This window comes from Bacillus rossius, chromosome 7 (genome assembly GCF_032445375.1).
Source record: "Bacillus rossius redtenbacheri isolate Brsri chromosome 7, Brsri_v3, whole genome shotgun sequence".
Classification (NCBI taxonomy): Eukaryota; Metazoa; Arthropoda; class Insecta; order Phasmatodea; family Bacillidae; genus Bacillus; species Bacillus rossius.
The window spans coordinates 33,786,327-34,053,446 of record NC_086335.1 but is presented as its reverse complement, the minus strand read 5'-3'; the positions used below and the strand labels follow the sequence as shown (position 1 = coordinate 34,053,446).

Genomic DNA, 267,120 nt, shown 5'->3' with positions numbered 1-267,120 from the left:
TGAATTCACCGTGTACGTGACTCGGTTTGTCTTGCCGACTAAGTTAAGGGCGTTGATAATACCTAAGTTCCGCGGCACTAGTCTGACTTGGGTGGGCCATGGCTAGGGGCGCGTTCCGTTAGCGGGGTCGGATCCTGGCGGTTGCAGGTCGGGCTTTAGGGTGGCCTTCAGTCGGACGACGTCAAATGTACTATATTTTATCGTGTAAAGATATTACATTTGTTTCAGTGATTGGCTATTTCAAACAGATTCTTAAATATTAACGAAAGTTATATTTGTAATCTTGCATGAAAGATAGGGGAATTTTTGCTGTGAAGAAATTTTATACATATTTGCTAATTGTGTTTTTTGATAAGTATGCCGTCACCCAACCTCGGTGAAAGGCCCGGGGGTACCTGACGGGCGCTACGGGCGTCGCGATGCTGTTGTTGACCGGAGGGGCGCCAGGCTAGCGGGCTGCTAGGCCGTTGATGTCGGGTCGTGGGTACTCTGCCCCCGCATGCCCCGCCAGTACACGGCTTGAAATCTAACCTAAATGGTTTTCCCTTGGCTGTAAAGGCCACTCGGCCATGTGGAGGACGGAAGACTACGGAAATGATTATAACACAAGTTGGTGGGAATTACGTTTAATTTAAGAGCTTCACCGAGGGTCCACGTGGGTACATGGTAGGCTCTACACATTCGCTCCGCGGTTTAGTCCCGCTACAAAAACTCTCACCAACAATTGGCAATGTCTAGCAGTTACACAGTTACACTTACAAAACGATCAAAAAACAAAAAAAAACACAACACTACGTGACACTGAAATTATTACCGCAGCAGTCTCGCGGGACGTGGGTCGATGCGCGCTGTAGACGGCCAGCGCCGAAAGTTTACGAGTGCAGAGGGGCTCGATGAGCGGCTCCTAAGTTCGGAGAAACACTTACGTGAGTGCAGCCGGCAGGCATATGCATGGCGTCCTTAATTAAAATACTCTCGCTGGAGTCGGCCAGTACCGTAAGTTCCGTGATCCGATACGCAGCGCGGTATCACAATGAAGACGGTCGGGATAGGCCCGGTACTGCAAAATACGCGCCGAGTCGACGTGGGCAGCGGTGAATTAATAAAAGGATTTATTTATGAAGGTATAGTGCAGAATAAAAATAATCAGTGAAACTAACTTGAATGCTGCCCATGGACACACGTCTGTTCCCGGCGCGGAGTGCTTGGAGACTGCCGAAAGATGGCCGCTTCACAAGGGAGGCAACTTTCACCTCCTTTGTGAGTCGGCGCCAAAAACTTATAATAACCTAATTTGTTATATTATGAGTAAAAAACATGTTCCAGGTGCTTGATTAAAACTTTGCACCTGGTAGATATTTTCCTAAGTCTTAACAGTTGTTATAAATCATTTAATAATTTAAAAAGAAGCACCAAGTTGGCGACTGTAATTTAACTATAAATGGTCTCAACGTGCACTGTTTGGGTTTGAATTCCCTTAGTTTGGCCAGACTACAATCACAGGCCAATTAATCAAGACCAGTAGCCGCTGTGGCTAGTAACGGGGTTTGTTTTCTGTTCCGTGCGTGCGCAGCACGCACGGAGTCTCTTCGACTCACTTGCTCACTGCTTGTGATTAATTAACTTTGTCTTAATGCCTCGTTTGGGAATTGTTTTCCGTAGTCGAGCGCCCGGGGTTTCGTGTCCTGATGTTTAATTCAGTTAATTGAGGTCACGCCCGAGGTGCTCGCTTGACTCATTCCAGCTGGGCTAAGGGTGCGCTCCGAAAACGGGATACGGTACGGGCGGTGCGGAGCACGGGCTTAAAGGCCATGGTCGTTATGACGTCAAGTACTATTACATCGTTTCCTTTTAAATTTAATCAAGTTTTTACACATAAAATGGCTAAATTGTGTAATGTTTTTAATGGCCCCATACCCGAAGTCCAAACAAGGCAAGAGATTATGACTGGTGGTGATGGATTTGTTTTCCCGATTGGTAGAGGCATATCCGATTACCATTGCATAAGTACAGCACATTGTAAACAGTGACATGTCCCGGCACCGGGGCTGGTGCTGGAGAGGCCAGGGGTGGGAGTGCACACTCCCTGGGCTGGATTACCTCAGTTGCTGTTGCCAAACAGCTCCTGGAGTCGGGCAGCGAGTCCGGCGGAGAGGGGCTGGGTCCTTGGGCCGGTGGTCCGCGAGGTCGGGCCTGGGTGGACGCCGAGCTGGAGAGGGTGGGATGTCAAAAAGGACCAGGGAGTGGTTGCAGGTGTTGTTGGGGGTTGGGGGATGAGGAAACAGGGGCTCGGTAGGCGGGAGGTTTGTGGGAGAGTAGGGGACGGGGGCGAAGTCGAAGGAGTGGAGGGGGCTGTATTCTGGGCTGGATGCCACAGCGTCCACAGGTCCAGAGAAGTATCCCTGTTGATGGGCTCCCTGATGCTCTTTGCCGCTCACCTTTTTACCCTTAGGGTGTTTCTTACCAGCCCTTTTGCTGGGCATGAGGATGGGGGTGGGGATAAAGGGTGGGGTTAGTGGAAGCCTTAGGGCGAGCACCCAAGGGCCGCTCCAAGGGGGAGGGGGACAGTGGGACTACTAGAGCGAGCACCCGAGGGCCGCTCCAGAGGGAAGGAGTTCTAGAGCGAGCACCCACAGGCCGCTCCAGAGGGAGGAGGGAGGAGAGTCTAGAGCGAGCACCCAAGGGCCGCTCCAGAGGGAGGAGGGAGGAGAGTCTAGAGCGAGCACCCAAGGGCCGCTCCAGAGGGAGGAGGGAGGAGAGTCTAGAGCGAGCACCCACAGGCTGCTCCAGAGGGAGGAGGGAGGAGAGTCTAGAGCGAGCACCCAAGGGCCGCTCCAGAGGGAGGAGTGAAGAGGAGTGAGATCAAGGAGAATAATAACTTTTCCTCTATTTCCAATATTCCAAGATTTATTTGCCATTCACTTGGAGAGGAGATCTAGCTAAGTAAAATATGTACCTAGCTTAATAGATCTCCTTCATACACTGGTCACTGATACGAATGACATATTTTCCCCAATACAGAATACAGGTCATCCTGTGCCCTCCCCAGTAATCCACACACCAGGATACTATTTACTTCTAACATACATAGCACTGACATACATTTTATATTATACAGTCATTAATAAATCCATATGCACAGTTATAAGCGTCCATAAAATGCTTGCTGCCATCTATGATATGTTTGCGGAACCACTCGTAGCCTATATCCCACGGCTGGTGTAGAGAAGCCTGTTGGGATATGGCTTTCTTTGCGGGGCAGCCATGTTGGTTGCAGAAAGAGGAGGCCGAGGGCAATCGCAGGACATGACAATTCGCCCCCTCCCTCTGTGGGCTCGGCCTGGATCGTTGCACCTGCCAGAGGTCAGTACCCTGGGCTTCAGTCCCAGGGCTGACCTCACTACACTGGCCACTGCACTATGCGGAGGGTAGTCGGTAGCGGGCCGGTCTGACCAGCCGGTCCCGTGGTCTGAGGGTTCTGGAGGCACAATCTTGTCCTGGTGAGGAGGGACTAGCAGGTTCCTGGGGTTGCGGGGTTTCGGGGGAGGTGTCGTTTCGTGGTGAGTTGGTAGGCACATCCTTTTGGGGTACACCGGACGATGAGTCTTGATCACCCTGCAGGGATTTATGGAGTTCTTGCTGATGGACCTTGATGACTTTCCCCGGCTTTTGCTGCAGATAGAAAACCTGGCCTTGTTTTCCCACTACTGGGTATGGGCCTTGCCAGCGTGGAGCAAGGCTGGCACAGAAGTTGTCATCCTTGGAGGACAAGTGGTGGGTCTTCCAATACGCGAGATCCCCTACTTGGAGAGCTGAGGCCGGCTTGTCTCCGGAAGTTGGGGCTTGGGTCCGAATGTGATATTGTGATTGGAACTCTCTGGCCGCTTGTTGTCTCACTTCAGCGAGTCCTAGAGAGCAGGATGCTCAGTTTGTTACTGACGTCAGCGGTGTAAGGATCGCCTAGTTTGTTTCTTCTGGTGCATGAGTCGTGTCAATTAGCTGTTCTTGAGATTTCGATGGCATCTTTACCGACTTTAACGTCGAACTCGATGGAGGATGTACCATCGACTACGGGAACCATGACGTCAGCGCCGACGATGTTGGAGCAGATCCCGTTGGCAACGCCTCTGACAACACTGGAGGAGACTTCGATATGTGCTGTTCCACCATCAGCTGAAGTTTCATCATCAGCTATGGATTCTTCAACTAATGAAGAGTGTACATTGTGTCAGTGCAAATACTGTGACGCATCATTTACTATCACCTCAAATGCTCGCAGACATGAAAGAAGCAGTTGTTCTAATAATGTTAAAAGAATACAATTTCAGTGCAATAAGTGCATAAAACTAATTTCACGTCTTGATAGCTTACATCTTCATTATAAAAAATGCTCCATAAAGTAAAGTGCGAGTATAATGAACCTGGTTATTGTTTTGACTCATGTGTTGTACCAGCTGATGAGACTATATAAGTGAGGCCCTGGTGATATGGACTTCAGTCCGTCTCTGGCTGCTGTGATGAACGGATCGGATAGTTAGACTTGTATAACATAATAGACCTGTATCTAGCTATTCTTGAGAACTCGATGGCATCATTACCGCTATCTACACCAACCTGGATCGAAGGTCTACCATCATCAGTGCAGAGCACGATGACAACGACGTCTACAGCTACGCCTGCTCTCTCAGCACAGCAGGAGATTTCGACACGTGCAACAACTTCCGCAGAGCAGACCTCAACGGCTTCAGAAGTTAACATGTCAGCAGTGTTACAATGGTTGTCAACAGTTCCAGTGGCATTGATGAAGGAAGGAGCAGCCAGCGGTGTTCCATCACCCGACTGCACGTACTGTGAGAAGATCAAAAACTTGAAATTATGGGATTATGTAATACACAATTGTAGTAATAACTCTGAACGCATTAAATATCAGTGCAACAGGTGTTTAAGCAAGTTTGTACAATATGGAAGATTAAAACGGCACCTCAGGAATTGTGATAGACTGGCTGTACATTCATCGGAATCAAGCTGTATATTTTGTAACAAAACAGTGGCAAATATTCGAAGTGCACAACGACACGAAATATATCACTGTCCTTTTAATGAAGTCGATAATTCAACTTTGTGTGCAAATTGTGGTGTACCAATATGTCGAGCTGATAAACTGAATAGACATTTAAAGTCATGTAAAAGACATAGTCCGTATAGTAAGAAGACTGTTTGAATCGAGAGATCCACGAAACTTTGGTAATTTGTCTGTGTGTTTTTTGTACTTGTGGTAGTGTATAATTTATGTAATAAAAGATTTTTTTTAAAAGAACTAGCGGTGTTTTTTATTTTCTCAAACATGACACTTTAGTGGTACTTTACTAAAATATTAAAGTTGTTTTGTATCGGCCAGGGATCGAACCAAGGACCTAAGTCGATCTAATCAATCAGTATATAGATTACAAAATTATTTAATGAATTTTGAACTTTTTCCCGGATCTCTAGCATTAAAATTACGCATTTCCAATATGGTGGTCTTGATGTCTGATAGGATGATGGTCGTAGAGGATTTAGAGTCTCTTTACGAATGTTGAACATGGTTTATTGAAATTATTATTTTTTACATAAAATTAAACATTATTACATCGATCGGGTATCGAACCGAGGACAGGAGCGGATCGAATCAATATGTAAATTAATGAGTGATTTATTTAATGAATTTTGAACTTTTTCCTGAATTCCTAGCTAAATAATTACGTATTTACAAGATGGCGGCCAAATTTCAAGATGGTTGGTGTCACAGTAATAAATGATTACTGCACTCTAGCGGATAAGAACTCAACTAACATGGTGTCAGCGTACTCTCGCTGACGATACAATGATGATGGCTTCCAGCATCGAAGACAAGATGGCGGACATGGCGTCATACTAGATGACGTTATATATACTTTGAAAAAAAAAGTGGTGGGAGTCAGTCTGCCTGCAGCCACCACGAGGGAAGGATCGGTCGCCATTTTTTTTTTGCCCTCACCAGGTTCGAACCGAGGACTCCGAGCTCCGTGTCGTAAAAGTTTGTTTTTTTTATAAATTTTAAAATTTTTTTCATTAAACTCGGATGTCATCTTCAAATATGGCCACTTGGAATAATGTAATCGGATGGATGGTTTGTTTGTCGCAAATATAAATGAAAAGCCATTCCCTTGCATTACTCTATCATCAAACCTAAACATATAAAGGCATACATATATATAATAAACGTAGTTTAGAATATGGCTTCATGTTCCAAACTTATCTCGACTTGTCTCGACTGGTTACACATTGCATAACACTTGTAGGTTTTTAAATTCAAATTGGCATCATCCGGCGACAATGCCTTGAATTAAATATGGCTGACAGTGGCGCCATCTGGTAGCGACTTTATGAATTAAAGATGGCGGCAACGGAGAACTTGGTGAATACAGGCTACCGACTTGTCTCGTCTTGTCCCCCCCCCCCCCCCCCGACTTGTCACGACTGTCTAGACTTGTCTCGACTCGTTCCCGACTTGTCTCGACTGACTACATAACACTTGGCGCCATCCGGCAGTAACTTTAAGAATTAAAGATGGCGACGGTGGTGCGCTTCGGTGGTAACTTTAAGAATTAAAGATGGCGGCGGAGGCACACTCTGGTAGCAACACTAGGAAATAAATATGGCGATAGTGGCGTCATCTGGTATCGATTATATGAACTAAAATATGGCGACGGTGGCGCCATCTACCAGTTAACTTGAGAACCAAGATGGCGGCGCCTCTGACAACAATTTTTTGAATTTGGCGCGTGATACTAGCGACATCTACCAGTCAACTTGAGAACCAAGATGGCGGCGCCTCTGGCAACTAATTTTTGAATTTGGCGCGCGATACTAGCGACATCTACCAGCCAACTTGAGAACCAAGATGGCGGCGCCTCTGGCAACTAATTTTTGAATTTAGCGCCATCTGGTAGTCTGTGCTGGAATTAAAGATGGCGGCTGTATAATAATTTTAATTTCAAATGTGGCATCTTAGGTATGCATTAAGGAAGGCAAAAGATTGTGGCTGATGTTTACATCAAATTTCGAAAAGTTGAAGTTCGAAAAAAAATTCGAATCCAAGATGGCGGCCGTGACGAAAAGTGCAACGGTGACATCACGATTCGAAGTTGGTGGAAATTTCTAGAAATACAAAATGGCGGAGGGATTAGCATGGATTAACATATGGATTAGCATAGATTGGCATACAGATTAGCATAGATTGGTATACGAATTAGCATAGATTGGCATACGGATTGGCATAGATTGACATGGATTAGTATATATTGGCATGGATTAGCATAGATTGGCATGGGTTAGGTTAGGTTAGGTTAGGTTAGCATAGATTAGCATATGGATTAGGTTAGGTTAGGTTAGGTTAGGTTAGGTTAGGTTAGCATATGGATTATCATACGGATTAGATGACGTCATCAGGTTGGCAACATCGAGGGTCGCAAGGCTAAAGGTCAAGGTAGAATTTCAATGTCAGGGTCAAATTTCAAGGTCAATGTCATAGTTCAAGGTCAAGGTCAAAGTTAAAGGTCAATGTCAAGGTTCAAGGTCAATGTTCAAGGTCATAGTTAAATGTCAAGGGTCGAATTTCAATGTCAGGGTCAAAGTTCAAGGTCAAAGGTCAAGGTAAAAGGTCAAGGACTCGGTTCAAGGTCAAGGTCAAGGTCAAAGTTCAGGGTTCAAGGTCAATGTCCAAGGTCATAGTTAAAGGTCAAGGGTCGAATTTCAATGTCAGGGTCAAAGTTCAAGGTCAAAGGTCAAGGACTCGAATCAAGGTCAAGGTCAAAGTTCAGGGTTCAAGGTCAAATTTCAAGGTCAAGGTCGGATCCTGGATCCTGCGCCTGTCCTTGAATCGGCTATATCCTACTACTCTTTCCACAAAAGACATTTGCATTATATTTTTTTTTCCTGCACAAAACATCGTTTTGTTCATAATAATTCATTCGTATAGTGATTTTTCGTGCGAGTAGAGGGAGCACAGACGACTATCTTCAAGTCACCAACTACTTATACACATTTACAGTATCCTAGTTTTACTTTATTTATAACAGGCACTTACAAATTGGCAAAAATTGTTATTACAAGATCATGTTCTTTTTTTTACAAGTAGAAAATAAAAGACATAGGTAGGTCTGTATCCCACACAAAATATGTAATGACATTGCTGTCAACTAGTTCGTTCAATATCAGTATGTACTTATCTTGTTTTAATGTTTGATAATAATCGTGACTTGCACACATGAGTTAGTGGTCACATTGGAGGTTGCACAACATGACACTTTACAGATAAGAATGATTATTATTATTATTATTATTATTTTATTTTTTTTGCTCTTTGAAGAGTTTACATAAAAGCTGAGTACAATTTTCCCATGATTCGATTTCAGATAAAGATAGCTTAAATGGTATTACCTGATTAGTGGCAGTTTCCTTTTGGAATCAGTATGTCACTCAATTAAATAAGAAATTTTAGCATTGCAAGACCAATCAGGCAGTAGGTATTATGTAATTTGTGAAAATGAGTCTGTGAGTCAATGAGTAAGTGGAATATGGGGCTGTATATATTTCATCCCAAAAAAAAACTAATTTAATAAATTGGTAAGATTTACTTTTTTTTAAGAATTGTTTAGTAAATTAAATAGTTTTATTCAATCAAATTATATACCTACATGGTGAATCTTGAACACTATATTATTGCTATAAATGTACAGTTCTATGTGAAATAATATTTACTCAAATACTTCCAAGTACACTGTGTTTGATAATAATTTATTTAAATTTTCAAATAATGTAAACGGATACAAAATATGGTGTGTTTATTACTTTTGGACGATGCTGGTTTGGTTTGTAATTTCCACCCCTACGTGTAAACAACTGTATATTGTAATAGCCCTCATGTAAAATAGCAAAATTGGTATTTCTTTCGTTGAAAATTATTCTAACTTAAGAAAATACTATTACAAACTATTTTTTTTCTATCATGCACTGTCAGAGTATAACATATTAGCAATGTGAAACTTGGCGAGTTTTCTGACGTGACAACGTCTAATAAATCGATGAACGCCGGCTGCACGCACGAAAAAGTGTCCCGTAACGCACATTGTACCGTTACGCTGTGTCCCGTTACGTTCATTGTACGCTTGCGCCGCATATATCTCTCTTCCACTCGATTGGAACAACCATCGATTTGACTTTTTCGAGGCACATTAAACTTGAAACACTCCCATTCGTTTCCTACTTTTCCTATCATCGTCCTATCCTTAACAGAATAACACAGATTGGAAGAAGTTAAATAGCAAACATGTATAAAAGTTATAGTTAAAATAATCTCTTCGTTAAAGTAATAAACATATTTGAATTAATGAGTGCAAATAAAAGTAAATTTATCAATTAAATTGTAGATTTCATTTCACTCCTTCTTTGTATCCATACAAAATAGTGATAATTCAATAAAAATGATTTAATTTTATTCATAAAAGTATGCAATCATTTCATCAATATTTTGTTATGACGTTGTCACGTTAAACTATCGTCCGTAAACCGACTTTACAGACAACCAATTTTTTTTCCCAAGCAATGATCAAATAATATCAGATAAGCTGTTATTGTTAACATTTCTCAAGATAAATCTTCGAAAATACGCAGATAATAATTGTAAGAACTTGTAAGAAAAAATTATCTGATAAAACCACTCCAGAATTCCCACGTCGATAAAAATGTGTTTTCGAAATTGACTGTTGACCCTTCTAAATTTGAAGTCTAGCGTATAAACAAGTGAGTCTTCTCTGTTTTGTGATCATACAGTTTGCTAGTTTGGTCGCTGAGTAACTGTGTGAGAATTAACATCAGTCGGTTGATGCAAGTTAAGTTAATTAGAAAATAACAGGTAGATTTGGCTTAAGAACTGAAAACTACTACAAAACAGGAGCAAGAAAAATCTCAGGTGATAAATAGTATCTATTTTAACTATCAACGCTTGGAATTGCGATCATATTTAGCGTATAGGAATTTTTCAAGTTCTGATTCCACATTAATTTTATTTATACTGGTAAAGTCACTGTCGTGGATTCAATCAATGTATTAACAACTCTATTTCCCCTTATACAATCATGGCATTGTCAATCAAATTGAGTTCAAGCCTCCAGGGAGTTTAGATTAAGTAAATCTGCTAAAACTAATTTTGGGTATGATATTAATTCTTTAAGTGAAGCCACTCTAATTTAATTATTGTTTAATATTATTCTAGGAAAAATTCATACTTTTCCCGTTAATTTCCTCCAAGCCTTTATGTTGGAATTGGGAGGGAGAAAGTGTTTTGAATTGAGCAGTTATACAACAATACATTCACAAATACCATGAAATTTTAACCGACTCAGTGCTCATTAATCATGAGTGATGTGGGAGTTTAGGGGTGATCATTGATTTTTGCTTTCTCAACTGTCGCAGAGGAAGGGGAAACAGGAAAGACATGCTGCTGAAGGCTCAGTCTTACAAACCGCACTGGGTACTTCATTTGTATGGCATTAATTTGTTTTGAGGGCTACTTCCAAAAATTATTCTCAAAAGCTTTATGTTTCATCACGAACTTCAAGTCTTAACAAGATTGTATTTATAGTGGTAAAAAATCACACAATTATTCATTACAATTATTTCTTACATAAAATTTTACAGTTCATAACTAACAGTAATATATAAAAGAGGCCCTAAGCCCTAGTTCCGGTCAAAAGATTGAGGATCGGAGTCCACCATCTTAGATTGTAAAACATAATGCTTATCCATTATAACAAATTTGCGTCCAAAGTGCGTACTTTTCGTTGGACGTGCATATAAATGTGCCTCCTTTTCGTTTAATGTGTGTCCTTTTTGTACAATATGTATCCAAATGTGTGGTTTAAATAACAAAACTGTGTCCAAATGAGTGTCCTTTTCGTTCAATGTATGTCATAGAAGACGAATGTGTGTCAATTAAGTTGAATATGCATCCAATTATGTGTCCTAGATTATGGATGTGTATCTAAATGTGTGCCTTTTATTGTTGAATGTGTGACAATGTTTGTCCTAAATGACGAAAGCTTGTCAAAATGTGTGTCCTAGATTAATCATATGTGTCCTTTTTATTGAATATGTGTCTAAAATTTGTCCTAGATAACGAATGAGTGTTCTATTGTGTGTACTAGTAGATGAAATGTGTGTCCAAATGGTGTCTTTTTTGTTTAATGTATGGCCAAGGTGTGTAGTAGATGACGAAAATGCGTCCAAGTGTGTCATGGATGAAGATTGTGTTCTTTTTTGTTGAATGTGTGTCAAAATTGTTTGGATGACTAATTTGTGTCCTTGTTGTGGAATGGCTGTCCGTTTTTGTGTCCTAGATGACAAAAGTATGTTAAAGTGTATCCTTTTTGTTGAATGTGTGTCCAAATGGATCAAAGATGGGTGCCCTAGTTGAATTAGTGAAGTAAAGTCTTTTCCAGGACTGAAGATTTAAAAGAACCCAAAAAGTGCCTTCTCTTACACTGAATAATGTTATATTCTTCAATCTAGATTTAAACAATATAAGCTGCTGCAATAAAAACAGTATAATACATTCCCCCACTATGATGGAATATTTAATGAGTGTAGGTATGTTAGGCATCAGGAAGCACTGAAGTCTCTTCAGAATGCAGTTTCAGAAACTGTTAAAAGTCATTCAGTAATCACACCCGTGGGTGTGTAACGGAGAGTCGACCGGTCGGCGGCTCACGCGCGCACGATGAAGCGTTTCCCTCGAGGGTGATGGTTGTCCCGCAGGACCCGCAGCCAAGAAGAACATGGTCGCTCTGCGTCTGGCGTGCCTCCTCGTGGCGCTGTGCTCGGCCAGCGGGGTGTTCGTCGACATCGCGGGCTTCGGCAGCTACGAGCTGATCGAGAATGCTGTGACGTGGTTCGAGGCCCGGGCCGCCTGCAACAATGAGTCCGCGCATCTGGCCGTCATCGAGTCCTCGGCCGAGTTCGACGCCATCATCGCCAGATTCAAGCCGAACATATCCGCCAATGGGGAGCAGATATTCACCGGCTTCCACTCGCTATACATCAAAGATGAATGGGTGACACTGTTTGGTAAGGAAATTTACTAATATATCTAACACTATGACCAAATGTTTTGATGGGAAATCCCCTTAGCTCTCGGCATACATACAGCATTTAGTAGGAATAATTTCATGAATGAAACGGAAATGTGTAATCATGGTGCTGCCATCTTTAGTGGATGGCACGAAGCAAAGCACAAATCCAAAGGGAAACTTTATCGTATTGCTGTTTAATAAATACTAACAAAATGGGAAGTATTTTAATAAAATTCCTTGTCGAAAATTAGGTCCAAAGCCAGGGTTTAGTATTTTTTTCAAGTATTGTTCGCTTTTATCGGAACCATTTTATTAAATAATTAAAATTTTCTGTCTGCTAATCAAATTTTTCAATAGTCGACGTAGCTGCTCCGGCAAAGAATTCTAGTGGTGTGTGCGGAAACTACTGTGATTCGCATCCAGAAATGTAGTCGAAAACACAATTTTCATATATTTATCACGCTCGGCATCAATTTAATGAATTCTGTATTAAATTTTGTGCCCGAGTTTCGTATTGTATGGGTATTTGCAACATGAGCAACACATGAATTTACTCGTTACCGAGGTTAAAGGTTACACATATCTGGCGAGTACGGAAAGTCTCAATCATATTTTTTATACGGTATGTAAGCCCGAATGGTTATTTGCTATAAAAATTATAACAAACACATTGAGGTTGAACTGAACTAAATTAGAAAACTACATTGCTATTGATGGATTTTGTTATATTTTATTTAACAGATTTACTTCGAATGTCAATGGAGTGATGTGGCCCAGAGTATATAGGCTTTTATCTGCATGGCTCAAAGGATGCATACATGCCAATTTCTCATGTTGTCATTTCTGCTGCATAAAAACCATGTTGAATACAAATTGCCTTAACCTTTAAATCTGGTTATTTCATCTAATCATTGAACTTTTATCTACTACCTAATGGCGTTTGACATAAATATTTGGATACAATAAATAATTTAAAAAAAAACAATTAAACATATATATATATAATAAATTTAACACTTCCAGTGTTCTAGCATATCTTTTCGATGATTGTAGTCTAAAAATTCATTTCATTAGCATCCACAGTTTATATGCTTCATCCTGCATCAAAATTTACAATAAAAATATATATTAGTGTTCTGTGCCATTAAAATGATTGATAATAAAATTACTTATATAATTTTAAACTGAAAAATCTAATTTGAGCAGCATCAGATATTTTCATTATTTAAAATCAAATGACAATTATTGTGATTAAAGACGAAAAGTAAAAAAAAAAAAAAAAACTGTTTATGATGATATTTTAATTTGCTACATAGAGTGGATTTATTATTTATTTTGACATAAACTAAGAGTTTGGTTAAAGCAGTTACAAAATATCTCTTAAGACTAAAGGTGAACGGTATAAAACAGAATAAAGCTGGAATTAAATTAAGGAGGTTCATTTAAGCCACTTCTTATTGAGGACTTTCTGGCCTAGCCAACAACGGGTGGGTCACTGTTTATGATGCTTATGCAAATTCCTTTGTGGACCAGGGAGAGGATGCTTATTATATCATTAAAATCTTCTCTTTTCACAAACCACCAGAAACAATAATGGAGCTTTGAGTTTCAACATTAATTTCTAACTTACACCAACTTAACTGCAGCTTGAAAAATGTTGCAAAAAATATTATCATTTACAGAGTTTTCGCAAAATTTGGGGCAAAAATTTTATGGGTGGTAGAGAGCCACACTAAGTTTCTTTTTTTTTTTTTTTTTTGTTAACAAACATATGTCAGGAAACGAAACACTGCAAAGTTACAGGCGCGACCAGTAGCATGCAAATTTGAATTTGACGGGCTTCAGAACATTACTCCATGGCTGAGATGACATGCGATTGCAGTGCAGTGACGTTTAAATAATCCATGGGAAGCAGCCGAACTTCGGAAATGCTGCGGAAGCCGGCGTCGCCACTCCACGCGCGATCTCTGGAAACCCGAAGAATTCCCAGGCCGCTGAAAGGGTCGTTGACAATGGCCGGATGTGGCCAGTGCTTTTAGAGGGGGGGGGGGATTGCGGAAGAGGTGGAGGGGGTAGTGACGGCCCTTGTAATCCGAGAAGCCTAAGATGTCCATCAAGTTCTGTCCCTGCCCGAACACGCCCGAATATTCACCTTCGGCCAACCTCGTGATTTGTTTTATTTTTGCGGAGGAAAAATGAATTAAAATATTAAAAGTGGTCGGTTAGGTTAGCTACATTAAAACACTTTAAAACACTATGGACGGTTAGTTAGGTTAGTATAGCTACATTAAAATAAACAGAGAAATATAAATATATATAAATACACCCGAGGTTGGCCGAAGGTGAATATTCGGGCGTGTTCGTGCAGGGACAGAACTTGATGTACATCTTAGGCTTACCTTGTAATCCGGCCAGGCACACGTGGCATGCCTTACGTCAGTGGACAGTGCATGACGTCAGTCGTCGTGCAGGGCAGCCAGCCAGCTCCCAACCTGGCGCGCGTTGCGGTCCTGTCTGTGTTCGTAACAATAGTATTGAAATAATATGACCGTGAAAAAAAAATTTAAATATTTATTTAGCTTTCTCATGAACTAAGCAATGTTACAGAATATGGGATGTTTTAATTGGAGATTTTTTTTTTTACTTTTATCAGTATATTTATTGTTTTATGTACACATATTAAGCATTTTATCACAAATTTTTGTAGCAGTTTATCAAGATTATTGTGCTTGATATGTACTTATTATTACATATGTTTTAATCGTTAATGATGGTAAAGTCTAAATTCACTATTTTAAACGAAATTTGCATATTTAATAGACCATAAAATATTGGCTCTAGTGGTAGGTTATTCCACAGAAACATGCATGCCTGCTGGCATGGAGACAAGCTCAGCAGTTTTGTTGAATGCTTTTAGTGTAGCCTGAACGAAACCTTCAATCGTGTGATACAGGATCTTTAATGCATTTCAGTGACTCATTCGTTAAGAGATGTAAAATTATTTAGTGTGATGTACTCCTCTGACAGAAGCATATTATGAATTTCACTTCATGAATGACAGAGGGGGCGAGAGTGAGAATAGGATCACTTTACTTGCTGTTGCTTTCAAATTATTTCCTTTTGTTGGTGGAGAGATATATTCTATAGATTTTTTATTTTTATTATTACTATTATTATTATTATTATTTTTATTTTTTTTAGTATTTGGAGGTGGGGTGGGGTTTATATATCCCCATCCGCTCTTGCATACGCCAAAGTCCTCTGAATAAATTTTAAAAGGATGCACTTTATTTATAGGTTTTCGTCAGTGTGAATTGTCAAGTTGCTGAAAAGTAATTTAATAAACATGTTATTGCCAATAGACATGACATAAATACGAATATCTGTTTATTTCAGACAAGCCTATTATAACATCTGGATTTTCCGACTGGGCCTATGGGAACCCAGTTGATGGAGAACGGTGTGGAGGAGTGTGCACCAACCCTGAGGGACTATGCTCACAAAACTGCACCTCTAAGCTCTACCACCTGTGTAAAAAGAAGATTTCTTCCTAGAGTACTGTCCGTATATTTGATCTGTATTCCACTGAAATGGTTTAAACATAATAAGGCAACAAAAATGCATTGTTCTATTAAAAACTGTATTCAAAAACATTTTAAAACAAAGTTTAAATGATTGTAATGTATACCAAAATGTTTGTATGAATGCATATAATGTAGATAAAACTATCATTGTGGAACTCGGTAATGCTAACATTTATCGTGAATACCATGTTTACCCCCCCCCCTCCCCTTTTAATCCAAGAGGAGAAACAAGGGATTGAGTTAGAGCGAACACAAAAAAACTATGTTATGAGAGACGCACATTTTATTAACAATTAATAAATATTGAACAATTGCAAACATGTAAAACTCGAGCACTCAAATTGTCTTGTACACATGGTCATTCTTTCTTGAAATATTCAGCCCCTACTACAGCTGTCATGTCAACAAACGAATTTTAAAGATTAAGGGGCCCGCCTCATCAGGGGTGTATGTGTGTTAGTGAGGCGGGATGATAAGTGCGACGCTCGATGGTATTTCTAGCGCGGTATCGCCTCTAAGCGCAAGGCTCTGAATTGACGCGCAGTCTTCTCGTCGTCACAGGATAACTGTGAAATTTTAGCGGTGACCGCAACATTATATGGCCGATAAATGAAGATAAAGGTGTAATGCAAGTCCCTTAAGTGCTTTTAATAATCTGTACTTGTTTTTTTACGCCTAAAAATTTCTCTGAAAACGTGCGTTTTAGCCATTTTAACTCTTCTAGAAATACAGTTTAAAAACATGATCCAAAATTAAAAGTACTTTTCGGGCCTCAGCGAACTCTTAAATGCTTTTCGTAAACATACCCCACTCGGATATCTTGAGTAGTTTTGAAATCGCGTTGTTTTTCCTGAAGCTCTGCACACCGTATGTGTGCCTGGGTAGGCAGAGCCCTTGACAAGTTGTAAACTAACCCTAACATAACACAAATAAGGCGATTGAAAAATGTTATTTTCTAGTGCGAATTAAGAAAGGAATATTTAATGTAAAAAACAATTCATATCTCTTGAATTCACAATGCATGAGCCTCAATAAATACTGGACTCGCTTGAAAATTAAGAAGAGCTTAGGTGAGAGAGTAATACAATAAGATTATTTATCAGCAAGAAACTAATATTAACATAACTTGCTCGTAAATAAAAAAATGAAACCAAAGAATTATTTAAAATTTTAAAATTTACTCGAATATTTATACGGCATATAATATGGAGCACCTTATTTTACTGCGCATCCGCTAGTGTTTTGTGTTGTAATTCTTGTTTTTGCCTGTCTGCTACAAGAATGTTGTCTATTACTACTTGTTCTGCATGTGTCACCTCCATATATTGATTCTGCTCCAGTTGTCCCATGCATGCCCTGGATAATGTGTCTGCTATGTATTACAACTTCCCAGGGAGATAACAAACATTTATATCATATCCGAGCATTTTTAACCTCAGTCATTGAAGCCTGGCCGACAGTTTGTTCAGATCCTGCTTGCAGATTGATACAAGCGGCTTATGATATGTGAACACTATAACCTTATGATGGCCATATACAAAGTTGTGAAACATAGACATTGCAAACTGCACAGCCAACAGCTCCTTTTCAACTTGTGCATAGCGCTCTTCGTGTTCATTAAGACTGCGTGAAGATAAGGCCACAGGGTGGTCTTTCTGCATTAGGCAGGCCCCCAGCCCATATTTGCTAGCATCCGCAAACACCTGTATAGCCTCTTTCGGATCATAAAATGCAAGCACCGGTTTCCTACACAACAGCACTTTTAGTTTCTCAAAGCTCTCCTTGTGCTCCAACTCCCACCTCCACTCTGCCTCTTGCCTCGTTAACATCCTTAAGGGGGCCGACACATGAGACAAGTTGGGGATAAATTTCCCTACATAGGTACCTCACCATCCCCAGAAACCTTAATACATCACCCCTACACTGAGGTGCCTTCATCTTCAATACTGCCTGCACATACCCCTCATCTGGTCTAACACCTTCTGCACAAAATGTTTGCCCCATAAAATTCACACTACTCATTTTTATATGCACTTTCATTCTGTTAAACTTAACATTGTATCGCCTAGCGCATTCTAGCACTGTAACCAGTCTGCTGTCATGTTCCTGTTCAGTTTTTCCCGCTACTATGATATCGTCAAAATATATTTGGACCCCCGGTAAGTCGCCAAACAATTCTACATTTTTCCTTTGAAATACTTCCGGGGCCGACTTGATTCCCAATGGCATACGCAAAAATTGGTATCTGCCAAATAGTGTCAAAAACACACATAAATCGGCACTACTCGGATCTAGCGGTACCTGATAATAACCATCCTTCATGTCCAACTGTAAAAAAAACTGTTGCCTGCCATTTGAGCTGCAATGTCATACCCTGTTGGTATGACAAAATGTTCCCGTTGCATTGCTGCATTGAGGTGCACTGGATCCAAACATAATCGCAATTCTTTATTGGGTTTCTCTACAATTACCAATGCATTAACCCATTGAGTTGGTTTGTCCAATTTTTTAACTACACCTAACACTTCTAACTCCTCTAACTTGCTTTTCAGCCTCTCAACTAGTCAATACGGTACTCTCCTAGTAGCCTCGTGTGGACGTGCACCATCAGCTAGTACAATTTTATATGTGGACAGAAAACATCCTAGACCTTGACGTCGACCCAAGTGTCGACCCAGCTCTCACAGACCGTTATGCCACGCCAACGACTTCTCCTGTCCTGTGTCGTGGGTGCGCCGAATTGTTTCTTTAGCGGCTAGGGCAGGGGGGGGGGGGCAAGAGAGATTCGCGCGCGCCAGGGGAATCAACGGTAAATACGTAAAGACTGGACGCTGTGTTACAGCAAGACAAATCATTGTAAATATTCATTAACATTATTTTATTGTAAATATTTAATTCTCTCATTTGAAGTGCTTATGTTATGTTCTTATCATGTTCACTGGGCGACTACGCCACACCCATCTGCGACACATCAGGGGCGGCGTGGGACGCGGGGGAGGGGAAGGGATGAGCCGTCGCGCGCCGCGCCGCAGCGTGGAGGGAAAGTTAGTTGAGACCAGGCCGGCACGAGGAGTGGTCGCGTCACTGAGGAGTCGTGCCTCGAGACAGTCAGTGAGGAGTCGTGCCTCGAGACGGTGAGTGAGGAGTCGTGCCTCCAGATGGTCAGTGAGGAGTCGTGCCTCGAGACAGTCGCTGGGCATTAGGAGTTGTTGCAAGGCAGGCGCGAGGAGCGGTCACGTCACGAGAGGAGTCGTGCCTCGAGACGGTCGCTGAGCTGTAAGCCAACCAGGAGTAAGTGCATCGCGACACAGGCATAGGGGCAGCTAGGAGTCAGCTTCCTAATTATAGCTTGTTATTTTATGTGGCGAGGAGTAGTGGCCTCTACGGAGCATATATTTTCTGGCGGGGTTTAGGTCTACAGGCAGTAGCCCGTGGCATAGTGTGTTAGTTTCGCGCCACCTTTCTGGGTGCCTCTGAACTAGAGGTGGGTTGTTACAGCAATTTTCGGTATCTGTTCCAACCTGATACTAATACAGTAATGTACCTAGTTACAAGTATCTGATACTTTTGAATCAGAGCAGTAGCGGTCCCAGGAAGCGACAAGGTATCAGCATTCTCGTTACAGGGTACACATCCTCCGTGCCGTCATCACCAGCGTAAAAAGGTATCGGTGTCTCTGATACATTATTTATCACGCCCGGTAATTCTCTACCTCTGTTACTCTCATGCCCGCCTGATACAGCCAGTATCAATTAGTTCAACATTCACTGCAGTTCGTCCTGGCCGTGTATTACCATGTACATTGTTGCGGGCTGTCATGCTTTGTAGTTAGTATCTTTATAGTGAAATAAGGAATGGATAAGTGCAGGAAAAAGACTTCATTTGTGTGGAATTTTTTTACGGAAAATAATGAGTTTGCTAATTGTAATTTGTGTAAACAAAAACTGAGTTATAAATCATCATCGACTAATCTGAAGAAACATTTGAAACGTAAACATTGATATAGTATGCTCACTAATGTACGTATCTGTTTTTTTTTATTTTTAATTTTTGATAAAATCGTAATCTTTTAATGTATGAAAACACTAGTTACTAATTGCTTTCGAAAAAAAAAGTCCATATGTTGATTACATCTGTTATTAGTGTCAACTGAGAATTTATTTGCATTTTCATAGCTGTTAGGTGCACAAATATAAATATTATATCTTGTATTAATGTACTTTTTAATATTAAAATTTCATTAGTTTTATTATTGAACGAGACTGTGCACGCACTGCGCACTGAGCGTTTTTTGATGTGGGACAATAACCAAACGACTCGTAACAATTTCGCTTTGCGCCTCTCCTTCAACGCCTTCCCCTGCGCTTCCTCCCCTACATTATTTCCCTTCTTTATCCCTTATTCGTCGTTCCTGCTCCCTCCCCTTTCACAAGCTCCGCCCAAGTGACCGTCATCTGCGATCGGGTTCTGCGCACATTGGCCGTGGTGTTGTTCCAGGCGAATTCTGAACTGATACTAAAGTACTTGATACTTTTCAAGTGTACTCGTTTGCCGTTCCTGATATAGGCACGTATCAGTGACAAAGTATCAGGTTGATACTTTTCGACCCACCTCTACTCTGAACTACCGGACTTAGTACGGTGCAGGTTAGCCAGAGCATAACATGGAGTATCCAGTCAGGGAATAAACCCTCGTGTCGCCGCGCGCCAACCAGACTGTCGCAGGCGGGGATGGGACAGCCCCATGTACAGGGCCTTGTATCAATAAATCGGGTGTTCGTCGCGGACTGGTGGATATTAATTCTACATCTTAGCTTGTCCCTCCCTGGCCACACTGGCCGAAGCCCACTCTACCTAGTACATCTGAGCAGCCGGGCGTTGAGCGACGAGGAAGGGCGGGCGGAGCGACGACAACCTGAGAAGACATCTTCATATTCAAGAAGTAACTTAGGCATGATTGGCATATGTACTTGTGCTATCATTATTAATTAAATGGACACTTTTAAGTAAATTCAATTTAATACAGATAAATAAATGTTTACAAAAATACTGTCTTTAAAATATCATTATATATAAATATATGATCATCATTATTAATATATGTAACAATAGAAATAAGTTATTCATTGTCCTGAAAATCACAAAAAACTGAATACCATAAACAGACTCATTGCCCTCTCTAATGTTCATTGAGAAGAGGAGAATCGATAGTAGACAATGAAATGATTGAATTTTTGTGAATTTTACTGTTTCGCCCATACGCGAAGAACGGCCACTTGTTTCTTTGTTTCCGCCAAGTAAAACGCGTAAATGCGTCCCTAGAGTTGTAAGTGCAAAAAGAGGTTGCGAGTAAAACAAATGTGATTATTTAATTTTTTTTATAATTTTAAACTAGCATAATACAAAATTTGAGGTTTCCGTTGAGTATTTGAATATTTTTACTAACTTGATCCAAAGACTGCATGCAAAATAAGGTAAGTAAAGTCTAAATAAAAATAAGTAAATTTTGGTGGTTGATCAACTATTTGCCTAAAATGCGGCGTTTCAACCTTGAAACTTGAATTTAAATTTCCACTTGCCCTCGTTCTCACTTCATTCACTCCCTCCTTTAATCCTTCCCTATAGGTACTTTGCATCTTACTGGCCTCGTTCCTCTATACCCACCTCTATTGACCCTAGATCCCAGCTTTACCCAGCCTCCCCCTCCCTTAGTCAACCTTAACAGTGTTGCCAACCATTACATTCTCCTCCTTTCATGTAACGTTCTCCACCCCAGCTCTCTAATGAGATCAGATGGTCTTTGCATCTCACCCTCTTGGCCTTCCCTTCTACACATACCCATGACCCACCTTTCTGCTCTGTACTGCATTTTTACCGGCTCCCTTAACAGGTTCCAAACCACCGCACGTATTACATCATTGGCCTGACTAACGAGGAGTACAGCCTTTACCCTCCGTCCTGTTCCCTGAAGAGTCCTGCTAAGCAGCCCCAGCACCATCCACCTTGTTCTTACCACCCACTGCACCTTTTTGCCCATCCCAGGTTGCTCTGCAGGGTTATCCCCTGGTACTTATAATCCTCTGCCTCCTAAATCACCTGCCCCTTGCAATAAAATACCTTCGTTACCTTCCTCTACCTTTTGAAACTGACCATCTTTGTCTTACATTTAGCGACATCCCGTTCCCCACTGCCCAGTGTTCTAATCACCCTGCTGGTGACCCCCTTCCCCCACTGCTTTGTACATCACACAGTTGTTTGCAAACATTTGCAGTTTTCATTCCATCTCATATATCATTCATCATAATGGGGATAGGAAGGAGGGGGTCCATAACACTTGCGACATTGCAAATCGCTGCACTCCTCAACTTTTCAGAGTATTCTTATGACATTCATTATGTTTTACTGTAATTTAATATATCAGCTGATTATATAGGTCAAGGTCATGGTGAAATAGTATTGTATTTGTATTTATTGACATGAATTTATATTTAATAATTTTTATCTATAAAAGCCTTTTAACTAGGTACCTATGTTTTTACTGTTTTTTTTTTTTTTTTTCACTGTTTCCTGGATATTTGTTGAAATGGCATTTTCATTTCATTTTATTGTTTTATGCCTGTACAAATACATTTTGTTTTAGAACATTATTTATTTAATTTTTTTTTTTTTTTTTTTTTGCAAAAGATCGGATGAGAGACAGGTGTGCGACACTGGGCAACCAATTTTATAGATTTTTTTTTGGTTACTAAGACAATCCTGTGCTTTCTGTATATGAATTCTTATGATGGGAACAGGTGTGCAATCCCACGGGAGGCAGAAATATTATCTGGTTTTCATGCCAGCCAGTCAGAGCAAACTTTGTGATTTTTATGTTTGTTTTTTTTTTTTTTATTTACAAAAATGCCTCAATGTCAAGGTAAATTATTTTGTATGGTATTGTGTTCTTGGATGTAAGTGCTGTGTTGTATTTGGTCTGTGAGGTCACACAGCTGCCACCTCCCTGCGTGATATTCGCAATTGTGTAGCCTCGTCAGTCGTTCAAGTGCTGTGTCGAAAGGACATGTGAGACGGTGGCTCACAAGTAAATATTATGAGCAAATAGTGTTGCAATAATTTTAATTCAACCTTATTTTCTTCCTTTTTAATACATTTGAACTAGAATTCTTCACTGGGACGTAGCTCCATGTTTAGGTACCTACCTAAATGACCAAGGTTCACCAGGGACATACTTTCTGTGAGGTGCAAATGGCTAAAGTGAGCTAGTTTTTTATTTTGTTCACATCATGTAATGGACAAGTATTTAAACAGGAGACGAATAAATTACCACAATTCTTTTCAAAATCTTTTATGTGGAAATAACCATAAACGGTTTCAAGTAAATCAGCATTCATAGTCAGAACATAGTCTGCAGCATCAGACAAAATAATTTTGCAGTGTTTTCTGTGTGTGCGAAGAACAATTGTTGTCTTGAGTCAACCATTATTCATAACCATTAATTCAAATCATTCATAACCATTTTAGTCATGATTATGACTTTTCACACAATCTCCTGCGTTACCCTGGAAGTAACGTCCACCTTTTCAGATCTTTTCTTACCCACCCTCACTCTCTGTCGCCTGTCTAAAGAGGTCTTCTACCTAATTTACCACCCTCTTGTTCTTTACCAACAGCTCCACCTTCTCCATTAACCTCCTGCGCGGCACATTATAAAAGGTCTTCTCAAAATCTAGAAACATCGCATCTATCTGTTCTCCCCCCCCCCCCCCTTCCCTAATCCAACACTTCTACCAGGTCTTCCAGTAGCCCCTCCATTTGTGTTTCACACCCTCCTGAAACCATGCTGTCCACCATCCATCCTTTCTAAATCGTCCATTTCTCCTTTACGTACCTGCCTACAAGCCTCTCCATTATTTTTCCTACACTAGACGTCAAGATGTCTGGCTGTAGTTTGCCGTTTTCGCCTTGCCCCTTCCTCATGCTGAAAACCTATACCACCACCGCTTCCTTCCACTGCTTCGGCGAACTTTCCCTCTCCCAACGATTGCTCAAACTTCACCTTTAAGTACCTGCATACACAGGGGCGAAGCCGGGGGGGGGGGGGGGTTAGGGGTTCAACCCCCCCCCCCCCCCCCAGCACCAAATCTTTAATTAATTTCTTATTTATCACTCAAATAAATTTCATATTAAAATTAATAAAATTTTTACCATTACAATATTTAAATTTAAGTACTGAAAACTGCTAAAATAGCACTATTTTACACCTTAAAATCCAAATTTTTGGGGAGGACCCCCGGACCCCCCACTTTAATATGGGGGGGCTATGCTTCTTAACACCCCCCATACGCAAATCCTGACTAGGCCACTGTGCATACATCCTTGCTTCCCAACTCTAGATGGCTGGGTAAAATTCTAGTGTAGAGGCTTCTGCCAAAACAAACAAAGACGTTCCAATTTTTTTCTTTTGTTCAATTTACATTGGTAGTGGATTTTTTTTATCATGGTACATTAATTTTATTCCATTTCAATGATTTTCAAAACATTTACATATAGGTGAAGTGATGTATTCATGCTATGTTAACTATGTGTGTGTATCTGTTTCGGTACTACTTGTGTCAAGCGAGGATTGTTATTAATAATGAAAATAGTTTCGTATTTAAACTAACTGGTGTTTTCGTGCCAGCCAGAAACATGTCAGTGCACGAAGATGCTGCAGATGAGAGTGACTCGCTCGTACAGCACGTGGTGATCGCTCAAAGTAAGACCGGCACAGTTCTCAGCTCTGGTAGCAGTGAGAGAACAACGAAAGAGCAGTCACTCAGCCACGGGGGTAAGTGAGTGAACGGTGGATGTCGTGTCGAGCGTGGCGCGCACCGTGCAACTCGCGTGTCGCGTTGTTGGCAACTTGCAGAGTTCGGCCGAAAAGACCCAGGACCGAGTCTCCACCCAGGGCGGTTGTGCCGCCTGTGTGCCAGGAGAATGGACAGCATGGTGTACATATTCGGCAAGATCGGGCAGGCACACGGCATTGTCGAGAAGATCAACACCTCGCTGCCGGTCACGGTGGGTATACACTACTTGAGCAACTGATGCAACGCCTTCCACCGGAAGCCTTGCGCGCACTTCTTGCAGTGCTCAGTAAACAAAGTAGTTTTTTTTTGCTACTTGTAACTCCTCGATACATGCAACGACCTTCTTACTCTCATTAACAAATGTCAGTATCTGATCTGCCATTGCTTTCTCTCTGGGAGGACGTTACTCCTCTTCGAGCTTGTAGGTCATTTGCGTCAACCCAACCTTCACCAAGGCTCGGTTAGCGGCACACCACACCGACAGGAAATAACTTGTTGACTGCTAAATCAATGAAAATCAAACTGCCGTGGAAGCAAAAGTATTCTCACGGTTTATTGTTACTGTTGGTTTTTATTTCATTACATAGTGTTTCCTGTTTCCTGTTTTTAGCTGGTTACATTTCATATTTCCCATTTTTATATTTGGTTTTCTCATTAAAACTGTATTAACATTAAATATTCAAGCATGGCGATGGTCCCTAACATGTCAAATTAAAGATGTGTCAAATGCATTCTTGTAAAACTCAAAATTTGTAAAATAGCATACTTATTAGTTGCTGCAGGAAGAGCTGTGATATTACTGATAAATTTAAATTAAAATGCCATAAAATAAGGGAAAAGGTGTGGTGGTTTTTTAACATATAAAAAAAAATATGGTACAAATTAGTCTGCTAGAGTTTAAAATTATTTAGAAAATGGGCTCTCACTCATAAAGGTTGGCTGGCTATCCCTGGTAGAACAAGCAGATGTCTCTTGCAAGAGAACTGGTAACAGTGATAACTGCAGTTGTCATATTGAGTACCAGGTGTTGTTAGTGATGCGAGTTCGAATATACTGTCATGGCATATGTCCATTAAAATCTTTTAAATGAATTGCTGTTACAAAATTTAAATTTTGTCATTATATTTGCTTATTTATTTATTAATAATTAGAAATTTTTTTTATATAATTTATTTCTGTGGTTTTTGAACTAGAATTATATTTTTTTAAGATAAGCGTACCCAATTTCATGAAAAGTATCAAGGTACTAAATGTGTCGTGGAAATTAAAATCAAGTACTACTGTGTTGAACTTTATGTTTTTTTTTTTTTAATTTCAGACATTTATGAAGAAATATTTTAAAATGTTAACCATCAAAACTTGTTTGAATGCATTACGCAGGTGTGGAATCCCTGAAAATGATTTTCTAGTGTGTCCAAACATCAAAGCACTGTCGTAGCAATTTGTAACTAGCATAAAGAAAAAGCTTGAATTAGGATAGAATCTCGTCAATTTTGCCTTACTACTGCCAACCCACCAGGAGACATCATTGCTTCCAGCACATCTAATACATAGTCATGTGTTAGATATAGTGAGAAATCACCTCTTTCTTGCATGGCAACACTTTAAATGTAATCCTGGTGATGGTAAAATTGCATTGTGCAGTGTGACTAGAATATGCAAAAAGAGCCCAAATAATTTCGATTTTAAAAGCTTCAACTGAAAATTTTTCAAACTCTTCAAGCTAATGTATTTGGGGAAACTTATTGTGGTATATTGTGCGCTGCCAGGTTGGCAACGCACGTCCGGATAGACAGTTCCGGGATGGAGGCTTGTGACACACGGCCAAACAAAGACTGGTGTGTAGTTTGTACATTGTAAACCCAAAGTTACTATACTTATCAAACTGTATTTCCTGGAAAAGTGTTTGAGTATTTTTCTTTGTCTTATGATAAAATGAAGTAGGTGCCTGACAACATTATAGTCTTGGACATTATTTCAAGAAAAATATATAAAAAATTTACTGTGGGCACCAGGCTTCACAATTTTGTATGATAAAAACAATTATACTGCTGGAGAAATAAGATATGCAATTAATGGTTTAAATTATGTTAAATTTGAGTTATCAGGTAGTCATTCAAGTCATATAGAGACTTCAATTAGGCAAATTTCTTGTAAGGCATATCAACATATCTATAAAAAGTGTTACGACAACCCAGTAATGTATTTCTATTGCTTAATTCAGATGGGCCAAATATAAACAAGAAAGTTAAATGGCTCATGAATGAAAGCATAAAATCTATGCACATCTAAGATAAACACTATTCACAATGCTTTTCAAAAAGGCCTGGACGAATTTGGAATCAAAATCTGTGATTTAGTCATTGATGAAGATCATTTTTTCAAAGACTGACATTCCAGATGGAAGTTACTTTTCCAAATCCAGTCAAAACTGACTTTGCCTAGATTTAGGTTAAAAGCTTGTCAGAAAATAACTACCTAATAAGTTGTTAATAATCCTGCTGACAATGAATAATTCATACATTCGACAACTCATACCTGTAGGGTATCCAAAACCATTCCCCCCCCCCCCCCTTATGAATTACCAGAAATACAGAAGGAATTTTTTTTTTAAGTGAAACTTCTTTGTTGTGGGAGCTACAATTTTTGAGTGTTAACGAAAATTCTGATCACATGAGGGGAATAGTTAGGTACATGGTGGGGGAACCGGTAGAGGAGGAGAATGCATCAGCGGCGACGCCACTCCAACCCATGCAATAGCGGTCAAATGGGAAGACTGCTAGATGCAACGGCCGGAAGGGTAGACGGCAGGGGAGAGGTATAAAATACGCAGCAGTGATGCTACGGAATTCTTGTATCGCTGCTTGTGTTTTTTTTTCTTCATTTGAGATCATATCCGCATCCTATCTATTCTCAATATTATCTCTTGTTCAATAATAAAATGCTTCTAATTTATCTCTATCTGTATCTAATAAGGAAGAAGTTTCACTTCTGTCGCACGTGGAATCCACGATAAAACTATTTTAATTTACTAGTCTTAACTGTTTTAAAGGCCATGGCCTGTTATGAGCCCTGCATGTGCAATTGCCAGGCAAGTGAGCGTGCGAAACGAGTGAACGTCTCATGATCTCGTGTGTTGTGCTTGCGCCAGGTGCGCTGTGACGACGCGCTGCCGAAGCAGCTGTGTGAGGACTGTGTGCAGAAGCTGGACATCTGCCACGAGTTCGCCGAGGCGTGCGTCCGGGCAGAGCAAAAACTGAAGGCTCTCAGCAAGGCGCAACTGTTCATGTGCGTATTGTTTGCTGTCTAGGCACCCTCCGAGGTTTTCGAGGAGCTGAAACACGAGCAAGATGACCCAATAGTAAATCATTTTACTCACGCTCAGGACTCGGTAGTTTCTTTTAAGTTTCACAGGGTCAATACACCTCCTTAATATACTCGAGTTAACCTCAAATGTGGGTTTATTACAGTATAATAAAATAAAATCTTCCAAATATCTATTGGACCTTTTGTTATTAAAATTCGCCACAATGTGAAGTAGAGAAATCAGCTGAAACACTTGTCAAAAAAGACTTCCATCCTGCCCTAAATTTCCAAATCATCATTTATGATATTTCTACAAATAATATTACAAACTCCATCTTAGGTACTATAAAATTGGTGATTTATCTTGGTCTATATAATTCTATAAAATATCATAACTGGTCCAATTTTTAAAATACTTCTGATGTAAATACTCTAGTTGAACCGTTAACTACTTATGTGTGTGACAAGATTAATTCTTTCATTCTGATAACTACTAAAAAGGCCTCTAAACAACCCCATTGGTTTTCAAGAGGATTAATTTTTTTTAATATATATATATATATATATATATTTTGCAGAAAACTAGTAAAAAAATCTAATTAAGAGAGAGGAAATATATTGGACTCAAAGGATAAATGATAGTCAAGAATAATAATAAAAACAAATTGATAATAAGTTAAATTTTGAAAAATGGTCATTGTGAACCTAAATCTCTTAATGTGAAGAGTCATTGAGTGAATTATTGTGCAAAATGCATGTGGTATGGATTAAAAATTTTAACTTGCTTTATAATGCATTGTTTTATGAGGCTTGCCTCAAACTTAATACTTAGTGCTATGTGATGAGTGTATTGTAATTACATTTGTGGCATCAGTACGATTATATTATTGCTTAAAATACAAGTGGGAAAACAAAGCAGTATTTTCATGCATTCAGAGACGTATACCTGCAAGAGTTTCTGTATATTATCAAGTCTGATAAAAGTAATATGTATGTTTTCTGTACGGTTTGTCATTGTCAAAACCTTCATTTTACATTTATTGAATTTAAGAAAGCAAATGTTACTAGCGGGAAATGCATAATTCGTGCAACGTTATACATATGATGATAATACATTGTCCAAATCGGGGAAAAGTTGGGACTTAAAAAACATTATACCTAGGCAGGGACACTAAAACCAGTAGCATTAAGTCTTGACAGTCCAGGTATATAGCATTCTTGTACTATTAAGAATGGTGAAAATTTGTTTGAAGTACTTAATACCAGATTTTACTGTTCTTTAGTCCTGTGTTTGATTATGTTCTGTTGTATTTATTATTCTGATATCCTACCAAGGCACAACATTTGCAGCACATACACATTTACTGTCTTCCCAATCTTTAATTTGCTATCATAGAGCTAAAATACATAGTCTTTGACTGATACTCCAGTCATCTTAGTAAGTTCACCTCGGAATTTGAGATACTCAGCTATAAACTTGTATAAACTTGTATTTTGACATCCTAAAAGTTGTCTCAAAACCTACATATGGTAGGGTGTACGCAACTATTAAAATCTAAGGTTAAAGGTCATAAAAATGGATTGTTTGCACATTTTTTTGCAAATATCTCATTTCCTATGGGTTTTTCAGTATTTGTATTTATTATCAATATTGTAGAGGATTAAATTTCCTACGACTTTTGTTTCAAAAACTTTTTTATAAGTTGAATCGTTTTTGAGATAGAGGGCGGAGAGCACGCGGTTAGAGCATTATTTGTCAACCAGTAGTCCCGGTCAAAAACACGCCATATAAAGTATATGAATTATTGATAAATACATAATTATTAATAATTTGCATTTCTTATTAATTATTTCACTATATTTAATAATTATTTTACTTGCGCATCTATTTCTAATTAGGTATAAATTTATTTAATAACACTTACCTGCCCGTGTAGTTATAGAATTGTTAAGGAAAATACTTAAATTATATTTTAATTCTAATGTAATTTATATTAATAACTTCTTAAATAAATGAAAAAAATAAAGAAAGTAATTCTTAATTAATGTTTTTAATAAAAAAATATCATTCCATACATTTATGATTATGGAAATTAAAAAAAATTGAATAATAATTACAAGAACTACAACTTATAATTTTAATTATCTTCTTCATCGTCATCTTCCGACCGCTGCAGTATTTCAAAGTCCTCTTCTTTATCGTCTTCAATGACATTGATCCTAATTTCCAGGTATAATTCCCCAAGTATAATTTTTAACATTATGAAAGAATGTAAGAGTTTTAAGAGTTTATGGATTTTAAAGAAGATGTACTTAATTATTTTCTATTTGAAATATAATTAGTGGAAATGAGAATATAATTAAAATATAATTAAAGTTTGTTCCATAATTATTTTTTAATTTTAGGAATCGGTTATAAATGTTATTATATTTAATTAATGATAAATATAATTAAATATAATGTAATAGTTAATCATAAATTAAAATGATTAATAATTATGTATTTATCAATAATTAATAAACTTTATATGGCATGTTTTTGACCGGGACTACCGTTTGACAAATGATGCTCTAACTGATCGCTCTCCGCCCTCTATTACGAAAACGATTCAACGTATAAAAAAATGTTTGAAACAAGTGTTGTAGGGAATTTAATCCTCTACAATATTGATAATAAATATAAATAGCGAAAAACCCATAGGAAACGAGATATTTGCAAAAAAAGTGCAAAAAAATTGATTTTTGTGACCTTTGACCTTAGATTTTATAATCGTGTACACCCTACCATATGTACCATATGTAGGTTTTGAGACAACTTTTAGGATGTCAAAATAGAAGTTTATATGAGTTTATAGCTGGGTATTTCAAATTCCGAGATACTTACCTAATTTTGACTAAGATGACTGGACTATGATAGAAATGGTTTACACTGACTTCCGGATTAATGTAGTGCAAGTGTAAGGCGGATGATTCGAAACTTCTGGCAGAAGTTAGATTCACTATAAGGCGGGAAATAGAAGTTTACATATGACCTGCAAGATTTCACAAGCCTCATTTGGAAACAGAGTAGGGTGCAAGAAACAATTACTCCACACTCTTGCCTGGTTGCAACATAACGCACTAGCAGACAAATGTATTAATCTGCTAAACTTCACCTTGATAACCATGTCTCCTATCAATTTTCTATGTCTGATGGATAATTATTTCCTCTAAAATTTATGTTTCATCAATTTGGCTTACACATTGTAACTCCAAAAGCCATTCTCAGTCCACAGTTAGTATTATAAGATGTTGTCGTTAACTTTGTGTGTTGGTAACTGTGTTTTCAGATCAGACGTAGTTGGGGAACGCAAGTATCTGACGGAAAATGTCACCAATGTCCCTGAGACGGGGAAGTTTGGCTGCCCGTTGTGCTGCTGTGGCCTCATGCTGGTGGAGGACTCAGATGCGCTGCAGTATTCTTCTTGCAGTTCTGCCAGCCACGAGCCTGTTCTAGTGACCAGCCACGAGCCTGTTCGAGTGACCAGTCCTCTGAGGCTCACCGTGGCGGACGTCTCCACCGGAGGTACTTACAGAGGGACGAGAGAAGTGCAAAAAGTCTACAATGAAGAAAAACCTTCGTCAGCAGCATGTCGAATATGTGGGGACATTTTTGACAGCTCGGAAGAATGCTTGGCTCACGCGAAGGTTCACTCCTTGGATGATTTTTTCCCGTGCAGTGTGTGCGACTTGTGTTTTTCCACCGAGTCGAGCTTCTCGCGCCACTGTGTCGAGCACCGTAGAAAGTGCTCATCTCCAGATGAGCTGCGCTGCCCGAGATGCGGCAGCGTGTTCGGCAACGCCAGGGCGATGGCCCGCCACATCTGCCGGCTGCTGTTCCGCTGCCCCGACTGCGGCAAGGCATTCCGCTCGGAGGCGCGCCTGGCGTTCCACCGGCGGCTGCACGGGGGGGCGAGCGCCACCACCTGCCGCCAGTGCGGCAAGGTGTTCGCTCGCGAGAACAACCTCTTCGAGCACGTGCGGCTGGTTCACCTGGGGGAGAAGGCGCACCGCTGCCCGCGTTGTGGGAAGACGTTCCAGCTGCGCGCGAGGCTGGTGGCACATCTGCGCGTGCACGCGGGGGAGCGGCCGTTCAGGTGCCGCGTGTGCGGGGGCAGGTTCCACGACAGTGCCACGCTGAAGGGCCACCTTGTCACGCACCTGGACGCCAAGCCCTTCCAGTGCGACAAGTGTGGTCGCTGCTTCTCGAGGAAAACTCTCTTCAAGCGCCATGTGCTCTCACACAACAACGATGCCAACCCTCCGTTGAGCAGGATGCACAAGTATGTTCCAAAACAGTTCTTTTATATCTATTTTTTGTTGTATTATTTAATTTTTTAAGTAAGCATACAAATTTTTGCTTTTATGTGTATGAGTGTGTGTATGTATGACAGCAGCCTTGCAGCCCACAATGAACACCACCCCTCCCAGGCACAAAAGCAAAACGCAGAGAGTGAAGGGAGATTATTTGCACCGGCCACCCTTCCACTCTCACCCTCTGCTCTAATCCTTTTTTTTTCCCTCCCCCGACCAGAATGGTATAAATGAAGAGATGAAGAGAGTGCTGCCTGACTCTGGGTAGCTGGAAAAACAGCATCCCATTGTTCCAAAATTTTCCGCCTCCCGGGCGGGAGGGGGAGGTGATAGTGCTCTGCGACTTGTCCCCAACAATGCTCCTGCTGCCACCACCACCTAAACCCGTCTCTTGTCAAGGCCGAAAGGAAAGAGCAAGTCCAAGGCCACACAGCCTGCCCTTATTGTCGGTGCCTTGGCGGGAGCTTCTCACATCTGTGGTGCAACCGCGACCCGGACATGGCAGGGTTCTCGCAGACAGGAAATATCTAGTAAACAGGGATAACTCAGGAAATTTAAAACATATCTTCATAAACCTGGAAAAAACAGGGAAATGTTGGTTAGAAAACTATATCATTAATTTCAAAACTACCATATTCCTGCAATGTCATAAACCTATTTTATATTTTAATCATAAAAATTATGTGTATTTAAAAACTCATCTGGTTTCCAAAGTGAACAATCAGTGTATCAACTGTGTATTAATTTAATGATTTGGAGCTCAATCAAATGTTAAATGTCACTCACCTGGTCATGTAGTGTAATGTGTTGTTCCAAAGTTTGATCAAATATTGTGATTTTATATTACAGATGGACAGTGCTAACTGTGTATTGTGCGAGAAAAGGTTTTATGGCCAATTTGTCATATTATGTGTGATTGTAAAGTGTTTCAATAAGTACTCTATTTACATGAATATAATGCTATGATTTTTACAAAAACTGTGAAAACTTAAAGTGGGGGTAAAATTATAATCATGCCATTGGGATCAGCTTGTTTGAAAAACTGCAGGTTCTGCTTCTTAAAAGTGTCGCTTATAGGACTTAAAGACCACTGTTAATTACTGCCCCTTAAACCTCCACTTAGTTGGAAAACTACACGCTCTGCCTGTAAACTGCATCACGTATGCCACTTTAGTCCGGGGTTTCCTGAACCTCTGCACAGGTGTGACAGATGAGAGATGCAATTGGAGTTTGTCACTGGGTTCTTTCTGCTTCTCTTCAGTGTGGCCTCCCCCCTCCTCCTCTTTCACCTCCCAGGGGACCACCTCCCAGACCACATTCTTTGCTTTCCGAACTAGTGTCATAAAACACAATTTTTTTTCTAACTACGGCTTTGTGTTTCAAAAGAGACCATGCAAATCACTCTACTGATGAAAGTAGCCCCATAAAGGGTCTAGTAAATATGGAATCAATTTTATAATTTTCAAGTGCTATGTACTTAAATTGTGATTTCCAATACAAAAAATATTTTTCATAAACTCGTAATCGAAAAATTAGGGTCGCATTATATTCAGAGTAGTATTATTTTTGGATGAGTACAGTATTCGTAGTTTTATATTGTCTATGTTATCTTGCATGATTAATTGATGAGACAGAGGAAAAAAATATTGGTTTGGGCAGGGAAAACTGAAGGAAATGGTGTAGAGTAAAAGAGTGGGAACCCTGCATGACATGCGACACCAGCTGTCGGTGACACTTCCAGCCGTCTACTGCCAGTGGCGAGCAGCACCAGAGGTCCTCCATTCACGGCCAGCCTAGGGCAAGCCATTTCAGCAAGGGGTGACAACTGATTTTTGTTTTAAAACATCTTGTACAAAACTATACTTTGAATGTTTGGGTCAACCCTTTTGCAAGACTTCTAATACATATGCAGGCACTGAGTTACAAGTTATTACCAAATCGATGTGTAGCCCATTGTAATCAAGAAAGAGGCTTCATTACCATCAGCTGAGTATAGAAATGTGACATACGAGACACCCAAACTAACTTTACAAAATGATGTAAAGATTAGAATTTTTGGTTGCTTGGCATCCACTTGAAAGACTAGGCTTGTCAAGACTTCAGTTCTTATTGTGGGCTCTAAAATAGTCAGATATCATAGGGGCTCATAAATTATAGATCTGGCTAAGCGTTGTACTTATGCTTAATGGGAGTAGTGCAGAGCTTAATGTATTTTATAAAAGATGATATTTCATGATTTAATTTGACACAGGTACATACTTTAATTTCTGTGTTGCAGATGCAAGCTGTGCCCTGATCTAACGCTAGCGTCATACTCGAAACTTGTGAAACACAGGAAGGAAGCTCATCTTGCCGATACGTTCCTGGATCAGAATGAACGGCTGGGCACCAAACCTTTCACGTGTGAATACTGCGAGAAGTCGTTCGTGTATCGAGTGACGCTGATGTCGCACGTGCGCACGCACACCGGGGAGTTGCCGTTCGAGTGCGAGCTCTGCGAGAAGCGGTTCCCCCGGAAGCGCTCGCTCGACCTGCACAGGCGCGTTCACTCGGGCGACAGGCCGCACGGCTGCGCGACGTGTGGCAAGCGCTTCGCTCAGAGAGCACACCTGCGCGCCCACGAGCGCCTGCACACGGGGGAGAAGCCGTACGCTTGCGACGAGTGCGGCCGGAGGTTCCGTCTGAAGGAGGTCAGGAACGCGCACCACCGCAAGCACACCGGCGAGCGGCCCTTCAAGTGCGCCGTCTGCGAGAAGGCGTTCCGCACGTCCCACTCGTACAGCCAGCACATGTGGATCCACCAGGGCAAGAGGCCGTACGCGTGCCAGCACTGCGGGAAGGCCTTCCGGCGTTCCAACGGCCTCAAGGTACACATACGCATCCACACTGGCGAGAAACCCCACATGTGCGATGTCTGTGGAAAGTGTTTTGCCCAGAAGCAGGACATGAAAAAGCATAGGAATCTTCACGCAAATGGGAGACTGTAGGGAATATTCAAGAACTGGCTGTGAAATCATTAGGTCCTGTGATATGTTACCTGTAGCACGTGCTTGGATTGTTACTCTAAACTTGCTACATAATTATTTCCAGTTAAATTGAATGCACACATTCAACTTTGAATTCAAGAATTTTCGAGACTGATTTAGGTCTACGATTAACTTTTGTTTGTTAATGCAAAATTGTTTTAGTTTAAGGAAAAAAGTTTTTTAAGATTTTTCTTCTATAAAAGTGTAGAACTTCCTGAAAGTACTTATTCGAACTATTGAATCAAAAGAATATTTTAAAAACTTAAGTCAGCTCTGCTGTCTTGTGTATTATCTAGCTGCAATTAATTTAATCTTAGTCATACCTTAAATCATGACCAGACTAACTTCTGTTTATGTATTGCTATTGTAAAAATTATTACAAAAATTTGTCTGTCTGCAGATTTGCTTATATTAAAGAATTTCTTTGAATTGAATATATGTTCATTGTGTATCGGGTTGGATTCCTACAGAAATTATTTGATTAATTTCAGTACTTTAGCTCCTTGCTACTCTAATAAGTTGCGATGGACAGTAGAATCTCTAATCTGTGATAATGCAAGGAAACTGGCCATAAGGTAATGTAGAACACCAGAGCATGTTGTCAAAAATATGTTTTCACTATCATTTCCTTAAATAAAAAGTTTTTTTTTTACCTAATGTGTAAGCAATAAATTTTTTTTTGGAATTGTGTGGTGTTGGTGTGCATTTTGAAGGCATTAAATGTATGGAAAAAGAAGTTCTGTGAATTTATTATTAATCATTTTGTTTTCATTTAGATGATATCAGAATTTTCCAGTAATTATCTAACAGATGATTCTAGGCAAGAAAACCACCCTGTGTTGTATGGGAATCCCAGTATCATAGCTGTGTACTTTGTTAGTAAATGCACACTTTTTTTTTTACAAACAGAATCAGTAAAATGACCACACATTTGAGTAACTTTGTTAGCTTCAAGTTACAGTACTTTGATAGAGATTGAATAAGTTAATGCTGTAGGAAAGTAACATAATTTACATATATGATAACCATAAGATTAAAAATATAATTGTATAAATAAACGGTTGTATTAGTGTTCAGAAGGTTAGTCAGAGTGACATAATATATTCTTTGAATGGTTCTTTCAGTGGATAGAATCAAGATTTGATGAAGTTAAAAAAAAAAAGATGTCATTAAAAGTAGAGGATTACATCTTTGTCATCATTAAAAATTAAAATACATGTAACTATAAGTAAATATCAAATGCAATTACATATGTAGATCAACTGCTTTAACAATTTGTGATGACACTTAAAATGTGCACGTAAAAAAATTGCTCGATATATTCAAGAGAATAAGTTAAAGTAACTAAAAAATATTGCCACTGTCTTATTATTTGATACTATTAACATGAACCAAAGAATCAATACGGAATGTTAAAAGGCCAAAATCATTATAATTACGTTTATCTTGTGTTGTTTCTATGTAGGCCTCTTGCCATTATGGTATCAGCTATAAACTACTATTAACTATTATATACTAGTTATTTTCAAAAAACCACATACAAATGGAGTGATTTTTTTATTTAGTAAACAATATTTTAGTTTTTAAATCATAACCTAAAACAATTATTTACAAAATAAATTATGTATTTAAATGTACAAATTGAGGTATGTAATAGAGGTAAATTTTGTTGCATTTCGTGTATTGTGTTGCAGTTTGGTATTATGCTGTGTATTAACTTGTTGTAAGTTTTTGGACATAAACCATTGCTAAGAACTTTTTCTGTTGAAGAAAAACTAAAAAATAAAGAAATAAATAAATAAAACCCAAAAAAGACAAAAAAACACTAAATTAAGAAAAAAATTGCTGTTGTCAACAAGGATATGAACACCACAAAATATTCTGTAACAGGAATATGGTCAACAAAACAAAGAAAAACAAAAAAAAATGTACTAAGAGAACGAAAAAAAACCCACAAATGATGACGACACAGAAATATTGAACCCAAAAAAATTCAGCACAACGGTTGAAACGAAACAAAAACACGACAAAACGAAAATGCGAAACAAACACAATAGTTTTCCAAAACAGAATAGAACGATAAAAAAAAACCACAAATGATGACAGCACAAAAATATTGAACCCAAAATAATTCAGCACAACAGTATGAAACGAGACAAAAACACGACAAAACGAAAAGACAAACGAACACAATAGTTTTACCAAAACAGAAACAAGCGACGTTTCAGGAACTGCTATCTGCTCCCGTCCTCGGGCAGAGACGCACATGGTACAGAAACACAGGTAGATAATATGCTGTGTATTGACTCTTATTTCAGTGTTTGGTGGTGTATTGAATTAAATTCTGCTGTTATTTTGGTTTTATTGCTATTTACCACTAGGAATGGGGAAGATATATTCAAGGTATTTTTTGACATACGCCATTGCTGGATACACTGTCTGTCATAAGAAACCACCTCAATAACGGACCAAAAAAGATGAATATGCAAACAAACCAAGATCAGCCAGTGTCATAAGTTTAAAAAACAGACAGCACAGACAGTTAAGTGTCTTAGGAAGCCTTCTGTGTTCATTTGTGGTGTCCAGAATATACGTTTTGTTACATTGCTGGGTTCACCTGTGCATCTCTGTGCAGTCCACATAGATGTTTAGTACCATCGTTGGGTTAGTCTGTTTGTCTGTGTTTTGTCCATGGTAGTTTTTTTGTCTTTATTTACTGTTTTTGTTGCAACTGTCCAGTCGTTGTCAACTCAGTGTGTCTGTTTGTGATGTAATGTTTTTTGGACTAATTCCTTTCACAGAATTTCCTGTGCTAAGTTTTTTTTAATTTTAACATTGGCTGATCTTGGCTTGTTTTCTGTGTGTTTGCATATTCAGCTTATTTTGTCAGTTATTGAGATTTCTTATAACGTCATAACATACAGTGTGGCCAGCAATGAATAGCATGTATCTAAAAAAAATATCTTAAATAAGGTGACATCATGACTTTTTATATTTAAGTGATTGAATTTGGCACAATGGCACAGTTTTGCAGAGCAGGTGTTCCGTTTACAAATTTAAGTGGGTGTTGTTATCTCTGATAAAAGTTGCTGACCTAATTAGACACACCAGCATGATCATTATCAGTGCAAAACAATAACTGATAAAACTACTTTTGCAATACAAGTGTACATTAAATTGTTTTGGAGGACAAATGCTGTTAACCAAATTAAAACGTAATTAATTTACAACTAAATCACATGTACACAAAAGTCAAACCTGAAGGGACCTTAATTTTGTCACTTTGCAACAATGAGGGTTTGTATTAATCAAAATAGGTATTACAAAATTTAAACATAGTTTTAAAGATAATTTTTTTTCTTTAGTACAAGCATAACACACTTTATAAAAAAAAAAAAAAAAAGCTCCATGTAACCTTGCACACAATTTTAAACAGCGTCAAATGTAAAATAAAATTTTTGAGGACTACACCTGGGACTCAAAAACATATTTAGAGGATTTAAGACAGAATAAAGCAAAGCTTTAAAAACTACTTACAAAAAGACATAGGTACCATTATTTTGAAAGAATCTGAATTTCTGTTTTTTTCCCACCTACATTGAACGAAATAATGTCAACAGTATTATTTTAGTTGATACTTCACATTGTTTCGTAACATCATTCTTGGGTATTTTAATCCAACATCCTTTACTACATGAAACTGTTTACCCTTGGAACAAAAACAACTTTGTATTACATAATAATAACCATACTTTTGTATTAAACAAATTATGTACTTAGTATTATAACTTCTATGTAATTTCTAATAATGAGTGTTTTGTAATAACAAGGTTTTTATTACTGAGGTTTCACTGTATTGTAATTTATTTGTATATTATTCAAAGCCATATATTATTAAAAAAAAGTTATGGTATTGAAGGAAACATAAAATTAAGTTCAAAACCATTATGATTGAATTAATTTTCATTAACCCAAATTGATACAATGTGCAATTATGTTAACCAATTGTGTGGTTTTGTTTACTTTATGGCGAAAAATATATATTTTTAGTTCGCACTACAAGTCCTCTAGAAACAGTACAAAATTTTCATTTAAAATTTATTTAATATAAATTTGTTAATACAAGCCTTGTTATTAATGAAAGATAAGGATATGTTGACTCTTGTTTGCATCACAGAAACTGGTCATGTGCGTGTGTTTCTACAGTCATTTTAGAAATACTTTTTTTCTTTAATGAAATAATACACAATGTCAAACAATGAAAATAATGCTAGCAATCATGTGTAAAAATATTTTGAATTTGGCTGGAAACAACTGGAAGTTGACGAAGGTTGTGTTAAAAGGCAGACTGTAATGCGCCACTACTGGCTAACATCACCTTCAGTTTCATGACTACGTGACTGCTTCCTACCTATAATGATGCAAGATACTTTGGGTGGTTTGGCCTCAATATCTTAGCTCGGTCTATAACATTTCAGGCATGTGGAAAAAAATTCCTGGATTTATATCTGGACATAAGTTGTTCTTTGATCTTCAGACTGCTCATGTCAGTCCAAATCATTGCAAGCAACCTACTACGTAGTTTGCAGCCTTGATCGACCGCTGTTCCCATCACCCTGGTCTTGTCTGGGGAATAACATCAGCCTCCAACAGCACCATTGTTGGAGAGACACAGTTTTGAGCATGGGGGGGGGGGAGGGGAGGCAGTTGATGATTAACTTTGTTTATAGTCTGAAGCATCCAAGGCTGTACCACAGCAAACAAGTGACAAACAGCTTGTTTGAAGAGGGCACTTGACCTCATAAGAGACCTAACCAGGTTACAGTTATCGAGGCGAGAGGCACGCCAGGGGTATATATAGCAGAGCAGAGCACAGTGGCAGCACGATCACAGCGACATGGAGGATCTAACCCTACTGCTATTCCTGCTCCTAGCGGCCGGCGCAAGCGGCCACGGCATGGTGATGGAGCCTGTCAACCGGGCGTCCATGTGGCGACTGGGCTTCCACACGCCAAAGGACTATGACGACGACGGGCACTTCTGCGGTGGCATCAGCGTGAGTGGTGGGGTGCTCTTGCTCCATGCGAACCGGCATTCACAGGCAAACAACCGGTCACTCAACATGGCACAGGCAAAACTAATACAATTTTCTTTTTGGGTTGTCTGCATTTTTTAACATTAAAGTTATTCTACGCAGAGGAGAGATTAGTTTTTGTATATTTAAGAAGAGAACAGTAAAACTTAAACTCTGTAATAAATTCCTTTGTTATTGCTGACCATGTAAAAATAAGTTCTGCTAACGAAGAACAATTTAATCTCGGTTGGAAATTTTGCTGTGTTTTATTAATTAAAATTCATAGTAACTAATTTAATTAAGTTAATTTCCAAAGGAGCCACATAATGGATGTATAAATTTTAATTCATTAAACCTAACGCACCAGAGAAGTGAAATTTTGGGAGATTCTAAAAGGATGTTGGTAGTTTTTGTCTCTTTAATATCTTCAGCATGATAAGCTTCGGTTGTATGAATCGTAATCGATGAAACTGAGAAAAATTAGTAGGTAATTGATGTGCTAATCAAGAGTAAATTGAAAATTTACTTGCTAGTTTTAGTGTGGGCTTAAACTTCTGTTGCCTTGCATTCTTGAACCATAAAAATACCTCAGTTATACATTTTCAACCCAATTTATCTCTTCGATAGTTCCTTCACAAGTTTTGCAAGTGAGCCACGTGATGAATGCAGCCGGTGTGACGAGAGGGTTTCCTCAGGGAGTCATGCTGAGGCACTCTTCGAGGGACAGACCTCCGGCTAAGCCCCTCTCGTGCGCGTGCAGGACCACAGCAGTCTCTGTCTCTGCGCAGGTCCAGTGGGAGCAGAACGGCGGCAAGTGTGGGGAGTGCGGGGATGACTACGCCCTCCCTCGCCCGCGTCCCAGCGAGAACACCGGCAAATACGGGCGGGGGATCAGCGTAAAGACGTGAGTCATTCAACACTTTCTTAATAGGTAGGGGATGAGCTACAGTTTATCTAGCACACACACATGAATAACATACATTTACACAAAAGTCTTTAAAATTGAAGGAAATGAAGTTTGGTAAATTGTGTGTGTTTGCATTCTTGCAATCTTATGGCGCTAAATTATATCTTTCAGAATTTCCATAAATAGTTTAAGTACAACTTGATCTAACTACAGATGAAATATTTGGCTGAGGGATAAGGATATAGAAAAACATAAAACAACTCGACACATTACAAATATTTTGCAATAAAATTAAAATCTCAATAATCAGGTAAGACAGACAGAGAGTAAGTACGTGTATATTAAAAATTTAAAAAAATGTGAATGGATGTTTCAGTACTCGCCAGAGATGGGTAACATCTAACCTTGGTAATGAGAAAATTCATGTGTTCTCATGCCGCAGATACACTTATAATACAAAACTCGAACACCAAATTTAATGTAGAGTTTTTAAAAATAATGCTGAGTGTGGACGCAAATCAATAAATCATATTTAGTTTTCTCACTCGCCACTAGAATTCACTGCTCGAGCATCTACATTGACTATTGAATCATTTGATTAGCAGATCAAAATTTTAAATTACCTATATAATGAAACGGCTCCGATAAGCGAAAAAGACTTGAAAAAATACTAAACCCCAAATTTGTACTTGATTTTCGAAAAGGCGTGTCATTAAAATACTGCCCTTGTTAAATTCATTGAACAGTTAATACTCGTAAAGTTTCCATTTGTATTTGTGAACTTTGGTTCCCATCATCCACTATAGATGGATGTGTTACACGTTTCCATTCCTTGATTTCCATCGTACTCACGAAATTACTCTCACCAAATACTGTATACAGAGAGCTATTATGTTACACATTAATATACTTTCTCACCTAACGCAAGGTTCCCACACTTGATCTAAATAATTTCCCTGTCCGAACACACACTTTTTTTTTTCTGTCTCATAAATCAATTTTGCATGCTAACATAAAAATATTAAATAACAAAAACTTATTTCAACCATACATAAAATATCAAATTTACCATAAAATCTTTTCCGGCACAATATACATTTCGCAATGTTACCATTTCAATCAATGCTGCACAACCAACGTTGTTTGAATGTATAAAAACTTGGAAAAATACATTATTGACTGAGACCATGTGAACCATTATCTACATTTGAATTTGTTCGTTCAAGGATTATCTTAATTAATTGACGACTAAAACAGATGGTTTTCTACTACACATGAATGTGAGATTAACATAGTATGGCTTCAAGACATCAAAGGAACATGCTAGTATTAAAAATTACTTATCCAGTTTCATAACTAAAGTACTTTTAATTTCCCTGTGTTTTCCAGGTTTTGGAGTCAACTTTTCAAATTCTTGAGTTTTTAGATTTTCTCTATCTGTGGGAACCCTGGTAAAGTCAAAGACATTTGCTTGTACTATCTAGTATGTACTATTATAGCTAAGTGACGCACAACACCCTGTCTGCAGCTACAAGAGCGGGCAGGCGTTCACGGCAGCCGTGGATCTCACCGCGAACCACAAGGGCTACTTCCAGTTCGACCTGTGCCCCCTGCGCTCTGCCGACGAGCTGGAGACGGACGAGTGCTTCTCGCGGTACCCCCTGTCCCAGGCCGAGGGCAGCACCCAGTACCGCGTGCCCTCCACCAAGCCCGGCTACTACAATGTCAGCCTGGTGCTGCCGGCCGGACTGCGCTGCGAGCGTTGCGTCTTCCGCTGGACCTACGTCGCAGGTAACACCCGCCACCTGGGTTGTGCTAATAGCTTCCCAAGTGAGTCTTTCAAGTGTCTATTGGGTAGAGCAACATTTCAGTACCAGTACCAGTACGTCCAGCTACCCCACAGATACTCCCTTGACAACGCATGAATGTAGTAAACCAAGCATTCGAAGTTGTAACGGTTCAATATTGACAATTACTAGCCTGCAGTCGCTGGCAATATATAATTTTTCATACATTGTGAGTGAACAGATATGAAATATGTATTAGTTTGAGTGCCGAGAGAGATATCCGAACCACATGAGTCAAGTTGTAGCTTAAAATTCAAAAATTTAAAATACTGAAGCCTAGATCTCTAAACTGCCTGATTTTGCACAGAATCACCATAGAAAGCCTATTGTGTTTGAATGTTGTCCGTAACTGTTTGCATATTCTTGTTAAGTCCAGTGTTTCACAGTTATTGCTGCATTTGCAAAGTGTTAAGTTTTGAGGACTCTCACGACTAACTTTCAACCAAGCTACTATTAATTGTCAAGTCATGATTTGTGCCAAAAATTTTACTACTCGGACATAAGTACCTTGTGCAAACAGTCTGTTAAATTTTGTACAGAAAAGAGTGGTAGAAACTCCACAAAGCTGCCATCCACAGAAACGCATTGAACCATTTATCACACAAAAAATCTCAGTAGCAAGGGCCCACAATTCCTTCCTCATCCAGAGATGTTTCAGTTTTTAACACTGTGGTTATTTTTATGCTGATACTTTGTACTCTTTGTTCCTTCCAGGCAACAACTGGGGAATATGCAGTGATGGGAGTGGGGCGGATGGCTGTGGACCACAAGAGAACTTCAGAACATGTTCAGACATCACCATCGCGTGACAACTCACACATCACCCCAAACATTATTTAAACTTCAGCTCTATATAGCATCTTCCTAAATTATTTATTTATGTTTTCAATTATGTAATTTTTCAAATTTTTTCAATAAAAATGTTTTGAGAAATGTGTGTTGGTTTGTCTCTCACTGTCAGGTTAGTAAAGATAAAATTCCTGCGACGTCATCAGCACTTGCAGCACTGCCTGGCTGCCGATTCCAGAACCAACGTGGACGTGGACACACCCTCCAATCATAAAACATCAATCGCCCGAGTTGGCAAGCGATCGTGAGGAGGGTGGGGGAGAAAAAATCAATAATCTGAGAAGATGGTGGAGGAGGGGGTGTCTTCCCAGGCATACCCACAATTGTAAAAAAATCAATAATTGACAGAGGGCTAAGCTGGATCAGTATTTGTGATTAATGAGATTCTTAATTAACATTAAGTGAAAGGGGTGAAGGGGATGTGGTTGGTTGGTAATTGGACACATGATGAAAACACTTAAACACACATGTGGCTGACACATGCACAATTAATTGTACTTAAATGGGTTTTTAACTGACAAGTGGCAGGTCACTAATTAAGATTAATGGATTTTTAATTGGCTCATTCTGCTGGGCAGAACACCCATGGTTTTGTTGTATTATTTTGTAACATCAAAAAATTTCATAACATCAGAACGAGGTAAAAAAAAAAAAAATTGATTGCAACATAACAACTGTGGAAGTTTTATAGTCCTGCTACCACTACGTTCCATCCAATTATTCTGTACGGTGCCATACTCCTATCCCTGAGTTGTGCTGTTTTTGTGACAGACAGAAATAATATGTAAAATATTCTCACACTGATTAGGTTTTCAATATAGGTATGCAGTGTAAGTATAAAGTACATGTCAAAACTATTGTACAAATGCAGTACACCTTGAAGAAGAAATAATCGGCCATTAACACAAGTCTGTAAATGCTTATGTTTATTGCTAGATTTGTTATCAGGTACAATGTGATACACTGTGTCCCTGTTATGTGGAATGCCATTATCAGCAAGATACATGACTAACCTCTGTTTCCCAATATACTTCATGATGAACACACGACAGTTTACCCTAGTTGCTTGGTGCTCTACACAGCAATGCAGTGTATCTGGAATGTTGACTGGTACAGTAAACACATTCTGAGCTACAGCATATGCTGACATGAACTGCCAGTACATACATACATATTGTTTTGTATGGTACATGTACACAATCGCTGATATGACATTCTACGTATCTCACTGTTCACAGGATTAGCTCTACCGATAAAGGTACACATTTCCTGTTCTACGTTATTCAATACTCTCAATTCATCTAGTAGTCCTACATATTTCCCACAGGTTGATGATATTTTACATGCATCCTGTATAGTATTACGTATATTTCTCAAATAATTTGTTATACAGATAAGCTTTGTAATTAATATGTTAAGAACTTTAAGGTTTCTGCAAGTGTCAATTTTTTTTTTTTTTTAAGACAGGTTTGTAATGACTCCTTTTTTTTTGCAACAGGTAGCTTACAAAAGTAACTACATACTATGTTTTATTTGAAGGGAAGCAAATAACAACAAACTCCTACCAAAACTTAAATATATTGCATAAATGTAACGTAACATAGGTAACACAGGTAACAAACAGTTGTTTTCTTTGTCTTCTAGGAAACACACATTCACAGGTCCGGTATGAGATTCAGTCTTATTTTCTTGGCACTTCTGTGGCTTGAACGAATGCAGAACAACTTCCCGTAAATGGTGAACTCATACTTATCCAATGACACAGAAAATATGCATGATTCTTTTGGGATTTCTGCAAAAGAAAAATGTTTGTAAATATCACACACAAATAAAATTCTTTAGGTAACATCTATATTTTTAAACAATGTTTTTGAGACACAAAAAATTAAGGCATCATGTCACTGTAAAATATATTGGTAAGCGTTGAGGAGTTTAGTATTTGGTACTCCAGTATAAATCATAAATCTATTTTTGTAATTAATACTCTAGTAGAATAATTCTTAAGTATGTCAGAGATATTTCATTAAATAGAATCTGCTCATAGTAAAGTCATTAAAAATCCAGAAATAAAATAAATTGTGTTATATTATAACCACACAAAAGTTATTTGTGCAGCAACCTGTGTTATTTGTGAGGAGGTAACTAACAAGTTTATCACAGTTTTAAAAAAAAAAAAAAAAAAAACTGGTTTTCCAAGTAAAAACTCCACTTAAAAAATGTAAATGTTTCAGATACTAGAAAAATTTACAGAATGGTTTTTGGGACTTTTCTAGAAACCCAAAAAAACTAGACTAGAGGTTTGGGTATACATAGCAGGTATCCCCCATATACCCGAAATGGTTACCAAATAATTATTATAGCTGATGTGTGCTGATGAAAAATATATATTCAATGGATGAGTCCAAAGGCAAGCCTTTATGCACCAAGTAACAACCCTGAAAATTAAAATGCAGTGGAATGATTACCACAAACACATTTCTATATGAACTCTCCTCGTACAAACTGGCATTCTGTAGGTTAAGTGCACATATTCTGTAACAAAAATTCTTTATTCGTGGTCAAAAGGCAAAAGTCAACTTGGTTGCCACTTGCCATAAGACTTTGTGTCCTTTTGACCATGCATTAAATAATTATTAACACCACTACCTGTATCATGACTGACTTGACACTGGGAGGCAGTAATGTACTTCTTGTGCCAAAATGTTCCCCAAAGAATGAGGCAGATGGTGTACAGGATATAATATATGTACAGGATGCAATATATTTACAACCCAAATGGTTCGAAAATGACAACTACATAGTTAGCATAATACACACAGATATCATGTCTTTGTGCAAATAAAACTTGCCAAAAGAGTAATAGTCCTGAGGGATGCTGGCTCTGTGGCAAGTATTACCCCTAAACACCCTAATTGTGAATGGTAGCCAGATATGTTTAAAGCATGACTATTAATTCGCAAAATATTAAACTTAGGGTAGTAAAAAGTAAATAGGCATGATCAGTAACCTACATGTAGGCCTAACTCCTACCATAGAAATTGAATAAAATGAAGTTCCAATAAAAAAACTTTGATTTTCAAATAACTAAAGAATAACAGATAATTCTTTCTCATTATAATATTGTAACTCAAATTAACCTTTACATAAGTTTATAATAAGAAGAAATAGTTTATATACAACAAATTAACAAAGGTACAAAAGTTGTTGAAACAGATGAAGACTCTGGAAGGTAATGAAGTAAAGATGTACAGGCAAGTCTTGATTAACTGAGTTAATATGGACTACGGCAAAATCGGATGAGATAGAATAAGAAAACCATTTTTATTTTCAGGTGGCCTGGTGGTACTTCATTTTTTGGAATGATGGTATTTCAACTTTTCTTTGGTCTAGATTCTTTCATATCACTCCATGATTTGCCCAACCAGTAAATGATATCTTTGAGGTAAAACTTTGAAAATATTTAGATCATTTTCTAGGTTTAGTGATACACAAATAGAATACACATAAGTTTAAAAAAAAAATTTCATTTCTTGAATTTCATCAAAGAAACGTTACAAGCAGGAAATGCATGATTCGTGAAATGTTGGAATATTATAACAGAGTTTTACTGTCCTTAGGGTTCTAAAGGCTTCTACAAAATCTCTGAAAGTTTAGGAGCCAGAAAAAAATATATATATAAATAAAATTTGGGAGCAGTTCTACTTAAAAATTTTATTTGAACTAAAAGTACCTAAATAGCATTTTGGTGAACTTATTACAATTTAAATACTATCCTGGATTCTTGAACTCAGTCGTTTCTGTAAAACAAGATTTTGCAACAACAACACTGGCTAATGTTTTCAAAATCTTGCAGAAGCTAGTGACCAGCAAGGAAAAGTTGGGCGCCATGGCGACCTGGTGCCCGGGAGTGATTCATTCTGGCCTCGAGACAAGTGGCACACCTGCACTGCATACTCACTTCTGACTACGTTCTTCTGGTCGATGACGGTGAAGGTGTTGAGGGTGTCGCACAGGATGATGCCCTTCTTGCCGGTGAGGCTGCAGCACTTGGAGCGCTTCACCTTCACGAACGCCCCCACGTACTCCGCCTTGACCAGGAGCAGCAGCACGTTGCTCCTCTGCCTGTCGTCGCCGCTGCCTGTGAAACTGCCCCGGCGCTGGTGAGTGCCGTGCACTCTCACCCAGTGTCGCCCGATTTCCCCTCGCATCACAATCCCGTACTTCAGAATCAACTTCCATGCACACATACAGACGAGAATGTAAATACATTTACCCACCTAGTACACTGCGTGCCAGATATTTGTGAGCCCGAGAGCTACAAGAAAATCCTATGTTACCATGGTCAACATTTCGTGTTACGTATTCTTTACAAAGCATGACCATACTTAGTTTGATTAGTTAATTTTCTCCTGTTGATTCAACCATGGAGTTAGAAATATGAATTGTCAGGTAAGGGCATGCTGTGATGTAGTTCAAACCAAACTCTTTTACTTCACCGTCACCATACTGTAATGTCCAAAACATTGCGGAATTTGTGCTTGACTACGTCTGATGATAAGTACAAATCAGTAAGTACGAATAAGAATCTCCCTATTTACACAGTCATTTTCCATGAATAGTCTCTTCAGCAGATGTTTTGGGCATCTATAGCAAAATGTGCAGTCCATGAGCTTAAAAAAAACCCAGCTACACCTGGTTACCATATAAACATTTAGACATAGCCACACACTGGATTCAATCATGTATAGTACAGAAATCAACAGTTGCATTCCACTCTGTGGTGGCACTTAGGCTTGTAGATACATCATGGCACATAGTATACATAGCTGTTGTACATATATTACTTACATAGCTACTTATAGTATTAATTGTCATTCATGTACCAAATATATCCTTTAAACTGGCCATAGTCTAGATAGTAAGTAACCATCTCACTGTGTTTTCCCGGAATGGGTTCGGCAATTCACATAATATAAATAACTAATGAATTGGCAATGGTTTTTGTGTAGAGGGAGCAAAAAAATTATGTAATTATTCTCTGGAATTCACACAATGGTAACGACTACAATAGGTAGTCTTTCTTCGAAATCTACCTAAAAGAAACATACCAAGCTTATGATGTTTTCTGTTTTCCAACAATTAAGCTAAAACAAATCAAAGAATTAAACTCATAACACTAGAAGTCACACTATATGAATAAAAGAGGACTGAGTTTTACACAACGAACAATTTAACAGTTTGTGTCTTAGACGTACATAATTTTAACCTACATGGAAACTAACTATCACCAACTGCTTATTTAAGCTCCTGCAGACACAATTGTCCCTCCCACTCAACCAGGCACTCTGCCCCTCTCTTCTTCTTCCAACCAGATGCCGCCACCACATTAGGACAGAGCACTTACGAAGGATACATAGCAACTCTGAGGAAAACCAGATTTACACAACAAAGGGGAATCCTTGAACTATGACATTTCTACAACATATCACTTATTTCGTCAACTTGTCACTTATGCTAAGTTGTTTTTGATAGGGAGCAACAGAAAAACCCATGGTACATCCAAATTCGCAGTATTTCGAACCGTGTTCCTACTGTATTATTTTTGGGTGGCTCGCATTCCATACATTTGTGACCTAAATAAGTAGAAAGGCTTTGATCTACATTACAAATCATATGCACAATAAAGACACAAATCGTGAAACTAAGAATAATACCTTAAATTTTTAAGGTTGTCCAAATTGAGATAGTTTCGCATGTATTTCTTCCAAAGTTGGTGCAGGGAGTGGAAATCCCGGAACTTTAGGTTCTTGTAATCTAATTTGTTAAGTCCGAGTTCCTTCCTTTCCTTCCGAGACAAGTAAGTCTTTCGCTGGCGAGTTTTACCCTGAATCTTCTTTTTATGCTTCTTCAACAGTATACTCTGCAAAAAAAAAAAAAAGTACACAACTTTCTAAAAAACAAAACAGATATTCCTTGCTACATGCTTATAGTACTTAAGTAGGGACAAGAATATATGGTGAATTGCGATAAAAAATAACACCGAAAAGCATGTCAAATCAACATAGAACGCCAACACGCAAGTTAATGTACCATAAAGCAAAGGAATAGAACTGAAATCACAAAATAATCAGCATTTTTTATCAAAAATTTAACTCAAATCACAACAACTCTTTTAATATATTAAACTTGAGGAATATAACATATTTAGCATGAAAGTTATACCAAATTTATGCATGAACAAACATGAATTTTTTAAACATTTTTAAACTTGAGGAATATAAAATACTAGCTGCCCGACCCGGCTTCGCACTGCTATACTAATAAAAAAATTAAGCCACATCTCCCATTTACAGTAATGGTAAATAAAAAAAAATTCTGTGAAAATTTATAACAATGCTGTATAATGTACCGGAGAGAAAATGAATAGCACCGATGGTTTCCCGACTCGTGCACGCAACGTACAACTGATGTACCCGTACTTCGCTACGGCAGTCTACAGGTAGATCACTCTTGCGCCACTCATTATACATGCCCCTCCTTGTGGGTACGCCACTGCCGCGCGATGCCCGTTGCCATGGAGATGCAGAAGGCATGAACAATGCAAAATCCTGTTCTCATGCAGACAAAGTACCCACTGTTGTCTGGTTTTAACCACCCATGGGATCTAATTTTCGGAAAATATCATCCTGCGTAACATAAGGAACATTACTGTGAAGTTTCAAGTCTATAAAATATATATACTTGAAAAAAAGGGGCAATAAAAAAACAAATTAAACACAGAGAGAGGAAAAAACAATAGTTTAGGTTTGCAATTTAAAGTGATAAAAAGTATTTAAATACTAATTGAACTCTTATGAGGGTACTGATTGCTTCGTTGTTAATATTACACGGTTTTTTTTTTTACTTGTATGGGAAAATTAAGAATGATAAGGCATCTAGTGCGTGGCAACAATGTTAATAGGCAATAGGAAATAAACTTCTAGCGCCTGCGGCATTGTCAACACACACTTTGTACGTGTACTGCATGTTGTATCTAACCCCCTCCAACGCATTTGATTCTAAATTGGACTTTTAGTAAGGATCCCTAATGTTATTGATAATATAATATAGCCTATAGCCTTCCTCGATAAATGTAGTATCCAACACTGAAAGAATTTTTCAAATCGTACCAGTGGTTCCTGAGATTAGCGCGTTCAAACAAACAAACAAACTCTTCAGCTTTATAATATTAGTATAGATTTAGCATGAAAGTTGTACCAAATTGATGCACGAACAAACATATTGAATTATTTAACTTTTTTTTAATCTTTTAACAGTTATTAGTAACTCATTTTTACATTACAGCATTGGTAGATTTTTCAAACACACAATTACTAGCAGATTTATTTTTATTGTTCCGAGTAGAAATATTTATTACAAATTATTATATTGTAAAAAAGAATCATGTATTAATAAATTGTTTTGGTGAATTAAGTATGTATTATGAAACACCTGAGAGTCATATTTGTTTAATAATCTTATTTTCTTATTCTTATACATAAAAACGAATGTTTGTGTGTTCGTCTTCTATATACTCACGTATCATTCATTGAAACTTTTTACTCTTGACCTAAAAAACAAGGGGAAGGTGACAGTCTAAGTGAGATTTCGATAAAAAAAAAAACTTAAAGCATCATTTAATTATTTGTGGTGAAATCTCACCATTCCATCATTGTAGAACAGATTAACCATGAAAGAATGCTGGTATGTAGTTTACTCGGCAAGAGACAGAGCGTGCGTGTTGAATGCAATCAGTGAGCTAGCAATATTGGATATTGGACTATGCGAGCGCACTCTATATAGTTAACAACTTAACCAAATATGAATGTGCTGCAGATAATGACTATAAGATTTAAAATGGCTTTGAAAGAAACTTTACACATCACCACCTTTGTATTTCTGTTAAGTAACTGGTAATAACCTAACAATTAATGGTTTTCAACTTTTAATAACATCATCTTATAGGTATAGGAAAAAAGTTAATGGGCAACATCTTAAACTGGAAAAAATAATAACAATAATAATAACATATATCTTACTATTGGTGGGAACAAAACATTTGACTGTATTGGACGGGAAAACGTAATTACTGTACTGTCTCGGTGTGATTCTGATAAAACCAATTTTTAAAGCAGAATTAATTAATTCTTGATAAAATTTCGTAATTGTATTGATAACCCATCGTTCTTCCGATCTCTATGAAATTTTGCACGCTTGACCTTTGAAACTATGGAATGATTGTCTGGTTTGAAGTCCTGATACAGTAGCTGTATAAAGGCTAATAAGCTATAAATTTGTTTAATAGATTAAAAATTGCTCGCTAGGAAGAATCGTAAATATGCCATCATGTAGTGAATATTGCTAAAGAAACATAATACCAACACATCTGCAATAAATTAGGGTTGAAATTCATTATAACCAAAAATCAATAGAGTAAAAATGATAATGCAAATATTTTGTACATCTTTGTGATGATACATTCATAAAGGTTTTGAGTTGCAGTTTTGCACATGAAAATTTGAGTAATTCCAGGGTGTTGGGATCAAACCAATAAATCTTGCCAAAAAAAAAGTGTAAATGTTAGCATTCAATGCAACTGTGGACTCTTAGTGTGATATACGAACAAACAAACTGAGCAATAAACAAAAAATGGAAAATTGTCTAAAATTTTTTATAACTTCATACATCAGCCCCCAGATTAAAATAAACTGCTTGTGTATCATCAAATGCATCAATGTTGATGCAATAATATCTGCTTACTTAAATACTACTAGTATATGACTGAAAATTATAAATAATTCACTTCAAGTAATATCTTTATCAAATACAAGTAGGTAGTATTAACCGTTTTTACCCAAAACTGCAGAAACTAAGAGTGGAGGTCGCATTAATTGCAAACGTGTATCATGGGAACAGCTTAGTTGAGATGCACTGCATCGTAACTGTGTCATTTAAGCCACTTTAGACAGCTGCCTCCTGAACCTCTGCTTAGTTGAAAAAACACACAATCTGTGTCACTTATGCCTTTTTAGTCGGTTCTCGTACAAACACTTTGGAATACTATGGTGGGGAGGGGGAGAGGGTTCAAATGAGTTTGTCACTGGCTTCCCTCTGCTTCTCTTGACCCCTCCACCTCATCTTCACCCACCCAAGCAACCACTGTATAATGCAGCATTCTTTGCTTTCTGAGGGATGGTCTTTAACTACAGCCATAAAAATCAACTTTTCTTTCTGTGTCTTCCTGTTTCATAAATTATTAATTACTCTTCTGATGTAAGTGGCTTTTGTAAAGCTTTTGTAAATAAGTATACAGGCTGGCCACTCTTTTGGCAAAACCAAAGTACTTTAATTTGTAGAAAAATCACCACTTCAAATGATTGTCTATTATTTCAATCTGATATTAGTGCAATTAATTTTAGGTGCAAGTCAAATCTACTTCGTCTTAACAGTGACAAAACTAAAATAATATTCTTTACCAGGAAATATTTTCAATTCAAATATGATTATAAAGTAGAAAATAACTTAATTCCAAAAACTATTACATTATAAGATCTTGGAGTTATAATAGATTCATAATTATATTATCATCAACATGTAGATTATCTAACTTCTAGTTCCAGCAGAACATTTTCCCTTATTAAATACATTACTAATTATGCTACAAATTCTAATCAGGTCAAAATTTGAATATTGTTCAGTAATATGGAACAATATTAATTCTTTGGACAATGATAAAATTGAACATATTCAACATAAATGTATCAATGTTACATATTGTTCAAAAAATTTTCCTTCCACTAAATTAATTTCTCTCTTTGACCTGCAAGCCTATCTTTATTTTCTCCTTATAACAAACTTTTATTCTATAAAATTCATGGTAATTATGTCTTGCATAACACTGGTATTAGAGTTGCCTTTTTTGAGTCCAAAAACACCTCCTTTATGTACACTTCACAGGAAAATTTTCATTATTTTTAGACTAAACAATAACTATAATATATTAGATCAACTTGGAAATTAAATTAATTAATTAGTACACATAGATATTACCATAATTAGTGTATTCTCAGTTGAAATCATTTACTCTTCATGTGTTATAAAATCTATAAATCTATTTTATTCCCCATCAAATTTTGTAGTTCTTGATTTTATGAATATTTATAAGTTTGATTTAATGAATGTTTATTTGTTACTGTGTCCATTGTGTAATGTATTTTAATTTAACATTGTTTTGTTCCTTATATGTTTCGTGCACACCCTTGCAATCTCTTCAAGGAGAGTTGGTGTGCATGTGACAATTGTAAATAAATAAATAAATTCCAGGTTTTTTTTAAAGGTTTATCTAAGAATTGTCATAAAATATTTTGTAAATAAAATTAGCTAACCATTTTTGTTACATCAGAGTTGCTGCTATGGTTTTTTTCTATCACCGGCTAATCATTCAGTTCCAGCATGGTGCATAAAGTTATCAAGCTCTCCTGAAAAATTTGCTCTTAGTCACAAAGGCAGTTTTGTTACTTAAGCGACGATATAATATATTATACATTACATTAAATAAAATACAAAATATTTCTGTAAGACTACATTACTTTTGTAATATGCATTTTTTCCTCAATAAAAATTAGAAGCTATTGTATGTTGTTTAAACTATGCGAGTAGTAATCAACAGTAGATTTTAAGAAAACACATCATTAGTAAAATTATACATTAAAGTGTAAGGGCACAAATAAAATCACTTCAACAGGTATAAAAAATGTTTACATATTTCAATAATAATTTTTAACATAGACAATTAGAATTGTAATCAGCATTTTTGTAAGGCGATATTAATAAATCATGTTTAAGCTTTCAAATCTTCATAGAGAGACTTTAAATAATAGTCATCTGCACATCATGTCTTTATCACTTGCTAGACAAATAGATAATTCCCAAATGCTTGCAAATATTCCCAGAGTTACTCACGGATTTCCCAGCAACAAAAATTTTCACAGCTAATTCAAGGTTTCCTGATTTTTCCAGTCAGGTAAAACCTGAATAGTATAAAATTACTCATTTAAATAAGTTTTAGTTTATTGTATGCATCTGAATTGTGATTTCCTAGCCATAAAGTATTTTTCATAAACTAAAAATAAAAATAAAAAAGGTTTGGGGTCACATTAGACTCGGTCACATTATTTCAGATAGATAGGCCCTAAATACATTAATACATAAAAACTGTTTCACAAAGTAATTTAAAACAGGTCTAGGTACACCAGAATAAGTCTACATGTAAAAAAACCTACGTAAAAAACCTATGCTGATTCATAATAATACAGTTTGATGACACATCATTCATATACATACCCTCTTCAGTTCATTTTCTGATTCAAAAAGAGCCTTTTCTGATAAAGATGTCTTCAGAAACATGTCGAAACTTGCATCTGGATTGCTTGGCAGTGTATTGAAGGCTTTCCCTGCGACTGCGCGCGGCAACTTTGAGTACAGCTTGCCTGCCAGCAGACAGAACAGTTTAATAAGCCTTTACTCCTATTTACCAATGTTCACAGGACATCCTACTACTGTCTAAAGCAGGAATTAAAATAGCTTATCATCTCCGTCTGTCAATAATGTGACCTACAGCCAATAAGATGGCCTACATAATTCCATCGGTCCATCAAACAGTTGGCAAACTCATACTTTTGACAGATGGACAAAATTATAATATATCAATCAAAATATCTAATGTCTGCAAGGTTTTTGCCTGTCAAAACAATTACTGTGCAGGTAGCATTCAACGTATTCTTACTGTTGATCAAACACATTAGCCTCTTGATGCAGGAATAATAATTTAATTTTTAAATAATCTAAATTAAATATTTTATTCTTCTTTATGAATCAAATGATTACTGGTAGTTAAAGTAGATGCTATGAGTAGGCATCGCAAACCTATTTTCTCTGATCTTGATGGCAGAATCATGTGCATCATCCAATGAAAACGATTAAGGAGTTGGGGTGAGAAGCATTACAGAAGAGAAGGGTGGAAAGGTTTATCAGACTATCAGGTGATAAAGGGAGAGGGAACTGGGGTGCACATAGGTAGTTATAGAGGACTGATCACAGGTGAAAGCTCCAGAGGGAACGGAGGCAAACGGAAAGAGGGAGGTACTCTTCGCTTGGGAGGCCTAGGAGGAATTGGAGTGATCTGGAAAAAGTAATTTTGGGGTTGATAGATAAAGGTGATGACTAAAAGGAGAGGGGAGGATGGGAATGAGAGGAAAAGGCGGCCTTCTTTCCACCGGGTAAAAGCCCAATTTGGGTGTAACATATAAAATAAAAATTCATTTTGGTAAATATTTACTTGGGCGGTATTTCCGAAAAAAAATGTTAAAAATCCGAAAATACCTTTATTTTATGCTCTTCAACTTCCTCTTTTCATTAAAAGTGGCGGAGGTAAGAAATTCCAAATACTTTAGGAGATATCAAATTTTTAAATTTCTTCATATGTAGTTGAGCGGTATTTGCGAAAAAAAATGTTAAAAATCCGAAAATACCTTTATTATATGCTCTTCAAATTCCTCTTTTCATTAAAAGCGGCGGAGATAATAAATTCCAAATACTTTAGGAGATATCGAATTTTTTAATTTTGCAATACAAGACCTGTGGAACCATTCGAGCGGCGCCATTTTTGTTATTTTGCCGTGTGTTCGTGAACGTGAATACGTGAATTGTGAATGCGTAATTAATAAAATGGTTGATTAGGTCAGGTCAGTTGCATTATTAATACTTTCAAACTAAGCCGACATTAAAAATTATTTTGTGAATTAATTTTAATGGCTGTTTAGTTTTAAAATATTTATAATGTAACTGACCTGACCAAACAAACCCGGACAGAGGGTGAACAGTAAACTAAAATGGTCGATTAGGTCAGGTCAGTTACATTATAAATACTTTCAAACTAAGGTGATATTAAAAATAATGTGAATTAATTTTAATTATTCTTTAGTTTTAAATTATTTATAATGTAACTGACCTTACCTAACAAACCCGTAACAAAGGATGTACAGTAACAACTCACGTAAATTTTTTTGTTACTTATTACTTGCGCAACAATATCAAAATAACAAATAAGACTTTAAAATTAGAAACGTTAAAAACTCACCTAAGTTGGAGGCGGTAATTAAACACAGTTTTAAACAATAATTGAACTAAATAATCACGTACTATTAGTTCATTTGAATCCTGGCCTATCACGAACAATCACGTGACATCATATCCAATAAAAAAATAGATACTCGTACGTAAACAAGAAACAATTGTGCACGCACGCCACAGGAATGCGCTGGTTTTGTGCTGAAATTTAAAAATTCGATATCTCCTAAAGTATTTGGAATTTCTAATCTCCGCCGCTTTTAATGAAAAGGGGAATTTGAAGAGCATATAATAAAGGTATTTTCGGATTTTTAACATTATTTTTCGCAAATACCGCTTAACTACATATGAAGAAATTTAAAAATTCGATATCTCCTAAAGTATTTGGAATTTCTAATCTCCGCCGATTTTAATGAAAAGAGGAAGTTGAAGAGCATAAAATAAAGGTATTTTCGGATTTTTAACATTTTTTTTCGGAAATACCGCCCAAGTAAATATTTACCTTAATTTCTTATGGTATATTTGGAATATCATGCTATATCGCAATTTTAAATGCCAAAATATAGCCTATATATTTCGTTCTTTAATTTCTTTCGAAATGATCGGTAAATACAATTGGTTATTTAAATTACTACAATAATAGGTATTATTAGTAATAAAGCCAATACTTACCATTTCCGTCATCCATGTTACCACACTACAACGTTCTAACCACGGACAGAAACATACCATCAGATACTATTGTTTAAATAAATTACTTTGACGGCTGGGTTCACAATTTCAAAATTATAAAACATACGCGAATGCAACGACCGTATAGCACCAGAGTCTGTATAGCACATGCCAACGAGCATACAATCATTCTGGCACATGCTCACAAACAACATAACAAAAACATACTTCGTCAATAACATAGATAAATGTTAAAAATACGACACCCTTTTCTAAAATCCACTACCATCGCATTCAAGGAGTACGGTGAAGGCGATGGAGTAGCTCGATACCGAATGCTGTGACGTAACTGAAGTCAATTTTTAACCACACCATCGCCATATTGAATACGCCCAAAACATTGCGTAAATGGTGCTTGACCATGTCTGATGATAGATAGTAAGTATGAATTAGAATCTCCGTCGTTAAACAAGTGCCATTTAAAAAAAAAAAAATTAAAACTGTTTCCACACTGCAAGCACTAATCTTCAGGCAAAGTTTTTGGTGTTTAACAAATAAGGCGAAACAGTTAGTAGAAGGAAAAAACAGCTTCACGCAGTTCGCATGTAATCATGCAGACATGACCACCCCCTGGAGGAATCCCCTCCCAGCGCTCATACAGGCTAGGAAGTAAGGCATTCGCCAAGCCATGCAATGCCTACATCGAGCCAAAAATATTCCATTGGTGCTATATGTTTTGATATGCAATGACATGATTTTGAATTGGAACACATATTTGTGTATATGCCTACTGTAAAATTTAGTGAAAATGAAATAACTTGATGTGGCCTGGCGATTGGCCAGTGTCAGAAAGGAGCTTGAGGTGGGGGTGAAAACCCCCGGGGTGCGATGGCTTCAGTCGTCCCTGTCGAACAGCGCCTGTAGCCGGGCAGCCAGCCGAACGGAGATGGGCTGGGGCCTCGGGTCTCGAGGCAGGTCGTCCGCTGGGCGTGGTAGTAGTGGCCGGTGCAGGGGAAGGGCAGGAATCTCAACAGAGAGCAGGATACTGATGCGGGTTTCGATGGGGGAGAGGAGCATGGGCGGATGAGTGAAAAGGGGGGGAAGGTGTTTGTGAACTCAGCGGGGAATAGGGAACAGGTGAGAAAATTGGTAGGAGTGGCCGGGGATGTGCACTGGGCTCGGTTCGATGGCACCAGTGAAGTAGCCCTGTTGGTGGGCTGACCACTGCTCCTCCTCGCGGCATGGAGGTTGAAGTTGCTGGAGGTGCCTGAGCCTTGGACGTTTACTAGGCATAGAGAGGAAAAAGAGGGCCTTAGAGCACAATCCTGGGAGGCAGCTCCAAGGAGGATAGGAGATCTAGAGCGTAATCCCGAGGGCCGCTCCAGAGGAAGGGGCCACTCCAGCGAGAGATTCTAGAGCATAATCCCGAAAGCCTCTCCAGAGGAAGGAGTGAGGGAAGGTGTTGGAGTAGGAGACTGTAAGATGTTATGTTGCCAACATGTTAACCAACATCCGGGCGGCCATGTTGTGTGGCAGGAACAATGAAAAACGTGTAAGCTTTTACAGACGTGCAATTAAAGACTCAAGATCATAAAACAGCAGTGAACTTCTTTTTTATAACATGGTATCAGGCGCGGGGTTATTTGTGTTCGTGTTGCGAATGTAGAAAATTCGTTCGGCTCGCCATCCAGACCAAAATGGACAAGTTTGCGAAACCACCTGATCACCTTTGTGTCGAGGGTAACCTAGATAAAAACTGGACATTTTGGAAGCAAAAATTCAACCTATATCTGCAAGTTTTAAAGATAAAGATGATGCCGATATCCCACGAGTTGCACTCTTACTTAATGCTATCTGAGATCAAGGGATTGAGATTTACAACTCATTCAACCTCGTTGAAACCGAACAGGAGAAGTTTGAAACAGTGATTGCACGATTTGATAAGTACTGTTCGCCACGGAAGAATTTGCTGTAACATCGGTTCCAGATCTTGACTTCGAGGAGGCTAGAAGGTATGGCAATAGAATAGTTTGTTACTGATCTTAAAAAATTTTCACGCGTGTGTGAGTTCGGCCAGCAAGAAAGTTTTTTGTGCCGGGACATATTAGTGGTGGGAATTAACGACTCTGTTATGCAAGAGAAGCTGCTGCAAGGTGGAGACGACTTGACTCTTGACAAAGCTGTAGATGTGTGCCGGTCTGTTGAAGCAAGTCGTATTCAGCTCAAAGCCACGCAAGGCACCACAGGGAATCCAAATGCAAGTTCATCTAAGAATGTATTGTCAGTTCAGTCAGCCCAAAGTCTGGGAAAATCAGGTTATGTTAGGCAACAGCGCAGTCGTAATTGTGGTTATTGTGGATACAATCATGGACGTGAGAAGCAGTGCCCGGCTTTTAATAAAACATGTGCTAAATGTCACCAGAAAAATCATTTTGCAGCAGTGTGTAAGAATCCATCGGCACGTCAACAATCTACAGATCATAGTAAACACAATAGGCAGCCTAACCTACGTCAAGCCAATGCTGTCTCTGTGGATGTAGAATCACTGTCACATCAAGATGAAACTGTCTATAATCCTAATAAGTACCTATACATATCTGAAGTTGGTGTACCCACTCCTCGTGATAATCAGTCATGGTGGGAACCAATCACTGTTGTCTTCACAGATGTACAATTCAAGCTTGACACGGCTGCGCAAGTCAACACATTGCCGCTTGTTCTGCTCGATAAACTCGTTGGAGGTGATAATCACATTCAGAAGAACGGCCCAGTTTTGCGAGCATATGGGGAGTTTGAAATACCTCACTTAGGGTCTATCACACTGCCATGTGTTGTGCGTAATAATCTACATACCTACAGTTTGAAGTTGTGGACGTTCCTAAAGCTGTTCCTCTTCTTGGTTTGGAAGCTTGCCAGAAACTGCACCTGGTCCAGCGTGTCAGTGCTATCAATCAACATTTTGGATCATCTAAGGAGGACTTACTACATGAGTTCCAAGATGTATTTACAGGATTAGGAAAGTTTCCTGGTAAGCCACTTACTATTCATGTTGATCCTAATGCATCTCCAGTTGCTAACCCTTGTCGGAGAGTTCCACGTAGTTTATTTGATAGACTGAAGATAGCTTTGACAGAACTTAAAAGGCGGGTGTCATCTCCAAAGTAACCAGTCCGACGGCATGGGTAAACAACCTGGTGATAGTTGAAAAACCAAATGGGGACCTGAGAATATGTATTGATCCCAATAGCCTTAATAAAGCCATTCAGTGGGAAATGCATCCTATTCCTTCTCCAGAAGACCTCGCCTCAAGGCTGGCAGGGTTCAAGTACTATGAAAAATGTGATTTGTCTAATGGTTTTTTACAGGTCACTCTTGATGAGGCAAGCTCAGAGCTGTGTTGTTTTGTAACACCGTTTGGGAGGTTTAAATTTAATCGCCTACCTTTTGGAATTAGTTGTACTCCTGAGATATTTCAGAGGAAAACAACTGAGATATTTGGTGATATTGATGGAGTTGAGATATACTTTGATGACATTATTATGAGAGCAAACACTCAGTCTGATTTAGAGTCAATAGTTCGTAAGGTCTTGTGCAGGGCTAGAGAATGTAATGTCAAGCTTAATAAATCTAAGTTTCAGTATCAAGCATCTCGTGTAAGCTATGTTGGAAATGTAATCTCTGCACAAGGAATTGAGTCAGAAACAAAACATGTTGAAGCTATTGTGTCCATGCCAGTGCCATGTAATAAGACAGAGTTGTTACGTTTTCTTGGCTTAGTAAAGTATGTAGGAAGATTCATTCCTAATCTAGCAAAAGTCTCTGCTCCTTTGAGACTCCTTACTCACAGCGATGAACCTTGGCAGTGGTCAGGTGAACAGGATTCAGCATTTGAATTGCTGAAAAATCTCATTTCTTCTGCACCTGTTTTAGGGGTCTATGACCCAAGCTTGGAACTCATAATCCAAACTGATGCATCCTCTCTGGGAATAGGCTGCTGTGCCTTACAGAATGACAATCCGATTGCATTTGCATCAAGGAGTCTAACTAGCTCTGAACAGAAGTGGGCACCAATTGAAATGGAATTTTTGGCTGTAAAATTTGCTTGTGAAAGGTTTCATGAATTTATGTATGGGAGGCCAGTAACAGTTTACAATTATCATAAACCACTTGCAGGCATCATGAATAAGGACTTAAATGTGTTGACACCTCGCATTCAGAATATTAGGCTTAAATTGCTGCGATATTCAGTAACAGTTGTCCACAAACCAGGGTCTGAAATGTATGTTGCAGTTGCTTTGTCTCGGGCATTTCTGAGAAGTGATGATAACTCCCATGATGACTTGCAGTTTTCAGTTCATTCATTGGTGTCCTATCTACCCATGTCTGAAGAAAAAAAGAGCAGTTCAGAGAAGCTACAGCACAGGATCCCCAACTCTCGGCCCTCATGAAGGTTATTTCTGATGGCTGGCCTGTTTCAAAACAGTTGTTACCTGATTCCTGTAAAATGTTTTGGAGGTTAAAGCATTTGTTGGAAGTAGTAGATGGCTTGATTTTTGTTGGGTTAAAAATATTTGTGCCTGCATCTCTGAGACCAGCCATGCTATCTTTAATCCATGAAACTCACTTTGGGATCAGTAAATGTAAAGCCAGAGCCAGAGAGGCACTTTACTGGCTTATATGTCCCAGGACATTGAAATACTTGTTGGTAGATGTGAAGTTTGTCAAACCTATCAAAGATGCAACACTAAGGAGCTGTTGTTGCCACATCCAATACCTGACCGGCCTTGGGTTCATTTGGGAATGGATATCTTACAGTTCGCAAGGAAGAATTTCTTAGTTGTCATCGATTACTACTCTAAATGGTTAGAAGTGAAACTTCTTACAGATAAATCATCAACTGAAGTAATCAAACAGTTGGAACATGTTTTTGCTAGTTTAGGTATTCCAGATTTAATTGTCTCTGATAATGTGCCTTTCAACAGCTATGAATTTAAGAAGTTTGCTGAATGTTGGAATTTTAAAGTTCAAACCACTAGTCCACACTACCCTCAGTCTAATGGGCTTGCTGAAAAAGCAGTGGATATTACAAAGCGTATGTTACGGAAGGTATCAGGGTGTAAAACCCCCTTATCTCTAGCACTACTTGAATACAGAAATACTCCTATTCCTGGTATTCAACTGTCCCCAGCTCAAATGCTGTTACACCGTCGATTGAAGTCCAAAATTCCCACTCACTCAGATCTGCTTAAACCACAATTTTCATGCTGATGTTCCTGATAGATTACAGGCACGTCAGGAGAGTCAGAAGTTGTACTTTGATAGGGGTGCGAAAGCCCTCCCTGAATTGCATCCAAATCAGTTTGTTAGAGTTCAACAAGGTAATATGTGGAACCCAGCCACTATTGTTAGTAAATATTATACACCTCGCTCTTATTTGCTTAAGACATTAGATAGCACTGTCTACCGGAGAAACAGAAAACACATAAGGACAGTACCTGGCTTTGTAAATAATGTGCCTTCAGGTTGTGATACTGACTTGCCAAGAGACTGTGAAAGTGCTACTTCTATTATTGAACTGGGTTCTGATTCCGTCAGTGGTAGTGAAGAAACAATGCTCGATTCATTGCCAACCCTTAGGCCAGGAAGGGTTATTAGAAGGGGGCAACTGAAAATATCCAATCGGAATGGTTACCATTCCTTAAATTATACATCCTCATGTGCCCATAGCAGTCCGGAATGGTTACCATTCAGGATTTGCTGGCAAATATCGTATAATTGCAAATCCTGAAAAGTATCCACTGTATGAATGGTTACCATTCCGGCTTTTACTGCAAATGTGCTGCTAGAAAAAATCCGGAAGAGTGTCCGCAGTGTGAATGGTTACCATTCCGGATTGGATGATAGTTTTCCGTCTTCGTCTGCAAAATACGGAAAAGTATCCGCTGTCCAGTTTTGTGTGCGCAGATATAAAAGTAGCTCCTAAAATCCTGAATAGTTACCATTCCGGTTTTCCTTGCCAATGCACTTAATTTAAAAATACTGAAAAGTTCCCGCAGTGTGAATGGTTACCATTCCGGGTTTATTTGACAATATACTTACTTTAAAAATCCTGAAAAATGCCCACAGCCTGAATGGTTACCATTCCCATTTTCGCCGCTGTTGCACATCTCATAATAATCCTGAAAACTATCCATTCGGAAAAGTATCCGCTAAGGGCGTGCAGTTGACTCATTTACCCGTTGCTAGATGGCAGCAGTGTTATCTGTACACTAGAGATGTTGTGCATAAAACATTTGTATATGATTTTATGATGAATTATAATATATTTTCTTTTAGAAAGATATACTACCCATATCTGTGTTGCGAATAACTGGATAATGTCAACCGAAAATAAATTTTAGTGTGAACAATAAGTTTTGTAAAATATCTCTGAAAATGTATTTTGATTTACGGGACTGGACTTGTCTTTACCCTAAAAACACACAATTAAAAACATTGTACGTATTTTAAATTTAATTTTTTATATTTCAGAAATAATATGCCTACTGCCAAATTATACTCGAGTGTTCATGAATACAAAAATATCTTGACATCGTACGGCCGAAGGCCACCCCAAAGCCCGACCTACACCCGCCAGTACTCGGCTCCGCTAACGGAAAGCACCCCTAGCCTTGGCCCACCCGAGTCAAGTGAGCAGACCGCAGCCCAAGGTAGAGAATAGCGAACCATTTTAATTACGCATGCAACGCACTCCCCGTGCCTACAAAATTCCCCACACAATAATAAAGTAATCAAAAACAAACAAAAGCCCCTAATTAATAGAGTGCGACGTAGGAGTGCCCGGGTCACTCATGTGTAGCTTTCTACTAAAACAGCTGTGAGTGCAACCCTTGCGGCCTTCAGCCTAAATTCAGTAGTGAAACGTGTGACGTAACGCAAACCGCCCCAAATTAGCATTATCATTCGCCACTGGAGTAGTTATCAAGAAACAGACAGTCTCCAGCTTGACTCTAATATTCAAACTTATTTTAGACAAACTTATTAAATGTCAATTCTAAAACATATATAGATATTAAATTAATCATTAAGTTTTATTATGTGAATTTAGAGCCACTTAAATTTAGTTAATTATATAGATTTTTACGAATAACGGAACTTTAGAAACTCTGGCGCGACAGGGTCAGACGCCAGTACAGCAAGGTAAGTAAAATAGGAGGTAGGCCATTCCGGGCTCGCGCGCTTTTATTTCCCCTCCTCCGCCGCACGCCGTGACGTCACTTGGGGGACACGAGACTCGCCGCTTTAGAGATCAACAATCAGTAATATAGCAGTTGTTAGTTCGTTATGACTTTTGGTCAGTGACGTGGACGTTATTGTGTTGTGAATAGTTTTCCATACTATTTTCTAAAACACTTAACGATATTTTATTTAATATCTTTCATCCTTTTCGTAAGCTTGTGTAGCTATTTATCCGTGAATATTTTGCATCGTTTTCGAACATGTTTGACGTTTCGTAAACGAAATTTGTGTGAGTGTCGGGAAATGTTTCCTGAACTTTTCACAGTATTTCCTAGAAATAATTTTCTTTTTAGTTATCCTGTTCAACAATGAGTAAAAGCAATCACAACTGTGCAATAGCAAGCTGCAGTAACTATGGACGCAAGACTTCAGACATTATTTACCATCGTTTTCCTACAACTTTCGAACTTCAAAAGGTGTTGGTATCACGATGCAAGCGGGAAGATAAATTTAATATCAGCAATGCTCGCGTGTTTTCAGTCCACTTTCTTTCAGAAGACTATGAGCGAGATGTAAGAAACGAGCTTTTGGGCTTACCAGTAAGGAAGAAGTTGCAACCGAATGCAATTCCTTCCCAACAAATATCCAATTGGCATGCACAACAAACAGTGTCAACAAAGGACCCATCGGAAGAGCAGGTTATTTACGTTATTGTTTAGTTAATTCTAACTTTATAATTTGGCGTTATTTGTTATAGTAAACTAGTCTTCAAAACCTTCTACATTCTCTTGACCTTATGTATGATTTTAGCTCAATAATGTATGTAGATTTTTATCAGGTATGCCATTCCCTCAAATGTTAGAAATTTTAACTATGTACTAACTTTTTATTGAGAATTAAATAGAGAAATAATTATTTATTAAAAACATATTTTAATATACCAATTAAAACTGCTATATGGTCTTTTTTCATTATGACAGCTGGCAGGTCAAGTTTATGTAGGGAGGGTCGCAGGCTTTAAAATAAAACATAGTGACTTCAATTTATTAAGTGACACGTCGGTAAACAAGTGGTTGGAGTATTTTACAATATTCGGGTCTCGCCGCTGTAAACATGTTAAAGATTAATTTTTAAAATAATAAGATCAATTTTATGACTAAGATGCAGTTAAATAAGTAGCTGGATACATAGCATTCAAATGCCGATCTATTGACCCATGTTTAGGATTAACAAGTGAAAATTGTGCTATGACCAGTCCACCCCGAGATTGGCTTTCAATAATATCAAGAGAAAGACTCACGATACCTTCACCCGAGTGGTTGGATAAAGTAATGCAGTTCGAAGTCGTGTTTGCTGCTGTTCATGGGTCATACATATCCAAGAGCTCAAACGTAATAGAAAAAATGACATCTTTGCTGCAAGAGAAATTCCCTGAAATAAACAGAAAAATTTTACATTTGTTCGTGAAAACAAGAACATTCATTCGCATTCGACATTTAAACCATAAAAAGAAAATTGAAGCCTTGAAAAAACATGCAGCGAAAAAAAACCGCTTATGGGTATCATCATCATTATCATCGTCATCTGCTAAAGATTAGGAGTGATCAGCAACGCCTGAGGATGACATCGGTTGAAGCTTCGGATACGCTTGTATGCGAAAGGTAATGAAATGTCATGACATCGTCATCTTTCGTCGTATGTAACATGTTTAAAGTGATGCATTTATTTTTTTGTATTAAAACATAAACGAGTGATGCATGTACTAAGCTAATTGTAATGATTTTTAGAGACTTTATAATTGTATAAATAATGTCACGGAAACACGGTTTGAGCCGTCTTTTTTGATTCTTCATAAAATTATATTTATGTAAGTAATGCAAATTTACATCGCGACATAATGTGTATAAAATGCCACTTGTAAAAGTGTAAATTGCATTGTTGTATCACATTTTTGCCATTAACTTTTGGAGTAGTACTAGGCCTACTCACATTTGAAACACTATGCTTATGGTATGCGTAGATTTGACAATAAAAATGCATGAGGAAACATTGCCTAATAATTTATATTAGCATTATATTAGCAGCTAGTATGCATGCAGAAATAAAACAGTTTACGATTATGTTTCTTTTACAGTGATAATACATTGAGATATATTTAAGCTTTAATTTAACTAAGCATTAATTTAACGTTTAAATTAACGAATTTTTCTTTTTACAAGTAAAAAAACTGCAAATTTACATTCAAAAATTGGAGTAAAACATTTATCAACTCAGAAGAATTTCTCGATAAATATTATCTACAAACTAAATGTAAAATACATGTGTTGCGAATCATTGTTTTTGCTACTGTATCTGCTTCTGAAAGTAAAATGTTTATGTAGTTTGGAGCAATAACTGAATCGCACTTCAGCTCCGGCGATTACCGTCGCTGCGCGGCATTATTTCACCCGACCAGCTGTCCCCCCAGTGACGTCGTACACTACCAACCAATGGCGCGCGAGCAACCGGAGCGGCCCCCCCTGCCAGTACAGCGCGACTCGCGGACCGGGATGGACGTACGTCCCACGGGGAGCCAGCATCTCTTTGTTTCACCGAACGTCCATCTGGTAATTATAGTCACAACCAAAACCTTTTTTTAAATACTCCCCGTGTGCGCCCGGTCCTTTACCGGTGTAGGGCCTAACCCAGCCGCATCAATTTAACACGCCCCACACAAAGCATTACGTGGGGCCGTGCAGTATACGGTACGGGCCGTCTCCCGCCACCCCAGAACTTTAGTTAATCGCCCAGTGCACAGGCAGAGGCTACATCCAACTTAAACGTGTTTTTAATTTAGTAGCGAGCCGCGGTCCACACAGGTGGGCCCGCGCGTCGCAAGTTACAGATTACGAGATTAGCCGATGCTAATCGAACGCCCTCCCTCGACTGCGACTGGCGTGAGGACTTAATAAGTAAACACACGTAGAGGTACGCAGGTGGCCCTCTCAGATAACGTGTGCAGTGTAATCGTGTACGTAAAAGCACCACAGAGTGCCGTTTTATCAAGTGTAATTGTAATAATAGTGTAATCAAAACTTCTACGTGTTCCGACGCCCCATTGGCAGTCATGTATCGCCGAGTAAACCTCGCGCCCAATGTAATGAACCAGTGTCAATCGTGAACAATAAAAAGTCCACCCGCACCTCCCGTGGGTGACGTTAGACTCGTAGAACAACCAGAACAGTGTATGTAAATTAACCTAAACAACCCAACCTAATCAGGAAACAAATTCCATCACCGCCGACGGTTCTAGCGGACCACGCTGGGGCAACGAACCCACGACCATCACACGGTTAGACACCGAGCTAGCCTGGCGCCCTCCCGGAACAGAAATCTCTAAGAAAGCCAGCCACCCCGCTAGGACCTGCGCCCGACCTCGAACACGAAACCGTGGCGGACGGCAAGCTACATTAATGGAGTTCTTAAAATCAATTTTGTTTGGACAAAGGCAGAAAGTACATAAGTGATAATAGCTGTATCTGAATAGTGGCCTAATGGATACCTTAGCTAAGGGATCCATAGATAGTGCATCGTAATGGACGCGGCCATCTTTGAGTTGTATCCGAATTCTCACAAGGGATGTCGATGCATCCTCTCATGCGTCCACTGATATTTCCATACATCCCTTAGCTTTGTTATTGTGACCATAACCCTTTGAAAACGAGAGTGTGATACGAGATAGTTAATAAACATGGATTTTGAACTTGAAGATATTCACGTATAATGTAACTATGGTACTTATATATACTTATACTATAAGTATGTAACATAATTCACATAATAAGTAAATTAATTTTATTTGCAGGAACAACAAGTGACCGATTCAAATTTTCTTCTATATATAAATATTTCCTGATTTTTTCTCTCGGAAAAGTCGCTACTTTAGAAAATTTACCTTTTCGGTAAATATTTACTTGGGCGGTATTTTCGAAAAAAAAATGTTAAAAATCCGAAAATACCTTTATTTTATGCTCTTCAACTTCCTCTTTTCATTAAAATCGGCGGAGATTAGAAATTCCAAATACTTTAGGAGATATCGAATTTTTAAATTTCTTCATATGTAGTTGAGCGGTATTTGCGGAAAAAAATGTTAAAAATCCGAAAATACCTTTATTATATGCTCTTCAAATTCCTCTTTTCATTAAAAGCGGCGGAGATTAGAAATTCCAAATACTTTAGGAGATATCGAATTTTTAAATTTCAGCACAAAACCAGCGCATTCCTGTGGCGTGCGTGCAACATTGTTTCTTGTTTACGTACGAGTATCTATTTTTTTTATTGGATAATGATGTCACGTGATTGTTCGTGATAGGCCAGAATTCAAATGATCTAATACGTGATTATTTAGTTCAATTATTGTTTAAAACGGTGTTTAATTACCGCCTCCAACTTAGGTGAGTTTTTAACATTTCTAATTTTAAAGTCTTATTTGTTATTTTGATATTGTTGCGCAAGTAATAAGTAACAAAAAAATTTACGTGAGTTGTTGCTGTACATCCTTTGTTACGGATTTGTTAGGTAAGGTCAGTTACATTATAAATAATTTAAAACTAAAGAATAATTAAAATTAATTCACTTTATTTTTAATATCACCTTAGTTTGAAAGTATTTATAATGTAACTGACCTGACCTAATCGACCATTTTAGTTTACTGTTCATCCTCTGTCCGGGTTTGTTTGGTCAGGTCAGTTACATTATAAATATTTTAAAACTAAACAGCCATTAAAATTAATTCACAAAATAATTTTTAATGTCGGCTTAGTTTGAAAGTATTAATAATGTAACTGACCTGACCTAATCAACCATTTTATTAATTACGCATTCACGATTCACGTATTCACGAACACACGGCAAATAACAAAAATGGCGCCGCTCAAATGGTTCCACAGGTCTTGTATTGCAAAATTAAAAAATTCTATATCTCCTAAAGTATTTGGAATTTCTTATCTCCACCGCTTTTAATGAAAAGAGGAAGTTGAAGAGCATATGATAAAGGTATTTTTGGATTTTTAACATTTTTTTTCGCAAATATCGCTCGACTACATATGATGAAATTTAAAAATTTGATATCTCCTAAAGTATTTGGAATTTCTTACCCCCGCCACTTTTAATGAAAAGAGGAAGTTGAAGAGCATAAAATAAAGGTATTTTCGGATTTTTAACATTTTTTTTCGGAAATACCGCCCAAGTTAATATTTACCACCTTTTCTTTCCCTTGCATAAATGACATAACTGGCCCAAGGCCGCCCAGGCATGTCAGGAGAAGTGTGGTCTGATCAGGGTCGCAAATAAGTGTGCGAGCCTCTAGTTAAAACTAAAAACCGTAAACACCCGTGGGTTCGATTGCCTGACCGTACTCAAGCAAATGCCATCAGCTCACTGTGACATCTACTGGCTGAGTTGCCTGTGCCCCTCGCTTCTTCCATTGGCTTGTATTCCTTCAGAAACGTGCTGTGCCCCGATCGCCAAAGAAGCACGATGACAAACTTGATCGCATCCTGATTTGTAGCAAAATCTGGATCGTGAGCTTACGTGTCTGAGTTTTTTGCTCCTTGGCTTTTGGATTTAGACCACGTCCGAGGAAATTCCCGGGGTGACGGCATGCCAGCCGCAGCCACTGATCCTCGTAGGGGGAAAAGGGGAGGGGGAATGGTCTGGCCAATACTGTGTAAATACTACGCAGAACCCCAGGCCCACAGGCCTGATTCACCTGGACTTACAGATACGGGCTAACTACCCATGAACGTGTCTAAAGGTTTCGTGGGAGCGGCTGAAACAGATCTACACTACACGGCACACCCGAGTTTACCCGACCACTTGAATTTCCGCACACTAACAAGACTCTTATGCTCACTGACACACTACAGCCTCACTGGTGGGGGAGTATCACCCCTTCTCCCCGTCGACCACCAAAATGTAACTTTCTTTTGGCATCTCAAACCACAAGCCAGCGCACAGGCCCGTGTGCAAAACTGATAGGCGATACTGGAAAATAGGAGGTTTATGTTTTCAATTTGTATTTTGTAATAAATTTTTCCCACGACAAAAAGTGGAAAACTGCAGTGGCGGATGTTCAAGAAATTGTATTAAGTCAAAATTCCCCATTGCATGAGTTGTTTAAGGAACGTGTCCCAGGACATGGTCTAATACGTCAACTGTGTGCTATGTAGGAGTGCTGATGAGGGCGCTTTGGCGAGGCCGGGTGGGCAGTACCAGGGTGGCCACCCATTTGACATTTTGAAATTCCTGGTTTTTTCCAGGTTTTCTCAACTCACTGAAATTGCATGGCAACAAACTTGAAAATTATAAATCACAACAAACAATGGCTGTAAAATATTTTTAACGCCGTAAAATTATTGAACTACATAGGAATTATTACAATTAGGTATATACACTTAGAAGATAACAGGAAATGGACAACTTACTTGTTACTTTCTTTTCATTGAAATCTCATCTTCAATTAATGCAGCTGCTTTTGCTGCATCTGCTAGCAGTTTAGCCTTCTTGGCTTCCAATTCCTTAATTTCTAAGGCTTTCCTTTTCTTTTCTTGGATAGCAAATGACTCTTCATGCTTTTGTTTTCGCTTGATTTCTGAGAGTTCCACATATTTCGCATGAGCATTCCGGCACGAATGGATAAGACTTTTATCAATTAGAACTTTTCCTATGCCCCCTAAAATTGATACAGAATCATACACCTGTCTTAATGCTATCAGGCTCTCTTCATGTTGATTTTCAACAAGGCATTCTGCATTTACTGAAAAGCCCCTTTCCACCGATGCATTTCCATGGGACATAATCAGCATCATTTTAACCAACAATGTAAGATTTGGTGAAAGCTTATCAACATCAACCACTTGCATCCAAAATTTATCCAACCTTACTTCATTTCTTCTGTACGATTTTACAGATTCCAGCAGATATGGTAACTTGCATAGCTCCCTAAATTCACTTTTTATTTTGTCTGCTAACAAACCAGCCATCCACCTCTTCTCAACAAGTGCTTCTAAAAGTTTTTGCATCCTGTGTTGAGCTAATGTGGGACTAGCACAAATTACTGCTGGATCCAAGCAGGATACATTCTTTGATAACCTAAGTGAGAGAGGCGACTTAGAAAGAATCTTTTGTACAAATGATTTGTAGAATTTGACACAATCATGTTTGAAATGAAGAATATCTACTTCTTTCACATGTAATGTAGAGTTCTTTAATGCATCTTTTGTGGAAAATCCCAAGTCAACATTCTTTGCAAATATAAGATTGTCACTGAGTGTTAGATCTATCTTCGTGATATCTTTGTTCTCAATTATAACTCCTTTCACAAACCTTTCCATTACAGATTTGACCATCAAATGAAGAGCACTATACAGAAAAGGAGCCATTGGAGCTTCATTCTGAAATTCCTTAAGGAAAGGCTCCACTTCTGCTGCCATGGCACTAAAAAAAGCTAATTTAGGCCCAAGAAGTTTGTCATTTAAAAATTCAGAAACAATTCTGTAGCTTTCACAATCTGGAACTTTCTTTTGTTTGGTAACATTGCTAGTGTACAAAAGTAAGTCAGGTAGCATAGCCTGAGCCCTGGATGCCACTTTAGCATTTTCCACCCATCTAACTGAACAGAACTTGTGGGGGAATCTGGATGAGTTTGTGTAACTTATAAAATCTCCTCTCCTAGAAGGTGAATTTTTGAACAAATTGTACAATGCCCTTAAAAACTGAACCAACTTCCAGCCTGTAGATGTAACACCTGTCTTAAAAGCATTATGCACAGTGTGCAGACCACATGTTCCTAATTGAAGAAAGTAAGGAGCATCAACATTCCCTTCATGTAAAACATATTCAAGGTCTTTAACTACTTTAAGATTAACATTTGGCCCATCCATAGAAATTTGAATGGTTTTCTCAAGAAGCTGAGGAGGGACTAATTCTTGAATAGCTCCCAGAAGGTCACTGGCACAGGCCTTATTAAGGAAAGCAGAAGTGAAGTATCTACTAGTTACCTCATTGTTATCATCGTCCTAAAATTTGACATGAATGTCCATTTGCTGACGTTGGGAGATTTTATTCAAGCTTTCATCAAATGCCAAAACAACATGAGGACAACTATTTAACTTATTTTTTAGTTTTTCAGTGAAATAAGGAGCTATTCCATGTACTACTGTGTAAGCTAACTTTGTTCTCTGTATCTGCAATTTACTAGCTATGGTACTGTCAGCAAACATGATGGGTAGCAAAGATGCCAAACCAGCAGCACTCCTAAATGACAAATGAAACATAACACTTGCTAAACACCATAAAATCTCTGCCTTGGACGTTTCTTCGTTAACAAGAAAAGTTTTTAATGCCGGAACTACACTGCTTGAGCAAGGCAAATCTAAAGATGGTGTAAGGCCGGCCGCACACCGGATACGGCGCGGCACGGCACGGCGCGGCGTTTTGCCGTAAGGCGCCGCATGCGATGTGGTTTGTATTGCTATCAATGGAGGTGCCGCACACTGCATCGTGCACGGCATGGCGCGGCGAGGCGGCGCCGCAAGGCGCCTTGTACTGCCTTGTCAAGTTTCGTCTTTCGGGCAAGAGGCTTGATGCAAAGCGTTCTGCGCATGCGCGAGAATCGTAGTTGAGAGGCAGTGGTAGTGGCGTGTAGCAGTTGTTTGTCTGTCAAACGAAAATGGCAAGCCAGGAGGATGATGTTGATGCAGTTACTAGTGTTGATGTTGACAGGTTGTTGTTTTATGTACAAAACAACCCACCAATTTACAATACATCGTTAAAGGAACACCATAATGTGGACGTCATCTCAAAAATTTGGAACGACATTGGCAAAGAGCTGAGTGTACCAGGTAAATGTTGTTATACGCCTGTCTTTAGTACTATCTGTTGTGCGAGTATTTTAATAATAAGATAGTTCAACAACGAAATAAGCTAAGAATTTTCCCTGTAAGTTTTAAGCTAGGCCTAATATTAGCACTTGTTATTGTTGCATAGGCCAAAAATGGCTACAAGAAACTTCTGTCTGTCTGTCTGTCTGTCTGTCTGTCTGTCTCTTTGTCCTACGATAACGGCTAAACGCGTTGACCGATTTTTATATTTTGTTGCATGTATGTTCCTTATACCTAAGCGGATCGATGTAGATATAAGACTTTTACTTTCTCTCGTCCGTTTTAAGATAGCGGCCAGTTTTATGACGTCACTACAAGAAAACATCACCTTAAAATCACTGAAACAATTAAAAATAACCCACTTCCCGATATCGTAGAAACTTGAAATTTGAAATGTAGGTTCTCCTCTATATTTGGACTGGAAAAAAAAATCACAAAATTGAACATTTTTATAGTGCGGGCTGTTATGTGGGGCTGAAAATACCCTTGCATCCTTAAGATTACATGTTAATTTTGATACTACTGTGAGTTTTAGGTTCCTCAATAAATAAAGCGGCAAAATTTTACCAAACTGAGCGCTCACACTTGTAAACCCTAACACTTATTTACGACATAAAACAATATCTTTTTTAGTGACCCTAGTTTTCAAAAAACCAATATGGCGGCAAAAAAAAACAATATTTGTTGTTTGTTGACCGATTTTGATGAAACTATGTTTCACGCTGTATTTTTGGTCGCTAAAACGAATATGATGTAATTTCTTTTGAAATTTCAAAATTCAATCTGCCAAAATCCAAAATAACGGCCGAAAATCGATTGTGGCTACCGAAATTCAAAATTTAAGTATGTTTATTGACCGATATTGATGAAACTTACTGCATATTGTAAGACATTAAGAATAAAATAACAGCAACATTAATTCATTCAGAAATAGTCATACTTTATTTAACACATCTTCTATACATAATACAGTCAATAACAAATCATGTTGTTTATACAAAAGCCATTTGGTCTTGCCATGGTACTGAACCTTCAGTGTTGAAGTATTCTTTAAAGTTCTCTCTGATGTTGTAAGCAGCTTTAGCTGCTCTTGCCCTCGAAGTCTCTTGTTTATTGTCACACTCAACTTCAATGTTCATCATTTCGTCATACACCTGACTCATAGTACCCTCTTTTACTCTAATTACATTGTGGAGAACGCAACACGCTAACACAATGATTTTTGTCTTATCTGGATGAGTTAACATAGCCAATTCGAAAACACGAAATTTCTTCGCCATCATACCGAAAGCACATTCAACAATTCTACGTGCTCTAGATTGTCTATAGTTGTATATCCTTCGTTCTCGTGTCAAAGAATTCTTGTTGAAGGGGGTCATCATGTGTCTGCTGAGGGCATAGGCTTCAACCGCAACAAAGACATAGGGAAAATCAGTTGTCTTTGTCTTAAATAAAGTTTTGGGCTTTGGTAAGTTCAGTTTTTTATCGTTAAACAAACGACCAAATGTTGAAGAATTAAATACACCTCCATCACTGTGTTTTCCAGCTTCTCCAACATCGACTGCTACAAATTTACCTTCCGCGTCAACAATAGCTTGTAGAATAATAGAGTGGTATGATTTTTAATTAAAGAATAATGAGCCACTATTCCATGGGGCTTCAATGCGTACGTGCTTGCCATCAATAGCACCGCAACAATTTGGAAAATTCCATAGCTCTTCAAACCTCACTGATATTTCCTTCCACTTCTCTGGTGATGGATCAGTCATTAGGAACATTGGAGACATTACGGACCAAATGGCAGTACATGTTTCTGCTACAATCTTTCCTGCAGTAGTAGCGCCAACTCGATGGTTGAAATGCATATACTGGAACCGATCACCGGTTGCAAGAAATCTGTAAAAAAGGACAAGATAATAGAGTTGCTTACAATTTTTCCCACAATTAAATATTACAAATAATATTGTTAAGATGTGGAATTGATTTGTTTCAGTATGGAAAATAAGTTTACCACTTTTATTTTATTTAGTGCTCTTTCGTAACTTCTGGTTTCTTTTTAGGTAACACATGCAAGAAAAAGTGGACCAATCTACGTGGCTCATACGTTAGATACGTAAAGGAGTTGAAAAAGACACCCAGTGGTTCCAAGCAACAAAAGAAAAAGTGGCACTTATTTGATGCTATGAGCTTCCTCCAACCTTGGATTGGTACTACGCGGAAAATGACAGGTAGTTTAGATGACTTTTTGCAAAATAACACCGATGTGACCCAAGACATATTAAACGAATCACAAGAACAGGGAGAGGTTGAAGACGATCCTCAACCACTTATTGAAAAGCAAAACAACTTTAACCCCTCAAAAAAACAAAGAAGAACTACAGCAGATATAGTGGCTGCACCAATGGTGGAATACCTAAAAACTGTCACAGAAAAACGTAAAGCTGGAGAGGAAAATTCTGATAGTGCAATGTTAACATTTTTTAAAAGTTTAGTGTCCGAAGCCGAAACGCTTTCTCCAAAAAGACAACGCCTCTTCAAATCATCGGTCATGGCAAAATTGCATAGCCTGTTGGAGGATCAAGATAGTGAGCAGAGTCGCTACACTCCGTCCCCTGCTTCAGTGGCTTCGTCCTCAAGCTCAACGTTGAACCATCAGTTCTTTCCTCTGATTAACCAGTTGCATGGCGTAAACTATAATGATGGTACAACTCACGGTGAACAATATCATCAATTTCCATGATTGACCACAAATATTTTGTATTATTTCTCAATAAAAATAGCATTTGTAACGTTTGAAACCTGGCATTTTACTACCCGAGGTTGTCACAGGTTATTTTATACATTTTAAGTAATTATTTGTTTTTTAGGGGATACTACATGAACGAATTATAGTTAACAAATTGAATAATGTGCAGTTAATAAAAATAATCTTACCTTAATGTGATCAGTAGTCGTTCTTCTGGAGTTATGCTCAGCCTATAGTTGGTGTTTTGTTTTTGGATGGATGGAGAAATTAATCCAAGAATGAAATCAAACGTTGCCGGTTTCATACGACAATAATTATAAAACTTTTCCGGATCTGCTCTTAGCTCAGCAATAAACAGTTTTATGTTACGTCTTTCATTGATAGGATGCACCCAGATTTGTCTCTTGGGGGAATCATCTATTGACTTTAGGAAGTACCACAACGCTATTACAGTTGCCTCTTCTTCTTCTGCGTTCATTTTCACGTGTCACAGACTGAAACCTGATTTCACGAAATATGTATCAATCTATCAAACACAAAAGTTCACTTATCTGAATTCTTCAATCCACTGAGCGTCTGCTCAAATTGCTTTCCCACGCCGTGCCGCGCCGCGTGCTGCTCTTAACCATCGGGCGCGGCGCGGCAAGGCAAAACGTCTCGCCGCGCCGTGCCGTGCCGCGCCGTATCCGGTGTGCGGCCGGCCTTAGTGTTACAACCGAAGATGTAGGCTTTAAATCTTGTTTTTTCTTAACAAACACATCCATAGGTAAAGATCTTGCCTTATTTGCTGCCGCAAATGTGTGCTTTGCACCTTTAGCATGACTAACAAGGACGGTTCTACCCATACTACTAATATTGATTTTTCCATTACACAATTTGCACAATGCATTTGTACTACACTTGGGGTCCCTTTCCACCCACTCAAATTCATCTTTGTACTTATCACTGTACGTGGTAACGGAACACTTCGGCATATTAATTACACACTGTTGCAGATCACATAACCTTACTGTACAGAAAATAGTTATATTTACATCATAAAACAAATAGTTGTTACATCAAACTCTTTCTGTTGTTCACGTAAATAGGATATATTCATCATAAAACAAATATATGCAAAATCAAACTCAAATGCGGCGATTTATATTAAACGATTACTGTAAACATAAGACGGACTTGAGCCACGCACAAAAATACTTCAATTGATAAATCCTCAAATGCTGCGCGTATGGACTTCTAAACGTAATATTCCAACATCTAACACACTTCACTTGCGTAGAAAATCGTATAACCTTGTCCGAGCACTAAAACTGTACAACAAAGATGGCGAAGCGCGTGTGCGAACGAGGAAGCAAACAAGTCATGTGACTTGACTGCTAGAATGCATGCTGGGAGAAATATCGATCGATCGCTGTGCGCGTGCGTACCTGCGCAAGCAGACTCGTCACATTTTTTTTAACCCTTTATAAGGCAGAGGGAAATATCTTCCCATTCAATAATTAATCGTGTAACAGGCCAAGGAAATATTATTCCCAGTTGTGCATTGTGCTGCTATCTTATGGTGTCCAGACAAACCAGTGTAACATTAGGAAAGTGCGCATATATACCTTCTATTGTTGATGTATACATTGTTCTATGGCGACTACAGTAGTGTTGTGGAAATGGATAGCTGATATTTGAAGGTAAATAATATTGCAGTAGATATCTACATGACTTTTAAAGTTATAATATGATAATTATTTATACTTTACCTGTTTTATGAACCGAGCTACAAGTGAAGAAATTTTAAGATTATGTAAGATACAATATATTTATTTGTTGTATGCATGTGGGAAAATATTTCCCAGCACCCACATGTAGAACCAAATTTTTTTAGAATGTAGTAAACAATGCATTTCTGCAAAATAAATAAAGCTCACCGAACTAATTTCTAAATGTAAACTGTTTAAAATATGCAAATACACAGAATATTAGCTGTTATACCTGTAAAAAAATCGATTGATTTGACAGTTGGAATAAATGCTGACCAATTATGGTTTCAGATCATGGCATCTAAGAAACTAACTTCAGAAGAAGCATTAGCCCTATATTTTTCTTTGCCTGAAAATGCAAGTGAATCTGAAGAAGATGGTGACACTTCAGATGAAGATGAACCTTTTGTTCCAGTAGCAACTAGAAATGAAGCACAACAATCTCCATCTTCTTCGAGTGTCTGTGACCCAGGAACTTCTACGCATACGCCTCAAACAAGAGGTTTTGTCCAGCAACAACAAAAAATAAATGAAAGCCAAGAGAGGGCAATAACAAAGTCAGCAAATAGGCCTACGTGCAGACAAACTCGTGGCCTACAACGAAAATCAGATGAAATGTTAGATGAAAATCTAAGTAGGGTTAGTGCAGGCCAAGTTTCTTCAGATTCAGAATCTAGTGAGTCAGACGAGTGTGTAGTTCAGAGTAATGAAGAAATATGGTCCCAGAATGTACCCCAGTTTTATGAATCTTTGCCAGATTTTAGTGTACCTGTGCAACCTAGAATACAGTCCTTAGACTTGGTTGAGTGTAGCAGCCCAGGAGAATTTTTCTGTGCCATTTTTGACAATGAACTCTTTGAGCACCTAGTGTCTCAAACAAATACATATGCAAAGCAAAAACAGTTGGTCCACTGGACACCATGTTGTGTTGAGGAAATGAAAGCGGTGTTTGGCGTGTTGTTGCTAATGGCTGTTCATGTGTTACCATCATTAGACCATTATTGGTCTTCAGACCCACTCTTCAGAGTTGAATCAATTTGTCAGACGATGACTTGTAAAAGATTTAAAAAAATCTTAGAAGCATTGCACTGTAATGATAACACAAAGGCCAAAAAGCGTGGAGAAGAAGGGTATGATAAACTGTACAAAATACGGCCTGTATTTTCTGTTCTTCGATCTAAATTTGTGGCACTGTATACTCCTTCATCATGTCACTCAATTGATGAGTGCATGATACTCTTCAAAGGGCGGTCTTGTATGAAACAATATATGCCACTAAAACCAATCAAACGTGGGTACAAAGTGTGGGCGAGATGTGATCCACTAACTGGTTTCATGAGCGATTTTGATTTCTACACTGGTAAGGGAACTGAAGTACATGAACAGGCATTAGGTTCAACACTTGGTTCAAGAGTAGTTACTAAGCTCTGTTCCAGTTTGTTTGGCAGCCAACAACCTACTCTGATTGTATTCGATAATTTTTTTACTTCTGTAGAATTACTGGAGATACTGTATCAGAAGAATCTCTCAGCTGTGGGCACTGTTAGGCAAAACAGACGAGACTTACCACCACTACTAAAGAAGAAGAACAAGTTAGCAAAAGGAGAGCATGTTTACTCAGTGAAAGCTTTTGTGTGTGCAATTCAGTGGAAAGACAACAGGCATGTAAACATCCTATCATCTGCACATAATCCTCAAGATATTGTCGAAGTGAAACGTACACAGAATGATGGTACAAGAACTTTAGTCAAATGCCCAAAAGCAGTAAGAGATTACACTATGTATATGAGAGGTGTAGATCGTTTTGACCAGATACGTGCAACATACACTGTGTCACGTCGTTCCAGAAAGTGGTGGCACCGAATTTTTTATTTTCTGGTAGATGCTGCACTTGTGAATTCGTTCATTTTGTACACACTTTCTGGTGACAGAGGTCAAATTTCATGCAAACATCTTGACTATCATATCAGTGTTGCAAAGCATTTGATTGGTAATTTTTCTTCTCGAAAACGGAAAGGTCCTATTTCTGCCAACTATTTGAAAAAACGCTTCCATAAAGATGGCAAACCCCTTGGAGTTCCTTTAGAAACTAGGTTTTCAAATGTTGGTGTACATCTACCTGTTGAATTGGCATCATTCAGAAGATGCAGACTGTGTTCCTCCAGTAAACACGAAAAAAGGACAAGAGTTGGTTGCAGTCAGTGTGATGTACCACTCTGTAGTGTCCCGTGCTTTAAGACATTTCATACAAAGTGAAGAATTTTGCTGGAACATGAAAAAAGCAGTTAAGATTTGTGTCTTTTTGTAGGCCATGGGAATATTATTCCCACTTGTTAAATATTTGAGCAGGCCATGGGAAATAATTTCCCATGCTATTTTGAAAAAACTAACGCAAAACATTGTTATATAAGGGTTTTGTGTATGATACTATTTCCACTGTATTGTAAATAAAGTAATAAAACTGTCTAAATATAACATTTCATAGTACTGCCTTATAAAGGGTTAATAGACATCGAAAACTGTGGTTACTCGCCATTATAATGCGTTATTTTAACTTACATTTAATAAGATAATTATTATTTAAAGAGTTTATACAACAAATGTATTGGAAAGCTAAGGTTATTTACTGCTGATGCGTATACATTTCATGATGAAAAATCCCGCACATACACGTTCCCGACTCTACGAAAATTCCTGGCTTTTTCAAGGTATTCCCGGTGCTCACGAAAATTCACGGTTATTTCACGGATTTCCCGATTTCCCGGTTGAGTGGCCACCCTGAGGACGTCCCAGGAGCCTCCCCCGGAGGCGATGGACGTGTCCGCGGAAGACGTCCAGGTGGAGAGGCCACGAGAGGCCTGGACGCGCGAGCAGGAGATGCAAATCATCATCATACGTCTCCTGGGGAGGCTGTGGCAACTCGAGCAGGACAGGAGGAAGTCCCAGGGGCCTCCCCAGGAGGCGGTGGAGCTGTCAGGCGGAGTCCCGGAGGAGAGCACGCCTGAGGCCTGGAGGCTGGAGGTTCTGGTCTTCTATGCGTCGCTCGTCGTCGTCGCAGTGGCCATGGCGGGGCTGCAGCTGGCCTGCGCTGGCCTCGTCGAGGAACAGCAGCGCCAGTGGGATGCCCCGAAGGACACCCCGTGCCAGGTCTACATTGAACTGCCGGTGGCAATGCAGCTGGCCTGCGTGAGCCTCAGCGAGGAGGTCCAGCGGGGCCAGTGAGCCGCCAATGGAGCTGGCCTGCCACATCCCCGCACTGAGAGAAACATTTGGTTGGTGCAAACAAAATTTGTTTGAAACAACCAAATCATTTGTTTACATATGAGCAATTATATATTTAGTTGTTCTAACCAAATATTTTTTTTTTTCAGTAAATTTGATTGCGCATGTTTTCCATTCAGCCAAATATTTTGTATGGCCAAACAAATGTCTTATTGGTGTAACCATTTTGCTTTAAGGTTACTAATTATTTTGTTGGTTTGACCAAAAATATTGTCAGGTCAACCTAATATACATGATTAGTGCAAACATACTGTTTTAAAATTACCAAATATTTTGTCGGATCAAAGATATACTTTATCAATCCAAACCAATCTTTTTTTACTCTCAACTAAAAATTAGGTAAAAACAAAGAAGTTTTTATCATTTTCTATAAAAATTTTGTTGGTTGAACAAAAATTTCAGTGCAACCAAATGTTTGATTGACACAAAACGAACGGTCTATCGTACCCAAGTATTTATTCAGTTCAACTGCTAGTTAAAATGATTTTTTTTTTTATCCTCAGCCAGTTTTGGTTGTGTATATTTATTATTTTCTTCTACTAAATCCTTCACTAAAATAAGCCAGTTATAATTAAATATATTTTTATTAAAACAAATCTGTTACTCCCAACCTAATATGATTTAACAAAATTCTTATTCTCTTTACCAATACATTGTTTGTTCAATCAAATGCTTGTCATTAACTAACAATACATTTGATTGCTTCGGAATTATTGCCCAATTTTGTTATGTTCAACACAATATAATTTCCAGCCTAGCTTAATCAAAAAACAAAAAGGAATTTTATTAAAAGATAAAATTTATAAATTGTATATATATTTAAATGCAGGAAAAACTATCCTTGCATTTAGACGACCACAGTAGAGCAAAACTGACAAATAAGTAAACACAAATTCTGTCTTATAAAGAGTTAAGCAACTGCAACTTTTAAAGACAAGACTATTTTATTCATTAAATGCTCAACTTAAATACCTACTTATATTAGTATTGAAACACCTATAGATTAACAGAATAAAGAGGCTGAAAATTGACTTAAAATATAAAATTATTGATAAAAATACCAACATAGCAAAAGCAGAGCAATTTTGACTGAACACAATTTATATAGAAATAGACCTAAAAATTTTTCAGATTTGACTTCTGGCTGAAGTTTAAAGCTGTGTGTTCCTTTTCCCACTGGCCGATTTCTTAGCAAACACATTTCAGTTCTAGTTTGTAGCACTACTTGATTCACTTACGTATCACCTATCTAGGCGTCGACTCACAGTAGCAGAGGGGTGTGTTCAACTTATGTTCACTCATTAACAATCTGCAAGAGTTAAAGTTACCATTATAGCTTGCAACCAAATGGATATGCAAAATATCTCACTTCAGAATTCACGAAGTATAAGAATACAGAAATACAAAATAGCCTATTTTAATTAGTACCAATTAAAATATTAATCTAAGGAAAATATTGTTTAGGAAAGCAAGGAAAAAAAAATCTCTAAATGACTTCTCACACTCTACTGTTTATATATATATACATACATATATATATATACATACATACATATATATATATATATATATATAAGGTGTACAATAACTTCAAATATATTTGATTTTGCGATAGTTAAGGTAAACAGTTTTTAAAGGCACATTAAAGAGTTAGTTAAAATTCATAACTCTGTGACTATTGTTAATTACTTTTAAATTATATCAAATGTCCATTACAATATTAATTAGATACAAAAATATGTTAGATTAACTCCTGAAGGAAATATAAAATATACGGATGAACAGCAAGTGTAAAGTCATATAGTATGTACTTAATTTGTTATAACGAGTGTATAAATTTAGTTTTTGCAAATAAAATACAATTATGCTTCAATTTGAGTGAATTTTTTTTTTCTTTTTTAGTCAAGTGGCTGTTGATTAGATTCTTACTGTAATGAGACAGCACAAAATCAAATTTTTCCCAATGATGCTACACATCTGGTAACCATTGCAAAAAGACTATGACTGACATCTTCTTTCTCCTGTGAAAGCAAATAACTTACTAAGCAGGAACATAAGGGTGCATAACAGAAGGTTTTGATAAAATAAACTAAGAAAAACAACAATATACAGAACTGCAACATTTAGTCTGCTGGTAATTGCTTTCAAAAGATAAATGAAAAGTAGTACTTAATTATGTACCTGAAATGTTTCTTAACGGGTCAAATTGAATCTTCAGACAATATAAAAAATTGGTGAAAAATTTATATAGGTAAGTACCTTACTAGGACCAGTTCAAATTTTTAAGAAGCTATAATTTAGCATCTTTAAAGTTCTTAAAATTTTTTCTTCATTATATGAATACATTTTTGAATAATATTGATTAAAAATTTTTTTTCTAAAAATAATTTATACACTCATTGTCTCTCTTAAGCAACCGTACATTAACTAAATGACAGTACCACCAACCACTTCACACAAATTTTCCATGGAGCCAGAAAAAAATTAACCATGCTAGGTACATCTAAACGGAAGTCATGGTTGTGTTAGAAAAGATCAAGAAAATCTTAATTTTTGAAATGACCTCCACCTTCTTCACTGAATCTTTCTGACAGCTGGAAAAAAATTCCTTGATGTAGTGAGTAATGTTTCTGGTATGTTTCTTTAGCAGAATTTCAAGTTCCTCAAAGGAAAGTAAAAAAAATCTTATAATATTAATTTTTATGCAGTTATCACACATAGAAAAATATGAAATATTAAAAAAAAGAAATTTTCAAAATATTTTTTTTCTAAACAAATTATTCTCAGACATAATAAAATTTATTTTACCATAAATAATTTTTTATGGATACACTCCAACAGTTCCAAATGATATTTCACTAAAGTCCTAGCTAACCCAAAACTTTCAGAACATGGGCTCAGTTGAGACATAGAGCTTACTTGCTGCTGATAATCTTCAATTTTATCACAAAGTAGACCCAGGATGATTTTATTGATTATGTCTCTTTCTACTTCAGTAAATTCATATGCAAATATTTTTTGTTGGAATAAATTTTTGTCAAAACCACATGCTGCTCTCAAAAAAATGTATGCTTGCAAGGTAAATGAAGGACCTTCATTTGAAAAACACAAATTTTCAGTAAGCCTGTTTTGTTGTATCAATTCATTTCTTGCCTTACAAAATGTTTTGCTAGTTACTTCACAGATGCTGTTCACAACCTGGTCTACTTCCTCAGCAGTTACGGGGACCACATCGTGAGGGTTGCTGCGGACCACGAACCCATACTCCAAGTAGAGCTTGCAATTGGAATGTGGGCCGTAGCTGATGAAAACCTGGCTGTTGGGCTGCCACTCGCCCGAGCTAAATAGGCAGTACGCCTCGGCCGTTTCCTCCACTGTCGTATTTGTGAGACACGAGTGGTTGAACAAGTCCAGGAATGGAGCGAGTGCCAGCGTGTTTTCGTCCCTGAGCTTGACGGCACTCGTCGTCGGCTTTACGTACACGGCTCGCGTGTTCACGGTGTTCCACGCCCACTGGAACGATGGGAAACTGAACACATCTGCCAGCAATGATTTCCCGCAATGCTCGCACAAGCTGCGCTTTCCGATTGTGGAGACCAACTGCTTGTAAGCCTCCACGACCATCCGCTCCTGCACATGCACCCCATCACGCAGATATGTCGGGAGAGCTGCTTTCTCCCGCCCGGACAGCATCAGTGGAGTCGTGTACTCTCTAGGAAGAGATCTGATGTAAGCATCCCACCGGGACTCGTGCCCCAAATGCCTTTCCCAAGTAATGAATGCAGCGAGAACTTGCTGGTTGCTGAAAGCCTGGCTGTGATCCGCACGGCAGAACCAGTTCCCAATGCACGACTGCAGCACCGTGTGAACGGTTATCAACAAACGCTTCGGCAGCCTGATGAGCAAGCTGTCTTTTTGAAGGTACGTGGTAGAGAACAGGCCCCTACCAGTGTCATTGAAGTATGCCCACCGAATATTGTCTGGCAGGGCACAATCCTTTTCACCCATCCACTGAACTAACTTACTGCACACGCTGTCACCATCTTCGACAACACCCTTCTTCCATTTCCTCTTCCGTTTACGCTGCAATCTTCCCATCCTGCAAATTCCACCTGAACTGTCACATAATAATTTGATAACCTACGCACATTGTTTGGCTTACAAGACAAAATAAAAAGTAAATTTTGGATATAATTTCTTCATTTTATGCACATTTACAATCATTCCAGAATATAATAAATATCTTCAATAGGGTTATCATGCACAAATACTTTAATTAAACAAACACACACACTAAGTATTTCACAACCATAATTATATGGGTACTTGATATGTTTCAATGCTTCCATCTTGCCTTTCAGTTTAAACATACAAGTAGTAGGTGAAGCCAAGATTCAGAAACTTGATTTTAACCTACCAGTTATAATTAATATGAATCGAGAAATGAAACACCTAATCTTATAAAATCTAACAAGCCTAAAATATTTTTTTCTGCTGTTTTTCCGACTAGTAAGGATGTATTCTTTATAGATGGAGCCTTAACAAAAGGATTCTTTAGTTTCAAGAGTTAATTCAGTGAGAAACTAGCAACGATATTCTAATTCTGTCGACACCAGTGTATAGACACAGAAATACTTTTTTGGCAGTCATTTATTTGCTTGCAATTATTTTTTTCTAATTTTATTTTCAGGCAATTACATTTTTCATACATTCAAGAACAGTAATGGATAAACTCAAGTAAAAGGAACAACAGTTGGCTAACAAGTAACAGACTAGCGCTACATTTCTACAAAAAGATATTACAAACTCCTTAAGGATGTATGACATGAGTAACTAATCCTTTAACAAAAGGCTGCATTAGCGGTTTCATAAGGATCCTCAAGACTATTCAGAAAACCAACAAAAATGGCTGATATCCTTCAATATGCACTTTTCAAGGTTCCTTTAAGAAGATAAGTATTTTGAAACAGCATAAAAGTTTTGCTTAAAATAAAATGTAACAAGTTTTTTTTTATCCCACTATTTTTGGTGTCACTTTCATTTCAGAAATGTTTTGGCATAGAAGTCAGGAATCCAGGCTGGTGAGCCAATGATTACAGGTCACAAATTTATAATTCATGGAAATATTTCCTTCTCTGTTCCAGAACTAGGTGTCGACCCTTCATCACCCTGTGACAAGAGGCAATCTAAAACCACTGCAGCGTAACCTTGTCTTGAAAACATCAGGAGCGCTGTAGCATCCATCTCTGTGCTGCTACCTGGGATCATCGCACCGAGAATTGAGCAATAACAGGGTGTCTACACACAGGTCACAAAAATCCCATAATAGTAAGGAAACTAAAGGACTGACAGGAAATTAACTAAAATGTCCCCTAAATAAGCAGCAATGGTGCTGGAAGTCATGAAACTTCAAATCCAGCAGCCTTTTACGAACTTAATTTTGTTTTTTTATGCCTCACTTTAGTTTAGGCCTATAGTCATGTGAAGTATTTTATCCCTGCACATGTTTTAGCTTTTTTAACTTAAAAATCTTTATGTTCCTGCAAATTGTAGAATATTTTGTATTGCATTTGCTCATGTTTATTTTTGGTTTTGTATGTAGATTTAAAAAATCACTTAGTGATATTAAAAAAAATTGTAAAAAATTATTGTTAAAAGGTTCTGAAAAAGTCCTGAAATTGGTTCACCACATATTTGAAGACACCCTAAATAAGGATTAATAATCATGTAATAATTGCCTGTCTATTATATAAGTATATTTTATTTGTGTAATTCAATAAATAAAGAATAATAAAACTTGAGTGCTGTAGTAGTAACCTTGTATTTATTATGTCCTATGCAATATACAAACATCACCTGTGAAATAAAAATACTTCTCAGTTACACATAACCACTGAAGTTTGATAAAGTAACTACACAATGTTCCTTTCGTGTCACAGAATAGAGTTTCCGAACTGACCCAAGTGAAGGATTTTCTGAAAATGATTGAGTTTGACTGGTTTCATTGTTGTCACAGATTTGTTATACATGATGAAAAATTCATTGCACATTCCCAGTTAATTCCTGTGGTCGGGTTAACAAAATGAAGCCATTAATTATTCCAGGTGTAATGTAAAGGTAGGCCCTATATGAGGCTAAAAATGGCAGTATTGAGCAAAAGGTTAACGCAGGATTAAAAATACCCCTTAACAGAACGGAAATGGAATACCGTGACACAAATGGCAAGACAAGAACAAATATTGTTCTCAACAAATCAAAATATAATATGAAAGTGCAAATACTGTACCTTAATGTTGTTTAGGCCTGTTCTACAATGGCAAGGAAACGAAGACAGATCACGTAAACAATGACAGATTTTCCAGAAAATTTTACTATCATGTCTCTAATGCTTTCACAATGCACAGAAATGTAAAAATAGTAACCAATGAGAATGCATTTCAAGGTTACGAAATATTAATTTAAAAATATGTATTATGCTTCAAGAACCTAGCACAGGCAGAATTTACATACATAATAAAAATAAACAATAAAGTAATAGCAAAACACTATATATTCTTGTACTTGAAACAATATTTAATGTATTTATAACATAATCATTGCTACCACCACAGCCAAATACTCAGCTTCTATTGGTTGGAGCAACGTAAATGGAATAGCTCAGCATTGCCGAGCTCATCCGTACAGCTCCGTCTACGTGCTATTCTAGAAACTCTGTTCTGTGAAATCCATCTCCATTTCCATATCATTATTGAATGGGCCTTAAAAATGCCGGACTTATTTTGTCAGATAAATGAGTACCTATACAGAATGGAGTACAAAATTATAATTTAAATTCTTTTAATATTATTAAAACTACTTTTTTTGCTCATTTTAAAACACAATTTCACGTTGGCATGTTGCACATTTGCAAATTGCATGTGGCTATCTGATTGGCTGAATGGAAAGCGGACGGGAGATATGTGGAAAGAAGTTTTAAATTTGTCCATGTTTGTCCCCAGATTCATTACAATCCCGAGCTGCTTCTGGTTCCACGCTCTCGAATGTGCAGCGGTGATTCTAATAGCCTGGTTTCATGTTTCCGGGATGTCTGTCCCGTCATATTCTGGTCACAGGCCATCGTGAACTCGGCTCAAAGCAACAGGACCTCCAAGTTTATAGTGGGTTCCAAACCACTCGATAACTTACTAGGTGCACTTTCATTAAGTCATACCGATGTTAGAGGAGAAAACCAGTAAGACTCATTATTCACATCAGCGTGTTGTGTGAACATGCTATTTCTTTAAGTAACAATATAAATTTGTCAGCTACAACTTAAGTAATAAGTTTAATTTCTAGTATTTTAAAGGCAGATGAAACAGTCTTACTATTTTATTCTGTTTGCAATTCATCTGCCCTATGGCAAGGAGCCTCCAAACCACCACCTCTCTGAAAACTCTTACACCATTTCTCGCAACCTCTTCCTCAATAAGACTCTCACTTCCAGAACTTCCAAAAATTCACCCAGCCAACTCATTTCAATGAGTCCTCCTCCTCCACACCATATGCCAATTTCCCTCATGGTATTTTCTGTTTTCTTCCCTTTTAGAACTTGTTAACAAGTAGAGTACCTAGTGACTTCTGTGAAAAAAGTGTGTACTTATGTACACGTGTTAGACGTTATACTGACTTGGCATAGTAAAAAACTAATAAAATAATAAAAGTACTTAGTGATATGAATACGGTTCGTAATGATGGACTCGTGAAAGCAGTAGCGCCTCTAAGGCCGGGTTTATAGAAAACGCAAGAACGCAGAAACGCAAGAAACGCAACTACGGTAAAAGTCCAACCTTAACTCTTCTACCAGCACGTTTATAAAAAACGCAAGACACGCAATAACGCAAGAACGCAACGCAGAAGTTGTTCAACTTTCTACTTCTTGCGTTTTCTCCTTGCGTTTCGGCCTTCTATACTGGTTGCTTAGTATGTGAAAACTGAAACTGTTATGTAATGCATATAGAAGGCTCTGCGATTGTAATTAATCGTTACGCTTGTGTTTATTTATGTTTTGGGCTGGCATTCTTCAAGTGAATACAGCGCAATGGAGGAAGCTGATGAATTTCTTGTTCAGCTTATCCAAAAATTTTCCCTACCTGTACGATAAGTACAACAAAGATTTTAAAAATAATCATGACTTATTCCTGAAATTTTAATTTTTGACGTTGGCGATGGCCGGCGTCCTTGCGTTTTTTATAAACGACTGTGAATTTCTTGCGGTTGTCGCGTCCTGCGTTCTTGCGTTTCTGCGTTCTTGCGTTTTCTATAAACCCGGCCTAAAGGCGACTGATGGCAGTTAATGTTAAATGTGATATAGACAATTGTATTGCAATTTGTTCTGGTCGTCGCAGCTAAAAAAGGTAAATCTGTATTGTACGGATTAGCGCCAAAAAAAATCGTACAAATATGAAATAACTTTCATTATATGCTCTTTTACGTCCTCTTTTCAAAACCGCCTGCGGAGATTAAAAATTCCAATTACTTTTGGAGATATCGCCGTTCTTATTTTGCAATACAAGCCCTATGTAATCATTCAACAGACGACATTTTATATTTTGCCGTGTGGGCGTGAATGCCTAAATAACAGTAATTTTCAATAAGGTAAGGTTAGTTACATGATAAATACTTCAAAATAAACGGAAATTATAAAATAATATCAATTAATTTTACTTGTATAGTTTTAAGTATTTATAATGTAACTGACCTGACCTAACAAAACGGGACAAAGGTAGCTTAGGTCAGGTCAGCTACAGTATAAATACTTTGAAACTGAACGGACATTAAAAATAATAAAAATTAATTTTAATGGTTGTTTAGTTTTAAAGTATTTATAATGTAGCTGACCTGACCTAACAAACCGGGAAAAAGGATGAACAGTAGGAACTCACGTAATTTTCATTTTACGTGATGTAGTCGTTCAACTACGTCGCAAAAAAAAAAAAAATCATACTTGTAAACAAGCAACAATGGTGAACGCGGGAAGCCTACGATTCACTCATCTTTCTGGACATACCCGAATACTCACGTTGGCAAGCCTTCTTTCAACAGACGAGAAGCAAACGCCCGATCGTGCATCTTCGGTTTTTTTTTTTTGTTTATTGTAAATAAATATGCAACTCATGAAAACTAATGGTCAATTAGATTATGTTAGCTACATTATAAATACTTCAAAACATTGTGGATGGTTGATTTGGTTAGGATAGCTACATTAAAAATACTGTGAAATCATGTAAACGGTTTCCTAGCGCTGGATAGCTACATATTAAAAAGTTATTTGCTAAGCAACCATAAAATGATTTTACAGTTTGTTTAATGTAGCTATACTTACCTAATATAACCAACCATCCACAGTGTTTTAAAGTATTTTTAATTACTTCTTGCTAATTTTAAGAAAAGAAGGCTTGCCAACGTGAGTATTCGTGTATGTCCAGAAGAATGTGTGAATCGTAGGCTTCCCGCTCAACGCCGCATCAGTGCACATCATGAAAATTAAAAAATTCCATGTCTCCTAAAGTATTTGGAATTTCTGATCTCCGCCGGGTTTAGTGAAAAGAGGAAGTTAAAGAGCACAGAATAAAGGTATTTTCGGATTTTTAATTTTTTTTTTTAAAAAATCGCCAAAAAATGAATATTAAAAAATTCGATATCTCCAAAAGTAATTGGAATTTTTTATCTCCGCAGGCGGTTCTGAAAAGAGGACGTAAGATAGCATATAATGAAAGTTATTTCATAATTGTACGATTTTTTTTGGCGCTAATCCGTACAATACAGATTTACCCTAAAAAATGTTTTGATAATATATAATATTAATTTTTGTTATTATTGTAATAATTATCATACATAAAGTTCAAGTTATATAACGAAAAGGGTATAATATTTTGCAAAATTCTATATTAGTTGTTTTTGCGTAACAAAAAAAAACATTACAAATGTGTCATGTTACAGTTCTACTAACTATTTTCGTGTTTTTATAGAGAAAGGAGTGTAAAAAAATATGAGATTTTATTTACCTTCAAAGTTTTTACAGTTAAAGTGTTGTTTTCACGTACGATTACGAATTTTTTTTCTCTTCACGGCACAACTGATATTGGCCTACGTTGTTATTGCAGCCATAAGAAATTTGTTTTATTTAAATTAATTGGATCGCAGATCTTGCCAACGACAAGCGGTACAGTGTGAACGAGGGAAAAATCTCTTCATCATATTGTTTTCCATCAAATATCTGCATTTAAATTTTAGACCCATGCCTTACCAGGGACTCGCACCCAGAGCCTCTCGAAATGTAAGCTAGTGTGCATCCAACTATGCTACAGAGATCGGCCAACCACAAGCAAATCTGGTACTCGGTATTCCATATTAATAGCAATCGAAGATGTCAGTAGCCATGTTCTTGACACTTTCGGAAAAAAAAATCCTCTAGAAGTATATCTTAAATTTGACCACATTTTGCTAAACCATGGACATAAGTACCTTACAGTGCAAAGGGTTCTGGGTTCGAGTCCCGGGTAAGACATTGGCGTAAATATGGACTGCTTGAAAAATAAACTTCAGATAAAAATAATGGTGAAAACGAATACTGAATTTCAGTCTGGCTGCTGGCTAAACCGGAGACCATAAAATAATTTTAAAAAAATAATAGCTAAACCCAATTCTTGACCAATCAGTGTTTTAGACAATTTCTTAAGGAATATATGCATACATCATCTACTTTTTTGTAAGTAGGTCTGTGTATGTACTTTATGTTAGTCGGGTTTTCAATTAAAAATTAATCCTTGGATGGGGGGGGGGGGCGGGGCATGCTAGCGAAGTTTAATTCATTATAGAAGGGAAAAGAAATGAGTAAAACTAAAAACTTCGTATTAAACTTCAACAGTGATTCGCCCATTATCTCGCGCCTGTCCTCATACACTCAGTCGCACTCTCACAGTCCCTTCACTCCTCGTCGCGCCGCTTTCCTTCACTCGAGGAACTCTCTGAACTCTTCGAACTCTTGCGGAGGCCAGCGTTGTCACTTGTATGCCTATGGCATCATTTGACGTCGACCCAAGTGTCTCCTCGGCTCCTTCAGGCCGTTATGCCTCGTCAACGTCCTCTCTTGTTTCCCCAGTGCAACCATTAGTGCAGTGCATCGGCCAGGGACGAACCCGCGTGCGCCCTAGCATGCCAGTGGCTTCTTTTGTGCAATAATAATTCTGTGTTTGTATATTTTTCCCAAATGGTCACGGGCCTCGACGAGTATGTAAATAATGTAATCGTAATTTATTAATTCTGTAAATTTGTTGTTGATTAATGTTTCGTTTAGCTGTGTAAATATTCGGTGTTTTCTCAAGTGTGCTAGTATGTAATTGCAGCCTGGCGCGCCACGGGGCAGGACCTCTCCCGCGCCGGCCGATTTCTCCTCCCCTCCCCGCAGCCCGCGAGCTCCGGCCAGCTGGCGGGCGGGGAGAGTCAGTCGTGTTCAGGGCTCGAACGAGGACAGTCGTGTACGCCGCTCCGCGCTGCTCGCGAAGCGCGTGCCCTGAGCTCGTGGCCAGTCTTTCGTTTCCAGTTCACGGGTTGTCGCGGCAGTTAAGCTGCCTCCGCGAGTCATTCGCCGCCTTACTGAATTTACGAGTCTTCGAGTGACGTTACCAGCCGAGAGTTCCAGAACGCGGACGTGCAATTACGGGTCTCAGAACCTACATCGTCTTACGAAACGTTACGTAACGGGACGCGCGCGTATTGCGCTTCTTCACGGAGTAACCTTAAACTGGGTCAGTATTACGTTGACGTCGTCTGGCCGACGACCACCCCAGAGCCCGACCTGCACCCGCCAGTATACGCTCCCGCTAACGGAACACACCCCTGGCCATGGCCCACCCGAGTCAGGCGACCCGAACAGCAATCAAAGACAAAGCCGCGGAAACCTGAGTAGACAAGAGAAGAACCGTACCCATTCCTCCTAAAACATTAAATTAGGATTTTAGCGACAGTAAAATCTCTTCCAGACACACCCGTTTGGAGTCTAGCGTAATGAGGTCACGCCTGGCGCGAGAGAGGCCGAGCCTCCCTCGGACGCCATGCCAGTTCGGCAGTTCAGCGCAGCTCACGGACCGGGGCGGACCTACGTCCCACGGAGAGGCAACATCCTTTGTCTACATCGAAAGTAACGTCCGGTAAATATAGTCACTAATTAACAGAACCCCTTTTATTACTTAACCTCTCCGTGAGTACCCGGTCCCTTTTTTCGGTCCAGGACCTAACCCGGCCGCATCAATTTAAAGACACCCCGCACCACACTTGGTCAGCGGGGCTGCTCTTCAGTATACGGCACGGGCCGCCTCCCGCAACTTACAGAACTTTATTTAAGGTCACGCGCACGGCGCTGACCACAAACCCGCAAGGGAACTTGGACAAACTTAATTGCGGTGCGTGTTTCACCACAGTGGGCACAACACCCGCGCCGAGACATTTGCATACGGGATTGGCCGTCTCCAATCGTCCACCCCCTTAATTCAGTGTATTTTTGTATCCCGTATTTTGTATTGCTAACTTACGTTACCCGAGTAACGAGTGCCACGTAACTTGTGCGCGCCCCCTTAATTCAGTGTATTTTTGTGTCTCGTACTTTGTATTGCTAACTTACGTTACCCGAGTAACGAGTGCCACGTAATTTGTGCGCGCCCCCTTAATTCAGTGTATTTTTGTGTCCCGTACTTTGTATTGCTAACTTACGTTACCCGAGTAACGAGTGCCACGTAACTTGTGCGCACCCCCTTAATTCAGTGTATTTTGTGTCCCGCCTTTGTGTTACGAAATTACGTTACCCGTGTAACCAGTGAGACGTATGAGACGTAGCAGCGTCCGAGGCCACGTAACGCGGAACACAAACCATACGGCGCCACGGAATAACGAGTAAACCCCCCCCGGGGACCTCTGTAGAGTGTTGTATTGTGTACGACTCGTTCCTATGAATGAAAGGTACGACACCACCACCTTAACTCCACGCCTCTTATTTAAAATCATCTCACGCAACACCGCCGCCGGCCCTAGTGGGCCACGCAGGGGCACATACATCCACGACCCCCAAACTCACGACTAGAACCGAGCTAGTCTGGCGCCCACCCGGACAATACGTAGCAAGAACCGCCTTTTCCCACTAGGAGCCACACCGGGACTCGAGCCCGAGACCCCGGACGACGGCAACGTATAAAAATTCCCAATCCGTGTCAGGACGTCTTAATGGGCAGTACGGTTTTACGGGAGTCCGGGTCGCCGCGGGAAGGGCGCTTGTTCCGCGACGGTTCCGCCAGGCTGCGGCAGGCTCTAAAGCGTCAATAAATGAGGCTCGTAAAATCGTCAACGCCGAGTTGTTCTTGGAACAGTCTACCACTATTCCTCTTCACCTAACTCCTCCCTCCAGGTCCCGCAGTTCCCAGTCCCGGCCACGTTGGGCTGGACCCACACCTCACCGACGAGAGCAGTACGGGCATAACTGGACAGTCACGCAAGCAGGGAACCGGGGGCCTCAAGCCGAGGGACGTCACATTCTTGAAGGAAGGAGAGTGGCTGTGATGTGTCGCATCATCTCGGGCCGATCCAATGCCCGAAACACCCAGAACAGCAACACTTATTCATGCCACTCCTTGTGGTAGCCTCTGTGAGCCCAGAATTTCCAGGCCACTAAATGTGACAATAACCCGAGATGGAATGATGTGCATAACACGGAAGGGGGGGGGGGGTAAGCGTGGACCCTTGTAATCTGACAAGGCTCGCATCACATGCCTTATATCAATTGATGCCAAGTGATGTCAGTGGCCATGCGGGGTTGCCAGCCAGCTCCGAACCTGGCTCGCATCGCAGTCCTCTCTGTATTCATAACAGTATGATAGTAAAATATGAGTTACTTTGGTTTCTCTGAACATACAAAATTTCACCTTTTTTATATATTTATAATGAGCAATTTCACCTGGTAAATATTAATAATACTCTAATAGTGAGATAAAAATGTAATAAAACAATTTATTAATTTTAAAAAATTAAAACATCGTAGGCCTGCTATTTTAATGCACAAATACAAGTTATTAAATAATTTGTTTCTAAAATCCCTTACAACAACAAATATTACATGCCTTGATCTTTTGAGCTAAGATAGATGTGTCACAGCACATGTCACGTATCGCTGCTCAGGTCACATGACTCTGAGCAGATTGTGTGTCATGGGTCGTGGTTACATAAGATTAACGGCGCGGTGGCGCATAATAGAGATGGCGTGACTTGCACGTAGAGGTGGGTTGTTACAGCAATTTTCGGTATCTGTTCCAACCTGAATCTGATACAGTAATGTACCTAGTTACAAGTCTCTGATACTTCTGTATCAGACGGTCCCAGGAAGCAACAAAGCTCCGCGTACGCAGACCGTGCGACCGGAAGGAGAATCTGATACATTATTTATCACGCCCGGTAATTCTCTACCTCTGTTACTCTCATGCCCGCCTGATACAGCCAGTATCAATCAGTTGAACATTCACTGCAGTTCGTCCTAGCCGTGTATCACCATGTACATTGTTGCGGGCTGTCATGCTTTGTAGTTAGTATCTTTATAGTGAAATAAGGAATGGATAAGTGCACGAAAAAGACTTCATTTGTGTGAAATTTTTTTACGGAAAATAATGAGTTTGCTAATTGTATTTTGTGTAAACAAAAACTGAGTTATAAATCATCATCGACTAATCTGAAGAAACATTTGAAACGTAATCATTGATATAGTATTCTCACTAATGTACGTATCTGTTTTTTTTAATTTTTAATTTTTTATAAAATCGTAATCTTTTAATGTATGAAAACACTAGTTACTAATTGTTTTCGGAAAAAAAAGTCCTAATGTTGATTACATCTGTTATTAGTGTCAACTGAGAATTTATTTGCATTTACATAGCTGTTAGGTGCACAAATATAAATATTATATATTGTATTAATGTACTTTTTAATATTAAAATTTCATTAGTTTTATTATTGAACGAGTCTGTGCACGCACTACGCTCTGAGCGTACTTTGATGTGGGACAATAACCAAACGACTCGTAACAATTTCGCTTTGTGCCTCTCCTTCAACGCCTTCCCCTGCGCTTCCTCCCCTACATTATTTCCCTTCTTTATCCCTTATTCGTCGTTCCTGCTCCCTCCCCTTTCACAAGCTCCGCCCAAGTGACCGTCATCTGCGATCGGGTTCTGCGCACATTGGCCGTGGTGTTGTTCCAGGCGAATTCTGAACTGATACTAAAGTCTCTGATACTTTTCAAGTGTACTCGTTTGCCGTTCCTGATACAGGCGAAAATCAGTGACAAAGTATCAGGTTATTACTTTTCGACCCACCTCTACGATATGCTACATGGCTATCACTCTGATAAAGTTGCCGCGACAGTAAAGAATCTCCATCCGTAGTCTACATAGATGATGCTAATTAACTGAATTTTAGTACTAGTCTAGACTAACTAAAGGAAAAAACAAACAAATAATTCAGACCTGATTATTATTTGCTAAGATATTCTAAATTTAATGTGTTATATGTCATTCTATTCATTTGAAAATAATTTTCCATGATAATAAGTTTGTTATAATTATCTATGTTTTTTTTTATATATAATTCGAAACATGCTTCGTAGAAATTAAAAAGAAATATTGACATTATTTGTTTAAAGATAAACAAATATTGTTTATTTTCATAATGCATCTCCTCCAGAGCTAACAGACTAGTATATCAACGTATTTTGAAACCCAACATATATTTGTGCTCAAATGATATACATGAGACGAAAAATGAGTATGAAAAAGTATTTGCTTTGGTTTGCAAATGAACATGTAGAATTTAGATTACCAGTACGTATTTTTTTTGTCTTGTCAATTCTGTAATTGCGTGACTAGCAAAAAATTGCTATTTTAATAGTTAACTTTTGGTACATGAAGGTTATGGTATTTTGTTATATGAGAGAGGCCAATCGGAAAATGAAAATTAATTATGTTTTAAAATATGGAATGCTGGTTTGTAGAACAATATAAAAACATTTAAAAAATCAAATTTTGGCAATTTTTTATTTTCTTGTGTGCTGCTCTTCTAACAACCTGATTTTTTTTTTAAGTGTAAACTTTTGAAGACTTATGGCAGAGTTAATTTTCCCTTGGTTAGTCGAGGGGGAAGGGGGGATGGGTTGTGAAAGGAGATAGGTGAATTCACTTGCTACAAATACTTTTAAGATGTTGACAGGAGTAGACAGTCTTAGGTTAGTCTTGAGGCAGTGGTGTCTTGGTGCAGGGAAGGCATACAACATTTTGATGTAGTTTGTGCTGGAGTTAACTGCAGTAGTGTGGGATTTGAACACGGTGGTGAACATGAGAGAACTGTAGAAGGACCGTAGAAGAGCAGTTAGGTAAGAGAATTGATTAGTAAGATAATTTTCTAGAATGGTGGCATGCCACATAGTCAGGGGAAATTTTTTTTAGGGAGACTGGGAGTTATTATATTTTATTTGTTCTGCCAATCCATCTATAAAAAAGAATAAGTAAACCTGCAATATGTACTAAATTTATTTAACTTAGTTATTAAGCCAATAAAATTAGCTACAAAACATCTGCCAAGTACGGCAGTAAATTTAAATACAGAATTGTTACCATGATAGAAATTTTAAATGCCAAATCTGCTGTAGTATTTTTTTTTTTTTTTTTTTACAGGAAATAGAGTCTCTTTTGTCTCTCTATAACATTCACTACAAGTGGCTTCATCAGGAGGATAATCACGTAAGTATTATTTTAGCAATGTTTCATATCCTAATTTTCTTTAATCAGAATTTTGCATTCAAATCCCAAAGAGTACCTCTAATATCTAGAATTCAAATCTAGATGTCAAGAGGTCAAAAATAAAATTAGGTACAAGAAATTAAAAAAAACATTAAACAAAGTGTTAAAACAATCAACTCCTTAAATTTTTTGTTTCACTAAATAAGTTTCTAGAATCAATACATATTATAACTTAATTTATGTTATTACATATAACATGTTCTATACCTTGGGAATGGTAATAGGTATGAAAATTAAAATAAGACCAAGTAAATTCAAACTTATCAGTGTAAAAATTTGTATTTACTAAATTTCCTACAGTACTTATCTCATTCCTCAAACCTCAAATGTTTTAAATACAAGATATTTGAAGTTTTAAGAATCTGTCCATGTTCATACTTTACATTTGCATGTTCAGGGTATAGGTGACAAATTTTTTTTTTGTGTGTCATAAATGTTACCTGAAGTTCTAAACAAACATTGACAGAGAATTGCAGGTGGTGGCAAATACAATTTTTTTTATAGCTTTCTTAGGGAGTAATAATATATTCCTTTTTAACCACACAGGTGCTAGTGTTAAAATTACTAAATTTTCTTTTCTGAAAAAGAATCTTTTGAATACTGAGGACTTGATATTTGATGATTTTACTGGCCTATTCGAGTATTAATTATAACATAGCTTTTATGGTATTATGTTAATTAGGTCTACCTGATTTCAGTATTGAGCTAAGCTAGGTTGTAACTTGTTCGTAGTTAACTTTATGAAAATTTGGAGAAAAAAAGCATGTGCACTCACTCAATCAACAGCTGCCTCATGTACATCTGCCACTCTGTGTCCTCTTTCACATGGCGTAGTACGTACAACACTTCTTTATAACACCCGCTATTTTACTCCAACACTCATTCTTAAAACCTAAAAAATCGTGAGTCTGACAACTTTTGCTTCAAAGACAACTAATACCATTGTATGTACAAATAAATTACCATTGTTTTGATATGTATTTTGATTAAATAACACATATGGGGTAACTTAATAATACTAACTCACCTGTTTATGCTTAGCAAATTAATAGTGGGGCCGAACAAAACTTAGGTAACTTTTTTTTTCATATGTCCTGTACTTTAGCTTTTCACTAAATTTATTGATTAAAATAATGAGGAGAGTAAAGATTGAGTGAATTTTTTTTTTTTTAATTTTCTTTAATTAAAGGTTTCCTGGCCATGACATAACTAAGGGGGTACCTAGGTGTGATTTATCAGTTTATATGTGGTCTTTTATGAAGAAAATACTCATTTAAATAACAGATGATAGGTCAATTTTAGTCTGGATTTGTACTATTAAAATTTTAGATATAAATCTTAGGCACTTCCATTAAAGTTGATAAGTAAATGGTAATAGGCCTACTGGTGAAATATTTTTTAAATTCAAGTTTAGTACCCTTTCAGCCCTGCCAAGGAGCAGGTTTTGTATGCTGGCAGTACTGATTGACCTCTCATTCAGCTGCACCCCATGTGCATCCTAAAATATAATTGATTCTACCACATTTAAGATAAAGTCACTTGTAAGAGGCATCCCATTTTCCGAGTTATGAAAGTCTCAGTAAAGGTGCCTCGTACAATCGATTAGATTCTGTAAATTTAAGATGCTGTCGATTGTACGAGACATCCTATTTCTTTAGTTATAGTAGCCTCAGTAAAGGTGCATCGTACAATAGAGTAGATTCTGTGAATGTAAGATACTGTCGATTGTAAGCGGCACTCCATTTTTTTGAGTAATGAAAGTCTTAATGAAGGTGTGTCATACAATAGAGTAAATTCTGCGAATGTAAGAAGATACTTTTCAATTGTAAGCTGCACTCCATTTTCTTAGTTACCTATAAAAGTCGCTATAAATTGAGATCTTGTGAATTAAGATGCTGTCAGTTGTAAGAGTCGTCCCAATTATAAATAAAGGTTGCATTTGGCACGCAGAGGACCGAGGCGAGGCGGTGGTTCACAGCGGAGCGTTGTTCCAGCCGTTCTGGGTGCTGGAGCTGCCCTCGGAGAGCGTGGCGAGGCAGGTGGCCGGCCGGTCCGTGAGCCTGCACGGCTGTGTGGAGCTCTGGGCGCACGCCAGCACCGAGGAGGAGCTGCACGGGAAGCTGAGGGCACTGCCGGCCGAGCAGTTCCGCCAGCACTTCTGCCCGGGCAAGTCCTTCAGGATCAAGGTCGACACGTTCTGCAACAAGCTCAGCCAGGCCCAGAAAATCAACAAGATCGAGGTTGGTTTCTCAAGCTTATGTTTTGGGTTCATTTATAATAGTAATATAGATCCTATTTGGATTGATGATGAAGCAGGGGTAAATGTTTTATTTCCTTCTTTTGTCTCTGAAAGTCTTGTTATAAACTGAGAAACAAAACTTTTTTCATTGACGGAATCTAATGTTGTTATAATATTATCAACAAATTACCTCGTAGTATATAGTGGTTAGTTGTTTCTAGGGATACTTATTTTTAGTCTAACCCAAGGGTTTCCTAACTCTTTCAGTTCGCGGTGCACTTACAGGTTTAGTATGTTGTTGTGGCGCCTTACCTAGTCGAAATATGTGTACGATGACAAAAATTATAAAGATTTTTTTTTTTTTTTATGAAATTAGGCACAGAACTGAAAACAACTACAATCTGAGGCTCACATAGGTATATAGATTAGAATTGACACATAAGAATGATCTATATCCTGCATGATATCACCACTATAAAGTGGTGGCATTTTTAATGCTTGTAAAATTTGCGCTAATACAAAGGTTGTAAAAAAAAAAGATAGGGTTATACAACCTACACTTTTGCACAGAAATTGTTACCATCTGTTTTTTGGCCGTGAAAAGTGGAACTGGCGCTTGAAAATGGTTTTATAACCTTAAGGAAGAGACATACATATATATTTTTTCTTTTATTTTCAGAATTTCAGTTATCTGCCCATTGAAGGTCACGTGAACCTCAAGGATCCAGACATATGCCTGAACGTAATAGAGTACTATGGGCAGGACTCAAACAACATACCAGAAAAGCCACTCGACTTGTACTTCGGCCGTTGGGTAAGAAATATACTTTGCATTGTGTCAAGTGGTATGTAATGGGTTGATTCTGGAAGTATTTATTTAATCTTCTCATTTCAATCCAACCTTAGTTCTGGAAATTTTCTAATTGATTCTCTTGCAAATTTTTATTCCTTATTTAAATAAGCTGATAACAATTTTGTTAGTTAGTGTAATAAGTGATGTATGGAACAGTTTTCAGGAGATAAAAAAGGTTGGCAATGTAATTATGATGTGTCTGGCAGATGCTGTTATGTACATATTTTAAACTTAATTTAATACAGTAAGTACCTGTTTAGAAAATGTTTGAGGTATTCTTAGAAATTAAGACTTATTAACAAGGTAATTTTATTCAAAGGGTATAATAGTATACTTTTATAGGTCCAATGCTAATTTTTTAAAATTTACTATGCAGGAAATTTTTTTAAGTGTGATTTTCTTAAGAGGGTTTCAAGGTGTGTTATATTATAATAATTAGGAAATAAATTCTCTGTTTCTTGGTGTCTTGGACTAAAAGGAGAAATTGCAAACAGATTTTGGATTTTTTAATAGAGGCAGAAGAAGGTAGATAAAAAACACAGGCTATTTTTTATGAATGGAAGAGACGTAGTAATGCAAGTGAGACAAGTTAGGTCACTGTGTACTACTCTAGTTTGTTGCATCCGATCGAGTCGTAGCCAGTTCTTTCTCATGCGAAATGAATCCTAGTAGTGCCAATATGTTTTGACTTTCCTCTTCACCTCCTTCCAACCCTGTCGTGAAGATGATTGATGCAAACACCTTGGTATGATAGAAATTTATGAGCATTGGGTCGGTGTCCAAGTGCATATCTGTGAGACGTGAGACCTTATCAAAACATAACCATTTCCTTACTCTTGTACATAACATGAATAGTCATGTGTATAGTCATGTTCTGTTGTTGTCCTGAGCTGCACTAGCACTTTGTTTCAACGAAAAAAGTTTTTTTTTCCTGCCAAATGTGACATCCAGAATTCAAAGCCTGAGATATCAAAAACACAGTTGTGGGCAGTTCAGTGTTATAAGTTACTAGGTGTATATTGACTGAGATTGAAATGTGAAAAGAAAAATTCTGATGCACACATCCTTCGTGATAAACTTTTAGTGTGATTCACATTTTCAACCTATCTGGTTGAGAGTTGGGTGCCGCAAATACTGATGTTGCAGGTTGCAAGTGGCCAGAGAGACCTGCTTGCAAGACTGTCTCTGAAGACGAGGAAGTTCATCGGCAACACGAGCATGGACCCTCAGCTCTCTATTCTAATGGCCAACCAGGCCAGGATTGTGGACGGTGATTTGGTCCTGGACCCGTTTGTGGGAAGTGGTGAGGAAGCAGCTTGGTGACTTTAAAGTTATTTCAGTTCACTACTTTTATAGTCATAGTATGGTTCAAATGCATTGTGTCTATGAAGCTTAGGTACAATTTTTTTTTTATAGGTTCTCTGCTTGTTGCTGCTGCACATTTTGGTGGCTATGTTCTTGGGACTGACATTGACTATCTAATGTTACATGGCAGAACCCGGCCAAGCAGGATACAATCTAAAGTTAGTGGCATTTGCAACCATGGTGGACTTTTAGCATGTTTAAGTAAATTGTGCATGTGGTGTGTGGGTTACGTACTGTTAAGCCATGTAAAAATATGTCATACAATTCTAACCCTCGAGTTTCTTTTTTTTATGTATAAAAAACCAGTTTTATAAGTCTATAAGTTTTATTAAATTAATATTTGAGCCTATAATCTCGGTGATAGCGAGGTAATTATAGATGGACCAGGAATATTGGGGAAGGGATTGCTCATGGCGTATAGTTAAGGACATGCACTTTTCATGAAAACCATAAAAGATAAGAAACTCGAAATCTACACCTAATTTTGTTTTAACGCGATATGAGAGATAGTATTCAGAAAACGTGAAATTTAATATGAATAAACAATGTTATCAATGAATTATAATAAAATAATTACCAATACAGCGCAAGCTTTTATATCAGCACCATGTTTTTGACTCCATAATGATATTGGGAAAAATTAAGATATTCTAAACCAAAAAATGGTATGTTGCCTGCTTTTTTACTCCATTTGGAACTGTTACTGTTTCATGGCAATGTGCGCCATCTTGGAAAGAATTTCACAAGCTGCGAAATTAAAAAGCACTGTACTGTGACATTTATGTTATGACATGTTTTAGTTTATTAAAATTTTAAATTAAATTTTGTATTATTTTGATTTCTTTTCACTTTTCATCGTATTGTTACGATTTACCGCGGGTTCGTAAAGGATAGCCCAATTAAAGATTTTTATCACACATACAGTTTTATTTATTTCCACTACTTATGTCACTTACAATTAATCCTCTAAGATGGCAAATAATTAACTACACTTAAAGAAATGTCTATTTCCCAGTCACTCGTTTTCACACTCCGCACACCTCGCTGGGCCGCACCTCTGGCGCAACTCTTGCCGTAGCACCCCTCGCGGACCTCCGTCGCCGCACTCCACCGCCGCCGTCGCACTTGCCGTTCGCCGAGATCCCACTCGACACCTTGCTCGGAACTTCGCTCGGGACTCCGCCGCACCCGCGGCACTATCGCCCGGAAACTCTGCAGCGGGAGAACTCCCAACTGAACACTCCGAACTGACTCAGACTCACTTGAAGGTCGGCCCAACCTCCTTATATAGCCCTTGGGTTCCCGTCCAGAACAATCGGGCATGTCTCCGAATTATCGCGCGACCTTCGCCGTCGAAATGCGTCGTGAGTCCTGTCGAAGGACGCGGCGGCTGCTCAAAGTACGTCGATAAACGCAACAAGTATCGGGTTCCCACAAAACGCGCCGATAAACATGTCTTGAGTCCTTTTATGCCGCAGTGTCGCCTCTTTTAAGTAACTCGATCTGAGGCAGGTGCGCGCTGCGAAGGTCAGGATGTCGCGAGATAGTATGGCACGAGATACCAGGGAGAGGATGCAGGTGGAAGGGGGCGCAGACAGGCCGAACAAGCGCGGCGATGCCAAGCACTGCAGCCAAGCGCGATCGTAACAGTATAAACAGGTTGATGTTTTCAGTAAACAATTATTTATAGTTTTTTATTTTAAAAAATAATTGTTTGATTTTAACAAAATTATTACTCCACTTTGCAGTACATTCACAGAATTTTTATACCATTTTAACATATTTTTAATGATGAAATTGGTAGATTTTTATCACCACTTACATTTGTCCCTTGTGTACTGAGGCAGTTTCCATATCCTAATTCCTGCTCAAGTACATAGTAATTATATCATACTTGTTTTTAGTTCACACTTTATACATTTTATTAATGTCAAACATGCTTAAATTTGTAACAAATGCATGTATCCTGTGTGTCTCTCTCTCTCTCTCTCTCTCTCTCTCTCTCTCTCTCTATATATATATATATATGTATGTATGTGTGTGTGTGTGTGTGTGTGTGTGTATATATGTGTGTGTAAAAACTAAGTGTAAAAAATTCTGAAACATGTTATCTTTTCACAATGTCTCACTTTGCTTTTAGTATGTTTTTGGCTATATAAACTGTAAATATTACAATGATTCATATACAAATGACTTCTTCCATAGCGGTATGGTACCTATTATAAATAATCAAAGGCTCTGCAGCAAGTATGTTTAAATAAAAAATCAGGAACTATTCCATTATTTGGCTTGGAGTGATTTCATGGTAGCCAAGAAATCACAAGTATTAATGTTCTACTGATAATAACATAAGTTATACATATGAAAGGAGACTTAAATAGTAGGGAAGCACAATTTTAAGTAATTTTTGCATGTTGTAGAAGCATCGAGAGGAAGACGAGAGTGTCCGGGCCAACATGGAGCAGTATGGGATGATTGGTCGATACTTGGATGTTATCGTGGCAGACTCTTCTCTTCCGATCTGGCACGACTCCCTCACGCTAGACGCTATCATTACAGATCGTAAGTAGAGTGTTTATGTGAATGAGTTGTTTATGATAATGAGTCAAGACACTCGCCCTTCAAAGAACTGCCCTAATTCGTTCCAGTAAAACAGCACTAATCAAGAACTTTTTTTTTCCTTAAGAATGTATGTTAATTAAAATAATTGGTATTTCAACCATTGAAGTAACATGTTACTTTTTACACAAGTGCTATTTTGATTTTGTGGACATGGAAATTAAAAATTTATATAGCTGAATAAAGAGCACTATGTTTGACTACTTCAAATAACGCCCTAATTCAGTGGTTCCCAATTTTTTTCGGCCAGGGAACTCTATGAACGACTTTTCTTTTAGCGGAACCCCAACTCCTTCGGAGAAAGTTATTTGACAATAATTGAGCCTGCTTATATGACATTCGTCCTGACTCACGGAACCCCAGGGTTCCGCGGAACACCTTTAGGGTACCGCTGTCCTAATTCATTGGCCTTGTTATTTCAAAAGCACACAAATTGAGCAGCTTACTTCAGGGGCGAGTGTAGTGAATTTAAATTGCCTTTTAAAACTAAGTAACTGAATATGCTATGAAATGTGTTGCCAGGTGTTTTTGTTGCCTCTAGACCAGGGGTCGGCAGACCTCCAAGTGAGATGAGCCAAATATTAAGTCAACAGATTCTCCAATTTTTTTAGAGAGCAGCAACATGTATATTCTATGTATCTACGTGGAATTTTAAGTTTAACTATAGAGTGAAATTGCTCACTGTACATTCTTTTTAAACCCACCCTCTTGATGTTTTTTCACACACACTGCAATTTCCTTACATATATACTTACTTTGCTCTGTTTATTAAAAAAAATTTTTGCAGGTCCTGTTTTGATTACCACAAAAAAAATTATATATATATAAAATTTAAATTTAAATTTGAATATTTCAACAACATTTTACATATAGTAATTTAATTGTAGCTGATTTAACCTGACCATCTTTTCAATTAGGTAGTATTATTTATCTAATTTTCCAGAAGCTACAGTACTACACAATTACTTTTACTTTCAATATGTATTTTTTATATCTGGAAAAAAAAGGTTTTTGTGGGAATCTAATTCTTACTATTCAAATCCAACATTTGTATTCAAGAATAATTTTGATATTTGTATTCATATTCAAACTGAAAAATTTGCACAGGCCTAGTTATTCGCCTTCCCTCCTCCACAATAAAGTGGCCCACTCCTGAGTGTGACTCTTTTTATTTTTCCTTAAGCTCTGATCATTGCCTCTACCACTAGGGGTCTGCAAATATTCTAAAAAAATTCAATATGCTCAAATATTTTGATATTTGATTCAACATTTCAAATCAAATATTTTTAATTATCCGTTACTGATAGATACAGCATGTGGAACTAATTAAAAAATTGAAGAGGAAAAAATGCAACAAGTACGAAGCTACAAAGATTTTAGTGCAAAATTTTAGAATTGTTTTCTGCAACATTATACATACATATTTTTAATTGTAAGAAATAACCTGTGATTATCATTACAACATATAAAAAATACTCCAGTTTTATTTTTTATATCAGTTGGAACAATTCTAAAAATTAATATTTTTACATTTTACTGGTTTAAGAAAATGTGTTGCCTTGTTTTTATTTTCTTGCATGTTACACTACTCTTTTTAATTATTTTTGATTATTTATTATTTATTTAAATTTTCCATATTTTGCATTAATTTTTCTTTGACACCTGTTAAGAAAAGTTGCACCATAAGGTAAAAATTGATTAGAAAAATATTTTAAATTCTTTTGGAAGTATGATTTTAATAAAAAAAACAAAAAAAAACATGATTTTTTGAAGCCTACCTACCACTTTCGTCTTCTTCCAGCTCCGTACGGAATCCGTGAAGCGACGGAGCGCTTAGGGTCGACTAAGAACTACACCATCAGCGAACACCACTTGGAGACGCACATCCCGTCCAAGGTGGAGTACGGTCTGCAGCACATGTACACGGACCTCCTGCAGTTCGCCGTGCGCCACCTGAGAGAAGGCGGTCGGCTGGTGTGCTGGGTGCCTGTTGTCAGGTGCGTGGCGCGCCTGTTCCACCGCCGCAATCAGTCACGTTGCCAAGTTCTGTGGTACCCGTCAGGTTGGATTTACATTTCCTCGCAAGGTGCTCGGATTAACTCGATGCCTTATATATCTAACTAGCTGCGATACCCGGCGTTGCCCAGGCTGAACTGTTCGCGAGTTAAAGCAAAATGGATATCGCGAAAATATTTTCCGTGTTCAAATATCTGTATGTACCAATTTTCATTGAGATTGGTTGAACAGTGTATAAGGCACTGCAGCGCCATCTAGTAGCGAGTTATAGCAAAATGGATATCATAAAATTATTCTCTGTGTTCAAATATCTTTGTATACAAAATTTCATGGTGTTCATGTGAACGGTTTAGAATTTGATGCACTGCAGCACCATCTAGCGGCGAGTTACAAAAAAAATGGATAGCATAAAAACCTTTTATCAATTAAATATATTTTATAAATTTAAAAAATAATATTTTCAACAAATGTGTATTGAAAATTTAAACATATGAGTGTGTATATGCACGCTGGATGTATTGGTTCTACTTTTTTTCTCAGTTCCGTTCCGATTCTTAAAAATCTGTTTTGGTTTCTCCCCTCGGTTTTATGTTAACTTCCACACAATTACCAGTCCTATTAAATAAATACTAGTGTGTTTTTGGTTTTGTTTGTATAGCTTATCAGCAACCCTTTTTACCATAATTCGACCTTAAACAAGTCACATAGCCCCTAGGAAGTACAGTTGCTTCTGGTCTAACTAGATGGCTGGTTGGAGCAGCAATGTACCATCATGTGGTGCAGCAGTACATATCTAGTAATAAATAGTAACAACTTTTTTCACTGGGTCAGTATTTTTTTTATGCACACCAATAAATAATGCTTGAGAAAATTATAAAAAAATAATTATAATTGGTATGTATTTGTACAATACAACATATTGAAATTTCTTTTATATAGTTTTTTTTAAGGCTCTAATTAGTTCCAAGGAGAACCATTGAGGGTATATGGAAGACTTTAAAAGAGACAAGAATGAAGGAATGAATTTTGTCACTTGAACAGGTGGTTAACTGTAGAACCAAGTTTTTTTACATCATTTGTCTTAAAGAAATCAGTCATTATTCTTTATAGCATTAAAGAGACCTAGATAGTCACCACTTTTGTAATTTATGGAGACATTATTCTTTATTGCATTATGACTCAATAATTATTTTGATATCTAAAATAGGGTGAGGTAAATCTTCTTTGATGAGAGAGTCAATTGCTTTAGTTACTACCCATTGGTTCAGATTGGTGAAACAGAGTACTAGGAGAGAATTGGAAGGTAGGGTGTTGTTACATCCAAACCCAGATTAGTGGTAAAGTGCCTTGGATTTAGTATAGACTTGCTTTATGTTTAGCATATATTTTTTGAGCCTCTCTACACCAGGCACATTAAAATCACCACGGATTAGCAGATCATCTTGACAGTTTGTGAATTTTTCTTCTAGATCTACAAGGTGGGATATAGATATTACCAAGTGTTATAAATTTGTTTGAAGAGGTTTTAATTTTCATCCAGACTCTTCAATGCCAGTGTGATCATAAAGTTGGGTAGGCTGAACAGATGCAAATTTATGTTTATTTACAGCAATCAAAACACAGCCACCTTTTTGCATTTTCACAAGTATTGGATTTCTGTAGGTTTTAAAATTAGATATTGGTCTGTAAAATAATGTGAGGTAATACTAGAATTATTGAACCATGTTTAAGTGAGACAGATTATATCATGTTTTACCCATTTACAAGTATGTTTAAAAATTCATTAGGTTTATACAGAATCCCTAAGCATTTTTTTTTACAATATAAAAGTGCACAAAGTGCATGTACAGAAAAAAATTGAGCAAGTTTTTCAGTATTCGCCAGTGATGTGTAACATCTAACCTCGGTAACAAGCAAATTCATGTGTTCTCATGTTGAAAATACACTTATAATATGATACTCGCTTACGAAATTTAATGTAGAATTATTTAAAATAATGTTGAGAGTTATAAATATAAGCAAATTTTGTTTTCGACTACATCAGTGGATGCGAATCACACATAGTCACCACACCCGCTGCTAGAATTCGTTGCTGAAGTAGTTACTTTGACTATTGAATCATTCCATCTGCAGACCAAAATTTTAAACTATATAATGAAATGGCTCCAATTAAAGTGAAAAAGATTTGAAAAATACTAAACCCTGACTTTGGCCCTGATTTTCGAAAAGGAATTTTATTAAAATATTGACCATCTTGTTAAAATTCATTTAGTTAATACTATAAAGTTTACCTTGGATTTGTGAACTTTAGTTTACAATATTCGCCACAGATGGCAGCACTTCGGTTACACATTTCCGTTCTATTCACGAAATTACTCCCATCAAAGAAAGCTAAGAAGGTGCACATCAATAATAAGCGAAAAGTCATATTTAAGATATTTTGAACCCTGGTGGTTACGAATTTAGAAGAGTGCTGAATAGAACAACTTCTATGCACTCATAAAGGCAGCATTGTCAAAGCCGCTGTTAAAAATATTTTGTGACAGCTGCATTTCATTTTACATTTTAAATTGGGTCATGTTTATTATGTATCGACTTGCATTGGCTGCCTAGAGGACATTATGGTAGTACAGTGTGCTGTGACTTTGGCAAGAGCCATCAATTTCCTGACTCATCCTTCACCAAGTTACACGCTAAATATGAAAGTACTGTTTAAGACTTCAAGTATCATTGCCTTCTGAAATTAGAGTTATAGTAACTGTAACAATAACATTAGATTTTTATTCTCTTTACTAATATGATTTTGAAGGAAGAAACTATTTATGTAAAAACAAAACACTTTTTAAGTCATCCGAGAGCTATTAAATAACATATCTTTACACTTCCAACAAATAAATAAGGTCTCCATAGAGCAGTTTACAATTGCTAAATTGCATGAGTAATTTTATAACTTATAAGTACTAAAGATAGACCAGTGTGTATGGTGGCTGGAAGGCTTATCACGAAGCTGCGTGATGCACCCTCCTACTCCAACAGACGGCTCTCAACTGAGTGCTCCCTACTAGCCACACTGTCTATATACAGTCCCGTGGAGTAGTAGGGGACATAACTTTGACACCACCTACCATATTATAACAACAGAATACATACATATTTTTAGTGACATACATATGTAGACATATTGCATGTCTACATGTGTGTACGGCACAATATTAATTAATTATTAAAAAAAATAAGTATGGTATTTTACTGGGATAGGTTTAGTTTGATTTCCCATCAAACTAAACCTATCCCAGTAAAATACCATACTTTTTTTTCCTAATAATTAATTAATATTGTGCCGGAAATTAGGAATTTCGACACGTTTTTTAAATTTTTTATTATAATTTTAAATTATTTTTGGAAATTTTATTTTTTTAATTTATTTGGTTGCTAAAGGGGTGATTTACTCTTTGTTAGGCCGGTGTACCCTAGGTAGTTCAACTTTGTGCCAGTGGACTGAAGCACCTTTCTCAGGGGCCAATCTGATATTTTGCTGTCTAATGTGAACGTTGGCAGGCCGGTTGAAATTTCTCTCGCCTGCAGTCACGTCCTGGGTTTGTAATATTAATTCCCGCATGACCAAAATTGCATACAGCAGCTTGTGGCCTGCAAGCTGCTACTTCTTAGAGGCCTGCTGAGACTAGCTAGTCTCGTCACGAACGGGTCTCCAGTGGACCTCCGTTCCCAGCTTAGTGGCGTTTTCTGTCCACCCTCCCATCTCTCTCCACCCCCCCTTAGTTCTGAAAAATTATGCTAGGAGCAGTGACCTGACGTGAACCTAGCCAAGATGATGGCCTACTTCAAGGACATTCTCCCTGGTCCTACAGAGACCTCCACGACATCTAGCGGAAGAAAAAGCTACTTCGGCCCCGGTGGCCAGCGAGCAGAGCCTACGCCAGTGACACCTAGCGGCGGTTGTGTTCACCGCCTCCGTTAGTTCCCCTTTAGGCCGCCAGAGTGCACCACCAGCTACGCCTTAAGACCCTAGGCTTCCTCCTCGCGACCTGTAGAAGTCGATTGTTTGTTGCTTCCCGTTCCTGCCGGTAGAGACCGCAGCTGTCGCTCTTCGGCGCGAACAACTGAAGTCGTGCTTACAACCACTCTGGCACCTCCGCATGTTTTCGGCCCTGGGCCGAACCTTCCCCCTCCTTTTTCCTAGGGCCGACCGCCCGATTTAATTAGGAGCTTTGTCACTTAGTTCTCTGACGTCGGCTACTTACCACGTATTTTCGGCGTCCTCTGTGCTAAGAGGCTTTTCGCGGCAACGGCGAAATCGTGTGCACAAGAATGTAGTCAGCTGTCTTTAGGGATGTGATCCCAGTGGTACAGTAGCCAGTCAGATGTAGTCTTTAGAAAAAGTCATGTTAAGTTAAATTTTATTATTTTTTTTATTTCCCTAAAAATTTGGTTTCTTTCGCGCATCCGCGATTTCTCGGTGCGCGCCATCCTGATGTCGGCGCGATATACCTCGTGAGCCCTGAAGTCTACACCCTGTTTGGTGAGTAATCCGGCCTTTTTTTTTTCCTCCCCAAATTCCCGTTTGTTGGCCTTTCGCGCGACTGTGTATGACTGTCTGGAAGCAGGTCTAATTCGTTTTGAATTTGACTTGTGTTTCAGACAGGGTCCAAGAGCTGAGGAGACAAATTGCTCCCCGCATGATCTTCGGGACCTCCAGCTGATTTTCCCCTTAAGAAGAGTTTTCCTCCCGGTCCGATGTCATCCTGGGAAGACCCGGGTGATATGAGCAATATATTTTCCACTTGCATAGAATGAACTAAATTCATTAAAAATATACCAGCGAACAGTGCCTTAAGAACTTAATCGACGTGAAGATGTAAAATTCATGAGACTGTTATCTGCAATCATCGAAAGAAGCTAAGAGGGGGGAATCTTTCTATTTTTGTTCTGTGACAATGTTTAATTGATATAATACAAATTGTTTTAAATAATTTCGGGCCTGCCCCTAGTTTTGTTACTTACTAAGATCTTTATTGTCATGTCGAAATAATGCGAAAACAAAACCTCTTCATAATAAACCAGGAAAACCTATAGACCAAGCTACTGATGTAGTGTATTTATTTATCATACTCCTTCTTCTATTTAACGATCCACGAACTCCCAAGTGGCTTGTGTGCAGGGAGTATGAAATTTGTCTTGTTCACCGCCTCGTGCCCCCTCTGGTAAATAATTTTAATTTTCTTAATATTTGTGAACCCAGCAGTTTCCAAGGTTTTATTATCAAGTTAAAATGATATAATTTTAGGGCACGAGGGGCGTTACAATATTTAGGAGATTAATTATAGAGTTCATATCACAAGATTGTTATTAAGAATACTACTTATTTTATCAACGGCTCTTTTTCTTAGGGAAACTTACTGTGAGGAGAAGCTACCTTCGCATCCGTGCCTGAAGCTTGTGTACAACTGCGAACAAGTGCTCACGTCGTACACCAGCCGACGCCTCATCACCCTAGAGAAAACACACGAACCTGACGTGAGTTACATTGTCCATTGCATATTTCTTTGAACACTACTGCACTAGCAGTATTTACATAGCATTTACAAACAAATATTATTATTATTGTTTTTTAAGTCAAATAATTTTTATTTCAGTTCATTTTATTTCAAGGGCATTACAACTCAGATTGGCCTGACTAAAAGACGACCGAAGTTGCAAAGTTCACGAAAACACCTAAAAATAAATATCTAATTCATTTCTGAAAAGGCTCATCGAAAATTCCTTTTAGATGTTTTTAATTTTGATGTTATGTAAGAATTTAGTTGGGCAGTTATTACTGAAAAAAAATATTTCTTAGAACTTTTATTTAGATTTAATTTTTATATTCCTTGCACTAAATCAAAATGTCCACCACTACACGATGCTCACAAACAGTTCACATAGCTTCCATAGAGAATAAAATAAATGTTTGTTAATTTCGATGATGTACTCAAATCTTTCGTAAATACGTTCCAAAGTTGCATGGCGTTGATGGTACAAGCCAAGAACTTAAGTGTCAGCTCCGGAAACTGTGGTCATTAAAATTCTAAATAAATGTCCGAAACGAGGTTGATTACCGGTGCTGCCCGGACCACAGCCGTAAAATTCATCACTTAGTGTATATTATGTTTTGGCATGACCCACTGTCAAACATGACCTATTGAGTCCACATCGAGCAGAGAACGATTGAGATGATGACACAGTCTACCACCTTGCGGGAAGGAGGGAGTTGTGTGATCTCACTGACCAATCACAGCACAGCTTTCTTGCACAAGGACATAATATTACATAAAATACATTGAACTTACATCTAGGTATTTCTGTAGAACACAAATACACATTTATAAAGTTCTTCCTGATTGGCTGGTTAAAATCCATGATAAAAAAAACATTCTCCCATGAGAATGAATATCAGCCAATTTTTCCAGCAAAATAAATACATACAAAATCCACCAGAATGTCTTGGTAGAGCTGTGCTGATAACAAATCAGCAGGAGTCGATTTTGCGAATATTTAGTTTAATCTGCATTTATGATGATTCACGATTTGCTTTTTAATTTTTGGCCGATATTATTGAAAAATTAAAGTGCCTGTCATAACCTAAAAATCCACCCGTACTCTTTTCACTTTTCGTACTACTGCATTCTTTGAACGCGCTTCATTTCTTAGCTACGTGTGCCAGCCATACATATCAAACTTAAACATCCAATGTTTTAATAACGTTCTTTAATCTAATACATTGTAAATAATTATTTCATCAGCACGGTAAAGTTAAATAACAACAAAAACTGGCTTTATTTAGAGCATGGCTATCACTACAAACAACGGATAATACCAACTGCTTGAACTGCAAAGAAATGTTTGTAATATCATGACTGAGACTTTTTTAATTAACTTAAGGAAAGTATTTAAAATTGAATAAAAAAAATAACCAAATAATATTGGATTTTACAAAACGGTAATAACTTTTACTGTTTCCCTTGCAAAGCGACCACATGAAACGCATTTCCGTATAAATGTTTGGTACCGTAAATTTTCGCCACTGCGTGCATTCCCGTTCTTGAATCATAAACGTACAAAATCTCGCAATTTTGCACATTTGAAATTAATTTTTTTTAAATTTTGTTTTTTGTGAATACGTAAATTATTTCAAAGTTACCTATTATTAAATAATCTTATTTTGTATAGTTACGAATTAAATAATTATATTTTCCAGCCTCCATTAGTAAATTCACGTTTCAATAAACAACTAAGGTCGTCAACAAACAAATGAAAACAAGTTAAAAATATGTTCGTTAGCTCCCCTAATGTTTTTAAAGTTCCTGAAGTTAAATTATTATTTACAATACGCCAGCTAGAGAATAATGTACAAATGACTGTGCTTCAGCACACAGTTGGGGCACGAGACTACTCGGGGTCAGGGGTTTTGACACCCAAAGGCCAAGTTAGGGTGTTCTAGAGGTACGATGCACGACAGGTTAACTCCGGCTGTTCTGGCCACAGGAACGCCACTGACCAAAACCCCCACGTGGAGAGAGACTAAAACATTTTTATTACAAACGACCTCACTATAAAAACTGCAACGACTACGTGTAAAGATACCACACGACTGCCTATTCTCAACAATGCTACTTCAGTTCAAATATCCGCATCTGACAACAGGTTAGCAACATGGTAGAGCTAAAGGCCAACACTCTTGCAGTAGAGTCTTCCTATGACAATAGCACAGGTCAAGAGATGAACACTCATAGAACAGCCCTTGTCTGCCCAGTCTCGCAGTCTCATGACTCCAGTGCTGAGCTTCATCCAAGGTCAGCTGCCGACTGACTCGCCGCTACTCCCCTGCCCCCCTCCACCGCGCCGCCACCGATGGCGCGTGAATCTTCCTGAAGCCTACCTCGGGCAGCGCTCTCTCTCTATCTCTCATTTCTATCTCTCATATATATATATCTTTTATTTATATCTCTAATATATATATACATATATATAGACACACACACATACATATATATAGACACTCACACACACACATATATATAGACACACTCACATACACACACACAATGCTATGGTGCTTCATAATACAAATATATTTATAACCATAAAATACCCTTATGAACTTACAAATATCTGTTACACTCTTAAATACTACTATAGTCCATGTCCCTTTATCCTATTACAGACACATATGTTGGGTGGCGATGCTCCATTGAGGTCTCAAATGTCAGGAGGGCAGTGGCATTGCACATCAAATACGAGTTAAAAGCGAGAGAGGATATGTTCAATTTTTAAACTAAAATACATTTGCATTACATGCTTTTCTTAGAATTAGTTATTTTGGGTAATACAGTAAATTTATAAAACTTTTTAAACTAAATGTGTTTTCTCCCAATCGGTTCAGAATCAAATTTGCAACAGTTGTGTATCGGCAAAATTTTGTGAATCGTACAGCTCTAAGTCTCAGTACCGAAAAAAGTCTGAAAAAAAATTGGCGCCGCAGAGTTGCATACCTCTCTCTTGTTCTTTCTTTCACTCAAACAATACCCAATGCTCTAGAAACATAATAAACACTTCCATATAAAAACAAACTTAAAATACAAGCATAGAAATAATATTTGAAGTAAATAAAATACTGAGAAATTCATATATACAAATAATAACCTTGCAACCAATATGAAACCAGTAAAAATAAAATACAAATACCAAACTCTGTCACTATAGAACCTTGAACTATTTAATCAGCTGATTTGTCTGTGAATGAGTTATAAATTCCTCAAAAATTCTTAAAAAATCTGGATTAATAAAATTCTCAAATATATACATAATAAAATCTTTAGTATTCAAAAGATTTGATATTTGAGGAAAAGAGTTTGAAGAAAATATTTTAATAAGGACAATTCATAAATTAAAACTCTAGCACATGTGTAATTGACAAGCTGTATTTATCTCTGCAAAAGTTACAAAATAAATGTTAGTATCTACCACCAGCAATAATAATCTGGAAATATTTTTTTTTAGCAGACAAGAGAACATTTTGGACGCAAAAATAAATTTTAAAGCCTAAACTTTTTTTATTTTAAAATAAAAATATTTTGTTTTGAATTTCTCTTTAAAAGTTGATTTTTTTTTGATCATAAAAAAATTTATTTCGGGCTCTTGATTTCTAGAGCAAGATTCAAGGTACTCTCTTAAATATTTAATTAGAGATTTGGATTTGAGAAAAAGTGGATTTGACCCAAAAATAGTTTTGTTTGCTTGAAAAATTTATATTTTATTTCTGTGTAATAAATAGTATTAACTTTTTTGATTAGGTTTGCATCTCTGCACTACAGTGAGTTTGGTTTGTAATAGTGGCTAAAACTAAAATTGGACAAATCTCACAGTAATAACACCGCCCACCAGTTGGGCTGTTACTATGAAATTGCCATCACAGCAATCAGTAGTAAGCGTCCACAGTTGGACACAACAGCCTGGCCGGTGATGTTCCAGGAGGTACAGCACTGCGTCGCTTCGGAGACGTCGGCGGGCGAGTTCCGGGCCAAGTTCTTCAGGTACGGCGAGGAGGTGAGGAAGCTGAGGAAGCTGAGGAAGGCCCTGGCCGCGAGGCAGGAACGGCCCCCTGCAAGCCCCGTGCCGCCCGGCTCCGACAGCCGCGCGACAGCTGCGGACGACAGCGAGAGATGAGAGTCCGAGGACGCGTAGATACCTACGTGTTTAGGATTGGATTTGTGCCTGACAGAACTGGGACTGGTTTCCCTTTTGAGACATTCCATATCTAAGATGTGCGACCACCAATAATTTTAACATTTGCAGATTCCAGCTCGTTGAACGTAAGTTTGAGGTTATGTTTTTAGTTCAGAATACTGTGGCATCAGTTTGTTTTTATGGTTAACACACGTGTTATTTTATCTTATTGAGTGAGAAAATATATTGTTTCCGGATTGTAAGGATGTCTCTTTTACAGATGCAGCCTTAACCATAGGACCCTTTTATTTCAAGGCTGCACTCAGTGAGAAACTAAGACTTCAAAGGATATCATTATTAGGGACGAGATTCCATGGTGAATTGCGATAAAACCAAAATCAACACTGAAAAGTACTGACATGCAAGTTATATTATGTAATTAAGTAACATTTAACCAAATCTTAATTCAAATAATAAAAAAAAATTGTAATGTTTAAAATTCAAGGATTGTCAACTCCAGACGGAAAGTTGTACTTAAGTGCATGCTAATTTAATTTGTTTTATTGTCCATCTCTTATTCAATCACTTTTAAATGACAAATGCTTGCTAATTTATTTTTATTGTTCTTTAATGTATCTGTTTTAGACCAATTTATTACAAATTATTTAATTGTAAAAATACAGCATATTAATTGTACCACTATTTTAAAGCCAGTTGTTTTCATTTTCAAATTTTTTGCACTATACTTACAGGCAGTTGTCAATGCAATCATTTGAAAAGTCATACATAAACATAAAAAGGTATAGGCAACAGTGTCTAGCTAAGCAACTGTCTATATCACATTTTTACCAATACGTAGTGCCACAAATCCCCAAAGGCCACAAAAAGGCACATAAGAATGAGAGTGACTTTCACTAAAGGCTGCATTGGCGATTCTATAAGAATCCTTGCAAATTCAGGTCAACAAAAATGGCTGACATCCTTAAAAGATACACTTGCAAAGATCCTTCAGGCTAAAGGTACCTTATGTAACTATTTGGAAACTGCATTAGTCCGCACTGTGCATCTTACCCTTAGTTATAGTTATATACTAACTGCTGTCATATTATCTGTTGCTTTGTGTCATGATTTCTAATGTCTTTTGTCTTTCCATTAACTACTTGACGTTATGTACTATGTAGTAAATGGTCCCAAGAACTTACGAATGATCATTTTGATTTGTGCATGATTAGTTTCAAATATACATTTGCTGGAGTCAAGTTTCAGTTTACACTTGAACTTAGATGACGTATATAATGTAGACTGTCTAAATTTGACATTTCACTATACAATTTTGCTATCTCAATGCTTTAAATACATCTCAATAAATGCTTTTAGCAATTAACGTCATGTAATCAAGATTAAAAACTGTTTTCAGTAATTGTAGCTCAGGAAATGTACAATTTTTTTTTTTAAAGAAAAAAAGTGATGGCAAGACAGTATTCTCACATGTTCATAATGCAACAGCTTTGCTTCTGCATCTTATTCCTGACAATAAGTCGCCATGTTATTCACGCTTCTATCTACCTAATATTTTTAATTAACAGAAGGGTTTTTCAAATACTAAATGTGAATTCTACAGCCTTTATTTTAATACAGTAGTACCATTCTAATTTAAACTTCGGTATTTCAAAATTTTTGCTTGCACTTAGAATTTCTTGTTAAATCATTTTAAAATTGTTTATAGCATTAGATTTGTTTGGATGATTTCTGATTTGGAGTAAAATGCCCAGATGTGTATTAAAAAATCCTGAATTTCTACAGAGGAAAGAGACTGTTTGCAGCTGAGGACTTGTTTCGTGACAAAGAAATCAACTCTCCTGTCATAAATGTGTCCAAACACTTCACTCTTTTGTCTTTTACTCTATCAATAGACAGGTATAGTGAGTGACCTTGAACAGAATGCATCCAGTTAGCTACCAATCCAACTATTTTTTAATTTTAATTATTTTGTAATTGTTTACCCTAATTTTATGCTACACAACATTTCCTGGATGCATTCATTAAGGTCTGTCTGCCAAAATTTATGGATGAGATGTGATGTTGACGTTCATAAGAAACAGCGGAGTAAATGAAAGAAAAAATTAACCAAAACTTTCATTACTTTGGTAAAAATACTATGTGATGCAGTTGCCATTTGTTAATTTTTAGCCCAATTTATAGTCCAGTAGGAGTATGATAATTTTTTTTGTTAAATTCAAACACAAATACAAAAAAAAATTGAATACAGCTTTTATATATAAATAGCTAGAGGTTTTTTTTTAGAGTTTAAAATTTGTATTTTGGAACATACTTTTACATGGTTTTGTGCAACAGCAATTGATACTTACCATTATAGTTATAAGATACTAAAACACAACTCTCTATAAAATAAATTCTGCTGTTTACTGTGCACTTTGTTTAGTTATGTGGAACAAATTAATACAAATATTTAAAGTGGATAACACTTTAATATTGCACATGTACTCTTAACCTCATTTCAACAGTTATACAAAGTGATGATGTTTCAGATTTGCTACACTTTGAATACCTATAAACATTCATTTTTTTAAAGGTTAAATATTTTAAATTAAATTTAATACAATTTTTAAATGTATGTGCATCAGAAGTAAAACTTCATACTTCAGTAATCCACCAATAAAACCAAATATTTAATTGAACGATCAAACTAAACAACAAAGTTCACAATAAGTAACATATTAAATACCATCATGTTTACGAAAAATTCAGCTGGAAGATGCTGTGTGTGTGGCAGTGTAACAAAAATTGCATCACTGTAGCATCTCTTCACTAACTCTTGCCCGTGAGGGAGGAGTGGGGTGCTCAAGAAGTACCCTACTCCTAAATATTTAATATTTTTCTATGATCTGATGAATCATGGCCTTAAGAAGTTTGACTTCAAAAATGGTTTGTTTTAATTTTTGAAAGTTCGAATATTCATACTGGCCTACAATTCATGAAACAATTTTTGTTTTGCTGTGTTGCTCGAACCAAAAACTGCCTTCTGATTGGCTGGCCAGAACGAAGATTGGACTTGGATGGAATGAAAATTTTTAGTTTTCAAGTCAGTTCCTGGGCCTGTTGTGTTCCCCGACTTCTTCCGTCACCCCACTGTCAATCGTACAGTTTATTAGTTTTGTGTTTTAAATGCCTGTCATGTCACACGTTACATTCTCAAAAATATTTAAAACGTGTACAAAACGATACCCGTACTTTTCAAGGGTGGTTAATTTAATAAGAATCAAGTATCACCGTTATTAGGGGAAAATGTGGATAGTGACAGGAGATTTTGTTCTTAATTCAAAATTTTTTGTTAGTTCAAAATTATTTTTTAGTCCCTCCAGGTTCTAAACAAATTAAGCAAGTTCTAATGTACATCTCAGCTTCTCTTTTAATGTGTGGTTGGAAAATGTTGTAAATCTTGACTGGTATGAAGGTGGAATTACCGAGATCAGCCAGCTGACACAGCCTGTTGTTGAAATATATGGTTTCAGTTGTGGAAAAAGGAAATGCAGTGTTTCTCCAGAAAGTGTAGAAAAATCAGTTGGTAGTTGCTGGCAGGAATAAAAAACAATAAAGAGAAACTTAGAAGTAACACACAGTATGTAGTAAATAAATAACTAAATAGCTACTCATTCGTCATTCCTATGGCGAAAAAAATACACGCCACTTCGAGGAATCTTTTTCCAAATAGCAGCATCAAATATAAAATAGTTTGACCACAGACATTCATAGCAGTGTAGAAAAACACCCCATTCAAAGAAAGTTGCAAGTAAGCAATATTTCATGCATTCGAGATAACTCTTTAACTGCGTCCTTTAACTTAAGTTTCTAGTGTCTGGCCTCTTTAAAGACCTTCTGTGTAGTGAAACCAGGACTAGTTAGTTCCAGGAAATTAAATGACAGTGGAGATGTGATGGAACAGACAAATTCTCAATTAATATAGAAATTAATTTTTTCTGTAAAATTTATCTCTGTTGATGAAAAATACTGTTAGTATGACGTGCATGTTGTATTTTTTTTTTGTGTTTACTGCATTTACAAGAGCTATGAACTAGTCTCAGCTTACTTAATTGTGTGTATATACGTACATATTATATGTATGTGTATATGTATAATTATGTACATCCAGTACGTGTTTGTTTTACTTCACAAGATATTTTGCTACAGTGAAAGAATGACATCACTAATAGTATACATATTAAATAGTAGTACTAAAAAAAAATTTACTTTTTGAAGGTAAATTGGCTACAAATGAAAAATAAGTTTGTTGATAACATTTTTATGTACGCTCTTTCTTTCAGGCTCAAAAATAACACTATGGGTGGGGAAAAAAAGTTTGATTTTGAAATAGCATTTATATTTTCAGTTGGTAAAGAAAATATAAAGATTTACAATTCGTAAAAGTTTTATAGGTATGCCATTCTTTTATTTTGTTTAAGGTGTTTTAATATACAAATTTACAGGAATGTTTGTTTGATAATTTATATACATAGTATTATTTTCTACTCAGACAATTTTGTTTAACGTTACTGGAACAAAATACTATCCTTGTTGATATAAATTTTATTTTGTGAAAAAATGTTTGGTAAATTAAAATTAATCATGTTTAACTTTGTATGTAAAAAGAATATGGCACAAATGTATACTAAAGTAGTTTGTTCTGATGCACAGTAAACATTTTTCTATTAAGCCTTCCAGTTTTACTTATCTGTATGGTACACTTATACTGTGGTCCCAAGTGCATGTGTCATTAGCACACAGTTAGCTAGGTAACTGATTAATCTATTTTTTAAATTATTTAGTTAATAATACAGTAAATACTTCTTACACCTAAACGGCAACTAGAATATCAGTACATGTCATATTAAATTTATTTATCTCTATACTTATATAAATGTTCATGGTATATCTAGGAGAGCAATAGGTATAATGTAAACATAATATCAAGTGAACTTAAATTCGGGTAGTTATCTCACATGGCAGCAGAGTGAGAAAACCAGAAATAATGTGGAAATTAGGACAGGCAAGAAATTAAGATGTTGCCAAAACATATGAAAACTCTGAGTGGAATGGTTGCCTTCCTTCAACTTAGCTCCTGACAACCATTCCAAATGCAATACCCAGCCAGAATTAACTTTGCAAAAAATAATTTTTCATAAATAAATTAAAGTTGAAAATATGTACTATACAAACTATTTACAATCCTGAGCTGAATCACGTAAACTTCATAAAACACAACCACAGTTGTTTTAAAATAATTTAAATATTTCAGGAAAATAAAGGAATATTACAAATTAAATAAATATCTTGCCATGGCTCAGACTTTGTTTCATACTGGGAATTCACCTCCTATCATAACTATAATTTGTGTACAAGACCGAGTGAAAACAAGAGGTGATAATGTTAGCATTTAGCTATTGGCTTCAAAATCAATTGAACAAAATCCAAACTGCAAAGTAATCCAATAATGAAGGGAAACAAACCTCAAATCAAGCATGACTATGCATGTCTTAAATGCAAATGTCCAGCTTAACTATTCATAGTTAATACTTTTACAAAACCATACAATTATAATAAATGGCCACTTAAAAATTATAAAATTCAATAAATGTCAGTGAGAAGACAATTAAAAGTTTGTATCATATTTCTCTACTCATTTCCTATTGTGGTAGAACATAAGGCCAGGCTGGGAAGACGTGTTGATTGAGTTGAACCAGCACTGCTCTCACAGTATAAATCCAGTTATCAGTAATTCAAAATATTTTCTACAATATTATTTATATATGAAAGAGAAGTTTTTCTTGATTTTATTTTCACACATTAAAAAGGGAGATGAGTGTAATTTTATTTTTCTTTGTGTGAACCAGGATAGGAGGGTTTGTTATAGCAGGGTTATAGCCATACTGAGTTAGAGTAAACACACAGTGAGTGGCATCACAAGTAGGGCCATTTCAATCCGTGTAAATCAACACTGTGGTTTGAGAGGTAACTGGTGGCTTCCGATGCCCAGCCGACCAGGCTTGCGGTGGTGCGGTCTGCTGTGGTTGTGTTCCTGACCAACCACAGCGTCATCAGGCATGACCATTTTCCCAGTGGACCAATGTCACGGAGTACTTCCAGTCCTGCCCAAGGGTTCGGGATGTGGCAGCCGTGGGTGGCAGATCCACAGTAAGTTGTTTCCCGGCAGCCTAATGTTGCTAGGTACTCCAACTGCTAAGAAACCACCCCGCGGCTGTGTCGGCAAGGCATCAGGGTCAAACCCAGGCCACAAGCCATATTACCTGTCCCCTCCCTCGGGTTTGGTGGGGGCGCTGGCAAAGGGCCTTGCTGAGGGAAAGACAGCTAATGGATAGTAAAAGGGGTGATTCCCTACTAAACAGAGAAAGGGTAAAGTGGCGGGTGTTAAAATAAATAAGCAACACACCTGCATTCCTCTGGTTTGCTCTAAGCTTAAACTGGCCCTGACTCCGGCGGCAGCTGGCGAATGGTAATGTCAATGTGGAATGGAGAGGGGAGGCAGGGTGTGTGTGCAGTGTGCGATATGCCACCTGCAAGCTCTTTTCCTCACTGTACCCGCCTATCCCTGTAGCATGGCAGGGTTGCACCTGAACCACATAGAGCCCGCTCAAGGTATCACGGCCTGACAAGTTCTCTGCACTGTCCACAACCTATTCTCCATCCTTTAAGCGTCAGAAACGTTTCAAAACAATTTTACTCTTATCGTGTCCAAAGAAGTTTCACTTCAAAAATCCACTTTAAAGGTGAACCATAAATAAATATTTTATTTTTTGTTTCATTTTCCAACAAAATTCGCCAATTATAGTTTCATTTTTGTTTTATTAAAAAATAACATTCATCCAACCCTACACCATTTTCACAATAACTACCTACAACATTGTTAACTGTTTGCAGCACATCTTTACTTCAACTTGGCGAGACTATTAGTGTATATAATTACAATTATTTGCAGAGATATTCTTAGTTCACTTATAAGAGACTGAATATGAATGTTGAGAATTCTATTTAGAGTAACAAACTGAGGAGCAATAATTATAGTACATAGTTAACTCATTTTAATATTATAATGTTGCAAACAATTGTTACACCAAAATAAATACGTATACTGTAACTTGTAGTCAATTAACATGATGTACAAAACCACTTGAACATCTGGATATGTATATGAAATTGAGACAAAATTTATACATGTGGTATGTTTCTTAAGAAAAACATGGAAATAAAATAGTAAATTCATCCTAATAACGTTGTCTGGAGATTCACAAATTCACCACCTTAAGAGGCTGTAATGTGAACTGCATTTATCAATCCTTCCAAGGCTGCCATTGGAGTGACCTGTACACACTTTTCTTCATATCTGGAATAAAATGTAGAATTTAATTCACAATGTTCACCAACACAATAACAGCACCCAATCGTTCAGCTTATGCTAGGGTTTAAGTACTAATTGACTTAGTGAGGGTTTTTAACTCCATTAAATAAACACTTATTATCATTGATAAAACCATTTACAAGGCCACAACCATAGTTATTGAATAGTAATGACAATGAAAAATGACACAAAACTAAAAGTTGAAAAATAATATAGAAAACTACTCCATTAAGATGGTGGAAGGAAGTATCACGCCCAAAAAGCCCAAATAATGGCTTAGTTACATTACCTGCTATTCAGTTCCTTCAGTGCCCACTTGGCAAGTTTGCTGGCACCCTTCCTCTTCACAGGAGTGGTTTTAGGGTTCAAGGCAATATTCGTGGAACACTGAAACAATTTTGTCAGATGGCAATGGTCCAGTATAAATCCCAGTAAAAAAACCACATGGCAGATTATTCAACGTTGACACAGAACATATAAATTTAAAGAAAGACTTTGAACTCTACCCCCTTCAGAACTTAAAAGACTTCCTAACCTGTAAAATGTTATTAAAAAAAGCTGAAAAAGCTTAAAAAGCTGAATAAATTGGTGCTACTATCAAAGAATATTTCTCAAAAGGGTAAAACTATGTTTAATAATCCAAGTATAATAAGTAAAAAAACATTTTACATGAAATTTCTTAAAAAAAAAATTGAGGTACTAAGTAGTAGTAGTAGTATCAATGATATTTTGTTCTTTATGAACTGCATTAAATGAATAAATATTTTTTGTTCTTTCTGTAAACTGATACACCTAACATACTTACAAAGCACTTACCATGAATAATCCGTACAATGCACGAATGTTGTTAGGATTAATTTTCAGTGCCAAACAGTAGTGTGCTTTTGCTATTTCTATGTTCTCAGTGCCACCCTGCAACAAGACAACACCAGTGAGTCAGGTTTTGTAGCACTCAGTCAGTTAATTCTCTGTAATAACTAACAAGCAAGGCTACTAAGTGCACTTTCATGTTGACATTCATTCAAGCAGTGTCAAAATCATTGTTGCTACAAAAATAGAATCTTAGAATTCCCTGACTTTTCCCTGTTTTCCAGAAATTTAAGAGAAAAATTCCCTGACTTTCTTTTGAAGTACATACCATAAATATTAACGTGCATGATTAAATGTAATATAAAAATTTCAACATGAGGTAAAATAAGGTTTTTTTTGTGTTAATTTGACGGCAGAATTGCGAATGTGTTTTTTTTCCTTCGACATGGCTGGTGAGAGCTCTTCGACCCATATTGCTGAGTTGAATACTTTTGTAGCACAAAGTGCAGTACGCAGAATTTATGTTTTTTAGCAGAGGGTTTGATATGCTGAAACTGTGGCTCCTTGAGCCAATTCTCCTTAAAAGTAGTTTTCTTCGACATCTCTAAGCTAAAAAAAAAGTACATAATATTTTCAGGTTAGGTTAAAACATTATTGTTTATGAATTCTTAAAAAAATATAACTACACAAATACAAAAACTACTATTACAAATTCACACCTAGCAATATAACGGGCCTACTTAGAGAATTACAATAGCAGCATTACAACATGCAATACTCTTACAATGTTAACTAACGATTCTGGGGGAAAACATGTTCAGTTATGCATATTTTTTTATACACAAGTGTCACGCAACAGAACTCACGGATTATAACGGTTGGAAAAAAATTTTAAAAAAAATAGGTAGAAAAAATGTAATGAGAATTGATATTGCCTCTTTATCAAGTGCACTTTATTTTCTTATGATCGCATCAAAAACTAACTTCACCTGAAACAACGCCTTTAAATTCACGTAATAAGCTTTGTACTCACCTTATTCCACGTGAAAATAGCCTTCAAAAGATAAACAACGCCATGTCCGTTCTTCAGTTCACAGCATGGAACGGAACATAATACAAAGTCTCAAGGGCAAATTAAAAAGGGGCAAAACATGAACAAATGAAGGCCTGGGTTCGCTAGTGAACAAACGAGTGCCTGGATTGGCCAGAAGTTATGGTGGGTGGTTGTAACAGCCTATTGCAACGGACAAAAAACGTTGCAGTTGCCGTGTACCTTAAGCAGCAGCCTTTTAGCGGAGTCTTTCGGTAGCGGTACGAGCGCATCAAAACAAAGCTTTGTTTGAATTATACGCAACTTTAAAATTTCCAGAATTCGTAGCATTTTCCCTGACATTTCCTGGGATTCCCTGACCATTTTAATTTCCCTGACATTTCCCGGTTTTCCCAGTTTTCTAGTCCTGTAGCAACCATGAAAATGCAACAAAGTCAGGTGGAATAGAGCGATTCTCAAATTCATATAGGTAAAAATTAAAAAAATATACCGTATATACTCGTGTATAGCGCGCCCTTTTTCCTCCTCAAGTAAAGGAAAAAAATAAGGATGCGCGCTATACACGGGGAAAAAAAATTTTGGGGGGAGGAGGCGGGGAGGAGTGGAAGTCGTTAACTGCCGGGTGACGGGTAACGTTTCTGGCCAGCCCCCACACATACGCACAAGCAACAAGGCCTCTGTTTCACACACACACACACACACACACACACACACACACACACACACACACACACACACACACGCGCGCGCGCGCAAGCTCGCACATCATGGTCTCTTGTTTATTTTTAGACCTCCCCCCTTTACAGAACGCCAGCTCAGAAGCTAGTAAAAAGAGAGAGAGAGAAAGAGAGAATGTTGTCACCAGTTCCCCCCCCCCCCGGCAACTTCTTCGCTTCCTCCATTCCTCACCGGTGAGTCATCAAGTTCTCCGCGCCAGCTTAGCAACGTAGCGCGGCACGCCTCCCTCCCTTCCTTCCTTCCACGTACCAGTTGTGACGATATAGCGCTTCATTATCTTCCGTTTAGACAGCAGAGTTTATGTATTTTCCTGACGCATCACCACACATCAATTTAAATAATCAGGTACCACAAAATGTTAGTAAAATTTATTTATGGGGGAAAAAAAAATTTCAATTTTTTTTTCTTTGGAATTAGTTGCAAAAATCGTGGTGCGCGCTATACACGAGGGCGCGCTATACACGAGTAAATACGGTAATCTTGACATTAGGCTTCTGTGAATCCTAATTTTTTTGAAATCTATTTGAATTTATAATTGAATACCAAATTATTCATGAATTCTGAGTATTTTTCTAATCATATTTTAACTGAGTGAAATATTTTTTTCACAGAAACAGTAGTCCAAAAATATAAATGTAAAAAAAAAAAAACTGGCAATGAATCTTTTAAACCAGTAAAATTTTAAGTTTTAAAATTAGTTTATTGAACCAAGTGATTCTATATGTAAAAAAAAATAGAGTATTATTAATAACTTCAAATTATAATCACATATTGTTTATTGGCTTTATACAAGTTACACATTTTTTCAAAATTGTTTTGAGTATGAGTCCCTCTTTGTGTATCTCGACCTAGTATATTGAATATTGGTAATGAATAACTAAAAAGTAAAAATTATTTGATTAGAAATAATGAATCGAATATAAAATTATTCACGAATATTGAATATTATTTGAATACTCGCAGAAACCACGGTTTCAGATCATCCGAGACACTCGTCTCCTGCACTGTCGTGATCAATCGCAGCTCCACGCCACTGAAACAGCACAAGGATCTCACGACGAACTAACGGCACCTGTGTGTATCTGATGTCGGCATAGCGCTGGTGTATCAGGTGGCTGTGTGGGTTGTGCAGTATTATCTCCTCCATGCAGAAGGCTGCCTTGTTGAAGTCCTGCTCGAACAAGTACAGTTCGCACAGCTCCTGCCACCCCTCCTGGTCGCTCATGTACCTGCAACACGCACCACACGCTTCAGCTGCCAAGAAACGTCAAATGTCGACATTTGCCTTGAACAATGAATGATGACCGAGGATGGGCCAACCAAATCCTCAAATACCATCAAATCCTCAGTATTGGATATTTGAGTAAAAAGATTCTAAGAAAAATATTTGAGGATAATATAGTCATAAAAATTAGCAATTTGTAGTTAAAAAGGATTACATTGTTAATCCCTAAAGTACATATTAAAGAAATTTTCCCATTGGCCTTCAACTACAATGCTCTGAGGTTGTTTGTTTAGCATTCCAGGAAACATTTTTGACACAAAGAGAAATTGTTATACATGACTTGACCAGGTCTAACCCTCGAATCTCTAGCAATTGAATGATTAGAGATTTGAGGATAAAGATTCTTAGAATAATATTGGAGAAATGAAGTAAATTCAATAATACAACACAGAAATTTAATAGGTAAATTTTTTTTTCCCTTCATATCTATCATATTACCATTCCCATGATACTGTACATTTGATATGTAATTATATAAATAAAATTACAATAGGAATTGATTCTGGAAAATTTGTGAAACAAACATTCAAATGATAAAATGTTTCAACAGCAGTTTTTTTTCTTGTACATTATTTTATTTTTGACCCTTGACACCTAGATTTTGATTGAAGGGGTGGATTCAAGGAAGTCTTTGGCATTCAGATTCAAGATTTGAATTTGAGAAAACTGGGGTTCACTGACATTTAACACCATCATACATACTTCTTCAGATATTCTGTAAGTTCTTTAATGGCATCTGAAGTTCTTCCTTTTGCTTTGAGAATAGCTACTTTTCGCTTTCGTGGAGCTGCATTCGTCTCATCTTGCTTGATTATTTTCTCCAGCAAATCCAATGCCTCATCATACCTAAATACAAAAACATTCATATATACATATTTTATTTAGTATATTATATAATTCATTCAGAACATGTTTATAATATTAAAAAAAAAACAAGCACTATCAGATATAAAAAAAACCTTGCAATTTAATGGTATAATTATTCTTAACTTGACATTGCATAATAAAAAGCAATCAAAAGGGTCGTTACCACAACGCCGAACGTACAATAACGCCGAATACCATAACGCCGAATTCCAAATTGACCACAACGCCGACAGCTAGAAAACTGCTCTGTACCACAACGCCGAATGACCACAACGCCGAAAAATTTTGCTCCGGGAGTGCCACATGAGCAAACTGAAAAGAACTAAATAAATTTATGTGTGTTTCTAAAAGTACCTTAACGCCGAAATACCACAACGCCGAATGCCATAACGCCGAATGCCATAACGCCGAATCGGTAATTGACAATAACGCCGAATTCAAAGTTGACGATAACGCCGAAATCCAAATTGACCATAACGCCGAATCCATACTTGACCACAACGCCGAATCCGTATTTGACCACAGCGCCGAATCCCAAGCGTGTTGCCTACCAGCCAGGAACCTAAACGCAGTATTTGGAAACTTATTTTCTTTATAACGAAAGCAGAAAAGTTTAGAATCTTATCTGTAGTTGTAAAGCGGCACAATTAATTAAAATAAATTATAATTGTCAGTTATTATATAAATTGTTAGCGATGATTAGTAGCCCCGGATACTTGGTGAACGCAATAGTGATTTATAAAATCATTCCTCTCGAGCTGTCTCCTCAGTTACTGCTTCGTTATCATTTCATGATAGCATTTAAACCCACTTCTATGTATCATTATTAGCCCGCATGCCTAAGTTTCATTGTGCACTGTGGAGGTACATATATACCTAACTGAAGTAGCTATTCAAACGCTTGGAAAACATTTAAGTCTTGCAAAATGATTATATAACATAATGATGCATTGTATTAAGGTGGTTTGGACGCAATAATAGTAGTTTTATATTTGTACCAAACAATGTCCAACTTTTAAACATTGATTCCGGTTTTCAATGGTTTCCTGAAAGGCTAATGCTGAAATGGTGCGGTTGAGATATTCGGGGGTTTTAGGGTCTTGAAAATTACATTTCATAAATTCCTGACTTATCGCAGGGGTTTGTGAATTTTTTCATGTTAAGAATAAATCTTGTTCTAGCCGCAAATGCGTATTTAACTGCGGTACAAATGTGTTTAACAAAAAAAAAAAAAAAATACGCATAGTACACCTAATAATATTTTCTTGCACCATTCGTATTTATGTTACAGATTTTATGAAAGTATAATTAGTGAACATATTTGGCTGTTTTTTCATTCCCAGGGACTTTATTTGGAGCCTAGCATAGATAGAAATTAGTGTGATTTCCATAAATAATAAATCAAATATTATTTACTTGGCTACTATAAATTGCATGCACCTAATTATAAATTTATCTTATTAAAGCGTAGCGACGAATTTGTAAAATAGCATGTATGTAAACTGATAGAGCTAGAGTTAGGTCCCGTTCGTACGTTTACTGCGTTCAAGAAAGGTAATTGGTTTGTGCAGGAGCCCAAGAACTATACCGCGAGGATAAACGTTGCTTCCGAAGAGCCCGTTAGAATGCGTGGAGTGCGCTGCTGGGAGGTGCTTGGCGCGGCCAGTGTGCTAAGGAAGGCGCGCAGTTGTCACTAACTCGTTTGTTCTTTTCCAAGTGAACGAAGAGCGCCGGAAAGTCCAGAACACAAAACGTGACAACTTCGTAGCCGACAGTGTGAATATTTATGTAAACTAAATATATGTATGTTCAGTTCGAAAGCGTAGGTCAGATATTATATTGGGTTTGCCATAAATATACGTTGCCGTGATGCAGTAGGTACTGTGTGTATAGTGAAAAATCGTTACGTTTTTCTAGTAAGGCCTGTTCTACAATGCAACGGTAACGGAACAGACGGGACCGAAAACGAAAATGGATCGGATCGTTGTTCCATTCCGTCCGTATTTTTCTCTTTCTACAATTACACAGACCCGTAAGAAAAACAGCCAGTAAATAGCAAGCGTGACGTCACATAAAACTAAGAGTATCAAATTAATTACTTTTTAAATCCTTGTATATGTACGGTAGTATATCCGGAAATATAGAAATAGCCATTTGGAAAGGAATTCCGAAATAATGGAAGGCATAACTCTCCTCATCTTACGTTTAAACATTTCATTTTAAAGTTTTTCTCCATCTTGTCATATATATATATAAAAATATATATATATATAGAATATTTTACCATAAAAATCAGCAGTTAGTTAAAATTCGTCACGAAAAACACGCGAAGAATTCAAACACAACACTTGTTTCCATTTTGTTTCTGTCAAATAAAAAATTAAAATTTAACAAAAATAAATAAAAACAAATATCTTTTAGTTGTAAGTATGAAAACACAAATGTAGATTGAGAACAGCAGTGAAAAAATAACGTGCTCCTATTGGTCGAACGGAGCAACATAAACGGAAGACCTCAGCATTGCTGAGCTGGTCCATGCGGGTCCGTCTCCGTCGGCGTGCTATTGTAGAAGCTCTGTTCCGTGGGATTCGTCTCCGTATATGTGTCATTGTAGAATGGGCCTAAGATTTCTTAATAGTTATTTTACAACAATGGGGCGAAGGAAACAATCGTACTGTCCCAAGAAGAAAACGTTTGCTCAGAAGTCGAAACTTGAGAGTGCAGCTATCGTGCATCGTGATCCTGTAAAAGCAATAACGCTAAAATTTATTTTTATTTTATGGCCGTACTTATATAAATAAAATCCTGCCAGTCAGTCAGAAGTGATAAAGGCAAAGAATGTGTTGCAAAAGCATTACAGTCGTACAATTAGTATATCTAACTATTATTTAACATAAGTTAGAAAATATGCAAACTATGCTTACAACTAATGTATATAGAATTAACGTTATTTATAATAAACATCAAACTGTGAATTTTTCACACTTGAACGCCTTTAAGGGGCCCGCCTATTGCAAGGCCTTTAAGTAGTTTCATTTGTATCCAGCTAGTACATTTTCTGAAATAGCACCCTAAACACCCCATTTTTGGCTATTTAGACGCGATCTAAAAGGTGTTTATATTGCGCATGCGCATGTTTTCATGAAAGGAGTGTGTGTTTTTTCCGTAGATAAACAGCATAAAGACACTTTACTAAATCTGTAAAAAATTACTCTGACATGCTACAATGCAGTTTAGGCACATGTAGGCGAGCTCCTTAGGGAAATGCCAGGTAGTTTTACAGTGGTTATAATTTTTTTAAATATAAATATAGTAGGCTTATTGGTATTAAAGAATATCTTAATTATTTCGACACTATTATACAATTATCTATAGCCTATCTACATTATTTTATAGCAATGAATCAAATAGTTTTTAAATTTATGTACCTAAAGTATTGTAAATATTGTTATGAAAATAGTCTAAAATGGTATAATACTTGTTTTGCAGACAAGTGGTGCACTATTTTTAAAAAGCGTACATTTAAAAAAAATACTTTATGTGTAAATTACGAACTACAAACTACTACACTTATTGAGACTTGTGTGAATGAGACACTTAATCGATATATCGCCCTTATCGTCGGTGCCTCCAACTCTGAGTCGCCCTTCACGCACAAGCAATTGAACGAGCATGCAGTGTTTTCATTGTGCAGCGTGTACCTACGGGACTTCAAGCGGTAAACTTAACATTTTTGTTATAACTACGTAATTATGAATCGAATAATATATTAGTAACTCATCCGCACTGCAAGAGTGGGGGTTAGCTACAGCATTAGCCTCCCAGCAAGGCGATCCGGGTCCAATTTACTTCCAGATTTTCAACGAAAGTTGCCAATTTTTTTCGGGATCTCGTGTTTCTCCTGCCCATCATTCCCGGCGCTACTTCATATCTAATTTATTTCCTCAAATCAACTATAACGAGCTGACATTTCAAAGGCCGCCTACTCTTCTTGAAACCCTCGTAAAAACGTCGCATTTTCGAAATAAAAAACATTCATATGACTTTGAATTGTAAAAAAAACAATTATTATTTCAAAAATATATTTCATTTCGATCAATGTTCCATTTGCCCTATAAAAAATAAGAAATTGTTATGTTTTAACTAGGGGAAAAATCAGTACTGATAAACATGTTGGCTGTATAATGTTTAGCTTCACAGTTGCAAAAGAGTGCGCTTATCTTACGAATACAGCATTTCAATGCCTGGCAGGTAGGCAACAAGTTATGGTTTCGGCGTTATGGTCATATTAGAATTTCGGCGTTATGGTCATATTGTGGTTTCGGCGTTATGGTCATATAATGGTTTCGGCCTTATGGTCATATAATGGTTTCGGCGTTATGGTCATATTTAAGATTCGTTGTTGTGGCATTCGGTGTTATGGTATTCTCTTTGGAATTCTCTTTCAGTATATTTAGTGACTTTCTTCTGAGTTTGTTTTTGTGGCAGTACTGCAATGACATTTTTCGGCGTTAATGTATTTCGGCGTTGTGGTCATTCGGCGTTGTGGTACACAGCAGTTTTCGGGTCGTCGGCGTTGTGGTCAATTTGGAATTCGGCGTTATGGTATTCGGCGTTATTGTACGTTCGGCGTTGTGGTATTTCGGCGTTGTGGTGCGTCCCCCAATCAAAATTGTTAAAACTAACTCATCAGTACATACTTACAATATGAATCCTTTATTTAAAATATAGAAAATATATTATACATTTTTTTTAACCCATGAAATCACTAGAGGGAACGAGTATAAAATGATTCAAGGTAAACTCAATAATTTTAAAACTTAATTCTCCAAGTACAGTGAATATGCTCAAAGGCTGGCTAGTATATATTCACCTGAATATGCAATTGGTCCGAACTACGTGGAGGAAATAGAATCTACGTCACAAACAAGGACAAATATTCACATTCTGGAAAGTGACCATACCATGCCGAACGTCAGTGTAGTTTTAACGGGAATACCAAAAATCTGAAAATGTGAAAATTTAATCTGCTAGAAAACAGGAAAAACTGTACCGAAATGTAAACAGACGGTAACGATAATCTCTGGGTGAAATGAAAATGCCGGCAGTGGTGTTGTTGATGACGACGTGTCATTCGTGCAAGTGTTTCCAACTGTCGGTGAACGGGCCAACATACTGTTGGAGCGCCTCGAGCTGCAGGACCCTGAGGCGGTGCACGCGGAGGCTGGTCGGGAACTCCGCCCGCAGAGCCTTGAGGCAGAGCTCCGCGACCTCCTGCCTGTTGCAGTCCAGCGCGGCCACACACACTTGCTCCAACACCAGCAGCTCTGCAACACCCCCCGGTCCGGGCGCTCCGCTGTCACTCGGGTCTAGTGCGGAGCATCCACACGTTGTCAACAGCTGTGCGTCTTTAGCCTGGCTTGTTCCGCCACGGCCGGCGGATTTGCGATTTTGCCGAATTGTCGAATAGTAATATGGTTTTATTTTTATTTATTTATTATCATTTGTGACATGCCCACCAACAGTTATGACACTTTTATGGTGGACACAAATAAAAATAAAAACAAAAGACAAGAATTACAAAAACACAAATGCACAAAAGCATGAGACCACATGCACCGCAAGAAAGTCAGAACCACGCAAAGGTGGGCACCACCTACAAGACGCAATCCGTGCAGATGGACACCACACACAAGCAGCTCCAAACCAACCAGTCAGCATTTCACACTTGCAGGGACCACACAATGGCACAAAACCTTGACACAACAAGTACAACCACAATCATAGGTATTATAAAACAACATAATAACAAGAAAACATAAACTGAAGTAAATATGACAGCAAATGATTATTACAAAAGATGATTAAGCATAGCTATTATAGTATACCAATGATAAGTAAGGAAATAAAAGATAAAAAATAATAAAGTTAACATCACTGTAGGGGAAAAACATTTTTAGCATGTTACTTATCTCTAGCTGGTTTATGAAAGAGTTCTCATATTTAATGAAATGCGTAACAAGTCTATTGATAATGTCATTAGGTTTATTTAGGTTATACAAGAAAGGTAGGTAGTGAGTATTAAATGCAAAAATTTTAATGCTGGAAACTTCAAAAAAAAAAAGAACAATTAAGGTTGTGACTAACAATTACAGACAAATATAGTATCTAAGATATTTCTTCTAGTAGAAAGAGAACCTAAATGGGAATTTATATTGATATTATTGCCATTAGTTATTCATTTTTATTATTAATTCTAAATTTTTAATTTAACTCTATTACTTTTTCACTAACAGGAATAAAAAAAAAGACCAGCATTGCTGTTAAAAAAATCTCTGATATCTTGTGTCATCCATGGTTCATATCTCTTCTTCAAGAAATCTGTATGGAAATGTACATTCATAAAATTTCACTATAAATATTTTGAAAGTTTACTTCTGCAATGTTTGTCTGTAACTGTCAAGCTACAATGCGAAGCAACCAAAATAAACATTAAGTTTTATAAAGAACTAAATAATATTTTTTTTTTTAATTTTAAAAATTGCTTGGAATTTTATTTCTTTTACACCTAATATTTCCATTTTTTTTAAAAAAAAATCTGAATCAAAAAGATGTTTTGCACATTTAGTAAGATAAAACAATCTGACAATATCAACTGCAGCACAACCTCCTTAAGTATGCTGCCTTTAAACACAGATCACCCTGATCACCCGGACCAATTTAGAGGAAAAAAGAAAAAAAAGAAAAAAAAATAAGACTTGCATGATAATCAGAGAGAAAACTTAAATATACACTTAAAGAATTACAGGCAGCATTATTGATTTCATTGGTGCGCACAATTGTAACTGAATTGTACAGTTAGCACGGGACTGTATGACACCATGAGTCATGCTGTACGCCAAGACAGAGATGGAAGGTGACGTAAATTTTAAATTCAAATAACATTTTCCGTATGTACCTACATTATCTTTATGGTTTTTTGTTCCAACTATTCACTTACCCTGGATTTTCGTTACACCATATCGGCTCCGGTCTCAAATGATCCACTTAACTGGGATTCTAGAGATATTAGCATAAAAGGCATAACACAGTTACTTTCTTCACATGTTCTTTCAGGAAAAAAAATTTAAAAAAAAAAAATTGGTTTGATGTAGGTATGTGCAAGAAATTATAGAGATTGTAAGTGTAGGGGCTAATCACTCGTAATTTATTAGAAAGCATTAATGCCACTGTATCAACATATCAGCTGATGAACGGGACCTTCCTTCCTTTCCATAAAACAAAATAAAAAAAACCATTTTCATATTCATGAGTGTATGTATTGTAGAATACTATCCCAAGAAACCTAAAAACTCTACAAGCAAATGAGACTGCTAACTGCAGTGATGTTGCCAACCTCTGTTCAGATTCATACTGCTAACTACACTACTGGTGGCCAAGTGATGGTCACTATATTAATTATTTAACTATGCACATATTTGAAGCATTATATTCAATATATCTCTCGAGATGATTTTTAGACTTGGTAATTGGGTTCTCTTTTTCAACATCTTGACTAGATTAAGCAGAGTACAAAATAGCCTAGATTAGTGTACCTTGTAAATGAGTGATATTTGTAATTGCTGTATGCATTTTACATGAATTTGTTTTTTATTTGTTTTTACCTATGTATTTGAGAAGAATAAAGTAATAGCATCAAAAACTTTATTTACAAATAAATTTTGACTTACCGATTGTTACTGCACCTGTGCACTTCTATCACACATCTGACTATGTTTGTGGACGACTGTGTGATGTATAAAGCAATGGGGGAAGGGAGACACTTACAAGGGGATCTGGTACGTCTAGAACGCTGACAGTGGAAAATGAAATGTAATTAAATGTAAGATGAAGGTGGTCAGTTTCACGAGGAAGAGGAAGGTAAAGAAGGATTGCAAGGGGCAAGCAAGCAAGCAAGTAAAGGTACCTGAGGATAACCCTGCAGAGCAACCTGTGATGGGCAAAACAGGTGCAGCGGGTGATAAGGACCGGGAGGAGGGCGTTTGGCAGGACCCTGCAGGGAATAAGACGGAGGGTAAAGGTCGTACTCCTCGTTAGTCAGGCCGATGATAAAGTATGCAGCAATGGTCTGGTACCCGTACCTAGAGATAGAGATAAGGGAGCTGGAAAAAGTTCAGTGCGGAGCAGCAAAATGGGTCATGGGTATGTGGCAAAGGGAAGGCCAAGAAGGTGAGATAGCATAGACCATTTGAAATCATTAGAGAGTTGGGGTGGAAAAAGTCATAGAAAAGTAGGATTGAAAGTTCAGTAATACTGTTCAGATAGACAAAGAGAGAGGGAGGCTGAGGAAAGCAGCGAACTACGGTTCACAGAGGTAGGTACAGAGAAAGAAGAGATCAGAGGGAGTGGAATGGGCTTGAGGGATGAATATTGCAAAGCAAGTGAGTAATGCAAAGGACTTAAGGAAAATGATGAAGGGGGAAAAGTGAAGTAAGCAGAGGAATCCTTGCCACTAGGTGAAAGCCCGATTGTAAGTGAAATTTAAGTTCAGTTCAATGAATCACATCAATAGTGTGAACAGTAAGAGCATTCTGATCGAATTAATGCTAACAAATACCGTCAGCATCATTCTGCTCTGCTGCAGACTGTAGACGCATGACAAGCAGCTGAAAGCCAATCAGATTCCAAATCAAAATAGGCATTAGATCTAAGGCACTGCAGACAATTGGCTCACTGTAGTAGGGCCTTAAGAATCAAACAAGTATTTACAACTTTTATTTTTAGTGCTGTAGACTTAATACTAACTTTCATCGCCAAGTTTATTCATTTTCTTAGTAAGGGCAGATTCCCATATGTCAACAACTTTCGAACTCTCCCGAACATTTTCTTCACGCCAACACCTCAGTAGATCACGAGCCTCTAAAATAAAGAAAAAATATATATAATTAACAATACTGAAAACTTAAAAAGTAGATTATCATAATTTATCAGTTCATGTTATTGGTAGCCTAAAATTAACCTGTCCAATGCATTGCCGCAATATTTTCACTTCTTTCCATTTCTAAAGGCGAGAAACTATTATTTATTCCGAAAACTTCATTAAATTCAAATGTCTGCTGTTGTAGTCATATAACTATCATGTTAGAAACACAACACATCCTAGCCAATCACATTCGACAATTCCTAACTCCATTCTGGTTACACATCTGTGACGTCAATGAGATAAAAATTCTAGGCGGGAGATTTAAATAATGTAGTAACTAATGCATAGAGTTAGGAATTTAATAGTCTACAATATTTGCTGGACACTTGGAATATTTTATTTCCATCGCACCGCTGTTAAACAAATGAGTGTCATTATTTTGTTTTTTCGAATATGGGCTAGTCTGTTGCATTGGTAATATTATTATTATAGCATTGTACTGACGCCGACCGCCAATGCTCCTCTATGTCACATAGACCAACTATGCCTCATCAACGTCTCGCAAAGGCGTGTGCACCGAACGCGCTCGTGCGCGCAACAAAGTGTAGTTCGTGCGACGAGGCGAACGCCAGGCAACGAATGCTACGTCGGCGGAAGGATCCGGCCGGGTATAGCATATCCGTCCGCCGCACTACAACAAATTATTCTATGCATATTTTTCCACAATTTTTATTAAACATTATTTTCATCAATTAATATTTCAGTCCTTTCAAAATCATGTTTCACTGTGCGCTTTGTCCCGAACCTGGCCGGTTCAGTTTCCCGCGAAATTCACACGTTTCCGCAGGAGGGATGGCGGTTGAGGAGGGTCACGCACAGCGACACCGGCAGTGTCCTTCAGAAGCTCGGAGAGGCCGGCAGCCTGTGCGCAACGCGTAACCATCAACCTTTGCTTTCACCGACATGTAGTTTCAATAGTATAATATCTTCTTAATCTTTTACGTACAGTTCCGCGGTCGGCCTCGATCTACCATGAGGTATTTCACTTAATTAAATCAGTGCTCCAAGATGAGTGTTCTACGTAATACGTAAGTACTGTGGGGAGACTACGAGACTTTACGTCGGCGCTTCACGCCCCAACTTAGCTTACCGGCTACTTAGTTTTGGCCCGCACGGGGCAGTCAGAAGGCAACACGTGCCACCGAACGTACTAACGAATCAGTCCCTAGGACACATCTGCCATCACCCGACCTCTGTGAAAGGCCCGGGGGGTACCTGACGGGCGCTACGGGCGTCGCGATGCTCTTGTTGTCCAGAGGGGCGCCAGGCTAGCGGGTTGCTAGGCCGTTGGTGTTGGGTCGTAGGTACTCTGCCCCCGCGTGCCCCGCCAGGTACACAGCTTGAATCTACCCTGAAAGGCTCTCCCTTGACTGTGAAGGCCGCTCGGCCGTGTGGAGGACGGGAGACTACGGAAAATTAGTGTACACGAGTTGGTGAGAATTACATTTAATTTAGTCCCGCTACAAAACACTCTCACCAACACTTGGCGATGTCTAGCCGTTACACGATTAACACAAAAAAAACATAACACTACACGACACTAATGGTTACCGCGGCAGTCTCGCAGGGCATGGGAATATGCTCGCTGGATACGGACAGCGCCGAAAGTTAACGGTTGCAGAGGAGGGGGGGTCGATGAGCGGGCTCCTAAGTTCAGCGAAACACTTACGTGAGTGATACGACGGTGATCACGATGAAGGTGGTCGGGATAGGCCCGGTTCCGTAAAATACGCGCCGAGTCGAAGTGGGCAGCGATGAATTAATAAAAAGTTTTAAATTTAAAGATTTAGTACAGAATAAAAATAATCAATGAAAGAAACTTGAATGCTGCCCACGGACACACGTCTGTTCCCAGCGCGGAGTGGTTTGAGACTGCCGAACATGGCCGCCTCGCAAGGAAGAGAAACTTTCTCTTCTTTGTGAGTAGGCGTCAAAAAACTTATATTAATTGAATTAACTCTATTACCAGTTAAAACATGTTCCAGGTGCCCAATTAAAATGTAGCACCTGGTAATTGGGTGCTTAATGCTTAACAATGGTTTTAATGTATTTAATTATTTAAATTGTGACATCAAGTTGGCGACTGCAAATTTACTAACATATTGTCCCACTGCGAATTGTTTTAGAGGGATTTCTCCTATTCTGACTTGATCATAGTCACGGGCATTTTAATTAAAGCCAGTGGCCGCGGTGACTGTTAATGAGGTTTGTTTCTGCTCTGTGCGTGGTGTACTCGCCCGGAGTGGCTACGACGCACTTATTACATGTCGGGTAATTAGTAATTTCGTACTAATGGCTTATCCCTTAATTTAATTATGGGTTCGAGCCTCCGGGGTTCCGTACCTTTAAATTTCATTACGTCTATTGGGGTCACGCCCGAGGCGCTCGCCTGACTCAATCCGGCTGGGCAAAGGGCGCGCTCCAAAAACAGGATACGGTACTGGCGGTGCGGAGCACGGGCTTAACGGCCATGGTCAGTACGACGTCAAAAGCCCCCCCCCCCCCCAGTGGAAGCATGTCTCCGCCCCATGTTCCCGCTTCCGCGGTACGACGACCCCCTAGCACAGCCGGCACCCTTCGACACGCGATCCCATGGCGCGTGGGGCCTCAGCGTCGGCGGCGCGTGAGGTTTTGGTGCAGGCGGACGTCGCCTTGGTCGCTGCGTGGGCAGCTGGACCGGGAGGCGGCACCGTGGCGCGTGGAGTGTCGGCACTGGCGGACGCCGCCTCGGTCGCTGCATGGGCAGCTGGGCCGGGAGGCGGCGCCGCGGCACGTGATGTGTGGGGCGGCATGACAAGACTGCCCAGGACGTACTCGGCCAGGTGGAACGGGGGTCGGCGCTCCCGTCAAGGGCGCTCTCGCGGGCTACTCCCCTCGGGGCACTCCCCCGCGACCTTCATTACCCGATGCCGGGCACGGCGGGGTCGGCCCTCTTCTCTGCCGGCGTGGCGTGGTGTATGTCCCCGCAGGCTCCTCTTGCCTCGGGGAGGGCTTGCTCTCGGGGGCTTCCCCCCGTGTCGGGGCTGCTGTGGAGCAGGGGACCTCGCGGGGGTCATGTTCTGTGTCCGTTTCCGGTCCTCCGGGCGGGTGTGCGTCGGGAGGAGTCTCAAGCCCGTCGGCAGCTGTGCTGGCATGTGTGGGGGGCAGGATCTTGTTTACCTCAGCCTTGTGAATGGGGGGGGGGGGACGTCGATGCGCACGTCCTACAGGGCCAGTACTGTGTTCTGGTGGAGGGGCGTCTGTCCTAGAGTGTACACTACACATCTCTCCGCCCGCACCCAGGATGAGGCAGGAAGGTTCCAGCGCTAAGACCGCATCTTGCTGGACTAGCCAGGAGAGTCCCAGCACCACCTTCTCACGCAAATCCTGCACCACCACCACAGATACACAACTGTCCGATCCTCTGGTACTCACCGCGATCTCGGCGTGTCCGAGCATCCGCCCGGTGTGCGTCGTGGTGGCCAGGCGTAGCTCGCCGCCGCCTGGTCGTAACGCGCCTGCGGGCACGAACGAGGGCCGCATGAAGACGTCGCTCGCTCCAGTGTCGACGAGCGCAGCGGCCGGCCGTCCGTTGACCTCCACTTTTTATATCGTTATAATAGTTCTGAGTTTTCATTCAAGTGTTATGTCAGCTATGTATCTGCAGCCTGACGCACCACGAGGCGGGCCTCTCCCACGCCGGCCGATTTCCCCTCTACTCCTCCGCGGCTTTGGCCTGCTAGCAGGCGGAGGAGGGCAGTAGTGTATCAGACGCGAGAGTGAGTAGACGTGCGTTCCGTTCCGCTCCGCTCGAGCGACGCATTTTCTTAGCTCAGAGTTAGCAGTCAGTATACTTTCACGGGACTGCCTCTGCAGCCGAGCTGCTCTTCTTTAGCTTTCATTATACCGCTGGACTTTCCAAGTTTTACGTATATATTTTCGGGACTTTAGCCGCATACGTCATAGGCCGTGTAAGTGCCTCTTCGAACCGCCGAATCTCTCAGTCAGTACGTGTATCTACTGGACCTTTTCCGCTTACGTGACGGGCCACGTACGTGCTGTGTGCCAATACGGAACTTTCGTAACGGTACGATTAGCTACGGGGTTACCTTCTCTGTCGTTTCGGGTCGCATCTTGAGGACGAGACTTATTTCCGGGAGTCCGGGTCGCGGCGGGGAGGACGCTCGTTCCGCGACGTACCAGCCAGGCTGCGGCTGGATTTCTTTACGGAATAAACAGAGGCTCGTGAAGACGGACTTCATCGCATTATCCTTGGAACAACTTACCATTCCTCCTACCTACGTAATGCTCCCTCCCTCCCAGGCTTGAACTAACTTCCTCACCGACGAGAGCTACATGGGCAAAACAGGACATTTTCGCAAACAGGAAATTAGGTACCATAGGCCGAGGGATGTCAGTAATATAGCCATTAAAAAAATTGGTTGTATAAATTCGGTTTATGGACGATAGTTTAACGTGACATCATAACAAAACATTGATTAAATGATTGCATACTTTTATGAATAAAATTGAATCATTTTTATTGAATTATCACTATTTTGTATGGATACAAAGAAGGAGTGAAATGAAATCTACAATTTAATTGATAAATTTACTTTTATTTGCTCTCATTAATTCAAATAATTATATTTATTACTTTAACGAAGACATTATTTTAACTATAACTTTTATACAAGTTTGCTATTTAACTTCAAATCTGTGTTAATCTGTTAAGGATAGGACGATGATAGGAAAAGTAGGAAACGAATGGGAGTGTTTCAAGTTTAATGTGCCTCGAAAAAATCAAATCGATGGTTGTTTAATCGAGTGGAAGAGAGATATTAGCGCCACGGACTCTGCAGCAATGCTAGGAAGAATGGGTTAGCAAAGAGCAATGAAAATGTTACATTGAATTGCATGAAAACAGAATTACGTCACGTACTTGGTCGCAATGCTAGGAGGTTCAGGTTAGCAAAGACAAAGAGCAATATAAATTGAGCATAACGGGACACAGCTAAACGGGACAATGTGCATAACAGGACACTTTTCCGTGCGTGCAGCCGGTGTTCATTGATTTATTAGACGTCTTCACGTTAAAAAATAAATTTTAGACAAACCTTAGGCAAGTCAGAGTTTTAAATTTGAATATTAAAAATATTTTTGGAAATAAATACTGCTGAATTAAAAAAGGAATTTTTATATTTATAGTAATAATACTTCTTATACTGAATTACTGTCAGTAGCCATAGTGCTAGCCAGTATATCGGAAGCTATACCATAGTGGAGTTGTGGAATTGTGTTTGTATGTGTTTATGGATTGGATGATGTGTGAATGGTGGTGGTTATTTAATGAAATAACTTTGTGTGGATTACGAAATGCCTGTAATTGATTGTGAAAATGTCGTGTAAAATACTGTATTTATTTTAGTGTGTTTTTGTGTGCATAATCTTTTATCAGTTTCGGATAAAAACTATTGTTCATTAAAGTACCATAGAATGCACGATTATTAATGACATGTTTCGTATTAGACATTCGAAAGCCATATTTCTGTTCTGCTGGACTAAATTTTATTGAGTTTGAAATTAAATGTACATCAAAACTTTTCATGTTTGATTGGTGTTAGTGTTATTTGAATTATTGGATTTTCAAAATGGAGTTGGGAAACAAACCAATTTGTTGCCCTGTGTGTACACTATACATGCGAGAAGGTGTTACGTTGCAGAGCCATCTCGACACACATCCTAAAGAAAAAGTAATTGAAGCATTAGTTAAATTTTCATGTCTAAAAGAAAGTGATGTTCAAGAAACACCAGATTTTTTGAGAAATGTTCAGTCTGCATTACCATCAGCTTCTAGAGCTGCAACTTCTCAGTGCATTACCAGCAGTGGAGGTAATTGTTTATCACCTGGACGAAGCAGTGTGTCAACTAATATAAATTACCAACAATTTTTAAGCAACGAGGGAACCTGTGGTTCTACTGTTTTACCACAGCAACATATTCCAGTATCCACTCTTCTGAGTGGTTCAGAAGTCAGTTGTGGCTCTTCAGCACCATATAACCCTTTTTTACTTCAACAGCAGCACATTCAGATAATAACTGCCAAAACATCTAGTGGAACACAACCTATTGTGCATCATCGTGTGCCAGCAGCATATTCAAAGCAGTTCCCACATGTAACAACTTCAGTGTCTAGTCCTGTTGCCTTTCAAGCTACTTCATTTACGCATTCTCCCTCTCCTACACCAACACCTTTCACAAGCCAGGCTAGGTTCCCACCATCAGTAAATCCCATTGGTCGGACTTCAAGTCCACCCATCAAAGTATATTCAGATGCTGTAACAAGCTTCGCAGAAGTTTTCCCAGATTCATTCTCTCAGTCGACCTTGTTATCTGCCCATAAAACTCACAAGCAACTTAAAACAATGCAAGATAACTCAAATATCAATTTAAATACTCAAACAGTGAATAAAAATTCTTGTAGAAACACCCTGTCTAAAAATAACAGTATAGAAGTTAATGAAAAAGTACATATGTCTGTTTGCAGTAAGAATTCCAAAGGAATAAACTGTGGCACAGAAATTATTGAAAGATCACAAATTTCAAATGACGTTCGGAATTCTATATCAAGAAATAACAGCACTGATAGTAATGAAAGGATTCAAATTTCAGAACATGTTTTTGGTGAACATTTACTGATGTCTTTGGCTAATGATAAGGTACGTGATGCTTCAGGTAAAGAAATTGCAGTGGAAATTTTGGAGTTCACTGATAAGCCGGAACATGTCCTTACTAGTTGTGATGGGATTCTGGACAAGATTAAATTATGTGGTGTAGGAAACAAATTACCCAGGCTTGGAGTGTCAGATGTGAACATTCAGGACCAGCCTGAAGTACCAGCAACCAAAGAAACAGTTCATCAGGCTAGTACAGAAGCAAATCAAGACATTGTACTTGATTGTTCATATAGAGGTACGCACGAAGATTGTTTAGAAAACAGTGAGCTAGTTCATTCTGACTGTGATACATTAAATGTGTTTCAACCATCAAGTCCAGAAAGCCTGTTGAGAGTTAGGAATGATCTGAGCTGTTCTGTCAAAAGTTTTCCAAGTGCTTCATGTAGCAGTTCATTTCAGTTACAAGGCATTGAAGAGGAACGTCAGCATCAAGAGGAACATTTGGAGGATCCGGAACTCATGATGGTTGCGAGTTCTCCTGGATGTATCATACAGGTTTTCTCAACGCAAGATGAGTACATCACATCGGATAACATCAACGGAGGTAAGGAAAGGTTCTTGCAACTGGGAAAAATGTCGTCGGAAGCAAAAGATGGTTTCGCAAAGTTGACGTCAGATTGCAACGTGGCGAGTGAGAGCACTTCTGGAAACGTAAATGTGATCACGTTTGACTGTGTGGGCGTCCCGGCGGACGTGGGGGGCTCGCCCGGGCGGGCGGGCTACCACACGGACAGCAGCAGCAGCGACTCGCACGTCATCACGGAGCTGACGGCCGTCCCGCCCGAGGACCTGCGAGCGGAGCCGGACGTGACCACGATGGACATCCAGACGGACGAGATGATGCCCCCCAAGGGGGAGCTCTCCGAGCAAGAGAGTGTCGGTGGGAACGACAGCTCTCTCTGGGCCCCAGTAAGTAGCTCATTGCTTCCTGTCTAACAGTGAGGGCTCAGTTTATGAGTGTCAAGATAGTATCAGAGCACACAAGGTAACTGTGTTGGTCTGCTGCTAAGCTAAAGTCCGTTAATAATAAAAGGTCTAGACATTTGAAAGGAAAAATTCAGTACATGGAATGTTGCTTGATAAGGGTAATGTGGGTAAAAGGAATTAAAAACAGGAAATATAATTGTAAAATATCTTAAAATTACTACATAACAAATTACACCAGCAATTTTAATGATTTTTCATCAATTGGTCTATTTAGTAGTTTCATTCATGAAACCCCACAAATTTCTTTGAGTTCAAAGCCATTTACAACTAGCAAGTTTTGCATAATATGTTGAGGAAATAAAATAATGCAATTTTGGGAGGGTTCAATATTACAGTGACAATTTTACCGTATTTTAAATGTGATTGACCTAACCAAACTTTAATGCAAGTTATGATTGCCTAGATCTACAAATACTGGTAATTGTTCTGTATCACGTATCCAAGTTTATCCATTGATCCTGTATGATTGATCCTGTGGTAGGTACATGATGCTTGCTGTCTTAATTTAGTATATTGAAAGATCCGGGACATAACAACAATATTACAATACAAACATTGTTAGGAAGTAAAAAAAGTCATATTTGGATTTTTATTTTATCTGATAATACGATCATAATTTATTGTTACATCACAATTTTTATTGTATTCAGGATCTTTTCGATGTACCAAATTAAAACAGCAAGCATTATGTACCACAGGATCAATGTATTTAGGATCATGCAATTAGCATCAAGGAATAGACTTGGATACACGATACAAAACTTTTATCCAAATACCTAGCCTTTGTGGAAAAATCACATAACTGACTCATAAAAATCTTACAGAAACACTATTTTAGAGTCACTACCAATTCTCTGAATGGCTCATCGCTCATATGTACACTTTTATGAGGTAAAATAGGTAGTGCCATGAAATTGGAGATTATTCAAATAATTGTACAATATGTTAGGCCACAACTTCGTAAAATCAGCATAAAGAGCACCAGTATAAATTCAGCATAGAGAGCACCAGTATAAATTCTGCATTCACTAACAAAAATATGAAATTAATTTTTTATATGACCAGTCTAGGGCTGTTACAGTCCAAAGACTGGCCATATATAAAGAACAAAGTCTGATATTCATAGAGGTAAAAAAAAAGTACTTGGATCTTTTACTGCCATTGTTCTAGAAGGTACCAAACTCGGATGATATAGGTAAAAAGCAAATAATTAAAATATAAATAAATAGGCCTACTTGACAAATTCACACAAAATAATAATAAAAAATTATATATGCAGTAAAATGGATAAAAAATAATAGAAACAATTATAATGGGAATTTAATAATACCTCAAATTGTATAAAACAGTACAAATAATCTTTCAATATTATTTTTTTATGTCCATAGATGTAATACATTAAGTTGGTATTAGAAAGTCCAGCCTTTTACAATTTTTAATAAATCAATTATATAAATAATTTTTATTTTGAGCATCTATACTTAGCACTTTGCTATTTTTCAGTAGGCAGAATGATACTCCAGCATATTTTTTTTGTGAATTTCTAATTTTTCTTTATTATGTTTGTGTTATGGTAAAATTATTGCACATTAAGCACAATAATGGTTATATTGTGGTACATGGTCTTCTTATGAGTATAGTTAAATTAAAAAATGCACTTATGTGAGAAATTTAATTTTGAGGTAGGTAGGGATTTTACTGTTTCTAAAATTTGGCTGGCCCGATCTTACCAAACCTTTTACATAAGTTACGATCATTTAGACCACCTAAAACCTAGCTATATAGGAAACAGTAATTAGAATAGGTAGGTTACAAGTGAAATTCAATTATTAAATTTCCACAAATTTGATTGCTCGAATCTGTTGAAAGGATAAAAACAATATGTAACACAAAAATGAACTAAAATTTTAAAGAATATTACTTAATAAGTAAGAATAATGCATTAAACAACTCAAATCAAACAAGTGATGCCTGTAAAGGGTAACATAGGTATAAAGAATTATTGTAGGTCTACAAATTCGAAAATATAACTAGTCACCAAAAAGTTGGTCTTAAAACACCTTGTTCTTTAATTCATCACAGAACACGTATGATGACCACATTTGAATGGATTGTGAAAATAAAGGATGAATACTTTCCAAAGAGGGAAGAATATGTGGGATATAAAAATTTATAGGTAAATAACTGATTGCAATATTACTACTCGCTGCTAAGAAACAACATAGTGGGGTAAATATGTAGTTGAGCGGTATTTGCGGAAAAAAATATTAAAAATCTGAAAATACTTTTATTATATGCTCTTTAAATTCCTCTTTTCATTAAAGCCGGCGGAGATAAGAAATTCCAAATACTTTAGGAGATATCGCCGTTCTTAATTATGCTATAGAATATCTGTGTAATCATTCGACTGCCGCCATTTTTGTTATTTTGCAGTGTGTTCGTGAATGCCTAATTAATTAAAGTGGTCGATTAGGTGAGGTCAGTTACATTATAAATACTTTGAAACTAAGGTGACATTAAAAGTAATGTGAATTAATTTTAATTATTCTTTAGTTTTAAATTATTTATAATGTAACTGACCTGACCCAACCAACCGGGACAAAGGATGGACAGTAGGAACTCACGTAATTTTTTTAAAATTATTTCTTGCGCAACAATATTCAAACAACAAAGAAAACATTAAAATTTAAAACCTTAAAAACTCACCTAAGTTAGAGGAGGGTACAATTCCTTTGCCATTAGTAGAAAATGATGTAGTCGTTCACCTACATCACGGAAAAAAAAAATTCATACTCGTAAACAAGAAACAATGCTGAATGCCGCATGAATGCACAGGTATTGTGATGAAAATAAAAAATTCGATATCTCCTAAAGTATTTGGAATTTCTTATCTCCGCTGGGTTTTATGAAAAGAGGAAGTTAAAGAGCATAGAATAAAAGTATTTTAGGATTTTTAACATTTTTTTCGCAGTTACCGCTCAACTACATATTTACCCATAGTGGTAATGGTAGATGCCAAAAACAATTTTGTTGGTTATTTTATGAAAAAAGCAGAATTTTCAACATCCATCCATCTATCCATATAGGTCTTTGGACTTTAATATGGCAGAAATGGTACAAAATACAGACAATCCAGCAAATAATTAAAATACTTACCAGAAATAAAACTGCGTGTAATATCTCAAATAAATAACAAAAGTATTAATTTGAGCTTCATAAAAGAAATATTTAATTGGTTAGTATACCTTGTTTCAAAATAGCTATTAAGTTTCACAAGCAGTTTTGCAGAAAATAAAGTATGTTAATCTCAGAGTAAACCCAAATCTCAGCACACTGCTTCTCGTAGCATATGCCAGAAGTCCATGCCTATTTACCTGCAGCATTTCACACTTTTGTTAATTCATTTATTTCACAAAATATTCTAACAAAAGAATATGCTGCAGGTAGGCTGGCTTGCCTTCTGTGGTTAATCCACTCACACCCCGGAAAGCAGAGAGGCATAGTAATATTATAATAATGTGATTAATATAAATTTATTTTCCCTTTAAAACCATTTTTCCAGTTCCTTTCCTTTCTTGATTCATATTACATAGCCTATTTGTTTGAAAAAATTCTATAATACTTAATGATATAAAGCATTTTTTTGTTATTTTTTACTTATAGCCTTCACATCACTTTCCCAAAGTGAGTTTTTATGAACCCATTAAGTATTAAAAATGATACATTTATGGAACTTTTAATAATTGAAACTCGTAACCTATTTAAATTAAGCTGACCCTACCAAATTACCTTTGCATAATAAATTATAGTCCTTCCTATATAAATAAATTTCAAAAATCCAGTCTCACCGAAAAAACTTGCTTTGAACTAACTTTAATAATTTAATTATGCTTATACCCAACTAAACCATTAGGTAACTACATACTTACCTTAGTGAATGGCATGTTTTTGTATGCTTTGTGAAAGAATCACAAGTGACAATAATGCAAGAATAAAGTATACAAAATTCAAGAAACAGGAACACAAAGAAACAAAATGTTCAAAAAACACTCCTTTTTTTTTTTGTAGGTTATCCTATTTTGGCTATCAGCTCACCATAATAGCTATGACTGAAAACTGATTTGAAATGTCAGGGAAGTGAACACGTGAACATAAAACTGCCATGCTTTCCATTAGTGTGTGCTAAGTAAAGATGTATTTTTTTGATGAGGTAACGTTATTTTGCAGTATGTATGACTTTAACTCACAGTTGTTTGTTGACAGGTCACAAGAGTGGGTGATGATGTGTGTGCTTCGTATGACCTTCTGGCGAGGGAGAGCTGGGAGGCATCTGATGGTTCAGACGGTGAAGGAAATGAAATTTTCTCACCCAGCATATCCGAGAAATTGCACATAGAGAGAACTGGCAGCGAAGCGAAGGTCAGCAAGAGCTCGTCTTCCCGGGCAGCTAGGAAACCAAAAGCGCCAGAGGTTGCCAAAACGTATTTGTGCATAACGTGCGACAAGATATTCAACTGCCCCAAGGAGCGACGGGTCCACCAGCGGCTGACTCACCACGGTGAGGGCGGTAGCAGGGTCAGGACCGTTCCAAAAAGAACGTGCAGCAAGAAGTGGGAAGGCGAGACAAAATCCAAGACCGTCAAAAGTGAGAAAAAAGATGTTGAAAACAAAATCCTTTCGGAGGATTCTGACTTTACGAAATTCGAGGAGGTTTTTATTGTTAAGACTGAGGCGAGAGACGAGAGGGACGAAGAGGAAGCTGGTGAAGTCCATAGAGCAAACTCTTGCAAGTCCGAAACTCAACCGGCAATAAAGAGTAGTGAAGGGAAAAGTTGTGTTGATTCAAAGGGCATACTTATAAAAGAATCACATCAATGCTCATTGTGTGAGAAAATGTTTGCCACATTGAAGCTGTTACGAACTCATACCCGGAACTCACATTTCACTGATAAAATGATAAAACTTACTTGTAGGATTTGTAGCAAAAGATTTGTGAACGAAACTTTGATGCAAGCTCATTTTAAAATTCACCCTTTAGAATGTACACAGTGCGGAAAATATTTTTATAGGCGACAAAATTTTAAACTGCACCTTAAGCGCCATCTAAAAATTAGACCATATCGGTGCGATATCTGTGATAAGTCGTTTGTTACCAGGCAGAAGCTAGGAGAACACACAAACATTCATACGGGAAATAGTCCGTTCAAGTGTTCCCTTTGTGATGAAACATTTAGACGATACAGCAATTTGATCGGGCATAGAAACAGGTGTCACCTTAAAATTAAAAGGAAAGTCAAAGATTACGTATGTCATTGTGGTGAAATTTTTCACACCAAGAAAAAATTAGAGTGGCACAAAGAAACTCACGACACGAAACCCAAGTCATGCTTGTGTTGCAGCGAAAAGTACGTGCACGAGACGAGTCTGACCAGGCACATCCGCAAGGCTCACGACGGTTCGTACATGTCGAAGCGCAGCCCCGACGGCAAGCAGGAGCCGTGCAGCGTCTGCAACGGCATGCTGCTCAAGTCGTCCCTCCCCACGCACATGCGCATCCACACGGGCCTGAAGCCCTACGCCTGCCCCGTGTGCAGCAAGCAGTTCACCACCAAGTGGAACCTGAGCCTCCACCGGTGGACGCACGCCTCGCGCAGCTCCAAGCCCTTCAAGTGCTCCCTGTGCAAGAGCGCGTTCTTCCGCCAGAACGACTACAAGTCGCACATGCACGCGCACCGCAACGTGCGGCCGTACACGTGCAACCACTGCGGCTGCCAGTTCATCCGCAAGTACAACTGCCAGCGCCACGTGCGCGAGCACGAGCGCAACAAGGCCTTCTCGTGCACCCTGTGCGGCAAGCTGTTCCACCGCAAGTACTACCTCACGGAACACATGCGCGTGCACAGCGGGACGCGGCCCTTCGCGTGCCACATATGTGGCAAGGCCTCCAGCACCAAGTCCAACCACAACAAGCACGTGAGGATACACCATGCCCGCGAGCCCGTCAACACCGAGGGCTAGGTCGCCGCCCGACCTGTACTCCTTCCTGGCTGTTGTTTCCGAGTCCGCCCACTTGGTCTGGCTGTTGTGCCGAGGGGCCCGGCCGAGGAGGGACTGTCCCGACGAAAGGTAATGGCAAGCCACCGTGGAATTACGCTGCCTCGGCAAGCATAGGGACGTCACGGCTGTCACCACTGTTGCGTTGCCTGTGACCACGGCACCCGGTAACGTGTAAAACTACTCATTATCATTGTTTCTGTAAGTGAGCTGCTTGCATGTCCAGAGATTAAGAGGATGGAATTACGTACCACACAAAAGACAACCTGAGAAAAAGGGAAGTATTTTGATGTTCTTTCATTGTTAAATCTTTTTTGTTTCAGTTTTTAATGTGTTATATCGTATCGCACTATACGACAATTTGGTGTATTGTTCAGTATGCCTCACTGGTTGTGCCAAGAGGTACTGGTTTTGATTCTCAGCTGGGTTTGAAATTTTTTATCACTTTCAGAAATTTACTTCCCGGGTTCAGGACTGGTATATTTCTGTCACCCCCATACCATAGAAAGTAATATATTTATGTCACCTCCATACCACAGAAAGTAATAGAAAGCTGTTGTACCACTTTTTTTTTATTTGCTGTATGCTGTGCAAGTTTTTTTTGTGAAAGATCTTGAGTGTTCTGTTAAATATTTCCATACAACACTGAAGCATGCCATAATTCATTCTTCATGGCATGTACTGTCCATATATATATTTTTTTGTTTTTGTACTGTTGGGTATCATGTAAATATAGCTTATCTCTAATTTGAAACACTGAAGAGAAAATATAATGAAACTGAATGTAAGCAGACTTTTGACTGTATAACATGTGCTTTATATGCGAAAAGCACATGCGTGACTGCTGAGTTCTTGATCAGGTGTTAAGTTTCGGATTTCAATTGGAACTGCACTTGTAGGTAACCCAGATAATTGCAGGGTCACTACACAAATCTGTAATACAATTTCCCTGGCTGTAATTTCAAATTTCCTTTGATTAATATTTAAAAATAATTTATCAGTTAGAAATTTTCTTATAGAAATAAATAAAATCCAGCCTGCACCGTCCCACATAAGCAGCCTATTTTTCTCTCTATGTATTTTCTTTATTTCAAACAAAATGTTGCCTATGCCATTTTATAGCATGTATGACTATGCACTAAAACACAATCTAAAAATCAAAAATTGCTTCCACATTCTGGGTAGTAGCAGACTGGAGCATGTTTTACCCTCAAATTACCATCACTGGGGAATTTTCATGATTTCAAATAAATTTCCTTACTTTCCATAATGTGGATATCCTGCATTGTTAAAATGTTTTGTCATATAATACTTTGTGATGAAGCAATCTATTTAGGTGGTTTTAATATTACTGTTATTTTTGCTTCCCCAATGAGATTTTGATAAGTTCATTCAGGAAAAGTCAGAAAATCTGATGGTAAATTTTTAGTGGGATCTCTGAGTGCTGTTATAGTAGTGGAAGAATAATTTTGTAAGCAAACCTGCAACCAACTTCTCATTGTGTGGCAAATGACTGAAATTATTCCTTTTGAAGAGACACTTTTTGGGTCTTCGTACCATGAAAAATGGCGTCCTCCATTGTTGCATAGCTAGCCAACCTCCACATTGAGATAATTTATTCAAGATCACAAGTGCTACATTTTGTTTCAGAAAGACATATTGTATCAAAAGCTTGATATGATTGTAGTGGATAAACATTTGCATGATTTTTTCACTATTGGAAAATTTGAGAAAAACATGAACTGCAAGATAGCAATCATGATAAATTTACAGGAAAAGCCCTCAAATAATAGTAATGACAATAAAAGGAGATAACCAATATGGTATGTGAGACCAAGCCTTAACATTTTAAATAAAGTTTCCCCTCGTTTAAGGTTGAAGCCTCCCAATAGTTCAAGTCATGGTCAACAAATATAATCTGTGCTCAAAATCTGGTAAGCAATACTTTAGGTTTGATGAACTATTTAAGGGAACAAATGTACCAAAATTTTACTAAAACAGTAAAAAAAAATATGATTCTTAAACTAGAGTTCATGTTAAATTCATCCATGGATAAATTTGTATTTAAAGAAACTGAGGACCAAGAGAGCTTCTTGGATTTGAGCAAATACAGTAATATTTTTTGTTAGGCACCATACAATTTTTACAATTGTTTACAAGTAAAATTGTACCTTTTATAGTACATGCTTGATCACAGATTGTTTTAATCTGTCCTTAATTTTACAAAATAGATTTAATGTAGTTATATAGTAGTAAACAACTACAAATACACTTTTCTTGTTCTACAGCCATTTTCACAAAGTCTTAAGGAAAAATTTTACACTTTTTATTCACTGCATCATAATTCAGCATTATTATTTTATTTACTTATTCCCCTTTATAGCGATTGACAGTTATTAATATTTTTTTTTACCAAGATCCTAAATTTAAGAAATGACAATTGGTACCTTATTTTATAACTGTGTTCAACTTGGAAATAAAAAAAAATATATTCAACTATTTGGCTACCATGACTTTTGACAACACATGTTTTTTGAAATGTTGCTATAGATCAGTTTTAGTAGCCACCAATGATATTGTGTATATTTTATTGACACTGCTTGGCAGATCATGTGTGTCACAAAACTTATATAAATATATTCACAGTGTAATGGTAGTGATGTTAATTTTACAGCAGTACACAAGTCAGCAAATCAAATTTTTTATGAAGTCCCATAATTATACTCTGCTGTGTAGAATTTTACTGTCAAATCTTGTTAAATCATATTCCTGGTGACAGTGGTGAATATGAGAAAATGTTTAATCAGTATTTTTTTTAATATTGGCGAACATATAGCATGTTATGTTTATTAAGTTCTTAAAATGTTCCAGGAGTTTATAGAAGTTTCCAAAACATTTCCAGAAGAAATAGGTACTTCAAAATCTACCTACACATCTAGGCTGTGCCGAAAGGGATTTTTTAACAAAGTAATCAATGAAAATGGCAATGAAAGTGGTTACATCATGACAAAAGTTATTTTTCTTTATATGCATCTTGATTACATGTCAGAGCTTTATTGTAAACATTGGAATTTCAAAGTGAGCTGCTTAAAGCATTTAAATTTTCTGCTAAAATTTTTAAATAATATTTGGAAATGCAATTAATTATAAATTAAGGGAAGTCAAGAGATAGTCATATTAGAATATGGCTAAATTTTTGAAATAATAATCTAACAATGCTGCCCTTTATTCTCGTAAGGCTCTTTCACACACTATGCTGATTATCCCATTTTATTGTCATTAATATTAATTAAGGGGTGTTCCTGTAAATATATCACAATAGTTGTTTTTAAATCAACTATGTTACAACATTTGTTGTTAAATCATAAATTTTGTCACCAGACATTTACTGAATGGTATTCTTGAACGGTTAAATGTGACACTATTGTGTGACTTTTTACTGCTATGATACACTTAGATAATTATTAGGTGTCAAAAGATGTAATGGAACATAAAATAAAATAAAATAAAATAAAATAAAGCTACAGTGATAAATTAACAATAAAAGCCCTTAAATGATATAAATGGCAAGAAAACAAAATAACTAATGTGACCACTAGAATGTGTCTCAAGAAACCAAGCAGTACAGTCTAAGCACTCTTAAATTCTTCATAATTAATGAAACTCAAAATAAAAGTTTCTATGTTTTAGTGTTTATTTCAATACATCAGATTTAATCAACATTAATTATATCTTATAACATAACATTTGCAAGGTTTTTTTGTTGTGCTGAAAACTTTTCCACATGTCACTTTAACAGTATTTTTGGCCTCAAATTTTAACCGGGATTTATTGTATTAAATTATCAGTTCTCAATTACAAATAAATCCAGTACTAAATTGTGTTTGGAAAATGTGCGTGTAGCTTTCTGCTGTGTTTGTGTTGGTTTGCTTATAACCTGGGAACTTTTGCGGTCATCTCAAAAAACATTCAGTTCACTACCTGGCGTGAGATAGCACTGTAAGATGTTTGATATACTTGTTTTTAAGATAATTTACTAAGCGTATTCACAATCCTTTTCCTACGAAAAGAAAAACAATATTCACGTTACATGTGAGTGGCAAGCAACCCAGTCAAGCCTCTTAGCAGACAAAAGTGACTCGATTGTGCACAGAAGTGAAGAGTCAATTCTACGAACTTTCCCAGTTCACAAGTAGAGGAATAATTTATCTTAGAGGACATTAGTAACAATTTTTTGTAAAGCACTCAGCTTTCCTGTCCCTGATAAAATCGTTTTCAGTCTAATTATGCAGAAAACTACACATTTAATCAAACAATTACTTTCACAATTTGGCAATATTTGCAGGATGCTGTATTTTTAGTAAGTGAAATAATAATTAAATTTTGTGCACCTTAGTCAAAAGTAATATTGAATTTCAAGTATGTGATATAATCACATAGCTTGTTATTACAATAAATTTGTTCTGCATGAAGCATTATTATCATCATCATCATCATCATCATCATCATCATCATCATCATCATCATCATCATCATATTATATTCCATACTTTGCTCCTATACAGTAATTTGTTAACATTCTTGTGCCAGATTTCATTTCATGACAGTTTTTGAAGATACATTTATTAATTGGATTATTGTTTGAGGCAACTTTATCTGTCTCGTAACAGGTGTTTTAGTGGAAAATGGGACAAGATAGAAAGTTATTTCCTCAGAATATTTATTGCTTTGACCCAACCCTGAGAATTTTGTTTAAAATTTCGTAGAATTATTTAGAAGGTGTACGTATTCCATGTATGTGATATAAAAACTGCAAATTTTTAAGTTAAACAAGCATGTGTGTAATAGAATATGAATTAACTTATATTTTTTTTTCTTAGTGATTACTGACTAGACAAGATTCAATGGTTTTTACTTTAGCACAATTTAGTTTTTGAAATGTAAGATTTTGGTCTTACTGGTTTATTATTTAACAGTGAACTTAAAATATCACTTAATACTTTTTTCTAACAAACCACATTTTACTTGGAACAGAAAATAGATCAGCAAATATTTTTTTCCAATTGCATATCAGAAAAGAAAGCTTGAGGTAAGAAGTGCATCGTCAATTGGGGAACATAATTTAATTTTACAATGTACTCTGTCTGAATATTTTGTTATTACCTACATACTAAAATAATAAGGGTCATTAAATTTTGATGAATTAATTAAGAAACATTTTAGTGATATAAAAACAGTTTTTTAAAACTGTTTTATTTCAGGAATTGATAAATATTTTGGTGTCAAATGATGTATTAACTGGTATTTATGTGATAATTGACACGTGTGTGTTATTTCCATTTTAATCACAGTTTACCATACATTTTTGTTCCTAGTTATGTGAGAGGTAATTTGATTTTATGGCCTTTATATGATGACATAATGTTTCCATATAAATTAGTATGCGAGTTAATAGCAAAACTTAATTTATGGTACAGGGCCTTCAATGCTCAAGTCCAAATCTCACTTGCCTGGTTTGTTAATTGATAATCAAGTAAGTCATTGAATTTGGTGTGTTAGAAACTATTAAATTATAAAAAGAAATCTTGTAATAGAACTTGTGGGATGGCAGTACTCAATGTTATACACCTAACTCACAAATCAGTGCAAGGAAATGCTTCTTTGCTGCCATGTTAAGGTCACAAGGCATGCATGCTGATGCACAAAGTCATCTAACATTTCAAAAAAAGACATGTTTGTACTAAATGATTAAGGCTTTAGCTGTTCTTATAAGTGTGTAATGTTAAAATTTTTTAAAAATATTTGAATCTAATTTACACACATTGCTTCACAATACATATTGCATTTGTATTGTTACGAGAGCTTACCAGAGTTTTAGGTTATTAGTTAAATAAAGCGATATTGCGTAGAAATAAATTTACTGAACTTAATTTGTTGCAAAGAACTCTACAAGACAATTAAGTAAAAAAAAAATTGCATTATTATTATTAATGGGTTTTATTAATGAAACTCTAAATGTGGGTGATAAACCTGTCATATCATCAGATAACAGAATTTCTGTATGTAATACCAATGTTCAGAGTCAGAAAATGTTCAATGCTGCGGTGGTCAGAAATGCCCAGCTGGTGCCCTGGCCGGGTCAGGGATTCATCAGCCGTGGGAAACATTCTTGCTGGGTTCAGGACTTCGCGTAGCGTCATCCCTCTCCACCATACTGCGGAACACAATAGCAACCACCGCGGAACCACCTTGGTTAGTGCCTCGTCCTCGTAGTCTTGCTGGGGCCAGTCTGCAACTATTTGTGCACCTACCACCTGCCAATGCAGTCCCTCACTTGGATCAGAGATGTATTGCTACAATTTCAGGAAGGAACACACTTCAGTAATACTGCCTTCGAAATTAACTCTACGTTGATGCCCACTGGAGTTGCATGCACACGCACAATCATCAACGTTCCTTTAATTATTTTGCAGCTAATCATGCTCTATTAAATCACTCTTCTTCTTCTTCTTTTTTTAAAGCCAATAAGATATTGAAATACAAAACTTTAGTAATCATTGGCTGTTGAAAAATCGATTATATGCATTGTAGGTGATTAGGCAGTGAACTAATCATGGTAGTTTGATGTTTTACCATTTTACTGAAAGTGCAGTGTCAAATTGATGATCAGTGAAATGTTACTTTTATACTTATTTGAATAAGAATCGACATAACGCTTTTTTATGTTACTAATCGCAGAACATACGCAACATTGCATATAAAATTTGCATTAGACAACATCTGGAAGGTGCAATTTGAACACTTTTTTTTCCCGTACTCCTTTTCTACAAAGCTGGAGGATTTTGCATTTCTCATACTTAGGTTTGTGTTAATATTTTTAATGTGTGAATTGCACAGGAAACATATGTGTACAAAGGACTGTAAAATTATTACTGATATTTACCATTTGCAAAGGCATTTTGTCTATTCTTAATCCTGCGACGTGGTGCACGGAATATAATTACATCTCAATGTACATATTTTTACTTTTTAAGGTTTAGTAATTTTTTTTTACGTGGAATACATCATACATTGTTAATAACTATCAATATCCTTCCGTGCATAGCTGGGATTCTTCAGAAATGACGTGTATGAATTGTGTTATTACATATTAATAGTGGCGTATCCTTTTAAGCACAATTTCAAATTTTTAGACCATCAATCATTGACAGTAATGATTAATATTTATTTATTAATTTAAGTATATAAATATGTAAATATTTAATAAGATTCGGTTTTCTCAAAGTTGTATTTGTGGTTTATCTTTAATTTTATCTGATTGTGGTATTGTAAAAATTTTTTTTTCTTGTGACTTTGTGTTACTACGATTAATTTCGTATTGTTGTCATGTTAATATTTGTGATTTAATTTTATATTGTGATGTTATTTTATGAGGTCTATGTATTATCCTCGTTACATAGTAAATTTATGATACACAAGTTGTTATGGAGTTGATGTCAAGTTTTAAAATTAAAAGTGCAAAATAAAATTTTAATTTGTAAGTTTCCAGTGTCACTCATAAAAATAGATCAAATCCTGTTCTTGAACTAGTCCTTTTTGTTCATGTATATCTAATGAAGTGATTTTTTTTGTATTGTAACAAGAGTGCAAAGCATTGTAATAAAAATTATTATCCAACAAAATTCAAATATGGTTTTAAGCATTAGTTAAATCTTACTGTACTTGTATATAGTTTTTATTTTCATCTAACAACCACAGAAGTGTCTACACTCGATGGTATTGGACACGTCACATATCAACTTGTTGCAACATCAAACATTATATAATAATCTGGATATTATAATTACCATATCCTATCCGATTATAGAAATTGCGCAGGACTGAAGGATGTTTATGAACACAAATAAAATGATTTTTACAAGAACTCCAACAAAGCACCTCTTTCCACAATTAAAATTTACAAAATGAGTGCAAAAGAGCTACATCACCAATGGATCAGTACAACATGCATTGGCACCCACCCAGTGCACGTGTATATAATATTTACTTTAACAAAAATGTGCAATGCAGAACTAACTTAAGCATATTCAGTAGTATCTACCCTCCTTTTTTGTTCTATGTTCCAGAGACTAATATTTTAGAGAGGATTAATTCAAAAAGTACTTTTTAATAGCATGTTTATATTTGCAAAAAAAAAAGAAAGAAAGAAACCAATACTGTGTTCTAAAGTATTGTACTTACAATGGTTTCCTATTTCAGACTGAGTAGTGGTGTGTGCCTATGCTTGTGTTGATCTCAGTTTAGTAAATTGTGAGGGTCATGGCTTTACCGTAAAAAAATAATAATAAAATTCTGAATGTGTTTAACCCTACAGACGTTCCTCTGTTTACGCTGAAAACAGCATTTCAAAATTCCTGCTGGTTTCTGAAATTACGGTTTATAGATTACATTAGGTAGCTTGTGCAGAGTAATGTATGTAGTATTCAAAAATATAACTTGGAGAGATATATACACAAGCTACCTAATGTAATCTATAAACCGTAATTTCAGAAACCAGCAGGAATTTTGAAATGCTGTTTTCAGCGTAAACAGAGGAACGTCTGTAGGGTTAAACACATTCAGAATTTTATTATTATTTTTTGTAAAGCCACGGCCGTTTAATTTACCCTCAATTCATTACAGTGAAGATATAACTATGGACTTGAATTTGTTTTGATGTCTATGGCAAAAGAATAAATGTCCTGTAGGAGATATTCATTTGTACAAGGTTGAGTTTTTTTTTGTCTAACTAGATAATTGCCTGTCTCTTGTCATCATACAAATGCTCTTTTTTGTAAATTCAGTATAGTTACTGTTTTCTTTAGCATTTCCCCAAGCGTTGATATAAGCCATAGCTTTGAATATATATACTGTATAGAAGTCGCCAGCCCAGGTTAAAATTTCTAATACGGTTTTGAGGTAGTTGGTTAATTCACCGCTGCAATCGCCACCATCTCTAGGGCATCGACTTGTGGTGGTCCCTAGCGGACAAGTGTCGAACTCTTCAAACACCCCTTCCCCCTCCCGTTGAACGACGTTGAGCTGCAATGAATGATGGATGAGGGGTGCGGGGTATGACAGCAGGCGACAGCGCTGCGCTCTAACGTGTAAATAACAACTAAGACGATACAGGGCGTTACGGCAGCGCACTGCAGCGGTGAAGTTCCCAAGCTGCTCATCATACGCTTCTGAAAAACGTAGAGTAAATCCTATCCACTCGCGACTTCTATACAGTATATATATTCAAAGGCCATAGTCAAGTATTTGAAGAGTTATGATGCCACTTGACTTACCAAAAGCATTTCATAGAGGGATCAGTGTTTGGACTTCTGTAAATAATTTATTATGTGGAGGGATACTCTAACTTTTTATTTAGTATCTACAAACGTCAATTATTTAAATAAAATTAAAAATTTTCTCACATGTAGGTACTCTTCCTTCTTAATTTTACAACAATTTTGTAGCAAGTAACATTCATGAACATAAGCCTTAAATGTTTCAAAAACATTTTTACATAAGTATGTATAATTATTTTGTTTGAAGTAACAGATAATGCAAATAAATAATTTTTTTTCCCCCAAAATTTTACATTTAAAAAAAATATATATTTGAGTGTCCCAGAAAATATTGCGCTTCACATATCCACGGTTCCTTGCAGCATTGTTAACAATTAACATTTTACTACAGTAGGTATATAAACAAATAACAGAGAAAGGGCGAACATGTGCTGATGTGAACATATGTAGCAATATGAAATACAAAATATAATGGATATTACATAATTATTAAAAATTCTTAAAATAAACATAAGTTAGTATTTGTCTTACAGAATTAGACCAAGATCTCATTAAGTATCTGTTTTAATTATATTTACATAAAATACAATTTACTTAGAGAGTGCATGTGCATTCAATGGCACCTTCTTAAGGGAGGTTTGTCCCAACCATTGTAGATAGATTATTTGCCATAGCTCATATAGTTAAATATTCACGGAAATTATTGGCATGACAAGGAATAAATAACAACTCTCCAAGCTTTCTTGTGTTATTGCCCGGTGTTCATTAACTGGCTGTAGCATGCAACTTCAGGGAGAAAGTAACTGGTTATTTCTGCAAGAAACCACAAATGACTAAGTGTGGGCCAAACATGCAAGATAACACAGGGTGAGAGGCAAGCAGAACTAAAGGGTAAGAAGGGCGAGGGAGTACGTATCAACGAAGTGAGATTGCATTTTTCTTCTAGGTGACCATGTGCTACGTAGATACAAGTACCAGTATTATTAGAATGATGGATTATATTTTAGAACAGTTGATATGTAACCGGGCTGTCCCGAATGGGTACTATTTGTCTATTAGGCTCCCAGCTCACAAGATATTTTGCCCGCACCATAGTTTCCCTGGGCTATGAATGTTGACCTCGACAAATGTTGAAAAAAAGATCCTGTGCGTTATCAAGCTATAAAATTCAATTTATTAATTGGCATTGCAAGCTGCACAGGTAATATCTTGTGGTTGAGGGAGGGGGGAATGGAAAGTGCTGTTTTACCATATTCAAAAGTTATGTTTTTTTTTTTTGTTTACATTAGACAGTATTGAGTTAAATATTACGACCAAAAATTATATGAGAAAATGTTTGGTCGCTAGCATCAGGTTGGCTTAACTTTGGTTAGCAAATGCTCCATCTGGACTCTTCCTATCTTTTTTACTAATATAATAATTTGTAAATTCCAAAAGGGGATGAATCTGCTGCTACAGTACAAAAAGCAAACTTCAATATCCTGTTCAGTACCCTCCAGACATTTCCTGCTGCATATTCACTAAATTATTTAAGCTGTAAAGTGCAATAAAAACTGCCAACATTTTCTAGTTTATAAGTCTTTGAAAGAACTAATCACACAATTAACTGAACAAGGGTTTTATCTTGGACAGGAAAATTACCTTTTTTTTTTAGATACTTGTAAATATTTAGTTACTACTTGTAGAAAAAAAATAATTTTTTTTTAGTTCATTTTGTTAATCCTTGTAGAATCTCATCAGCATTTATAGACTAGTTGTGGCAGTTATAATCTCAAAGCCTCAATAACTGTGAGCTAATTTATCCTTTAATCATCCAATAATTTACTCCTTGAGAACAAATTCACTCAAGTCATCAACACCTGTTAACCATTCTTCACTGCTCCAGTGAGTGAAGTTGAAGAATTGTCTACATTTATCAGGGGTGTATGCACGGGGAGAAGAAAAAGGGTTGGGGGGGGGGGGGATAAATACCCCACCTATTTAATTCCTAAGAAATCCTTAAAAAAAGCTATCATTGCCACCAACAAAAGGAAATAATTTGAATGAAAAACAACAGGCAAATAGGTTTTTATCCCCCCCCCCTTGAAATGAAATTCTGCCCACACTCCTGTTTCTTAATTCTTAGTACCCAATGCTGTGTTTTAATTGATTGTCTCTCATAAGCAGTTGAAGTACAAAACCACTTAAAAATTATTAATAGTTTCAATTAATTTAAATAAAAATAATAAAAGCAAATAAAATCATTATAAAACAAATACTGTACTTCAAGAATAAAAATATTACCTATTTTGAGTTTATTTGCTCTGTAATATTGAAACATATTGAGCTACAGTAGTGACAACATGCTCAAACATTCACAATTTCCATTGAAAATAACTCATTAACCATCCCTTTGTAACCGAGTCTTAAAAATATGGGTTTTACCCAAAGTTCCACAATTAGCATTCAACAACTCTACGAACTAGTCCTATTACCCCTTACGCTATTTAGACCAAGTTTTTATGTGGCATCCCATATCAAATCAACCAATAAAATAATTTTTTTAAATTTTGAAGTTTTCAAAATGTATCATATTTGGTGATTGTGTTCTACTCATCAGCATGACCGAAAATACAAAGTTTAAATTTTTTTTGACATTTTGTTTTTGATCTATAATTTTTTTGAAAAATGAAAAAAAAAAAACTATTCTGTAGGAACGTTTTGAAATATTTAAATGCATGTAACTAAAACTGTTTGTTCTAGAAAGCTCAAATTTGTACCATTCTCTTTAGAATGAGAAGGGCTTTAATTTTATATATAACTTGAGTGTATCACATCACTTTGAATTTTTTCTAAAGGATTAAAAAATTTTTTTTATAAAAAACAAAAATCAGAATTATTTATTTTGATGGAAAAAAAAAATTTATACTAAACCTCTTTAATAAGTTGTGTACAAAGTTTCATGATGGTATTCCAATAGTATCATATTGAAATGATTTTTTTTGTGATAATTCTGCTAATTCATGTCTTGTTACATCATAAGAAAAAACTTATCTAACTTTTTAAATTTAAATTTGTATTAGTAATTGATTCTACATTATACCATAAAAATTTACGTAAGAAAAATTTGGTATAAATAGGTTGATCATAGTTTCTTTGGTAAATATATCAACTGGACCTAACAGGAGTTACTCAAGCAGTGACATGTTTCTTTCCTGTCTCAACTTGCTACCCTTAGCAGCTTCCTCCTATTAGGGCTCTTGTCTTCAATCACTGTGTTGTGAGTTGTCTCTGAGTGAACAAGTGCTCTGTGCAAGTTCATAAGATACAAGTGGATAAACTGTGGGGTAAATATTGTTGCAACCCTTTTAATAAAGACAGGCACTACGTAATTAAAAACGTAAGAAATGTCACACCATGGATACAAAGCTAAATTATATTATAGAAGATGGACTGAAAATTTACACTTCTTGCTGCTCAGAGTTAAGTAAGAAACAAACATACTGAAGTTCTGAAAGTGATACAAATAGTCATGATGAACCATTGGCTGAAAATGTAAAAACAAAACTAGACTGCAGCAAAGATGATCCTGAGTATATGGATATAGAATCAGGCATAAATTTTTTTAAATGCCTCATTGACATCAATAGGAGAATCGATTGTTGTTAAAATAAAATGTAAATCAAATAAGAAATACTCCACAGAAAAACTTGACAAAATTAAATTAAGATTTAAATTTTTTTTTTCCAAGCTGGCAACATAGAAGAGAATAACAAGAATTCACCAAACAACTCGCAGACAGAAATTCTTATCAGCTGAAAGAAAATTTTGCAACAGCAAGCAAGATTGAAAAAACTTCAGATTTTAACAATTTTACCAACCAGTTGGTCTTGTGCAAGAAAACTATGTGGCGAGGAAAACAAAAAAAAAAAAAACTCGAAGAAAAGGGGGAGCTATTAACACCTGATCCAAAACCTGGAAAAATTCTACCTCACTAAACAGGTGTGTTGGTAACAGAATTTTATAATGATGACAAAGCGAGTAGGCAAATGCCTAGAAAAAAAAAAGGTTGATTTTGGTAAATTTGCATGAAATTTACAATATTTTACAATCAAAATTCCCTTATTTAAAAATTAGCTTTTCAAAGTTTGCAGAACTGAGGCCCAATAACTGCATAATTGCTGGTGCTAGTGACACTTATTCTGTTTGTGTTTGCACTGCACACCAGAATATATTAATTCATGTTTTCGGAAGGTAGGTTCCTGGCTCTTAAAGTCCTCTATTGAGTTACAAGGAATGCATGGCTAGTTATGTGCAATTCACCATTGCAGGCATGCTTCCTAAATGAATGTGACTTCTGTCTCGTGATTGATGAATTTAAAGAAGCTTTAACTGGGTTTTACGAGGAAGAAATGATTGGCAACATCACTTACAAACAATGGATTACTGTTGACAGATGCAATTTCAAAACATTTAAGAAAACATTTGATGAGTTTGTTCAAGAATTTGGCAATCAATTGAGTAACCTTAAAAATCATGACTTTGTTGCTAAACAACAATCAAGGTTTTCTCTGAGAATTTTTTTTTTTTTGTTGTGAAACTGTGGTAACATAGGATTTTGCCGAAAATGATTGGTTTGTTCTACAAGATGAGGCTCAAGGGTTTCATTGTTTCATTGGAACAATTCTATGGCTACTGTGCACCCTTATGTAGTATATTTCAAGAAACAGGAAAACAAGAGCTAGTTCACCAGAGTTTTGTTTTTATATAGACTGCCTAACACAATGCTGTCATTGTTCACGCTTTCCAGAAAAAGTTAATCCTATTTCTGAGAAATTATTTGCCAAAATTTGAAAAAGCTATACTATTTTTCAGATGGTTCAGCTACACAGTACAAAAATCGTAAAGAATTTTCTGACCCTTGGCTATCATAAAGATAACTTTGATGGACTTGAGGCTGAGTGGCACTTTTATGCTACATCACATGGGAAGGGAGTTTGTGATAGAGTTGGGGGTAAGGTAAAGAGGCTTGCTGCTAAAGCCAGCCTCCAAAATCCATTAGAAAAACAAATTCCAACACCTTTTCAGCAGAGTGTGAACATTTTTCCATTCATTACATTTTTTTTTATGTAACCAGTGAAGAGTATATAAATGAAGAAAATATTCTAAAACCAAGGTTTGAAAAAGCTGTGGCAGTCCCTCGGACCCAGAAATTCCATGCCTTCATCCCTCAACATCTAAACAGGGTCATAACCAAAATTTACTCATTTTCTGATGATTCAGAAACACATAGATTACAGATCAGCTCTGCTGTTGAAGACATTCCATTTGAAGAAATTGTGGGTTTCGTTGCATGCGCTTACGATAAGGAGTGCTGGTTGACGCATGTTGACTCAAAAGATGATGTTGGAAAAGAAGTTTGAAAAAAAAAAGTTATGTTTCCTTTCTTCACCCAAAAGAACCATTGTCATCATTCACATATCCTAGGAGATCAGATACCTTAGCACTGTAAAACTATATTTTGTGGAAATTACATCCAACCACAGCAACAGGTAGAACCTACCAAGTTCCAGCAGATGAGATGGGATAAAAAGCATAAGTTTTGGTAAAGAAGATAACTCACCTTTACTAATTTGAAGTACTAAAAGGAGGAGGAAACAAAAAAAAAACATTCCTTGAGTGTAAAGAAGTTGATTTTTTTTTGTTTGAATAAAATGGGTTAAATGAAATTTCAATAAAATAAAGTGTTGTTTAAAAGATGAATTTTTATTTAGGCTAACAGGTAACAAATTAACAGAATTTCCATATGCATTAATTTACATACAAAATCATTCCAATATGATACCATTGGAATACCATCACAAAACTTTGTATAACTTACTAAGGGAGGTTTGGCATGAAATATAAAGTGATATGATACACTCAAGTTATATGTCAAATTAAAGCCCTTGTCATTCTAAGTAGAATGGTACAAATGTGAGCTTTCTAGGACAAACAGTTTTAGTTACATGCTTTTAAATATATCAAAATGTTCCTATAAACTAGAGTTTTTTAACTCTTCAAAAATTTATAACTCAAAACCTAAAGGTGATAAAAAATTCTAACTTTTTATTTTTTATCTGAAGAAATCATGTTTTGACCATTGGTTGATTTGGTGTGGAATGGCCCTTGTGTATCTTAGCTTTACAGTTCACTTAACAAGTTTACCCAACACTGTGGACAAACAATTGAAAAATCTCAGTGAGTGTAAATTTATAGCAAGCCATCTATCACAGAAAAACACAAACTAGAAGAAAGAAACTATCAATACAATTCCCTGAGCAATAATTATTAAAACCAAAATGATTAAGGCACAATCTACTTTAAATATAAAGAATTCCATGGGCCAGAAGTATTGTAATCCATTAGTGTGGCAGTGAAGAGAGTAAAGTGTAAGCAGGATGCTGGGGGAAGTAGAGGAAGAGAACCATATTGGTGGGGGTAGCACTATCCCTTTGTGTACTCTACCAGTAGGTACCAAAGATGTTCACCGTTAGTATGTTGCGGAAATTGAGCAGAATGCAAGTGTAGGAAAAGCAACAAAATTATTTGTTGTAAAGAATGGAGTGTAATCCGCAATGACATAAAAAAATTAATAATGAAAGCAAGTAAAGAAAAAGTCAACACAGGGTAATATTCTTACAGGTAGGCTTTTCCATAAAATAATAAAATCCCTAAAATACTTATTTTGGACACTAGAGACATTCCTATATTTACCCTGAAAACATGTTTCTATATATCTACTGGTTTCTGAGAAATTGATGCAGCCGCCCCTATTTTTACTTTCTCGTGTGGATCTGTGTGTATGATTTGTAGAACTTTAGTTAAATTGAGAAAATGGTCAATTACATTAGGTTAGCTAAATTAAAAATACTTCAAAAGAATGTGGACATTTGGTTGGGTTAGTACAACAACATAAAAAATATTGTGAATTCATGTGAATGGTTGATTAGGTCAGGATAGCTACGTATAAAATTGGTTAATTTTTAAGCAAACATTAAAAATATTTTACAGTATTTTTAATGTAGCTATAGGTACTAACCAAACCAACTGTTCGCAATGTTTTGAAGTATTTTTAATGTAGCTAACCTAACGTAATCAACCATCCTCACGATTGAACTCAATTTCTCCAAATCATACAACCATAGACCCACACAGGAAAGCAAAAAGTGGCAGCGGGCACGTCGGTGTACACGCAATATAATGTAAGTTATAAATGGTGATTTCTCAGAAACCAGTAGGAATTCAGAAATTATGTTTTCAGGGTAAACACAGGAATATCTCTAGTGTTTGAATAAAGTACTTTTGGAATTTTAGTGCTAGTGTGTGTTTATTTGAATTAAAGTTGAAACAAAATAAATTGTATGTACCGTGGGATTGGAGGGTTAAATAAAGTTGATCTAGAGGAAGCACAAAGAATCACAATGAAGAATTAGGTATATTAAAAAATGATAAAAACTGAAGTGAGTTGCTACCCGTGACACACCATGTACATTTCTGTTAGCGGAACTCGTTGAAACTTTTTGACAAAAAAAAAGTTTTATTAAGTTTTTTGTGTTGACAAATACACACACCAGCATCATTACAATAGTAAATGTTTTTAGAACAGTTACTATGTAACTGGGCTATGCCAAATTGGGAATATGTTGCTCCATCTACGGTTTGGTTATGCAGGTACGTTCCAAGAAAATCATGATCATAGAACTAAAGAGCCCAGCTTATAAGACTTCTAGTCCACACTATACATACACATAACAACATTTTTTGTTCAGCTGATAATGTATCAGCAGTATTAAAGCCAAGAATTGAAGTGTCTTTACAAAATATTAACTTGTTCAGAAAAGCAGAGTGAACTATGTTCAATTAGAGATAACAATACTATAAACTTTAATTTGGAATGCAAACTTTCACTGCTTCATCAGTCTCAATACCCACTTCTTCAAGAAACTCTGCCTTCGTTTTTGGGTAGTTTTCCAAAATTGTATCTATCATAAGCATACATGTTGATTTTCTTTTCCGCCACTCTCTGACATATTTATCATGTTCCTTAACAATGTCATCTTTTTCTTTTGCCGAAATCTTAACAGGATTTTCAATTATATTCTCCCACTTTGCATTCAACACTTCAATTTTAGAGGCCAATAATTTAATTTCAGTGCGAATTTCTTCAGTGACTGGTTCTGATTTTAGTTCTTTTAAACTCTTTTGACACTTACTCAGATCTTTTTCAACAAGTTGCAGCTCTGCTGAAATTTTCTGCTCCTCTGCATCAAGGTCTTTCAATTTCTGATTTAAATTTTCAAGACTGGAATCACCACTTTGTTTTATGCCGTAAATTTTTTGTTTGCCATACACTTTCACAATAACTTCATCTAAGTCGACCAGTTTATCCAAGGCTTTTTGAATAACAGCCTTTCCAAATTCCTTATGTAGGTTTGTAGCTATGTCAATAGCATTATACGGGCGATTTTGATCACGTAAATACTTACGAACTGTTTCTACTGCTTCCATTTTTATCGTGTTTACAAGAGATACATTTGACGAAATATGTTTAAAAACACCAACTACTGAAGCAGAGTATCTGTAGCAAACGTAGGCCATAAAAACGTGTCAAAACAGGAAAAAATTGGAACTTAGAATGACCCGCCAAAATTAAAAAAAAAGAACAAAGCACACATTTCATTATCACCTTTGTAGTATTGAATAGAAATATGTAAGAGTTTTTTTACAGAGTACTTGAAAAATTTTTAAAACACGATATAGTTTATAATTATTTTACATTCAAGAAATTATATTTTTCATAGTAGTTTACGTCAGGTTTCTTCTGAACTTAATGAAAATAAGAAGTAACAATATGAATATTTTGTTTTTTCGCGTTCATAAACAGATTTCATGAAATTAAAAGAAATATTTTTATTAAGTTAGTTATTTCAAAACCAAAGCTAGCCGCTTATACGTGTCATCGCCATTTTGAGTTGTCGCTGGGTTTGTTTATATACAGTTAACTCAGCGTAATGTGGTCAAGACGAGATATTTTCGAGAATTATGATGTAAGAATTAAGTAATTCGTTGCGAACAATGTTCCGTGCATTTTAAGGAGATATATAGGAGACGATTAATCCCTGGTGAGTATCTTTGAATGTAACTTATACGATTTTTGAAGATTGTTTATTATGGGCCAGATAGTTGAGGCGCCAAAATAGGTCTAATAGATTTTAACAGCGGTTTGCTTATTGTATTTTCTGAAGTTAATATATAGTATTTTGTTTTCATTTAATAAGTGTTTTAAATAGAGAGGGACAATCAGCCACTGCCTATTTTAGCGAATTAATGTGAATGGGTGGGTCACGTTAACTGTTTTGTTTGGCTGGTCAATGACTCGTGATAGGAATAATTTTAAGTAATTCTGATTGAGAGCCACTTTTCTGAAGGATAAAAAAATCAAAATAAATCTTGGCGTATTTTAAAATTATCTTCTGAGAGATCGTTGTGATATTTTAAGCAGTTTACAACATAGTTAATCATTTTAACTAGTTGGTAGGGTAGGTTTACATATTTCAAATCTGTTATATAGTGAGAAAGGTTGTTTGCGTTAGGTTAGCTACATTAAAAAATACTTTTAAATAGTTTGAACGGTTGGTCAGTCTAGGTTAGGTAAATTTAAATACTTTAAAATACCTAGTAAATATGGTTGGTTATGTTCTGTTAGCTACATTAAATATATTGTACCAATAATCATTTCAACAGTTGAGTAGGATTTATCATTTTAAAATGTAGCTTACTTAACATAACCATTTGCCCTTATTTATTTGGTATTTTTAATGTAGCTAACCAGCTAACCAAACCAACACGTAATAATTGTTCTATATCACGTATCCAAGTTTATACCTTGATCCTGATGGCATGATTCTGTACGATTGATCCTGTGGTACATGATGCGATAAAAGTTCTGTATTGTGTAACCAAGTCTATCCCTTGATTCTAATGACATGATCCTGAATACATTGATTCTGTGGTACATGATGCTTGCTGTCTTAATTTAGTACATTGAAAAAGCCTGAAATAACAAAAATTATGATTGTATTATCAGATCAATTGAAAAACAGATTTTTTTACTGTCTAATATTGTATTTCAATATTTTTACGTCCAGGATCTTTTGGCGTACTAAATTAAAACAAAAGGCATCATGGGTAAATATTGAACACAGGGGTGCATCAAAACTAAGGCTGTGGTATCACTTTCAAAGTTTTGTAACACTGAAATTGCAAGTTTAAAATTATTGTATTGTGGTTGTACCTCACTGAACATAATTATAACAATATTGAATAGGAAGCCCAATTGCAAGTGTAATAATCAATGTATCAATAAAAAAAAGTATATGACGTTATAAAATTTATAAACTTTGTATGATAAAACTCAATAATATTACTGTAGTAGAACAGGAATATTCTCATGTAATGATTATTCATTTGATTGACATAAATATTTTGAAATTATGACAATGCATTTACGCAAACACCATATATATATATATGTGTGTGTGTGTGTGTGTGTGTATACACACACACATACACGCACATAGACACAGACACATATGCTTGTGATCAATGATGTATGAAAACAATTTGCACTGTAAATTAAACTATACACACAATTTGAATTGCTGTATTATTTATGTTCAAAACTAGATAATAAAATTTAAGTATAAAAGTTCAAAACATTTAAATATAATAGTTCATTTAAAAATTACTTCAGTAGCAATCAGACTTTTGTATTAATTTAATGTCAATGTCACTCACTGACTGGTTTGTTGTTAGGTCATAAAATAAATTGAAATATTCACAAAAAAATTTATATTGGTGAACCCAAAATTAAGTATTGTCATTAATATCAAACCAGTTCAAATTGGTAAGTAAAATTCTAAATCTAACCAATACAAGCAATAATTATATATACATATGTATAAACAAATACTTTTCTGTACTAACAGAGTTGGTAGTTGTCAAATTGTCTCTGATAGTTTTAAACGTAGTATAGCATAGACTTATTTAACTGCAGCTTGAAGAACTAGTAGATTTTTTTTTATTCATTTTATACTAATGTTTCAAACAATTATATATATATATATATATATATATATATATATATATATATATACACACACACACACACACACACACACACACATATATTACATACATACATACATGCACACACACACCAAATTTATAAGAACTCAAATCAAAATTCAACATGACCTCCTTTACATATTAATACCATAGATCAAATAGTTCTTCTCAGAGCAGTTAAAACCAAATAATGATTTAACGTGATTATATCATGGCAAATGAAATTATATACATAATAAAATTTAAATGAAATAAAATCTGTACCTTTGCAAGGTAATTAAAAATTGAAAATGCTTTTCTTTACATTCTTAACTTCTTCCTAATTACTGTGTCTAACTGCATTATGATAGTTTATCCAAGTAGTTTATCCAAAATGACTGTTTTAATGATTAGGTTAGGTACAGCCATTAGTCACGTTTATCAGTTTGTAACACCCCTCATGCCTCAAAATTGAATTATGTTGAATTAATTAAAAGGAGCCTTGGAAACTTGCTGGATACAAAAAAAATAAGTTAAATAAATAAATGGATTTACTAGAGGCGGCACGAGTTGGGGAACAAACGAAATTTAGGAACTTCCTGTAACAAGCAAGGAGGAAGTTGGTGTGGATCGATAAAATCAATAAATAAAAACTACACGATTAACTTGATCTATAGTTTCCCTGTTTTATTTGCCCTGAAGAATTATCTTATTTCCATTATTTTACACACACAAGGTTTTAACAATTTTCAAAGATTAACAAAAAGAAAAACGAAAATGGGGCCGGCCCGCGAATCTTTAAACACTTTACATTCTTAGTTTGACATATAAACATTTGCATTATAAGTTTCACACCCAAAGTTGTATGGATCCGATGATTACATTGATAATTAGTTCTATTCGCTCTACATTTTCTTGAGAAAAACACTGGTCGCTGGTGGTTTGGTCATCCGCTTAAAATAGTTCGTAGCTAGGTAAGGGGGAAATGTTGAATTTACATTACCACCCGGGGTCGTCAAACGATCACGTCGGGTAGTAGAAGCGTTTCTTCGAATGTGACCCACGGAACAGAAAGGGGGGGGGTGGCCACGAGATGAGAGCAATCAATCTCTCCCCGTCATCGAACCCTGTCTGCAACAGTCCAAATCAAAACTGATTAGAACTTGTATACAGGCAGTCTATGGGGCAGAAAATGCCCAAAAAAAATTTAAGGGAAAAAAGGAGGGTTCGCGAATTATCACTCACCAAAACAGGGGAGTTGCCCAGCACGCTGTCATCGTGGAGTCAGCCAGGGTCTGGAGCTCGCGAATTGCGCGGCAGGACGCGGATGATTTCTTCATGATTAAAATTTAAAAGAGAAAAATTTCTAAGGCAAATAACTAAACTATGCAGACAGACTAATCTACTAGAATTGACTTGAGGGATAGCATCCCTTATATAAAGAGACTACATAGCGGTCGGATGAAGTCTTGTCGATTCACCGATACTCAATGGAGGTCTGTCTGCGGATGCGACGCGAGTTGATCTGTGTCGCGGGAAACGGCGTCTCGTAATTAAAAGTGCCCACCGGCTCTAACAGGTGGAAGGGGGGGTGTCTGGGCCACCGAAAAATACCGAACTTGCCCGAATGCGGGCGGAGAAAAAAAATGTAGCAGGAGTCTTGAAGTTGGCCACACTGGGCGACCGTAGAGAACTCTGTCGGAGGAGGCTGAGTTGAAAAGAATCGACTCGCGCCTGGCGTCCATATAACTCAAGGGAGAGCGGTGCTGCTCTCTGGTGCTCTAGAGGGTAGGCAAGCGGAGAAGTTCGCGACTTGGTCGCTAGGTGGCTCCTGCGATCAGTTCTGGCGCCTTCGTTTTTGCGGGTAGACCTTGAGAACGGTCACCGGTGCCCAGGGGGTTACGACCGGTCATTGGTCTTACTTGGAACTGAGAAGGGGGGGGGGGGGTAACATGCAACGACGCTGAGAACAAGCGTCCCTTCGTGGCTGCAGAGGGGAGCGAACACAATACTAATACGTGATGAAAACAGCCAATCTCAGCTCGTCTCTGCGAACTGGTCGCCTGCAAGCTACAGGCTTGCCTATGCAGTTAGGGTCACGAAGGGAAATAATATTACAGGCTTGAGGCGTGACTGAAGGCGGGGGAAATGGTAAGCGGTCTGCCAGTCAGGGATTAGGCCAGCAAAGTATCCGATACGCCGATGGGAAAGGGGCTTCAGGGCACTGAGACAAAGTTTAACTCAGAGGAGTACACCAGACTAACAAATTAAAATTACACTATAGTAGAGCAAATAAAATTTCCACACAAAAATTTAAAATCATAATAAAAATTTAAAATATATCGTGTCGAATTTACAAATTAACGGCACAAGTTTACAGTTGATGTAAAAATTATTATAGGTAATGTTAACATAGTGATCTAATTTTATGGTGTGCTTTAATAGTTTAGTAGAGACTGTTTCCTATGAGAGATATCCTTGATCCTGTTGACGCCGCTTTACTATTTACTTTTTGCTGCAACTTGATCTTGTGGTTCGCCAGAGGGCCTTAAGAATATGGCGTACTTAAGACTGTTTTCAAAATGACATGGATTTTTAATGTCAGTAGGCTAGGGGTTGTCCATTAATCATGTGATGTTTTTTTTTATCAAATTTTTAACCCCTCCTCCCCCCTAGTGATTTGTGGTGAGGTTTCAGACTACCCCCCCCCCCCCTCCTCCCACCCAATTAATCACGTGTATTTTTTGGTACAAAATATTTTTAAAAATTTCAAAATATTATCTTTAAATATAGGTATAATCTCATTTAATTCTGGAAAATTAAGCACAGTGATAAATATGTCCAGACACACATTAAGGTTGCAGGTTTATTCTCACTGGCATAAAAATAATAAAGGAAAGGCTTATATGTGATATACGCATGTATTCGGCGCCAAAATCACAGTCTTACTGGCGACTGGCAAGCCGAGCCGTGTGGTTTATGTTGCGGCGGGTGGGGATATTGTTGCCTGGCTACGGCGAGTCAAGGTCACGCGTCCCTTTTCGGTTTAGTAGAAATCGCGCGAAAAAATAAATACACGTGATATCTCTCTACCCCCCCCCCCTCCCCCCTTTCGAGCCTCACGTGATTAATGGACGATCCCCTACCTACACATTACGCCCGGGGCCAAGAATGTTTTTCACCCTAATTGGTTTTCCAATTCAAGTGAATATTGTTCAGTACTAAAAACATAGGTAAATATCAGTGTCTTTTTTAAAACAGTCTCGGCTACGCTATATTCTTAAGGATCTCGGGAGACCACAGAATCAAGTTGCAGCTAGTATCAAGTAAAGAGTAGGGTGGCGACTACAGGATGAAATAATAGAAATATGTCGAAGGCGCATACATCTTCGCTGTGAGCAGAAATTAGTGGGTTCGCAATCATGTAGAACTTTTGACAAAACATGAATTCCACGAGGTTGTTACAATTCGTTTAATGAAATAAAAGATTTTGTTTCTTTTTCATTTGAAAGTTTTATTGTCCGAAAGACGAAACAACCGCATCCAATCACTTTCAATGTTTTGCTCACTCATTCAAACACTTATATCCGCCTGTCAAAATTGCTCGCAGCTCGGGCGATGAGAATTAACGAAAACAAACATAGTTTAAGTCTTTCAGTAACATCTTACTGTAAGTACATGAAATCGGTGCGGCCTCAAACCTGGCCGCACCCCACCGAACGCGCCCTCCTCGTGCAGCGATCGACAGACGACTGGCGAGATCATGGCACTGTGTCCTTCACGCAGTCACATGACCTTACCGACCAATCACACACACACTTCATTCACACTACAAATCACAAGCCAATCAGAACACAGAACATATACACTGAAAACCATTTTCATACATAGAAACAGCGGAATTCACTTTCTCCTTCTCTCTCCAACACCGTGGGAGAGTAGTTATCACTCGGTTCCCATGACCAGTGGGGAATCCCAGCTTTTGTCTCTGTTGGCGGGGAATCACCGTTTCGTTCTCACTCGCACTTAAAGGCCTCTTATGCCTCTCTAATACATCCCACACCAGACACAGTCCCTTGTTCTAGAATCATTATGTAACATCTGCATTCTAATAAAAACGTAATATATAATTACAATACAATATTCAAATTTAAATAAATAATAGAAAAAACTCATTACACATAATATTAAGTAAATCTAAATAGCAAAACAAAATTAAAAGGATGACAGAAGAAACATGATTATTAAATAACAGGGTGTCCAGCGACCTGGAAAACCTGGGAAACCTGAAAAAGTCAGGGAATTTTGGGGGTCAGGGAAAAGTCAGGGAAAAGTCAGGGAAAATTGTGAAAGTTCTGGAAATGACCAAAACCACTAACCACTCACTTATCATGAAGGTTTTTCTCAATGTTTTACAGAATTCACTCTTTAGTTTTACTATTTGACAAATCAAATCATATTTAAACTAATGTTTTCCTTTACGTATCTGGACTTGCGACATACAAGCGTGCTGCCTTCATGAAGTCTATAAATACCTACCGTATGTATGACATGCATATTGTATTTTTATAATACCGCACCCAACGTTATGAAGGGGGTAGATAATACCATAGTTTGTAAACTTGTAAGCTACTGTTCATAGTTAGTCTGCCTAATATATTGCTACTGTACCATATTTTGGGTTACAACATACCATACTTTTGGCGGTTCTCGAGTGTATCGAAGGTTACCGAAGCTGGCCGAACCGACCACTGGCACCATTACTGCAGTTTCCTCCGTTTGTTTATACGTTTCGTCAGTTATCTCAGATTGCCAAACATAATTTTCTTTGAAAGATACAAATATTATTTTGGAAATTTTTGTACTCTAATCATAGCCAAAATACTTATGAATTCTAGTGCTGTGATCTTAGGAAGTTATAAAATGTAGCATATTTCTTTACACTGTAGCGATGTGCATACAAACTTACGCTTTGTTTATTGCGAATCTTTCGCGGTCTTTCTGCTAGATTTTACTGGAGCTGCGACTAGGCCACTACAATTTCGGTGAATAATGTCTAAATTCAAGAAAACATTGTTCAATCCTACATGGTTACTTGACCCAGCATTTAGTTGGTGCACGGAAGTGCCGGGCGATAAATTTAATTTTTTTTGTAAATTATGCAAGACTGTTGTTTCCCTCAGTAATATGGACAAACAAGCTCTTTCAAGCCACATGAAAGGCCAAAAACACAAACGTGCAAATAATGCAGTGAATTCTTCCAAGTCAGTTGGTATTTTTTTCAAATCAGTTACTGCTGTGTCTAAAGTTACCACAAGCAAATTCGATGGACAAGCCTCTAATGAACAATTTCATTCGTGAGGTAACGTCAAATCATCTCAAAGCTCATAATAGTGATTTGCCTAGCAGATCCCAGTCTGTGAGTTCTCGAGGTGTTGAACAATATTTCAGGAAAGACAGTGTTACAAAATCAGAAATTTTGTGGTGTTTGAATGCCATTATGCAGCTTTCTTCTCTTAGGTCTGCTGCCAATAGTGTATCTTTATTCAAAATAATGTTTCCAGATAGTGAAATAGCTGCAGGAATGCAATTACAGAAAACCAAATTAGCATACACAATTGTGTCGGGCCTTGCTCCTTACTTTCAAAAGGAAATGTTAAATAATGTTGTTGACTGTCATCATATTTTTGTTGCTTTTGATGAAAGTTTAAACAAAGTTGCTCAAATGCAACAAATGGATATTTATGTCAGATTCTGGGACAAGGAAAAGGAAGCTGTTGCTACACGATATTACAACTCTGCATTTCTGTGTCACTCAACTGCAAATGATTTGTTACTTTCATTTAAGAAATCTCTGAAAGATATTAATCTGAAAATCTGAATTTTTCTGGAAAAATTTTCATTTTTGTCTGGAAAACCTGGAAAAGTCAGGGAATTTTTCTATCCTGGTTTGCTGGACACCCTGAATAATTATAAATTCAGAATAAAATATATTGGCAACCTAAACCATTCTTAGTAACACTTTTGTTAGTAGAAAAGGCTTGTATCCTGCAATGCTACAAGGTACCCAATATAATTAGGAATTTGCAGACCATAACAAAGTTTATTCTGCTTTATATCGTGTGACATTCACAGAAATACCAGCCATGCTTACATATTAGATAATATGATTCAAAACAGATGAATCCACTATGTACGACCATAAATTTCTGCTCCCAGCAAATTGATACTTTCACTTAGCTAATAACATAAAATGATACGCAAACAATGAATTCAATATGATGATTTTTGCCTTCATCCCACTATGTGCATCAAAAATATTCTTAAAATTACAAATAACTCAAATCTGCAATAATACTAAATATTGTACAAATTTTAATTAATTCAAATTGTAGTAGCCTAAAATAAACTGTAAAATATGTATAAAATAATTTCTATAATTAATAAATCACCACTCTTGACACAACTACTATTATAACATAAACACACACCAAGAACATGGCACTCATGAAATATTGTAATACCTTGACTTACACTATTCCATCTTATGCGAATCCTGAGTTATGCTATTTTTAAATCTTCTAGTTGATTTGTTATTTTATTTTAACATCTTGCGACTCTTGATTCTTCACTCACACACTTACGACATGTTCGTACATGTTTCACGCCGTGTCAATACGTAGTTACAAATTATTTTGTTGTGTTATTTATATTGTGTGTTCGTTATATCTATGGAGACTTGATGGACTCTAATATATCTTCCAAATGAAGTAGAACTGATTCTTCTGCATCAGACAAGAAAAGTAAAACATTATCTTTGTAACGTAAAATTAACATTATCAAAAACTTTGATGCAATAAATAAAAATTTGTGAATGGGTAAAGAAGTTTGATCTACTGGAATCATCTGTCAGAACAATTATAAAAGGTAAAGAAAATATTCTGGAAGTTGTGAAAAATGCTCATTCTTTGAATTCAAGCATCATTTCTAAATGTACTATCACTGGGTTGGAAACAATGTTAAAATTACAGTGTGAAAAATTATCCTGTTGATCAGAACGTGTGTTCTCAAGCTAAGCTGAGCAATACATTGAAGAATTTGATTGTTTAGATCAAGTTCTATTAGAAGATCAAATGAGGGTTGGAAACTTGACAGAAGGCCTCATTTCAATTAAAAAAGGGTTACAAATTTGGGAGACTCCAACAGGCAAATTTCTGCTACAAAATACAGGGGAAAAAAATTATTGTTAGCTTGCTATGGTGAAATGTTGCCTGAGAAGAAAAATCTTCGATCCGTTAGGCAATTTGATTAGATTTTACGAGGGCTTCTACATCAAAATAATCTCGGTTTATGTTTCATGATAATATAATTTGTTTTCTCTAAGATTTTATTTCTAAATGATTGTTTCTTTAGTTTAGTTTATACATAATTTTTTTTATTTATATGCCAATTTGTAACCAACATATCAAAATTCGACTTGCACAGTTATTGCTCAGTCCCACTTATCGTGCAAGTTCATGGTATTACTGTATGTACCTATGTGAATACACCATTTAAAATCATAAACCTTTTGCAGGTAATTAAAATCTCACAATCTTGTACTCCTAGCAATACAATCAGTATAATGGTTAGAAGAACTGAGGTATAAAAAATTTGAAATGTTCTTTTGTACGCATAAGCCACTAATCTACATAGTTACCTCCCACTGGATTCTGAGATAATCAGTAGTTGGGAGGGCCATCTCTATTTTTGCTTACCTTAAAAGTTCTTCAACTGTTGGTAGACATATTACAAATAAATAACAGTAATGTATGCAATCTTATTGATACGTTTCATTTAGCACACTGCAAAGTTCATTTAGCCTACATTAAATTTGATAATGTAGCAATGAAATTAATGGTTCTTGAATTTTATTGACATTGTTTTGGCATTCTTTCCTTGCAGATTTCGGGACCAGTTGCTTACAGTTATGTTCTACGCACATTTTGTGTTGGCGAAGAAAGGGCCGCTGGCCAGAATTTGGTTGGCGGCCCATTGGGACAAAAAACTTACCAAAGCTCATGTTTTTGAAACCAACATAGAGAAGTCTGTTGATGGTATCTTACAACCAAAGGTAAATTTTTTCTTTAAAGAGAATTACATTTTAGTTACAAGTGTGATAATTAACATCTGAATTTAACATTTTATGTGTGCAAGTTAAAAATAAACTTTCATAGAAAAAGTTTTTCGCAAAAAAATTGTTATAGTGATTGGTTCATGTGCAATGTTTTTCTCTAAAATTTTACAGGTGAAGATGGCTTTACGAACATCAGGCCACTTGTTGCTGGGAGTTGTGAGGATATATTCGAGAAAAGCCAAGTACTTGTTGGCTGATTGTAATGAAGCATTTGTTAAAATCAAAATGGCATTCCGGCCTGGCATGGTGGATCTTCCAGAGGAAAACCGTGAAGCTGCTGTTAATGCCATCACGTTACCAGAGGTGTTTCATGACTTCGATGCCATTCCCGAACTGAAGTGAGTGATCGACCTGACGTCATTATATGTTCAGTGCCAGTTAATTTGCATGGTATTGGCAACTGTTATGTTGTTTGATGTTACTTCATGAAGTTAATTAATTAGTCAAACCACTGTCTTCACTAAACATGGACCAATAACACTTTTTTTTGTTTGAAAATAGTGTGTGGCTTCATTTGCCCATGCATTTGTGGAATGTTTCAGTGATGTTGACATTGAAGCACAGTTCAGTTTGAACCAATCTCGGGCTGAGGAAATAACTATGCGTGAAGATTATGGAAATATATCGCTGGTGACGAATGATGAAGGATTTGGAGACATGGGATTTGACACTGAACCACCAGAATTAATACGAAATGTTTCCAATTTGGAGCCATCTTTGGATCAGGTAATTATTGAGTAATTTTCAAATGTATTTTAAGTATTTTATTTTTCAAGATTATATTCCTGTTACCGGGCTTCTGCCTTAAATTTTTTTTTGGCTAGTAAATTGCCTCAAATTAATCTCAAGATGGTTACTTGTTTATGTTGCTATTAAGTTAGTGAACAAATTAATCCTACAGGGTCTTGGTTCTAGAGGGCTGACCAGTAAAAACAGGTGAACAGTTTTGGAGTGAGCTAGTGCAGAAGTATGCAAGTGTAAACATGCCGTTGAGTTTCCAGATTGCCCTGTGAACTTTTACCCTTTTGTCATGCTGTGATGAAGTCACCTCATCTTGCCCTACCGGTGGTAAAGATGTTTCACTTGTAAAACTAAGGCATGATTGTGGGTATAAAGGTGGTTGAGTGCACAAGTGAGTGTGGTGCTTCGGCCACAGGCGAGCTTGCTGTTCAGCGACGGGCCGCCCGTAGAGCACATGGCCGCGCTCGAGAAGGAGAAGGAGCCGCAGCCCTCGACATCGGGGGGGCAGTCCTCTCGCTCCGCCATGGAAATAGATGCTCCCATCAGGGACGATGGCTTTGGCGGTAATTTGGGGCAAGACATCATAGGTAAGAAGGGCCGGCTTTAGCACCTCCCGTTAGATCTGGGGTATAGTCAACCTCCGATTAAGGAAGAAGTGTGTGTATTACAACTCATATTTAGCCAATGATTTGCTAGCAGAATCCTGATGGAGCATGTAGCGTAATACTGGTTGTGTTGGTAATAATATGAACCGGGAAATTCAGGAATTCTACATGAGTTTCACAAGCGGGGAAAAAAACTGGAATTGTACAGCCTAGTGTCAGGGAATTATTTTCTTTGCTATAGTGGTTTCTAATGTGTTTTCACATTTAAATATTTCGCAGTAATAAGCAGCCTTCGCTTTATCAGAATTCCGACTATACACTGATAACTTTCGCACTTTCGCCTCTATAGCACATCAATCTGTACTTTGGGTCAGGGATGTGGAGGGAAAGATTAAGATGAGTTTGTTGGCGATACTTTAGTTTCTCTCGCTCACACTTTTTCGTTTAATCAGTCGTCTCGTGTAATTCTGTTATTTACCTTATCAGTGCTTGGTAATTACCTAATCAGTGCTGACTTGATAATTCATGGGGCAAAAAATCTCTCACACTAACTTTGAAATCTTTAAAGAGATTTTTCTTGCTTCCTAGGGCCCATTCAGGTGAGATATTTTAGGATGTTGAAGGGGGCACCTACCTGCTTCTACTTACACAGTTTGAGTCAAATCAGTGAGCCTCAACTCAGATCCTCCCTTTGTTAGATAAGGATTCGGATATCAAATCGGAAAAAAATTGGATTGGCTGTATGTCTTTTAAGTAAACCATACAAACCGTAACAAAAACAAAAATCATAACATTTCGGCCATATATTGACCTGATTAGGATAATTCTGATAAAAGCAACTATGTGATCAAAAATATGAGTGCATTTTGTTGTCGTGTTTTGTGTGTTATTTCTAGGTAATGTGTATCTTTCAGTGTTTATTGTTAATTTGGAAAAAACGTCTAATAAAGTGTGGTGTGAACTGCAGCAGGGGGCCTGTTCGAGGGAGGTTTGTTCGACGATGCACCCATGCCCCCGGAGGTGGCGCCGGTGGAGAACCCGTTGCCAGTGCCCCCGATCGAAGAGCCGGAGAAAGTTGCAGACGAGGCGGTGGCCCAGGAGAGTGACGATGACCTGGGGGACCACTTTGGGGGTCCGCCCTCTGTGGGAGGCCACAGGTGAGGTCCCTTCAGCAGCTAATAAACTGTGCAATGGTATTAAAACAGGCTGTAGTAAACTGCTCTGTTCAAAGTAAAAATACCAATGAGTGTTTGTCAAGTTTCTAAAATTTACAGAAATATGACCCAGTAGGAATCAGGAAACACTGTACTGAAATAAAAACTAACCTTTGAATAATAATAACAATAGTAGTAATAAAATGTAATAATGCTGTAAAACTCTCTTAAGAAAATACCACATAAAAAAATTCCTGCATAGTAAGATTATTAAAAAAAATTAAGCGCTGGATTATAAATATTTACAACTTTACCCTTTAAATAAAATTTCCTTGTTAATAGGTCAAGTTTTTTTAAGTACCTTGAGAATCTTCTTAACAGGATTTTACTGTATACATCCTTTGACTAAATTAAAAGTTCAACTATGTGAAAGCATTATAATTGAGCATCAAGTTTTGTTTATCACCACATACCTGCCAACTTTTACAGTTTGTTAATAAAATTTACAGGAAGGTAAGGTTTCTTACGGTTTTACAGTCAAAATCAATGTTTTACGTTTAGGACAGTTTAGCGCTGGTTCTTTATATATATGTTTTTGTATGATATTGACGTCTGTGTAGAAGAAAGGAGCATTTCTGTAAGCTGCATTCTAACCCTTACACCAAGTATCTTTTTTGCGAGATGATTGGGTTTCGTTTTCCAGCAAAATATCCTATTTTACTTCTTAACATTGATTGTTAGTTTTGTCTAATTGATAATTAATTTTCACTATAACATCAGCTGTCGGCTTGGGGTCATTGCGGTAGTAGTAAATAAGCTAAGAAAAAATGGTTGCCGAGTGGTTGCATAAACAAACTAAAATTTATTTAAGAACATAAGATATTAAGGTACTGGTAAGTGGTAGTGGTGCACCGATGCGGATACCGATGAATCGTAATCGGCGATTATGGGTACTTACCGATTAATCGTAATCGGCGATTATCTTAACGATTACTTTGCCGATTATTTACGTCCCGGCGTATTTAAGTAGGTTTTTACCGTGTAATATTTTGTTACACATTTTAGGATGAAATACGGTAATATTTGTATATATTACAAAATTCATCTAACCCCGTCATATAATTACAGATATTTCGTTAAGTTTAATAAATCTCATTGCCTCGAACAATAAAAAATACATTTTTCCTACACGTTTATTTACGTTTTGTCTTTTGTTTAGTGGCCTTGTACATTACCTATAGCAAGAGACGTAAAATATATGGCACACAATCAAAATATCACAAACAGTTGCAGTGGATTCTATGACAATTGAGCTTTTCGAGTCGTAGTAGCGGTTCAAAATCGTGGTCCCGATACCTTCTAGTTTTTATCACTGCGTTTTACAAACTCGTTATGGGCGTCTTTGGTAACATTATCCGTTTGTTATTTGTATGACGTGATAAGTGAAAAAGTATTTATAATTTTATATATTCAGTCAACATAAATAAAATCACATGTGCTAGTATTGGTTTTTAGTCATTTTTATATAATTATAGTGAGATGGCGAGTAGGGAGAAAAAAAGTGAAGTGTGAAAACATTTTTCTATAAACTCAAGTGAACAAAATAAAGCAGCATGTTTACATTGTTAAACGGTAATTTCTTGATGCAACCTTATGTGATATTCAATAATAATGCTAGTTTTCCGCAACAAAAACTTACCCATTGTAAATTACAATTATTAGACTGTAGTTCAAGTTGTTTACAATAACAAATATAAATAGAAGTTAATTTAATTTACACTTTGCAATGACTTAATAGTGTATTTTATATATTTTTATACTGTTATTACCTATAACTGTATTCGCGACTTTACCTTATCTTGTTATTAAATTCACATGGGAATAAAAATTTTTGTGTGCATTATTACACTTAAAAAAATTTCTTCATTATAATCGGTAACTGAATCGGTATCTGCCGATTATTGCTCTCATAATAGGTAATTGAATCGGTAATCAGTAAAGTCATATCGGTGCACCACTAGTAAAACTTATTGAAACTATTTTGTTATTGTGAAGAGGTTGTATTAAGAATAAACTTTTAATATTTATCTCACTTTTACAGCCCTTTTAAAATGCTGCACTTAGCCTACTTTTTCGTGCTAAAGTTTTAAGTTTGCCTACAATTTTTTTTGTGCTAAATTTTGGTTTGTTGCATTTTACCAACACATGTTAATAAAAAGACATTTAAAAATTACACTAGAGTTCCGTTATAACGAGGTGTCACGGTTCCGGGTTTGATCCTCGCTATAACCGAATTGGACAAATTTTGGCCCCCAAAAAATAAAAATTAACTGAAAATAGCATAAAAATTGTGTTTAAACCTGTATAATTGGAAAATAACAGGTTATATTAACAAAATCTTAATTTCTGTGAGCAGATGTGTGAATTATCTTTAAAACGATACCCCACAAGTACGGATGCGATCACCGATTGCGTCAAAATAACCAGAATACCCTACCACGCCACATAAGTGTAGCATCTCAGCCCGCGGCCAACGCAGCATTGTCCTGCTATCTATCGTCGACGCGGGCTGTCTGCTGGCGGCCATGTTGGTTCGGGGTGTTGTTAACAGGTGGTGCTAGTGTAGCGTGACGATTTAATTCCTTACAAAAATGCAGGAGTGCGGCACCGCACGCGCACGTACGCCTCAAATGAAATAGTCGCTGGAAAACTATGCTTTTTTCATTTAAAGAAACCTGTAAACTTTTTTAGAAAACAAATTTGGGATTAAACTCAAACCATTACCACCCCCTTCCCGGACAGAGACCCCAACAACTGACCGAAACAAAAGTTACAAGAAAACTGCCCTAGCGATTCAGAAATAAATACAGTAGTGCCTACTATTTGTCAGATAGTGAAATAAATAACGTGACATGTTTGTAAACGTGTCACGACTGAAATAATTCCAAACAATTGTATAAATATTTGTGTATTATTAACGCGATCAATTAACAACAAGTATAAAAACGGCTCTGACTTTCTTGGCCTAACATAGTTATAAACAATTATTATTCGTTAATGAAAATGTGCCACCAAATTAATTAAGAGCATTTATTTTTAAAAAAAAAAGTGCATATTGTTATGTTTAATGGCGGGAAAAAATAGATTTTGTCTATTTTCTAAATAATAAGAAATGCATACAAGTATATGTACATTCAAAGGCTTGGTTTATTCGACTCGAGCATACCTTGGCCTTGAAGCCAGCCAGTGATGCTGTGACTGTGAAGTCGCAGGCACAGATAACTAACGGAAGTTTGATAAAAGAAAGAAAGGACGGGATTCTATTTTTAAAGCCACGCACTTAGGTGGCGACTGCAAGGCTGAAGAATGTGACAGGTGTCAACAGCAAGATGTCTAGTGGCGAGCGAGAGGGGTGGAGATAAAGCAGACAAATAACTAAAGCGCGCTACACGCGATCACGCCGTAAATTCCTCAAAAAGACCTCGTTATAGCCGTTTTCTTGCTATTACCGTGCTCGCAATAACGGGATTCTACTGTATGAGCAAGTCTTTCAGTACTTGTCAATGATGAGTAAACATCTAACCTCGGTCATGAGCAAATTCATGTGTTTTCATTTTGCAATATACTTATAGTATGAAACTCAAACTCATATATAATGTACAATTCATTTTACGAAAAAATTGTTAAAAAAAAAAAATATTTTTAAAATCTATCTATAATTCTGTTCAAGTCGGTACTATGGATTTATCAGGGCTATAGCCCGTCCTACTCTTAGATTGCAGTACACGGCTTAAGACGCGCGCTGTTGCCAAATCTCTAACACATTACGAATTTCAGGAGATGTGTGTCTTTGTAATTCGGATCTAACAAGAAGAATTTTGAGAAATCATATCGTAATTTATAATATTTTGTACTATTACACTTATAAATTTGTAATAATGCCACTTTTATGTAAATTTCAAATAAAAACTACCTATTGTAGACAAAAATTTCTTATATTTTTCTTTTATGTTCTAAAAATCCAATATATATCACATTTTCATGGGCCCGATATATGACGTATTTTTGGACAAGTCATGTCCAAAATGATAAATAAAATACGGTAATGGAAATTCTCGGTCGAGTAAGTTATGGAAAAAATCCGAACATTTTTTGCAAAACAGAAAAATCGCAACAACTCCCATAATATGAATAATATCGCATCCGTTTTAACGTATGATAACTCGGAGTACCTAATGCCAAAAAATGTTTTCTAAGTAAATTTTTTACACGACCAGCCATAACTGCATGGCTTCGAAAAAAAATTTCACTCGACAAAAAAAAACATAACTGCCTTAGTAGACACCTTATCAAATCTGTTTAAATTGTTTGTAAATATCATAATTATTTTCCAAAACTTTGTTTAAAACAATGTTTGATAAGATGCTTGGTGTTGAGAAGGATAGAAAAATAATTCAAAATTTTGTACCATGATCGCTATTAAATTCCTTCGTATTTATTTAATACATTTTACATATTATGTTCAAGATTTTAACTTACCAGGCGTACTTAGGGTACCATGTCGCTACAGTTTCATTCTTATGTTGTAAATGGTTCGTTTGGAACAGCCGGTTGCTTTGGAAGCTTCCTTAACTGCATTGCACACACTCATAGTTTTTGAAAAATACTCAAATACATTCAACAAAATCTTGCGCTCCCTCCCGCGTAGCCTACAGATATAATTTCTTTTCGGTGTTCTATCTTCCATATTTTATATATACGTAATAAAAATAAATGTAGAAAATAAAATCACGTATGTTAATATATAATTTGTCAAAATTATAACTGTAACAAGTCACCGGACACAGGGTGGCCAGCCAACCGGGAAATTGGGAAATACGGGAAATAGCCAGGATTTATTAAAAAAACCAGGAATACCTGGAATCAGCCAGGAATTTTTATTAGTAACCGGGAATTTTTTTTATGAAGTAACGATCGCAATAACATACGGCTGTTAAATGAGCACGTTCACCACCCGTCGAAGCACGACAGTATGCTCGTGAGCTATATTTTGTGAAAGTTAATTTGTTTATATTGCATTTAAAAACTTTTGTAGTACGTAAGAAACCGTTAACAATTCAGACTTCCATACTTATTATGTTTCTGTATTCAAAAGCAACAGCATTTTGGCTGAAAATGTTGTTGTAGGGTGGTAGTAATTTCTCGCACGGCATGTTGGTAGCACTAGTTTTGTATGTATATTTGTTTTTATTTGCGCTCGTGTTGTTGCGTCACGGTATCACGGATACTTTTCTCGAGCTTTTTAAAAGTTTAGTTGTGCGGGTTGTTGTTTTGAATTTTTTAATCTAACATGTAATTGGCGCAGACTATCAAAATGTCAACGAGTTCGGTCACCACATACAATGACAAATATACGGAAGAGTTTGAATGGGTGGAGAAAGATCCAAAGTGCGGGACAAACGCTATTTGCAATTTGTGTAATGTTAAAATCAATATCGGTAGCATGGATGGGAAGAACAGCATTAGCCAGCCACGCAAGAGGGGCAAAACACGTGCGTTTGGTGTCAAGTAATTTTTGTGACTTGAGATTATAAATTTTTTTGTTGGTGGTAGGTTTTGTTTTAAGCAAGTTCATTGATTTAATTTTTAAGCCTATAGTTAAGATGTCTATTGTTTAACGCCAATAAAACATCATATTGTGTGTGCTTTGTGTAACAAAAATACAAATTGTATGCAAATATTGATAAAAACCACCCTTGAAAAAACCTGGAAAAAACCAGGAATTTTATTATCCCAGAAGAGTGGCCACCCTGGGACACAACGCGCTGCTTCGTCGCGAGACGCGATACTAACTGGCAGGCTGGTTTACAGAAATGAGTGTCTAAGGTAATACATGGTTGACTAAGGAAGTCATGTATTTGAAATTGCTTGCAGGACAGAACCCCACTTATCTAAACACACGACCCTGTTTCCTCTTACGATGGCTGCTTGTGAGAGAAACCTCTATTGCAGCACACTCTTGTACTGATAAGACACGTCTTTAACAGCTATTTCCATGGAAACTGTAGAAGCAATTGAGATGGAGCTGCTTTTAAAAACTAATTCAATTCATTGTGAACATTTTTCATGCTTTCGTCCCCCATATATCTTTAATAGAAAAAAAAATTTCCGCTGGTCAACTTTTTGATGTGTCAGTTTGTGAGAAAATGCATTTCAATATATTAAAAAAATTATTTAAGTGAAATCTGTATAGTTTTTGTCTTAACATTTGTTCGGTGGCGTCCTAAGGCATTAATTTATTAAAAAAAAAATCTGAATGAAATAAACATGTAGGTCATATATTTTTTTTGTGAAACATCTCGGAATACTTCAAAACAGTTCGTAGTGAATAAGTTATGTTTTTAAATTTTTTTGGACACTTAAAATATAGTTAAGTATTCAAAATAAGTATTGCCTGATGTGTATTTTGATGCTATACAATATGAAAAAAAGCTTGGTCCAAAAATTAAAATTTTAATTTCGTTTGATATTTGGCAACAACGCACGAAGAAACAAGGACAGCGCTAACGGCAATCAGTGTGTGTTAGAGAGAGAGAGGATGCGCCCATTTACTTCCACACTGCAATCTAAGAGTGGGATGCTCTATAGCCGAACAACAGGAGTACCAAAAGTGTCACATACAAAAGAAACTTGTTTAAAATCCTAGTTATTCACGAGTTTTCGTTGTTAACAGCAGCCAGGCAAATTGTATTTTAGTTCAGCAATATTATAAACACAATTTTTGCCAATAATTTCATCTTACATCTTCATCATTATTTTTTTTTTATATATACATATATACATTTTGAGTTGTAATGTCTGTGTTGTCATAGATGTATACAGCAAGTAAGCTGCTTCAGTATGAAATGGTGTTAATTTGATTGTGATATCGATTCATACGCTGTTGAAACTAAGATGTTTACTTCTTTTAATGCCCATCTCAATGGAGTATCTGTGATTTGTAGTTTTGTAGTCTATGGTTGTTGACTTTTTTTTTTTTTTAATTTTTTCCCACTTCTGTGTGCGATGAAAAGAATACAAATAATTTGTTTTCAAGTTTGAAATGAATAATATGCTGTGTTTTAAATTGTTAGTGAGACAGTAGCACAAAAAAAAATAATTTTAATACTTTTTGCATGTTTAAAACATCACTTATTGTTCATTTTTTTTGATTGTGAAGTCCAATAAACATAAAAAAAGTAGTACAGTAGAATCTCATTATAGCGAGCACGGTAATAGCGAGAGCACGGCTATAACGAGGTCTTTTTGAGGAATTGACGGCGTGATCGCGTGAAGCGCGCCTTGGTTATTTGTCTGCTTTATCTTCACCGCTCTCGCTCGGCACTAGACATCTTGCCGTTGACGCCTGTCACATTCTTCAGCCTTGCAGTCGCCACCTAAGTGCGTGGCTTTAAAAATAGAATCCCGTCCTTTCTTTCTTTCATCAAACTTCCGCTTGGCTTCAAGGCCAAGGTATGCTCGACTCGAATAAACCAAGCCTTTATATATACATATACTTATATGCATTTCTTATTATTTAGAAAATAGTCAAAATCTATTTTTTCCCGCCATTAAACATAACAATGCACATTTTTTTAAAAATATAAATGCTTTTAATTAATTTGTTGGGACATTTTCATTAACGAATAATAACATTGTTTATAACTATGTTAAGCCAAAAATGTCAGAGCCGTCTTTATACTTGTTGCTAATTGATCGCGTTAATAATACACAAATATTTATAAACTTGTTTGGAATTATTTCAGTCGTGACACGTTTACAAACACATCACGTTATTTATTTTACTTGCTGGCAAATAGTACGCACTACCGTATTTATTTCCGAATCGCTAGGACAGTTTTCTTGTAACTTTTGTTTCGGTCAGTTGTTGGGGTATCTGTCCAGGAAGGGGGTGGTAATGGTTTGAGTTTAATTCCGAATTTATTTTCTAAAAACGTTTACAGGTTTTTTTAAATGAAAAAAGCATTGTTTTCCAGCGACTATTTCGTTTGAGGCGTACGTGCGTTGCCGCTCTCCTGCTTTTTTGTAAGGAATTAAATTGTCACGCTACACTAGCACCACCTGTTAGCAACATCCCGAACCAACATGGCCGCTAGCAGACAGCCCGCGTCGACGATAGATAGCAGGACAATGCTGCGTCGGCCGCGGGCTGAGATGCTACACTTATGTGGCGTGGTAGGGTATTCTGGTTATTTTGACGCAATTGGTGATCGCATCCGTACTTGTGGGGTATCGTTTTAAAGATAATTCACACATCTGCTCACAGAAATTAAGATTTCGTTAATATAACCTGTTATTTTCCAATTATACAGGTTTAAACACAATTTTTATGCTATTTTCAGTTAATTTTTATTCTTTGGGGGCCAAAATCTGTCCAATTCGGTTATAGCGAGGACACGGTTATAGCGAGGATCAAACCCGGAACAATAACACCTCGCTATAACGGGACTCTAGTGTATTTATATTGCACAAATGACTTAAGCTCACCGGTGAACGTTGGTATTTGACAAACTAATAAGTTATACTATGTTAAGTATTCGTAAGCAAACAAAATATTCATTATTTTGAAGTGTTAATGTTCGAAGTCGAATTGAATATGAATAGTTTATTATTCATATTCATATCCGAAAATTTGAATATTCACACAGGCCTTATTATGACCCTATTCTTGGGAACCTTAAGGGGTTTTACTGTATAAAACCAAACCTACGGACACACTTCTTGGTATTTTTAAATAGATTTAATAGAGGTTTTTTTGTTATATTTGAATGTGAACATTTTGATTCAATTGGAATCGATGGGAATCAACTAATTCACGGAATTATTTTCTACGCAGCACGACAAATAAAGTATATATGTTTTATTCGCTAAATCACCAAATAGAATTTTTCACACTTTATATACAATTACTCTCTCAATCCTAGTTTCTCTTGCAAAATTTTTCCTCTGCAAGTGAGAACCTTACGGTATTAAATAATTTCATCATGCATCTTTTTTTTTTTTAATTGTTAATTTGAATGTTGATTAGTGTGAGATGTGGTGATGTCTCTCCTGTGGATGCAGCTACTTGCACGGCGTGGTGTGTTGCAGCTCTGACGGAGATTCCCAGCCGGCCACCCCCGCCCCTGGCCTGCCCCCAGAGCCCCCTCCGCCGGAGCAGCCGGAGCCGGTGGCCCCGCCCCCCGTCGAGCCGCCCTACCAGGACCCCGTGGACGAGCTGCCGAGCGTGGCCCAGGACCAGACCACGCTGCTGCAGAACGAGGAGGAGAGCTTTGCCCTCGCTCCCGTCGATGCCTCAGCCTTGAGGGGTGAGCACCTCTGCCTCCAGGGGCTGTTTTAGACTTACAAGTTTAAATAATTAAAATAAATAATGAGTTGAATTACAATGTTCTTGAATCAAAATTTAGAATGTGAATCACAAAATCAGACTTGTTTGCCTTGTATTGCTCCACGTTTATTTAGTTAGATTAATTAAATAAAGAATTATATCATAACATTTTTCAAATTTTAATTTTGCTGATACAATTACAATTAACTTCAATCATTAAGATTTTTATCGTCATTATCAGCTTGAAGAAATATACATTAAAAAAATTATTCCATTTATTTGGTTATGATACTTGCAGGTTTATTACTATGAGAGATAGGAATGGAATCTCCATAAATGGAGTAAATTACTTGTGATTTACTTTGCTCATAGGTTTTACTAAGACAAAACGTAAGCGGAAGTTGATAGTGGATGAAGTGAAGAACATATCGGGCGAAGAGATGAAAGCACAGTTGTCGGACACTAGCGACATAGTGACGACTTTAGATCTCGCTCCCCCGACCAAGAGATTGATGCACTGGAAAGAGACCGGGGGAGTTGAGAAGTTGTTTGCCCTGCCTGGTCGCAGCATCCCTGCCAGATGCATTTCGAAGGTAATCAAGGTATACTCTTTACATTTCTTAATTCACTCTAGCTTTAGTCTCATTAAATCTTTTGCATGCTCTTTGTAGTGTATCATAGACAAGTCCATATTCTCAAGATAGAAAATAGTTGTACATTTTCTTATAGGAAATTAACGGTTTTAAAGCCACCAAACTTTTGAGTACAGTAAATTTAATTTAATTAGTAGTTGGTTATATTCCGAAGCTGTAAAAAAGTGATGTCATCGCCCTGGCATGTTTCTTTGCTTGGCTGGTTTATATTTTTAACCATGCCGTTACCATGTGAGAAAGCTGTATGGTCCAACCTTTCTACCCTGACACTTCATGTGGCCCACCCTCTCAGCGGTCACATTTGTCACACTTTAAACGTGAGGGGGATGCCCAGACACTGCTTCTCATCTTGTCTCATCTGGTTTGTTTCACATGCTGCTAATTTCTATCTGCCTATCAGAGTGTGGCGGGCACCCATCTGGACAAAGGAAATGGGAGGGGGAAACTAACTATAATTTGTGCTTGTGCATGGTCTGCGGTATCTTGAGCAGTGTTGAGTTAACTTTCTCTCTTCATCTGTTGTAAATGATGAGAACTATCAACATAGGCAAAGGCATTCTTCATCACAACAGGTTTTCATGACGCCAACAATATCGTTTTCTCACGTTATTTATTTCCCACACTTGTAACTACAACATTTCATGACAAACACTGCCGCCACAGCAATGCATTTCCTTTGTTCTATCTATGAAAAGCACGCCTCTGAGAATTGCTGTATTGAAATGTTACTTAATATATTCCTCCAGCCTCATGTAAGTTTATTTGCATGCTAGTTTTATGAAAGGACAAGGAACTGAGAAGAAAGGATAACTTGCCACCTAGGGGTAGAAAAAATAAATACTTGGGAGGGGGGGAGGGGAGTGGGTAACTGCCGCCTTCCCAGTAGAAATAGAGCATGGCAACACAATTCTGTTTTCTTTACGTTCCAGTTTGCTGAGATTCTATACACAAAGACTTCATTTGTGCTCAGAATTCTACTGAAGACAAATATATGGTGCGACCCTAATTGTCAGTTATCCTGACATTAATAAGGTCCCAATTAACATGCATAACTGAGAGTTTACTGTACTTCAAAAGTTAAGGGATGACCAAAATTTGTTATGATATCGTGTCATAATCAGATATAAAACAATCAGAAAATTTGAAGTCCCTCTTTTATCGCATAATGTTGCACACGCATAATCGTCACTGATATATCAGGGGGTCTAAATTTGGATTTAAAAAAAACTTGTGTAAACGTTGCATGATGTTTTTGGTCCCGCTATTAGTTCCGGGCGCTTTTTGTAGGTATCTTTTCCATATAAAACAATGTATTTTTAATTAAAAATCTAATATTTATTCGGAAATTACCTCTTCAGACCTGCCAACTCTCACGATTTTGGTGTGAGGCTCACGATTTTAAGGTCCATCTCACGCCCTCACACCAAAATAGTGTTTCCTCACGATTTTTCGGTGCCCTAAGATTTTGTTTGTAAAAGTTACAAAACAAGTTTTAGGAATGCTTACAGTAACGAGTTTCCATCAATACTCGAGTCACGTAAAGGAAGCAATTTTGCGTTTTGTAGCGTGTGCCGTGCTGATTTTTCTATCTCGTATAGTGGAAGAGGAGATATTGTGAAACATGTCGCTACAAAAAATCACAACTAACACGTGAAGTTTATTGCTTCCAATAAAAAAATTAATCTTGCTGTGAACAGTGATAATAGTGTTACACGAGCAGAATGTTATTTTACATCTTTTTTTAGTTGCGGCCCTGCATGATCACTACACGACAGCGCTAAATTATGTTCAACTAAATTAAATCTGCAACCTATAATTTGTTGAAATAAATTTTGAGGCAGAGACCATGTAACATATGTACCTACAGGTATGTCACTTAAATTTAAAGATTCTGATTTGTTGTTTTTTATATCTAACCTGTATTTATGGGCCTGAAAGTTTTTATCGAGGACCTCATGATTTTTTAAATTTGAATGTTGGCAGGTCTGCCTCTTATTTAATTAATGGAAATACGAAGTTGTCTGATTTGTAAATTTTCTTCTAAAGACGTTTTTAAACCTTATAACCTTTATCTGTTAATCTGCGTCGCCGCGGTGTACCGCTTTTAAAAAAACATAGCCAGCGCTAGTTGGCATCATTCATGATTGATTATGTTACTTACCGTATAGAGCGTGCACATGTAGTTGTATATCAATATCTCACCAATTGCATGCAACGTGCGCTCTCTGTCGAGTGCCAAGTTAACTACATTTGATGGTACGCACTCTTTCGGGGTAAGTGTGTACTACGACGATAGTTATACGTTAGTTCAGGCTCGCATTCACATTTAGTTTTTCTATTTAAAGTTGAAGAAAGGTTTTTGTTGCATGAGTTATTAATTTAAATTGTTTGGTGTGCTCTTGTATACTCCACTTTTAAATAAACGTACTTTCCACGAATGGGTTTGGTTTTTATGATTAACTTTACCTAAAAAAAAATTTTTTCTCATAAACATGGCACTCTTACGTTTTTAATTTTATTTTAGTATAAAATTTGCGATGATTATGCGATAAAACACGATAATTCATTTCTTTGTCCATCATAATATTTTACAATTAGTTTTTTTTTTTTTTTTTTTTTCCCACTACAATGTGTGTGTTTTTGGATTTGTCTGTGTTACAACATAGTCTACTCATTAATTCAAACCACTTACAATATGTATTTCTTTTTAATATATGGTCTTTAAACTCAGCTTCAACATATTAAGTAGTGATGAGCAAACTTGTTTTATTTAAATAAGTAATTTTTTGTTAAATAAAAAATTAAGAGAAATGTGATGTTACTTTGCTAATTTGTTAAATTAAGTATGTGAATTCATTCTTGCTCTTATTGTAATTCAAAATTCACTTTTTGCCATCACAAAACAAAAAAAAACTTGTGTGATAAAAAAGGAGGGAGAAAACAAATAACAAATTCTTTATGTATCACCTTTAAGATAAGCTTTATCTGCTACATATTTACTTCCAGATATCATGAAGAAATACATATATTTTAAAAATACAGTAAATGAACCTCTTAGTGCTTGACAATGATGCTATGTATCAGTCAGCAAAAAGGATTTTTTTAAATATTCTGACTTTTTACAAATAGCAGATGTGTTGATAATATCTAATGCAAAAATTAACAAAATATAATAATTTTCAATGCTGATGTATTAAAACTTTAATCACAATAACACAAAAAAATATACTGAAAATGAGTGACAAAAATGGACTGTGAAGCCAAGCTTTTAATGAATGTTGGGAGATCATACTTATTAATATTACATTTTTGAACATATTTAAAAAAATTATTTATAATTGGTTGAATCCCAATTTTCTCGAATCCAAATTTCTTATCAGAATCTCAAAGAGTGCCTCGAATCTTAATCTAGGTTTTAAGAGCCAAAAAATGAAATAATGTGCAATAAATAAAAATTTATAAAATATCAAATGCATCTTCATAGCACTTATTTGTTGCTGAGATTGTTAGCTACATTTTAATTTGGAAATTCCTAATGATTTTTAGTATTTTAAATGTTGCTGACCTATACCAACCAACCCAATTTACAATATAACCTTATTATATTTATACCTCAAGGTTTTCCCTCCATTGAATTACTAATTGTTTTTATAAACTAAAAATAGTTTTGGGTTTCAGAGACTATCTTAAAAAAATATACACAAGATCAGCTCTATAACTTTCTAAAATTCAACCATAAAATTAAAATAACTTACTTTTGAATCATTGAAACACATGTAGGTACTAATTGAAACAGTACACCAACCTGTTGGCATAAACAAGGCAGAACTACACAATTTGTACTTTTCTATATATATATATAACAATTATATAGTAAATGAAAATGGGACGAGACTAAATGTACACTAAACACATTGTAACATGTCTTCAGATACCATTAACAATTAATTATTTCTTTGCCTAACCTATCATTTTCTAAAACGTTAGTGTAAACTTGAAGATAGGCTAATACCATATTATTTCTCAATTTTGTTTTCGGACATTTACTGGAAAACCATAATTTTCCCCATTTGAAAAACAAAATTTTTGTGTCACGTTAAGTAATTAAAGAAATATAAGTAAAATTAGGTGTAAACATAAAATGTGTTGCAGCTTTTCCTATTAACAAAGCCATCCTTTCTGTCCCCACCCCCCGGCCCTAAAAAACCAAAGATATGAAGATATAAGATGTACAAACACAGCACAAAAAGCAACTTATTGGTTTTGTGGCATTCATAAATAAAATCAGTGGGCTCTGTAGTAAAAAAAAATATGTTCGATATATATTGAAATACTTTGTTACTGCGAAATTCTGTTACAAGTTACAACTACTTCAGAATAGCGTATCTTTCAGTTCAACTTATGTTTTTAAATTCCCGCTCAAAACACCAATGTAAACAATGTAAAAATATTTCACTTCAACATTAAAAACGTATCCTATCTTTCAATACAACGACCATTCTTTTCCAGTTATCAGGAAAATATTACATACATAATTGTAACTGTGTTTGCGCAGGGGTTCTTTAATATAAATGTACATTATGATTAATTTTTATCACTTTCCATGAACTAAGTTTTTCTGATGAGTACATATGTATTTAATTTACTTAATACATATGCATTAAAAGAATAATATCTTGGAGAACAGTATTAGAATAAGTATGAAGATTAAAAAAAATAAGCCAGGTAAAGTTAAGAGTTTGCCAATGTTGAATTTTTTATTTACTATTTTTATTCCTATTTTTTTTCTTAGAATCTATTTTCTCAAATCCTGAATCTTTAGAATACGGGAGATTTGGTGGGATTCGAGGACTCGACCGGCTCATCCCTAAAATTTAAAAAAAAAAAAAAAAAAAGGATGTGAGGTATTGAAGTTGTAAGACACTGCACTTACATTCCAATAAATCCTGTCTCAAAACCTGGTCCAGATATCCTGAATAAAGTTTCCCTTGGTTTTCCAAAATCACTGCAGGTTTATTTTTGTGTATGTGGATTGTGTGCTGGTGGTTATTAACTATACGGACCAGAAAACCTGAAAACGTAGGGGATTTGATATTCAAAAATGTGTAGCAACTCTTGGAGTCCATGTTGAAGTAAATAATTTAATACAGGATGGCTAACAGTGTTATTCATAAACATTATTTTTTTTTTATTTAGTAGTTCGTGTACTCAAGATAATTTTACATTATATTTTTGATACTTTTGCGTCAAATTTTTCTCTTAAAAGATGTTAAAATCGAATGCTAAATATTTATTTATGTGTGTAAACATATTATTGTACAGAATGCACTGTTTTCCTGTTTGTGTTGCTGTTTCGTTTTCCATTACCACGATAGCTTGCTTTATTATTAAATATAATTTAATATATAACATTTGGATCATGATAAACAGAAAAATCTCAAGATCAGTGTAAACGTTAAATCATTTGAAACACAACAATCAGGACTGTTAAAAATCATGGCAGGAGAGAGGAATTTTACAAGAACACAAAATCATGGATTTCATCAGTTTTAATTATGTACTTCGCAGTACTTTCAAGCTTTTCAAATTCACATTTTCAGAAAATGTATGTATATATTTAGACGTATATTTATTCTTTAGGTTAATCTTCTGCAATAATTTCCATAATTTAATTTAGAACAAAAGAAATATTGGGAATTAAAATTGGAATCGAACCTGGGATCGAGAGAAATTATGGAATTGGAATTAAAGAAATTTGGAATCGACCCATCCCTATTTCATATATTATTACCTAATGCCTGGCATGTGTTGCAATGCCTCATTTAATTTTTTTTTTTTGTAACTCTTTTTGTGTAGGTACACATATACAGAGCATCTCTTTCTGTATCTCTCTAATTCTGTACATCTCTCTAATTCTTGGTCTTTATGTATATCTCTCTATATCTCCATATATATCTATGCTCTATAGTAGATCCTTATCTACCCCTTTATTTCATTCTCTATGTCTCTATCTCTATACCTCTTTATTTTTTGCTATCTCCTATATTTATATCTATTTCAACTCAATTGTATTTAATTCATCTCAATTCTGTCATGCATGCACTCTCAAACACTGAAAACACACGGACTGCAGCGTTATTATTTTTATTTTGTTTCCTATTTTGTTTTCAGAGAAATTTTTTAGGTTTATTTGAGTGAAAAATACAGCCTAACTTTATTACTCATATCCAGAAAGAGATATTTGAGTATGTTCTTATATGTATCAATTGCTGTTCTAGTAATTTGTTTCTTGTGTACCTATTTGCTTCTGTTCTAAGAAAATTTGCATACAATAGGGGAACCAAATCTACCTTTTTTTTTTTTTTTTTTTACAGTTTTTGGACTTGACCCAGAAACGTCATTCCCTCCCACTTTTGACTGCGCACGAGTGGTGGGTGTGCGCATGCTTTCGCAGTGTGTTGCGTGCGTGATTCCGCTTCTATCGACGCCGTGATCTGTTGCCTCCAGAGCTACCAGAGGCACCTGACGAGCCGGCCGGCAGAGAACTACGACTTCGGGTCGGTGGGCGACGAGCAGGAGGAGGAGGAGCTGCCCCTGGAGCAGGTGCGGGAGGGGGAGGGGGAGGCGGCCGACGCGACGGGCCGCCGGGTCACCAGGAAGAGGAAGCTGCCCGAGCCGGAGGAGCCCCAGGTACCTCCGCTCAACCGGGATGCTGCCGTCGGATAGCTCGAGACCATCACTTGCACCACTTTTATCCTCATGAATATTGTCGCAATCGCCCTCGGTCTCCGTCAAGATCTACAATATGTCACTCAAAAATAAAAAAAATAAGATAACATCTTATTATTTCAAAATAAACATTAGGGGGGGGGGGGGGGTAGCAGTAGAGCTGGTACAGGGATGGTCTAACCTCCTTAGGACAGGGGGTGTAGGGTGTTGACTGAAAGAAAAAAAAGTATTATTTATCCCACATCGTTTCAGGTTTTATTTCTGGTAAACTATGACCAACACAAAAGTAAATAATTAACTGATTAAATAAATAAATAAAGTCAATGTCAACATACTCTGGTAACAAACAAAAAAAATAAATAAAATACTCTTTTGAAATAAGTAAAAGAGAACGATTATTACTTTTTTTAAAATAACATGATTCTTAACACACACCTCGACCCATCCTTAAGCTAAAATTAACGAAAGAAATTTTACATTGCTGGATACCACAAACTGCCTGCACTCCTGGAAAGAATCAAAACGTTAAGTCATCCTAAACCAATTTTAAAATACGCCCACAACTGTTACAAGAGGTGAAAGAAAATTACGAGTTCGCCATTACTTACAACACCGTCGAACGGCAGCACGCAGCTACCCGCCAAGCCGAGGCTCCGACAGACCTCCAGCACCTCACCGAGAAGAACCACCCCGGCGCACCCAGGGTGGCCCCATTTATTAAATTCACTTCACAACGTCATCACGTCGAGAACCCTCCACGCGAAAACAAAAATCCCGGCCGCGATTCCACAAACCAACCGCCATTCCGCCAACCGACGCTATCCCCCCCCTCCACCGGTCATGCCAGACTCGCACGTCTGCCACCTGGTGGCGACACAAACACCAACGCAGCGAAACCAACCAGGGCAGCCAACACTCCCGGAGATTCCAGGACAGGATGACGCAACCGCCCGCGCAGCTGGCCAGGCTCTCGGGCGGCGAATCACGTCACCGCCCCAGAAAAACAGAGAGCGTTAGCAATCTACCGCGCCAGGAAAACAAATCAAAGCCCGAGTGTCGCAAACAAGTGTCAGGAACTCACGCGGGCTCACAAAGCACTACAAGCACAAATCCAAGTTCAAAAAAACCTACACGTAAAATTTTACTGCGTGACATCACTCCGGACGACGAGGGCTTGTGCCCCACAAGCCAAGAACCACAACTTTAAATTTACAAACAAAGGATTGAAAGAAAATTTTACAATGTTAACTATTAAGATTACAAAAGAAGCCTGAGAGGCACGAGCCAATTCCTAAAAGTCATAGCAAGACCGGCCAGAGGAGAATCAATAACATAACAAACAGAGCTAAACTTAAAGACGGGTTCGAGGTATCCAAAAATTGATCCGGTTGCTTACATCATAAAATTACAATTTCATATCTCCAATTATGAGTGTACATAGTTGTATTGAGCTAAATAAAGTAATCTTGAGGTACAAGCACATTTAAGCCTAACTTGACTGGCCTACAGCCGAGATAGGCGGAGTATGGTGACAGAACAGCTCGAAGGGGCGGCGGGAACCATGATCCCGGAGGACGATCTGCAGCTCGTCCCCAAGTCCAGGGCTCCACCATTTGGAGTAGCACCCCTCAGCTCCAGCCATCTCTGCTGTATGTTGCCAGCAGTGCCATCCGTCAATACTGTGAAACTTTCATACCCAGCATCAGATTCATCAACAAAATAAACAATAACAACAAAAGAAATAATCTTAGGTGATTCAAAAACACAAACTTACATAGGGGTAGGAACATACTTCAACAATAGAAAATGACAAACTCATAAATTTAACCTTTCATTAATGTCATTTAACAACAGTGTCTAACATAGGCAAATCTCAAACAAGGTAGGTATGGGAATCCTAAAACGCCTAACCATTGATGAACCCAGGTGCCTGTTTACCCCGCAGATTCAATAATTAGGATACAAAACTTACATCCTACGAATAAAGGTTAACCCGAGCAAAACAAGAAATTTGCAACAAAATATCCTTCCCCTTTTAAGAGGACCGAGGGCACAAGAGGATACGCTTCTAGGTAGGAACCAGAAGGTAGTTCAAAAGTTTCAAAAGTTAGTTGAAGTCCAAAATCTTCACAGAGTCGTAATGGCAGCAACCAGCTGCGGGATAGAACGTTCATCAAACTCATTAGTACAGAAATGTAGCACTGGCTTCTGAACGTAGCAATGCCATGATAGCGGCGAACCCCACTGCGACCAAGCAGTCTCGTCTCTTCTCTTCTAGAAACTGAGAGTCCACACATACATGTCGCAATTCAACTGGGGTCATCCGACGAATGCACTTACACAGGAGTCACACACACAGCCCACAACAATTCCTGGATGGGATAACAGTTACTTTTTCCCACCACCAGGTACAGGCTGTATAGTCCCAGATCCTCGGTAATGAGGATGGACACGATGATTGATGCTATAACAGTTCATCTTCTACACTAGCACCACATGTCGAGTTTAAAGTTGGTCCTGGCTCTCCGAGTCCATGGAAATCTGGTTCAAACGCACAGTACATGACACTGGAAGGAGTATGGAAGGGAGGTAAAGGAGATAAGGAACTCTTTCTTGGCTTAACTCCCATTCCAGCATAACCTATCAAAATAGCAGACACCTAGGGTCATCTCTGGTTAACAAACAAAATCTAAATCTTTATAAACAATACACCAATGTGCCCAAATAATTAGTCGTAACTTACTTTGTTTTAAAAAAAAACATAGCTAATTCTTCATTAAACAACAAATACCATTTTGAAATAATTACAAACCGTGAAAACAGTAAACAATTAGGATGAGTCCATCAATCAAAGAAAATTTACCTCATGGTTCGATAAGTGTGATGTTTACAAGAAATTCATCATCAGTGTTACTGGACAATTTGGCCTTTATTACATTTTCATTACGTAATCGTTCTCGTAAGTCCATAGCCTCTCCACTCGTGGAGGCCTCAACAGGCGTGACTGGGGACGATATCTTCAAATTTTTCTGTGCACTTCGTTTAAGTTGAATACACTTCCAGATAAGAAAAGCCAACATACCAATTACAATTCCCAAGACAAAAACCATAACAGTAAGTTCAGCATTTAACATAGTGGTCTCATCCAGTGCAGCTACACGTGGGAACGTTCCAATACCCACAAGGTATGGATTTCTAATAATAATCAAAAATAGGGTACCCCCTATCACAAATAATGCAATACTTTGAACATGTCTGACCATGAAACTCAATACTTCAACCGGTTTATTCAAAGAAATGGGGTCCAATCTAGTGAACCGAGAAACCGTGAAATTCAAATGAGGAATGGCAGAGGGCCAGTCCTCATCTAAACAATCCTCCAATGAGGGGAAAACTGTGTGGCTGGAAGCAGTCCGTGGAAAAATCTTTAATTTCTTTAACCTGGTCCAGGCTGCTGGGATCACATGAAGTAGTTGAAACTTTGACTTAGCTCTATAGTCACAAGGGTACAATTCATTAATTTTCAATTCACTATTCAAATACAATCGACAGTCACATGGAACTTCTATGTCCACAGCACCTGGTCGTTCTTCATCATCTATAATCAAAGTTTGGTTAGGATTCTTGGCACACTGTAACTCCACCTTGCCCCTAAGGTGAGTCAAAAAATAGCGTTCCGGCCCAGCCTGCGTGATCATGAGGTGAGTTCCGGAACGGCATTGAAAAGTACAAAGTTCTGCAAGTCTTTCGATTGTAACCCCCTGAAACAAAGCTTTGGGGCACAATGCACTTCCCATGGTGTCTCCTGAAAATCTAGGCACAAAACACAAATTCTCCTCCAAAGGCCGGCAGTCCAACAAGTTACGTCCTTGGATCGTCACTAGGTGGTTACCATCCACCGCTAAAAAGTTTGGTTCATGTTCTAGGTGACATGTATTATTCTTCCAATGAAAAGGTATACCAACAAACTGAAACAACTTCCAATTAGAGCTATAGCGTACAATAGGGATTTTAACTGACACATACAGACTTTCTTTAAACGCATTACATCTACAAATGGGCAAATGGAAATAGGCCTGAACTTGGGTACTACTAATTGCTAATTTATAACCATCTTTAACAAGGATAGCTTCCAAATCCTGCAATTTTTCCTGTAAAAGTGCCGGCGTAATCAAAACAGAAGGAATCTTATGTGAGCGGCATTGATCCAAAACTTCAATACGAGTTAGAGTGTGAGCTTGCTTAGCTAACTGAGCCGCTAATAATAATTGTAACTGAAAAGAGTGACCTATTTCTTTTACCATCCCGGAAAAACGAAATGTCATTGCTTCTCTAAAAGTTCTCAGGTAATCAGTAAGGTTAGTGAATTTCGTTTGAACTCTTTTCAAAACACTCGTCATGGCTTCATTAACAACACTAATAGAATTACTCAAATTGGCAAGCGCCACATGGTCATCTATGATTTGTGCTTCCATCTGATCAATATGCAGAGCAATCTGTTGCTGATTTAGAAATAAACTTTCTACTTGACTGGTCACCGCCACATCACAACACCATCTTACAAAATCGCCAATAAAAGATAAGCCTCGCTTTTCTCTATTAACCACACTGTCATACTCCAAATTCTCACCAGCTGCATCATTTAGTTTATTCAACAGCATATCAGAATAAAACATAACCTGTTTTAATTCCCGGAAAACTGAACACCAGTCAGAGGATGCATTAGAGGGGCAAGAACTCAAAAGGGTTATCCCTTCATGAATTTCTGTTAATTGTAATGGCCAGGGGACCTTAAAATTTAAAGGTACCGATGAGGTATACAACATCACCTTTGGTAGAGGTTCGAAATGGGCACCAGCAATGACCCCCACTGTCTCAGGTTGGAACGGCGAATGAGGCGCGTCATCCCCTCGAGACAGCACCAGCATACCCATCAGTAGCCACCAGCAAGTTGTCTTCATTATGAGGGCCCGAGTGGCTTTGAGGGTACCTGAAACACTCTTACGAGCGACTTAAAAAAAAAACAAATCTTAAATTGACAAGTCACTATTAAACAAAATAACCCAGGACCGAAATGAAATGTATCACAGGTTACAATACACAACAAACGAACACCAAAAACAAATACTTGATGGCCTTACAAAGAATCTAGACACAATACAAACAGGGCTCACAATTGACATCACCATAAAAAAAATAAATAAATAAATAAAACTCAGACAGCAAAGAATGGTTTCATTCTTTCCACATTAGTTACCTCATAGCTAACTTTACCACGTTGACACTTTTTTAACCGATACAGATTATCAGATATTTTTTTCTCAACAACAAAAGGACCAAACCAGCGATGCAACAACTTCTCCGAAAGCCCCTTTTTCCGGATCGGAGTAAACACTAACACTTCCTGCCCCACCTTATAACTCACCGCTCGTCTTCGTTTGTCGTACCTGCGTTGGTCTATTCTATCTGGCTTGGGATTATTATAGCAAAACACATCATCATGCAAAGAAACATTTTTGGTCCACCTACATAATTTTGTCTTAGGTCCTGAAGGCATTAACCTGGGGTCAGACTGTTGCTTCTTAGTCAAATCAGCATCTTTCACAACAAAAACTGGTAATTTTAATGTTTTCTCTTTGCCCCTTAGGGTTCTACTACCGACTTCCTCTGCTAAATCATTACCTGCAAAACACACTGGAATCCGTTGATGCATCCTAGCCTCGTTGTGTGAATGCTCTTTTATCCTGACACAACCTAACCTCAAAGTAGGTTCTGATTCAATTTTGTTTACTTTAGGAGGATCATCTTGGGTTTCTGACTTCTGAACTTGGTTATCACAAGGGGGTGCGTTAATTTTATCATGTTTTATGTGTCTGTCCTTAGCCTCCCTCACCTCTGCTCCTTGTACTGGAATGCCTGCAGTGGGATGGTTTATTGTAAATAAAGTATTTCTGTTTCCCTTACATGAAATTACTGCCTCAAACTTAGTAAGAAAATCACATCCTAAAATAAGACCACGGATTGGTGTCTCTACCAGTCCTACTGGGTGATGATAAAAAAATTGGCCTAATTTAAAACCCAGCATAACCATGTGATTCAAGTGGTGGGTTTGTGCAGACACCCCTGCTACAACTCTGTGTTCTGCTGGTTTCCAAAAACGTTTAGGAATTAACTTACTATCCACTAAAGATACAGCAGCGCCGCTATCTATAAAAACGGGGATCTCTGTCCCAAAAATCTTAGTTTTTAGACTGAACACCCCATCGCACTTAACAAGGGACATTGTGTTTTTACAGAATGCATTCCTAGTCTGTGCATAACTTTTCCTGCCTTGTTTCCCTGTTTTCTGCATATTTGGCTGTGAGCGACAGTTCCACTGAATGTGTCCCGGCTTGTTGCATTTAAAACAGATGGGTCTCCCATCAAAGGTCCTCTGGGGTCTAGCAAAGATTCTAGAACCGGGATCTTGGGTTGTGTCTCTAGGTGTACTGTTGTGTTTCTGTTTGTTAAGATTATTTCTATTTTCTCCACTAGGTCTGAAATTTTGTAAGTGTATGGGCTGAACTCTTAAAACTTCCATTTCTTCACGCAGTTGCTTTAACTGTTTCCCCAACTCCATTAGTCTATTTTCTATTTTTGAATCCATTGTGTCTGCCTCCCTGATATTTCGAACAGGAACTTGTTCTGGTTTTACAGCCCCACTTCCCTTTAATCTATCATGACTCTTCGCATAGTATAGGCCTGCCTCAATTTTTCTTAAATTTCCTAGCAACTGGTCTACTGTGTTGTTAGGAAACAACATAACTTTCTCCACAATATCCGGTCGTAAGCCTCTTAATAAATATCTCACTTTATTGGCTTCTGGCATTTTGGGGTCAAGCCGATTACAAAGGTGAAGAACGTCGTAAATAAAAGATTCAAATGGTTCCTCCCCACCCTGTACTCTTGATTGAAGTCTTATTTCCAGGTCTTCTACCTGACCTACACGAACAAAAGCAGCCTTTAAAGCAGTGGCTAATTCATCAAAAGTTTTCAAATTTTCCAATGTTGACTCATAACTGTCATACCAGCGGCTAGCTGGTCCCCTGAGAAATGTGGGTAAATACGCAATACATTTTTGGTCATTCCAGCCATTGACCTTGGCTGCTCTCCTAAACTGTTTTATAAACTCATCGACATCTTCTATTTGTCTCCCCCAAAAACAGCTAGGTTCCACAAAAAATTTTCCTGCCTCCATTGTGTCGTGGTGTTCTTCTCTAGGTGCTGAATTTAACAAATGCAATTTTTCTTGTATCTTTACCAGGGGCTCCTCATCTGAACTACTATTTTCACAAATATCAGGTATCCCTGTCTTGTCGTCAGTACATAGGCTAAGAGTGTATTGATAAGACATGCCCAAACATAAAAAAATAAACAGAATACTCAGTGTGTGGACATACTAAAAAAAATAATCATGCTCCTGATAAACATTCAGCCTCCTACCTAACCTGGCTTTTTTTAAAAAAAAATCTTAAATCAACTGCTTATAATTACACACACACAATACCAAAAAAAAACCAATTGAAATACTAAGTGCAATGTTTAAAAAAAAATTACTTAACTTAATGAAAATTAAAAATACTTAACTCTATAACAAGACCATTTCATTTTTACACTTATTCTGAGAACATGTAAGTAGGCATTCTGTCTCCACTCCTATAATTAAAACCTGAAAATGGAAGGTATGCAAATTAAAACTCCTGAATATGTTGTTCCTTGCTGATAAACATAAACACTTATCTCAAACACTGGCTGAAAAAAAAAAGAAAATGATTACCATTACAGAATAGGCCAAATTTAAAAAAAAATAAATTAATAATACTTTCTCATGCTTAAAACATTTATAAATAACCTGGCTGTACCTCGTGACCCCTGAAACAGATATGGTTAAAACCAAACATCACCATTACACCAAACAAATTTAAAAAAATAACACACACCCTACAATTAGACATACCCTAGCCTCACACCATTTTGTCGCAATCGCCCTCGGTCTCCGTCATGATCTATAATATGTCACTCAAAAATAAAAAAAATAAGATAACATCTTATTATTTCAAAATAAACATTAGGGGGGGGGGGGGTAGCAGTAGAGCTGGTACAGGGATGGTCTAACCTCCTTAGGACAGGGGGTGTAGGGTGTTGACTGAAAGAAAAAAAAGTATTATTTATCCCACATCGTTTCAGGTTTTATTTCTGGTAAACTATGACCAACACAAAAGTAAATAATTAACTGATTAAATAAATAAATAAAGTCAATGTCAACATACTCTGGTAACAAACAAAAAAAATAAATAAAATACTCTTTTGAAATAAGTAAAAGAGAACGATTATTACTTTTTTTAAAATAACATGATTCTTAACACACACCTCGACCCATCCTTAAGCTAAAATTAACGAAAGAAATTTTACATTGCTGGATACCACAAACTGCCTGCACTCCTGGAAAGAATCAAAACGTTAAGTCATCCTAAACCAATTTTAAAATACGCCCACAACTGTTACAAGAGGTGAAAGAAAATTACGAGTTCGCCATTACTTACAACACCGTCGAACGGCAGCACGCAGCTACCCGCCAAGCCGAGGCTCCGACAGACCTCCAGCACCTCACCGAGAAGAACCACCCCGGCGCACCCAGGGTGGCCCCATTTATTAAATTCACTTCACAACGTCATCACGTCGAGAACCCTCCACGCGAAAACAAAAATCCCGGCCGCGATTCCACAAACCAACCGCCATTCCACCAACCGACGCTATCCCCCCCCTCCACCGGTCATGCCAGACTCGCACGTCTGCCACCTGGTGGCGACACAAACACCAACGCAGCGAAACCAACCAGGGCAGCCAACACTCCCGGAGATTCCAGGACAGGATGACGCAACCGCCCGCGCAGCTGGCCAGGCTCTCGGGCGGCGAATCACGTCACCGCCCCAGAAAAACAGAGAGCGTTAGCAATCTACCGCGCCAGGAAAACAAATCAAAGCCCGAGTGTCGCAAACAAGTGTCAGGAACTCACGCGGGCTCACAAAGCACTACAAGCACAAATCCAAGTTCAAAAAAACCTACACGTAAAATTTTACTGCGTGACAATATCATCTCTTACTTGTATATATATTTTTTTTTGTTTCTACTGGTTCATGATAATTAATGTCTCTTAACTCGTGGTAGATAAGGTCATGAAAGTTGCTTAAAGTAAAAAATTTACAGATCTATAAGATATAAGAATTCAACCAAAATTCTACACTTATATCAGTTTATTTATTAGTTATTACAAAAAGTGAAGGGAAAAAATTAAAATTTTTTATTAATCGTATAGATATCCTTGTAGTTAAGATTTTATATTTTTATCAAAATTCAAGAGCTTTTATTTGCTATATGTTTAATTATTGAACAATTTACTTCTTTATCCCTTTTAATTAGGCCTCCGCGGTTCCCTGATTTTTCGGTTCCAGTACCTTTAAAATACCTAACCCGGAACACGCCTTTTGATATCTTTGGTTTTGGTTCAGAGAATTTTTTGTATGTTTCTGTCACCTCATGTAGTGATGTGTTTATCATGCGGTAAAGGTAAACAAATACATTCTTTCAGTGTTACCAACGTCTCGAGATGTAAGTCTCATGATGTAATAATGCACAAAAAATGTATGTCATAGAGTAAATTAGGTGTGTTAAAATTGTAAATTTTTGTTTATTCTTCTACATTAATGTTATTGCCTTAAAAATAATCCCCATTATCTATTCATTGTGATGTTGGCTTCCTCACTGGAACATTGCCAACACCAAAAACCTTGCCCTCAACCAGGTATTAAGTGCAAAGAAAACAAGTTGTTAAACCAACACAACTCACCAAAAATGCACCCTAACCTCTGCAGCCAATGTTCTCACGGAAGTCATCAAAAACCAAAGGAAAATGTATTAGCGATTGAGTTGTAAAAAAAAAAAATATTGTTATTAATTTTAGAGATATTTAGTTTCATTTTTCCCGAAATCACTTTAAGTGCAGCTTAGATAACCTAATGCCAAAGTCTCGTATTATTTAGTGTACAGGTTTTACACACATCGTCCACTTCACCATGGCAAACATCATTTTCTATCTTATCTAAAGTCCAGCTGATTGGTACAAAAAATAGTACTTTAGTTAAAATATAATTTACTATAACTATAAACGCCCCTTCATTTAACTTTGAAACCAAACAACTATGGGTGTGTAATACAATTTTGAAGCCATAATTTACCACACAAATACAAAGCATTTATCAACAGTTTAATACTTTAATAATACAAACCCACTGACAAATTAAAAATACCTGCTTTTTCTGTCCAGATTGTAGTATAAGACAGTTTTTTTTTGGTGCAATGTCACTTTTCTCTCCCAAAGCTTATTACTCCTACGTTAAGTGTTATACAGCGCTAGTTGTTGTGTGGCAAGTTAACTCAGATGAAAAACTGTTATCTTAAGAACTTCCTATAAATATCCAAACTAATCAAAATTGAAGACTCAGTGGGCTCACAGAGGTACTCCTCACATTTTACTAGACAGCTCCGCCTTTGAAAAACGTGCAGGGTAATCACAGTGTAAGTTCCGCCGCAATTGCCAAGTCACACTCAAACAACAGCGGCGTCAAATCGGCCATACCTTAACTGCGTCTTAAATACAACCCGAAAAAACAGAACACATTCGTTTATTATAACGCAGCATAAAAAACAACTTCCACTAGCTTACCAAATTTCAGTGTTTAGTAGCAAACACAGTTTGTTGCCTTGTTTTCACGCTAGTTGTGTATAAAATACTGTTACCAAGTATTCCCAGGTTATTACTACCCTAAGGAGCTGGATCAGATCACGTACTACTTGTGCCGCAGCAGGTCCCGTCATTAGTGCCTTGCAGACCACGCTCCTGCCCGCCAACAGTCCGTTTTCCAGTAGCCCTTGGTAACTAGCTGTGTGCTTGCTCAGACACTTATCACTGACTACCACACGATTATCTTCTCTCTATGTTGAACCACGACTTCCTTCGGCTTCTGCCCGTGGCCGACTCCTTCATGTTTCTCTTTCCACTAGTCTCTCCACTGTTCGCACTGCCAGCGCTGCAATCACTGCACTCGGCCACCTTGTGCTGCAGAGTCTACCCTTTTTCCACAAGCAGCACAGACACCAGGAACTATGCCCCTGGCATGGGATAATATTCAAACAAATAAGCTAATTAACAAGTGAAAAACCATGACCAGGCGTGCTATGTGCGATGTGGGTGTCCGGTGAAGCTTGCTGATACAAAAAAAAATCAGGTGTCCCAATAACTAATACCGACATTATGCACCCTGTTGCGGCTCCTTAACGGACGAATGCAGAAGTGTCCGGCATGGCGGTGGTTCGAATGTGCTGGATAAAAGACCTCTCTCACTGTGCGAAATGCTGCAAACAGCGGAGTGTGCTGTGCAGGGCTTGTAGACGGTGTGTGGTCGTGTTGCAGCCCAAGAGGATTCCGGAGCCGCCACAGGAGCCCGTGGACCTGCAGCAGTTCATGCCCCCCTCCAACCTGCCCCTGCAGCCACCCCCCACCCCCCAGCAGTTCGTGGCGCCCGCCACGCCCCAGCCCGCCGGCCTGGACGTCCCGTTGCTGGCGCCGCCCACCCCGGGCCTGGGGCTGCTGGCCCCGGGCACGCCCATGCCACCCACGCCGCTCCCCATGGACGTCGACATCCCCCACCTGCAGCCCGACCAGGTGAGTCCTACTGAGTCGTACTTTCACACTGTCGATCCTTTAAACATACATTTTTTTTTTTACTGCAAAGGAGTCAGAAAAAAAAAATTATGCAAAATACAGTAACAAACAGTCGTGTTTACCGTTTAATACGAACCAAAGATTACCACAAAGATACGACCCCGCCTGAGTGTCCAAAGTGTGTTTTTAACTCTTATGTTTTCAAAATCACTCATTTGTGTGTTCGAAATGTTCAGAAATCACTCGCGTTTGTACAATATTCAATATATTGAACTTCACGTGGGATTGTATTTACGTTCAATTTTTTACTTCCTTTGTATACATGGATCTGTGCCGGACCAATAAAATCAAAATATATATTACGCCTAACCCGTTTAATATTTTTGTACGTTGTAATGAAAGTTTAAGTGCATTATCTCGTGAGAATTTTATTAAACATTAGAATTTGTACGTACACACATAAAAATGGAGGCAAAACGTAAACGCAAGGAAATTGCATTGAAGACGAAAATTAAGGTAGTAAATTCAGTTCGTCAGGGTGAAAAAACGAAAACAGTACTATCTGAAGAGTTTGGTATATCAAAATCAACCTTAAACAATTCTAAAGCAAGCAGATAAAATAGAAGAAGCGGTCAGGAAAGGTAGTAATCAAACTAAGAAAAGGATGCGCGTCAGTAAACATTCCGAATTAGAGGCCAAACTGCTGGAGTGGTTTCATCAGATGCGCGCCGCCAGAGTTCCAATTTCCGGGCCTATTATCCAAGAAAAGGCTGATCAGCTGGCACTGCGACTCAGAATTGATGATTTCCATTGCAGCAACGGATGGCTTCAACGCTTCAAAGATAGGCATAATTTGGCCACAAAAACCGTTTGTGGCGAATCTGCAGCTGTCGATCAAACAGCAACGAGTGACTGGCTTCAGTCAGTACAGACCATCGTAAGTAAATTTGCACCACATGATGTGTTTAATATGGATGAAACAGGGCTTTTTTACAATCTGTTGCCCAATAAAACTCTAACCGTAAAAGGTGAAAACTGCCATGGCGGTAAACACAGTAAAGTTCGTCTTACAGTTTTACTATGTTGTAATCAAGATGGCAGTACTAAACTTTGACCCTTGGTTATTGGCAAGTCTGCCAAGCCAAGATGTTTCAAAGATGTTGCAGCAAAAAACCTGCCAGTAGATTACGAGGCAAACAGTAAGGCTTGGGTCACCACAAAAATTTTCCAGTTGTGGTTGTTAAAATTGGACAGGAAAATGGCGACTCTAAATCGCAAAATTTTGTTATTGTTGGACAACTGTGCTGCACATACTGCTCATGGTATGAAGTTGGAAAACATTACCTTACTCTTCTTGCTACCAAATACAAGTGTGACACAACCACTCGACCAAGGTATAATACAGTGCTTCAAAAGAAACTACAGACAGCGCTTGGTGAAATACCTTATCAGGCAGTGTGAAAAAGGAAAGACTGAGCTTCCTAGATGGTCAGTTTTGGATGCTATCCGCAGTATAGCCATGTCGTGGGACAGCATCAGCCAAAAGACAATTGTGCATTGCTTTGCAAAAATTGGTTTTGGCCAGCAAACTGTTGAAAAACCTGACTGTGATCAACCTTTAGAGGATTGGCAAGAGTTAAAAGAACATGTGCAAGTTGATAATGACTTCAATGAGTTTGTTCAAATTGATGACAGTGTGTACACCAGTGCAAGATTAACTGCAGAAGATCTTGTTGGTTCACGAGGATTACAGGAAACACCAAGGGCTGACGCTGTACAGTCACTTTGTGAGGGTGGTACAAGTCAGGATAATGATGGTGATGACGACAATGGTGAGGTAGTGCATAAACTTCCAAGCAAAAGTGACACAATCAGTGCTTTGCGTACACTGGAAAATGTACTTGCTGCAAGTGATGTGCCAATTGACTTGATTGCAGGATTTGAGAAGATATGTTCTGCTGTAAATGATATTTACAGAGATAAGTGTGTCCAGAAAAAAATTAATAATTTTTTTAAACTTATGTAAATATATCTTGCATACTTTGCATAAGAATTGCTATACACTCAACAGCAATTACCGTATTTACTCGCGTAAAGGCCCCGCCCGCGTATAAGCCCCCCTCCTTGTTTTGTAAACATTTTTGAGAAAAAAATTAAAAACGGTGTTTTTCTGGGTTTATCGGTAGGCAGGGCAGCTTGGCATGCATCAAACAACAAGCCATGTATTGTGAGCGGCGGCAGGTGATTTTGTAAGTGTCCGTTCTCAGTAGGACCGTCGTGAGGCATGCCAGACGTAAGCAGTTAGTCCTATCTCAAACGACATAAAGATAAAGAAAGCTGGACTCGCGCGCGCTGCCGCTGTGTTGATGTGGAGTGTTAAGAAGAGGGGAAGTGAAGGAGGAAGGGAAGTGGGTCAAGGATTCTAACACTCCTTTGTCTGGTTGGCTGGCTAGCTGACAGGAGGGAGGTTAAGCCACGCCTCTGCCTCTCTCCCCTCCTGGCACAGCGCTGCCTCTGCCTCTTTCCCCCCCCTCCCCTGTTCCAGCGCTGCCTCTCTCTCCCCTGCGGAGTCGATGCCTCTCTCTCCCTCCTGCCGCGTCGCTGCCTCCCCCGCCTGGCTCATTCGAACAAAGACGCACGACTTGAAAAGAAAAATCTATTTTTTCCTCCAAATTCACGTATAGGCCCCCTCCCCTTTTTTGGAGTCAAAATTTTGGAGAAAAAGGGGGGCCTTTACGCGAGTAAATACGGTAACTGTACGGTAAATGTTAATCATTTTTGTCAAAACTTTGGAAACATATTAAATAAGAATACATACATATGTATATGTATACTAATTATCAGTCTGTTAAAGTGTATTTTATTAAAACTATTAAAATTGCTTCTAAGTGTATTTTGTTAGTGTGCATGTCAATATCTGGCTTCTATTACAATAATAATATTCCATATTTTTAGTGCTCTGACATGTAGGAATTCAATATTTCTTATCGAGTTCTTATTCTACCTATTGGCTCAAGAACCTCATTAATATGAACCTCGTTATTACAAACTGAAATATTTTACTCCCCTTCAGGTTTTTATTAATGATGTTTCACTATATCTTATAAAGGTGAATGATATAAAAAATATATATTTATAGGATAGAAAATTGTTAAGTGGTGTACATTTCTTTTGATTTTTTTTTTCCTGATAGTTAGGGGTAGTCAAATTTTGTTAATGACGAAATCGCGAAATTTTAAAAAAATCACTTGCACATGATGTGTAATACAAATAACCTTACTTGGTAGTGATAAGACGTTAATATACTGCATTTCGTTTTAACGAAATTTGCTGTGATGCGCGAAATCTGTAGTTTTTCACGAAATATGACGAAATCGCGATATTCGCGCGAAATTAACCTTTTTTATCGCGAAAAATCATGTTGAATCATTCTGGAACTTGCACAAAACATTTATTATTCCAAGAGGTTATATGTGAGACGCCATCTTTGCTTTTGTTTTTCTCTAGCACCCATAGAGTAGAGCGTGGCAATAAACATTATCACTTTAGCTACTAGTGGACAAATCACAGATGGCGTTGGTAGTTACGAGTGTCGAAATGTTCTATGATTTTGTTTTCACGAGTGCGTGTGTCGAGTTTAAGTTCTTTATTTCCGAGTGGATGCAATATGTCTCTCTTCCGCATCTATGATCGTTTTCCGTTGAAAGTTTTTGTGTCATTTTGGTCATATTACCGTGGTCACTGGATAAACGTATAAAATGCCGAAAGTTGTGTTTTCGAAAGAGCTGAAGGATTTTACGTAATCAGTAAAGAAAAAGGCATCATGATGTGCAAGTTCTGTAATGTGCAAGTCGACTGGAAAATAAAATACACGTGTGAAAACACTGTAAATTTCGAGCATCGCACAAGGTGAACAAAGCATCGGGTTCTGGAACTAAGCGTCAAGTTACTCTAGAACCATATATTTCACGAATGAAAATTATTACATCCAGACGTACGCCTACTCAGTCTCCGTCGTCGCACACGTTCCTACGAGACGTAGAAGGCCATAAAACTGCAAAAATGACATTATTTTGCCGACCGCAAATGCGTCTGGTGACGCAATCGTCGATAGGCCTTAACTCAATCTTCGTTCCTTTCTCTGAATCGGCCAAACGCAGTCCAGAAAAATAGCGTCACATCCATATTAGCCAATCAAATCATAACTTTCAAAATGCTATTTGTTGTATTTGGGCGTCCTAGCCGAGGCGACTATTTATTTTCGTAGTTGTCACGGCAATGCACGAAAATAAATGCCGGCCAAGAGTGCCAACATATACATGAACAAATACCGCACACGCAGTTGAGGCGGTGAAAAAGTAAACAAAAAAAAAAACAATACTCTGTACTGTTGAATAAGTACAGTGTTTTGGTGGGGACTAGTTTGCAGGAAATATATAATAGCTGATTTTCAGAGATAGGTAGTCAAAATGGACTTGAGCCACTAACGTTTATGATCAGTTTCCGATTTTTTTGTATGTAATCTTGAGAATTTTAATTACAAATGCAGCGTGCTAAATTTTAGATGTGAATGTACTTCAAAATATTGTTTTTGATAAATTTCGACCAAATAAAACAATTATTCCATCAAACATATACATGTGTATAAAATTATAATGATGAAATAGTTATTTTTTCTAACTAAACTATTTTTTTTTTCACCGAAATTTGGCACCGAAATAACTCTTTTTATTCACCGAAATGGGCCTTTTTTATTTACCATTTTTCATTGGCCCTACTGATAGTGTTCCCATATCTCACTTAAAAAGATTTTTCCCACCCAAAATTTTCTGAATCAGCTCTTGAAACTATACCTATGTTAGTTATCTTTATAAGATAGACTTCTTATGCTATTTGGGACTTTTCTTTAATCCATTTTAAGACCTATAATTCTGGAGTACATTAAAGTAAAATATCAGTCATATGTGAGCGAAATCGACTGATAACATTGAAAATCCTCTACTGTTGTTAAATATAATAATACACACACCAAACCTTCTCCAAGTGAATGAACCTTTGAGGAGAAGCTGCTAGTGCGTGCGCGTGCATGTCCGCAGGTGCAGTCCCTGCTGCAGCAGCACGAGCAGGCACCAGCGTCCGTCCCCCCGCAGACTCCCCTGGAGCAGCAGGTGCCCGAACTGCCGCCGCCCACACCCGCGCCCCCGTCCGTGGCCCCAGCGCAGGGAGAGCTGGAGCCCGCGCCGCCCACGCCCCAGCAGCCGGAGCAGGCCCCGCCCTCCGTCGCGCCGGAGGAGCTGCCGCCCCCGCCGCCCCTCGCCGCCCCCGCCACGCCTGCCGCACCGCCCACCCCCGCCCCTGCCGCCCCCGCCGCGCCGGGCGCCGAGCAGCCCCCCATGGAGAACATGGGCTACGACATGGTAACTCCTCCCCCACCCCTCTAATGTCAAGTGCCATTCATGAAGCTGATCATAAAGTTCTCATATTAACTGGAATCATTGACAAACACATAATTCAGGGTCGTTAAAAGGGGTGACATTTTCCCTCTAGAATTGTCCAACCCACTATTTAGCCACCCCATTTTGAAGTAAAAATATCAATCATTTATAAGACAATTTTAAAATGAAATTTTACAAGCACTGCAGTTTTTTGTTTCATTGGTAATCAAGCCTTTTTTACTGCAGAAAAATAAAATGTTTATCGGAACTTGTACATTGTAATATAAAATAGAAAAATGTGTGATGTCACAGAACAATCCCATGATGGCAAACATGGGATACGATGACCAGCATCCTCCTGCCCAGACACCAGGTGCCATTTCAGAACGAGGCGTCACGACGCCTTGGAATGAAGACTACGAGTTCCCAGCATCCGTTGGACCGGTGAGTGTTGTTCTTTGTTCTGTCTTCAGTTCTTGGTCCTATGGTTAGCTTTGATCTGTCACTCTTTTAATAAATAGCATACATGTTATATGCTTATTCTTCCTGTGAAATATTATTGTATTTATCTTCTATTAAATTAATTTTTAGCCTTGCTCTGTATAAGAGTATACAGCAAAAACCCTTATTTACACTTTTCATGGGGACAAAGTAAAAAAAGTGTAAAAAGCGGGAAAGTGTAAATAAAGGGAAAAGTAAGAAACACGTTAAAGTTAATTAAAATACAGTCGCATCCTGCAGCGTTCAGAACAAATACGGGCTACATTACACACACGCATTGCACCACAGTAAAAAAGTTTAAAAAAAGGGCCGCAAATGGGAAATTTACCGTCAATAGCTCGCAGTGCGCGGAGAAAGGTCATTGTACTCAATCAGCTGTTGTTACGGCGCGGCGTAGCCGCCTGCTGGCTCTCTGTGTTCTCTGAGCTGCGTATGCGCAGTATGACTCACTCAACGCTCCGCCCAGACTCGTGACCTTCCATCAGCAGCCAGCCAATAGATGCGAGCTTAGCGAAAAAAAATATAAGCTCCACCTCCCGTGTACCAGTTTTGTCCAGTTCCAATACCAGTTTATTGGTATACGCACCAGTTTTCTCGCTGCTGTGACATGTTCAAGTTTACGTTCATCTTGATGTCTTGATACCAATAATTAATTATTTACGATCCCCAGAAATAAATGGTTAGTTTAAAAAATATGCGTCAACTGTACAATATTTCCGAAATTATAAAATAGAAAATACGTATACAACAGTTACCAAGACTCCGCTCATTTTATCTTGTGAAGTTTATGTCTCGTACCAGTATTTCGGCTATATTGTGACATAAATATAGTATCACAACTTACAAGCAGCCTCGTAGTAAAGTCGTAATATTCCCGACATTCCCGGTACGTTTATACATTCGTGAATTTACATTTTTCCCTAGTACGTTTAAGATTGTCTCCTGCTATAATTACTCGGACTTTTACACGCCTCCGCCTAAATTATTACCATATTTACTTGTGTATAGCCGCCCTCGTATATAGCGCGCACCACGTTTTTTGCAACAAATTCCAAAGGGGAAAAAAAATTGAAATTTTTTTTCCCATAAATAAATTTTAATAACATTTTGTGGTACCTGATTATTTAAATTGATGTGTGGTGATGCGTCAGGAAAATACTTAAACTCTGCTGTGTAGACGGAAGATAATGAAGCGCTGTATCGTCACAACTGGTACGTGTGAGGGACGGAGGGAGGCGTGCCGCGCTACGTTGCTAAGCTGGCGCGGAGAACTCGATGACTCACCAGTCGCGGCTGCGACGAGGAATGGAGGAAGCGAAGAAAGCAGCCCGGGTTTGGGGGGGGGACTGGTGACAACATTCTCTCTCTCTCTCTTTTTTTACTAGCTTCTGAGCTGGCTTTCTGTAAAGGGGGGAGGTCTATAAATAAACAAGAGACCATGATGTGCGAGCTTGCGCGCGCGCGCACGTGTGCTGTGAGCGTGTGTGTGTGCGAGAGACCAGGTTGTGAGTGAGTGTGTGTGTGTAACAGAGGCCTTGTTGCTTGTGCGTATGTGTGGGGGCTGGCCAGAAACGTCACCCGGCACCCGTCAGTTAACCACTTCCACTCCTCCCCGCTCCCCCCCCCCCCCCCCCCCCCCCAATTTTTTTCTGTCTATAGCGCGCATCCTTATTTTTTTCCTTTACTTGAGGGGAAAAAAGGGCGCGCTATACACGAGTATATACGGCATATGTTTAGAAATAAAAGCAACTTTTCATGTTATAAAATATGTATATTTTGCTATCTAAAATGTTCATTGCCGACTATAAATGTTACGTTTTTCACAATGTTTTTAAGCCTACTATGGTTGTTACGTGACGTAAATAGCGGGATGGATTCGATGTTTGAGGCGTAATTCGCGTGAAAGTATTGTATTGGACTAATTGGGAACTAAACGGGACCTGAAGAATACAGTGTAAATAACTGGAAAACGTAATTAACGGTAACGTAAATAAGGGGTTTCGAATTATTGGCATAAATGTGTGTTAAGTGTTACATTTATGTTCATGGTAAACATTTCCTTTTCCAACTAGTCCCTAAACCATAAAACTACCATGAAAACAACACATGTAATTGCACTAACCACGTTAATCAATTATATTTAAAAAAATACGTACCGTGTTTTCTCGCATAATCGTCACACATTTTATTCTTAAATTAAGTGTGAAAAGTAGGGGTGCGATGATTATGCGAGAAAAACAAATTGGTTAGTGAAAGTTATTTATGAAAACAAAACCCATTCATGGATAGTACACTAGAGTCCCGTTATAGCGAGGTGTCACGTTTCCGGGTTTGATCGTCGCTATAACCGTGTCCTCGCTATAACCGAATTGGACAGATTTTGGCCCCCAAAAAATAAAAATTAAGCGAAAATAACATAAAAATTGTGTTTGTTTAAACCTGTATAATTGGAAAATAACAGGTTATATTAACGAAATCTTTATTTCTGTGAGCAGATGTGGGAATTCTCTTTAAAATGATACCCCACAAGTACAGATGCGATCACTAGGGATGGTGATTTTTCGTTTTTGCGAAATAGATGCGAAAATATGCTAAATTATATTTTTTTCCTCTGTAAAATGCGAAATCTAGACTATTCCGAGATAAATGCGAAATCAAGGTAAAAAACGTTGATTCGTCTTCACTCTACACAATTTATTTACCGATTGTATTTCATTTCAGTTCAGTATCAAAAGAAACCATCATTTTATGTCGTATTCAGCACAAGTATCTTATTGTCACGTCATTCACAACACTATTGTTCGTAAATATTGAATGAAAAATGGCCATCCGTGCCTCGCGAAAGTAAACAAAGCAAAGAACAACTAGCTGGAAGAGTCTCCGTCATCTTGCAAAGTACAAGTTTTTAGGCCGCCATATTGCGACATCTCTGCTTCGCCGCGCTAACAATTCCCATTTTCTGGCTGTATTTCACGTGAAAGCCGCTTTCTTGTGTAGTCTGTGGAAGGTGGTGTGTTTACAAATACGTGCATACTCGTGAATGTGTTGTATACTGTTATTTCTCGTGGTAAAAATGGGACGAAACGTAATTTCCATTCGCGATAGCATAAATGAATACAAAAATGAACAGTTCTACGAAAGTGATACAAAAATTTTAATGTGCAATTTATGAAATCGCCGTCTGGAGTGGAAAAAGATGTAGTACTTGAAAAGCACATTAAATCTGAGGGACGTCAGGCTGCAAAAAAAAGATTCACCGAGAAATCGGATGAAGGAAAAAAGTTGGTAAAACGGCAAGCAACGGTTTCTGGCATGATCGAAAACCAAAAGGCGAAAATTGAAAAAACGAGTTTCAATAACATTATTTGTGCACTCTACATCAACTATGGCCATGAACACGGCTAAAAAATATTTATTGTAATTTTAAGTATTCAATTTATTGCACTCATAAGTGCTAAAAAGTTTTTTGGAAACCTGCCAAGATAGGCTATCTTTGTAGTTGTGTTAAATCTTTATTTCTGTGCTTGTTAATAATTAATATGTGTATTATTTAATATTTTTTTTTTAAATATACTTTTCTTCAGTAATGTAAAATGAGAGAATTGGCTAAATCTTGTTTTAAAAAATGCTACAAAATGCTAAATTACAAATTCAAAATGCTAAATGTTATTATTTTAAAGGCTATAAATCACCATCTCTAGCGATCACCGATTGCGTCAAAATAACCAGAATACCCTACAACGCCACGTAAGTATAGCATCTCAGACCGCAATCGAATACTCGACTTGGCCCGCGGCCAACGCAGCATTGTCCTGCTATCTATTGTCGACGCGGGCTGTCTGCTGGCGGCCATGTTGGTTCGGGATGTTGCTAACAGACGGCGCTAGTGTAGCGCGACGAGTTAATTCCTTACAAATATGCAGGAGTGCGGCAACGCACGTACCCCTCAAACAAAATAGTTGCTGGAAAACTATACTTTTTTTCATTTAAAGAAACCTGTAAACTTTTTAAGAAAAAAATTTGGGATTAAACTCAAACCATCACCACCCCCTTTCCGGACAGATACTCCAACAACTGACAGAAACAAAAGTTACAACAAACTGTCCCAGTGATTTGGAAATAAATACGGTAGTGCCTACTATTTGTCAGATAGTAAAATAAATAACGTGACGTGTTTGTAAACGTGTCACGACTGAAATAATTCCAAACAAGTTTATAAATATTTGTGTATTATTAACGTGATCAACAAGTATAAAGACGGCTCTGACGTTTTTGGCGTAACATAGTTATAAACAATGTTATTATTTGTTTAATGAAAATTTCCCAACAAATTAATTAAGAGCATTTATATTTAAAAAAAAAGTGAGCATTGTTGTTTAATGGCGAGAAAAAATAGATTTTGTCTATTTTATAAATAATAAGAAATGCGTACAAGTATATGTATATTCAAAGGCTTGGTTTATTCGAGTCGAGCATACCTTGGCCTTGAAGCCAAGCGGAAGTTTGATGAAAGAAAGAAAGGACGAGATTCTATTTTTAAAGCCACGCACTTAGGTGACGACTGGAAGGCTGAAGAATGTGACAGGTGTCAACGGCAAGATGTCTAGTGGTGAGCGAGAGGGGTGAAGCTAAAGCGGACAAATAACCAAGGCGCGCTTCACGCGATCATGCCGTAAATTCCTCAAAAAGATCTCGTTATAGCAGTGTTCTCGCTATTACCTTTGAATATATATACTGTATAAAAGTCACGAGTGGATAGGTTTTACTCTACGTTTTTCAAAAGCGTATGATGAGCAGCTTGGGAACTTCACCGCTGCAGTGCGCTGCCGTAACGCCCTGTATCGTCTTAGTTGTTATTTACACGTTAGAGCGCAGCTCTGTCGCCCGCTGTCATTCCCCGCACCCCCCACCTATCATTTACTGCAGCTCAAGTTCGTTCAACGGGAGGGGGAAGGGGTGTTTGACGAGTTCGACAGTTGTCCGCCAGGGACCACCACGAGTCGATGCCCTAGAGATGGTGGCGATTGCGGCGGTGAATTAACCAACTACCTCAAAACCGTATTAGAAATTTTAACCTGGGCTGGCGACTTCTATACAGTATATATATTCAAAGCTATTACCGTGCTCGCTCTAACGGGATTCTCCTGTACGTTTATTTAAATGAGAAGTTTAAAAGAGCGCACCAAACAATTTAAATTAATAAGTCGTGCAACAAAAACCTTTCTTTGACTTTAAATAGAAAAACCAAAACTGTTTCGCGAAAGCAAGCCATTTGAATCTGTGACTTGAACTATCACGTAACAATTGTCATAGTACATACTTGCCACGAAAGAATGCGGGCCATCAAATGTAGTTAACTCGGCACTCAACAGAGAGCGCGCATTGCATGCAATCTGCGAGATATAGATATTCGACTACGTTTGAACGCTCTGTACGGGAAGCAACATAACCAAACATGAATGATGCCAGCTAGCGCTTTCTACATTATTGTAAATGGTACATCGCGACGACACACACAAACAGATAAAGGTAATAACGTTTGAAAACGTCTTTAAAAGAAAATTTACACATCAGACAATTTCGTATTTTCGTTAATTAAATAAGTAAGTGGTAATGTCGGAATAAATATTAGATTTCTTCTTTAAAATACATAGTTTTATACGGGAAACGATACCTACACAAAGTGCTTGGCATCTAATAGCGGGACCAAAAACAACTTGTGACGTTTACGCGAGAAGTTTTTTCATCCCAATTTTGATGGCCTAAAATATAGGTGCGATGATTATGCTATAAATGAGGTTAGTTTACATGGGCAGCCTTTTTGATTTTCATACAAAATTCGTATTTTGAGGTTAACATAGATATTTCACTATTTTTGGATGTGTCTTTCTTGTTATCAAACAATAATTTTAAAATTATGGGTGTAGGAAAGTTTAAAAACTTTTTTCAATAATTATTTGACGATAAATATTGTTACTCACATTTTACTCTAATGTTTTATTAAAAAGGTTTCATTGTAAAAAAATTGTGATGTTTATTTGAGTGTGACCAATCAAACAAATTTACCATCATAAAGCGTTTAAATTGTCCGTGGTCTCATCATTTACGCCATTAAATGTGAGATTTAAAGTCCCGTTCAAAATTTTACCAAAAGTTCCTGTCTCAAATAGTAATGGTGCATGTTAATGTGAAAGACAAATAAACAACTTAGGAAGAAATATGGATGATGTATCATAACTACAGTAAAAACCCAATAGTTATCTTAAGATAATTACCATAAAAAGAACTAAAGATTCTTTCTAGGTACCATTATTACTACAGAAGCATGATAGCTACCACATTTGCAGTATTGTTACCGTAACAACCGAGATGTATATTTACCGTGATGGTAATGTTTTTATTTATGACGTATTAAAATTAAAGAACATTATTTGGAGAAAAAAGATGTTAAATTTTGATATGTACAGTTGCACATGTTGCTATGAAATAATGAGCGTTGAAAGAATGCAGTACTGCTTTGAAAAGTGAAAAGGGTACTCGTGGATTGTTAGGTTATGGCAGACACTTTCGTTTTCCAGTAATATCAGCCGAAAATTAACAAGCGTATCGGATATCAGCAGAAATGCAGATTCAACTAAATATCAGCAAAATCGGCTTCTGCCGATTTGTATCAGTACAGTTCTACATTTGATTAGATGAGTAAACATATTTCAGTCCTCAGGATATTGAAAAAGACTTTAATTTCCTTTTAGGTCTATGTCTGTTTTTTTTTTTTGCAAGTGTAAATTGAATTAAGTGAAATGTGTCTATTTTTATTATTTTCAATTGATTAAACTTTAATGACAAGTTAAAAATATTTCGGACACTAATTTTGAGGTTAAGCAATTTTTTTAAAATCTAAGAGTGAAGTCCACATCTATTGAATGTCCGCATCTACTGAATTTTGTTAGTCCCCTGAAATACGATAGATAGGGGTTCGACTGTAGTTGTGTGGTTAATTGTGTTTTCAAAGTAATTCGTTAAAGCATACGGCACAACAAAAGAAATACCACATGGTTGAGTGACAAGGAAGTTATAGCAAAAATTGTGGCAAGAATATTTGTCGCTGCCAACTATTCCAAGAACCAGCAGTCCTTCCAAATAGTGGCAGGAGAACATGTCACATTTAGAATTGTTAGCACCAGTGGCAAGACATTACTTAAGCATTCCAGCCACATAGGTTGCCAGCGAGAGTCTTTTCTCTTCTGCTGGAAACACCATCTCCAATCGTAGAGCTAATTTAACTCCTGAACATGCAGAACAAATTATTTTTCTGCGTGGTAGATTAAATAACATAATTTAATACTCTATGACAATCTCTCTCAGAATTTTTGTGCTGAAAAGTGGAAATGTTGAAACAATGTGAATGTACTTTTCAAGCAACATGATTTTTGGTGCTAAGTTTGTTTAAGTTTAAGGTAAAAATAATTTCCAAAAAGTGCAACCGTACCACAAAAGCTCGAGCTCAAGCTCGCTCAAAGCTCGATAACTTTTGAGGTGGCTTGCTCCAGCTCGACTCGAAGTAAAATTCTTAGGCTCGCAGACCTCTAGGAACAGCTCTACTTTTTGCCATCAAAGGAAGAGTTCACGACTGCTGTGTGATGTGCTTCCAGCCGGAGGAACAGCAAGTGGACGAGACGTATGAGCAGTTTGAGGAGCGTGTGCTGAACAAGCGCGCAGGCCACATGTACCACATCGTCAAGAGCAAACTGAAGCGCGCAGAGAGCTTGGCTCTTTCCGACATGCTCCACCGGAACAACAAGAAACAGGTCAGTTTTCATCGTAATTGTGTCTAAATCCCTTTCCCCTTTTATTAAATTTCTTGTATAGTTTTTTAATATTAGGCCTTTTTTGAATATTTGAATTTTTGAATACGAATAATAAACTTTTTGTATTTATAACGAACGCTGGGCTGCAGGTAAACACTCAAAAGTGAATAATTAAATTAGGGCCTTGGAATCGTCAGCCCAGAAAACAAAACAATAACAACAATAATCACAGAGGTGCCCAGACGTCGTATAAAAGAATTTTATTTATAACCTCCTAGCAACTCTAGTAGGCTATGTGGATCGGGGATGAATAATAATGAAATAACAAGACTGGTGGTTTGATTTATATAAGTGCCCTTTTACTAAACTAATTTACTTTTGTTTTTATCTTTTAATTACATTGGTATTAAAACATATTGATTACAAAATGGAGGGAGCCCCGGGGCAACAAAATACATATAAAAGTAACACCATAATACATCTTGAACTTAATACTGGTTTAAAGTTAGCTCGCAGGCTCAAAAGAAAGAAACAATTACATTGAAATTTAATTATATCCTGTGTCCTGGCACCGTAGGTTTCGGCAGATTAAAGTCCAGAAGAAATCATTTTGAGTAGAAACTTGGAGATAAACTCGGAGTTAAACTTGGAGTGGAGCTTGCAGCTAATTTTGGAGCTAAACTTCGAAGCTGAACTTGGAGCTCATTTTGGACCTCAACTTGGGCCTCAACTTGGAGCTAAACCTCGAGGCTGATTTTGGACCCCGCCTGCAACCAAAGTCCCAAATTACTTAGACTGGTTAACAGGCGGCTAAGCCTGGTCAAGACTATGCCCAGTGAAAGGCAAAAAAAAGGGGGGGGGGGTAGGATTATGACCACTTACCCAAAACAGCGGGGTGAAGTTCATGTAGACTGCCTCCAGGAGCAGGGAATGCAGCTCGCGGCACGGAAGTTCTCGGTAATCATGATTAGAGAAAATGAAATTATTTAGGTTAACAAAAAAAACTTGCTGGCAGCAAAATTTAAAAATTAGAAAATTGAGGCCTCTATGCCTTGACGTTGGCGACTACATGGCGTAGTGTCGAGTCTGGGATGAACAACGGCGATTAACTCTCGCGGATTGTGACGCGTGGTCCGCACAGACCAGATGCTGCCCGCCGAATCTTCAAAAAATGGCGTCGGGGCACCTAATTAAAGGAAGCAGCTGCCCCCAGCCAAAGAAAGGGGGGGGAGGGGTGATTGCCCGAAGGTGTCCGGAGATGCCCGAAGGGGCGAAGCAGACTGCAACATATTCGCCGCGCTCTCACGCGAGTCGTAGGCGAACTAAAATCGCAATCGCACTGCGACTGCTGCCAAGGTCGATTGTGACAAGCTGTCTCTTATGGGAGGGATGAGTAGTGCGCTCTGGCGGGCAAGACGAGAACCTGTCTGGTGGGTCACAGAAACATCCGCTAGAGTGCAGTGGGCGCGCTCGCGACCAGCGCTCAGAGCAAGGTTAGGGATTTTTCCCGCCGCTGGACTTCGCTCAGGGCTCTGTTTGACAAGTGGGAATATCCTTGGGGAGACAATGTCTCCACCCGGGGTTCACTGGGGGTCGTTGCTCCGGGTTGTAGTTCCCGTGAAGCCACCGGTGGTTGATGAGGGGAGGGGGGTTTAAATTTGCTAAGTCGCCTGGGAAAGGCGTCATGTGGACCGTCCCGAGGCTTCGACGCTGGCTGTAACTTGGTCCAGAGGCGTGCTGACAAAACCCTTACGTATGCTTGCCTCCGAGAAATGAAAGTTGCTAGCAGTGGGGTTGGGGTAGCGTTCGCTAACACGAAAGTCATTCTGTTACATGGAGAAAACGTGACGCGAACTGCGGCCGAGATGCTGCGATCACAAATCGTCAGCAAACAGTATCTAATTGAAGCCTGCGAACAAGCACAGGTGCACTGGGTAGCACAAGATTACGTCGGAGTGTACAGTAATGGAAACAAAATTAAATTTAAATTCGTACATTTGTGCCTGAAAGTGGCACTGAAACGGCACATATTCAATCCACCATCAAATACTAACGCATCATAATAACGAATATTCATTTGCTTGCGAATACTTGACATAGCATACCTCGTGAGTTTGTCATATACCAACATTCACTGCTGAGATTAAGTCATATGTGCGATATAAATACTATTTTTTTGTGTTTAATGGGACATCATTATAAATACAGGTGGGACGATACTCGATTCTGTATTGTTTTTTCAGTTCGATACTTTCGATACTCCAGGGAAAAATATTTTCCCATTAAGGAACAATTATTACAAATAACATAAATTAGTTTTAAACTATATAAATTCTATCTAGCATACCAGCACAATGTCAGATTAAACTTAAATACATAATGTGTAAATAATTGCATTATATTAATGAAAGATATGAATTCATCATTATATATACATACATATAATAAAACCACCAGAAATGTAAAATACAGTCCATAATCAAGTAAAGCTGACATGAGAAACAGTGGCCTTACAAAATGTTATGAAGTCCTTTCTTGGAAGGGGGAAAAAGTCACCAAACCTAAATTAGAAATAAAAAAAATTAGGCTATTGTAAAAAGAAAATCAGAAATTTTTGCTTGTTTGTTTTATTTTACAAACAACTTTAAGCAACAGAACAATTTTCAATAAAATCTTGAGAAACATAAAATAGAAAACAATCCGATCGTAAGAAAACAATAACAAACGGGTTAATTCAGTTCAAAGATTAATGAATGCAGAAAATATGAGATCCGTGCCTTGGTAAAGCGCGTGCACCATTTTCATAATCATTGCTAGTTTGCGCCAATAGTCTCGCTTGGTGCTGGCCATAGATGCTACTAGCAAAGTGCACAGTCGTTCTGATACTATCCATATCTATGGTGCGATTAAGTTATTTTCTTACTTTTGCAAAGGTAAACAATGAACGTTTTTCAAAATAAAAGCATTAAAACGTAGTTTATCAGGAGGAATATAACAAAAAAAAATTGTGAATTTTAGGACTTTTCCGCTTTGTAAAAACGTATGAAACGGGAAATTAATGATTTTATAAGTCTATGTTCCGGGAAAGTAAACCATTGTAAATATAGTACTTTCTGCGGGACCAAAATTAATCGGCATATGACATGGGAAAATGTATGAAACGGGAACGTATCATCGAGGTTCTACTGTCGTATTTTGTACGATGGCGACTCAAAACTTAATTCAATATAAATTAACAAGCATTCCGGTATCGAAAAAATGTATCGAGCTTACAGTTTCGATACTCTATACTTTGCGATACCGTCAAGTATCGAAGGTATCGAGGTATCGAAGTATCGAAAATCGCATCACTAATTATAAAACAAACAACAAGGGACATTTTAAACATGTAACAAATATTCAAAGTTTTTTTTATTGCTGTCTTTCTAACAGTAACGAGTAAATAGGGTAAACAATTTAAAGCACTGCATATTTGTCATTTCAAACTTGAAAACAAAATATTATGGGTATTCTTTTCATCACACACATCAGAAAGGGGAAACATAAATGTTAACAACCATGTAACAAAACAAGACATGGACACTCCAGTGAGATGGGCATAGTTTCAATGGCATACAAATCTATAGTTATAAAATAATCGATATAAAACCATGTGATACAGTAGCAGCTTACTTACTGTGTATATACAGGAAAGCTTCACTATAAAGAACATGAAGGGACCAAAAAATAGTTGAGTTTGTTATACTGAAGTTCTTTATACTGAAACATAAGCATTGTTATAAATATGTATACCGATAAACACATGAAACACCTTAAGTGTTTTAAGGTTCAGTATCTCAGTCATTAGTCTATGGCCGCTTGAAGAACCTGTTCACATACTCTCTGCTGATGCTTTGTCTATGGTCAGGAGACACATTGTAGGCAGAGCTGCCAACCTCAAATCACACCCATCAGTAATGACAATTATATTAAAAAAGTACGCGTAAATCATGCACAATAAATTTTTCCTGAGGAATTATGACACAAACAAGAGAAAACAAAGGACAATAATATGCAAAAAAAATTAAAAATGTAGGCCTTTGTATATGAATACAATGAAAATTAATGAATCGAAGAAAAAAACTATTTGAACAATACAATCATCTGAATATGTAAGAAATGTCATTAATTTTACAGGAAATTTTCAACCTTCAATTCAAAGTATTCAAAGTTATACTTTTGAACAATTATATTTTTATTTGCTTCTTTTATCCTGGTTGGATAAGAACTGTCTTATAAACAAACAACAGAAGACAAACAAAAGAACTTGTAAACAATAACTCTGCGTTCGTTACTTTCGTTTTTTCAGATGTAGCGGAAAAACTACGATATGGATTTATTGCTCGTCATGACTATAAAATGTTCCGCCTGTTTCTTTAATTCAATGTGCCCTCTACAGTCATCCCTTCCACCATGTGCAATCGAAAAGTCAAACGTGCATACATTACAAAACGCGTGGTGTTCCAAAACATTTGAAGACAAGCATGGCCATTCTTTTGAATAGTTAGGTCTTAGGTCGAAAGTTTTGAAGAATTGCGTTTTTTTTTTATCCCCCAGATACACGCTTCATTTCTACAACCGACCGGTAGCCTACAACTCACGTAGTTTCGGTTTCCTACCACGTTCGTGCAACTTTGGATTTCACTCAAAAATTGAAATTAAAAAAATCGAAGGGTTGGGTTAGGTTAGTCACAACATGCTTGTTTTCATTGATTTAGCGGCTGAAGTGGCGTTAATACCTAAACGCAAAACTTCGGAAATCTTCGGAAATTCTTGCAGGGAACCGAAACTACGTGAGTTGTAGGCTTCCCACAACCGGCACTGAAGAACACAACACTATTGAAAAAAGGAGAAAAATTTCACGTCTGTAGACACGACAAAAACAATATGGTGAAAAAAATGAATTTCAAGAAATAAATTAAAACAGCACAGGTTAGCCAAAGTACCGTACAAAAATTATCGTGATGTAAGTAGCCAACAAACGAAAAGTCCGAGAATATGTACTATTTGTATCGTACAACGGACGTAATACCATCCCATTATTATTTCAAAACACGAGAATTAATCTACTCATGTCGACAGTACATGCGCACACATACTAGTTCCGTTATTGTTTTTGTTTACGTACACGCTGTTACGTTTGAATAAGAAAATTAAAAATAAAGTACAAGTTTTTGGATGGTAATTTTTTTCAAAATTTGTCTCAAGGTTGTTCGTTCAAGTGAATATTTTTGTTTCAGGAAGAAACGGACTGTCGTAAAATTCGTTAAGATGAAATAAAATTCAAGGTTATTATATACGTTTTTGGCGGGACCAATCAATGAGTTCGGTTAAGTGAAGTGTTCGTTTAACTGAAGTTCGTTGTACTGGTGCTTTCCTGTAATATATTAGTGGTGCACTGATGCGGATACCGATGAATCGTAATCGGCGATTATGGGTACTTACCGATTAATCGTAATCGGCGATTATCTTAATGATTACTTTGCCGATTATCTACGTCCCGGCATAATTAAGTAGGGTTTTACCGTGTAATATTTTGTTACACATTTTAGGACGAAATACGGTAATATTTGTATATATTACAAAATTCATCTAACTCTGTCATATCATGATTACAGATATTTCGTTAAGTTTAATAAATCTCATTGCCTCGAACAATAAAAAATACATTTTTCCTACACGTTTGTTTACGTTTCGTCTTTTGTTCTGTCTTTTGTTTAGTGGCCTTGTACATTACCTATAGCCAGAGACGTAAAATAGATGGCACGCAATCAAAATACCACAAGCAGTTGCAGTGGATTCTATGACAATCGATCTTCTTCGAGTCGTAGTAGCGGTTCAAAATCGTTGTCCCGATACCTTCTAGAATTTATCACTGCGTTTTACAAACTCGTTATGGGCGTCTTTGGTAACATTATCCGTTGTTGTGTTATTTGTATGTGACGTGAAAAGGGAAAAGTATTTAAAAATTTTATATAGTCAGTCAAATAAAATCACATGTGCTAAAATGGGTTTTGACTTTGAGCCATTTTTATATAATTATAGTGAGATGGTGAGTAGGGAGAAAAAAGTGAAGTGTGGAAACATTTTTCTATAAACTCAAGTGAACAAAATAAAGCAACATGTTTACATTGTTAAACGGTAATTTCTCGATGCAACCTTATGTGATAGTCGATAATAATGCTAGTTTTCCGCAACAAAAACTTACCCGTTGTAAATTACAATTATTAGACTGTAGTACAAGTTGTTTACAATAACAAATATAAATAGAAGTTAATTTAATTTACACTTTGCAATGACTTAATAGTGTATTTTATATATTCTTATACTGTTATTATAACTGTATTCTCAATTTTACCTGAATTCATATGGGAATAAAAAATTTTGTGTGCATTATTACACTTAAAAAAATTTGTTCATTATAATCAGTAACCGAATCGATATCTGCCGATTATTGCTCTCATAATCTGTAATCAAATTGGTAATCGGTAAAGTCATATCGGTGCACCACTATAATATATTATCTATGATGAAACAGAGGTTGCCACTCAAAAATATATTTAAAAAAAGAATAAATAATGGTTTAAGTTTCCGGATTGTTTTTATAATATTGCTGAACATTTACCTGGCTGCCGTTAACAATAAAAACCTGGAATAACTATGTTTAAATATGTAAATATTTGCTCACCATTTGGCGACCATAATTCATCTGAGCATTCTTTGCTCTGACAAGTGGCTAATGAACTACAGCCATGAAACTTTGGTATTTCCTTATAATTGCTGCCTTTTTTTCTTTCTAATTGCATTGCTGTTTCAAAAAAGGCCATGCAAATCTCTCTACTGACAGAATGTGGCACCAGAAAAGCTTTTAGTAAATATGGTATAAATTTACTAATTTAAATCATTTTTAATTTCTGTGTGTTTAATTGTGATATTTACCCCATAAAGTATTTTCCATAAGTTCATAATCAGAAAGTTTGGGGGTCGTGTTATAATCAGAGTTGCAGTATTTTCGGGTAAATACCATTATACAACACTAATTATATGTGCATATGTTTATTTTTGCTTAGACAAAAAACATTCTGTAAATACTTCCTTAAAACAAACCTTAACATTATTGAGCTGATTGAACATTTATGATTTAACAGTAAAAATTTCATCATGGTTTTCATCATAATTCTTTTATTTTTCATGGCGTCGAACATATGTAGGCTAACAATTTCTTATGTCTCTGTAGTATGACTAACACTGCACAATCTGTACATTACAGTGTACCTAAGGAGTTTAATATTGTAATGCATATTTTTTAAGTTGCCATTTTTTGTTTTCATGACTATAAATAATTGTAACAAAGTATTAAAGGCTAGTTGTACTATCATAAAGTTTTATATTTTATATTCTACGATGTTCACGAAGCGATATATACGGTTGAATCACATGGGTCTGCCTTCTTTTCTAGATTACTGATACTTCCACAGATGGCAGCACCGTGGTGACACATTTCCATTCCAATCAATTTTTATTCCATTCACATAATTACTGGTACCAAGTGCCATACACTGAGAACTAAGGTGTTTACACATCAAATATTAGTTTTATGGCTGTAGTTCAAAAGCTATCTGTCAGAAAGCAAAGAATGCTGCAATGGGGGGTGCTTCAGGGTGTCTACTAGGTCACGAAAGTCACGAATGTTGTAAAAGGTCACGAAAGTCCTGAAAAAGTCACCATTTTTAAGTATATTTTGGTAAAAGTCACAAAAAAATTAATTAAAAGGCTAATGTGTATTTCTTGTGCACTGATCTTGTATATACCATATTTTTTGTGCTTTTGGCAGCTTGCATTTTCAGGAAAATTATTGCTCAAGATGTTCCCACACAATACATTTTCCCGTGTTTAACTAGGCCAGTCCCGCAATAAGACGTTTGCTTTAAAATCCCGTTGAAAATGTTGCTTACAGCTTCTATTCTCCTACGTGCAACGTCATAATTTTCACATAGAATGCAAAGAAAATTTTAATAATAGCGATTTGCTCTTCTTTATTTAAAAAAAAAAAGTCCATTAGAATGCTGTGAAAACGTAATTTATTCAATTCTCGTACCTTACACGCTTAAAAAAAACGGTTGGTATTTGTTCCGTGGCGGCCACGGCATAGTCAGTTTCATTCTTACTCTACAGAGTGCACAACGATCGCACATAATTGATTGTAGCTGTCAAGGCATCAATGCGCGTGACCCGCGTCCATATAGATAAATTGTTAGCCAAATTGCGAGTGTTCATAATCAAACTTATATCGTTGAGTTTGTTTGTTTACTGCTTGCTTGTGTGTTTGAAATGTAAATTTATGTTTGGCTAGGATAAAAGAAAGCCAAAAATTTGTGCACAAAATGTGTGATGTATTTTCGTGTTTTGGTTTTGTTAAGACAATGTTTACAAATTACAAAACACAAAATCCCTCCGTCACATTTTATTTTCCAATTGAAATCATTGTCTAAGAGGTTAAAGTGCTACGGAATGGAATTGTAATATTTTCTATGATATAATGTGCTGAAAATGTTTGCCAACAAATGTTAACGTGTTTTAGTACTTAAAGTGCGACGAGAAATTGGCATGCGGGAAAGCAGATCTAATTAATTAATTAATTAATTTTCAAACCAACCTTCATTTGTTAACTTTGTATATTTTTGCATGATTTTACTGCAACTACATGCTAATAATTTTATTTTCAGTGTTAATTAAATGAAAAGTAACTAAGAAAAAGAAGATGCTTGGCAAATGTTCTTTTAAAGAATATTGGCTCTCAGATGAAAATGATAGGTTTTAAAAGTGGTTGCGTCCTGTTAAAGATGACAAGTACAAGGCATTTTGCACACTCTGTAAATCAAAGTTTGATGTAAGTCACAGTGGTTTGTCATCTGTGAAGGTTCATGAAGCAGGAAAAAAACATCTGGAGCTGTCTTCTGCCATACTACAAAGCAAACAATCAACACTAAGTTTTTTGAAGGTTGACAAGCTCACACATTTGGGTCAGGGAAAAAGTTACTACACCTTCCACTTAAAGTAGTTCAGGAACCGTGACTTCTATTGATAAATCATTTACTGAATTTGCAACTCCTTCAAATTCAAAGTCACAACATTTCCCAGGTTCTTTAAATAGGCTAAATATTGTGTTGAGAATGTGTGGAAAGCATAAATATTGTGGTCACTTAAAAAATTCAAAATGCAGAAGGATATAATTGGTTATGTGACAACCTTTGGCCTTGGCCCTTTTTTTCAAGAATAATTTTATAACGTTTAAAAATTATACCATTTTGACAAGTTTCGTGGTCGCACTTCAGTAGAAATTGTCATGAAAAAGTCAAGAAAAAGTCACTAATTTTTATTTTTGTAACTCAGTAGACTCCCTGGCTTTGGCTAGCAGCTAGAAGGAACTCAGCTACAAACTCTATTTGAACTCTCTTCCCTCCACTTCCTCTTCTCTCGTTTAGTTTAGGAGGCAATAAGTATCAGCGGTCTAAAGTGGTAAGATACAAGTTATACAAGCTATTATAATTAGGCATGTGCGAGAAAGACTTTTTTGAATTCGAGACGAGATCGAGAAAGCAATTTAAAAATTCTCGAGAATCGAGTCGAGATCGAGAAATCTGTACTTTAGTTAACAGGATAATATGATCCAAAAAAGTAAAACTCAATAATCTGACAAACATACATAATTATTCAATAATTTTATCAAGTATCCACAATTGCAATTGCAATTACAACTTTACCTTTACACTCAAGTTTATTTGCCTACTGTCGTATGTAAACATACGTTATTGACTCCATAGTCTATACAGTTTCCTTGAGCCATGGACGGTACTTGATCATGAAAGTCTGAACATTCGCCACTATCGATATGTCACTATCGATACGGACCGCAATTTAAACATCATGTTGCTTGTTATATACTGCTGGCCGTGTGTATAACCTAAGGCCATAAAACAAAATGCAATCGCGGAAGAATTCTTGCAGTCATGTTTATATTTTTATTTTTTACCGTACCGTTTTACGTTGATACTTGATATTGATACCGAAAATGATTTATTTTTAACTTTAATGTTGGTTTTATTAACGGAAAATAATCATTTTCTTCTGTAATTTAATGTGATAACCACAGCACAATTCATTGTTTACGTTTACCGTTTCATGTAGTGACTTGTGAACGCAAGTTTGTTTTTAATAATTTATCGTGTATACTATCGTAACAAGTATATTTTATTTTATTCAATCTACGTTACGTTGAAGATATGTTAATTATTTCAACACGCAACACAAAATGCTGCCTCAATATATTATATTACCTAACCTATTTCTTGTTTACAAAATTCTCGAAAATTCCGAGCCAAAAAAATTATCTCGAGACGAGATCGAGAAAATTTCTGTCTCGACTCGTTCTCGATGATGCCGAGACTCGCACATCACTAATTATAATGCAACCTACACTTTTAGTCTCTGCAGTTTAGGTAAAAATTGTTGTATTATTTTCAGGTAAATATGGTTGTTACTTCATGGGTTGCTATAATTAGCTAAAAGGGGAGTACATTTTTTACTGCTACTGAGGAAATAAATACACCTTAATAATTATGGGTTTAAAGTTTAAGTGCTAAAAGTATTTTGTGTTTTTTGCTCAGTTACATATTTTCTTTGGACAGTGGTGAAATTACAGAAACCATTTTTTTATATTATATAGTACGTATATTCTTTTAGATGTCTAGCAATGAATGTGTTGTTTGAAACAGGCGTAAAAAAATCAGTTTAATTCAAATGTGTTTAGTTCATATAATCAAATACAGTGAAACCTCGTTTATTCGTTCCCGCATTGTAGAATTTCCCGGTTTTATTGTTCAATGTCCGTGGTCCCGAAAAAATCCCGCAAGAACAATGTTAATAAAATCCCGTTTCCATTGTTTACGAATATTTTTTAACCCGGTTTACGGGTTGAACTTTACAGGTTTTTTACCGATTTCGCATTCAAATTCCCGAGAAATATTCCAGTTTACGCGTGTCTACACGACACGCAATACCAATATTTACCTATGGCGGCCATTACTAAAAGAAAACGAATAAAGTGAGCCTGACGCTGTTGCTAACAGGTTCACCAACTTCGATAAAACAACAGACGAAAGCTAACGCTCGCACGATAGTTCTTGCTTTGTGCGATAATCGACACAACAATATAACCGTGGTCGATATACTGTACATACTAGCCCAACGTAAACACGTTTCTATTTAGCGGCAGTGAAATCCTGCGAGAAACATAGACGAAATTGTTCATCCTAGCGTTTCCGTGGCCGGCCGTATATGCGCGAGATTTTCTTTGTTTATGGTAAATTAGCTTTACGCATTTAACTCTAATGCACGTGTAAAATTTGTAAAGGTTCATTGATATGTATCGGCCTACAAAAGAGGTTAAAACCATTAAAGAGCGTTTAGAAATTATAAATGCCGTTGAAAAAAATCCAGGCGAAAAACGGGTTGATTTGGCAAAGCGCTATTGTATTCCTCCATCGACTCTTAATTCTATCTTCGCTAGAAGAAATGAGATTCGGAAACAAGCAAGTCAGTTCGGCCAGTCTTCAAAAAAACGGAAAATGGCAAGACAGTCGAAATACAGTGAGCTTGAGAAAGTTTTGTTTTCTTGGTTCCAGCAAGTTCGGGCATCAAACATCCCAGTGGATGGCACATTTTGTTCATTTAAAAAAATTAAGGAAGTAGTGAAACCCCTTATTTACGTTACCGTTATTTACGTTTTCCCGTTATTTGCACTATATTCTTCAGGTCCCGTTTGGTTCCCATTTAATCCAATACAATACTTTCACGCGAATTACGTCTCAAAAATCTAATCCATCCCGCTATTTACATCACGTAACAACGATAGTAGGCCTAAAAACATTGTGAAAAACGTAACTTTTATAGTCGGCAGTGAACATTTTAAATCGCAAAATAAACATATTTTATAACATGAAAAGTTGCTTTTATTTCTAAACATATAATAATTTAAGCCTAGGCGTGTAAAAGTCTGAGTAATTATAGCAGGAGGCAATCTAAAATGTACTCGGGAAAAACATAAACTCACGAATGTATAAACGTTCTGTTACTATATTTATGTCACAACTTAGCCGAAATACTGGTACGAGACAAACCTCACTAGATAAAATGAGCGGAGTCTTGGTAACTGTTTTAAACATATTTTATAATTTCGGAAGTATTGTACAGTTGACGCATATTTTTTAAACTAACCATTTATATCTGGGGATCGTAAATAATTAATTATTGGTATCAAGAAATCAAGGTGAACGTAAACTTGAACACGTCACGGCAGCGAGAAAACTGGTGCGTATACCAATAAACTGGTATTAGAACTGGACAAAACTGGTACACGGGAGATGGAGCTTATATTTTTTTCCGCTAAGCTTGCATCTATTGGCTGACTGCTGATGGAACGTCACGAGTCTGGGCGGAGCGTTGAGTTATATTGCGCATGCGCAGCTCAGACAACAGAGAGAGCCAGCCGGCGGGTACGTCGCGCCATAACAGCTGATTGAGTACGATGACATTTCTCCGCGCACGGCGCGCTATTGACGGTAAATGTCCAATTTGTGGCCCTTTTATTTAAAAATTTTTTACTGTGGTGCAATGCGTATGTGTAATGTAGCCCGCATTTGTTATGAACGCTGCAGGATGCGACTATTTTAATTAACTTTAACGTATTTCTTACTTTTCCCTTTATTTACACTTTCCCGCTTTTTACACTTTTTTACTTTGTCCCCATGAAAAGTGTATATACAGTATGCTGCTGGTGTCAGTTTATGGAAATACCTAACTGATTCACTTAAAGTTTTTGCAATAGTACATACATTGTGCATTTGGTAACTTTAGAGTGTGTTCCCACATTGTAGGATTTCCTGGATTATCCGTTTTTTACTCATGGTCCATTGGAAAACGGATAATCAGGGTTTCACTGTATTAAATTGCTAGTTAGGCTTATAATTAAATTCTGTACAACCAGGCATGATATCTTGTAGTTATTAACTAGAAAACTTTAGTCCTTTTTTTTTTCTACAAATGAGAAATTTTCTATGGCAAAATCTGCTAAATTTACTTATAGTAAAAGTGGATCTATAATTATCAAGTAGCATGAATTACTATGGCAGGAAATTGTGTATTTTATACTCAGTTTTGTAGTGATTTAGTATTGTGTACACTTATAATTATGTAAATATATTGGATGGCTGTTTTGAAAATTTCCTATTTTGTTTGCATTTCAGGTGGCGCAGAAATTCTACACTCTTCTTGTACTGAAGAAACACTGTGTGTTAGAACTCATGCAGGAAAGTTCATATGAAGAAATTTTCATTTCCAGGGGACCAAAATTTGAAAATCCAGCTCTGTGAAGATTGTAATTGTAATTAGTTTCAAAAGTGACCGGTTAATAAACAAACTTTAAGCACATGGAATAAATATAATTTTGAGTGACCATAACTACGAGTGTTATTTTTATAATCTAAGGAGATGACTATGATAGTGTTAGGTGGATGATGTAGTTTAATATTTGTATTAATTTCTGGTAGTGATGTGTTGGTTCTACTTCATCCTGGTTCTTGGTTTCAGGTTAAAGATTTAGCTATTAAGTTTCCCATGGTACCGAAATTATATTTGTAATTCTCAGTGCTGGTCAATTAGCTGAGAACCGGAGAAACCAAGACCCAAGAACACATCACTAATTTTTACCAAATACGTTTGCAATACCGGATGGCCTTGTGCTATCAATACAGCCAGGAGTGCGATAATAACCTAGCAGAAAGGTGCTTCAATTCAATATAATTTTTCGTAGACTTGTTTCCTTTATTACAATGTTGCGTATTGTAAATTTTAATCAAATACATTGTTGATACTGGACAGAAAGTGCATCGCCTGCCATGTATTGAACTGGTGTGACAACAGTGCCAGGTTTTCACACAAATTTTGGAGCTATCGGTGTTATGCTCTGGTATATGTTTCTTGCTTACTTTTTTTTTTTTTTTTTCTGTTCACCAGCTTGTGATAATTTCAATGATATTTCAACAGTTAAAACACTTGTTTGATTTTAGTTTTTGATAAAGTATTTTTTCTATAGCTCATACTTGGTATGAGTAAATAATTGCTGTGTTTGATAATCTTTTTTTTAATAGGATTTTTAGTACAGTTTATCAAATCTGATAATAGGATTCTTGTTTTTAAAAATAAAGGGTTTATTTGTTAATGAATTACTGTAGTGTATATTACGTAATATACATTCAGAAAGATGGTAGTGTGTTGCTGAGTAATGTTGATAAGTCTTTGAGACAGTTGAAATTGAACTGAATTGAAATTTTTTTCTTCTTCAACGCTATGCTACTAAGATGTTGGCCATTTCTTCAATGAACAAAGAAAGTGCATTGTAAGATTAATGTAACCCAATCATGTTTATGACTAATCTGGAAATATTTATGAAATAACCGTTACAGTAGCTTAGTTTTTACAAATGAAATAGAACATTGTATGTTTCATCCCAAGTTCCCCTCCCCTCTATCCCTTCTCTAAATCTAGTTTGTGTTCGTGTTCCTCTGTACTATACTTCTCTGTTCTTGCAATATCTTTTTGATGTTATTTTATTATATTTATTTTAATGCATACCTTTAACAGTTATTTCATTCCAATTGAAATTAATTGTTTTGTAATGCTTTTGCATAGTCAATCAAATATTTTTCTTCCTTTTTTTTTTTTTTAATTAATTTTGAAGTTTGGATTTGTTTGCTGATAACTAAGTTCCTATTATTAACCAAAATTGTTTGAAATTGGAAGAAAAAAGTGAAAGTTGTATTGTGCAAGATTGTTATGTGCTTTGACAACTACATTATAGTTGAAGTAAATGATTTTGATTAAAGTTTCTTGTTGCTTCATATAAAGTGATGTTGAAGTTAAATAAGTGTCACAAGCAATGTATTTATTCCATGTGGGGTTGGTTTCAGTGGGTTGCAGATTGTCACAAAGACAATAAATTGTATAATGTGTAATGTGTGACCAAAGCGCTGTGGCTTATTGGGTAAAACCCGAGCCAAGTGGTTTTTGTGTATGGATTTTTTCTATTTGAAATTATAGTGAAAGAATTCGTAAGTATATGTATGTACCGTAACGACCTGGCATATAAGACTTCAGCATTTTGATAATTAAAATTGGAAAATGAACTCGCAACTTTAAATCAGATGGTAACTTGTATATCAGCAGTTCTGTAAACAAAAGTGAACAGTTCAGTTTTAACTACCTTGCTTTTGAATCCTCACAGCATAGAAAATGAGACCATATCATAAAGTAAAGTGTGGCAGAGACAAACAAAAAACACATGGCCTTATCCGTCATGTTATTTATTGTATTTTGTGTTTTGTACAAAATTTGCCGCCAGATATACAAGAAATCCCACTTAGGGCCACAATCCATAGTTCTGCAGACACTCTGAAATATTATTTTTAACATTAATTACCTAGCAGGGAATAAAAATAATGCATACAGTGTTGTAAATTAAGCTGCAAACTTTCTTATAAATGCAACAATAATTTTATCCAACAGTGTTTCACTGAAATATTTTAATTTCAGAATTTTAAAACTAAATAATTTTTAGTATAAAGATCCTACATAGCTGTTATTTTGCACACAGTACACACTAAACATGCTTAATGGAACTGTAGCAAAACACTTTTACACATACTCAGTAGTGATGTGTCGGTTCTACCTTTTTCCCGGATCCGGTTTTTAAAAATCGGTTTTCGGTACTCTGTTTCAGGTTAACCTTCACACTATTTCAAGTGCACCAAGGTTACAGGATAACTAAATAAATGGTGTATTTGTTTAACAAGACTCATCAGCGACCTACTCTACCATAATTTAGACCACAAAGTAGTCACTTAGCCCCTAGGTAGCAGCACAGTTGCTTCTCGTGTCACTAGATGCTGGATCAGAACTGTACAGACATCCTTTGGTGCAGCAGTATCTCACAGCTTTTTTTTATTCGATCAGTTTTTAATTTAGGCACACCAATAAAAAATTTCTTGAGAAAAATTTTAATATTTTTTCACAAGAGATTAAGTAACATATAAAAAATAAAAACTAATACTGGAGTAGCGAGTAATGTATGTATTACAATGGGTAAGGGATGGTACACACAAGTTAACAGATGCCTGTTTAAAGAGTATATTAATACATGATATGCTTTAATAACCATTCACTTGTCACATGGGGCTTGAAGTGAAACTAAAAGATGTGTGGTTGTTGGTCATTGGCAATATACCGCGGTGTTTTACCAGGGGGAAAGTAATAGCTGTTATGCTTTCCTTTCCAGCCGTACTGACATTATATTGACAGTTCTTGGTGCTGGTTAATTTTCGTAGAACCGGGAACGACCCATCCTTTATACTCAGAATATAATTTTATTGATATTAGAACTTTTTAAGAGACATGTACGCAGCACATGAAAATAACTATATTGTGCTAATTCAGCTGTCGGGCAACGATATTGACTAGATTTATAGCGCATAAAATATGTGTAATATTGTCAAAGATTAAATGCTAAACTTTTTTAAATGACTATAAACACATTCAGTGTAAACCAATGTTAAAAAAAGTTTTGTGAGCAGCTCTTTTAGATTTTATTTAAACATTAAAGTATCAAACAATACCTACATAGACACTTAGTACAATATCAGTAGTAAGCGTTAGCTTACTGTGTACAATTTAAATACCATCTTGGTTTGTTGGTTCCAATTGGCTGATGTTTTCAAAAGAACTGTTCAGTAATATGTTGGAATATTGGCAGAAGTTAGTTGCCATCAAGGAAAAGTAAGGCATCATGGCGACCTGGCATCCGGGTTTTGTAGACCCTGGTTCTAATGCCTTTCTTTATATTGTGGAAAAACTAAGGATCTTAGCCTTACAAAAATTTACTGCATGGTAAGTTTAAAAGATTTAGCACTTGGCCTATAAATACAGTTAAACCTCATCCATCCAGACTAACTGGAACCAAAAGTAATCCAGACAATCGAAAATCTGGGTAATATGGGTAACAAGTGAAACAAAATCCTTAAATAAGCAGACTTACCGTTTCAGTATTATAAAATACTAATTTTTGTAATAAAAATACCTATTATACTTCTCTAAATTGTTTACAAGACATAAAAAAATATATGAAAATAACTGTTCACATAATTTATTAACAAAGAATTGATCCACTTCTGTTTCAAACATGTCTGGCATTGAATGAAGCATGGTGACACAAATGCTTTGTCGATAATGTTCATATGGAGCAGTGTCTGGCTGATGCTCAAAGTATACCATGATGAATGTCAGCTGGTGTGCTTTCTTAAACTCAACAAAAAGCATTTTATTATTTTTATTACTGTAATACTACCATATATGCAGGAACTATACATTAAATCAAAAATATTTGGCTTACTTATACATACTAATATTCTTGATAACGTAGTTAAAAAATTTTCTATGTGAACATTAAATAAAATGTCTACAAATCTGATCCAAAGAATCGGATCGAGGGTTGGATAAACAAGGTTTTATTGTACGTACAAAAGTGCTAATATATATAACTAAGTACCTTCAGAAACTTCTTAACAGGATTTTACAGTAGTCTACATGTTATCTGCTACTGTATTTGTAAAAATGCCAGGTGAATATTTATTGTTAAAAAATTTTCCTGACTAATTGTATTTACTCCAAGATCATTTTCAGGAATTCCACACCAGGGTAGTACAAAAAATTACTATTGTGCTCTCAATTTCAAAAATTATTTATTATAATCTGAAATTAGCAAAAATTAAAATAAAAACATGGCAGTAGTGGATAGTAGAATAAAAACAGGTTCAAGCTTGTAAACTCATTATAAAAATAGTTCTACCCTATCTTCGTTGATGCAACATGCATAAGAACATCAGGATGTGCAAAAGCTGTGAAATAGTGAGGTAAAGTACCATCACATGTTATTTAAGGACTCCACGTACCTGGGCATGCACATGGTGTGCAGAGCTTCCAAGATATCAGAGAGGTGTCTGTTTGCGAAAAGCAATTAAGAATACGCTGAGGTCGGATTTGTATTTCTGTTTCCGTGTTTAATTTTTTAAAACACTTGTGTTAACTCCCAGTAGAGATCCTTGAATGCACTTTAGGCACTTATAATACATTCTGCCTAATGTTATGATTATTGCTCATATCACATAGTTTACCTGTGCACGAGAAGACTGCGCATTAGTGTACAACCTTACACTTAGATGCGACACCGCGTTAGATGCCCCAGAGTGCCTTGCACTGATCATCCCGCTTAATGTCGCTAGGTGGGAAGTTGAGCAACTTAAAGCTCTCACGTAAAATTATCGTCTTGTGTGCCAGAGAATACGGTACTTTTTAAATCTGAATTGTATGTAAAATAGTGTATATTTTTTGGTATCTGTAATTTTTCTCGGACTGATTTTTAACTTGAGTGCACACACAGTTCATAACTCGGGCATTGTGATAACAGTTGCAGTGGGTCATCTGTGGCAACTGGACCAACAGTGATCTTCACCTGTGTTTGTTGAGAGAGTGGATGTATTGTGGCTGCACTTGAGCTATGTGGATACCGTAAATGTAAGGTAGGTTGTACAAATTTTTTTTCTATGTTGCATCGTTACAGGATGTTTTGAACGAAATGATTTCACTCTTAATGATGTACACAACTGAACATAGTTTTTTTAGTTGTATATACAATTAAAATTATGTGCTTTTTATGTACACTTATTGTTTAATTCAGTTAGAATAGTAATACCTTGAAAAAACCCAATAAATGTACCTAGACCTTTTATTATGTGTTTTTCTTTTTTGTTTCAAATTATTCAAACTTAAGTCCTGCCATATCTTTACTTAATGCCAATTACATATTATCACAGAGGCAAAATGTTTTCTGGTTAGTGTTTTTTTTATCTGCAAGAGGTAAGTTAAAATGATGAGGGAATAAGTTATAGAGATAATGAGTAATAGAGAATATGATTACAAGACTGCCCAACAAAATTTGGAAATGTTAGGGTATACACACACACATTAATACTTATAGTGACTTTGTTAAAAGTTTAAAGTTATCAACTGCTCCTAGTCTGCAACAAAGTTAAATGTGTCCATCTTCCTCTGTCACTCCACCATTCCTTCTTCTTCATTCTGTTTCAGTCTTCTCTTTCCTGCACTCTAACTATCTGCTTATCCCACCCCCTCCTTGGACTGTTAAAAAGCTATCAGAATTATCCCAGACATGTGTTACTTTCACAAAATGCAGTGTCTTGTTGGAATCCCTTCCTTGAAGCCACAACAAAGAGTCCTCCCAAATCCTTGAAATGATCTGGATTGAGTTCTTGTGGATCGAGAAGATGGTGGATTTCTGCAGGAGTTTGGTTACCTCTGTTAAAGTCTAGGAATATTAAATAGGGAGCAACTACATCATGTAATGTAAGTAGTTGGTGACAGTGGGTTGGTTTTACTCACCATCTGTTTTACTCCCTAGGAGTTTGAAGAGTTAGGAGCTCAACCTAGTTCAAAAAGAGTTGGTAACTCTTGTACAGATTTGATTTTATTGTAAACTTGGCATAAAAATGGAAGTTTTTAAAAAATTTAAGTGTGAATCAGGATATGTTTAAAGGTGAAACTGCTTTGGCAATACCTAATATTGTGCCATAAATGAGAGCTTATTCATTATGTTGCATGCGTTTGGATTAAAGTTTGTAAATAACGATATGCTTAACGTAACCTTTAGTAATTTTAATTTAAGAAATATGTACATGTTAACGAAAATTCTTTATTCATTATTACAAAAATCACAATAAACTGCAAGCATTACAAACAACACAGGAGTAGACGACCGTACAAAAACACCCAGCAGATGACTTATCCTCACAGCTCTTCCTTGAGAGAAGCAGCATTGATGGCATGACCCGAATGACCTGAGAGGGTGTGTTTGAAGGTCAAACAAGTCTACTGAATAAAATGAATTTAAAATACGTACCTTGAAGATGTTTATGATAACATTTATTTACACATAAAATTTGGGTGTGTTCACACGATTGTTTGATCTTGGTTGCATGTCATGTGTGTAAAAGGCGTGAGAGAGTTCGAAGCGAGGGCCGGAGCAGTCACAGGGCCTCGAGCCGCTCCAGCGCCTGAGGCTGGGTCACGAGCGCCTTGCGCAGGGAGCGCCGCAGCGCCCTGGCCTGCCGGAAGGGCGCCGGGGGCATGTCGGTGAGGGAGTACACGCGGACGTAGCCCTGGCTGTCCCCCACCACCAGGTTAAGCCCCGACGCGCTGAACGCCACCGCCGTGTTGGAGGCCTCGTCGGCCGCCGTCTCCGTGGACATGGGGCTGCAGGTGCGTCGCTGGAGGTCCCACAGGTACACGTGGCTGGGGTCGATGGAGGCCACGACCGTCGAGTGGCTGGGGCTCCACGCCGCCCCCTGCGAGTGGCCAACTGTGGCGTTTGTCTTGCGTGATAGCATTGCAGGCCCAAACAATTAACTCAAGACTCTGAATTTTTCTGAGGATATGCTAATAAAATATGTACAGGAACACTACACAAATAGCAAATGTCACTGTGATAAATCTCCGCGAGAAAAACATAGATTGGTGGCAGCATTGATTCGGGAAAATATTTTGAGGGACGGATGAAGTCATGTAAATATGTAGCTTGGCTAGGTACGTGGCGTTGACGATAAAAGAACTATTGGTGGGCAGATGTCGATTGGAGGCGACGGGGCTGTTGACATTCCAACTTAACCTGGTCTTGTGTTGCAATCAGAGAGTTAAAACCTACAAAGACATTTCAGGACTTAACACATTTCATACCATGATTACAGGCAGAACTTATGTACGTGATGGAGCAGTGAGTCTTCCTGCGACCTGGAGTCTGCAGGTAAATTGTTTGAGAAGAAAAAAAGGTGTTTGGTTGGAATTCGCGAAGGTCTGGCATGATTTATCATTCGACTAGCACGAAAGTGTCGTAGGATAGGTTTACTTGATTTCTTTCGATGAACAATACTTGCAATATGTGATTTGATTGAAATTGATAATTAAAATGGAAAAAAAAAAAACAGTATTTACAGAAGCCTACAAAAGGAGTATAACTTCGAAATGCGGTAATTGATATTTTTCACGGTAAAGATGGTAAAGTGTGCGGCATGAGAGGTTACCAGCACTGGCTCGTTGCAGGCCGACAGGGCGAGCACCGGCTCCGAGCAGCCCTCGCCCCACACCCGCAGCCTGGCGTCCGCCCCGCACGACAGCAGCAGCTTGCCGTCGAACGGGCTGAACTGCAGGGAGTACACGGGGCCCAGGTGGGCCAGGAACACCCCCAGCGACTGGTGGTGGTCGCTCAGCGAGCACCTGTGCACGCTGCCCTCGTCCGTGCCCACCAGGTACACCCTGGGGTCGCCCGGATGCCTGCGGTCACCACCCGGACGAGTGAAGCCGTGTCGCCCAGGGGCGCAACAACTACATTTCGAAAGGGGGGGGGGGGGGGGCAATATACCTTTTTATAAAGAATCATTAATCCCCCCTATTGAAGCGGGGAGTCCGGGGGTCCTCCCCAGGGAAAATTTGTATTTCAAGGTGGAAAATGGTGCTATTTAAGCAGTTTTATTATCTAAAAATTGATTACACAGCACTTTCTTTGCCCCCGTTTGCCCCCACTTCAATGTTTCAGGGGGGGGGGGGGGGGGGGGCAAAATACCCTTGCCCCCCCCTCCTATTGTTGCACCCCTGCTGTCGCCTACATTGGACCACCGGTCTAAATAGCAAGTTTGTGGAATGAGGTGGCATCTGCCAGCATCAACATGAACTGCTTGCACAACTGAGCCATTCGTTCCTTTGTGAGCACTAAAATGGACGGGGACTCTAGTGCGTGAAGGTGAAAGTGTTTTCGGTTCAATGAAAGCAAAATTATATGAATGTTTCTAAGAGAAAAACAACTATTTCAGGGAGAAAAGTGTTCTGATCTGTATTCATATTCTTAATCAGCACACATTTTCAGTTAAATTCTGTATATGATATAATTCGCACGTTTAATTTAGTGATAAAACTTGTAGACATTGCCGAGTTGTCTAATTTGGACCAATCTAATTAAGGAAACTTTTTAATTGAAAATATAATTCTTATTTTGAAACAACCCTGATATATACACATTTTAATTATTTATTTATTTATTTTTAGTTTACATTGAGAGAAAAATACTTTATAAGTATAAATGAGTTCCTTTCAAGGATTTAAACTTGAATCTTAGTATAAATTACTTGCATGCCTCATTATTAACCAATTTTTTTATTCACTACAGTAAGCATATACATAATCACAAACTCATTAATAAAGTTAACAATGAATCATCAATCAGCAGTTCTAATATTTATTAATTTATATTTCATAATCTATCTAAAGTTAGTTAAAATGTCTCAAGGATAGTAGAACTTTAGAATATAATTGGCTTAGTGATTTATTTATTGGATTGTTTTAATTTTGTGTTTTTTTACATCTTTTAACAATATTTTTAATTTTTTTAATATTTTAAGAGATGCTTTTCTTTTGAAATGACTTACGTAGTTTTAAGTAGGGGCAATAAATATTTGATGTTTGTTAATAATTATATATTAAAACCAACATTTCAAATTGAATATTTTTACAATTATTTGTCATCAATAGATACACCAAAGTGAAATTCTTCCACAAAAAATCTATTGAAAACACTAAATATGTGTGAGCCTAGGTTCATTTATTGAGAAATTTAGGTTTGTTTCTGCAACATTATGCAAAAATTGTTTTTATTTTGAACATATAATTTGTGATTATGATTTAAAATTATTAGTAATACTCTATATTTATGTATATACCGTATTTACTCGCATATAGGTCGCTGCAATTTTACCAGATTTGATGGGGGGAAAATGAAGTGCGACCTATATGTGAATAAAAAAATTTTAAAACTTTTTGAGGAATTTTTTTTTTTTTTTTTTTGCAATATTTTGCTTTAAAATGTGATAAAGAAGTTTACAGCAAAACCCCTTATTAGCACTTTTCATGGGGACAAAGTAAAAAAGTGCAAAAAGCGGGAAAGTGTAAATAAAGGGAAAAGTAAGAAATACGTTAAAGTTAATTAAAATACAGTCGCATCCTGCAGCGTTCAGAACAAATACACATACATACAAATACATGGGCTACATTACACATACACATTGCACCACAGTAAAAAAATTTAAAAAAAAAGGGCCGCAAATTGATGGAAATTTACAGTCAATATCGCGCAGTGCGTGGAGAAAGGTCATTGTACTCGGTCAGCTGTTTCGGCGCGGCGTAGTCGCCGGCTGGCTCTCTCTGTTCTCTGAGCTGTGCATGCACAGTATAACTCACTCAACGCTCCGCCCAGACTCGTGACCTTCCATTAGCAGCCAGCCAATAGAAGCGAGCGTAGCGGGAAAAAATATAAGCTCCACCTCCCGTGTACCAGTTTTGTCCAGTTCTAATAGCAGTTTATTGGTATACGCACCAGTTTTCTCGCTGCCGTGACGTGTTCAAGTTTACGTTCATCTTAATGTCTTGATACCAATAATTAATTATTTACGATCCCCATATATAAATGGTTAGTTTAAAAAATATGCGTCAACTGTACAATACTTCCGAAATTATAAATTACGTATAAAACAGTTGCCAAGACTCCGCTCATTTTATCTTGTGAAGTTTATGTCTCGTACCAGTATTTCAGCTAAGTTGTGACATAAATGACATAAATACAATATCAGCAGCCACGTAATATTCCCGACAATCCCATTACGTTTATACATTAGTGATTTTACGTTTTTCCCTAGTACAATTTAGTTTGTCTCCTGCTATAATTACTCGTACTTTTACACGCCTAGGCTTAAATTATTACATGTTTAGAAATAAAAGCAACTTTTCATGTTATAAAATATGTATATTTTGCGATTTAAAATGTTCATTTTTTCAATACAAAGCACTGTTTTCGAGTTATAGTCTACAATAAAGACATTTTAAGAAGTTAGGAATCTAACTTGACTTCAATTTTCTATATTCGGTTATTACGAGTACTTGTTACATCAATTTATCACGCCATTATCAGCTCTCGTAGTAACGGAGTTTTACAGTACCCGTTAACTCTTTCGTGCACGGCGCGCCGGCCGTTCGCGTCATTAAATTACCGGTGCGTCCTATATGGGGGGAATCTTGAATACCAAATTCAAGACCTCAAATTATGGGTGCAACCTATATGCAATGGCGACCTATATGCGAGTAAATACGGTAATCATGTGGATCAACAAAACATAGAATTTTACTGGTTTAAGCAAATGCATTGCCAGGTTTTTTTAAATTTTCTTTTATTTTACACCTCTTTATTATAGTTTCATATATATATATATATATATATATATATATATATATATATATATATATTCCTCTTTTTTTTGCTCCATTTTATTGTATTTTGGATAAATTTTTCTTGAACTCCTTTGAAGTGAGACAAAAAAAAAGGTTTTTCAATTTAAAAGGCAGTATTGGCAGAGGCTAGTGTTACGGTGATAAGGAAGGGGTTCTTTAAATGATTCATGCAAGGGATAATTTTCATTTATTAAAATTTCTTGGACAGACAGTCTGTTTGTGCATCGCAACTGTTTTGTCATGGGTAACTTACTGTGCTTGTTGGGGTTGTTGTCTTGTGTTTGTCCATAATATCTGCTTATCTTCATATATTTGCTGCGTTGTCCAGGTGTTGTTGTCTGCCGGCATTTACTGTTATTGTTGAAACGTCTCGTCGTTAGCCCACTGTGTTTGTCTGTGCTGTTATTATTTGACTAAATTCCTTCCATGGAATTCTCGTGCTATCTGATATTTATGTTTTGTCTGTGCTGTCATCATGTTGTCCATAACACCTGTTTAGGTTTATCGTTGGGTTTATCTGTTTGACATCAGCTCATTTAGGCTTGTTCTCTGTGGGTTTTAAGTTTTTCATTTTGAAGTGAAACTTCTAATGTGACTTCCAACAAGGTTACGTTAAACGTTTAACGCTCCTGGGGAGGGGGAATAGAAAGAGACAGAGCGAGAGTGAATGCGTGGCACTCGAACGCATGCGCGAGCGTTAGCAACGAGTAGCGTCCAATATTCCAACGCAAGAGGGAGAGAGAAAGAAAGATACACAAAGGTAGAAATTCGGAGAGAGAAAGAGAGTGAGTCGGTAGATCCCAAGCACATGCGCGTGGTATTCTTGCTATGCAGCGAAGTAAACAGTGTGAGCTTCGTGAAAACCAAACCATTGATGCAGTTTTTGCAAGAAATATTGAAAAAATAGAACTCAAACATTTCGTATCTTACTTTAGTTATCATAATCCAATTGTAAATGTTATAGATTTGGATATTTCTCCACTCGAAAATGATAATTAAAAGATGCGATCAATTGTGATTTGTAAGCAATGTTAATAAAGATTTTGTCTTAAATAAACAATATGATTTCACTAAAAATCAATTTCAACCCCTTCCTATTTTCATTTCCACATTGCGAAGTTTTACTTCTTCCGCACGGAGGGACTCCACGCACTATTTTTTTATTTCTTAATTTGTATTCTGAATATATTTTCTTCCCATGACGAACAGTGCGAAACTGAAAAGGCACATGTCCAAGAAACTGTATCGAATCTGGTGGGGGGGGGGGGGGGGGGGGCACCTGGCACACCTGGTGAGAACGAGGGCGGCCGCGTGCCGGAACACGGGGATGTCCAGCGGCTGGCAGGGGCGGGGATGCTCGATGCCCTTCACCTTGCCCTCCATCCTCTGCACGCGCATCCTCTCCACGCAGATGAGGTTGGCGCCCGCCATCGCGTACTCGCACACGCGCCCGTCCCCGCAGCCCGCCAGGATCTGTGCGCACGAGAACCTCACGTTCCGTGATGTTGGCACGTTTGTTCCGGTCGTGAAGCTAGGTGATGATTTTTCTCAACAGTTTATTCTTTGACATACGTTTTTTAAAAAGGCTTCCAACATAAGGTCTTGACAGAGTTACCGATGAAATGGCTTTTGTCGTCGCCAAAAATCGTAATACATCTCGTGACTCGAGGGTTGTTATCGCCAAGTGTTGTATACAGGCAAACGTTGCCTGATAGTGTTTATGTTTGAACATAGTCTCTGACTAAGGTTCTTGCATGTCCAGTACACGCATCTACCTGTACCCAAAATAGGCAGTATTTCACAGTACTAAATGAAAAGTTAGTTACTCAAAGGCACGGCCCTAAGAGATAAAATCTTTTAGTGTAAATGATGAATAAGATTCGCTAGTTGTAGTCAGTCATATCTGGTCACAAGTTGCACTTTTATGTACAATTATTTTTATATTTTTGAAGTGAAACTTCTTTACTGAGGGGGCAACAATTTTCAAGCATTACGAAAATTCCGATTGCATGAGGGGAATAGTTAGATACGTGGTGGGGGAACAGGTAGAGGAGGAGAGTGTGTCAGCGGGGACGCCACTCCAACGCATGCGCTAGCTGTCGAATGGGAAGATGGAAAGTTGTAACTGCTGGAAGAGGTGACGACAGGCGAGAGGTAGTAATGATGCAGCAGTGATGCTATGAATTCTTGTAATGCTGCTTGTGTTTGTCTAATCCTCAGTTTTCGTAACAGCTGACAATTGATGCTGCCATACATCTTTTATTTTATTTGAAGAATCTACAATTTATTTATTCGCGTGGATAAGAGTTATTGATGTTTATAGTTATAATTAATTTTTATATAAAAAGTTAGATTGAAAATGAAAATATATTATCTCTACCTATACCAAAAAAGCAAGAAGTTTCACTTCTGTCTTGAGTGTACTCCACACACAATTTTTTTTACAGCATTAGTAATTAATTTGCTTGTAAACTAGCTTCCTGTCCTCCCTCACTTTTTTTTTTTCAAGAATAATATAACTTAAGGGTATAAATCATCACATTTGACTAATGTTAACTAAACTGGGCATTTTGGGAACTATATTATGTTTTAAAGTTATGTCTGCATAGTCAACGTACCAGTATGGCTACAGATAGTAAAAATCCAGGGAATTTAAAATCTCGCTAAAAAAGATACCTCAAGGAATGATTTTAGCGAATAGGGAATTTTTCAATTTTTATTTTAATCTTTGTATGGTAAATTCTGATATCCAACTCTGTAAAGCTCAAGAAGCTGGTCTAAGCATTAAAAGTTTAACAGTTTGAGTGCTATTTTGCACCTTTGAATGTTTTATTATCCTTAAGTACTTTTCAGTGCTCTCATGTACCATTTAGTGTATTAATTCATTTTTTTTCTCTTGTAGGCGCTAATGAACTCGTGGAAATGCAACTACAAAACAAATTACATTTTTCAGTCTATAAGTACTTGTGACCTGTCTGTTTTCATCTTTCAATTAATAGCTGAGAAGTCTATGTTTTACTTTTGCTGTTAAATGAAATTAAGCTGGAAGAAAATTTACCTTTGTTCAGCTAACCACAAAATCATAATCATCCCACACACCATGAACGTGCTTCTTGGTTGAGCATAGAAATGCACTGACCTGCCTTCTCAGGCCTCTCCCACACCATGGTTTCAGTGTCATCTAGTGCAGCTGCCTAACAAAGAACCAGCTAGAAGTGAAGATGCACGGCAAGTTTCACCTTGGCATACGTGGATGACTCATCCTCAAGCCACTGCACATGCCAGATTGGCTGGTATGAGGGTGACGTCTCGCGCGTGCTGTGGGAACGCACGGAGTCGTCCGGTGCCGCAACGTCCAGGACGAGAACGGTACCGTCGTACAGGCCCACCGCGAGCAGATTGGGGTGGCTCTGTAGGAACACCGTGCCTCACAAAGACTACAGTGAAACCTTATCTATAAACACCCTGTTAATACACAGCTCTCATTAATAGAAAGTGTATTATTCACTGTCCCTATAAATTACATAGGAGTTATAGTACTAAATTATTTGTTTAACACTAAAGTATGGTAATTGTATACGTAATACAAAGCTATTTTTGTTCCAAGAGTGAACAATTACATGTAGTGAATGGTGTTTGATTAAAAACAATCCATATTAATGTAAAGAAATAGTGTGAAGTTTCAACTAAAATAATACTATGCCATTGCTTTGGTTTCATTGTAGGTTGGGGAAAAAAATCTTATAAATTAATTTTTTTTCTGTCTTAAATCGTTTTAAGTGGTTTACAGGAAAAGTATTTCTTTTTGAGCCACAAGTAAAAGAAAAGAACATTTGGTGTATTACAGAATTGTGTGCAAGTTTAACTTTATTTAAATTTGGTTTAGAAATTATATAAAAATTGTAATTACATTTTGTAATAGTTTGGTTATTACACACCACATTATTGCAAAGTGACCAGATTATGATCCTTTCGGGTTTGTATTATTAGGGTTTGACTGTGTGTACACATCATCGTAACAACCACTGATTTGCAACCTGTCTCAAAAAATTTTGCAAAGCATTCATTTCTATCAGTCTAAAATAAAGACTTAAATTAGTGAAATAACATCAGATTGATTCTAAACTTAACCCCCTTAAGATGTGAAATTTCAGAGAATGTGATAAAAACAAAAGGCAGTTGGTGGTAGTAGTTGTGTGTACTTGTTTCATAATTCTCTCTTGAAATATGATTTCTTACAACAAAATAAAACTTGTACCCATTTTTATCCCCCCTTAGGGTTGAAATTTCATTATGATATTGTTACAACTGCAGACAGGACTGTGACGTGCGCCGGGTTGGAGCTGGCTGGCGGCCCTGCACAGCCACTGAAGTCACGTGCCGTTCACTGACGTAAGGCATGCTACACGTGCCTGACCGGATTACAAGAGTCCTCGCTACCCCCCCTTTCCACCCCCCGCACACCCTCTCTCCACAGGATATTGTCACTTTTATGGCTTGGGAATTCCAGTCTTACAGAGGCAGCTACGGGGAGTGGCATGAATAAGCTTCGCTGTTCTGGGTGTTTCGGACGTCCGGTCGGCCCGGGATGACGTGACACATCACAGCCGCTCTCATCCCTTCGAGAAGAATGCTACGGGTATGTAAGCGACAATGCCGGCCTCTGCGGGAGTTCCGAAAGTTCGAAGAGTTCCACGAGTGAAGGGAAATGTGACATCCGCGAAGAGGGCGAGAGACCCCCTCGAGAGCGACGGGACCGTGAGAGTGCGACGGAGTGGCGCGAGGCTGTGTGTGTAGACAGTTGCAGGATAAGGGGCGAATCACTGTTGAGTCTAGCTCCAGTGAGGAGTGCGAACTGTGGAACTTGACAGAGATTGAATGACTTGCGAATAAACCTTTTTAAGTGCAAGTGATTGGTGATCAGATATTTTTTTAAGTGCAATTATTTATTAGTAATCTAATAATTAGTAATTAATAAAACTGTAATAAAACTTAATTGGGCTATCCTTTATGAACTCAATGGTTCTTCCCACGTTATACTCGTAACAATATATAGCGAATAGCCCATAACTGTGTGTTGCTCCAGTTTACGAGCTACATCTTCCAAATTTTTTCCAAATAAGTTTAATAGTAATGGCATGATTGGGTAACAAACATCCAAACTCACAAACTTTCACATTTTTATTAGTGAAAAGTAAGGAAACAGTGACTATACTCTGTTTAATAAGTATGTTAACGGTTAACCATTAAGGTGATACAAAATATCGGGGATCTTCCATTGTTTATTTGCATTTGCGAGACTACAGTTTTTGTTTGGAGACATTATCAGTGAAGGATTCTATTCTATAAATATTTCAGATACATGTCAATTTTCATGCTCTTGTGGTATATTAATTGTAGTTCTGACAAGTTGCTGAAATCACTGGAATGTATAATTATTAATGTAGTAACGTAAGAATGTCATGCTATTTTAGCTTGTAATCACATGGAAATCTCAATATGTTGTGCTTATAACAACCACATGGCTTGCCTTTTGAGCAAAAACAGGCTTCACTGGTATGTTTTGTGGACATATAGAAAGGACACCCACTGTTTGTATGTTTCTAATTATAATTAATCCCCGAAGTCTTATCTTCTATGAATATCCTGTTATAAATCTGAATTTACCCTTTTTCACTTTCTTATGGGTGGGATTTCATAATTATATATAGGTAGTGTATGTATTAATCCAGCATATGGGCTACCTCTATTTCATATTTTATTTCAATCAGTCCAGTAGGTATTAGAAATGATTGAGTTACAAACATACCGACTTTTACATTAATATATTATTAGGATGGAACGACTCAAAAGAATGAAACCCAGTAAGTAGTTAGTAACAGTTGTTTCTAAAAGAGTATTAAAATGAATGCCATACCGTTGAAAAGTTAAGAGCAGTAACCGGAGTCTGGAACTTGTAGCTCCTTTGAGGGTTGATGGGGTTCATGGCGCTCCAGCAGCACACCATGCCAGTGATCCGTTCGGTGTAGTAGAACTTGCCGTAGCCGACCGCCAGCAGGTTGTCGTTGACGGGGTTCCAACTCATGCACGTCACGGTCCGCCCCTTCTGCTCGCGGGTGCGGAACGTCCACAGCAGTTGCAGCCGGTAGTTGTACATGACGGACAGCTCGCGCCTCTGGCCTCGCTTGAACTGCTCCTGCTGCTGGCTGAACACGTTCATGGCGAGGACGTGCTCCATCCTCGTCAGGGCCGTCTGGAAACCTTTCGTTCGCACTATCCTTTGAAACTGCTCCTCTGGAGTGGTGAACGGCACCTCCAGAGACGGCAGTGCGTCCCAGCTTCCCAGAACTGCGGGGTGTGTCGTAGCCGACGTTTCCTTTTCCGGTGCGGACGCGGCATCAGATGCGTACGCGTCGTATATTTTCCATATCGTCACGTGTTGTTCCTCATCCTTCGTTCCTATCGCGTCCGTCAAGACGCCCTCCGTCGTTTTTCTGACGGTGTGAGTCTGTGTTTCGGCTGAAATCAGCATTCTGTTCTGTTCCTTCAGACTCCTGTAGCGCTCGTTGGCGCACTCCACGAGATCCCCTTCCTCGCTGCCCCGCAGCTCTGTGGCACTCTGCAAGGTCAGCAAGAAGGCTGTATTTGTTTCCACTATTGTAACTGCAATTTTGTCTGCATCTTCAGCAATCAGCTCTCCAGGATCTTCAAAATGCCGTACCAAAGAAACAACCTCTACGTCTTTTGTAGCTCTCGTGTCTGCATCTACTCTTTCTGTCTCCAATGACTCGATTACAGGGAACATTTGATATGATGATCTTTCGAAGGTTAACTGCCCACTAACTGCGGTGTCTTGTTGAATGCCCAGCATTGTCTTGGAAGTATCCTGTGCTAGAATGAAATCGACTGCAAAAGCATCGCCGTCTGCTATTGGGTATTTCTTGTCGTATAATGGCAACGGAGCGAACTCACAAAAGTTTGTTATCTTTTCTCTGTATTCTAGTAGTTCTTTCAGAGTTCTCGACTTACTGACCTCATCTGTAAGCTGTGAGTTTCGTGTGCGGGCTGAAAGATTCAGCATTGTGATTCAGTTTGTCTCCTTGCTTATGTTCACTCTTCTCTGTTATGTCTTCACTCTATCACATTGTTTATGTTAGTGTTATACATAGAGATGTAACTAGCTCCATGGAACACTTAAAATTATGTGTGATTCTAAATAGCAAAGAGGTTTTGTGATATTTTACTCTGTTACTATTAAAATACAAATGTTACAGTGTTTTTTAACACCATAGACATCCATGAGTTAGTACACAATATCTGTCTCCAGTAACTTTGGCATCAGCAATTGGAAAATTAATTGATAGTATAGTACACTCATATTTTATTTGTATTAATTTATTTGGCTTTTTTTGACATGCCTACCAACAGCTGAGAAGCCTTAAATGATTGATACCATACAAAAATACAATTACATTAACATGAACATTTAAATGGACCATGGAGGTATTAGTCTATGGAGTGGGGGTGTCTGATCTGAAGTTGAAGTCAACTAGTTAGCAACTGGCTACAAATCATAGCTGTATGAAGGCTAATAAGCTATAAATTTGTTTAGTAGCTTGAAAAGAACTAAGAAGAAACATAATACAAATACATCTGCAAGAAATTAGTGTTAAATTTTATACTCAAAACTTGTTTTGCTATGCAGATAGTAAAGGGGGTGTGGGGGGGGATGTTCTCATTTGACTTCAAGTATTAACATGGCAAAGATTGTACACACCAACTCCCTTACTTCGTACATCTATGTAATACACAAGTACAATTAAAAAACATGAATAAAGAATGTGTGTGTGTATACCACACACACACACTCATATAAATGCCTACTGCAACAATAGACAAGATAAAATAGAAAATGTTTACAAGAGCATGTAAATATATTTATGTAAGTAAACGAATACTGAAAATCTTTTTAGCACCTGTTCTATTATATAACTAAAGTTATTTAAACTATACACTATACAGTATAGCTAAAGTATATTATTTTTTTGTCACATGGGCTTTTGCTTTGGGAAGGACTATTAAAATATATGTAATTTTAATGCCAGTGGTTCAAGTAAATACATACATTTGAGGTTATATTTACAGCAGTTACAAAACAAGTGTATATAGGTAATGTATCTAATATTTATCTTCTAGTTTACAGAGATATATTATTATTGTCCTGCTTTTTTTGGCTTATGATTTGGAATTATTTGTTTTGAACTAAATGAAGTTTGTCACTCAGTTTTATGAATATTTATTCTACATTATAGAACCAGATTGAAATTTATATCTAACCAAAACTAATGGCGACAGCATGGAATCAACATTAGATGCATTATACATAATATATGTACATTTACTGAGACAAGGGGTTCCTTTAACATTAGATATTAGTGATTCAATATGAAAATGAAAAAATAATTTAAAATTATTAATCAAGAAAGATACCTAAATATTGAACATATGAGGATTTTGCAATTATTTTATTTTTAGTTTATATCAAAAATAGATAGCATAATTTTTCCTGAAGAAAATTATTATGGTAGTGTTGTCATAGTCAAAATACACCATTCTAGGATACCAAAAATGTAATTCCAAAGAAAGCAACAGTTATGTAATAAAGTAATTTTTTTTGTATATTTTTAGATTAACTCCTCCGTGCTTGGCTGGTATGCTGGTTCCTACTATGATAACAAGTAGGGGTCTGCAAGTATTAAAATAATTTTAATTCAAATTGGTAATTTGACATTTGATTCAACATTTCAAGTAAAATAAATTTTTTATTATTCTACACCGCTAAATACAGCAAACGTGTCTCATGTTAACTTTCTTCTGTGGTACAGTAGTTTTTTCAAAAGTTCATGAGCATGTTTGTTCAAGAGCTCATCTGTAAGCTGTTAGTTTTGTGTGCGGGCTGCAAGATTCAGCATTCTGATTCACTGATTCAATTTCACAAAAACTATTTGATGAAAGGAGTGTAACATGTTTGATTGATTGATTGATTGATTGAGAAATATGTTGGATTACTTTCCATAACATAGTACAAAAAATGCTAGTTTTATATAACAAATAATCTTGTGTTATGATTTATATACATATATTTATTTTTAATTTTACTATATCAATGTTTCTTTGACTCCTGTGAACATGGTTTCACTGTCGTTAAAATTTTACTGGAAAAATATTTTATGTTAGTGAATAATTTATTTGATTCAAAATTTAATTAAAATTTAAATAAAAGGGTTTGCATAAGCCTAGTCACAAAGTTTCAATAATCTTTTCTTATTATTTAATGTACCGTGTAAAGTTTAGTAATGGCTGGATGCGTGACAGTGCTATGACGACTAAGCTGAATTGGTCATTACAACATAAAATGATAAAAATAAATTTTAAAAAAACAGAATTCAATAGTAAACATTAGAAAACAACAGAGGGCTTTACAACAGACAGTTACTGGGTTCCCGTGAAACTGGAACTGATGCGTCCGACACCTAGCAGTACACCGCTCATCCCTGCGAGTTAAGACTGCCTGCAGTGATTCGACTGCCTTCACTTTCAAGGTGCTGGACTAATTAATCACCACGTGGAGGGGAAGTGCTGAGCTCAAGACAAATTTAGTTTTGGTTAGTCTGAAAGCCAAAAACCATTGGCAATTTGACTATATAAAATTTCCGGCCAGCTCTAAACAGTAGCAGGATTCGTCAACACCTGAGAGCAAGTCCGACACGCTGACATCATGCTGCCCGAGTGGCTGGGCTACGGAGGAGGAGGCAATGTTCTGCAGTGATAAGCAACTACATACATAGTTATACTAGACAGTGTTGGAGGTCTCGGTCATTATACTCGCTGGGCATGAAGTTGAGATGATTCATGTGACGAGTTGGCGAGTGAAACTCGGGAAAAAGCGTTGGCTTGCAGTAAGTAGGCTGGCATGGTGTTCAGAGCATGGCGAGACATGGCATAGCGAATGTTGGTGTTGGACATATGTTATGACATGTTCCCCTGGCTGTGACTAATGATTACAACACAAGCATACGAAGTTTTGTTTTATACCATACTTTACAAGATAGTACAAGGAACAAGTGTCACTCGTTGATATAGAATTCTTGGAGCTGCGAACTGTTGGTCCACCATGCACAAACTTGGCTTGAATGAGTTGGTTTATGAGAGGGGACAGGCTGCGGTGGAAAGGGCCACCATGCGCGAAGACTGAGGGCAGCAAACCCGGGACTCATCTGGATGACTCACTACGAGAGTTGTGAGCTGAGGAGACGTTTCTGCAGCGAGCGGAGCTGTGTAGAACAAGTGGACGAGAGCTGCAACTATGCTCCCAGCCTTAGCAGTGAGGGTTGTGGACTCACATTGGTGCCTACTACTGCAGTTGTCAGATACTGGTACGGACAACTCATCCACCCCACGAACATTCGCAAGGTGAGTTACAGTTCAGTATTAGCATCCAGATTGAGGGGCGGTGTTTACTAGTTGTATTCTGTTAAATACATTTAACATTCATATGTTGCCTTCTGTTAAATGTGTTTTTATTAACATTTTAGTCATGGTAAATTATTCCGAGGCTGAGATTTTGGATTCTTTGATCTTGTTTAATCTGGTACGTAAACTTTAAGTACACCAATTACTCATTTAGCAAGTCTTCAAATTGCGTGAATTCATTTAGCGCTATGTTCATTTTACTGCCCCAGACTGAATAGCACGTCTGTAAGTTTCAGTTAGCACGAAATCACCACAGGCAATAAAAAAAAAAGACGGGCATTATAAACAACACATGTGCCGTGGCATACAGTTAGCTATGCGAGGGGGGAAGAGATGCATGCGCAGGTCTGACTGTGCTATCGGCTGTTGTAAAAACATCAGCTATGGCAAGTTCAGTTGCGGCTATTGGGTGTAAACGTGTAAAGGACCAAATGTTTTTACGTCCACGTATGCCACTGGGCTGTAGGTACCCTTATTGCACTGCCACATACCAGGAAGTGATGAATTTTAGTGTAGCCAGTGGCAGGGAATGCATCTGTTTCAACAACAAATCACAGACCAGAAGCATTGAAGCGGCTAGCCACCTCACTATTTGCAACAGATTACTTTTTAAAGACTAGTTTTTATGCATATGTCCAGAAAAGTCCTCCCATCTGGAGGGTTAGTCTTTCAAATGAGAGTATACATGAATGGCTACATCACTGAGGGTGATCCCAAATTTGAGAAGGCCTTTTTGGAAAGCTTTATAAAAAGTGTGCATCATGTATGTACTTAGGTTAAATTGTATTTCTATTACTACTACTTCTGCTGCTGCTGCTACAACTGACACATGACTACATATTAAATATGTTGGACGCAAGGGTGTTTTCTCTTGGAAATTCACAGCAGTACAGAAAACTTTACATGGTTCTATCTTAATTGCCTCTAATAACCTCTCATAATAATAACCTCTCATCGCCTTTAATAACCTCAATTTTGACGAGATGTTAAGAAAAATAATTAATTCATTCATTCACTAAACTTTTTAGCCCATTTAGAATGACATCTGGCACTACTATCTGTGTTTAAAAGCCATTCATTATTAAAATACACTCTCCCATTGTTTAAGCCAATGCAAACATGTTATGGTCAACATTAGTTTAAGCTATAGCAAAAATGAAAGAAAAGGAAGTTCCCTGTCAATACAAGTAATTTAAAACTTCTTCAGAAACAGAAAATCGCAAGTGATCAATATTCCTACTAATTGCACCTAAAAAAAAAAAGACAAATTTAAACAAGTACGTCAATCTGAAGTTTTAACTATTATTTCGGGCTTTAACTGAAGGTCATCCTTGATATGATCATACTTTACTGTACAAACAAACAGCTTAAAAAAACTAAATGCAACGTTGATGGAGTAAGCCTATTCCATACCCCATACACCTGTAAGAGTATATTGCAACAATATGTGTTATCAGTCAGCAGGAGCATATGCTAGTCTTACAAATGTTTTTCATATGCACTCCACAGAAGAATAATGTATAAAACAAATGTGCCAAAGCTTAAAATAAATGCAAGTTATTTACAAAACAGTAAATTTAGCTAATAAAAAAGTGACTTGAGTTGCATAAGTGACCAGTTATGAGCTTTAGATCGTAATATGATTTATTCATTTACAGCATAATCTTAACATGCAATGCAAACTTACCCATGAAGAATATTAATTTAATAAACCTAGTTATTAAATAAAATATTTCAGTGAAACCAGATTTATTTCACTGAAGTTCAATTTCCATAACTGTGCAGTCACTGTGGTTGTACTGAGAATATTTGCATCGGTTGGAACTATTCAACATCCAAGAATATATAAAGCAGGTTCTCAATGAAAACATTTTATGAAAATGGTTGCCTTCGAATTTCATCAAAAAAATTATGATTTTTGTAGTTACTTGCTGTCAAATATTCTGTACAAGCCAAAGTTGAAACATTATTTTGATGGAAAAATTGACTGTGTGGAAAGGTATTAAGAAAGCTGACCTAAGTATAACATAGCTGGAAATGAACTGTAGGCCTACAACTACTTTGCAAAATGAAAGTTTAATTTTCTTACAATATTATCACGCTATGTACAAAGATACACTTAAACCAGTTGAAACAGATACAAATGCTACAAAAGTCCCCTCCTCTTAAATATATCATCTAGAGTCTGCTCTATATAAATGTTTGTGCCTCGTAAACCCTGAACAACTTTCTGTGCCCACTGGAAGTATTCTTCCACTCGCTGAATCGTCCAGCCTTCAGGAACTGACCGTTCAAGGTCACGAAGGTTGTACAGTTTGTCAGCCAACTTGATTAGTTTTGCTCCCGGACTGGTGGTGCTCGCATGAACTATCTGCAGTCTTTTTCTTTCTTGTTTGGGTTTTGTTTTATCATCTGTAACCTCCTCCACCAACTTCCTCACAACAGCTCCAAACTCATTCTCAATTTCTGTAAATGTTGTTTCGGTGTCTTCAACAGTGTCATGAAGAAGTGCTGCTTCTATGACGTCAACATCAGTCACGTTTGCTTCTTCTGTCAAGATGTAAGCCACTCCTGAAAAACATTCAACACACTCAGGCTTGCTACATAGTATAAATTACATTAGCTGGCAGCATGGTCATGGTACTCAAACTTAGAGGGATGTTAAAAGAGACCAAAACAAGTACTTGTATGCTTCATTAAATAACCATAATTCGGAACATGATAATAAAGGCACTTTTGGAAATGATCAAGTATTATTCGGCTTTACATTCTGTCATTACATCTTACCTACAACCTATTCCTGTGGTTCTTGAAGGACATAATGCCCAAGCTCCTACAAGACATTGGTCTTTTTATTCGACATGACGGTGGGACTCCTTTCTCTTGTGATGTCCAAGGTTGTTTGAACCATGGCTTTCTCACTCTCCCGACTAAAACCCAATTGACTGCTTTGCGTGGGAATGCTTGAAGAGCCTGGTGTACAAGACTCTCTAGGAATCTGAAGAAGAGCTTATGACTCAGGTGTGTGTGTAGTAGCTTTCTCTTTACCTCACTTGCAGGGTATTTGGATGTGTAGGACAGGCAGTATCTCATTGGGAGCTTGTACTGAAGCAAGTGTCTGCACATTTCAATGAAAGATTTGTAAAGTATTACCATTAGTGTGGATTTGTAATGGTTTCACAATCATTCCCAACTAAGCCCGTGCCCAAACCTACCTCTATCGTCATATTTTGACCTATAGATTTTTAAAAAAACATTTCCGTTTTTGGGTCAACATGTTGGCTCAGTGGAGTGGTGAACCAAAGATCCCTGGTTTGATTCAAGGCCAGATCGGGGATACTTACTTCACTTGCAAAAGATTTTCTCCCAGATTCAGGTAGTGTGTTACGTTGTCCCTTTACCGCCACACTGTGTACAGCAATAGCAAACCATCGCAAAATCACATCGCCAGGTCTGCCCTGATCATTTTACAATGGCAAAACCAGCCTTCGAGCTTATCCCACCATCACATCAACATATATTTTGGTCTTGTTTAGTTTCAAATTTTGCAGTTAATTTTTCATTGATGGTAGGCCTAAGTTGGTATTAGTCTTTTGAATTTTTTTAATACATGTTTAGGTATGTTCTTTAGATCTATGCAGTGATTAACAATACTATCCAGATTATTTTAATTAGTGATACAGTTATACTGTGCATAGTTTTACAATGCATGTCAGTAATACTTTACTGTGTACTAGTACCAACTGGTCTTCAGGCATTGACAGGTAAAGAATTTTTTTTTCAGTACAAAAATGTGCACGTTGAGTCCATGCGTGACAGAAGTGAAACTTCTTGCTTATTTTATTATTTGGTATAGGCTTTTTGGCTGTCGCAAATTTAAAAAAAATATGTAAGCGAGCGTTAAATTATACTATTGTGCAAGTATCCAAGTGTAAAAGTATGCTAGTGTGCAAGTATTCATGTATAAAGAATGCAAGTGTGCAGGTATATTGCATCATTTCTACCTCACCCTTGCCAACTACTCGTCTCCCAGTTCCCCCACCTCATTCCTAACATTCCCCTCCTATTCCCCTCCACCCAAGGTTCCCTCATAACACTTGAAAATTGTAGCTCCCCCAGGAAAGAAGTTTCAATTCAATATTTTTTATTTTATTTTTGTTATAAAATTTATATTAGCTTCTTAATGATTGCTGATTTGATAAGAGTTTTTTTTTATATATACATATTTTGAAAGTTTTGTTGTAAGCTGGCACTGGCCACCTAAATTAACATACTTATCCTAAGTTAGGTAGCAGTGAGGTTCTCCTTCGAGATCCATCTGATTTGGTTAGGTTTTTTATTATTATTATTATTATTATTCAATACATTACATTCCTTAAGGCCTGATAATAGATATACATTCTTCTGCCTGAACTATAACCTAATTCGTTGAAGTGATCCATAAATTACCAATAGAATGGTTAACATATGGCGTTTTCTCTGGGTCCTTTCGCCTTTGGTCTTTGTGTTTTGTAGCAGCGAAATTTACACATTTTAAAATTCTTGATACCACACTGCAATCGCCGGTTAACGCCATATCGAGACACTGCAGTAATGTTACGTTATTACTTTATTATTATAGCTTACAATTCTGGTCACAATACGAATACAGTACTTGCTTGCTTGCACCAAATACTGTAGAGGGAGAATACAGGACAGCTCGCTCGTTTTCGCGAGAAACCGACGGTGCTGCGCTCTCGCGGCTCGGCGTGATGACTACCCCTAGCTGCCGCGACCACGGCCGCGCCATACGAAAACCTCTGAAACTAAACTCGCTCAAGTACAAAGAGTAACCGTCATAATTGAAAGGAATTATTATTAAATATTTTTTTTAAAATTCTATTGCCTTATAGAACGTAAAAATTTTCCCCAAGTCAAAATATTTATTTTAGAAAAACATACTATCGTGAGTTGTAATATTTCCCACTTCCCGCTTTCATTGTTAACTAAATATGCCTTATTTCTTGGTTTGTTGATATTAGGCCGGGTTTATAGAAAACGCAAGAACGCAGAAACAGAAGTAACGCAACTACAGTAAAAGTCCAACCTTAACTCTTCTACCAGCACGTTTATAAAAAAACGCAAGACGCGCAATAACGCAAGAACGCAACGCAGAAGTTGTTCAACTTTCTACTTCTTGCGTTTTCTCCTTGCGTTTCGGCCTTCTATACTGGTTGCTTAGTATGTGGAAACTGAAACTGTCATGTAAGTAATGCATATAGAAGGCTCTGCGATTGTAATTTATTTATTTATTTATTTATTTATAAGCCTCCATTTCTCCAGGCAGCCTGAAGGGGAGTTGTCAATACAAAACACATAGGACACTCACATACAGAACTCAAATTCAGTACAGCGGATATTTTGTCATGGTGCTACCAGCAAATCATATACAGTAGCAATTAATATACAGTTTTGATACATTAAATTATATAACATATATTAAAAAATAAAAACAAAAGTGGGACTTATATACATATGTAGATAGATACAAGACAAGACAGATACAAGTCATAAATAGTCAATGTTTACAGAGCATTTAATATACAAAACAGATACAATAACTATATTTGCAGAGCATTTAATATAATCACTTTTCAAAAAATATGAATCACCCATCTAAAAACTCTTTAACAGAGTAGAACGCTTCTTTAGTTAAATACTCTTTTAATTCCTTTTTAAATTTCTTATCATTTCTAGTATTTATCATCTGTCTTGGAAGTTTGTTAATTAATTTTATGCCACAATAGTACGGGCCTTGTGCAAATATATTGGTTCTATGCCCTACTATCTGTAACTTATTTTGACCCCTGGTATTATATTCATGTATATCACTATTTTGTTTAAAATTTATATGTTGAGTTACAAACAATATGGTATGATATATGTACAAGGAGGGGAGTGTAAGAAAGTTTAGCTCCTTGAAGAGAGGTTTGCAATGGTACTTTTTATTTTTACCTTTTATTATTCTTAGTATTTTTTTTTGAAGGCGAAATAATTTAATTGCTTTACTTGAGTTTCCCCAAAAAATAATACCATACTCAAGGATAGATTGAACGTTTGAGAAATGCTCGGACAGCTTGAGTCGAACAAATATTTTTAATGGTTTGCATAGCATAACACATAGTGCTTAATTTTTTAGAAATAGTGTTTATGTGCACATTCCAGGATAGATTTTTATCAATTACTAAACCAAGAAATTTTATTTCATTTTTAATTTCCAATTTTCTGTTTCCAATAGGCTTAATTTCGTCTTCCAGAATTA

At 37.2% G+C, this 267,120-nt stretch overlaps 13 protein-coding genes across 28 annotated transcripts; 7 read left to right on the top strand and 6 right to left on the bottom strand.

Moving 5' to 3' along the window:
- Nucleotides 1-9,781: 9,781 nt before the first annotated feature.
- Nucleotides 9,782-15,899, top strand: LOC134534437 (hemolymph lipopolysaccharide-binding protein-like). The gene is made up of 3 exons (XM_063372904.1): nt 9,782-9,991; nt 11,836-12,144; nt 15,546-15,899. Exons 2-3 carry the CDS (start codon nt 11,856-11,858, stop codon nt 15,701-15,703), a joined length of 447 nt encoding a protein of 148 aa, XP_063228974.1. The 5' UTR covers nt 9,782-9,991; nt 11,836-11,855; the 3' UTR covers nt 15,704-15,899.
- A 5,018-nt stretch (nt 15,900-20,917) lies between these two features.
- On the top strand, nt 20,918-36,764 carry LOC134533805 (zinc finger protein 431-like). 4 transcript variants are annotated; one of them, XM_063371476.1, is made up of 6 exons: nt 20,918-21,206; nt 24,413-24,559; nt 24,641-24,792; nt 27,733-27,869; nt 31,217-32,209; nt 34,519-36,763. In XM_063371476.1, the coding sequence occupies exons 2-6, from the start codon at nt 24,421-24,423 to the stop codon at nt 35,225-35,227; spliced, it is 2,130 nt and encodes a 709-aa protein (XP_063227546.1). In that variant the 5' UTR covers nt 20,918-21,206; nt 24,413-24,420; the 3' UTR covers nt 35,228-36,763. The 4 variants fall into 4 exon arrangements, with proteins under 4 accessions (XP_063227546.1, XP_063227547.1, XP_063227548.1 ...); XM_063371477.1 differs by having other exon boundaries at nt 20,925-21,206; nt 24,417-24,559; nt 34,519-36,764; XM_063371478.1 differs by having other exon boundaries at nt 20,949-21,206; nt 27,763-27,869; nt 34,519-36,764.
- A 3,216-nt stretch (nt 36,765-39,980) lies between these two features.
- LOC134533804 (uncharacterized) lies at nt 39,981-44,114 on the top strand. The gene is made up of 4 exons (XM_063371475.1): nt 39,981-40,322; nt 41,129-41,244; nt 42,776-43,038; nt 43,809-44,114. Exons 1-4 carry the CDS (start codon nt 40,164-40,166, stop codon nt 43,901-43,903), a joined length of 633 nt encoding a protein of 210 aa, XP_063227545.1. The 5' UTR covers nt 39,981-40,163; the 3' UTR covers nt 43,904-44,114.
- A 1,391-nt stretch (nt 44,115-45,505) lies between these two features.
- LOC134533803 (ribonuclease P protein subunit p29) lies at nt 45,506-58,085 on the bottom strand. 2 transcript variants are annotated; one of them, XM_063371473.1, is made up of 5 exons: nt 57,783-58,085; nt 55,326-55,471; nt 49,658-49,863; nt 47,902-48,089; nt 45,506-45,735 (listed from the first exon to the last, which is right to left on the bottom strand). In XM_063371473.1, exons 1-5 carry the CDS (start codon nt 57,796-57,798, stop codon nt 45,599-45,601), a joined length of 693 nt encoding a protein of 230 aa, XP_063227543.1. In that variant the 5' UTR covers nt 57,799-58,085; the 3' UTR covers nt 45,506-45,598. The 2 variants fall into 2 exon arrangements, with proteins under 2 accessions (XP_063227543.1, XP_063227544.1); XM_063371474.1 differs by having other exon boundaries at nt 47,902-48,081; nt 57,783-58,055.
- A 20,195-nt stretch (nt 58,086-78,280) lies between these two features.
- Nucleotides 78,281-80,939, top strand: LOC134533801 (piggyBac transposable element-derived protein 4-like). Its single transcript, XM_063371469.1, has 2 exons — nt 78,281-78,370; nt 78,731-80,939. Exon 2 carries the CDS (start codon nt 78,734-78,736, stop codon nt 80,693-80,695), a length of 1,962 nt encoding a protein of 653 aa, XP_063227539.1. The 5' UTR covers nt 78,281-78,370; nt 78,731-78,733; the 3' UTR covers nt 80,696-80,939.
- A 2-nt stretch (nt 80,940-80,941) lies between these two features.
- Nucleotides 80,942-91,849, bottom strand: LOC134533802 (SET domain-containing protein 4). 4 transcript variants are annotated; one of them, XR_010075395.1, is made up of 2 exons: nt 91,765-91,843; nt 80,942-81,679 (listed from the first exon to the last, which is right to left on the bottom strand). XR_010075395.1 is itself a non-coding variant. In XM_063371472.1 (2 exons), exon 2 carries the CDS (start codon nt 81,686-81,688, stop codon nt 81,413-81,415), a length of 276 nt encoding a protein of 91 aa, XP_063227542.1. In that variant the 5' UTR covers nt 81,689-81,695; nt 91,765-91,822; the 3' UTR covers nt 80,942-81,412. The 4 variants fall into 4 exon arrangements, 3 of the variants coding, with proteins under 3 accessions (XP_063227542.1, XP_063227540.1, XP_063227541.1); XM_063371472.1 differs by having other exon boundaries at nt 80,942-81,695; nt 91,765-91,822; XM_063371470.1 differs by lacking the exon at nt 80,942-81,679 and adding an exon at nt 84,075-85,820 and having other exon boundaries at nt 91,765-91,849.
- A 5,487-nt stretch (nt 91,850-97,336) lies between these two features.
- On the top strand, nt 97,337-119,287 carry LOC134533799 (tRNA (guanine(10)-N2)-methyltransferase homolog). 3 transcript variants are annotated; one of them, XR_010075394.1, is made up of 11 exons: nt 97,337-97,611; nt 98,461-98,526; nt 100,581-100,826; nt 101,505-101,639; nt 102,825-102,981; nt 103,095-103,201; nt 105,464-105,605; nt 107,464-107,659; nt 113,087-113,213; nt 117,207-117,547; nt 117,682-119,287. XR_010075394.1 is itself a non-coding variant. In XM_063371466.1 (10 exons), the coding sequence occupies exons 1-10, from the start codon at nt 97,531-97,533 to the stop codon at nt 117,399-117,401; spliced, it is 1,452 nt and encodes a 483-aa protein (XP_063227536.1). In that variant the 5' UTR covers nt 97,337-97,530; the 3' UTR covers nt 117,402-119,287. The 3 variants fall into 3 exon arrangements, 2 of the variants coding, with proteins under 2 accessions (XP_063227536.1, XP_063227535.1); XM_063371466.1 differs by having other exon boundaries at nt 117,207-119,287; XM_063371465.1 differs by lacking the exon at nt 97,337-97,611 and adding an exon at nt 97,628-97,773 and having other exon boundaries at nt 117,207-119,287.
- Nucleotides 119,288-124,260: 4,973 nt separating this feature from the next.
- Nucleotides 124,261-138,853, bottom strand: LOC134533800 (ER membrane protein complex subunit 2-A-like). Its single transcript, XM_063371467.1, has 8 exons — nt 138,604-138,853; nt 138,390-138,503; nt 134,761-134,911; nt 129,420-129,563; nt 128,505-128,661; nt 125,650-125,745; nt 125,123-125,220; nt 124,261-124,818 (listed from the first exon to the last, which is right to left on the bottom strand). The coding sequence occupies exons 1-8, from the start codon at nt 138,641-138,643 to the stop codon at nt 124,737-124,739; spliced, it is 882 nt and encodes a 293-aa protein (XP_063227537.1). The 5' UTR covers nt 138,644-138,853; the 3' UTR covers nt 124,261-124,736.
- Nucleotides 138,854-143,823: 4,970 nt separating this feature from the next.
- On the top strand, nt 143,824-164,242 carry LOC134533798 (uncharacterized). The gene is made up of 2 exons (XM_063371464.1): nt 143,824-146,192; nt 150,534-164,242. The coding sequence occupies exons 1-2, from the start codon at nt 144,198-144,200 to the stop codon at nt 152,286-152,288; spliced, it is 3,750 nt and encodes a 1,249-aa protein (XP_063227534.1). The 5' UTR covers nt 143,824-144,197; the 3' UTR covers nt 152,289-164,242.
- Nucleotides 164,243-167,385: 3,143 nt separating this feature from the next.
- LOC134533796 (homologous-pairing protein 2 homolog) lies at nt 167,386-170,298 on the bottom strand. The gene has a single exon (XM_063371462.1). The coding sequence runs from the start codon at nt 170,276-170,278 to the stop codon at nt 169,565-169,567; it is 714 nt and encodes a 237-aa protein (XP_063227532.1). The 5' UTR covers nt 170,279-170,298; the 3' UTR covers nt 167,386-169,564.
- Nucleotides 170,299-170,627: 329 nt separating this feature from the next.
- On the top strand, nt 170,628-244,671 carry LOC134533793 (double-strand-break repair protein rad21 homolog). 2 transcript variants are annotated; one of them, XM_063371453.1, is made up of 14 exons: nt 170,628-170,802; nt 180,731-180,899; nt 181,074-181,300; nt 181,505-181,688; nt 182,119-182,290; nt 183,276-183,465; nt 192,613-192,830; nt 193,223-193,443; nt 200,011-200,193; nt 211,742-211,993; nt 217,090-217,410; nt 217,741-217,872; nt 225,582-225,737; nt 239,081-244,671. In XM_063371453.1, exons 2-14 carry the CDS (start codon nt 180,756-180,758, stop codon nt 239,204-239,206), a joined length of 2,526 nt encoding a protein of 841 aa, XP_063227523.1. In that variant the 5' UTR covers nt 170,628-170,802; nt 180,731-180,755; the 3' UTR covers nt 239,207-244,671. The 2 variants fall into 2 exon arrangements, with proteins under 2 accessions (XP_063227523.1, XP_063227522.1); XM_063371452.1 differs by having other exon boundaries at nt 193,223-193,452.
- A 963-nt stretch (nt 244,672-245,634) lies between these two features.
- LOC134533794 (dynein axonemal intermediate chain 4-like) lies at nt 245,635-257,497 on the bottom strand. 6 transcript variants are annotated; one of them, XM_063371457.1, is made up of 5 exons: nt 256,204-257,497; nt 253,526-253,696; nt 251,575-251,759; nt 247,037-247,286; nt 245,635-246,318 (listed from the first exon to the last, which is right to left on the bottom strand). In XM_063371457.1, the coding sequence occupies exons 1-5, from the start codon at nt 257,365-257,367 to the stop codon at nt 246,025-246,027; spliced, it is 2,064 nt and encodes a 687-aa protein (XP_063227527.1). In that variant the 5' UTR covers nt 257,368-257,497; the 3' UTR covers nt 245,635-246,024. The 6 variants fall into 6 exon arrangements, with proteins under 6 accessions (XP_063227527.1, XP_063227526.1, XP_063227528.1 ...); XM_063371456.1 differs by having other exon boundaries at nt 245,635-246,304; XM_063371458.1 differs by having other exon boundaries at nt 251,658-251,759.
- Nucleotides 257,498-262,876: 5,379 nt separating this feature from the next.
- Nucleotides 262,877-265,610, bottom strand: LOC134533797 (guanosine-3',5'-bis(diphosphate) 3'-pyrophosphohydrolase MESH1). Its single transcript, XM_063371463.1, has 2 exons — nt 265,269-265,610; nt 262,877-263,390 (listed from the first exon to the last, which is right to left on the bottom strand). The coding sequence occupies exons 1-2, from the start codon at nt 265,393-265,395 to the stop codon at nt 262,966-262,968; spliced, it is 552 nt and encodes a 183-aa protein (XP_063227533.1). The 5' UTR covers nt 265,396-265,610; the 3' UTR covers nt 262,877-262,965.
- Between the last annotated feature and the right edge of the window lie 1,510 nt (nt 265,611-267,120).

Bases quoted from the DNA above. Each gene is read 5' to 3' on its own strand.
- LOC134533799 (XM_063371466.1), top strand. From the start codon at position 97,531: ATGATATACATGAGACGAAAAATGAGTATGAAAAAGTATTTGCTTTGG. The intron at 98,527-100,580 runs GTAAGTATTATT...GCGTTGTTCCAG, and splicing joins TTCATCAGGAGGATAATCAC to CCGTTCTGGGTGCTGGAGCT. The intron at 100,827-101,504 runs GTTGGTTTCTCA...TTTTATTTTCAG, and splicing joins AGAAAATCAACAAGATCGAG to AATTTCAGTTATCTGCCCAT.
- LOC134533802 (XM_063371470.1), bottom strand. From the start codon at position 85,819: ATGGGAAGATTGCAGCGTAAACGGAAGAGGAAATGGAAGAAGGGTGTT.
- LOC134533796 (XM_063371462.1), bottom strand. From the start codon at position 170,278: ATGGCCTACGTTTGCTACAGATACTCTGCTTCAGTAGTTGGTGTTTTT.
- LOC134533793 (XM_063371452.1), top strand. From the start codon at position 180,756: ATGTTCTACGCACATTTTGTGTTGGCGAAGAAAGGGCCGCTGGCCAGA. The intron at 180,900-181,073 runs GTAAATTTTTTC...AAAATTTTACAG, and splicing joins ATGGTATCTTACAACCAAAG to GTGAAGATGGCTTTACGAAC. The intron at 193,453-200,010 runs GTATACTCTTTA...TGTTGCCTCCAG, and splicing joins GCATTTCGAAGGTAATCAAG to AGCTACCAGAGGCACCTGAC.
- LOC134533805 (XM_063371477.1), top strand. From the start codon at position 24,421: ATGTCAGTGCACGAAGATGCTGCAGATGAGAGTGACTCGCTCGTACAG. The intron at 24,793-27,732 runs GTGGGTATACAC...TGCTTGCGCCAG, and splicing joins ACACCTCGCTGCCGGTCACG to GTGCGCTGTGACGACGCGCT. The intron at 27,870-31,216 runs GTGCGTATTGTT...CTGTGTTTTCAG, and splicing joins AGCAAGGCGCAACTGTTCAT to ATCAGACGTAGTTGGGGAAC.
- LOC134533794 (XM_063371456.1), bottom strand. From the start codon at position 257,367: ATGCTGAATCTTTCAGCCCGCACACGAAACTCACAGCTTACAGATGAG. The intron at 253,697-256,203 runs GTATGGCATTCA...GTGTTCCTACAG, and splicing joins CTGCTCTTAACTTTTCAACG to AGCCACCCCAATCTGCTCGC. The intron at 247,287-251,574 runs GTGTGCCAGGTG...TGGTGACCGCAG, and splicing joins GCCGCCCTCGTTCTCACCAG to GCATCCGGGCGACCCCAGGG.
- LOC134533798 (XM_063371464.1), top strand. From the start codon at position 144,198: ATGGAGTTGGGAAACAAACCAATTTGTTGCCCTGTGTGTACACTATAC. The intron at 146,193-150,533 runs GTAAGTAGCTCA...GTTTGTTGACAG, and splicing joins ACAGCTCTCTCTGGGCCCCA to GTCACAAGAGTGGGTGATGA.
- LOC134533800 (XM_063371467.1), bottom strand. From the start codon at position 138,643: ATGGAAAGAAGTGAAAATATTGCGGCAATGCATTGGACAG. The intron at 138,504-138,603 runs GTTAATTTTAGG...TCTTTATTTTAG, and splicing joins TGCGGCAATGCATTGGACAG to AGGCTCGTGATCTACTGAGG. The intron at 125,746-128,504 runs GTGCCGTTAGTT...GTCTTGTTGCAG, and splicing joins CCGACATCAGATACACACAG to GGTGGCACTGAGAACATAGA.
- LOC134533803 (XM_063371473.1), bottom strand. The intron at 49,864-55,325 runs GTATGTATATGA...TTTTTTTTGCAG, and splicing joins CAGAAAATGAACTGAAGAGG to AGTATACTGTTGAAGAAGCA. The intron at 45,736-47,901 runs GTGAGTATGCAG...TTTCTTTTGCAG, and splicing joins CCAGAAGAACGTAGTCAGAA to AAATCCCAAAAGAATCATGC.
- LOC134534437 (XM_063372904.1), top strand. From the start codon at position 11,856: ATGGTCGCTCTGCGTCTGGCGTGCCTCCTCGTGGCGCTGTGCTCGGCC. The intron at 12,145-15,545 runs GTAAGGAAATTT...TGTTTATTTCAG, and splicing joins TGAATGGGTGACACTGTTTG to ACAAGCCTATTATAACATCT.
- LOC134533804 (XM_063371475.1), top strand. From the start codon at position 40,164: ATGGAGGATCTAACCCTACTGCTATTCCTGCTCCTAGCGGCCGGCGCA. The intron at 40,323-41,128 runs GTGAGTGGTGGG...GTCTCTGCGCAG, and splicing joins ACTTCTGCGGTGGCATCAGC to GTCCAGTGGGAGCAGAACGG. The intron at 41,245-42,775 runs GTGAGTCATTCA...CCCTGTCTGCAG, and splicing joins CGGGGGATCAGCGTAAAGAC to CTACAAGAGCGGGCAGGCGT.
- LOC134533801 (XM_063371469.1), top strand. From the start codon at position 78,734: ATGGCATCTAAGAAACTAACTTCAGAAGAAGCATTAGCCCTATATTTT.
- LOC134533797 (XM_063371463.1), bottom strand. From the start codon at position 265,395: ATGGCGTTAACCGGCGATTGCAGTGTGGTATCAAGAATTTTAAAATGT. The intron at 263,391-265,268 runs GTAATTTATGGA...AATGTTTTTCAG, and splicing joins ATATGTTAACCATTCTATTG to GAGTGGCTTACATCTTGACA.